This window comes from Heptranchias perlo, chromosome 16 (genome assembly GCF_035084215.1).
Source record: "Heptranchias perlo isolate sHepPer1 chromosome 16, sHepPer1.hap1, whole genome shotgun sequence".
Taxonomy (NCBI): Eukaryota; Metazoa; Chordata; class Chondrichthyes; order Hexanchiformes; family Hexanchidae; genus Heptranchias; species Heptranchias perlo.
This window is the reverse complement of record NC_090340.1, coordinates 48,466,969-48,755,326: the sequence shown is the minus strand read 5'-3', so window position 1 is coordinate 48,755,326 and position 288,358 is coordinate 48,466,969. Positions and strand designations below refer to the sequence as shown.

The 288,358-nt window shown below is 42.3% G+C and overlaps 3 protein-coding genes across 3 annotated transcripts; all 3 read right to left on the bottom strand.

The window, feature by feature from the left end:
• Positions 1 to 27,943: 27,943 nt before the first annotated feature.
• On the bottom strand, positions 27,944 to 115,180 carry gan (gigaxonin). The gene is made up of 11 exons (XM_067998092.1): positions 114,952 to 115,180; positions 87,520 to 87,634; positions 85,834 to 86,184; positions 73,503 to 73,717; positions 72,559 to 72,680; positions 70,953 to 71,065; positions 68,873 to 69,022; positions 67,539 to 67,675; positions 64,614 to 64,748; positions 34,880 to 34,989; positions 27,944 to 34,238 (listed from the first exon to the last, which is right to left on the bottom strand). Exons 1-11 carry the CDS (start codon positions 115,131 to 115,133, stop codon positions 34,045 to 34,047), a joined length of 1,824 nt encoding a protein of 607 aa, XP_067854193.1. The 5' UTR covers positions 115,134 to 115,180; the 3' UTR covers positions 27,944 to 34,044.
• Positions 115,181 to 118,889: 3,709 nt separating this feature from the next.
• Positions 118,890 to 144,517, bottom strand: LOC137333761 (glycine cleavage system H protein, mitochondrial-like). The gene is made up of 5 exons (XM_067998091.1): positions 144,334 to 144,517; positions 138,905 to 138,984; positions 130,734 to 130,797; positions 128,177 to 128,308; positions 118,890 to 120,741 (listed from the first exon to the last, which is right to left on the bottom strand). Exons 1-5 carry the CDS (start codon positions 144,473 to 144,475, stop codon positions 120,644 to 120,646), a joined length of 516 nt encoding a protein of 171 aa, XP_067854192.1. The 5' UTR covers positions 144,476 to 144,517; the 3' UTR covers positions 118,890 to 120,643.
• A 6,622-nt stretch (positions 144,518 to 151,139) lies between these two features.
• On the bottom strand, positions 151,140 to 280,714 carry pkd1l2a (polycystic kidney disease 1 like 2a). Its single transcript, XM_067997584.1, has 43 exons — positions 280,408 to 280,714; positions 279,583 to 279,586; positions 267,671 to 267,837; positions 266,433 to 266,615; positions 265,735 to 265,845; positions 264,357 to 264,504; positions 261,061 to 261,281; positions 256,675 to 257,079; positions 254,797 to 254,916; positions 252,207 to 252,283; positions 250,790 to 250,964; positions 246,719 to 246,893; positions 244,861 to 244,981; positions 244,519 to 244,663; positions 242,842 to 243,042; positions 240,708 to 240,853; positions 239,112 to 239,303; positions 235,559 to 235,735; positions 235,320 to 235,447; positions 218,791 to 218,914; positions 215,822 to 215,953; positions 214,511 to 214,739; positions 210,985 to 211,178; positions 209,374 to 209,604; positions 208,202 to 208,303; positions 206,621 to 206,799; positions 205,107 to 205,253; positions 202,966 to 203,165; positions 196,065 to 196,291; positions 194,426 to 194,642; positions 192,013 to 192,241; positions 190,672 to 190,903; positions 185,947 to 186,043; positions 184,963 to 185,103; positions 181,501 to 181,686; positions 179,744 to 180,071; positions 170,538 to 170,671; positions 167,882 to 168,009; positions 165,695 to 165,855; positions 163,492 to 163,702; positions 160,450 to 160,551; positions 156,470 to 156,601; positions 151,140 to 151,441 (listed from the first exon to the last, which is right to left on the bottom strand). The coding sequence occupies exons 1-43, from the start codon at positions 280,712 to 280,714 to the stop codon at positions 151,343 to 151,345; spliced, it is 7,365 nt and encodes a 2,454-aa protein (XP_067853685.1). The 3' UTR covers positions 151,140 to 151,342.
• Positions 280,715 to 288,358: the final 7,644 nt, after the last annotated feature.

Sequence of the window (288,358 nt, the reverse complement as noted above, 5' to 3'; positions counted from 1 at the left end):
GTAGATGGTGGAAAGGCTTTGGGGAGTCAGGAAGTGAGTCACTCGCCACAGAATACCCAGCCTCTGACCTGCTCTTGTGGCCACAGTATTTATGTGGCAGGTCCAGTTAAGTTTCTGGTCAATGGTAACCCCCAGGATGTTGATGATGGGGGATTCGGCGATGGTAATGCTGTTGAATGTCAAGGGGAGGTGGTTGACGGGCAGGAAAAGACCAGCTGGTCCATCAAGCCTGCCCGTGATGGTAGACCATGCCCTACCCTTAAGCTATGATGGCTGGACCATCATGACTAAACACTTCTTATCCCCCCACCCCCCACACTAGGAACGCTTTCCAGCCCTTTAATTATTTTATAAACGTCTATCAGGTCACCTCTAAGTCTACAGTGCTCTAAAGTAAATAGACTAAGGTCCTGAGCCTATCTAAGTAGCTGAGGTTCTTTAAGCTTGGAATCATTCTTGTAGCTCTCCTCTGGACCTTTTCCAAGGCCACTATATCACCCATCATGTGGGGGGAACCAAAACTGGGCACAGTACTCCAGATGCGGTCTAACCAGTGACCTGTATAGTGTCATTCTCTTAAGTACAGGTATCAACTATGTAACCCTGCTCTGCACCTCTTCCAATAACTGAATATGCTTTTTGAAATAGGGAGACCAAAACTGCACACAGTACTCCAGATGTGGTATCACCAGGGACAAATTGAGTTATAAAATGACCTCTCTGGATTTATGTTATACCCTTTGCCATGCATCCCAACATTCTGTTTGCTTTTTTAACAGCCTGGTATCATTGTGCTGATGGTTTTAGTGACCTGTCTGCTAAAACCCCAAGATCTCTCTCCTGCTTCGATAGCTCAAGTACATTCCTATTTAGCATATAATTCACATCAACTTCCCCTCTGCCAAATCTCATAGTCTTACATTTCCCTGCATCAAATTACATGTGCCATTTCTCCACCCTCTGATCGAGCTTTTTTTTCATTTGTTCATAGGAGCTTGTCATGATCCTTTTGAATTTGTGCACATTGACAGTCATCATTTGCCGCTGCTCCCAATTTAGTAGCAAACTTTGGATAGTTTATTCCTCTAAATTGTTTATAAAAATTATAAACAGCAGCCCCAACACTGAATGTTGTGGCACTCCAATGGTAAATGGCTGAGAACCAGAAATATGCCCATGCACTACTACTCTTTGTTGTCTACCAAACAACCATTCGCCAATCTATTTGAATACATTCCCATCTATCCCATGGGCTTGAACCGTTATGTGGGTCAGTGTCAAATGCCTTCCTGAAATCCAGGTAGACAACATCAGTTGTCTCTCCCCTATCTACTAGGTCTGTCATCTCCTCAAAGAAGTCCATGCTGACCATTTTGGATTAGCTCATGCCCCTCAAAATACTCCTATTATCCCTCATAATCATTTCAAATAGTTTCCCAACAGTGGAAGTAAGGTTTACAGGTCTATAATTTTGATGGATCATCCTTCACCCCAGAAGACGCATTTTTTATTTTCCAGTCCTCTGGGATTTGGCTGGAAGCCAGTGAACTCTGAAAGTATCCACAAGAGGACTCACAACCGTTTGAGTCAATTCCTTCAGAACCCTGGGATGAAAGTCGTCAGAGCAAGGAGCCTTATCTACCTTGAGTTAAAAAATTTTAACTCTACATTCGCATTTAAACTGTACCTCAAATTCTGGCATTTCTCTCCCCATTTTTTTTGTGAAAACTGTTGAAAAGTAACGGTTAAATACTTCAGCAATTTCTCTATCTTTGGACACCGCTGTCCATTGCCATTTTTTAATAGGCCAATTCCTCTTTGCACCCTTTGTTTACTCCTGACATACCTGAAGAATGCTTTACTGTTCTGTTTTATGCTTCCAGCTAAGTTTTCCTCATAATCACTCTTTGCAACCAGTATCAGTTTCTTGACATTCCTCTTTATAGATCTTCCTATCCTGTTCTTTTCCTGAAGATTTAAACATTTTGTATGCTTTCTCTTTCTCCCTAATGGTTTTCACAACTTTGTCTGTAAAAAGTGCTTTATCAAGAAGTTATGGAGGGCTTGACACTCACATTGAGCAGTGCTAATGCCCAAACAAGCAATGATTTTCTTTCAATGTAATTAAAGCAGGATATCACCAAAAATTCAATATGTCCCAAGAAGAGAGATACCCAAGAAGAAATACTGGTCTACCTTACTTAAAAGAGATTGAATATCTATTATTGTCCAAAGCTTTGAATGTTGAATCCACCAAGTGATTATCAAAATCACCAACTTTAAAGCTTACCAGAGACAAGTGATCAAATCAAAGAACTTAATGGTATCTCAGAAGAACTAGAAGCAGCTTCCTGTTCCGTGACTGTGTGCACCATAAAATGGTGAAATCTTAGCAGGTTCGCAAAGGAGATCTCCTAGATGGATAATACAGTAAAAATATTACTGCAAGTCAGAAATGATGGGATTAAGTTGTTACACAAACTATCACTAGTATATGGAGAGTTAGAAAATAATCCAATAGAATGGAAAAGACAACTTTTTAATATTGTGTCTTTTATGCAGAAAACATACCCAATGTGCTTTACAGAGAGGGAGGGCAGAAAAAAATAAAATAAATAAGAGATAAAAGAAATATCTATAATATTCAAAAAAGCTTAACCATTCTAAATCCAATAACTATCAAGGAATCTTCGTATTGAGATAAAGGGGTAAAGTGTAGACAGCACAACAAATCTTATTGTTAGAACAATTTAAATAATCTTGGCATATATTTTTGCAAATTCCAAGAGTGCTTTGGGTCAACTGCTTGCACTATAACCAAATGTTTTTCTTGCAGTTTGTTAGAAAGCATAAAAATCTAAATAATCTTCATGTATTCATGTTACATGGATCAGAGAGAAACAAAATATTACCAATAATAAAACTGTCAAGATATATTATTAACTACAAGTCAATCTCTAGTGGTGTTGCAAATAGGGAGTCTAGACCAAGTGTAGCCTTCAAGTGAGGTGGATTAGAGGACAAAGGATAATTAAGCCAGAGTGTGCAGACATAATTCATTTCCCATTTTAAAGACATATATTCTCTACTATTTTTATATTATACTTTAATTTTATATTTATAGTTTAATAGCAAAACTTACTGCAATTTGGAAAATAGAGATGTTTGGCTTACATAGGTTTTTTTGCAGTACAGCCTTAGGACGAGGGAAATACAAAACTGAGGTGCTACAGCACCACCTCTGGCAGTAGGGCATACCTACAGCTTGATAAGTTTATATAGGCAATTTCCATAAATGTGGACATAGGAATTTATAATAAAAGTGCCCACAGACATAAAATTTCTAATATATTCTTACAATATATTGGCCCAGAATTTGCTGGAGCAGGGCATCTCATGGTGAGTGCCACGAGTTGGATTTTTTTCATCACCCTTCAGCTCCAATTATTTTTGCACTTCAAATTGCTGGAAGTGCGAGTTGATAATGGGGAGGTCAATGGAACATCTGGGACCTTGGATAAGGTCCTTCATAAGAGACTGAAGCTCATGGAATTGAAAGCAAATTATGACCTGGTTAGGAAATTGGCTGAGAGGCAGGAGACAGAGAGTAAGGATAATGGGCAAGTACTCAAATTGGCAGGATGCAACCAGTGGTGTCCCAGAGGGATCAGTGTTGGGGCCTCAACTGTTCACTGTATTTATTAACGACTTAGATGATGGGATAGAGAGCCACATATCCAAGTTTGACGATGACACAAAGATAGACAGCATTGTAAGCAGTGTAGACAGAAGCATAAAATTACAGAGAGATATTAGCAGATTAAGTGAATGAGCAAAACTGTGGCAAATGGATTTCAATATAGGCAAGTTTGAGGTCATCCACTTCGGACCTAAAAAGGATAGATCAGAGTACTTTCTAAATAGTGAAAAGCTCGAAACAGTGGAGGTCCAAAGAGACTTAGGGGGTCCATGTATATAGACCATTAAAATGTCATGGACAGGTACAGAAAATAATCAAAAAGGCTAATGGAATGCTCGCTGGAATATCTAAGGAACTAGAATACAAGGGGGTAGACGGGCTCCTAGACTCCAAGGGTTAAGTTACAAGGAGAGATTACACAAACTAGGGTTGTATTCCCTGGAATTTAGAAAATTAAGGGGTGATTTGATCAAAGTTTTCAAGATCTTAAGGGGAACTGATAAGGTAGATAGAGAGAAACTATTTCCGCTGGGGAGTCCAGGACTAGAGGACATAACCTAAAAATTAGAGCCACGACTTTCAGGAGTGAAGTTAGGAAACACTTCTACATGCAAATGGTGGTAGAAGTTTGGAACTCTCTTCCTCAAACAGCAGTTGATGCTAGCTCAGTTGTTAATTTTAAATCTGAAATTGATCGATTTTTGTTAACCAAAGGTATTAAGGGATATGGGGCTAAGGCAGGTATATGGAGTTAGGTCACAGACCAGCCATGATCTCATTGAATGGCTGAACAGGCTCAAGGGGCTAAATAGCCTACTCCTGTTCCTATGGTGAACGATGGAACCTATAGTCTTTCTCCTTGCCCAATGAAATTTCAGGATAAAGAAACAGAGTGAACGACGGAGGAAGAAATAGGGTAAATTAGAGTTAAATTAGATACAAAAAGCGAAAGAAAGATTGGATTGAGAGAAAAAAGAGACAGAAAGGAACAATTTACTACCTGCTAGAGTGAGACTCCACAGTTTCAATTGTTCTCTTTCTGGGCCTCCAAGGTTGACTAGCATATCAGGACCATTAATCACTCCATTCACAGGGTCCTTACGCCATGAAATAGCAGCCATAACTTTTTGCAGCGAGTTTAATTTGCATTTACAATGCAAATCCAGCAATTTCCTGACACTCATGGGGCAGATGGCAGATCCCATTTTTGCAAGGCTAATGGCAGACAGCGCAAATCGTCCAGCGATATGTGGCAAATCACAACTCAAGGCAATCTCTTACTTGCCACAAATTACTGTTTTTTTTTAATGCTCTAACAGCGAGCGCTATGAACGCGCCGTTATTTACCCAGTAAATTCTGAGCCATTGACAAATTATCAACTTGATTCAAAATTACTGACCTCTCATGGGAGAAAAGGAGCATTCGCGATGCTGAGGAAGCCGTGGATAGCACATTCAGTGAGTTGGTCACACCACAGATAAAAATTACTGAGGGAGATAGTGAATGGGTGACCAAACAACAGAGGAAGAGTAGGAAGGCAGTGCAGGGGTCCCCTGCGGTCATCTCCCTCCAAAACAGGTATACCGTTTTGGATACTGTTGGGGGAGATGGCTCACCAGGGGAAGGTGACAGCGGCCAGGTTAATGGCACCGTGGCTGGCTCTGCTGCACAGGATGGCAGGAAAAAGAGTGGCAGAGCTATAGTGATAGGGGACTTGATTGTAAGGGGAATAGACAGGCGTTTCTGCGGACTCAACCGAGACTCCAGGATGGTATGTTGCCTCCCTGGTGCAAGGGTTAGAGATGTCTCGGAGCGGCTGCAGGACATTCTGGAGGGGGAGGGTGAACAGCCAGTTGTCGTGGTGCATATAGGTACCAACAATATAGGTAAAAAACGGGATGAGGTTCGACAAGCTGAATTTAGGGAGTTAGGAGTTAAACTAAAAAGTAGGACCTCAAAGGTAGTAATCTCAGGATTGCCACCAGTGCCACAGGCTAGTCAGAGTAGGAATGACAGGACAGCTAGGATGAATACGTGGCTTGAGAGATGGTGCAAGAGGGAGGGATTCAAATTCCTGGGACATTGGAACCGGTTCTGGGGGAGGTGGGACCAGTACAAATTGGACGGTCTGCATCTGGGCAGGACTGGAACCAATGTCCTAGGGGGAGTGTTTGCTAGCGCTGTTGGGGAGGGTTTAAACTAATGTGGCAGGGGGAATGGGAACCGATGCAGGAAGTCAGTGGGAAGTAAAGTGGTGACAGAAACAAAAGGCAGTAAGGGAGAGTGTACAAAACATGACTGGACAGATGGTCTGAGAAAGCAGGGCAAAGACCAAGGGAAGTCTAGATTAAACTGCATTTATTTCAATGCAAGAAGTCTGATGGGCAAGGCAGATGAACTCAGGGCATGGATGGGTACATGGGACTGGGATGTTATAGCTATTACTGAAACATGGCTAAGGGAGGGGCAGGACTGGCAGCTCAATGTTCCAGGGTACAGATGCTATAGGAAAGATAGAGCATGAGGTAAGGGAGGAGGGGGAGTTGCGTTCTTGATCAGGGAGAACATCACGGCAGTAGTGAGAGGGGATATATCCGAGGGTTTGCCCACTGAGTCTATATGGGTAGAACTGAAAAATAAGAAGGGAGAGATCACTTTGATAGGATTGTACTACAGACCCCCAAATAGTCAACGGGAAATTGAGGAGCAAATATGTAAGGAGATTACAGACAGCTGCAAGAAAAATAGGGTGGTAATAGTAGGGGACTTTAACTTTCCCAACATTGACTGGGAGAGCCATAGCATTAGGGGCTTGGATGGAGAGAAATTTGTTGAGTGTATTCAGGAGGAATTTCTCATTCAGTATGTGGCTGGCCCGACTAGAGAGGGGGCAAAACTTGACCTCCTCTTGGGAAATAAGGAAGGGCAGGTGACAGAAGTGTTAGTGAGGGATCACTTTGGGACCAGTGATCATAATTCCATTAGTTTTAAGATAGCTATGGAGAATGATAGGTCTGGCCCAAAAGTTAAAATTCTAAATTGGGGAAAGGCCAATTTTGATGGTATTAGACAGGAACTTTCAGAAGTTGATTGGGAGAGTCTGTTGGCAGGCAAAGGGACGTCTGGTAAGTGGGAGGCTTTCAAAAGTGTGTTAACCAGGGTTCAAGGTAAGCACATTCCTCATAAAGTGAAGGGCAAGGCTGGTAGAAGTAGGGAACGTTGGATGACTCGGGAGCTTGAGGCCCTCGTCAAAAAGAAGAAGGAGGCATATGACATGCAAAGGCAGCTGGGATCAAGTGGATCCCTTGAAGAGTATAGAGATTGCCGGAGTAGAGTTAAGAGAGAAATCAGGAGGGCAAAAAGGGGACATGAGATTGCTTTGGCAGATAAGGCAAAGGAGAATCCAAAGAGCTTCTACAAATACATAAAGGGCAAAAGAGTAACTAGGGAGAGAGTAGGGCCTCTTAAGGATCAACAAGGTCATCTATGTGCGGAACCACAAGAGATGGGTGAGATCCTAAATGAATATTTCACATCGGTATTTACGGTTGAGAAAGGCATGGATGTCAGGGAACTTGGGGAAATAAATAGTGATGTCTTGAGGACTGTACATATTACAGAGGGGGAGGTGCTGGAAGTCTTAACGCGCATCAAGGTAGATAAATCTCCAGGACCTGATGAAATGTATCCCAGGACGTTATGGGAGGTTAGGGAGGAAATTGCGGGTCCCCTAGCAGAGATATTTGAATCATCGACAACTACAGGTGAGGTGCCTGAAGATTGGAGGGTAGCAAATGTTGTGCCTTTGTTTAAGAAGGGCTGCAGGGAAAAGCCTGGGAACTACAGACCGGTGAGCCTGACATCTGTAGTGGGTAAGTTGTTAGAGGGTATTCTGAGAGACAGGATCTACAGGCATTTGGAGAGGCAGGGACTGATTAGGAACAGTCAGCATGGTTTTGTGAGAGGAAAATCATGTCTCACGAATTTGATTGAGTTTTTTGAAGGGGTAACCAAGAAGATAGATGAGGGCTGTGCAGTAGACGTGGTCTACATGGACTTTAGCAAAGCCTTTGACAAGGTACCACATGGTAGGTTGTTACATAAGGTTAAATCTCACGGGATCCAAGGTGAGGTAGCCAATTGGATACAAAATTGGATTGACGACAGAAGACAGAGGGTGGTTGTAGAGGGTTGTTTTTCAAACTGGAGGCCTGTGACCAGCGGTGTGCCTCATGGATCGGTGCTGGGTCCGCTGTTATTTGTTATTTATATTAATGATTTGGATGAGAATTTAGGAGGCATGGTTAGTAAGTTTGCAGATGACACCAAGATTGGTGGCATTGTGGACAGTGAAGAAGGTTATCTAGGATTGCAACGGGATCTTGCTAAATTGGGCCAGTGGGCCGATGAATGGCAGATGGAGTTTAATTTAGATAAATGTGAGGTGAGTGCATTTTGGTAGATCGAATCGGGCCAGGACCTACTCCGTTAATGGTAGGGCGTTGGGGAGAGTTATAGAACAAAGAGATCTAGGAGTACAGGTTCATAGCTCCTTGAAAGTGGAGTCACAGGTGGATGGGGTGGTGAAGAAGGCATTCAGCATGCTTGGTTTCATTGGTCAGAACACTGAATACAGGAGTTGGGATGTCTTGTTGAAGTTGTACAAGACATTAGTAAGGCCACACTTGGAATACTGTGTACAGTTCTGGTCACCCTATTATAGAAAGGATATTATTAAACTAGAAAGAGTGCAGAAAAGATTTACTAGGATGCTACCGGGACTTGATGGTTTGACTTATAGGGAGAGGTTGGATAAACTGAGACTTTTTTCCCTGGAGAGTAGGAAGTTTAGGGGTGATCTTATGGAAGTCTATAAAATAATGAGGGGCATAGATAAGGTAGATAGTCAAAATCTTTTCCCAAAGGTAGGGGAGTCTATAACGAGGGGGCATAGATTTAAGGTGAGAGGGGAGAGATACAAAAGGGTCCAGAGGGGCAATTTTTTCACTCAAAGGGTGGTGAGTGTCTGGAACGAGCTGCCAGAGGCAGTAGTAGAGGCGGGTACAATTTTGTCTTTTAAAAAGCATTTGGACAGTTACATGGGTAAGATGGGTATAGAGGGATATGGGCCAAGTGCAGGCAATTGGGACTAGCTTAGTGGTATAAACTGGGCGACATGGACATGTTGGGTCGAAAGGCCTGTTTCCGTGTTGTAAACTTCTATGATTCTATATTAGATAGCATTTCATTTTAGTTTAGAGATCTCATCTTGTATATTTGCTGTTCTATTTTACTACATAAAGCTCTTTGACACCAAATCCTGCTTAAACATATTCATCACCTTTGTTTTTGATGGATATGTGAGGCCACTGTCGTTTTATGACAACATTTTAGTGTTTAACTGCAATTTGAATTTATAAAGTACAACTCTCATAATGTGATTTAACATTTATACAAATGAATGTGATTAGGCTACGCAAGCCATTATGTTGAGACTTGGTTTGCAAATTGAATCCATGTTCTACATGATTTTTACAATGAAAGTGCAAAGAAACAAATATTTCAAGTGTACTTAATCTCAATTTTAAACTGGCACTTGGTTCTGCAATCCATATGGCCCATTGATGGAGATCTGATGCACACTGTGGCTTTGATGTAAGGTTATGGTTCTTTGCAGTCCCAGAACATGTGGCAGGGCCACTTTCACTGTGTATATATATATTTTTTTACTAACTTTGTACTTTTAAAACAGTCCAATTTTTGTTATTTGAAATGCTCACCACAAATTTTATTGATCTTCAATGGGAACAGTAAAATTTTACCAGCTTTCTTCTTTATCATTACCCCTTAGAAAAGCAGTTATCTTGTTTTCATCATCCTAGTATAAATGTAAATTTATGTTAAAATATACATTTTAAATGTCATACTTTTTGTGCTATATTGTTTGTAATCTGAAAAAGAAAATACTATAATTTCTGTTGATGTCTCTGAAAGGTCTGAAATGTCTGTAATGTTGATCAATAGAATATGTACACATTAGTTGATCTCCGGTGGCATTGCTCCCAGTCATACAATTGAGCTCCCTTCTGCTAGGTTGTGATCAGTGGGTTGCAATGAGGTGATTGGTTGAAAGGCCAGTGGTCTGTGGTTCTGCATTCTGATTAGTTGAAGGGACAATGCTACATTGTACGTAAATATATATTATAAAAGCAGAAGAGATGGTGTTAAATCAGATCAGAAGGTGCTCCAATATATTACACCATAGAATGCCCTCACAATTCTTCACAGTGAATTACCAATTTCAGCAATGTAGTCACAGAAAACCAAAGAATGGAGAACAAGCATTTACTACAGGAGAGAAAATGTGATGGGCAAGTCATGCTGGTTGGTACCTCCTAGTGGTCAGTTTTAGAGTGCAATGTATAAAGCAAGACAATGAACATCAGCGGGCTATTCAACTGTGAAATGCAACAGAGCCCAATCTTGTCCTCACCAATGTCCACATATATGCTCTTTCTAGCATGTAACCTTAATGATACACGTGACGATGAATGATTGTAGTACTTTTTAATGACACTTGTGTTGAACAGCTTCATCAATCAATTGTGACTTTAGATTTCCACATTCATGTGATAATATTCCATACAACCCATTGAAATTCCTCAATATATTCCCAATTACAATAAATATATATTCATTTGTGGACTAATTTTTTTCCTATCTGTACACAAATAGAAAGCGATCGACAGACAAGTAATATTAGTTTTATTAGATTCTTTTAATTCAGTACTTTGGGATAGTAATGAAATCTAATGTTTCTCTGAAGCGAATTAAATGACAACTATGTATTTCTTTGTGACTTTACATTATTTCTTGTTCAAATAAAAGCATTTAGAAACTGTGCTAATTTTTTTTCTATTACAAAAAACATTAGAACTGCTGCATAGATCTGTCTCAAATACATTTTAAATATTGGAAATATCCAACTGTGAGAATGCTGCATTTGGCTGTGGTGGAAGACAGCCACTTCTGCTATCCCTTTAAAAATCAAACCAGGACTACAAACTAAATCATTTGTGGCCTAAAAACATGAACTTCCTGAAGAAAATATTAGCTCTAGTAGATTGATATTCTTTAGACAGCAGTTTACTTCCACCAGTTTTATTAGTGTTGTTTGTGTCAAAGTTACATAATGGGGTTCAACTAATCATAAGTCCCTATTTCTGATAAAAAATAGCTTTTATTTCAAGTTTCAACACACCCTAATACATAAAGGCAAGCAGATACAACCATTTTTGTTAACATGACACAAGATAAAGTAGATTACATTTAATTTATTCACGTGGATAAAAATTCAGTTGGTACAAACCAAATGCCAATCGCAGTAATTTCATCAGTTTTCCCTCACACAGTTCAAAACAGTTTTGTATCTATAATCTTCAAAAATGAGGACTTTCAACAACTTGAAAATTAGCATTTACATAGTCACCTAAAAAAAATAATTCTCATAGTGCTTCTCGATATTTGTTACAAGTTAGGTCCAGAATGAAAAACGACACCACTTTCCATTTTGAAACTTTACTCCATTTAAAACAAGTTCTGCTTCAGTCACATTTACTACAACTGTATAGAACATGTTTTAAAAAGAAAACCAATATGAACATGGCCTATTTAAGGGCAGTATCATTGGGGAATAATAAACATGAGCAGCCACTGTGTTTCTGATGTTTGTTGGCTCAAAAACACAAATCTGTGTTGTTTAGACATAAATTAATTGAGCTTCTGGCTCAAAAGCTTATAACTGGTAAACAAGCAAACTTCTCTCTGCTTCCCCCAACCCAAACATTTGTACATTTAGTGTTGAAACCACGTGTTAAGTGAAACTAGATGTGTTCACCCAACAAATTCTTTGAATTGTGATCACACAGCACAAGCACATCAGTCATGTACATAATTTACATAGTGATTTGTGTTCTGTATATAGCACAGGTATTGGCTGAATATTAGAGTTAAAGTTTGACTAGAACTCTCAACCAAATTTCACTTAGCCACACCTTCAAATTTCTAGGTAACAAGAAATGCTGCAACTTGTAGAATGTATGAAGCATTTGTTAACACCAACCAAAATAAGAATATTACATTCAAGTAAGGCAACATGGTAACACCATTACATTAAATCCTTTCTGAAACACAAGTTTAATTCTTGCCCCCAATTTCAACAATGCACATTAAAATTCAAACTTTATTAAAAAGGAGACCGTTGCCATTGTCTTTTCCTTTTGGGGAGGGGTGGTGGAGGCTGAAAAAGAATGGCAAAACTCTCTTTAGAAAGTAATTTTCTTTCTTTGAGTTTCTGTGTTATACATGCCATCCCTGAGTGAAAAATGACCTGCTCCCTGGCTTTCCCTAATGCCACATAGAAAGCGCAGTGTTCCAGAGATGATCTCTATCAGATGATCCTCTCTATAATTTTTTCTCTTTCTCTCTGTAGGTAACACAACCTCTGCTCATGGTTCTTCATAGCACCATGGCTAAGATCAATAGTTATATTGAACAGATTTGCAGACCTTAATCTGTCCCCACAACTTACATTTATATAGCAACTTTTAAGAAAACGTCTCAAGGAACTTCACTGAGGTGAAATGAACACGAGCAATAGTAGGAGAGTTAAGAAAGCTGACTGAAAGCATGGTTGAAAAGATAGGTTTTTCAAGGCCAGGGGAGAAGTAGCAGGGTGAAGGAAGCTCCAAAGGCTAGGGCTGAGACAGCTGATAACTGTGCCGCTGGTTATTAGAGCAGAGAAAGAGGAAATGCACAGGAGCTCAGAGTCTCAGGGCCGAAGGGTGTGGGCCAGAATCTAAGGCTAGAAGATGATGATATGGAGAGATTTGTAAGCGAGGACAAGGATTTTCATTTGTGATCTCTACATCCATACATCTTTACTTGCATTTCAGATGCCAATTGATACAAGGACAGGGATCCTTAAGGTCAAATTGGGCCTTACTTTCAATATTAGCACATTTCAACAAGGCAGAGTATCTGGTTTTGCATCAAGGTTTGAAGATGGGAGATTACTTCGGGGTACAGTGAATAAATATCCACACTTTTCCTACCAGAAAATGGTGTGTCACACAGAGGGAAAAATACATTGAAAATATGACCCCTATAAAAACATAATGGAAATGGTCACAATCATAGCATTACTTGATTGAACAAAAAAAATCATAATAGCACATTCATTTTTTATTTATTCACCCACATTTTTAGTTGATCTCTCAAATGTAACAAAATGCATGTTTAGAAGATCCCAGTTCCAAATAATAATGGTCAGCACTACTGGCTGGGCACACAATTGCTTGAATCTCTTTTTTGCATTTCGGATGCCAATCAATATTCGGATTGGGACTATGGAATCCAGCAGATCAAGCAAGGTTACTGCATATATCTCTTTCAACATGATATCTGGTTTTGCATCAAAACATGTTAGACGAGGGAAGGAAGTTAATCAGGGGCACAATGACCAAACATTGTATTACAGTTGACATTTTAGTTGAGAATTAAGAAGAATGCACTAAAATGCATCAGTACAGATGCCGTCACCATAAAGATCCGTTTGAACATTGTCTCAATTGCTTGAAAAACTGAAAGCTGTGAAGTCTGTACAGTACCACAAAATAATATTGAACCTGATCTTTTATCTTATTTGGCAACAATATTGGTGAGCGGAAGAAAATGGAGATGAAACATGCAGTGTCAAGTTTTAAATATCAAGACCTTATTTGGATACTTCAATTGCAAAACTGTTGTGTACAGGTAAACATCAGTGATTGACTGACCGCAATACAACAGAAGTTATATAACACAGACAATATATGTATGAAACATTTTTGTAAATAATAAGCTACATTTGCAATGTTCCTGATTGTCAGAATGATTATGAATGACATCTGAAGTGCAATCAAGTCATCTACAACAGGTTACAATGTAAAATAGTAATTGGTACCCTGTTCAATATAAAATTATATTAGTGGTCCAGCATAGTTATTGCATAAACTATCAAAATATTGGTTGGACAATTAAATATGGCTACCTGAAATATAAACACAGGGCTGGAACAGGTCATATTTTCAGCTCGTAAAGCTACAGCCATTGACCATCTCCATCACAGTGATGAAACTTAAATCTTCACATGGTAAAAACATGCAAAAGTTTTGTCACTTTTTAAATCATCATGTAGGAATTATCACATTTGGAAATATGTTATACAACACAAGGAATGTTATGGGTGAATGGAATAGATATTTTGATGGGCTACCAAGTTTATTGGTTATCTGGCCTGGCTACAAATGAATTTCTATCTAGCCCTGCCTATAGTGATTTTTAAAAATGTAAAAGTTTTAGTTTCTTTTCCTCTTCAATACAATAAAAGTTGTTCCAGCAATTCTTTGCATTATTTGAACAGGAACCAACTCCTCACACAGCTGCAGGAATACTAGATGGCTGTCAACATTTTAAGAATTTCATGACCAAGTGCAAGACAACTATGGTCCGTTTTATTGCAAGGAGCAGCATACATAAAAGCAGTGGACTAGCTACTGGATTTTGTTAATCCTACGCTGATTAACTCTTATTAATATTGAGCAGAGTTACTTCCTAAAAATCCACTCTGGATTAAATTCTGGTAACCTTAAATTGATTACATCACATGTTTAACCTCAGTGAGGATGGCATCACAAATCAACTAAACAGTGTGCCTTGGCTGAAAATGTCTGCTACAATGCCAATCACTCAAAGAAAACTACCTTTCACATAGCAACAACATAACAGATTATTTTTATGTTAGGTTTAAATACAAAACTATAATAGAGTACAAAAAAATATTGGTATATGGGAATGATTTCAATGAAACCAGCCTATGAAAATCCGAAGTGATTCACAGAGGGGAGTTCTGTAGTTTAATGGATTTAAAGGCATTCTGGATTCCTTTTCCTTCCATTTATTCCATCAAATATTTTAATACTGTACTTTTCATTTTAGTGTTATGTAAAATTTAAGCTGAGGTGGCAGAGCAGAGGAGAGAGAGCGGCTCATAAAAAGGCGGGAGTCGGAGGCCAGAGAGCAGCTGAGGCAGCAGAGCAGAGGAGAGGGGGCGGCTTATAAAAAGGCGGGAGTCAGAGCATGAGCGTCAGGGAGAGAGATAAAAAACCCAAAGTAACGTCAGCACAAGGGAAGGAGCTGATTGCTGAATAGCTGGTGAGTGATTTTTTATGTCTTTAAGTTTATTTCTATTAAATTTATTTTATAATCTAATTAATTGAGGCATGACAGGGCAGCTCAGACCCACTGAATGCACATCTTGGGCTCGATTTTAGCAGGCCTGCGGGTTCCCAGCGGGTGGTCCTCCGGGAGCGTGGAAAACGCGGACGGCTAATTGCGTGCGTCCCCCGCGCGATAATTGAACTGCTTAAGCCCTGCTTCCGGGTTCTCCGCTCCCCAGCTGAGTGCCGGCGGGCTGCGCATGCGTAGTACCGTCGACTCGATGTAGGAGCTCCACTTAAAGGGGCAGTCTCCCAAAGCCCCTCCAGCTGCAATCAGTAGGCTAGAGATGATGGCTCACCCGAGGGGAAAGGCTGCGCCACGTTTTTCGGACCTTGCGCTGCAGCTGATGCTGGAGGGCGTGAGGAGGAGGAGGGACACGCTCTTCCCTGCGGATGGACGCAAGTGCCCTGCCGCCGCCACCAGGAAGGCATGGGCAGAGGTGGCGGCGGAGGTCAGCAGCAGGGCCAACACCCCAAGGACATGGGAGCAGTGCCGCAAGCGGTTCAATGACCTCACTAGGTTCGGCAAGGTGAGTACACCAACGCACCCTCCCACAACCCGTCCCCACCATCACGCCAAACAGATCACAACCCCTCCTGCAGAGCCACCACAACGCTCCCGCAGCAATCCTCACAGCCACTCACTCACCATCCTCGCAAGTACCCACCGTCCCTGTCCCCACCCGAACACTACCACACACCCCAATCCCCATGCAATGGGATGGGCATGTGGCACACGCATCCTCCCATCCATCTGCCCCACGCTCAACCCACCCACACCGATGCTCGATGCGTGTCACTATGCAATACGCACCCACTCACGCATCTGTGTTTTGCCTTGACAGGAGAAGAGAAGCAAGAACAACAGGGAAAGGGCACGCACCGGAGATGGCCCGCCGCACCTGGTAGACCTCACAGACGCAGAGGTGGAGGCGCTCGACCTCGCCCGCACGCCACATTGCCTGTCGGTCGCAGATGGCGAGTCTGTCGCTGCAGAAACGGCCGGTAAGGGAAAGCTGACACTCAACACCCATGATCGCGAGTGACCGTATCATCACCTGCCATCAGGCGCACCGTAACGTTGGTGCACATGCCTCATAGTGCCCTCTGTTCTCTTGCAGGGCCGTCTGCGAGCGCTGCGATTGAGGGCGATTCCTCAGAGGACATGGCGGTCTCTGAGGGTGCATCGTCACATCTGAGCCAACCATCCACCAGCGCAGAGACACGCACCTCGGTGGGTCCCCCTCGCCAACTAGTTGGGGTAGCACTTGGTGATTCACCGCGCACGAGTGAGCATGAGCAGACCCTGGTGGCAGGGGCAGCCGCGGAGGGTCCGCGTCGGTGGGAGCACTCATCTCCAGGCTCTGCTCAGCCGGACCCAGATACTGAACCCAGGGGGCCACCAGTGAAAAGGAGAGTCGTCGAGGGGCACCAGCTAATTGCTGAGGTACTGGCAGAGGTGCCGCGCGCATTGTCCACAATTGCGCAGGCGATGGAGGAGTCCAACTCCTGCATGAGGGCATTGGTGGCGCAGGTACAGGAGGGTACCGGCGACATAGTGTCGCGGGTAGGTGCGGGAGCGTCTGCGGTGGAGGACAGTCTAGCCTCCCTCGAGCGTCACGCACAGCTCCACATCGAGTCCGTGCAGGCCCTGACAACAGCTGTACGGATTCAGGGTGAGCAACATTCCGCCGCCATAAACAGGCTGACGGATACACTAGGGGTGGCCTTGCAAGGCCTCACACATGCCATCCAAACTGCCGTCCAGCAGGGTGGAAGGGGTGATGTGGGCCAAGGCCACGAGAGGGATGATGGTGACCGGGGACATGGAAGCGGGGACGCTTCTCAAGGCGCCCCCACGTCCCACCCGTTGCCCCCCTCTCAACCAGTACCCGCAATGGTGCCTCCTCTCCAGGTGGCCGAGTCTGCCCCTGCCCCGGTGCAGGAGGAGCAGTCTGTGGAGGTGCCCTCATGGGCACCGAAACCCAGGGGCCGTCCGCCCAAAGCATCTACCCGGTCAGGGCGAGAACACGAGCAACCTGCCACTACCTCTGCTGGAGCCACAGGGGTAGCACCACGTAGGGGTACCCGCAAAAGAAATCCAAAGGCGTTATAAGCACAAAGGGAATGCACCAGGGTGTCTATTAATTTGTACACTTTTTGTTTATGTTATCTCACATTGTACATATTAAACACTATATTCTCACCACTCCTGCCACCTCTCGTCCATTCTTCCGCGGCCTGTGCAATAGGTGCGTTCCGTGCAGCCCATCATGACGGCGAACACCTGCTGCCGCCCATTGGGCACACTGCTGTGGGTGCAGGAGTACTGGCAACAGTCTTCAGTGGAGGGGGCTGGTATGGCCCCTCGCATGTGCAGGTGAGGAGATGCGAGCGCCTCGCACTGTCTGACTCTAGGAGAACCGTTGACGTATGAGTGCCTCCCTGGCCCGGCGAGCATCCCGGTGAGTCGTGGTTCGGCGCATGGGTCGTCCACCATCCTCTGGCGCGTCCGCGTCCTCCTCCTCCTGCTCCTCCTCATCGCTGTCCTCAATGTGGGTGGCGGGTGTGGATTGGGCCTCCTCCAGCGGCACCCCTCTCTGTAGTGCCATGCTATGCAGGGCACAGCAGACAACTATGATTCGTCCCACTCTGAATGGTGTGTATTGGAACGCTCCGCCAGAACGATCAAGGCACCTGAAGCGCATCTTGAGCAACCCTATGGTCTGCTCAATTGTAGACCTGGTAGCAGTGTGGATGTCATTGTACCGACGCTCCGGCTCGGTGATGGGGTTCCTCAGAGGCGTCATGAGCCACGTGTGTAGGGGATACCCCTTGTCGCCGAGGAGCCAGCCGTTGCCGGCGTTGGGTGCCTGGAGGATGGGCGGGACGGTGGACTCCCTGAGGACAAAGGCATCGTGGCAGCTGCCGGGGTATCTGGCGCACACGTGTAGGAACCTCTGGCGGTGGTCACAGATGAGCTGGGCGTTCATGGAGTGATACCCCTTCCTGTTGATGAACAGCCCTGGCTCATGCGGAGGTGCCCGTATCGCGATGTGGGTGCAGTCGATTACACCCTGTACCCGTGGGAAGCCAGCCATGGCATGGAATCCAACCGCCCTCTCCATCTGGCTGCGCTCGTCCATGGCGAAGTTGATGTAGTGCGAGGCCCTGCGGAACAACCCATCGGTGACCTGCCTTATGCACTTGTGTGCAGACGACTGACAGACCCCGGTGATGTCCCCGGTGGCACCCTGGAAGGATCCGGATGCGAAGAAGTTGAGGGCAGTGGTGACTTTGACGGCGACAGGTAAGAAGGTGCTGCTTGGTCCATCAGGGAGCAGCTCGTCATTAAGGAGGCTGCAGATGTCGGCGACTACCTGGCGACTGACTCTGAGCCGACGTATGCACTGCTCCTCGGAGAGGTCCATGAAGCTGAGCCTCGGTCTGTACACCCTGTGCGGAGGGTAGTGCCTCCTGCGACGCATCTCTCTCTGCGGTTGCCCTCCCTCCTGCTGTGCAGGTGGGTGTGCCACAGCACCGTGTTGGGGGGCTCCACGTCTCCGAGGCGGACGGCGTGGACTGCGAGGCTGCTGGGGCTGGTCATGCTGTTCGTCCTCCGAGGATGTCAACGCACCACCCATCTGGCAGGTGTTGGTCTGAGGGGTTGTGCAGGGTAGGTAGGTGGTTCCTCGCACTGGGGCTGCGGTTTCACGTCGGTCTGTCCTCTGGCTTGGCGGGGGGTGGTGGAGGGCAGGGGTTGCCCTACGTGACGCGGTGGCCTCCTGTGTGGGTGAGGGCTCTCCCACCCGCTGTGGAGTGCACCTTGGCAGCTGCCACAGGCTACTGGCTGGTACACGACCGGTTGAAGGGAGACTGTTTCCCCCAGTGTGTGAAACACACTGCGTTGAAGCTAAAATCCCACACTTCCTGTTTTGACAGCTGATTCAGCTCATTTAATGACCTCAACAAGCAAGGTAAGTACACTCAAGTGGAACCCCGCTGGCTTTAATTGCCTGCGGGATTCCCACCAGCGGGGCCTGCGCACGCAGCCCCGCACGTCAGCGCGGCACCCGGAAGTGGCCGGGATCTCGGCGCGATCCGCTCCCGCACGTGGAAATTGACATTTTGGAGCCCGCCCTGCCGATAACGCACAGGAAACCCGATGCTAAAATCGAGCCCCTTGTGTCTTGGACAATCACAGATGCAGGAAGTGTGGCCAGCTGGAGGAGCTCGAGCTCCGGGTTTCGGAGCTTGAGCAGCGGCTGGCGTCACTATAGTGCATCCACGAGGCTGAGAGCTACATGGATAGCACGTTTCAGGAGTTGGTCACCCTGCAGCTTAAGAGAGTGCAGGCAAAGAGGGTCTGGGTGACTGCCAGACAGATAAGGTGGGCCAGGCAGGTACTGCAGAAGTCCCCTGACAGCATCTCACTCTCTAACCACTGGTGAGGGAGAGGGCTCCCCTGTGGAGTGCAGCCGGAGCCACAACCATAGCACGAGTGGCTCGGCTGTACGGAGGGGGGTAGGGGTTGGGGGGGGGGGGGGAGGGGAGAAGAGAGGAGACAGGTCAAGAGAGCGATAGTGATAGGGAATTCTATAGATAGGGGAGCAGACAGGCACTTCTGCAGCCAGAGACGTGATTCCAGGATGGTATGTTGCCTCCCTGGTGTCAAGGTCCAGGATATCACTGAGCGGCTGCAGAACATTCTGGAGGGGGAGGGTGAACAGCCAGAGGGCGTGGTCCATATCAGTACCAACGACATAGGGAGAAAGAGGGAAGAGGTCCTGCAGGCAGATTTTAAGGAGTTAGTAAAGAGATTAAGAAGCCGGACCTCAAAGGTAGCAATCTCCGGATTACTCCTGGTGCCATGCGCTAGAGAGTATAGAAATAGGAGGATAGAGCAGATGAATGCGAGGCCGCAAAGGTGGTGCAAGGGGGAGGGTTTTAGATTCCTGGGCATTGGAACCAGTTCTGGGGGAGGTGGGACCTGTACAAGCTGGACAGGTTGCACCTCAACAGGGCAGGGACCAATATCCTCGCGGTGACGTTTGCTAGTGCTGTTGGGGAGGGTTTAAACTAGCTTGGCAGGGGGATGGGAACCTGAGCGTAGATTCAGAAGGGAGAGAAGCAGAGCTGGAAATGGAAGGCAGAAAATCAGTAAGTGAGTTTGGAAGGCAGAGGAAACAAAGGTTAGAAACTAGACAACAAAGGAGTTTGGCAGTGCTTAATGGTATATGCCTCAATTCAAGGAGTATAGTGAATAAGGCAGATGAGCTAAGGGCACAGATACATGGAAGTTTGATATCTTAGCCATTACTGAAACATGGCTTAAACAGGGGCAGGAATGGCAGCTCAATATTCCTGGTTACAGGGTTTTCAGACGAGATAGAGAGGGGGATGAAAAAGGAAGGGGCTGGCAATACTAGTTAAAGAAACAATTACAGCTGTGAGGAGGGATGATATAAGTTTCATCAAATGAGGCCATATGGGTTGAGCTAAAGAACAAAAAAGGGGCTGTCACTACCGAGAGTGTACTATAGACCCCCAGGCAGAGGAAGATAGAAGAGCAAATAAGTAGGCAAATTTCTGAGAAGTACAAAAATAGGGCAGTAATGGCAGGGGATTTCAACTACCTTAATATTAACTGGGATACAATCAGTGCAAAAGGTATGGTATAGAGGGAGCAGAATTCTTAAAATGCATTCAGGAGAACTTTTTTAGCCAGTACGTAGCAAGCCCAACAAGAGTGGGGTGGGGGGGGGGGTAGTTGTGGATTTAGTTTTAGGGAATAAAACTTGGCAGGTGGTAGGATTATCAGTGGGAGAGCATTTTGGTGGTAGTGATCATAATTCAGTCAGATTTATCATTGTTATGGAAAAGGACAAAGATAGAATAGGAATAAAAGTTCTCAATTGAGGAAAGGCCAATTTTACTAAGCTGAGAGGTGATTTATCAAAAGTGGACTGGAAACAGCTACTTGAAGGTAAATCAGTGTCAGAGCAGTGGGAGGTATTCAAGGGGGAGATTCAAGGGGTTGAGTAAACATGTTCCCACAAAAAAAAAGGGTGGGACTGCTAAATCTAGAGCCCCCAGACGACAAGGTGTAAGATAAGGCAAAAAAAGGGAAACTTAGATCAGACACCGAGAGCTCAACAGAAAGCCTAGAGGAGTACAGGAGGTGCGGGGGTGAAATTTAAAAGGAAATGAGGAAAGCAAAGAGAGGACATGAAAAAATACTGGCAAGTAAAATTAAGGAAAACCCAAAAATGTTTTATAAATACATAAAAAGCAAGAGGATAACGAAGGAAAGAGTAGGGCCTAGTAGAGACCAAAAAGGTAACCTGTGTGTGGAGGCGGAAGATGTGGGTATGATTCTTAATGAATACTTTACATCTGTCTTCACAAAAGAGGGAGATGATGCAGAGATTTTAGTTAAGGAGGAGAAGGAGTGTGAAATATTAGATGGGATAAACAGTGAGATGTATTAAAGGGTTTAGCATCTTTGAAAGTAGATAAATCACCAGGCCCAGATGACATGTATCCCAGGCTGTTAAGAGAAGCAAGGGAGGAAATAGCAAAGGCTCTGACCATCATTTTCTAATCCTCCCTGGTGATAGACATGGTGCCGGAGGATTGGAGGACTGCTAATGTTGTACCGTTGTTTAAAAAGGGAGAAAAAGATAGACCAAGTAATTATAGGCCAGTCTAACCTCAGTGGTGGGCAAATTATTGGAAACAATTCTGAAGGACAGCATAAATCGTCATTTCGAAAAGCACGGGTTAATCAAGGACAGTCAGCATAGATTTGTTAAGGGAAGTTAGTGTTTGATTTGATTGAATTTTTTGAGCAGGTAACAAGGAGGGTCGATGAGGGTAACGCATTTGATGCAGTGTACATGGAATTCAGCAAGGCTTTTGACAAGATCCCACATGGCAGACTGGTCAAAAAAGTAAAAGCCCATGGGATCCAAGGGAAAATGGCAAGTTGAATCCAAAATTGGCTTTGTGGTGGGAAGAAAAGGGTAGTGGTTGACGGGTGTTTTTACGACTGGAAGGCTGTTTTCAGTGGGGTTCCGCAAGGCTCAGTACTGGGTCCCTTGCTTTTTGTGGTATATATTAATAATTTGGACTTGAATGTGGGGGGCTTGATCAAGAAGTTTGCAGATAATACAAAAATTGGCCGTGTGGTTGGTAGTGAGGAGGAAAGCTGTAGAGTGCAGGAAGATATCAATGGACTGGTCAGGTGGGCAGAAAAGTGGCAAATGGAATTCAATCCAGGGAAGTGTGAGGTAATGTATTTAGGGAGGGCAAACAAGGTAAGGGAGTACACAATAGATGGGAGGATACTGAGAGGGGTAGAGGAATAAAAGGACCTTGGAGAGCATGTCCTCAGATCCCTGAAGGTAGCAGGACAGGTAGATAAGGTGGTTAAAAAGGCATACGGGATACTTTCCTTTATTAGCCGAGGCATAGAATATAAGAGCAGGAAGGTTATGCTAGAACTGTATAAAACATTGGTTAGGCCACAGCTTGAGTACTGCGTACAGTTCTGGTCACCATATTACAGGAAAGATGTGATTGCTCTAGAAAGGGTGGTAGAGGCAGAAACCCTCAACTTATTTAAAAAGAACTTGGATGTGCACTTGAAGTGCTATAACCTACAGGGCGATGGACCAAGTGCTGGAAAGTGGGATTAAGCTGTATAGCTCTTTTTCAGCCGACACGGACACGATGGGCCGAATGGCCTCCCCTTCTGTGACGTAACTTTCTATGATTCTAAATTATCGACAGCTGCTAAAGGGGTGCAAAACAATAGGTACCAGAGGGGTTTATCTGCCCATTGTCCCAGCTCTTATTCCATCAAGTCCTTTAAGTACTTCGAAAGTTTTGATAAGTCAGTATAACTTAGCATAGAATTATTTCTGAAACTTGTTGCTGAAACACCAAAAGTTGTTACTATAAGATCAGGTCTCCTATACCACTGCACTGCACAAAAACTGTTAAAGGGTGTACTGAGCAAAAGTAATAAAGTATTGGCATTTGCAGTAAAATGTTTATGGGATATTAAAAACAGTTTTTAAAAAAAGCCACTATGCATTGATGAAAAGAAATGGTTCACTGCCTTTTGACAGACTTGTACTCACAAGCTCACATATTTTTCATCTCCACTACTCTGACTCCTTTTAAATGAAGTACAATAATTTTGCATAATCAGAACTACGTTAATTTATATCACACATGTGATACTTACAATAGCTAGCCCACTCTGCCACTTGGTTTCTTCTTACAGCTTTTTTGCAACACATTGTGTTATCAAACATTTATAGATTTGCTAAAGTTCTGTACTCACAGCTTTACCAAAACATTAGCATTTTTCATAAAACTCTTTCATCATTTACAACAATTAGACAACTATATTTTGAGTACTATATACCTTTGTTAAACATGTTACTAACTTATAATGGACACTTAAAATTAATGTATTTTTTGGTCTCATACAGAATTTTAGTTTTGTTTTAAATAATTCAGCAGCACAATCTTCATGTTACAAGTAATTATAAAATATCCAGAAAGTTAATTACTAGCACGTCAAAAAATGTGTACGGAAATTAATAAACACCACTATCTTTTAAAATTAACACCGGTCATCTGTGTGCAATGGGATTGATATTCTTCTCTATGTGCAGAAAATTAAGTTAATTATTCCAAACACAGGAGGTGTAGCACACATACATGCATAGACCTAAAGTACCGTAAGTACAGTACAGCTCAGTTGACACTTCCGTTCTCATACAATGGGTCCAAATATAAGCACAAAGCTGCCGACACTGTGGTATGAATTTTATACACCGCCAAAGATAAAATTGTGTTGTGAACTAATGTAACTGGAGAATGATGCTCAAAAAAATCCCCTGGCAAAAGGTACTTTGGAAAAGGTTGCAGAATCAACATAATGTGGGTGCTCCTCATGATTCCCTAGTTCCTAATCTTAGATGGTACACTTTCCCCTGTTGGGTTGAAAAATGTTCTATTCTTGCATTCTGAACCACTGGCTCAATAGCATCATTGGTAAAGTCTTGGGATACGTTGTTTGCTTTAGCTGAGATGGTGTAGGGTGGGATATAGGAATGGGATAACGATATAAGGAAGGAAAACAGTTTAGAAAGGTACAGGGAAAAGCTGTGGAAATCATTCAAAGATCAGCTATGTCACATGAAGCACATTTAGGCAAGCAAAAAACTGAAATCTAAAAAGTTCCATTTTAAAAAAATGTATTCAGTATTGTATGAGGTGCCCGAGTATGTTCTCTTAAGTATGTTCCACTTAAAAAGCATTGTTCATTTAAAAAAATAACAGTGCAATTCTGCCATGCCGTGAATTTTGTATGCAGTACAAATAGAAAGCTCATGCTGGAACATATATATTAAAATAAATCTAACGCTGTCAGTAGAATGTTACAAATAATATATTTATGGAAGCGGGATATATCCACATCTTGAAAATATAATAATCCAAAAAGTTTGCATTTCTGTTTGGAAAGTTTGCAAAATATTATTTTAAAAGGCAGAGTTTTGGTATTCTGGTGGTGTTAACAGTATAAAATAATTTCAGGAACTCATCTAAATTTGGTGCCAGGTAGGGACAGTTGCATTAGGAAGCTGTGTGCTCTGTGAGACATGGCTGGTGAGTCATTGTAAAAGTTGCATTTCACTAGAGTTTGAGCTGACAGAAAGTGGAAAATGCTCAATTCAGTGACTGGCGCCGAAGATTATGTTCTGCAAGTACGAGATCTAACCACTCTCAAGTTGCACAATACTTGGGTTTCAGATCAGTCGCTTTTCTCATGAGAACTTTTAACAACTTTTAGGCAGGGTGTTACACTGATGAAGTTTAGCATTGCTGATGAGTAAAATTTCAAATGCCCCCCAACCTCGTGCCAATTTTCTCCCCAATCCTCCTGAAGCAGTTTCATAGGCAACATTTGCTTTCAGGTACCTCATGCAAATGGCCATTATTCATGAATTATTCACTGACAGCAAGTATTGACAAACTAATCAACTACAGGATAACAGCGCTGCACCCAGTCCTGGCTGCCTCTGCTGATCATACATACATGTTTTCAGCAGCGATCAGAAGTGAGAAACCTGGCTAATTGTCCCCATGCTAACCCAAGGTTGCGGTGGTCAACTGTAGCACCCCTACTGATGACCTAAGATCAGCTAACATGGTGCAGATCATGGATTGAACCAAGGATCTTCCTGGTCTGTATCGTTCAGCTACTCACTGGGTAAACTTACAGGGTTGAATACTATTCAGTGTGCGGTAGAAAAGTCTTGTGATTTATTCTGCCCCATTTGCTGAAACACAGTCGTTTTATAGTGCACTGCAAGGGATTGGGTGAAACAGTATCATTGTGACACCTGAGGCACTCCAAGCACCAGTATTATAGTTATATTTATTTACAAGACAGAACTGCCCAATGAATATATGGATATATTGCAGGACATATTACATAGTGACTGGAACATTAAAAACTGCGCAAGCACAAGCTAATCAGTCCATATTGCTTCAATGTGACTGTAGAGATGGACTTAACTAGCCACAAGATATGGCTGACTTCACCACCCAAACTTGTTTCTGTTGTTGACAAGCTTCATGTTGTATTCAAAGGTGGCAACACAAACATCTGGAGACGGCAGCATGTCATTGTCTATAATAATATATAAATTAAAGACGAAGTTTTGTGCATTGTTCTGGTGACAAAAGTTATTCTTCCAAACCACCAGCAAATTAATGTTCTGCATGCCATGAAAAAGCATTTAGGTTGTAAGATGAATATGTCTTCAGGATTGAAACAGACTTTGTGGCATTGTGAAATCATGCAGGCATAGACACTAGGGGCCCAATATTAGGAGGGCGACGGGTTCGTAGCGGGAGGTTGAGTGGGCGCGTAGGTAACGCGCCCAGTGAAATCGGGGTGCTCCGCACGCAATCGCAGGCTGATTGAGGCTACTTACCTTTGCTTCCGGGTTTTGCACTAGAAAGCTGCACAGCTGGAGGAGCCCTATTTAAAGGGACAGTCCTCCACTGACTGATGCTGCAGAAAATGGGAAAAATTACAGCAGGGAGCAGCCCAGGGGGAAAGGCTGCTCCCAGGTTTAATGATGCCTCACTCCAGGTCTTGCTGGATGGGGTGAGGAGGAGAGGGGAGGACAGAAATCTTCCCCCCGGCGGGCAGGAGGAAGTGGCCTGCCTCTGCCACCACGAAGGCCTGGCTCGAGGTAGCAGAGGAGGTCACCTGCACCACCAACATATCGCGCACCTGCATACAGTGCAGGAGGCGCTTCAATGACCTAAGTAGGTCAGCCGAAGTGAGTACATTTACTCATTCCCCTACACTCCGTCTGCCACATCACCACCCCCACCCCACATCTCCTTCTGCACTGCCAACACTACTCTGTCACATCACCCCTCACACCCACTCAAAGCTCATCCTCATCTTACCTGCACCTACTCACCTCGCCAGTACTCATCCCACCACTACCACTCAACCCAATCCTCATACAATCTCATGGCTCCGTCTCATACTCACCCTCTCATGCATCTCTTTCACGGTCAGCCTCACTCAACCTGCCACTACCTGTGCTGCAGCCACAGGGCATGCATCACATATGTGCAGTAGGAAGCATAAGGCAAACATGTCGTGAGCATGAAGGGGATGCACAAGGGTGTTTGAGGGTTTGTCATGGTTTTTACTTATATTTAATTTCTGATCAACTCACATTACGTATTATATTGTCACCACTACTGCTACGTCTTTGCGAATCTTGTCTGGTTTGTGCAATAATGCCCTTTCCTGAGGATCTCTATGAAGACCCACAACTGATGCCACCCATTGTGTCACTGCAGAGTGGGTGTAGGTGTATTTGCAGGGCTCTTTTGTGCAGACGACTGAGAGACGTCGGCGATGTCCCCGGTTGCACCCTGGAAGGATGCGGAGGAGAAGTTGTTGAGGGCAGTGGTGACTTTGACAGCGACAGGTAAGAAGATGGTGCTCGGGCCAGCCGGGAGCAGCTCGGCACGAAGGAGGCTGCAGATGTCCACGACTAAATGTCGAGTGACTCTGAGCCTCCATGTGCACTGCTGCTCAGAGAGGTCCAGGAAGCTGAGCCTCGGTCTGTACACCCTGTGGCAAGGGTAGTGCCTTCTGCGACGCATCTCTCTCTGCCGTTGCCCTCCCTCCTGCTGTGCAGGTGGATGTGTCACAGCACTGCGTTGTGGAGCTCCACATGTCAGAGATGGACGGCGTGGCCGGTGATGCTGATCATCCTCCGAGAAGGTCATGACTGCAGCTACGGCGGCCCCCATCCGGAAGATGTACATTTGAGGGGGTCCGCAAGGTAGGTAAAGGTGTCTGGACACCGGGATAAGTGTGCAAGTTGGTGAATTTTATTGTTCGGAAGAGGGTGGTGGAGGCCAAACTTTGTCCAAAGTGACAGAGTGGCCTCCTGCAATGAGTGAGGGTCTCCCCCCACCGCCTGTCAAATGGACCTTTGCAGCTGCCACAGGCTGATGGCTGCAACATGTCCATTTCAACTGGGAGTGTATCCCCCAGTACGGGAAACAGTCCCAGTTGATCTGAAAATCCCACCCCTCCTAAAATATCAGGTCAATCAGGTCTGTAAATGACCTGAAGTACCTGGTTAATTACTTCAAGTGGCATCCCGCCGGCTTTAATTGCCGGCGGGAGTCCCACATCCGGGGGCCGCGCGCGCATGTCAGCGCGTCACTGGGAAACCCGGAAGTGGGCGGGTTGGAGCCGGGCTCTGGACCCGCCCCGGGAATCCCCGATTTTTGCAGCCCCCCCGCCCCGAACGCACCCGCTCGAGGGTGCGAAAATCGAGCCCCACCCAGAGTTCTACCAAATTAAATGTTGCCAACTACTGACTAGCTCATGTTAAGATAGAAGCCTGGAGATGTCAAATACTCATTTATAGGAATAGTTTGAATTAGGGGAATGATGTGTCAATTTAATGCATACTGCTCCCTCCACTTTTTTTGTAATAACTTTACTAAAAATGCTGCTGCTAAATATCAAAACAAAAGGGTTAATGTTTTTATGGCAGTAGGTACACATCACTTCCCGGACAGATCACCATTTGCTCAAGATATTTTTAGCTGCATTCTGATCTATAGGTCACAAACCTTAAAGATCAGTGTCACACTGAATGCAACAGATGTATTTAAGTGTGCTGATGTGGAGATGCACAAAATACTTGCTCTGCAATTCACTTAACTGGAAAACAGATTTTGATGGTTTTGGGACATGACTCAGTTCATTTAAAAGCAAGGGAAAAACCTTTTGGTTTAATGGTCAAAGTGAAGTATGAGTGGTCTCATGCTTAACTTTGTTGTTACTGCCATTGTCATGTAGGTTATAGGTACAGAATTTTATGTCAGTACAATGTAAATTGGCAGTATATTTAATAATGAATGCAAGATAGGATTTGGTCAAGTGTTAAACTAGAGTGTATACTATTTGAAATCCAACAGCAAAAAGAGGATGAAAAGTGTTCTATTTGTCAACAAAAATCCATCAAGGAGAATGTATTTACTGCAAAAAAGCTTCAATCACAACAGACCACCACCAACTACACAAACACAGTACTTGTATTTCCCACATTCATTTTGTCCTTGAGGTCCCTCTTCATAAGATCGTGACACTTTAAATCCAATTTGATGGCAGTTTTTTTTATTGGAGACATTTATTTAGGAGAGTATTTGTGTTCAGCTGGTCAAAAAATATTCTTTTTGCATTTCACTAGCAAAGTGCTTCCATAAACCAATGATCCACCAATGTTTGAGTCCTTCATGCTGTCATGATAGATATCAATATTATATTCGTCTAAAACAACAAGGTTATATCAATGGTAGTTAAGCACAATACATGGGATGCTGATATCAGTAACACATTACCTTCCAGTAATTTAGAAATCTTTCAGACTAAGTATTTTTGCATCCCACCCTTTCATTTCCCCTACTTTGGCAGTGAATATAACAATTTGGCTGAAGTGTTTAAAATACTGGCAAGTTTTGGGACATCTGTACATCGTACATCTGTAACTTGAGAGCTGAAGCACTTGAAGATGTTGATTAGATAAAGCAGAGTATTATCCCCTTTTTCCATGAGGAATCAGCTATTTTGTGATTGCAAGATTAGCCAAGGTTCATCTCTGAAACCCATAAGTTGAAAACTACTGTTTTTTCATGGAAAATGGGCAGAGTAGTTTATCTATTCCATATTTATCACCATCTAAATCACGACATTTGTTCCACTGATTGGAATAATTCAGCAGCAAGTACAGTTCCGAAGTTTGTTACAGGTAAATTATTTACTTTTCATTGTCCAAATAGTCGTTGCAATCAACAATTTCTCTGTGTGCTGTGCCACTGTTACCAATAACATAGCATCACAGCATGGAGAAAAACAGTTTAACAATGAGATGAATAATGCTATTCATCTGTTATGTAATGTGCCTGTAGTGGAAGAGATAGCGAGGACTTGTGTATAATCCAACTCTCAATTCAATGAAGAAAGGTTCGGATTGCTGAATTGAAGATAGTTAATGTGGCAGTTCAATGATTTATCCCATCTGTTATCTGTCTACAAACAGTATGTGAATTCCAAGACTGATCTCACTCTTAGCCTGGCCCCAATGTTGTAAAAAGATCAAACTGCTGAAATATACAACAGTTCATTTATAAACAAGTCTAATGCTAAAGTACCAGATGCTTGGAAAGGGTTTCTTGCTGTAAGATTGTAAGCTCTGTAGTTTATAAAGTATACCTCACATCACAATAAAATACAAAACTTTGGGCTGGAACGAGTTACAAAATTTGAACGCATTTAGGTTTAGAGGACATCATAAACTAGAAGAGTGAAGGTCAAGCTGCTTGTGAAGGTTATCTACTCAGACTGTGATACAGTCCACAACACACTCCAACATTTTATACACTAGAGGCTACTTTTTATTATTTATGAGCAGTTAGGACACTTTAATGTCTGCTGTGGCTTTGGAGTCAACTGTTCATACCCATCTGCAATGACAATCTTCTTGAGATGATTGCATTTGATTTATTCAACACAATGAGGGGTTATAAACAGCAAGACCAAAGACCCAAAGTGCATCATTCTACAAGATAGTGTGGGCAGTGATACAGAATTTTTTTGCTCGTATGTTACTAGAAAATAATGCATAAAGATATCTTATCACATTAGTGCTAGGCAAATATTAAATCTATGACAATATAGCAAAACCCTTAAGTTGCATCATCAAGCACTGTAACTCTGATCTAAAGTAATGTGATCGGTTCAGCTCCCCTATTGCACAGATGGAAGGCATGGAAAGGATAGACTTAAAAAAAATAATTGTAAATAGTTTCAAATGTACTGGATTTAATGATTGGAACAGATGCATCAAAAACTCAAATAATTTTTTAAAAAATGCACCTGGAACTAATTTCATAATCTGGCATTTCTGCAGGACTCCACTGGATTATCATGGGTCAGTTTCATTGGGTTTTATAAAGAACACCATAAAATAATTTGTTGGAATTCAAATTTTGCTAAGTTTGTGAATAGCAAAAGCACATGAATATTGATAATGAAATTAATGCCAGATACCTAAATATATATTTTAATATCTGATATGCATATTTAAAAAACATAAAATGAAACATTTTCTCGTAATTCTTTGATGACTACAAAACATTCTCAAGTTGAGGAACCAACTTTGCCTATTTAAATTGATTTTGTAAACCTAAAGTAACACCATCACTAGTAGTACCAATATATTTTGGAGGGGGAAGGAGAGGAACCAGGATTTTCAACAAATTTTTCATTTTATAATTACTGTAGTACGTATGCAGGTCTCTGATACTAAAAGTTGTCACCTTGCAGGACTCTCCAAAACTTCTATACCTGAATTTGATTTAAATGGAGACCTCTCCTGTAATGATTGAGAAGATTCAGTGATTGTTGCCCATTGTATTACAATAATTTACTGTCACACAATAAATATGTGCATTCATTTCCTGTTGTATTTATCCCTGTTCTGCTTCTTTTGGTGCTTCAATAATCTTAACATATTTGAACCAGAAAAACAATTAAAAAGCCAAAATATTTGTTGTGATAAATCATATTGGGTAAACCATATTGTGGCAAAATACCCAGCAGTATGTGACATATGGATGGTTTATGTCACTCCTCCCCACCGCCCTGCTATGATGTACACCATGATAGTTATTGCATCTTAGTAATTTTACTGTTACAACAAAATTAAGTGACCTTAAATAATGATAGCTTATAATATATATAAGGCAATGAATTTTGTTGTACTTTACCACAAAAATAACCTGGTAATATTCGCTCAGGTTTCAATGTAAAATTGATATTTTATGTATTAGTGTTTAACCACTATGTCAATCAACATCTTCAGAATACAGTGACAACCCAACAAAAAATTAAAAGAGTTCTCACAGTCTATGTAGGCAATAATGCATATGCCTCCTTCAATTTTTCTTCTAATTTCTTTCTCTTCCTGCCTGAGGTAGTGCTTCACACTGAAGAGCATTTCAACAATACAGAACTGAAAGGTTCAATCCTTGATCTGTGCTGAGTTGGCTGATCTCACCTGGGGCAGTAAATGAAGATACTACAATTGCTCTCTGCTTTTCTCCCCCATTCCCAGATATAATGAAAGTTAAACTCAGGAAGGGTTATCGCTCTTAATCAGTGGCCAATGACACTTACTGTAAAGTGTGAGCGAGAGCGAGAGAAGACATGGGCAGGCTTAGTTGTAATGCTTTCTATAATCAAATAGCCTGCTGGCAATCATGTCACAGCTCACACATAAGCTGAGACATTAAATGTCGGTTAAGTCTTGGCCAAGGTACCAGAAGGCTGCAAGAGACCATGGGATCACACCCCGGCACGTTGCCATATTCAGGAGAGAAGCAAGAAATGAGGAAAAATTGAAAAATACTAAATGCTCATCAGACTGTAATGGAGCCTTAGGGGTTAATATCAACAACCACACCAGTGGTTTACAACTGAAACCCTCGAATGCCTTGAAATTCACTACACTGAAAATACCGCACATCATGTATATGAGTGAATATCCTGATAGCATGCTCCAAAAAAATGGCATTCTCTTCCCATCACCCAATGCAGTCTCGTGCAAGTAAACTCAACTTGCAGTACATTAACTCAAATGACAAAACAAAACATTAAATACAAAACAGCAGTCAGCTGTTCCAGTACTTGGACCCCACCATTACATTATAGTTCGTAACGTACAAGCCCGCTATTATTCTATTCGTAACAACCTTATACCATCACCAAAACCACTCCTTTGTGAAATATGAGACAGACCTGAACACTGGTAAAGCTCCAAAAATTTGCTACTTCCAGATAAAAGCAGAGGATACATGACAAGAAGTTGAACAACACAATTTCATCACCTGAGTGGGGTAGCCAGATAACTCACAAGTGAGTTACTGTCAGCACCATGAGTGTAATATCACAACTTGTATTTATATAGTGCTTCTCGCATGGCAGAAAGGTGTCTCAGTTCACTTTACAATCAAGAGAGGGATATGGTAGAGAGAAATGGAGGGGGTAGGATGGGGAACTGAAGACATGGGTCAAAGAGGAGAGTTTTGACTAGGATTTTGAAAGCAGAAAGGGAGGTGACAAGACAGAGGGAACTGGATAGAGAATTCCAGAGGGCAGGAGTGTTCCATAGCTCATTGTGTATTTTGTTTAAACCATGCCTTAAACAGGTAACTAAAATGATAAGAGTTAGATGGAAGACTAATGTAGAAAGTACATTAATGTGCTGACAGAGAAGAGACTGTGATAGCACCGCAAGTATCGCCCCTTTAACTTGTAGTGTAATCTCAAATAATATTTTGTGGTAATAGTGAGCATAGTCACCTGTGGTATTAAACATTACATGTAATATTATTTAACAGGAAGCTGAAAAGAGCAATACGCTTGCTTATATAACAAATATAAACTGCTTCAACTTCAGGATGCAGTATGAAACTTTACAGCAGGATTATAACTTGCTCCTACAGACTCATTATTTATTTTAAGCTTAATGCCTGTTGAACTTGAATATTGTTTTGAAACTCAGGAGTAAGTCATTAACTTAATAACTGATTTAATTCTAACAGTAGCAACCTTATCCCACTCCGTGACACAGCCATTCTGAAACACTTCAATTTAACAGCTATCCTCAGAAATAAAGGGTTCTCAGCCTCGGTTCTCTGTAGCCGTTTCTATCATCCATTAGTTCCCTCACCAAAGTGTGGACTTTGGTGTCCTGTGGTCCATATAAGCTAAATGTAAAATGTAGCCACTTTTGGCTGCTGGTTTTTGAAGTTTCATTTTTTTTGCTTTTGAAAGCCTGAGCTACAAAGGATAAGTTAATAATGAATGCAAACTTGTATTAGAACACTTGTTTAGGATAGTGAAAAAATAAAACTGACATGTACAGTTTCCATTAAACTGTCTTTTACATTAGAACAGAATTCATTCTCACTGGAACAGTAACTAGTTCCAGAATTCCACATCAGCTTTGCACTTTTCCAACAGCTATCCCTTTTTCAGATTTATACCTAGTAAATATCCATTTCAGGTTACTTTATATTAGAAAGCTGAAGATTGGAGTTTTACTTTGGAAAGCTGAAGGTTCAATTTTACCATTCATTAACGTCTTGCAATTTTAATTCTAGAGTTAGAAATACCATAACTGAGCATTCACAAAATAAGGAAAAAAGCACAACCATCTTGGTTCACATTAAAATGTGTGCACCAATGCTTTGCCCTTGCAGGATACATTTTTAACCGTTACCAAATTGTAACAAAGATAACATAACAGACTTTGCAAGATTATCCCCCATTATGTGATATATAATGTTTTGTTCCCAATTGGAATCACCATTGACCCTTTGCATTATGCACTTGGCCCTACAGAGGGGATGCGTATGCGAAAAAGACCTTGCTGTAACTGTAGCCTGAACAGCTTGCAATTTGCAATACGTAGAGCTGCGCAGCCTGTTCGCCGGAGATCTGAAGGGAGTAATGGCTTGGTGTGATGCCAGGTCCCTGTACTTCTGCGAAATTCTCTAACAAAGTCATACTGTGTGCCTAGAAGTAATGAAGAAAAGATGTCAAGTATTGCTTTTTCAGGCACCATCGAAGAGGGTTCATTGACTTCATGTTGAAGCAAATGTTCTCCAAAAATAACAACTATAGTTAAAATCCATTAAAACAAAACAGAAATTTTTGCCACTTAAAACATGAGAATATTTACGATGGAGGCTTTCTTTTGTGGTAATAATGCAACAGATTGTCACAATCTTCATAAACTGTATTGCCGTACAGATTATTGTATTCCAAGCTAGTTATCTGAAAATAATTTTTATCTACAGTGAAACATATTTTACAACAATTATATTAAAATATAAACCCCAAAATTTATGTTATAGATTAGTTTCATTAAATAATGCTACTTTTAAGTATACACAACATCAACTTCCATCAACCCCTTCCATTGGCTGCTGAGAGGTGGACAAAAGTGAAAGGTAGTTTTCCTTATTCCTTTTCCCAGAAGCACTTAACCTCTGTTCAGCAGCACTCCAACAGATAGGTCAAGACTGGAAACAGTGTGAAAAAAAAAAATCACAGCTTAGAACCTATGTCATACCACTCTAATTACAGGACATTGCTATACCAACATGCTTTTGAAAAAAAGGTGCAATCCAACCTTTTAACTGCCTGACACTCACCTGTATCCAAATCTCCAATAACATAAATGCTGGCACCAATAGGCACAGCGCCATATACAAAAGAAGAGCTTGTTGGGATGCACAGCGACTGGTCATTTAAGTATATCCATCTGCAAAAAAAATTATAGATTAACCTCACTATAGGTGTGATCAGATCGCCAAGAGGATTTTTTGGTCAATTTTGAATGCTAAGTATGATAAAACAGGATCATTGAAACATTTCTAAAATATTCTTTGATTATAGTGAAACTTCAATACCTTTTTTAGTGCAGAAATGCAATTGCATACAATAGTTTGAATACTATGTTGTTGTTCTACAACATCAGACAAGACCTCCAGTGTACATATATCAATCTGATGCCACAGTGACAAAATAACCATTGATGAATATATTTCATATATCATGACAAAAATGAATCATTTTATCTATGTAGAATTATTTATTGGATTGTTCTTTGATCTCAGTGCCCATAGCAAGAATTGGTTACTGCTAGCTGTTCCTGCGAGCTGCAGAGAATATACATCTGGAATGCCAAAGGCACTGTTCTATGTAAATTGTAATGTTGTTCTTGATGGAAATCCATCTCACAGATCAAAGTGTATGGAACTGGTCAATGGGTCAAGCCATTCCATTCAATTACAAACATCCTGTGAGGCGGTTTATAGTATGGGCCTGAATTTTCTGAAAACTTGCGCCATAGCAATGACACCATTATGGTAGGACGCCATTATTTCGGTAATTTCAGGAAATTATGGTGTAAGTGACTTATGCCATTACGTACACCACGCCGTCATTTGCTGGGACTTTTGCGCCACTCCAGAGACCCTCGCCAAAAAGGTTGAACAGCTAATTATCATAGCTCCGCCCGAATTAAAGTAAATAGCGAGAACACTTCCAAACCCGAATAGCACCACATTACAATGGGTCTTTACTTTGGCCATTGGCCGCACCCAATTCGCCACTACACTCACTGCGGCGTATTCTAATTATTTTTCCAGCAAATAGTGGCGTAAATTCATCACTGAAAGACCGGCGAACACAACGGTCTAACTTAACAGCATTCATCGCCAATATCGTCACTGCAGCAAATTCCAGTCCTGCACGTTTTTCGGCTTTATTCGAGTGGGTGAATGCTATTTGGAATCCAATGCATGTCTGACTACATAAAATCTAGTTATGATAAATAAAGTTTTAATATTCTTTGTTCTGGGATAACTTCAAAAGGAATTTGGAGCTAAGTCTTGGGCCATATTACAAAAGAGAGTCAGAGATAAGGGCCAGGTCAGTGACTCCATTGTAGCAGAAAGTCACAAATGAAGTAAGCGATCCATATTTCAAGGATTGATTTAATGCTGACGGGTAGCACAGGAAAAGCATTTTTGTTGTTTTTAACATTTCAAAGAGCACAGTAAAGTCTGTAATTACTGTAAATGTTATTTGTTTATTTACCTGTTTAATGTTTATTAAATTTGTCCAGTGGTTTATAACCGGAGTTGCTGTCTGATAAGAGTGCATATCCTTTCACCACATGATGGCATGACATTCCAGTAAGCCGGAGTAAAGGGACAGGGTTCTCTGTTCAACCCCTGGGCCTTACTACATTTACCTAGATATTTTGAAGACAAGAGCACACTCTGGTTTGGAGGGAATGTGATGTTGAACCCAAGGAAAATACTGAGTGTAAAAACCCATAAACTAAACATATCCCTTCTGTTCTGGATTGCATTAGAACATATTTGCAACACTAGAAAGCTCTTGTGTGATTTTGATAAGCTAACTGCATCTAACAATTATCTGTTATTCAACTCTTCCAGAAAAAAAGCTTCAGGAAAAGTAATGAAAATAAATCTTACAGAATTTATGAATTTTGCTCAAAAAACATAAAAACCTTATTGGATATTAAATGATGAAGTGCTACATTTAAGAGGTTAAATTACAAACTAACCCATGTAATATAAATTGTATTCAGTGTCATCTATTTATCCTATAACATGTAAATATGTTGAAGTAACTATCACATTTCATTATCTAATGGTATGTTAGTCTAAAACTTAAATTCATATTTTCATCGTAATCACTAATTAATTATAATTTCAGTTATTGTTACAAAAGCTACAAAAAACTCAAATGTGTCTGCTTAAAATGTTGCGGCCCTGTCCATTGTGCATTTAATGCACAATCATTCCCTTTGCAACTACTATCAGGGAATAAAATGAACATAAATTTACAACATGTAAGACTTACAATTAGGTTCATTTCTGCATAACCCCAATATTCTAGGAAAACTTTGCAATAAGAAATTTTCATTCATCCCATCATCATTTATGAATGCAGGCAGTGTAATGTTGTTTACAGACTATAGAGTGAGGGGTCTACAGAGGTAGCCAGTATGGATAGAAAAAAATTTGAACACACCCATCAAAACCCTCCTTGGCAAGGCATACAATACAGACATAAATGTGAAAATTCACAGAGGTTATCCGAGGCAAACCTGATGCTAATTAATTGAATCTGGCAATAATCTTTTCAGAAGAGTCAACCATTCAAGAACGTGCAAACTGCCTTGGTTTAAAAAAAAGTGTTGACCTTTTTATTATGTAAAACAGTTAAACTGTATCATTGTTAATTTATCAGGCAAAGTGATCTCTATCCCAAGCCTCCTGAAATGTATGAAGAAATATGGAAGGGAAACTCAAGCAATTTACATTTTAATTATTTTGTCAAAATTTGTGCCATATAATGTTAATCTTTTTTCTGGTAATAAATCATTGACAGTCACTCAGACGTACATTGATTATATCATAATTGTTATAGGTTATCAACAATGAGAACACTGCATCAACTGCATGGAATATCTTGACTAGATAAAACAATTATTCTGATCTCATTTATGGTAACCATTGACAGCAAAGTCACAGTGGAAAGTGATACAGTAATTATGGAAATAACGATTTATATTACCACTTTTCTGTTGAAGAACACTGAAGCGTCCAGTATTTAACAAAACCAAAGAAATTTGCTCTTACTGTCTGGATTCTGAATTGTATCCCTCACACAAACATTTCATGTAGACCTAAAACCTTCAATCTGAAGTTAGTTATCATTCAATTAAATCCTGTGTAGGTTTTGTAATCTGCTGAAATTTTAGTGGAGCATAAACCACCCCTACATTACACTGCTTTTCATTTATGTTTCTCATGGTCTTGTTTCTATAACACAATATTATTTTATTACTTTGCTTGCAAGGTCATGACAAAGAGCTTTTTGGGTTTTTCAGAAATGAACAATTGAAATCAAAACCCCCTCCTCCCCCCATCATTCTCAAAATAACAGCAAACCCCTTTAAAGCATGGGATAAACAAAAATTACCAGTTTTGATCCAATTCAAAAGGTTACACACAGTAATCAAAACCAACAATTCAATTTCATCACATGGTTGCCACACCTCCTGCTCCCATGGTGATCACTTTGGAGTTCCTTAAAAGTTCAGCAGATTGCCAAAACGACATAGTATTACATTTAGTAAGTGGATTCTTCCTTTCCCCACTCTCATCTCATCTTTGCATTGAGAAGTCAGATCCGTATTTCAAGTCCGACGACTAAAATATAATTTTCAAAGGCTTTTATAAACAAACAGTATTAGAACTGATAAGAACCTAATAAACATTCTTTTTGCAAAGTGGAGAAAATATTTATTTCATTAAAGAAGCAAAAACTAGTTTGAGGCACACATTTAAGAGGTAAACAGAATGGGGTGAATTTTCACTTTTACTGCAGGGCGCTTGTTTTAAAGGACCACCTAATTTTTGTTTCCATTATAGAAACGATAATCGGGCAGGGTGAAAAGCAGGTGGCCGATCGCTATCGCCCCGGCAGTAAAAGTGAACATCTACCTGGATGCGTTTGAGATTATTTTGTGAACTTTTGTAATGCCCTCTTAAGGCAAATGAATGGAAACCAAACAAGAACTTTGTGCTGGCCAAGATTTCAGTGATTAAGGAGCAACGCTGTAAAATCACCATTCTTTTGCCAGGACTAAAAATGTCATAATAGCCTCCTTTCAGTTGATCAGGCACAGCAGGTTCACACATGTCAAAACATTCATTATATTTTAGCCACTTTGAGGTCAGTGATTGCAATCCTTAATGAGCAGACCTATAAACTATTTGAAATGGAATGCAGTATGTGATGTGTTACAGTAGAGTGTCGTGAAATATTTTTGAAATCCTTTATTTCTAAGTTCTGAAATGTAAAGAAGGATCACACTAACATCAACCATAATTTCTTGTTCTGTATCAAATCATTCTAGTACAAGATTCCTAAATTATCCAAAGGGATTATACTTCAGCAATGAAATCCAGATGTCACCATTAGTTGGTAGATTAATGAATTGAAAGGTATCACAGTGTTTTTAAATATATATATATAAAAAAAGTTTCCAAGTATTTTCATAACTCTTTAGATGTTAACTCAAAGGCATTTTCATCTTGGCAAAATACGATAAAATCATGACAATACCTGTATTCTTGCCAAGTAACAAAACATGTATGGAAAATTTTGAAAAGCTATACTTCTAAACTGAATAATGAAACTCGTCTGATAAACACAACAAAGCAGCCTTTTGAACAACATATATTTATGGCAAGGCACACATTAAGACTCAGTGATTTTACAATGAACAGTTAGGAATATATAGCGAACAAACGGATATGAATAGTCAGATGAGCTCTTCCACTGTTTGAAGGCAAGAATTCTCTGAAGAATGATAACATCTATAGTTAAAATTACAGCTCTGGCAACCATGGCCTCATTAACAGAAGTGGCTTTGCTAAAACAGCACATAGTACAGTTGGCACTTGTGGAGGCAAATCATCACCCCAAAAGGTCCAAAAGATCCAAAACAGAGAGAATTATGCTTACCAACCAGGATATGGTTGGTGACGCTGCATAGCTCCATATTTCTGGAGGTTTTGAAACAATCAAGCCAAAAGGATCGACATTCTATTCACACGCATTGCACAATCACAATTTTAAGTGGACTAACAGAAAACATATTTACTCCTTTTCATTCTCTAGACTGAGACAACATTGTGACGTAAATCTGATTAACTTAAAAGTGCATGCATAAAACTATTGTTGATATAAAGAGATTCAATTTTTTTTAAAAAAAAGCTTTTACTCTGGTTTCGTCTAAAGGATTGACTTATGTTTTCATCTACGCAATAGCTAAGCTATTTCATGACGACCATATCAATCTCACTTCATTTACAAAAAGACTTGCTGCAGCAGATTCACATTGATAAGGTTCTAGTTGTGGTAGATATTCACACTCCATCAGAAATGAAACTTTTTTGGAGCTACTAATTGGCCTCCTGTGGTATTGCTCACAGGCAAAAACTGAAGTGTTTTGGAATTGAGCAGAACTCAGCAGTTGACCCTTTAATTGGGACTGCTCATAAATTGAATTCCAAGACTTGTTCAGGAGCCAAACCCTTCAACTTAAATAAAATTCCAATTTGAATTTGAATTTTTAAAATGGTTAGTTACTTCAAATTACTACATTTTCAATTACCAACTTTTAAACAATTCGAATTTTTCAACTTACTGAAAACTTTCAATTGTTGTGGAAATATTGACCCTGATTTTAACTGCCCCCACATGGTGGAAATCAGGTGGGGGTCAGTTAAAATAATGAGTGTCAGTTACCCCAACCGATTCCACTTCCTTGCCGGCGTGTCCTCATATTAACCTGCTTTTTTGAGCAGATGTGCAGAATACCCGCAGGAAGGAAACGAGATCCTGTTTTAAATATGCAGATTGGGTCAGATGAGGTCATCAGAACCCAATCTGCAATATCAACCAGAGGCCTGAGCAGAGGGGCAGTGTTGATTCCCACATTGAGGATGAGATGGTTCTCCTGTGAGGAGAGCTAGAGTAGAATGGGCCTATATTCTCTGGAGTTTTTTTTTATTATTCATTCATGGGATGTGGGCGTCGCTGGCGAGGCCAGCATTTATTGCCCATCCCTAATTGCCCTTGAGAAGGTGGTGGTGAGCCGCCTTCTTGAACCGCTGCAGTCCGTGTGGTGATGGTTCTCCCACAGTGCTGTTAGAAAGGGAGTTCCAGGATTTTGACCCAGCGATGATGAAGGAATGGCGATATATTTCCAAGTCGGGATGGTGTGTGACTTGGAGGGGAACGTGCAGGTGGTGTTGTTCCCATGTGCCTGCTGCTCTTGTCCTTCTAGGTGGTAGAGCTCGCAGATTTGGAAGGTGCTGTCGAAGAAGCCTTGGCGAGTTGCTGCAGTGCATCCTGTGGATGGTACACACTGCAGCCACAGTGCGCCGGTGGTGAAGGGAGTAAATATATAGGGTGGTGGATGGGGTGCCAATCAAGCGGGCTGCTTATCTTAGATGGTGTTGAGCTTCTCGAGTGTTGTTGGAGCTGCACTCATCCAAGCAAGTGGAGAGTATTCCATCACACTCCTGACTTGTGCCTTGTAGATGGTGGAAAGGCTTCGGGGAGTCAGGAGGTGAGTCACTCGCTGCAGAATACCCAGCCTCTGACCTGCTCTCGTAGCCACAGTATTTATATGGCTGGTCCAGTTAAGTTTCTGGTCAATGGTGACCCCCAGGATGTTGATGGTTGGGGATTCGGCGATGGTAATGCCGTTGAATGTCAAGGGGAGGTGGTTAGACTCTCTCTTGTTGGAGATGGTCATTGCCTGGCACTTATCTGGCGCGAATGTTACTTGCCACTTATGAGCCCAAGCCTGGATGTTGTCCAGGTCTTGCTGCATGCGGGCTTGGACTGCTTCATTATTTGAGGGGTTACGAATGGAACTGAACACTGTGCAATCATCAGCGAACATCCCCATTTCTGACCTTATGATGGAGGGAAGGTCATTGATGAAGCAGCTGAAGATGGTTGGGCCTCATTGAAACTTATAAAATTCTTAGAGGGCTTGACAGGGTAGATGCAGAGAGGCTGTGTCCCCTGGCTGCAGAGTCTAGAACCAGGGGTCATAGTCTCAGGATAAGGGGGTGGGCCATTTAGGACCGAGATGAGGAAAAATTTCTTCACTCAGAGGGTTGTGAATCTTTGGAATTCTCTACCCCAGCTGTGGCCTCCTGGCGCTTGTTTTCTTGCCCACCTGCTGGCCAGTCTGCAGCATTTTATTTGGATGAGGCCCTACCGTTAAGACTGGCAGGGTCTCCACGTCCCTGGCATTGCCGGGTTCTTTGGCCAATTACGGCCGCCCATGCATCCTCTCAGGCGCTCCGTTAATATCTGGGCCATGGTGTCTGGCTCCTGTGTTTAGTATGGGGTGTAGATCTCAAATTTGATGGTAGGGCAAGTAACTTATCATTGCTCAGATTCCTTTGTGACATTTTATATAAAATTGAGACACTCCAGCAAGTTGTTCTACACGTTGTGAGTATAATAATCTAAGGGATTTGTTGCAGCTTGTCACTCTGACCAAATGACTTGCTCTACTGATTCATTCAAGCTAAGCACGTCAGAAAGTAAAGATCAAGTCTACAATCCAATAGATCATTTGTGCTCGCCGAGGTGCAGTTCTGATAGGAGAAGCTATATGTTTGTCTCAATTGTTGTGGTTTTGGCCTACGCAAGCCTTTATGACAGTTTTCAATGGTTCACTCAGGATAAGGCAGCTTTATATATGGTGTTTAATCACTAGTGCTTCTGTTGTCTCTTTGAACACCGCACTTGTAAAATAATATACCAGGTCAGACACCAGGTAAGTTGGAGGCCCGAAACATATAAAAATTTCCTGCATCAACTTCTTAGCAACTACTTTAGCTGTTGCTCATCTTTCGGAAATATCTCTACCCATTTGAAGAAGTTAAAGTACCAGCAAGAAATTGTTGAATCAGGAAATTGATTCAGTGAAGTCCATTGCCAGGTGCTCTCAGGGAGCTGTAGCGACTATTAACCTTGTTGGAGCCTGCTGTGATCGTTTTGAAACTTGACAGGTAGGAATACAGGACCAAAATTCAACATTGTCTTAGGTGGTGGGAATGTGATTACCGCTATTACTTTTCCAGAGTCCAACTTAATGCATTGAAGAAAAACAATAATTCCTAAGAATGCAATTTCCTCTCTCAAAAATTGACTTTTTTTAAGTTTTACAATCAGTCCAGCTTTCTGCGCCTGGGAGAATATATGCCATTGTTCCTTGAGGTGCTCTAGTATCATGAGTGATGCAACAACAATGTGGTAACGGTGCATTACAGAACCACCAATAGCACATTTTTTTTTTAATAAGACATCAGAATGTAGCAAGGCCATTGCACAGCTCAAATGGCAGTACCATGAACTGGAAAAACCCTCGGCTGGAGTGAAATTTTATCGCAGGCTTGCTAGCAGGATGGAAAGTCACCAGTCAGTATACAAAAGCCAGGTCCATAGTGATAATATACTTTTTGTCAGAAAACTGAGTGAAGAATTCATGTAGGAGTTCCAACATTTTTCTCAGACATATTTTAAAGTGCTGTTTGGCAATTAATACAAACTGTTCTTCACCATCCGTGCCCCAAATAATTGGCTGGCTATGTTATGTTACATTTCCCTTTACTTTGCAGAGCAAACATAGCCAAGGACTATTGCAGTTTTACTGCCTGTGGTTCAGTAAATCTATCCACTTGTTTCTATCTGACAGATAACCGTCTGAGCTTTCCTTTTATTGTAGGACAACCAGCATCTATTAGCGAATTGTACCCGAATATATGGGGGAATTGCAACCACATATTATCAAATGAAATTGCAGACCAGCAGGAAATGTGAAAAATTCTCAATTAATAGGCAACCATGACTCAACTTTTTGTACCGCCTTTCAAATTTTATATTTACAAATTCCGCAACAATTTCCATGGTCGTGGAATCACAGAGCACTGACTCTGACTATTGTTCACATTGAGAATGATTGAATACGAATTACGGGGTATAGCCTGTACTATATGTTAAACATAATACAATATTACTGTGTATTAATTATCAGTTGTATATTGATTCATTAAAAAATCCACAACATTAATTGCTATAGTGATGTGAACTTTTTTTGAAATACAACTAGTCCCTAATTGTGGCTGTCACAATATTACTGATGCCAACCAGAAATGCAACTTCTGGACCATAACTTTTTAAACTCTTTTTAAAAAAAAGTTCAATATAAGCTATACCATTTTAACAGTAATTATGACAGGAAACAATAACCATTTCTTTTAATTGTGAACAATTGTGCTCAAAGTGAGAAACTGTCAGAGTTGGAGAATAAAATATTTCCATCTTGTCACATGTCAACATCATACACTCTCCTATCAGGTAGAGTTGGCACATGGACTGTATAAGGATTTTCAAAAGGCATTTGATAAAGTATCACATAATAAACTTGTTAGCAAAATTAAAGCCCATGGAATTAAAGGGACAGTGGCAGTGTGGATACAAAATTGGCTAAGATGCAGAGAGTAGAGATGAACGGTTATATTTTAGACTGGAGGGAAGTATACAGTGGTGTTCCCCAGTGGTCAGTATTAGGAGCACTGCTCTTTTTGATATATATTAATGACTTGGGTTTAGATATCATCATTTTAAAATTTGCAGATGACACAAAACTCAGCAATGTAGTAAACAATGTGGAGGATAGTAATAGACTTAAGGTGGACAGACAGACTGGTGAAATGGGCAGACAAATGGCAGGTGAAATTTAATGCAGTGAAGTGTGAAGTGATCCATTTTGGTAAGGAGAATGAGGTGAGGCAATATAAACTGAATGGTACAATTTTAAAGGGGGTGCAAGAACGGAGAGATCAGGGGCTGCACATACACAAATCTTTGAAGGTTGCAGGACAAGTTGATAAGACTATTAAAAAAGCACATAGGATCCTAGGCTTTATTAATTGAGGCACAGGGTACAAGGAAGTTATGCTAAACTTTATAAAACACTGGTTAGGCTTCAGCTGGAGTATTGTGTTCAATTTTGGACACCACACTTTAGGAAGGATGTCAAGGCCTTAGAGAGGATGAAGAAGAGATTTACTAGAATAGTACCAGGGATGAGGGACTTCAGTTATGTAGCGAGGTGGGAGAAGCTGGGTTTGTTCTCCATAGAGCAGAGAAGGTTAAGGGGAGATTTGATCGAGGTGTTCAAAATCATGAACGGTTTTGACAGAGCAAATGAGGAGAAACTGTTTCCAGTGGCAGAAGGGCTGGTAACCAGAGGACACAGATTTAAGGTGATCTGCAAACGAGCCAGAGGTGACATGAGGAAACAGTTTTTTAATGCAGCGAGTTGTAATGATCTGGAATGTACTGCCTAAAGGGTGGTGCAAGCAGGTTCAATAGTAACTTTTGAAAGGGAATTGGATAAATACATGAAGGGAAAACATTTACAGAATTGTGGGAAAAGAGAAGGGCAATGGGACTAGTTGGATAGCTCTTTCAAAGAGCCAGCATTGGCACAATGGGCCGAATGACCTCCTCCTGTGCTGTACCTATTACGATACTATGAACTGCAGGAAAAAATTCCTTCTAATCTGTCCCAATCCTAAACTTATATTATCTTCTTGTGAAATTAGCTCATTGCAAATTAATCGAGTTAAAAGAGCAATCCTGATGGAAATCTAATTGATCAGAACATCCCATTAAAAACAAGCTTATTTCACTTCTAAAGTTTTGTTTTCCTTTTGTTCCATTCCACAAACTGTGATCATTTGAGTTAAGTTGTAGCTTTTAGAAAACACACAATTTAGAAAGAACTGTTCCCTATATTCTTACATAACAGTTCTGGGAAGAATTAGTATCAATGGAAAGTTAGCTTCCTGGTACGAGCAATTCCCGATACAAGCACACTATCTTGGCAAAATGAATTTTCTCTATAGGGGAATGAACTGTGTTGGTCTGGTAATATCTGCAAGGCATTACTGCAGACAGCTGGCTTTCATCAGGTCTTTTAGGTACCTGATAAATCTCTTGCAAATTAAGTGATTACCTAATTTGAAAGGAAGGTTACCTTTCCTTTGGGGGGCTTGTAATGCTGCTGATGAACCCAAAATGGGAGTATTTATATAAATTTTGCAGCAATTTACAGTTCAACTATTCAAAACTGCTATATCAGCACAAAGGTTTGTTTTTGGAGTCACCGTTTCGATGAAAACATATGTTTCCCCTCAAGAACAATTAGCAAGTAAAGAAGGATATGGTTTAACTTCTTCACACACTGAAATACTCGAGAAACAATAAGGTAGGACTGTTCTATGGCAGTTTATTGCCAAGGAAACTTTCCTTGTAAACAAATGCTTTATTTGCCGCTAGTGAAAAAGTCAGCATGACTCCCATGACACAAGTTTTACTGCTTATTACATTGATTTTTTTTGCCAAGATTAATGAAGAATAATTTTTTTTTTAAAAAGTAAAACTGCATCAATTTTACACATTATATCCTTGGATTAACACTAATTTACATTGGCTGAAATGTAGTTATGTGTGAAAGAAAAGCTGATAGCATAGCGAAATCTTCAGTCACCGATCAAGAGGCAATAGAATAGAGACTAGTGCCCAATGACTCTTCAGATGGTATAATCACTGCATAACTGGTGAACATGTTTTCTCAGGAGCATTGCATGCTTTGATATTTTGAGCACGGACCACCATGCTAGGCAACATCGCCATCATTAAATTCTGGGCCACATCTCTGTCAAAAGCAAAGTTGTGGTCTCGGTCCAATTACACTTAAAAGAAGTTATATTAACTGGACTTTTAAGGCTATAAAGCAACGATTGCTTGTTAGATTACAGAACTGATTTTAAGTGCACAATAATGTTTTCTGTTTTTGAAAGTTATTTGTGTACACTTGTGAGCCATTTACACATTAACATTAACATTACACCTTGCAATCTATAACTTATGCATGGTTGTTATTCTTGGTGCACAAATGGATGTACATGGTAACGTATGTTTGCAGCTTATTCCTGTTCTTAGCAAAACATAAAACACAGAAAGCTAAAGATGAGGCAAGGGAGTGAGTCAAAACAATAAGCCAGAATTTTCACACAAACCCAACACAATGGGCAAAAATCCAGGTTACTGTTGGACAGACCACACGGGTAGATTTTGAATGGTTTTCAGGAGGAAAAGGTATACATACAGCTGCTATTCTGCATTGCACTGTGAAGCACAGCACTAAAATTTACTTTGGCAGAATCAGAGCTCACTGGGGATAAGTGGATTCAAAAAGCTTAATTTCTGAAAGTGGGTCACTTGACCTATGCCAATTAGCTTTTTTCTCCAGTCACACAGGTGGCAAAGGCAGAAAATGGTAGCTAGTGCAGACACACTTCAGGAACCAACGGTTTTCCAGGGCCTCATTATTAAATAATTTAGTAAATGTTAAGATTCATTTCTGCACAGAAAATCTCAATTACCAACAGCTAAATCACATCATAGAGTTTGGCATCTGATTGCAAAGGAAACTGGCAAAATATCTCAAGTTAGAAAACCACAGATGACTGAAGGGCATATATAAATGTCCAATTAGAATGGATTCTTTTAAACAATCACTACAGTTGCACATCTTGTAAATTATTTATTTGTGTTCATGTTTGAGCTTCTCAAATGATTTGTAAATAAATCTGTACAATAGTTTGGTCATACAAAGTGTTCTAGGGTTGTGAATATCAATAGAGAACACACGGGCATCCTACATGTTGTCCATTATTCAATTTACTTTGATTGGGGTTAATTGTTAGATCTGGGCTACTCTAACATGACATGACACGGGGTAAAATATTCAGACTTCAGTTTTATGTGATGTGATCTATTTATGGACACCACTGTCAAGCTTTTGCATGCGAAAAAAGGCATTGCAAGAAGTGTGACACACAAGAGACAGCTAAAGGGTGCATCAATGCCTAACTACTCCCCTCATGGACCAAAGACCTGACCAATCTTCTATTATTGACTGGTGGATTTTATAAAACTCCACTTCTAATACTTTATATTACATAGCTTCAGTTATTACCGTTAAACACTTACATGTATTCCAATACATAATGCAAATCTTTAAAAAGATTGGTAGATCTGCCGTGGCACTGTTCTCAGCAAGTCAGAAATTGTCTGTTGCAATGGGGGAGGTTGTGGGAAGTGAAGGAGGGTTGCACATCTCCACTGAAAGGATTAGGAAAGAAGTTTGTAAGATAAAATTAAGTTTTCTTTCATTGGTTCTTGGGAAAATAAAGTTTTCCTTACCCACTGCAAGGAAATAAATTTGTTATCCTCATATACCACAAATAAGTATATCTGTGGATGTCTCACATTATGAATACGATACTGAACGGGCCCTCTATCACATCTGTTTAGGGTGAGGGCTTTTGTCACGAGGGCCAAGAAATATACAATTTAAGAAAACATGAAATTACTTAGCAATTTTCCATCCAGAAAAAAATTACTGCAACTATATTTAGTGTTTAAATTCAGGACTTTTATTCAGAACCAAACTTGAATAATGGCACAATCCTTCCAGACTTTCTGCAGTTCATATCAATTGTTTTAGTTGGTGGTTGTAGTTCTCAGGATAAACATAAATAGAAGAAATATTTCTGATGCATCCATATTGAATACATCAAAAATTTTAAAGAGCAAAATGCTCTTGAATATAGTAACTTACGTTCTCTTTTTCAGCAACGTTTCCTCAGAAAAGGTTGAAGTTTTAAATAGAAATAATTCCAGTTACTTTCATTGCTCCTAGTCCCTGCAGTTTTAGTCCTCAGTAACTTCCCATCAAGAGACAATAACGAAGAACGTAAAAACAAAAGCTATGATACAGATGTAATCAATACACCATGTCACACACACAGTTTTAAAAAAAACAATATGAACATTACCTCACTAAAGCTTTTTGAATTTGGTTCTCTAGCTTTTCTTCAAATAATGTTGAAAAACTGAGCAGAAGGCTGCTAAAAGCTGAAGAAAAATATTCCATCAATACAACTGACTGAATTGTACTGATGCATACTGATTAAGTACACTGCATATACTCAAACTGCACAATCAAAATTCAGCTCCCAAGGTCACAACTCTGCACAACAATATCGTCCAAGCCAAGGCTTTTGGGAGAAACTGAGACCTTCAAGTAATAAATTAGAATGAATGCATTACAAGATACAAAAGACCACTCAATGGATAAATTTAATAATTTTCCTTTAAGAAAAAGGACATAAAAACTTCAGTCAGAGAAAATCCTTTCAGATGACCGGCATCGCAGGAAAAGGGTGACATATAGGTAGGTGTGCACATTGTAAATGGAGAATCTGATATGGGGGTGTTTATATAGGAGCTCACAATGGAACATGAAACCAATGTACCTATTTTAATAATGTATAGATTGTGGAACCAGTATGTTGTTGGAGAGCTGGAGCTGAAAAGTACGCAATTTGAGGATTGTTTTGCATCTGTAAGAAAGAGGGTCAAATGCAGGAGGTAGAAAGAGTAAATTACCCTAGCTGTAAGAATCATTGTTTAGTATGTTCAAAGTTCTCACTAATTAAAGAAAGTACTCCGGGTACTTACAGCATGGCAGAACTAGAGGGAGGAGGAGGATCACATGGTCTGAAAAGATGGGAGTGAGTTGGATGGGGTGGTGCAATTTGGTAGAAGGGGGGATGCTGAGTGTGTAAGCATGGGTTGGGAGGGAAACATGGGAGAATTGGAAAAGTGAAAACTGCCTCTGGGAGAGAGGGCTCTGGAGTTGTGAGCACTGGGTTGGTTGCGGGGTCTGACTGTATTGGAGAGTAGGGTTTATAGATTTAGCAGTGGAGGGCAGCATTGAAGAGGTCCTAGAATATGTGAGTATTGGGAATGGGATCCTGGGTAAGTAGAGTGAACGGTATTGTGGCATCTGGCAGTGGTGGGAGAGAGGATCTTGGGATTTCGGAAGCAGCAAAAAGGGGGCCCTAGGAGCACTGGAAGAATGCATCTCGTGGTGTGCTGGCAGTTAGAGAGTGATCAGGGAGGTGAAGCCTGAAACTTGGGGTGGGGCACACTGTCTGACAGCAGTATGTGGAGCAGGGCTAGGTTCTCTAATGCTCTGTCCCCACCTGCTGACAGACCCATAGCCTGAGAAATGGCAGAGTTCTTAACCATCAGTTAGCAAAACACCAAAGGAGTCACTTTCTGAGTATGCACTAAGGCAGGAAGCCTCACCTGCTGGCAGCACATATTGGAAGTGCTGGCGAGAGCTACTCATGATTTTCTGTCCATTATGGACCACAACCCCAGTCAGTGAGGGACAATTGCACTTATGAGGCTTCCAAAGCTTTGTAGCAGATAAGTGGAAAAGCAGAGAGTACAAAATATACCTGGTGAAAAATATATAGTAAAGGAGTGTGTTGGGCAAACGGAAAAATAGACAAACAGAAAAGCAGAAATTGGGTTGAGGATCGTACAGAGAAAAGATAGTGTTAAGGAGAGGCTTTCACAAAGCCAATGAGTGTGAAAAGAAGAATGAAAGAGGATTAAAAAGAGACAATGAGGCAGAAAGAATTGAAGAGTGGGAGACAAGTAGTATGCCAGTTACAGGTAGAAAGGTAATCTCCACCCCCCCACATGGAACAGGAAATCAACTAGATTATATAATAATTCATTGTGTGCTACAAGGTAGAATGTTCCTATTATACAACAGCAAATCATCCAACTTAGGAAGAACAATACCATGGGAAATCTTTCCATATATTATTGTGTACCTTCTTTTAGCAAGCATGTATATGTGACTGACATCAGTCAACGGCTAGAGCAGTAAACTAATGTGTGCAAATAAACTGTAGTTCAAAAGTACAAGACAGACGTGGCTCATTTTCTGTAATGGAAATCAGCCATTTAGGAATTCTGCCAGCATTTGTGTGTTATGCAGAAAGGCCACTAAGCTCGTGCTTCATGCTATTTTCCTGCTTACATCTGCTCCCATTAAGTTGATGAGCATAGTTGTAGAAGTTACAGAGGAATTGCACCGATCCATAAACAGAATAATATGAAAAAAAACATGGCAGTTGTTGGGGTCTGCACCAACTTAAGGAACACCCACTGAATTAAACTGCAAGTTCAGAAGCCTCACCCTACAAGAGACGCAGTTGAGGGACACAAATAGAGGTGTTTTTGGAGGTGTTTGAGTGCTCCTGGATATCTGCAGAGCAATGTATAGAGAAATACAGTGATTTATAGACATGCGGCTGTGCTCAACATCACAAACCATATTTCCTCAACACATACTTGTGATGTACTTTGGACATGGAATCATGAAGTTTCTTTAAAACATTTGAGCATTGACATTTCTTTTTGCAGCTGTACAAACAGGTATGTTTTATATCAAACAGCTGCAAAAATCATTTTTGATACTTTCCAATGTTGTGATTTACAAACTGCCCTAGAACTTTTCTTGCCGACATTTTCTAAACTGCAAATGTAACTTTTTATTTTGATCCAGAATTATTACTATAATCTGTCACAAACTCTCTTCTGTAGGAGTGATTTGAAAAAAAACATTTGCTGTTATTTGGATGGTTTATTTTTCATTAGAAAACTGTTCCCCTTTTTTTTCATTAATACAATAGGGAGATCATTAATGACTAGGCTACAACAGCAGCAAGCTATTCCAGATACCCTGCAACCCTTTTAAAAGAAAATAAACGTCTGAATACAATTCTCACACTTCCAGTTTCTGCTTCATTTTCTGACTATATCTAGTCACTCATTCTCATTTACTTCCACCTTTCATCTCCCTTCAGGGTTTTTTCTTCTCTTTAGTCTGGCACTGGCTGTGTTCACTGGGATTACTCGTGGCGCCTGTTTTCTCACAACATACTTCACACAAAATGCAAATTGAGGTAGAGCTTACAAAAGAGCTGTGCAATACTTGTTATTTATATTTTATCTAACCATGTTAACATAGCAAAGAATGCAAAGTCAGATCAGAGATCTTAAACTTTCAACTGCCGACATATAACTTGAGCACAGATGGCATTGCAGATCAAGCACACGCTTGAGTGATGACACATGGTCTGATTGGAGGAGGAAGAAAAAAAAAATCAAACATTCAACAGATGAAGGTTATCATCTGTTGTTGCAACTTAAAACATGAGCAGTTTTGAGAGATCAGAAAAAAATTATTTACTACTTGACGATCTCTTGGGGCAAACAAAAAAGCAAACGTGTCTCTGCTCATCTCCCACTATAATTCCGACTGCAACTTTGTGTTCGTTTGTCTTGGACTCTTTTCTGTCATCTTCATTTTTTCCTCTGTATGACTCTCATATTTTCTCAACGTTGGCTCCATATCTGTTTCTGACTTTATTTTTCTCCCTTTCTGTGGTCCTTCCCTCAATCTCATTTTTCTTCTGTACAATTCCCACTCTGTATAATTGGCTGAGTGGTGGCATGCTCACCTCTGGGGAGAAGGATGTGGATTCAAGCCTCAGTACAGATTTCAGCACATAATCTAAGTGATAGTGCAGTACTGAGGAAGTGCTGCATTGCTAGAGGTATTGCTCTTCTTTTGGATTGGAAATTAAACCTGTTCAGGTGGGCATAAAAGATCCTATTCACTAGCTGATTAAGAGTTCTCCTGTTGTCCTAGCCGGCATTCATCCCTCAACCAATACATCAAAACAAATTAACTAGTTATTGATCTCAATGCTATTTGTGCAACCCTGCTGTGCACAAATTGGCATCACATTTGCCTTCATAACGGTGACTACACTTCAAAAGTAATTCAATGGTTGTGAAGTGTTTTGGGATGTTCTGAGGACGTGAAATGCAAGTCTTTCTCTCACACACACATTTACTCTTTCGTTCTATATGTCTCACTCTGCATGTTGAATCACTTACTGCAGGGTTAAATTCAACCCATCTCCTTGCCAAAACCATTTAAACCTACATATCTGATTGCCATTTTGAACTTTTAGAACACCCGTTTCTGTATTATCACTAAAAAGAGAATTTTAAACATATTTCTTAACTTTATTCAAAAAAACATGCAGAACAAGAACGGTGTCACTGCAAATGTTTCAATGTAAAATAAACTGCAATTTTTTTTGCCATTTTGGTGTATGAAATGCTATCGCTGTCCTTTAATCATTTATAGGAGGAATCCATTGACTAGACTTGATGTATATTCCACACCAAAACTGCAATTCTATTGAAAGGATTTAAAAACTTTGAGCTATCACAACATAATTGGAAGAAATTAATGCAAAGACCAGAAAATATCTAACCCAACAATCATATTAGACACAAAGAACAAAGTTTGTACAAGTTGGACATGGATCAGCATATTTAGGTTAAAATGGAACTTATTAGTACCTTACAGCTAAATGTATTGAGATGGCTGGATTGGACACTTAGGGTACTTAGAAGTGCTCATTCTGAAAGTTGTGCAATCATCTGTAAAACATGAGGGCTTGTGTGACAGGTGAAAATCAATAAAATTTCTGCTGAAAACTGTAAATCAAATCTAATCTCATAACATCTACGATTTTAGTGCAAAAACTTGAGAAACTGTTCCCAACTGCAACAGACTGACAATATATTAGGGTCAGCAATCTCTTCAGTGTGGTAATAGTCAGATTTCCTTTAATAGTGTTGACAATTCTCTATTTATCCACCAATGACAGACTAGCGCTAAGAACCAAACCAGCCTTGCAAATTTCAAACAGCTGAACATGGTGACAATCCTGACATGACATTATAGTAAATATAAGCTTTATCTGCAAGAGGGTGACTCATGAAGCCAGGATGCCTTCAGTAAATCCAGTTTTTCCAGAATGAGGTCCTATCTTGCAACTCTTGCATTTACCAAATTTCCACCCTACCAAACATGTCTCAGTCTACATTACTTCACAGTGTGAGGTTCTATTGTAGGGAATAATGGAGAACCAATAATAAATTCCAAGACTGTAATCTAATCCAGAAATTCAGATTACATCATTAACCACAAGAGTGACAATCAAGCAACTTATAACTGTCATCCACATGGCCCGATTAAATTACACTCAATGACGTGTACACTTTTAAAAAAAAACTATTGTGGTCTTATGTGACCGCTTAAAATTTTGGGTTCATATTTGTGCTGGTATCAGTTGTCAGTGAGCTCCATGTTGTTAGTGTGTGAAAGTGTTCACATGCAGGAATAATAATTGCAACACCATAACTGTAAGATGAACTCAGGAAGAATTTGCATTTGGTTACCAGGAAATTCTACATCCAATGTATATATATATATATATATATATATATAATGAACATATTGGACATTGTCAGGTTAAACGTTCTCATGTTCATTATATGGAAATTCATTAACTCTGAAGTGCCAAATCAAATAGCATGTTGAAGTAAACAAGGCAACAATGGAGCCTCCGGAGCCCTATGTATGCCTTCAGGGATAGCCAAGATTGCTGCCTGACAGAAATCTCAGTCTGCCCATACTGGCCAGCAAAGCAGTTATGTGCCTGCTTGCCTGTACACACTTTCCCCATCCATATGGGGAAGGATTGGCAGCCAGAAACAGCAACAGATCAGGGCCTAAAACAATTGGACTTGTGGATGTGCAGTTGATTTTTTTCTGTTCTGTCTGGAATATAAATGCTTTCCACAGCAGCAAGACCCTGAATTGCTATTAAAGAACAGTTTCTCAAAGTGGTTCTGTAACATTGACACATTATAAGAGCTCTTCTTTCCGCATAGGCTCAGCCCATAATTGCTGGTCGACAGCTGTAGCTAATCTGATGGTGAAATGCAGTCCAGGAAGTCGCACGCAATCATTCAATGACTGCATCATCTGGCTCGACATGACAATTATACTGTTTTTCAAACTTTCTGACAGTTGGGATAGACAACGTACCTTAATTCTGAAAATCTAACTAAAATCTAGGGTAGGGTCTCATTCTGGAATTTCTTTTTCATACATCCTAGACTTGTGAAGAAAGTCATAGAAATGGCACAGGCTTTGACATCGTTGGATATGGAAGCTGTACCAGAAGACAGGAGGGCTGTTAATTTAAAACTTCTATTCAGAAAGCAATAAACCAGGTAACTATATACCAGTCAACCTAATATCAGTTATGGGTAAGCTTCTACAGACCATAATGCAGGATAAAATTAATACTCACTTAGAAAGGCTTGGGTTGATTCTTTTTAATTCGTTCATGGGATTAAGGATAGCCAGCATGGATTTGTAAAAGTCATGCCATTTTTGACAAATTTAACAGAGCTCGGAGGAAAAAACATAGTGGATGTTGTGTAGATGGACTTTCAAAAGGTGCTTGGGGAGATGTTGCATAGGAAGCGTGCTGATAAAATTAAATTGCATGGTATTAAATGGAATGTGGCAACATGGATAGGAAATTGGTTAAAGGACAGAAAACAGACAGTAGTAGGTAATGGGTGCTTTTCAGACTAAGGGGTAGAAATAGTGTTGTCCCTCAAGGATCACTGTTGGGTCAACTGCTCTTCACATTTTTTTAAAATACAGATTTTTTTTTTCGTTCATGGGATGTGGGCGTCGCTGGCAAGGCCGGCATTTATTACCCATCCCTAATTGCCCTTGAGAAGGTGGTGGTGAGCCGCCTTCTTGAACCACTGCAGTCCGTGTGGTGAAGGTTCTCCCACAGTGCTGTTAGGGAGTTCCAGGATTTTGACCCAGCGACGATGAAGGAACGGTGATATAGTGCCAAATCGGGATGGTGTGTGACTTGGAGGGGAACGTGCAGGTGGTGTTGTTCCCATGTGCCTGCTGCTCTTGTCCTTCTAGGTGGTAGAGGTTGCAGGTTTGGGAGGTGCTGTCGAAGAAGCCTTGGCAAGTTGCTGCAGTGCATCCTGTGGATGGTACACACTGCAGCCACTGTGCGCCGGTGGTGAAGGGAGTGAATGTTTAGGGTGGTGGATGGGGTGCCAATCAAGTGGGCTGCTTTGTCCTGGATGGTGTCGAGCTCCTTGAGTGTTGTTGGAGCTGCATTCATCCAGGCAAGTGCAGAATATTCCATCACACTCCTGACTTGTGCCTTGTAGATGGTGGAAAGGCTTTGGGGAGTCAGGAGGTGAGTCACTCGCCACAGAATACCCAGCCTCTGACCTGCTCTTATAGCCACAGTATTTATATGGCTGGTCCAGTTAAATTTTTGGTCAGTGGTGACCCCCAGGATGTTGATGGTGCGGGATTTGGTGATGGTAATGCCGTTGAATGTCAAGGGGAGGTGGTTAGACTCTCTATTGTTGGAGATGGTCATTGCCTGGCACGAATGTTACTTGCCACTTATGAGCCCAAGCCTGGATGTTGTGCAGGTCTTGCTGCATGCGGGCTTGGACTGCTTCATTATCTGAGGGGTTGCGAATGGAACTGAACACTGTGCAATCATCAGCGATCATCCCCATTTCTGACCTTATGATGGAGGGAAGGTCATTGATGAAGCAGCTGAAGATGGTTGGGCCGAGGACACTGCCCTGAGGAACTCCTGCAGCAATGTCCTGGGGCTGAGATGATTGGCCTCCAACAACCACTATCATCATCCTTTGTGCTAGGTATGACTCCAGCCATTGGAGAGGTTTCCCCCTGATTCCCATTGACTTCAATTTTACTAGGGCTCCTTGGTGCCACACTCGATCAAATGCTGCCTTGATGTCAAGGACAGTCACTCTCACCTCACCTCTGGAATTCAGCTCTTTTGTCCATGTTTGGACCAAGGCTGTAATGAGGTCTGGAGCCGAGTGGTCCTGGCAGAACCCAAACTGAGTATCAGTGAGCAGGTTATTGGTGAGTAAGTGCCGCTTGATAGCACTGTCGACGACACCTTCCATCACTTTGCTGATGATTGAGAGTAGACTGATGGGGCGGTAATTGGCAGGATTGGATTTGTCCTGCTTTTTGTGGACAGGACATACCTGGGCAATTTTGCACATTGTCGGGTAGATGCCAGTGTTGTAGCTGTACTGGAACAGCTTGGCTAGAGGCGCAGCTAGTTCTGGAGCACAAGTCTTCAGTACTACAGCCGGAATGTTGTCGGGGCCCATAGCCTTTGCTGTATCCAGTGTTCTCAGCCGTTTCTTGATATCACGTGGAGTGAATCGAATTGGCTGAAGACTGGCTTCTGTGATGGTGGGGATATCAGGAGGAGGCAGAGATGGATCATTCACTCGGGGCGCTTCTGGCTGAAGATGACTGCAAACGCTTCAGCCTTGTCTTTTGCACTCACATGCTGGACTCCGCCATCATTGAGGATGGGGATGTTTACGGAGCCTCCTCCTCTTGTTAGTTGTTCAATTGTCCACCACCATTCATGACTGCAGAGCTTTGATCTGATCCGTTGGTTGTGGAATCGCTTAGCTCTGTCTATAGCATGTTGCTTCCGCTGTTTAGCGTGCACGTAGTCCTGAGTTGTAGCTTCACCAGGTTGGCACCTCATTTTTAGGTACGCCTGGTACTGCTCCTGGCATGCTCTTCTACACTCCTCATTGAACCAGGGTTGATCCCCTGGCTTGTTGGTAATGGTAGAGTGAAGAATATGCCGGGCCATGCGGTTTCAGATTGTGCTGGAATACAATTCTGCTACTGCTGATGGCCCACAGCGCCTCATGGATGCCCAGTTTTGAGCTGCTAGATCTGTTCTGACTCTATCCCATTTAGCACGGTGGTAATGCCACACAACACATTGGATGGTATCCTCAGTGTGAAGACGGAACTTCATCTCCACGAGGACTGTGCGATGGTCACTCCTACCAATACTGTCAGGGACAGATGCATTTGCGACAGGTAGATTGGTGAGGATCGAGGTCAAGTAAGTTTTTCCCTCGTGTTGGTTCGCTCACCACCTGCCGCAGGCCCAGTCTGGCAGCTATGTCCTTCAGGACTCGGCCAGCTTGGTCAGTAGTGGTGCTACCGAGCCACTCTTGGTGATGGACATTGAAGTCCCCCACCCAGAGTACATTCTGAGCCCTTGCTACCCTCAGTGCTTCCTCCAAGTGGTGTTCAACATGGAGGAGGACTGATTCATCAGCTGAGGGAGGGCGGTCGGTGGTAATCAGCAGGAGGTTTCCTTGTCCATGTTTGACCTGATGCCATGAGATTTCATGGGGTCCAGAGTCAATGTTGAGGACTCCCAGGGCCACTCCGTCCTGACTGTATATCACTGTACCGCCACCTCTGGTCGGTCTGTCCTGCCGGTGGGACAGGACATACCCAGGGATGGTGATGGAAGAGTCTGGGACGATAGCTGAAAGGTATGATTCTGTGAGTATGGCTATGTCAGGTTGTTGCTTGACTAGTCTGTGGGACAGCTCTCCCAATTTTGGCACAAGTCCCCAGATGTTAGTGAGGAGGACTTTGCAGGGTTGACTGGGCTTGGTTTGCCTTTGTCGTGTCCGGTGCCGGGTGGTCCGTCCGGTTTTATTCTTATTATGACTTTTTTTAGCGAGATTTTACAACTGAGTGGCTTGCCAGGCCATTTCAGAGGGCAATTAAGAATCAACCACATTGCGGTGGTTCTGGAGTCACATCTTGGCCAGACCGGGTAAGGTCGGCATGTTTCCTTCCCTAAAGGACATTAGTGAACAAGATCGGTTTTTACGACAATCCGGTAGTTTCATGGCCACCATTACTGATACTAGTATTTTAATTCCAGATTTTATTTAATTAATTGAATTTAATTAATTGAATTTAAATTCCCCAGCTGCCGTGGCAGGATTTGAACTCATGACTCCGGATTATTAGTCCAGGCCTCTGGATTACTAGTCCAGTAACATAACCATTATGCTACCGTATCCTGTCTGGACGAATATAGAGGGCACAATATCAAACTCTGTAGACAACATAAAAATAGTGAGCATGGTGGACTGTGGGGAGAACTGTAAGCAATTTCAAGAGGTTGTAGACAGGTTGGAAGATGAGGCAGATAGATACCAGATGAAATTTAATGTGGAGAAATGAGGGGTGATCCATTTTGGGAGGATGAATAAGAGGAGAATATTTACACTAAATGGCAAAACTTTTAAAAAAGACAAAGTAGAGGAGCAGAGACACTTCGAGGTTCAGATACATAAAACTTTAAAAGTGGGAGGACAAATTGATAAAAAGCTGTAAAAAGCATTTGGGATCCTAGATTTTGTAAATTGGGCATAAAGTACAAATGCAAAGAGGTAATGCTAAACCTACATAAATCACCAGTTAGGCCACAGTTAGAATATTGATTCCATTTTTGGGCAGCTTGCTTTAGGAACAATATCAAGGCCATGGAGAGGGTGCAGATGAGATTCACCAAGAATGAAAAAGTTAGGCTATTTCTATAACTGCCGGCTGATCTGCAACAGTAGTTTTATCCCCAGGCGGCAAGTTGAAAATCCACTGCAGCAACTTCGTAAACCATTCCCCCTACCACTGAGGTCATCATGGTTTAAAAATGATGTGGAGATGCCGGTGATGGACTGGGGTTGACAATTGTAAACAATTTTACAACACCAAGTTATAGTCCAGCAATTTTATTTTAAATTCACAAGCTTTCGGAGGCTTCCTCCTTCCTCAGGTAAATGTTCAGGCTCCTGAACATTTACCTGAGGAAGGAGGAAGCCTCCGAAAGCTTGTGAATTTAAAATAAAATTGCTGGACTATAACTTGGTGTTGTAAAATTGTTTACAATGGTTTAAAAAAGCACAAAAGAAATGAGAGAAAGAAAATCAGGATGATGCTAGCACGTTTATATTACATTGGAAGGTGTTGATATGTACTGAACACATGATAGCCAATCTTTAACATTTCATTCCATTGTGACACTCCATCATAATATGAGTTTTTTGTGCCAATAATTTTGTAATTTTTGGTTTGAACACATCAGTTTAGCTCAGTTGGTAGTACTTTCGTCTTGGGGTCAAAAGGTTGCAGCTTTCAATCCCCACTCTAGCATTTAAGCACAAAATTTAGGCTGACACTTCAGTGCAATACTGAGGGAGTGCTGCATTATCGGAGGTGCCATGCTTTGGTTGAGACGTTTAGCCAATCTGAATTGTCTGCCTATTCAGCTGGGTGTTAAAGATCCCATGGGTTTACTTGAAGAGCAGCAAGTTGTCCAAGCATCCAACATTCTTCCCTCAACCAATATCACTACAAAAATAGATTAACTGATCATTCATCTTATTGCCGATTGTGAAAACCTGCCACATTTGCCTACGTAACAGAGACAACACTTCAAAAGTAATTCACAGTATACAAAGTGCTTTGGGTCACCTTGAGAGACATGATAAAGAGCTATATAAATTCGAGTTCTTTCTTTGCAACAAACCAGTATAAAAAAACATACTTCGTAAAAAACATAATTGTTGTAAAATCATGTTGAGAGATCGAGGGATACTTGAAAAGTAATTTTTGCATATAACAGGCAGATTTATAAAAAGAGGCAGAGTATACACCAACAACTCAAACAATGGAAATACCTCTAAAGGGGGAAGTGAAATGGAAGAAATGCCTCAAACTCAAGTAAAGGTTACAGGCAATGCTTTCATAGTTATTTTTCCTTTCACTTTGGAAAAAAACCTTTGGATATAATCACTGAAACTTCCCTGAGGAATTTGTTAATCTGCTTAGTTTATATACATAGAATATGTATACATATTATACCCAAGTAAAAGACTGAAATGTTTCTAGCGAAGCACTTGCTTTTTATAAGATATAATTACAGTCCTAGTCCACACTCATAATCCTTTAAAGTTTTCTTTTTTTGACACAGGATTAAAAAAGTGGAAAAAAATAAGATTTACCAACATAACCACAGGTTGTTACACTCTTGTAACCTAATCCCAGGCACCTGTTATCCTCCGTTTAAAATATGACTGTCACCACACACTTTACTGAATACTTTTTACAGCAGACAGGAGTAGCATTTAGGCAGAAACATATAAAACTCGATTCACATGTAAGGAAGCACCTGGAGACTTAACTCCTAAGATTTAAGCAGTAACAAATTAAAAATTAATGGATGCAGAAAGGGCCAGCAGATTATAGATACAATAGAAAAACTATGAGATCTTCAAATGCTCAAAAACGTTGCTAAAGTCCTTTTGTTATGGGTCAAATAACTGTCTCTTTAACCAAATAGGGTGAATTTTCAACTTAGAATCATAGAAAGGTTGCAGCATGGAAGCAGGCCATTCGGCCCATCGAGTCTGCACAGGGTCTATGCAAGAGCAATCTAGCTAGTCCCGCTCCCCCACCCTATCCCCGTAACCCTGCGAATTTTTCCTTTCAAGTACTTATCCAGTTCCCTTTTGAAAGCCACGATTGAATCGTCCTACACTACCCCCCACCCCGGCAGTGCATTCCAGATCATAACCACTCGCTGTGTAGAAAAGCTTTTCCTCATGTCACTTTTGGTTCTTTTGTCAATCACTTTAAATCTATGTCCACTGGTTCTTGAACCTTCCGCCAATGGGAACAGTTTCTCTGTATCTAGACCCTTCATGATTTTGAATACCTCTATCAAATCTCCTCTCAATCGTCTCTGTTCCAAGGAGAACAATCTCAGCTTCTCCCGTCTATCCACATTACTAAGGTCCCTCATCCATGGAATCATTCCAGTAAATCTTTTCTGCACCCTCTCTAAGGCTTTCACATCTTTACTAAAGAGCAGTGCCCAGAACTGGACACAATACTCCAGTTGAGATCGAACCAGTGTTTTATAAATGTTCATGTCTTCCTTGCTCTTGTACTCTATGCCTCTATTTATAAAGCCCAGGATCCCGGATGCTTTTTTAACTGCTTTCTCAACCTGCCCTGCCACCTTCAACGATTTGTGCACATATACACCCAGATCTCTCTGTTCCTGTACCCCTTTTAGAATTGTGCCCTCCTCATTCTTCCTATCGAAATGTACCACTTCGCATTTTCCGGTGTTCAATTTCATCTGCCCATTTTACCAGCCTGTCTATATCCTCTTGAAGTCTATCACTATCCTCCTCACTGTTCACTACACTTCCAAGTTTTGTGTCATCTGCAAATTTTGAAATTGTGCCCTGTACACCCAAGTCATTAATATATATCAAGAAAAGCAGTGTCCTAGTGCCGTTCCCTGGGGAACACCACTGTACACCTTCCTCCAACCCGAAAAACAACCATTCACCACTACTCTCTGCTTCCTGTTACTTAGCCAATTTTGTATCCATGCTGCTATTGCCCCCTTTATTCCATGGGCTTCAATCTTGATGACAAGCCTATTACGCGGCACTTTATTAAATGCCTTATGAAAGTCCATATACACCACATCAACTGCATTGCCCTCATCTACCCTCTCTGTTACCTCATCAAAAAACTCGATCAGGTTAGTTAAACAGATTTGCCTTTAACAAATCCATGCTGGCTTTCCCTAATCAATCCACACTTGTCCAAGTGACTGTTAATTCTGTCCCGGATTATCATTTCTAAAAGTTTCCCCACCACTAAGTTTAAACTGAGTGGCCTGTAGTTGCTGGGTTTATCCTTAAACCCTTTTTTGATCAAGGGTTTAACATCTGCAATTCTCCAGTCCTCTGGCACCAACCCCGTATCTAAGGATGTATGGAAGATTATGGCCAGTACCTCTGCAATTTCCACCCTTACTTCCCTCAGCAACCTAGGATGCATCCCATCCAGACTGGGTGACTTATCTATTTTCAGTACAGCTAGCCTTTCTAGTACCTCCTCTTTATCAATTATTACCCCAATCAGTATCTCAATTACATCTTCCTTTACTGAGACACTGGCAGCATCTTCTTCCTTGGTAAAGACAGATGCAAAGTACTCATTTAGTACCTCGGCCATGCCCTCTGCCTCCAGGAGTAGATCTCCGTTTTGGTCTCTGAATGGCCCTACCCCTCCTCTTACTACCCGTTCACATGCCTATAGAAGACTTTTGGATTCCCTTTTACGTTTGCTGCCAGTCTATTCTCATACTCTCTCTTTGCCCCTCTTATTTCCTTTTTCACTTACCCTCTGAACTTTCTATATTCAGCCTGGTTCTCACTTGTGTTATCAACCTGACACCCCTTTTTTCTGCTTCATCTTACTCTCTATCTCTTTTCTCATCCAGGGAGCTCTGGCTTTAGTTGCCCTATCTTTCTCCTGCGTGGGCATGTACCTAGACTGTACCTGAACCATATCCTCCTTAAAGGCTGCCCATTGCTCAATTAGTTTTGCCTGCCAATCTTTGATTCCAAATTATCCGGGCCAGATCAGTTCTCATCCCACTCAAATTGGCCCTCCTCCAATTGAGTATTTTTACTTTAGAGTGGTCCATGTCCTTTTCCATAGCTATTCTAAATCTTACGATACTATGATCGCTATTCCCTAAATGTTCCCCCACTGACACTTGCTCCACTTGGCCCGCCTCATTCCCCAGAACCAAATCCAGCAATGCCTCATTCCTTGTTGGGCCGGAAATGTACTGGTCAAGAAAGTTCTCCTGAACACACTTCAAAAATTCCTCCTTCAAAAACTTCAATACAGCACTATTTATTACAGGCTTAACATATAATTGCAGAGTGGCCAATGTTTATTATTGAAATTGATGGAGGAACTAGCTGCATTTCCCCAGGAAGGAATGTCATGGACAGTGAACAAAAATACATGATTATAATCAAAGAAGGCAAATAGGAAAAATGTAATTTCTGATACCAGCCACTTTTCTCACTGAAACACAACTATAAATTAATGGTACCTGTAAGTGTTAGCCTGGCTCAATTGGTAGGAATATCGCCTCTGAGTCAGAAGATTGTGGTTTTAAACCCCACCCCGAGACTTGAGCAAACAGTCCAAGTTGAAACTCCAGCACAGTACTGAAGGAATGCTGTATTGTCCTTCAGATGAGATATCTGCTTGTTCCTCAGTTCAGGGGGATATAAAAGATTCCATACATGATTTGAAGAGAAACTGGGAGTTCTCCTAGTGTCCTGATCAATAATCCTCCTTTAACCACCACTGTTAACAGATTAACTGGTCACCCATCTCATTTTCCTGTCAGTAGGACACAGCTGTGCACAAATTGGCTGCTTTCCCAAACTTATTGGATATAAAGTGTATTTGGTCTTCCCAAGACATCACAAGGAGTTATATAAAGGCTAGTTTTTCTTTAGCTTATATTTCAATTTCTACACTATTAAAATGTGGGTTTGCAGGCAGTGGGAATTACTTTTTAAAAGAACAAACTGTTAGGCATTCTCTTTAAACAACCATCTATTAAATGACAAGACAACATAACACGTACCTTAACTATTTTTGTAATTGCACAAAAATTAACTTTGACGCTAGCGATAGTATTTATTAGAATAATTAAAATTCAGAAAATGAAGGAATGAACTTCTAAAAGGTTCTAACATTAAGTGCATGGCATCTATGGTGATGCAACTTCTAATCATTGCTGCTGGCCTTTGTACTTCAACAGGTATCAGCAGTTATCTGTACTTGCTCTCATACCTGTCATATAAAAAAGACTTAACACACATCAGTCTTCTTCATTTGAATGCAACAACTCTTAAGTAAATTCATAACGATTACGAATACTTAGTTTACATGCCAGAAGGAAATCAATGTATGCATTGATTTTTCTAGCTAATAAGTCCATTCGGACTCAGAGGCTGTTATCAAAAATCATTTGTTTTTTTAACATTATTCTTGCCTTGCTGAGGTTACTGTAGCAATGACTGCTTCCTCTCGGTTACCTTTTGAAATGATCATGGTAAAATTCTGATTTGCAAGTCACCATCTCACTGCTTTCTGCATTGTCACCTTCACGACTACGAACTCCACCGAAAACATACAGCTCCAGGCCAACACCACATGCTACTGCACCAAACCTACAAAGCAAAGAAACACCTAATTACAAACAACCAATTTAATTTACTGTACCTAGGCAACATTTAAAATGCAAATGTTAACAGTCAGTCATATATTAGGCTTCCTGTATCATATCTAGTACAACGGTCATTTGAATGATTAAAACCAGCTTCTTGAATGTGATTTTATCAGTTGAGATTCTCCACCACCGTGGACAATTTTTATTGTGGTAAACAAACTAATACATCTATTACAAGCAGGGCTGAAATATATTTGTGATTATCCTCAAATGAGGATTTTCGATTTCCTCATTCCCTTTCTTAGCTTTTCATGATGAAGAAAAAACTGCAAATTAAACATCATAAAATGTACATTTATTTGGCATACAGCAATTTGTTATTACAAATACATCCTGCCTAATCTGAGTAAAGCTCATTTACTGTTTAGTCATGTAACAAAAAAGCACAGTACAATAAATAGCCAACATTTATTATAAATTCTAGTTAATCTCCTGTGGCACTGTACATGGTAAGTCAAAAATATGGTCCCTCTTACCCATTTCTGTTGTTTTCCAGTTGCTGTTTCTCTGTCTCTTCTCGTCTGCTTTTGTCTCCCTTTCTCCTCTCTCCTACTTCTTGCTCCCTAATTCCCTTAGCTTCTCTCTGTTGTCTTATGCTTCTTTCTTTGCCTTTTACTTCTTTCCTTTAGGGTGAGAGGTGGTCTCCCAGTCCCCCACTGCCTCCAGTTTAAAATTCTCACACTTGTAAATTCCTTCATGGCCCCCCTTCCTATTTCAGCAACCTCCTCCAGCTCGACATTCCTCTGACTTAATTTTTTGTGCATCCTCCCGTCCCCTTTGCCCTACCACTGGCAGTCATGCCCTCAGCTGTCTAGATCCCGTGCTCTGGAATTCCCTCCCACCCCCGACTCCTCCTTAAAATCCATCTCTTTGACCAAGCCCTCCTAATATCTACTTCTTTGCTTGGCATCCATGTGTGTCTGAATACAACTCTCTGACATGGCTTTGGATATTTTTCTATGTTCACTCAAACCCCGTTTTTTAAAAATTCCTGTTTGGTCCTTGTTTCCTCCTTAATGTAAAGTGCTTTGAAACATCTTCCTGCAAGACAGCAGCACTATGGAAATTCAAACTGTCATCACCCCTCAGATGCCACCATTTTCACCGCCTCCAGAACGTTTTACATAAAATCACGATACATGGGCAGCAAATTGTGCTACATGCATTACATGTAGAAAGTCGCAGGACTTGTCATTGTGTGTTGTGTCACACCAAATCACTTGCCCTTTTTATAATCTTTTTGAAATTGCTTTAGTCCCTAGACTTAATGACATTACCTGAATACCACTGTAAGTAGTTATTTTTGATCATTAAAGGTTTTTTTGCCTAAAATAATTTGAATTATTCAGTACTTTCTTCAGTGACAAAATCAAAGGTCGTTCAAACTGTTTTTGGTCGATAGGAATAGAACTGATGGGCTGAATGACCTTTTCTCGGCCCATGCAATTTGATACTTCACTAAAAGTATGCAATCAATGTTACAGCTGCCACACTGTGCACTACAGAGAAAAACACCCACGAGGAACTTTAACAACAGCCTTCATCATAAACTTTAAAAAAATAAACTTTGCTGCAAATCACTTACTGATTCCTGTGGAATTCACAATCATGTTATTCCAATGAAACAACTTCAGCATGATTGGGGATGGAAGTATTACAGAGACCATGACAAAAGACAGAGGAACTAATCAATCCCAACTCAAATTGTCCCGCTTTAACAGTTTGTTTATAATGGGAAAATGTAGAATTATTAGGGCAGATGAAATACTGATTTTAAAAATCGATTTTCACTTTTTTTAAATATTAAAAAGTCAGACCACATTACATTGAGCACAACTATGCAGTACTAGTGCTTTAAAAAGTGTTCAAACTTCTAATTTAAACAGTGCTGATTACATCATTATGGGAACTGTTTTGAAGAGGAATTACTGAGAGACATTCACATTAATAAAGCAGAATTCCCATCATATGTTAATAACAATCTCTCCAGTAATGTTAATTCAGTTCTTTTATGTCATCAGGCTCAGTAACTCCCCTCAGCTAGCTTCCTCCAATGAGGTTTTACTAACTGTTTAAACAAATATTTGCCACCTTAAAAACAATCAAGGAAAACAGGCAGGACGTTAAATCGTAATTCATAGCAATTTTGATATTTAAAAACAGGGTGTTAATGGTGAAACTCCCTCTTTAGAGAGTGGTTGTTGTGTCAGTATGAATATTTCAGGAAGACAGAGTTCCTGGCAAACCCAGGTGTAGCCTCCTCCAAAAAAAACACCACTTGAAGCAATGCCAAGCTGTACACAAGGGACACTGCAGCAGATGCTATAAAATACTGTTGTTCAACTTTCTGCAATGCAGTTATCACTTTTGTGTTAGCAATTCTTATAAATTTAAAATTCCACCAGAAGCAGTTAGCAAAGGATTGAAACAATTGCATTATTCATTGTGCTTTATTCACTGACTCTTGCAGAGCCGTTGTCATTTGCTTGACGTCAAGAGTAGGCAAATTGTGTTCAGACTGAGTTTCCTTACATGAAGTTGGCCAAGATGACTTGTAAAAGAAAGTACGGTTGGCTTCTCCAAATGAAAAAATGAATCAAATCATTTGAGCAGATAATCTCTATCAAAACATAAATCTAAGCACAGTTGCCATGTTAACACAGCTACATACAGGTTAACACAGCTATATACAGAGTAACTAAATTACAGAAAAAGTTGATTACACACTAACCTCTTTTCTTTCAATGGGCAAATTGCAGTCCACTGCTGGGTCTTGGGGTCATAGGACTCAACAGATTCAAACAATTTTCCATATGAGCCACCACCCATTGCATAAATCTTTTTCTTCATAGCTGCATAGCAGCCAATCTGTTAGAAAACAAATGTGGAAATTTCAATCTTTCAACATCCATCATTAATTTAAAAACACAGCCAGCTGTTTAGGGAAATGTTAAAATTGCTAAGTGAATTGGCTGAATTTCTGCAATGTTGACAATGTGTGCAGGATATTTATATATCTGAATAATCATAAACAGCAGAAAATTAAAATAGTTAAATGTGTACTTCATTTTGCCTCCCTGCCAACTTCCACCTTTTATCCTCCCCCTCTCCTGAAGGTGTTAATTCCTTGCTGAGGTACAGTTTCATGGGTGTCACAACTATCCAGGTACTTTGCCCAAGTGTGAGCCTAGACAGTGAGTATTGGCAAGTGATTTGTTGGACAAGGTGTTACATTAGAGCTGAAACTAATCTGCTTTCACCTGATCTGCATAGATGCTCTTCCAACAGACATCTGTGGAAAGTGATAAGGAATGGGAATCTTAGCCTATTTTCCCCATCCTAGTCCAGGACTGCTTATGCTAATTGCAGCCCCCCAATCATGGACCTGGTTGAAATCAGTTAACTGAGCACAGACTGAGGTTGAACTTGGAACATTACTAAGTCACTAGATAAACTTGCTGAGCCATCAGTGAGACAAAGTGCACTTTAAATCTATATTGTTTAACACAATATACAACACTGGGTTGTAATGGTATAGGCCATTCTGTATTTACTACTCTTAGCAACTGTTATCAACTTGGGGCTGGTTATATTGCAGGTATCGGTAGCATGTGATGTAGTGCCGGCAGATGCAAATTATACTGCTGACCCTACAATGTGCTCTGGTTCCAAACAACAAACCTGTGACTATGCTTGCTTCTATAAAATCACAAAGCTAACTGACTTTGAAATGCTGGTTAAAATGTAAGGTTTGAAGAGAGCTTGTTGCCCTATTTTTATTTTATTTTTACATATTTAACAACGCACCTGACAAAATTCTATCCCTTTTGTGGAGGAAGAGCAGTACCCAACAGTGCCCAGTGATGTGGTTAAGAGACAAACAATTACTGGTCCCTAAACTTTAGTTAATTCAACGGATGAGGTTCACTATTCCCCAGGGGACAAAACATTTTAACAGTACAATACAATATTTCAACTACAATTGCACTGTGATTGCACAAGTCAGCATGCTGTAATGAGGAAATTAGCATTTCTCTCCACATAGTAAATTCAATGGCCCCATACCTTTCGAACCATAGTCATATTAGGTTGTTTTGTCCACATCTTAGTGTGAATGTCATAGGCCTCCATAGATAGTAGCTCCTTTTCAACATCCTCACCTCCCAGAACATAAAGAACTCCATCTATTGCCACAATTCCAAAATTGTGTCTTGCCTGAAAATACATGTACATTTATGTTTAAAAACTGAATAATCAATTTTAGCCATACTGTTAGGGAGAAAGGTCAGAGTGAGGATTAAGTGATTTCCAGAACTGCACAGTTAGCAGAAACGTGCTCAACTTTGAAAAATGGCAACCTCCTCTTTGCTGTTCGAGAACAAAATTCAAATATTAAAAAGTAGATTGGGCCGCTGCGATGTAAGTAGCAGCCCTCAGGTAAGTGAGGTAGTGGTGATAATTTGGGGAGGGGAAAGAGAGTGGTAGCAGTGGACGGCAATGGCCTGCGTTCATTGTATGTAGGTTTGGGAGAAGCTCTCTTGCTCCTCCCGACTCCACATTCAGGTAAGTATTTTATAAAACCTTATCTATTGGTTGCAGCCTAACAGGCGGTCCCTTTAAGGGCTGCCTGTTAGACTGCATATGAGCCTGGCTTTACTGAGTGCAGCCGGCACTAGCGCAGCTGCCTCAGGGCAAACCAATCTTGCAGTGGGGGCCTCAAACAGGTGTTAGGTCCTTTGCATATGCAAATAAGGGGCCTAACGCCTGTTTTGGCCTTTACCAATATGCTGGGCAGCACACTTCTGGCTTGTGCTGAACTTGTGCTTCCTGCCCGCCATATTGGAGGCTTCGTAGGCCGTTTAGCACCTAAAAAAGATGCCACGCGGCAGACTTTCTAGGCCACTGTCCCTCTAATGCTAGTGTGGCCAAATCTCAACAGCCAGAAAAAGAGAGCTGTGTATCAACAAAGAATCACAATTTTTAAATTTAGTTTACTATTACGCTCACTGCTATTTTTATGATTACAAACAGTACAAGTACAGTATGCAAGAAATTTTAAACCTAGCCCAATGCGACCATTTCATTTCCCCCTCTCCCTTTCACTCCCCTCCCAAAGCCACTAATTCTGCTTTCTTTCAGAGTTACTGGCAGGGGTGGGGAGAGTTTTGCTTCAAAAACTTTAAGCCATACTCCAAACAACACCGTACTTCTTTCCTACAGTAGAGGGCAACGTGCCTGTGGTGGCACTAATTCCACTCCCCCTTTGTTCTGGGACGGTTTATTGTTGAAGAGATGAATCTGGAGGTGACAAAGAGACGGATGAGGGTTTCAGCAGTAGGTGGGCAGTGTTATGGAGGTGGAAGTTGGTAGTCTTTATGATGGAGAGGATATGGATTCGAAGGCGACACATTGAACAGTCTTGTTCAGCCTGAGACAGTGGCTAGGAGTCTGCGGCGAGGTTATGGACTTTGTGACTGAAGACTATGTTTTCAGTCTTCCCAAGTTTACTTATCCAGAATGGATGCCAGACAAGCAGTCTGACAACACAGAGGCAGCAGAGAGGTAGAACTGGGTGTGGTCAGCATATATGTGAAAGCTGACTCCATGTCTACAGATGATATCGCCAAGGGGCTGCATGTACATGAAGGAAGAGGAGGGGACCAAGTATGGGGCCTTTGGGACTCCAGAGGCAACAGTACAGAACTGGGAAGAGATTCTCTGGCTATGCTCACACTAAGCTATACAATGGAGGAGAACTATTGGAGAAGGACGTGAAAGGCTGACCATGTGAAAGGCTGCAGAGAGGTCGAGGAAAAGAGTCACACAGAATGTTGTTTTTACTTTGCCTATGGCCGTTTCGGTAATGTGGGATTGGTGGGGGGGGCGGGGGAAAGAGAATGGAAACATGTTGGCTAAAAACAGTAACTGTTCCATTCAGAATAAAGAAACACAGAGATGCTTACAATTCTGCAGGTTTACCAAAATTTACTTTTTTATATATATAAACCATTTTGCAAAACTGGTACTGCTCAAACGTAATAATTTTTAATTACATTAATAAAATTGCAAGAAACCAACATTAAATGTACTTCAGTGAATCATGGGCCAATACATTAAGAATAATGTTCAGAATGCAGACACTTACCTCATTCATTGGAGGAATGGGACTCCAGCAGTTAGTATCGGAGTCATATTTCTCTCCTGAACCTAAAGTCACTTTGTCTGAATCCTGGCCACCCAGTACAAAGAGGAACCCCTCTACAGAGAGGGGAAAAAAACATTTTTATTCAAAATTCTAACCATTATTTTGATACAGCATTTTCATAACATTGCCACCCCACTATAATGATCCTCTGTCTGGAAGGGAGTGGTTGAAATTGAACAGTTCAAGCCACAGGCATCTACAGAATGCTGCCAGCAATATTCCTTTATCAACCTGGTAGGAGGCACTCTTGCAATAAAAGTAAGAAAATGATTTTTCCCTCGCGCTGACAATCTAGTCAAAATGGCAACCAGAATGTATCAGTCAAGCTGAGGATTCAAATTTAAATTTAAACAGAGAATCCAATGTGCTTTTTAAAAAAAGAAATGTGAAACAGTATTTACTGCCTTCGCAATATAAAATGTTTAAGAATAATCTGAATATCTGATCACAAGATTGGAATACCCCAAATACATCTGAACCAATTATATTTTTTGAAACTCCAAAAGTTTTTTTTTGGATCAAGTTATAGTTTTCTTTATGATGCACAAATATAACAAAAAAGTTCTGAAAAATAAAATAGCAAAAATAACTCCGAGTCTGATTTATCTTTTGGAAGGCAGCCACAAGATTTTTTTTGGGAGGATAGAAGGGTGAGATTCAATATTGGAAATTTTTCTCAAAATAGGATCATTAAGATTTCAGTGTAAAGGATTTAGAGGAGAGGTTTTTCTTATTGCTTTAATTTTCTTTAAAGTACCTTTTATATATCTGTATTATCTAAATTGGAAGGCCTGATGAAGCCCCATCACAAATGGGAAATTACTGAAACTGGCCATAACTACTCATACAGAAAAAGTATCGACATGTTATGCTAACTTACTGGATAAACGTTGTTTGATTGTTGGCAAGAATACAACATCAGTTTTAACAGCATGCATCAACGGCCCAGCCAACTTTCAGTCTCTGCAGCAGTTGTTCAGAGCTGCTAACAATTTCATAAAGCGGTTTCAAGGAGTATTTGGTGGGTGCTCAAATCAACTAATCAAAACCTCACTTGTAACATGTGCTAGATAACAATCTCTGAAAGTGGGTAAAGATTGAGGATTTTTTTGGTCCATGTCAAGGAAAAACACTACCTTTAAGTTATTATAGTAAGCTCATGTAAGAGGATACAAGTAAATACAATGGTCTGTTGTACTTAAATGATGCAAGTCACACCCAATACCACAGGAAGTTTAACAGCCCATCATCAGCAGCCATGATTCAACTTACGTTACAGTTTTTTTTATTGCTTAATCATCTGCTGACTTAAATGTAAATCCATGAAAAACTTCTCGATGGATTTCTGGCATTTTGTGCAAGTATTGTACTTTTATTCATACTAACTTCAGGATGTATGCATAAACTAATTACGGAGAGAGGTACAGAGAGTGGATGTCTTACATAGTTCATTCATTAGTGAATGTCTGTAACTAGCATATGCTGTATCAGATGAGATGCTGTGTTAGACTATCTTCTATAAACTATAAACTAGCCACATTCTTACCAGCTGACAATATTCCATGGTTAATACGTGGAATACTCATTGGGGCCAATTCTATCCAAAGTTGTCTGTTACGATCATATAACGGGCACATGCACCGCATCACAGCTGTAGGTTTCCGTGTACTAAAAGATAATGAAACAATGATCAATTAATGCAGGTATTTTTACCATCAGAAATTCATGTTTTTTTTTACACAAAGGCTTGCTAGTACATGCTATGCCTACCAGAGACAGTGGTGGAAGCAGAATGCATAATAGCTTTCAAAGGGGATGTGGATAAATATTTGAACAAGAAAAATTTAAAAGAGTATGAAGAAAGGGTAGGGAAATAGGATTAAGTGGATAGCGCTTTCAGAGAGCGGTCACAGCACAATAGATCAAATGGCCTCTTCTGTGCTGTAAAATTCTAAGAATTTTTTTGTGTATGTTCTCCTTTGCTATCCATTTCAAAACAATTCTGCTGTACCCATTTATGATTAATTCGTCATTCAACAAAAATATTTTTGATTTAATTTTCATTCCCATTCCCCCTTTTGACTCTGTTCTATGCAACACACTATTCCATGTCTGATATGGTGAGCAGGTAATTTTCTTCCCTGCTTCTGTTTTGCTGTATGCTGCAACAGTTTGGGTTGACCTGCCCCTCCCTCCCAATTTTCTCGTTCAATATAGGGGAACTGGACTTCAACAGGAAACTTACTGACTGTATGGTATTTTGCAGCCATACGCCCATGTCCTTCTATCTGTGGTGCATTGCAATGCTCAGTGCTACTCCTACTCCAGCTTTGCACAATTTATTCTCATCAAATTTATAAAAACAATTACATTTAAACAAATGACAAGACTCGGGAAGGGGGGAGGGTTGCAGAAAGAATTTTGCAAATAAAAAAGGTTCATCTTTACCACAATAGTGAAGTTCATTTAAGCCGATTGGGCTGGACTCACCTCCTTTCCTCTCCACCCACTGTCACTATACATTCGGAATATCCTCGAGGTTTGAAGGTAGCCAGCTGAGCCTCTCCTTCTCTCTGGCTGAGAGGAATGTTGGTACATTCTTTGACGATTTCTCGCACCACAGGTTCATTCAGCATTTGCTCTCTCAGATAGCTCGGATCCAGGCCATTTACCCAAACCACAGACATCACATCTTTCATGTGAACCTAAAATAACAATTACATTTTTTCATCTCATTAAATATTTGATGTGTTATATATCTGCAGCTTTCCAATTTCTAATGATCAACCCCTTATTTCCTTGTGCAAATGTTGTTGCAGTAAAATAAAAACAGGCCGTCAATTATCCATAAACCTTTTAATCAGCAACTTTTGAAGTGACAATATTTCTACACTGTGTACACAGCAAAATCCGACTTGTGAACAACCACCAAACAGAATGTTATAACAAGAGACCGAATATTTCGACAAGAGTCTGGAAAAAAGGAAAATATCTAGAATTTTTTGAGCAGCTGGGTGTCTAACACAGACAGAAATCCATCACTGTGTTTAAATATCTCCGACTCAAGCTAGTTATGCAATCTACACCCACTGCAGGGTTTCTGTCTGACCAATATTCAGGGCACACTCTCTTCCTGTAGGGATACATCACACCTACCTAAGCCGAGAGACCATAGGTGCAGATTGGCAGAGCCGAAACTTAGGGATCCCATCAAGGCACTGGCTTGCAGAATTTTCTGGAGACAGTTGGGAAGAATCACAACCTCAAGTGACAGGTCTACAACTCCAGTTTCAATTAATGACCCAGGATAATTCCCAAGCTAAATTTGCTGCACATAGTAATATAACCATATTGAGTATAAAGATGGGTCCAGATTACTCAATAGTTTGAACTAGAGACTATTAAACACGGTGATGGATCTCTTTGTGTTTGACAAACCTGAACAGCGCCTTGGAGTACCGTGTACCTGCCTGCCTCATGTATCAGATTATTAAATCTTACACAGAGGGTTAACTTGGTTCCAAACTTTTTTTTGCTAGATGTTTCACCTTGGAGCCACCTCGATCCCAAAGTGACCCTGCCTATCCTGGTTCAAAGGGGTACTGTCACTTGTCGGTCATTAGACACCTAACAAGCATAGGTTTGAATCTTTTTCGGTGGTCAGCAAGTACGAGAATCATTTCACAAAATTCACACTGGATGACATTTTAAATCTTTTTCATTCAATTTTGAAAAAGAAAAAGGTTCAGCCAGAAAAGTGTAAATTCCAACTACTTCCATAAACTAAGAACTTATTCTGAAACTACTTACCTATCTGTCCGGCGTGACATCACAATTTAGAGAAGAAAACCAGAATAGAAATTCATTAAAAATGTGCTGAAAGCTGGATGTACGTGTGGTTATCAGGTGTGAACAACATAAAGTATCCGCTAAGCTGTATAACTCACTGATACAGTGCAGATTCATTTATAAAGAAAGGCCACTTGAGCAGCCACAATCTACAGCATTTCCTAGCATGAGTCGCCATCTTCAGTATAGGGGAGGCAACAGCAGAAAACTGGAGATCGAAAACACTAAGGCATATAAACCAGGCAATATCTGTTAGATATTTTTGCTGCGACCACCCAACAGATTGGAAATGACTTTTCAACCCAGGCATCACGATGTAGATGTGAAATGCATTGCTCATAGTTACAGTGTAACTGTGACAATGTCACTGAATCCCTTTTAGAATCGAGACTGAACGAAAAGTAATTCTATGTAGACAACATTGACGTTTTACATCAAAGATTCAAATGTTTGGCTTTTGAATTGAAAAATGCACATAGCTTCTATAAAGATGCAAAACTGGGTACTACAAAACAGAATTAAGGAAATATACAGAACACAAACATTTTTTACATTTTGAACAACGATGTCCTCTTTCAGTGCTCAGGGTTAAAATACAAAATTCAAACATGCCTTTGTATTTTTGGCATCTAGCTAGTAACATCATTTCTGTAATGATGGTTAGAAAAATTTCTTTTTGCTAACATATTTATATTACTGCCTCTAGGTGAACTGGTTACTTGATGTAATCTTAGTTTCATTATGTGAATGTTGTTAGTTCAACTGTCAGTAAGTGTATAAGTGTCAGAGGTGCCAAGAGCTTCTCTGATGGTATCTTAGCAAAATCAATCAAAAAGCTACTGTGATGTTGAGTGATAGGATGTTGATTCTCCTTCACAATTCTTCCATTTCTGTACTAATCTCTATGGTGAGTGGGGGGGGGGGGGGGAAGAGGGGGGAAATGTTATGGGAGGTTCAAATTTGGAAGAAGTTTAAGAACTGGTCACCAGCCTATTCACTGCTCCAGTCCAGAAGATTGTGCAATGCGGTGGGTGAATAGTGGTGAGTGGTGGTGGGTGAATAGTGGCCAGTGGCGGTGGGGAGCAGCGAGGGGCGGTGGGTGAATAGTAGTGAGTGGTGGCGGGTGAATAGTGGCCAGTGGCGGTGGGGAGCGGCGAGGGGTGAATAGTGGCCAGTGGCGGTGGGGAGCGGCGAGGGGCGGTGGGTGAATAGTGGTGAGTGGTGGCGGGTGAATAGTGGCCAGTGGCGGTGGGGAGCGGCGAGGGGCGGTGGGTGAATAGTGGCCAGTGGCGGTGGGCAGCGGCGAGGGGCGGTGAGTGAATAGTGGTGAGTGGCGGCGGGTGAATAGTGGCCAGTGGCGGTGGGGAGCGGCGAGGGGCGGTGGGTGAATAGTGGCCAGTGGCGGTGGGCAGCGGCGAGGGGCGGTGGGTGAATAGTGGTGAGTGGCGGCGGGTGAATAGTGGCCAGTGGCGGTGGGGAGCGGCGAGGGGCGGTGAGTGAATAGTGGCGAGGGGCGGCGGGTGAATAGTGGCCAGTGGCGGTGGGGAGCGGCGAGGGGCGGTGGGTGAATAGTGGCCAGTGGCGGTGGGCAGCGGCGAGGGGCGGTGGGTGAATAGTGGTGAGTGGCGGCGGGTGAATAGTGGCCAGTGGCGGTGGGGAGCGGCGAGGGGCGGTGAGTGAATAGTGGCGAGGGGCGGTGGGTGAATAGTGGCCAGTGGCGGTGGGGAGCGGCGAGGGGCGGTGGGTGAATAGTGGTGAGTGGTGGCGGGTGAATAGTGGCCAGTGGCGGTGGGGAGTGGCAAGGGGTGGTGGGTGAATAGTGGCCAGTGGCGGTGGGGAGTGGCAAGGGGTGGTGGGTGAATAGTGGTGAGTGGTGGTGGTGGTGAGGGGAGGGAAGATAATTGAAAAAAACATGCCTGGCACAACAGTTACTTCAGGAATTAAAGTTCAAACACATTCAGTTTTAAATATAGATCCTGTGGATGCTGTAAAGCTGAGCTTCTACATTTTTGTTTTTGAAGGAGTGCGCTATACAAGAAAGGTTCAACAGTCATCACTGTTATTATTGGACTATGTTTATCTTCTTACTTAAAACAATAACTTGAATACAGCCACAACCGGAACAATCTTCAATCAAACATCTACAAATAAAAATGGGATGGACTGTTATTTTTCCCAGAACAGATCACTGGTACTACTTGAAGTACTGTATTCAGATGGTTATTAAAGAAAGCAGAATGATGGCTAAATCCAAAACTCATGGAACATTCAGGAGTTAAAAACTACACACAAAAAAAACAACCTGTGCAACACACTTAGCAAACCTAAAAATTGAATGAATATCTATTTCTTATAAACATGGATAACAGAGTCTGCATGATCCACTGTGGTGCTTGTGAAGTCAGGGACTTGTGAGCAACAAGGAAGAAATTCTACATGGTGCTGCAGTTATGTTGCTTATTTAACATTGTTTTGTCAACACCTTTGCTGTGCCAGTGGCACAAGGGCAATACTATGCTGTTGTTGTAGGCTGTTGTCAGCACAACAGAGACCAAAAGCTGTCGTGCTTTGTTTTTGTTTCTTGCTGGCTGTGGCATAAGCCAATACAAAGCCTGCATTTCAAACTTAAGTATCACAAATACTCCTAATACCCACTTCATTCAATTTCTAAGGACTGTAGAGAAGCGACTGAGAAATGCTGATGGGACGATCGCTAAAATGAAAACACATTTGCATTTGGAGACTCTACCCTCCCACATTCTACATTGATGGAAGTAGGCAGTCTAACCGCAGATCTCACACCCGTTTCTCTTAAAATGCTATCAGTACTACACCAGTTGAAGTAGAACAGCAATATAAAAAGAAATCAACTTAAGGCTAGAATGTAAGGATCCAGTATGAATGTCAATTTAGAACAGAATTTAATAGATACATTATTGTTCCTAGTGAATTTCTTGAATGTATTCAAGCTAGTTTTCTGGAGCAATATGTTCTATAACTAAGAGGGCAGGTCATACTAGATTTAGAAATGAGTAAAGAGCCAGACTTAGTTAATAATCGAACAGTAAGGGAACATTTATCTAACAGTGATCATAATATGATTGAATTCAATGTTAGGTTTGAAAAGGAAAAACGTAACACAGTAACTAAGGTTCTAGATTTTGGCATGGCTAACTTTAATGGGATGAGACCGAAATGGACGACAGCAAACTGGTCAAAACCATTATTGGGAACAGTGGGAGGTGTTCAATGAAGAACTTAGCTTAATACGGGACCAGTATATACCCATAAGGGGCGAGAGCTCTACATATCAAATAAAATAGCCATGGTCAACAAAAGAGGTGAGCGATAACATATAACTAAAGGAAACAGCATACAGGAGTGCAAGAATAGTGCAGATCTAGTGGAATGGGAGAGATATAAGGAACAGCAAAGGAAGACAAAAAAATATATAGTAAGAGGTGCAAAAAGGGAATATGAAAAGAAACTTGCAAGGGATATCAAGATTAACACAAAGTTTTTACAATTATATTAAAAGTACAACGGTAGTCGAGGGAAATGTGGGTCCTTTAAAAATAGATGTGGGTAATTTTGCAAATGGAAATAAGGAAATGGTAGACTTGTTGAATAATTACTTTGTGTCAGTCTACACAGTAGAACAAGAGGATAATATACCTGACATTCAAGGGAAACTAATAATGAATCAAGGACAGGAACTCACTAAAAGTTAACGTAAGCAAGAAAACAGTATTAGAAAAAATAACGGCCCTAAAGACTGACAAATCCCCAGGACCTGATGGTTTCCACCCCAGGGTTTTAAAGGAAGGAGGTGAGGAAATTGCAGATGCCTGAAAAGGACACGGACCACTCTAAAGTAAAAATACTCAATTGGAGGAGGGCCAATTTCAGTGGGATGAGAACAGATCTGGCCCAGGTAAATTGGAATCAAAGATTGGCAGGCAAAACTGTAATTGAGCAGTGGGCAGCCTTTAAAGAGATGGTTCGGGTACAGTCTTGGTACATTCCCAGGAGGGAGAAAGGTAGGGCAACTAAAGCCAGAGGGTGCTAAATTGGGCCACGTAGCGCCTGTTGTTTCGGCACTACACGGGCTCTCTGACATCCAAGATGGCGTCTTGGATGTGCATGCACGTTTCCTGCGTGACGTGCGCCAGATGCCATCTTGGTATAGGAGTTTGCGAAGGTGCAGATAACGAACGCTGGAATCATGTAAAGTAGGGAGAAAATGGCATCAATCAGTGTGCAATGCTGATTTAAAGTGATAGACACCATTTTTGGACTTAACGCTCAACTCAACGCAAAGTCTTAACCCCGACCATCTGAACGTGTCTTAGAGTGCCTGGAGGACCCCCACCGGCGCTATTTAAAGGGACCATACAGGATTTACAGGTTAGCGGCTGGATTATTGCCTCTGGCTGCCGAGACATTTGTAATTGTTTCTAGAGGTCTCCCCAGACTTCAATACCAGGTTGCGGGAACATAGCCTAACATTTAGAGCCAGGACGTACAGGAGTGAAGTTAGGAAATGTTTCTACACGCAAAGGGTGGGAGACGTTTGGAACGTTCTTCTGCAGATGGCAGTCGATGCCAGCTCACTTGTGAATGTTAAATCTGAGATTGATAGATTTCTGTGAACCAAGTGTATTAAGGAATATGGGGCTAACACGCATATATGGAGTTAGGTCACAGGTCCACCATGATCTCAATGAATGGTGGAACAAGCTCGAGGGGCTAAATGCCACGGCCACTTGCTGCCTCTTGATATGCACCACCTTCTCCTGCAAGAAAGCGGGACATGTGCCTGGGTGATGTGCCTGTCATGGTTGAATAGCTGCCAGTGTGTTTGGCCTGAGTTGTGGGTGGGCGGCTTGAAACAGTGGTAATGTGTAAGGGTGAGGGGAAGCATCTGATTGGAAGAGTTGAGTACTAATGGAAAGAGTTTATTGGTATGTGGGGGATGGGGGTGTAGTGCGTGGTGCAGTCAGTAGGAGGCACCACTTGACAGTTGACCTCACTTACCTTGATCACTCATGTCAAAGCATTGAACTTCTTCCTGCACCGCATCCATGTTCATGATGCTGTGCGCCTGGCATTGACTTCATCCCCCGCTGCCTCCCACTGCGTTTTGTGTATATGTCTGGAGGGCCTCTTGCCCCCCCCCTGCGGATATAGGATGTCCCTCCTTCTGTCCTCCTCTTGCACCCAAGGTCTCCAGTACATCAGCAGAGAACCTTGGTGCATATGCACCCTCGCAGGCCTGGTACCAACTCAGATCGGCAGATTGGTGAGGTCTGGCATGCAGATTGGAGGATGTGGGATTTAGTAGTGAGCATCCTTCAATCAATGTTTTAATATAACTCATCAGTGTGTAAACATAGGGATGCGATCTGCATCTGTGCTTTACGTGTGCAATGTCTGATCTCTGTTCAGACTCCATGCAGGCAGTAGGCTGTTGTTTTCAGCAAATAACAGGTACAAGCTGCCTTTACGAGATTTCTAAGAAAAATTCTCCCTTTAAGAGATGGAGCTCCCTCTGGTGGTGGAAATTGTGAATTGCATTGATTCCATGTGCAAGGCCTGGAAAGGAACGCCGATTGCAGATAAGTGCTCCCTTGGGACCAAACTTGCGTCTTGCCTGCCCAGGGTCCGTCGCCCAGAACGGACCCTTATCCAATTTTCCCCCAGAGTTTCCTGGATGACACAAAAAGAGATAGAGAGCAAGATGAAGCGGAAAAAAGGGGCGTATGACAGATGCCAGGTTGATAACACAAGTGAGAACCAGGCAGAATAGAGAAAATTCAGAGAGGAAGTGAAAAAGGAAAAAATAGGGGCAAAGAGAGAGTGTGAGAATTGACCGGCGGCCAACATAAAAGGGAATCCAAAAGTCTTCTCAGGCATATAAATAGTAAACGGGTAGTAAGAGGAGGGATGGGGCCGATGGGGAGTATAAAGGAGATCTACTCATGAATGCAGAGGGCATGGCCAAGGTACTAAATGAGTACTTTGCATCTGTCTTTACCAAGGAAGAAGATGCTGCCAGAGACTCAATAAAGGAAGATATAGTTGAGATACTGGGCTAAAAATTGATAAAGAAGAGGTACTAGAAAGACTGGCTGTACACTTAAAGTAGATAAGTCACCCGGTCCAGATGGGATGCATCCTAGGTTGCTGAGGGAAGTAAGGGTGGAAATTGCGAAGGTACTGGCCATAATCTTCCAAACATCCTTAGATATGGTGGGGGAGCGGGGGTGCCAGAGGACTGGAGAATTGCAAATGTTACACCCTTGTTCAAAAAAGGGTGTAAGGATAAACCCAGCAACTATAGGCCAGTCAGTTTAACCTTGGTGGAAACTTTTAGAAACGATAATCCGGGACAGGATTAACAGTCACTTGGATGAGTGTGGATTGATTAGGGAAAGCCAGCATGGATTTGTTGAAGGCAAATCGTGTTTAACTAACTTGATCGAGTTTTTTGATGAGGTAACAGAGAGGGTAGATGAGGGCAATGCAGCTGATGTGCTGTATATAGTCTTTCAAAAGGCGTTTGATAAAGTGCTGCATGGTAGGCTTGTCATCAAGATTGCGGCCCATGGAATAAAGGGGATACTAGCAACATGGATATAGAATTGGCTAAGTGACAGGAAACAAAGTGTAATGGTGAACAGTTGTTTTTCAGGAGGGAGGTGTACAGTGGTGTTCCCCAGGGGTCGGTGCTGGGACCACTGCTTTTCTTGATATATATTAATGACTTGGACTTGGGTGTACAGGGCACAATTTCCAAATATGCAGATGACACAAAACTTGGAAGTGTAGTGAACAGTGAGGAGGATAGTGATAGGCTTCAAGAGGATATAGACAGGCTCTCCCTCAAGTGGAAACATTTTCTCTACGTCTACTCTATCAATCCCTTTAATTATCTTAAAGACCTCTATCAGGTCAACCCTCAGCCCTCTCTTTTCAAGAGAATACAGCCCCAGCCTATTCAACCTTTCCTGATAATCATATCCTCTCAGTTCTGGTATCATCCTTGTGAATCTTTTTTGCACCTTCTCCAATGCCTCTATATTCTTTCTATAATATGGAGACCAAAACTGTGCACAGTACTCCAGGTGTGGTCTGACCATGGTCCTATACAGGTTTGACATAACTCCTCTGCTTTTCAATTCTAACCCTCTAGAAATGATTTGCTTTGATGGTGCTTGATTTTCCTTTTTTTGACCTTTATAAGGAAACATCCTTAGATACGGGGGTGGTGCCAGAGGACTGGAGAATTGCAAATGTTATACCCTTGTTCAAAAAAGGGTGTAAGGATAAACCCAGCAACTACAGGTCAGTCAGTTTAACTTCGGTGGTGGGGAAACTTTTAGAAACGATAATCCGGAACAGAATTAGCAGTCACTTTGACAAGTGTGAATTGATTAGAGAAAGCCAGCACGGATTTGTTAAAGGCAAATCGTGTTGTTTTTTGATGAGGTAACAGCGTGGGTGGATGAGGGCAATGCAGTTGATGTGGTGTATAGGGACTTTCCAAAGGCGTTTGATAAAGTGCCGCATAATAGGCTTGTTATCAAGATTGAAGCCCATGGAATAAAAGGGGCAGTAGCAGCATGGATACAGAATTGGCTAAGTAAAAGGAAACATAGAGCAGTGGTGAACAGTTGTTTTTCGGACTGGAGGGAAGTGTACAGTGGTGTTCCCCAGGGGTCGGTACTAGGACCACTGCTTTTCTTGATATATATTAATGACTTGGTCTTGGGTGTACAGGGCACAATTTCCAAATTTGCAGATGACACAAAACTTGGAAGTGTAGTAAACAGTGAGGAGGATAGTGATAGACTTCAAGAGGATACAGACAGGCTAGTGGCATGGGTGGACACGTGGCAGATGAAATTTAACGCAGAAAAATGCAAAGTGATACATTTCGGTAGGATGAACGAGGAGAGGCAATGTAAACTAGAGGGCACAATTTTAAAAGGGGTACAGGAACAGAGAGATCTGGGGGTATATGTGCACAAATAGTTGAAGGTGGCAAGGAAGGTTGAGAAAAGAAACTGAAGTAGCAAACGGGAATGTCTATGGATTATGGACATCCAGAAAGCATTCGATAAGGTTCCACATAAGAGACTGTTAGCTAAAACTGAAGCTCATGGAATTGAAGGCAAATTATTGACCTGGTTAGGCAATTGGTTAGGTAATAGAAGACAGAGAGTAGGGGCAATGGGTATGTACTGGAATTGGAAGGAAGTGACTAGTGGTGTCCCACAAGGATCTGTGCTGGGGCCTCAACTATTCACTATATTTATTAATGACTTCAATAACACAGTAGAGAGCCATATATCCAAGTTTGTCAATGACACAAAGATTGGTGGCATAGTAAGTAGTGTAGACCGGGAGCATAAACTTACAAAGAGACATTGATAGATTAAGTGAGATCATCCATTTTGAACCAAGAAAGGATAGATCCAAGTGTTTTTAAAATGGTGAAAAGCTAGGAACAGTGGAGGTCCAAAGAGATTTAGTGCTCCTATGCACAGATCACTAAAAGACTAATGGAATGTTAGTCTTTATATCCAGAGGGTTAGAATATAAAGGGGGAGGAAATTTTTCTTTAGCTATAACAAAGCCCTGGTTAGACCACACCTGGAGTACTATGTACAGTCTGGGCACCGTATCACAGAAAGGATAAATTGGCCTTGGAAGGAGTGCAGCACTCCAAGGGTTAAATTATGGAGGCGATTACACAAACTAGGCTTATATTCCCTGGAATATAGAAGGTTAAGGGGTGATTTGATTGAGGTTTTAAGGATTTTGAAAGAAATTGATAGGGTAGATAGAGAGAAACTTTTTCTGCTGGCGGGGGAGTCTAGGACAATGGGACATAACCCTAAAATCAGAGCCAGGCCATTCAGGAGAGAAGTTAGGAAACACTTCTTCACGCAAAGGGTGGTAGAAATGTGGAACTCTCGCCCACAAAAAGCAGGAGATGGTAGCTCAATTAATAATTTTAAATCTGAAATTGATAGATTTTTGCTAGCCAAGGTATTAAGGGATATGGAGCCAAGGCGGGTAAATGGAGTTAGGATACATATCAGCCATGTTCTCATTGAATGGCGGAACAAGCTTGAGGGGCTGAATGGTCTACTCCTGTTCCTACAGTTCAAGATGTCTCATTAGATAATCCTAAAAAGTTATAATCACTTAAAAAAGTCCCATTGTCTTTTGAACTATAATTTTGATACTTTTTATTTTAAAAAATTGTTCTCGAGAAGTAGGCGATGCTGGCACGCTGCATTTATTGGCAATCCTGAGCTGCCGAGAAGGGGGTGGTGGGCCTTCTTGAACCCGCTGCAATCCTTGTGGTGATAGTACTCTCACCACGGTGTTAGGTAGGAATTTCTGGAATTAACCCAGCAATGATGAAGGAACAAGGATGTATTCCGAAATCAAAACGGAGTATGACTTGGAGGTAAACTAGGTGATGGTGTTTGCATGATAATGCAGTTCTTGTCCTTCTTGGTAGTAGAGGTTACAAGGCTGAAAGGTGCTGTTGAACTAAACTTGGTGAGTTGTTGCAGTGCATCCTGTAGATAGTATATATTGCAGCTGTAGTTTTTTTTTTAGTTTAATCTTTTTCAGATTTCCATTATTCATCAACTTACTGTATATTTATCGGGAGTACTCGGCCATGAGTGGTGCTTCCTAACATAATTGGTTGTCTGCCATATAAATTACTGTTGAATTATTGTATTTAAGACACAAAGCCCATATTGATTAAGGAGATGAAGGAATGATTAAGGAATCCCTTGGATATTGACAACTATCTGAAAGTCCTTGGTTTTGCTGCACTTTGTTTTATCACTGATTCTATTTCGAATCCAATTTCAAGCATCCAAAAGCTCTTCTGCGTTTTTATTGCTGTCCAACTTACGTCCATCCTATCAGCGTTGAGAGATCACAGGCTTCAAGGCTGATATCCGCCTCCAAGCCTATATTTCCAACTGTATTTCTTATGTTAGTTTCCATAGCAACCCATGTTCAATAATCAAATGTTCCTACAATTTTAAAATACATACCACTCAACTTATCATCTTCGACTGGAATAGGAATGAAAAGGGCTGAAAAAGTAGTTTTAAATTATAACTGCAGACCCAAGAGAACAAAATATCCCAGCCAGATTGATAAATTAAAACACAGTGGACTCTTGACACAACTATTGCTATGCCACCCTTTTTGATAGCAGTAGCACCAATATGGAGGTTACTCAGTCTATACTAGTAAAGTCACAAAAGGAGAGAATATCGTCTGTTTGCATTATAATGGAGGCAGCAATGATGATGATACAGAGCTGGTGTCTTCTGGCACTGTAATGTAGATAGTTACTGTAACATTACATTTTGCCACTTTGAGTAACTTGCATAACTTTCACACATTTGGGTGTTAATTCTTTATTTTTTAAACCTTGGTCATTGTTAACTCACAGTGGCACTGAACGAGATTATATTTTTCCCAGTACAAATATGATTTAAATGATTTCCTGCATGTTTAATTGCCAATGCAAATAAAACTGCTACTTAGGCCTAAGGCACACCATCAGCCAGATACTTCTCCATTATATGCCATAGATGTGAAATTCTCAGTGATCAGTTGGAAGATGTTTATCAATAAATCTGAATAATGATCCCACAATTGCTAGTTTTCTGAACCCCACAATAACATTATTGCCTTGGAATCACTTCCGGGACTGCTATTCCATATTTAATAAATTTGTTTACATTCACTTTTTGTTTGCCTGGAGTCATGACAAAATGCTACTCTAACCAAATTCTCTTTCAACATCCTTGTTTATATGATGCTAAAATGTTATGATGAATAAGTAGTGAAAAAACATGGTAATTCACAAAATTAGTACTGTGACCATCAGCACAAAGTAATAAAAATTATAGTTTTTCTGTACCTTTCGAACCACAGGATCTTGGCAAATCCATTTCACCACTGCATCAAAGATGTACCTTTCATTTCCCACATTCAACTTTTCCAAAGAGATAACCTCTTTCAATTTTTCGTGGCCTAGTTCCAGGAACTCCTCGGTGTGGGAGACATCACGGAAGTGTGTTTCCAGATACTCTGTTGCTATGTAGTATACATGTTGCAAAGAGTAGTGCAAGGCAAAGTCACGTATGCCAATACAGTTCTCAGGAGCAATGCAGCCTTCCAAAAATTCACAGCACAGGGCTTTTAAATCAGTAAGGAGGAGAAGATCTGCAGCCTGTACAATATCCTGAATAGTGTCTTCACTCAGCTTAATCTGACAGAAAAAAGAGAATAGGTCGTAGAATACATACAACTCAAGAATCACATTGCCAGAATTTTAATGTTACACTCCCAGAATATACAGTTTATTCTTGGAAATGTTTATGCATTTGCTAGCCACAACAGTCATAAAAGTTTCTAACTACAACCAATCCTTCACTTGGGCGTCCGCACCACTGAGCTTCCAGTACTCCCCCTATAGAGGCTGCCTAATGTTAAGAGTAAAAATAAATCATTCCTGGATACTGGGTATTTTAAGACTTGCTCAGCTTTTTAAAAAAATATATAAAGTAGATTCTAAAATGAGCCACTTTAAACAACTGCACTTTCTTCATACAATAACCATTCATATACACTGCTGCAAAATCTCTTCCAAAGATAGCCATGAGATTCTTACTACAGGCACTAAAGTATTTTTGTAGTCCTTTTGCCACCTAACGAACACACAGGAATGTCCCAAGTTACAGTCGTATCAGCCCAGCCAAATATTACATGTCGTCAGGTCCCCTTACCCAACATAAAAGCAGCATATTTATCTTTCAGCCTTGCACATCGTTTACTCCCCCCTCCCCTAGTCCCACTCACTCATGAACAGATTTCCAAGTTCATCAACTCTTTCCCCACAATGGAATTTTACACTCATGGTCTTACCTTAACCTATTTCACTCTAATTGACTAATCCTATCGATCAGTGACCAATTCATGTCTCAACTAATCCAATATAATTGGGAGACCCCAATTCTGGGGCAAATGTTTCATTTTTTGTCACAGCAAGATTGTTCTTTGAACTCTTTAAAGAAGGCCATACATATTGATTATTAATCTATGTTTTTTACACTTATCAGAAGGATTAACATTTCACTGTATTTTGGTGATGCACATTTCAAGCCTTAAAATATATACTAGCAAAATAATAAAGTATTAATCCTTCTGACTGAAGTGTGAAAAAACAAACTAGGAACATACTCGACCAAAACGTCATTAATTTGTATTTGTGAAAACCATAGTGATAACATTAAAACCACTTTAACAGTGCAAAAATTAAAATATATTAGAATAATCATGATACTCTCCATAAATCTCCTTCATAATTTTCAAATCAACAACTATGGCCTTCTTTGAAGAGTTCAAAAAACATTGAGGCTAGATTACCACCAATTCATAATTAATGGGAAGAAAAATCTAACCCCTCCAGGGGTCCTTAGAAATCAAATTGTTCTGTGTAGCGTCATTTCGCCTTTATTGAACAAGACATTTGACCATAATGTTCCATAATAAAGAGTACACATATAATATACAAAGTCAATATAAAAACAGAAATGTCCTGTACCTGTCCACTGAACATATAATCCAATAATTCCCGCATAACAGCGACAGATATCCCATCTAGGACAATTTTATACACTGAACCATCATCTGTCGGAGCTGTATAATTCAATTTAGTCCTGAAATACAAACATCAGATTGCAATAAGTATCTAAAACTGTTACACTTTGCAGTATCATAAACACACAGCAATCACAGTTCAGCATGTTTGAAACTAAAACAAACACTGTTGTTCTTTATAATATGATTTCTTTTTTTAGCTGGCATTGTTACAAAGTGATTTTCTTGGAAATACGCAGTATTAACAACCAAAATAGCAAGAAATACTGTAACAGTGCTGGAAAACATATTTTATTTAGGTAAAATCATAATTCAACTTTTCCAGTGCATACAATTCATTGTCACTGTCATGCAGAAATCAAGACAAATATAGATTTCCTAATGCTGAGATCAGCCAAATAACCAACTGTGTTCAATTTGTGAAAATTCATAATTACCACTGCCATTTTCCATTACCAATGTTGGCAAAATGGTCAAGAAATGTAGGCATGAAATATATAGCAGCAATATTAGCATTGTGCAAAACTGGCTATTGGAACTGTAGAGACAATAATAAATTTGCTTATATTATCTGTAACTTTATAAATACATTTCACGGTCAAGATAAACAGTAACACTCAAAAGGATAAAATCATGTTTGCAACCATAAAGCATTTATCTATTGCATCACATTATCTGATTTTCTTCCAAACTATTAATGCCTTTCAATAAAACAAACATGTTTTTAAATACACCATTGCTGGTAAGTGTCAAATATAATGAAACTAATTTCTTTATCGCAAAAATTATGACAAATTATTTATGATTTTTATCATTCATCATTGGGATTAAGCCCCATAATGCTATTTATCAGAATATCTTCTGTATCGGCCCTGATGACCGACCCCATGACTCCCCCTGACGACCGAACCGCCCGATGACTCCCCCCACCCCTCAAATGACCGACTCCGACCCCCCCCACCACAAACAAATCTAAGACTTACCTGCTGGCATCTGCTCGCTGGCTATTTTCCCGTCCGACTGTCAGCCAGCCTGTCAATCTGGCTGGCCTGTCGGGCAGGAAAGCTGCAAAAAAAATGAAAGACGTCCTTACGTCAAAATCATAAGGACGTCCGTGAAACCCGTACTTCCAGGTTTCCCATCAGGAATTCTCCTCATCCCAGTTCCCAGTCAAAACTTACCCCAATGAGTTCCTGCTGTTGGGTAGTTGCCAATGGAAGCAAATCTCTTTTCTGCAAGGAGCTTAAAATCAGAGGATGAGACTTACTCATACACAGTGCTGGTTTCAGAGGAACATTGGCAGAGGGCCGTGGAACAAATTACTTGCTTGCCCTTTTGGCCAGGACATCATGTCTGATGCAGTGAGATCCATGGAGCAAAGAAAGTCTTTTTTAAAACAAGCTGGGTTGTTTGATCAATTCTGTAATTGAAGCACTAATTCCATTCCCAACTAGAAAGAAAACCATTATTGCAGATGTTATGCCAGGATCTGCACTTGATATTCTCTCCGGTTCAGCCCCAATGTGGGGAAATGTGAAATTATCCACTTGGGAAGGAATAGAAAAGTAGAATATTTTTTAAAAGGTAAGAGACTAAGAAATGATGGTAGTCAGAGGGATTTGGGTATCCTTGTATACGAATCACAAAAAGTTAACATGCAGGTACAGCAAGCAATTAGGAAGGCAAATGGTATGTTAGCCTTTATTGCAAAGGGGTTGGAGTAGAAGAGTAAGGAGGTCTTGCTGCAATTATATAGCCATGATGTGGAGATGCCGGTGATGGACTGGGGTGGACAAATGTAAGGACTTGCACAACACCAGGTTATAGTCCAACAGTTGGACTATAACCTGGTGTTGTGCAAGTCCTTACATTTGCAATTATATAGGTGAGACCAAACCTGGAGTACCATGTACAGTTTTGGTCTCCTTACAGAAGGAACAATGTACTTGCTTTAGATGGGGTGCCACAAAGGTTCACCAGATTGATTCACTTTACAGATGAGCTAAATCCCTGAAACTATTCTGCTCTAACCTTAGGAAGAGATATATTGCCCTGTGACTGTTTCCACTACACATTTTTGCAGACTGTCTTTGTATCCCAACTAGACAGGAAGTCAAAAACTTCACTTCAGATCCTCCCTCAGCTCTACATGCCCATGGATTGGCCATTTGAGCTGCCAACAAACTTACCATGGACGTCCTAGGTGTTAGCTTCCCTGATAGCTGCCTTCGCTCCTCCCACCCCCATTCTAACATATTAGATATGAATGTCACGGGAATGCCTTGACAAACCGCACGGTCATTCAAGCTGATGAGGTACAAGAAACACCATTTCTCCAACTGCTTCATCTGGATCTAACTCGCATTCCCAAAAGTTTGTGTGTTCTACGGATTTAACCAAACAAGCCGAATTTAACTTAATACCAATATTTTATTATAAATTAATCCAAACCTGAGAGGAGGTTCAGAAGAGAGAGTACACAAAGCTGGAAGTGGAAGGCAGAAAAGTAGTAAGTGAAATTGGAAGGCAGCGGAAACAAAGGCCAGCAGCAAATAAGGTCAAAATAGGAAAAAATGTTAAAAAGGCAAAATTAAAGGCAGTTTATCTGAATGCACGCAGCAGTCGCAACAAGGTAGATGAATTGACGGCACAAATAGAAGAAAATGGGTATGATCCAATTGCCATTATGGAGACGTAGCTAGCTGCAGGGTGACCATGGCTGGAAACTGAATATTCAAGGATATTCGACATTTAGGAAGGACAGGCAAAAACGAAAAGGAGATGGGGTAGCACTGTTTATAAAGGATGAGATCAGTACAATAGCAAGAAAGGATCTTGGCTCAGAAGATCAAGATGTAGAATCAGTTTGGGTGGAGCTAAGAAACAGCAAGGGGCAGAAAACATTGGTGGGAGTGGTTTATAGGCCACCAAACAGTAGTGGTAATGTAGGGCACGGTATAAAGCAGGAAATTACAAGTGCATGTAACAAGGGTAATACAGTAATCGTGGGGGACTTTAATCTACATATAGATTGGGCAAACCAAATTAGGCACCGGACACGATGTAAGAATTCTGGGAATTCCACCTTTTCCCTGAATATGTAAAACTTTGGCCATTGACCAAAATCCTAAGATGGAAGGATAGGTGAGAGGTCACCAGACGAATCAACAACACACACTGTGGAATGTGGGAGAATTACTGCTTCAGACATGTCTCTGTTTTAATGCAAAACCTACAGCAGGTGGTCAACAATCAGCACTAATTCGAGAGGCAGTCGGCCATTGAGAGGGGCAACTGCTCCAGACGTGGCGAGGCCATGCCTCGGTTCTGATGCAAAACCAATCGACACCTAGGACGTGGGATGAAAAGGAAGCCTTGTGTGGCAAGTGCTCAACAATCGGAATGAATTCGTAGAATAATGACCCATCGAGAGAAGCAATTGCAACATGATGAGAGACCATCAAAAGCCATCAAAGATTCTTAAGGACTTTGTAAGAACTGTTTAAGCAGACATGAAGTTCCTCATTTAACGACGAAGGCCATTGTAAGAGAGGGGTATATAAGTGGAAGCTTGAAACCCCTATCTCTTGGTTTGCTCTCTTGCTTTTGTTTGCTGTCTCTGGTTCTTGCTATCTTAGCTCTTATCTCTTTTCCAGCTCTCTCTCTCTCTCTCTCTTCCTCTTAGTTCCTACTCTTTCTTTTTTTTTCACCTGAGCCCTCGAGGGAGGAGAGCAGCTTCCAGTGAAACCAACGAACCCTACGTGAGAGAACCGGTCAGCCAGACCTGCAAATGCAAAGGATTGGTGAGCCTCGACCATACGTGTGTGCGTAAGAGAGAAAGAGAGAGGTGTCTCCAGGGTCCCCACCAACCTCTTAGTTTAGCCGGATAAAGTAGTGTAGTGGGTGTGTGTAACTCAATGTACTGCTGCGTAGGACGATTTTTATCGTTATTTTCTTCGTATTGACGGTATAATAAAACCAACATTCCAATTCAATTCAAACACCGAGTTTGTGTGTTCTCTGTGCTATTTGGCTACGTGATCCATCACCGGGTGCGTTATCATAAGTCCCGTTTTCCTGAACCCCCGATCCGTGAGGGAAAGTGTTCCTTGGCTAGACTGGGGACTAGATATCTGCACCGATCAATCCCCAAAACACCCTACAGGAAATGGCGAGCCAGGCAGGAGAAACAAGCAGTGTGGCCGTTGGATCACTGAGTCATAGCACAGTAGAATTGGAAGGGATGGAAAGGCGAATTAACAGCTATGCCTACACAAAGATTAATGTGGCTAAGCAGTGGGTTCTGGACTTGGTACACTCCAGCTGCCCGCAACAGAGTGCGGCGATGTGGACGGGGTCCAAAGACCATAAGAATTCTCAGGAGAAGGCCGTTTGGATGCTATGTCTCGTGAAACAAGTCCAGCTGTTAAGAGAGCAGCTGGACCGGCTAGAGCAGGAACTAGAGGCAGCAGATAGGGGAGCAGAAGCAAGGGGTGTAGTGTCGAGCCAGTTGTTAGAAGGCTCCACTACACAGAGCGTGAGATGAGTAACCAAGTAAAAGCTTCCCGGGCTGAGGTAGAATTCCTAAGGGGTGAGCTGACCGAGGCAAGAACCCTGGTTAGGAAGAGTCGGGATGAAATACAGGCATTAGAGTATGAGAATGCAAAGCTAGAAGAGTGCCTCAGGGATACGAGGGGCGCGTATATGGTGATGAAAGAAACGACCCAGGGAGGGACAGATCACAGTCTGCCAGGAAAGGATTCAGGAGTTAACCCAAGCTCTGTCCAACACCAGAGGAATGGTGTATCTGGTAGCGCTGGTGGCAGCCTCGGTGGCCAGGGATGGGAGACGATGGGGAGGCAGCATAGCGGAACCCGAGGTGAGGGTGGCCGTAGGGTCCCAGGGTGGGACTGACGGGGAGAACCTACCCCAAAGGACGGAGCTGAACATCCCCAATGGTCCGACGGGGCCAGGGAGACTCGGGAACATGGGAAGTCTGGAGGGTCCAGGGAGGCCTGAGGATCCCACGGGTGCGGGGAACCTGGAAGGCCCGACAAGGTCCAGGAACCCCAGATATGCGAGAGACCCCGATGGTCCGGTGAGGCCAGGGAATCTCGGGGACATGGGAAGTCCGGAGGGACGGGAAGGTTTGAGGATCCCGTGGGTAGGGGAGGTCTGGACGCTCCATTGGGAACAGAGGGAGGCCCCTGGTAGGTCCAGTGAGGGCAGGGGAGCTCCCGGGAAAGGGAAGCCTAGAGGGTCCGGTCAGGCCTAGGCAACCCACGTGCCTTCTGCAACAGCAGACGTTCGGCCCGCCGGCAGTTAACGGGGAACGAGGGCAGTTGCAGAGTGACTACGTGATTCCATTCGACACGCAGCAGTTACAGGCAATGGTGGCGGGGAAACCGCACCCAAGGAGAGAAAGGGGATGCTTCCGTCCATTTTGCTACGATAGAGCAGGTGGGTGGGCTCCACGGGTGTAGTGAGGAGGAGATCAACAAGCTCTTGTTGTTCTCCCAAATGGGCGTCTGTATGGAAGCCTCCCGTCCGCCGTTAAGCACGGGGACGGACGTACAGAAGAACTGAAGGAAGAAATCCTCAGAGCCATGGGTCATCATAAGGGTAGTCCGTTTGCCCAGGTAGAAAGGACGAAGCAGCTACTGGACGAACCACCGGAAGCCTTCACGGTTTGGTTGTGGCCGGTGTACAGCCGGGCCACGGTAGGAATAGTGGGAGACAGGTTCCAGCTCGCAGGGGATGCGAGGAGTCGTTGGCTGTGACTCTTGGTGGCGAACTGCCTACCAAGGGTGCAGCAGCGCATTGACAACTGGTTCGATGGGGAAGACCCCAATCTTACCGAGGAAGTGGTGGTGCGCCGGCTCACAGCGGCGTACCAGAATGACACCGGGGATGAGCCAAAGGGGAAGGGGAAACTCCACGAGGCTCAGCACGGGGAGAAAAGGAGAGAATGGCATCATGAAGGGGGTAGTGAGCCCCCGATAGAGCGTAAAAAGGAGTGACGCACCGATGGGGGTAGTGGGCCCTCAAACGTAACATGCTTCGGGATCGGGAAGACGGGCTACTACTGGAGGGACTGCCCTCGGCCGGTGCAGAGACCCTACCAGGAGCACGATGCTAAGGAGCTCGCCCTGTTGATGCGTGCCGAGAGACAGGTCCTGGCGCAGGGGAAGGGGAAGCTGGACACAGCCGTGCCCAGCACAGCCCCTGAAGACCCTGTTGCACCCCACAGCCCTGACTAGAGAGCGCCCAGCCCGTACTCCTGTGTGCGTTGCACTATGACAAATGGGGCAGACCCTGCGTGGACATGGAGGTGGAAGGGGTCAAGGGGGAGTATCTGAATGACACCGGGGCATCGAGCACAGTGATCAAGGAAGATAACCCGGCCACTTCACCCCTGTCCAGCGGGAAGCCGTTCGACCTAGTGGGCTTCACAGGCAGGCGCGATTTCCAAGCCACTAGAGGTCCACCTGGGAACCCTTCGCACATAATGGAAGGTGGTGCTTCTCAGGTGCAAGCAGCCGGGATCCGGTATCCTCGGGGCCGACTTTATGTTGGCGCACCAAGTGATAGTGGATCTCCAGAATCACTGCTTGTGGAGAGCAGGGGGTTCTGAGAAGGCAGAGGAAGTGTTAGTTATCCCAAGGGCTAGGGATAGCGAGGGGAGCTGCTGCACCTTGCGGCAGAAGGGGAGCTACGACCTTGGGGATCTGGTCGCAAGCACCCCTGCCCCGTTCCAAGGGATTGTGCAGGCAAACCCGGCAGCGTTGGCCTCGCACAAGCACGATTGTGGCTGAATGACGGGAATGGAGGTCCTTCCCGAAGGAAGCCGAGGTGGACCTGGAGACAGCACTGGGATCCCTTGTACAGCAGGGGGTGTTGAGAACAATAGCCACCCACGTGAAATCGCCATTGTGGCCGGTTAAGAAACCAGACGGGTCGTGGCGAGCCACGGTGGACTATCGCGTCCTCAACAAAAATATCCCAGCGTGCGCGCCCACGGTCGCAGCCGTAGCAGAGTTGATAGGGGGAATTCCAGCCACTGCTACAGTGTTTACGGTGCTGGACATTTCCAACGGGTTCTGGTCCATACCCCTGAAAAGGGAGGACCAGTACAAGTTCGCGTTCACGTTCAAGGGACAGCAGTACACGTGGACGTGCCTACCCCAGGGATTTCACAATAGCCCTGAAGGCGTTCAGCCAACCCCACCAGTTGGTACAGTATGTAGATGACCTCTTGCTCTTCTCAGAAGGGGAGGAGCAGCATGTGGCCCTATTAGACGAGTTACTTGGGTTGCTCAGGGAGGCGGGGTTGAAGGTTAACCCCAAAAAGGCCCAGATTGGTCAGGAGGAGGTCAAGTTCCTGGGTCTGACCATATGGGCAGGAGAGAGAACGATAGATGAGGCAAGGAGGGAGGGGGTACGGGAGCTGCCGGAGCCAAAGGACATTATAGGGATAAGATCTTTTCTGGGACTCACCGGGTACTGCCGAGATTTTATCGAGGGCTACGCCGCCACAGCAGCCCCTCTACTTCGGCTCCTCCACAAGGGAGTCGAATGGGAGTGGGATTCCAACTGCAAAGCAGCGTTTGAGCACCTCAAAAGGGATCTCCTGACAGCACCAGCACTAAGGGCTGTGAATGGATGGGAGGACTTCTCACTGGAGGTGGCTGCGGGCGAGGACAGCTTGGGGGCCGTGCTGCTGCAGGAGCGGCATGGCAAACTGAGGCCCGTAGTGTACGCCTCCTGAGTCCTCACGGATGTAGAGCAGGGGTACTCCAACTGCGAGCGGCACCTCTTGGCCACGCACTGGGCCGTAAAGCACTTCCAGCTCTTCACGGGCTTATCCCAGATAACTCTATTAACCCATCACACCCCCACTCAGATGCTGCTGGACAGCAGGATCAAGGACGGCACAGTGAGCAGTGCTCGCATTGCGCGCTGGACCTTGCTTCTGTCTCAGCTAAATCTGAAAGCGCAGGTACTCACGGAGCCCTGCTTGGCGCTGAACCTCCTTTATATGGGAGAGCCCATAGGTGCTCGGTCAAGGGAGTTTGGGACCTGGACATGGGTTTCAAGGCCGGTATTTGTCCTTCCGGCCGGGATATCTATGTTGATGGATCCAGTTCGGTGGTGAAGGGCGAGAGGCGCACAGGTTGCGGGATTTATGACCCTAAGAACCAGGTGGAAAGGGCGATTAAACTCCCGGCAAAGTTGGGCGCCCAACAAGCCAAACTTGCGGCGATAGCGTACGTGGTCACGCACCCCGCGCTGTTTCCCCCTCCTTATACCATTTGCTCAGACTCTATGTTCACGTGTAACTCGTGTACTGAGTATCTGGCGATCTGGAGCCGCCGTGGTTTCAAAGCGGCGGATGGGAAGCCCCTAGTAACAGCATCATTATTAAGGAGAATCCTAAGCGCTGTTGAGGGGAAAGAAAGGGTTTCATATCAATAAGGTTAAGGCCCACTCAAAGAATGAGCCCCAATGGAAGGGGAATTCTAGGGCAGATGAGCTGGCCGAGAAGCTGGCCAGACAGGAAGAAGTATGGGACCCCTATCCGATAGGCCCGGTAGGGGCGATTCGAGACAAAGGAGGGACACAGGGGGTAGTGTTAGCCCCAGACCTGCACCGGGTGCAGGAACAGGACCCCGAGATCAAGGCGGTCATAGGGGCATTGAAAGAAGGAAAGAATGTACAAAGGCCGTATGGAGCAGCCGATGTAACGTTGAAGCAAGGAATGCTGTTTAAGGGGGACAAATGGGTAGTCCCGGAGCAGCACCGGGAGGATTTCCTCCAGCTGGCACACAGGGGACCAGGAGCGGGGCACCCCGGGCCAGAGACAACGTAGAAGCGGGTAGAAGAGGCCGGGTGGTGGCTTCAACTTAGAGGGGACGTACGGGAGTTCTGCACGCACTGTTTGGTGTGCGCGGCGAACAACCCCGATCCCCAGCGAAGGAAGGCAATTTTGGGCCACGTTGAAAGGGTAGAGGGGCCATGGCTGTCCCTGCAAATCGATTACATCGGGCTGCTGCCAACCACGAGGTCGGGGCACAGGCATTGTCTAGTGGTGGTAGATGTGTTTTCGAAGTGGGTGGAAGCGTTCCCCTGCAGGTCGGCCACAGCATTAGCAACCACGAGGTTGCTGGTGAGGGAGGTGTTCTCCCGGTGGGGGTTGCCACATGTGGTGGAGTCCGACCAGGGGAGCCACTTTACCGGAACGGTAATGCAGGCCATGCTTCAGCTTTTGGGGATACAGGGGAAGTGGCATGTGTCCCACAATCCCCAGTCATCGGGAATTGTGGAATGCATGAACCGAACCCTGAAGGAGCGATTAAGGAATGAGATTGGTGCTTTTCCCAAGCGGTGGGATGAGGCCCTTCCTACGATCCTCATGAGGGTACGGGCCAGCCCGTCCCGAAGCACCGGGTATTCCCCACACCAGTTAATCACGGGGAGAGAGATGAGGACCCCCACGCATTTGTTAGCGCCAGGCTTGAATGAGACGCAGCTCAGGGAAGTGAAGCAAGACCGGTTTGTCAGTAACCTTCACGAGATGCTGCGGGCGATTTACCTGCAAGCTGCAGGTAATATAGGGAGGCAGCACAGGCAGAATCAGTTACTGCCGGAGCCACAGCGCTGCCAGGAATGGAAGGTCGGGGACCAGGTGATGGTCCATAACTACGCCCGCGTAGGGGCGCTCGTGCCACATGGGGCCATTAACATTGTAGATAAGGCTAGCCCCATGGTTTATGCAGTGAAGCTCCCCAGGAGGACAAGATGGCTGCACATCAATCAGTGCAAGCTATATACTCCTAGTGAGGAGAGAAGGGCAGCCAAGGTGAAGGACGGCACAGGTCAGGTGTCCTCGTTGGCGAGCCGTGGTCTCCCACCGATCATGTAGGATGACAAGGACGAGGCCAGGGTAGGGGTGAGAAGGAGTGACCGGGTGCATCGGCCACCGGAGCGGTAAACGCCACCAAACTCATCCCCGCGGCATCGCAAAAAACCCCGGCAAGTTTCCCTGTAGTCCTGGGTGGCTTTGTTGACAACCATGTTTATGGTAGTTTCAGTTTGTGTTGTACAGTTTCACAATAATGTTTGTTTTATAATCACGGACCTGTGGAGGTAGTCGCCTCGCACCGAGGATTATGGTTGAGATTGTTTGTTTTTTGGGTTTCAGAGAGCTTGAAGGCCCAGCGGAAAAGGGCAGTACACGGTGCCATATTGACAGTGGCATTCATCCTGGGAATGCTCCAGACCGGGAGCGCGAAGAGAGGAGATACCGAAGCATCCTTCATGTACGGATGTGCTGGAGGACTCGGACCGACCATGACTAAAGGGGACGCGGGGACAGTGGACCCACAGGGTCAGTATTCCCATGTGGGGAGGTGGCCTGGGTGGGTAGGGTCGAATTCGACGCGCTACCTGAATGAGACTGGGTACACCTTCGGGGAAGCATCCGTGTCATGTCTCCGATCTCGGATAGTCGCCAACAGGGTCAGGGTAGCTGAAGGCAAGCGTGTCTGCCTCAGATGCGCGGGACACAATTCCCTGGGAAGATGGTGGTGGTTGAGGAAGTTAGATCAGGACAAGGGCCTGGGAGAGGCAAGGGAATGACATCTACCGGACTATCACAGGGAAACAAGGTGGTGTAGAACTGTGTTGGAACAAGTGGTGGAAGGAGGAACAAGGGATTTATTTGTGTGTGTGGGGATCGTTGTGGGTCTGTCCGAAGGGTGTGTCGATTGCCTTCCAGAGGCAATGGCAGGACGAAGGGACAGATATGGGATGGTACAGGAGTCACATTTCCTGTGTGTCCCTGGATCCCTACAACACAATAAATGCCACCGAGATTGTGACACAGGAGAAGAAGCCCCCGCCAACACCCCGACCGGTTAGGGAAGATGAGATAGGTTGTCCGCACACCACACCGGGTCCCGGGAATGGGTTAGTGTTAGTCCGCACAGGAAGGGCATTATACCACGAGGTACACCATCAGATCGCCTCAGTGATTCTGAACCTCACACGAGTCCAGTTACCGTCATGGTGCCCGGTAGAGACAGAGCAATTGTACGAGACATTGCTCAGAACCATGTACCATCAGTTCTATGAATTAAGCTACGGTGAGGATCACTCAAATGTTGAGAGAAACGCCAGGGAAGGCGCCGGTTCTAGTAGGTCCAAGCATGGACTGATAAACGATGCAGTGACTGCATTCAGAATGGGAACGTCTGTGATTAACAGTCTGGATAATGCGGAGTTACAGGTGCAGATAAACACCCTCAGGAACCAGTTGCGAAAGGTCCTGGGGGACAGGATCGAGATCGTTACGAATGAGTTGCATGAGGACCAAGCAATGACCATCCACTTGCGTGAAGTGATAGCCCAGCTTGAGTCTCATGCTAGTACCATAAATGCTTTAATGAGGGAAGATAAGAATGCCTCTGCTCAGGCGGCGCGGAACGACGCTTGCGTGTTTTACGGTGCCTGGCTGTTAAATGAAGGACGCAGTAATTTGGAAGACCTTAGGGATGGTCGTGTCCCTTCATGGGTCATGAACAGACACCTCGCAGCGATCAGTCCGTACCACAATGAGCTGAGTTTGTGTCAGCTTCGGAAGTGTTCCCTGTTCCGATGGACAGCGGCCGGTCGAACCACACAATTATGGGGATAGTGTTACGGTTACCGGTCCTCAGCAGGGATCAGAGGCCTGCGCCGGTATACCGAGTTGAGAACATTGGGGTAATAAGGAACGGTGTCCATGTGCGACACCGGGAGGTCCCAGCATAAGTGATCCTGTGGGAGCACGGTATGGGTGGGAGTGACCTGCAGGGATGTCAGATGAATGGGGAACACCTTGTCTTGTGCCCTCAGCATCTGAACCCGTTTGATCAACTGGTGTGTGGGTTTAAATCAGAGGGAACTGAGCCGTTGAATTGTACCATGGAGGCGATGGATGGGGATCACGTATCGCCTCAGGTGGCATACTCCGGGAACGGCACATATTGTGTCACCACGGGGGTGGACAGGTACAGGGTTCACGAGGACACGTGGTGTCCTATGACCGAAAGCACCTTCTGCTTTAAGCCCAGCACCAAAGTACAGATTGGGAATGAGCAACTGCTTCCGATCGCAGGGAAGCAGTTACGGTTGGAAATCAATGATTCTGTGGGGGACTTGCAGAGATATCTGGCCATGTTTGGGTACGACATCACACCTCTGCCTGATCACCTCACAGCCTTGGTTAAAGCAGTGGGACTGGTTCAGGCTCATTTTTACAAACTGGAACAGCACAGTAGAGAGATAGGGACAGCGATCCTGTATGTGGTATCGCCACCGTGGTGGGACTTTCGGTTTAAATATAGAGATCCCACCGTGGATCCGAATAATTTCACATGTTCTAGTTGTTTTACAGCTTCTCATGGTTCTGTACCTGATACGAAATGCTTGCGCAGGGAATCAAGACAGACATTCTCCAGCACAGATGGGACCAGTTGCTGGAAAGACCCATCGGGGGCTCCGAACTGCATGACAAGCTATGATGAGTTGTTCTAAACTCTGCAATTAAAGGTTTTTAGTTCTCTGTAATGAAAAGTCCAAAAGCTCATACAATCCTCTGTAGACAAAAGTTTGACCAAAGGGCATCTTCTGTAATGTAAGGTCAGATGCCAGTGTTTGTGATGTAATGTTTCACATGTACAGTTAAGTTGATTTTGAAAATATGTATGTAACTGAAAGGGGGGGAATGGACAAGGCAATGCCTCCCCAGTTAGTGTAATGGGGGAGGGAGAGCTTGGTTGGCATCGCTGGGGGGCAGGGGAGGGGGTGACTCACACACGCGCCGCACCAGGAAGCATCAACCAGGGAAAAGTACTTTTCGAGGAATCCACGCCCTTTAAGGGACTCGCTTCCTCGTAGGGGCGATTGTAAGAATTTGGGGAATTCCACCTTTTCCCTGAATATGTAAAACTTTGGCCATGCCTCGGTTTTGATGCAAAACCAATCGACACCTAGGACGTGGGATGAAAAGGAAGCCTTGTGTGGCAAGTGCTCAACAATCGGAATGAATTCGTAGAATAATGACCCATCGAGAGAAGCAATTGCAACATGATGAGAGACCATCAAAGATTCTTAAGGACTTTGTAAGAACTGTTTAAACAGACATGAAGTTCCTCATTTAACGACGAAGACCATTGTAAGAGAGGGGTATATAAGTGGAAGCTCGAAACCCCTCTCATCTCTTTCTCTTAGTTCCTGCTCTTTTCTTTTTTTCCCACCAGAGCTCTCCAGGGAGGAGAGCAGCTTCCAGCGAAACCAATAAACCCTACGTGAGAGGACTGGTGAGCCTCGACCATACGTGTGTGTGTGAGAGAGAGGGAGAGATGTCTCCAGGATCCCCACCAACCTCGTAGTTTAGCGGAATAAAGTACTGTAGTGGGTGTGTGTAACTCAATGTACTGTGTAGGACCATTTTTATCGTTATTTTCTTCGTGTTGACAGTACAATAAAACCAACATTCCAATTCAATTCAAACACCGAGTTTATGTGTTGTCTGTGCTATTCGGCTATGTTATCCATCACCGGGTGCATTTGCATAAGTCCCATTTTCCTGAAACCCCGATCCGTTAGGTATAAGTGTTCCTTGGCTAGACCAGGGACCAGATATCTGCACCGATCAATAGGGTGAGAACAACCCCAAAACACCCTACAACAACAAAGGCAAACCAAGCCCAGTCAACCCTGCAAAGTCCTCCTCACTAACATCTGGGGACTTGTGCCAAAATTGGGAGAGCTGTTCCACAGACTAGTCAAGAAACAGCCTGACATAGCCATACTCACAGAATCATACCTTTCAGCCAACGTCCCAGACTCTTCCATCACCATCCCTGGGTATGTCCTGTCCCACCGGCAGGACAGACTCACCAGAGGTGGCGGCACAGTGATATACAGTCAGGAGGGAGTGGCCCTAGGAGTCCTCACCATTGATTCTGGACCCCATGAAATATCATGGCATCAGGTCAAACATGGGCAAGAAAACCTCCTGCTGATTACCACCTACCGCCCTCCCTCAGCTGATGAATCAATCCTCCTCCATGTTGAGCACCACTTGGAGGAAGCACTGAGGGTAGCAAGGGCACAGATTGAAGTCCACCACCCAGAGTACAATGTCCATCACCAAGAGTGGCTCGGTAGCACCACTACTGACTGAGCTGGCCGAGTCCTGAAGGACATAGCTGCCAGACTGGGCCTGTGGCAGGTGGTGAGCGAACCAACACGAGGAAAAAATCTACTTGACCTCGTCCTCGTCCTCACCAATCTATCTGTCGCAGATGCATCTGTCCATGACAGTATTGGTAGGAGTGACCACTGCACTGTCCTTGTGGAGACGAAGTCCTGTCTTCGCACTGAGGACACAATCCAACGTGTTGTGTGGCACTATCACCATGCTAAATGGGATAGATTCAGAACAGATCCAGCAGCTCAAAACTGGGCATCCATGAGGCGCTGTGGACCATCAGCAGCAGCAGAGTTGTATTCCAGCACAATCTGTACCCTCATGGCCCGGCATATTCCTCACTCTACCATTACCAACAAGCCAGGGGGTCAACCCTGGTTCAATGAGGAGTGTAGAAGAACATGCCAGGAGCAGCACCAGGCGTACTTAAAAATGAGGTGCCAACCTGGTAAAGCTACAACACAGGACTACATGCATGTTAAACAGCGGAAGCAACATGCTATAGACAGAGCTAAGCGATTCCATAACCAACGGATCAGATCAAAGCTCTGCAGTCCTGCAGCATCCAGTCGTGAATAGTGGTGGACAGTTAAACAACTAATGGGAGGAGGAGGCTCTGTAAACATCCCCATCCTCAATGATGGCAGAGTCCAGCACGTGAGTGCAAAAGACAAGGCTGAAGCGTTTGCAACCATCTTCAGCCAGAAGTGCCGAGTGGATGATCCATCTCAGCTTCCTCTCGATATCCCCACCATCACAGAAGCCAGTCATCAGCCAATTCGATTCACTCCACGTGATATCAAGAGACGGCTGAGTGCACTGGATACAGCAAAGGCTATGGGCCCCAACAACATCCTGGCTGTAGTGCTGAAGACTTGTGTGCCAGAACTAGCTGCGCCTCTAGCCAAACTGTTCCAGTACAGCTACAACACTGGCATCTACCCGACAATGTGGAAAATTGCCCAGGTATGTCCTGTCCACAAAAAGCAGGACAAATCCAATCCCGCCAATTACCGCCCCATCAGTCGACTCTCAGTCATCAGCAAAGTGACGGAAGGTGTTGTTGACAGTGCTATCAAGCGGCACTTACTCACCCATAACCTGCTCACCAATGCTCAGTTTGGGTTCCGCCAGGACCACTCAGCCTTGGTCCAAACATGGACAAAAGAGCTGAATTCCAGAGGTGAGGTGAGAGTGACTGCCCTTGACATCAAGGCAGCATTTGACCGAATGTGGCACCATGGAGCCCTAGTAAAATTGAAGTCAACGGGAATCAGGGGGGAATCTCTCCAGTGGCTGGAGTCATACCTAGCACAAAGGAAGATGGTAGTGGTTGTTGTAGACCAATCATCTCAGCCCCAGGACATTGCTGCAGGAGTTCCTCAGGGCAGTGTCCTAGGCCCAACTATCTTCAGTTGCTTCATCAATGACCTTCCCTCCATCATAAGGTCAGAAATGGGGATGTTCGCTGATGATTGCACAGTGTTCAGTTCCATTCGCAACCCCTCAGAAAATGAAGCTGTCCGTGCCCGCGTGCAGCAAGACCTGGACAACATCCAGGCTTGGGCTGATAAGTGGCAAATAACATTCGCGCTAGACAAGTGCCAGGCATTGACCATCTCCAATAAGAGAGAGTCTAACCACCTCCCCTTGGCATTCAACGGCATTACCATCGTCGAATCCCCCACCATCAAAATCCCTCAAAAGCCAAACAGTCAAAAATCTTAAAATACGACATATTATCATGGATGATAACATAATTCTGCAAAGAAAACTGGCTATTTAGCATTATGCAGTCATTTAAAAAGTTTGGTCCCCTAAGTACTAATATCTGTACCAAAATGAACCTATTTCTCCACCTCACCCACTAATAAGATCCCAGGTTACAAACTCAGTTTATGCAGTAGCCAAACAGGTGTTAAAGCAGGTTAAATTGCAAGTGCCAAACCAAGAAGGATCCAACATTAATAATTGCTTGCTTGGCCAGAGTAAAGTTATCTCTTTTTGAGCAAGTATCTTGCAAAGGACTGGACAAGTGTGCTTTCTTTAAAAACAAGCAAATGGCCATTGCTTCTGAACCAATTACATGACTAAATGCTTAATTCTGTGTCAATATTTACTTATGACAATCAGCTGCTGTACCTAAGAATTAAAAATGCTTAGAAACATAAGAATCCCCCAAGGTTGAAAGTTTCACCAACTGCAAAATAAAAATCCACTATAAGCGCTTAAAGCATCCAGCACAAGCAAGATCCTAAAACAAATACACAGTATTTGATGCCTGTCAGCACAGACTAGAATACTGTCTATTACGTCCAAAATATTTAGCACTCTCCAAATTAGAGGACTGGGAGGTGGTGGGAAGGGGAGAAGACAGAGCGAGAGAAGAATATTAAGCTCTCAAGTACTGGAATCCTAATTTTGAAAAATATCACCACTGCAAGATTGTTCAGTGCTATGCTTCAAGCAGTGAATCAGTTTGAGACTCACAGATAACACCACCAAATCATAACCAGTGGACAAATACTGTTACCATTCCACCCAGGATGACTAATGTAATTTAATATACAGCACATAGGTATCACTTAAGTTATAAAACTGCTACTCCACCCTGGAGTCATTTCTGCTCAATTAAGACTAAAAACACAGAAAGAATGAGAAATCCAGGATGCTGGAAATCTGAAATAAAAACAGAAAATACTTGAAATCTCAGCTGGTCAGGCAGCATCTGTGGAGAGAGAAACAGAGTTAACGTTTCAGGTCGATGATCTTTCATCAGAACTGGAAGTAAAAATTTAACTGTTTTTAAGCAAGTACAAAGCCAGGCAAAGTGGGGGAGGTGGGAAAAGAAGGGGAGGGGAGGAAAGAACAAAAGGGTCTGTGATAGGGTGTAGGGCAGGAGTGATTAAATGACAAAAGGGATGATACTGCAAGACAAAGGGGGTGGTAATGGGACAAGTAAAGAATGAGTAATAATAGAAGTCAGAACTTTCTCTCTTGCTCTCTACAATGAATCCCAAGGATTCAGAACTGCCCCTTGCAAAGGAATTGAATGCTGAAAAATACCAACAGGAGCATCAGTAATAAAAATGATCATACCATGTTTCATTTATAGCAGTAGTTTATGCTCTCTGGGTTTACAACTCTCATGCACCACATCTGATATTTACGATTTTCCAGTATATCCAAACCACCTCCCACTCACCTTCAACACCTGATATAAATGTCCCTCTCAACCTCAATTATATATATGTTTTTCTTCAGGTTTGTCCTACTCTTATTTTCACCATGTTGTCTTTTTCATGACTCCTCCTCTTCTCCATTGCTTTCTTTCTCTCTCTTTTCTAGCCCCATCATTCCTCTCAGTGACTGGGGCGGGGGCGGGGGGCAGGGGGTATAGTTTCATAGGTGTCACCAAACTCCAGCAGCTCACCAAAAGGGCCATCCTTCATATAACTTAATTCTATGAACCTGGACAATGAGTGTCAGCAAGCTATTCAATCCTGGGGCTACTGGTGCCAAGACTGACCTCCTCCTCACTGGAGATTCACACATGTACATTACCCATTAAGAGTAAGAACCCTGTCCAATTTCCCCCCCACCTCCAATCCATCAGCAGTGAAGTTAATCACACTGCCCTACTACAGTGCCAACTAGGATAAGGTAATTCAAACCAGCTGTTAAATCTCTGACCTTCCTAGTTTGTATGCTCAGTACCACATCACATGGTGTTTTTACTCAATGAGCTGAAATTGAGGATTTGAAGAAAAAAAGCTGTAAAATTTTCTAAGATCAATACGTTTAGAATAACCGTGCTTCAAAATGAAAGATTAAAATAAGCTGAGAATCAGCTCAGCGAACTTCTCTCCCTGTCTTATAAAACAATCCTGTAGCCAGAGAGTGTACATATGGAGAGTGGTGCTGCAACACAGTTTAGGAATCACTGACTGTGGATGAAATCATCTGAACGACACCCAAGTTCCTGAACAGTCCTGAAGTATTTCTGTGAGAAAACAAATTTAACAAGGATTGAAAAGTTTTGGAGTCAGCTCTGCTATCCCCTCCGACTTATTTTATCAACCTAGGGTGTATGTCATCGGGGCCCAGTAACTTATCAACCAACGAGTTCTGCTAATTTTTTCAGAATCAATTCCTTTTTTACAGTTAGCTCTATCAATTGTTCCATATCCTTCTCTAATACATCTATGTTCTCCCTTCCATCATCATTTGTTAAAGCTGATACAAAATATTTAATATCGTTGATATAGCTTCAACCTCCCAAGTGGTCCTAGCTTCTTTTTAACTATTCTTTTACTTTATAATGCTTTTAAAAGCTATTACTACTTCCTTTTAGATTACCCACTTTTTTTTCATATTCTCTTTTAGCCTTTCTAATCTCCCTTCTTCTGATACTCCACATGATTATCTTTAACATTATTAACCCTAATTTTGTCATATGCCTCTTTTAAGTTTCAGTTTAGTTTTAATTTATTTAACTACAGAACTCCATTTTGGCCTTATAGGAACATATGGGTACACTTGCCTAGTGGTTATGATGCTGGACTAGCAACCATAGGTCATTGGTTCAAATTGTGAAATTGAATTCAATAAATCTGATAATTTGTGGGTGAGCACTAGAAAATGACCACTAAAGCGGTGTCCTTCTGGGAAGGGAACCTGCAACCCCTAACTGGTCTGGCCTACATGTAACTTCAGTCCCATACTGTGTGGTTGACTCAATGTCCTCAGGGCAACTAGGAATGGGCAATAAATACACCTTGGCAGTGTTGCCCACATCTCAAGAACAAATTTTAAAAAATATTTTCTACTCTCTGCACTTCAATTCTGCTAAGACCCTATACCAAAAGCAGCTCAATTATATACCTCCACCAGTGGCATTAAGTCTTTCAATCATCCTGATCTCTTCAGTCTCTAGTATTGTATTTATCAAAACAAATATCTACTTTTGTTACTTAGAGAGAACTCATCAGTATAAAATTCAAGTTCACCTCATCTGACCAAATTTAATAATGTTATTTTCCAATTTTGCTCAATGTTTATTTTGATGATCACTAAATGATCTTCAGAACTGAACCTGCATTGCTAAGATAACAGCATTCGATGAGGTACTGTTTATTTAGGGCACTCAATCTAATCACAAGTTGAGTTGTTGTAATACTAGTAATATTCCATTTCATAAACCATTTTATCAGATCAACCTTAAAGCCTTTAAGGTTTTAATCCTAATGGGGATTAGTGGTACAAAAAGTAAATATATGGTTATAAAATTGATACATTTGGCTTTATGTAATATGAAAGATAAATTAGAAACCAGTTTTAACAATGCAAAAGACAAGTATGTTGCATGAAAAATGCTGCAGGCTCCAGGTCATCAAACAGTCCTACATGGACCTGCACAACTCTGCCCATTTTAAAGCTCATATCTCCCTATTTTAATGTGGTGATAAATTTGAATAGTTTGATACCTCTCAGCATTAATTCCTTAACCTCACATACTTAAAAAAATGTTTTTGAATGTATCACCCATATCAAATTGAATTACGAAAGATCACAACCTGCTTTGTATGTTCTTATGTCCTCTCAATTTGGGGAATAAATAAGGAGTGCGACTTAAAGCAGAGAATTGTAAACAATTTTACAACACCAAGTTATAGTCCAGCAATTTTATTTTAAATTCACAAGCTTTCGGAGGCTACCTCCTTCCTCAGGTGAACGATGTGGAAAATTGCTGGACTATAACTTGGTGTTGTAAAATTGTTTACAATTGTCAACCCCAGTCCATCACCGGCATCTCCACATCATAAAGCAGAGAAGGCAAATAGAAAAATTGGGAAATAATTTATACACCAGATGGCATATTTTTGTGGTATTTTAAGACTGTTGCCAGATTGTGTGCTATCCTCCAAGCTCCCACTAAAGAGCACTGATCGAAGACATGACAATCTCACAAGGATGAATGGAAAATCAACCCAGTTGATTTCATTTGCTTTCTAGTAAGCCAGATAGTCCCAAGCATTTTTTTTTGCTGAGTACCCCCTTTGGAGATTCATATCACATGCATGCCTCCCCTCTTTCTAAGAAACAGCATTTTTGCAAAGATCAAGAGAATTTTATTTTCTCAGCTAACATATCATTTTGCTTAAAAGAGAAAGCAACATTAATAGCATGGTATCAGTACTATACTGCTGAATAAACTTGAACATAAGAGAACACTTGATAACACACCTTGGTCCAAGTGAGTAAGATGAGCCTGTTTGCTGCACAATTTATGGCGTCTCGGTTTAAATTCAGAGAGTTTCAACCACAAATCAGTCTCTACATTTATGCGGCTACTACACTTGTTTTTGATGTAAGAATGCGAAGCAAAACCCACTTCACACAGATACAATAAGGCAAAGTGAGAAAGTATTTTGATGACTCAGACAATTCAGGGAACTCTTTTTGAATTAAGAGCCAAAACTGATCAAGAGGCATGACTTTAAAATGATCCCTCAAAATGGAGTCACCAGCAACTTCGATCAAATTCTCTTTTAGACTTGTGCCAATCTTGGCCTTTGCTTCCAAGTCCTCTGTAAACGGATTTCGAACCCAGACAAAATCCTGCAATACATTTGTCTCTCTTTTAGAGAAAAAAATTTGCTGAATTTTGTGCAATGCTGAGACAAATGCTCCAAAATTACATCTTTAACTTCTAGGACTGACATCTCACAGCCCACACTATGAGAAGACAATATCAGGAACATAGTTATATCAGCTCAGGAATTGCTGGGAAAAAAAACCAGCAATTTGTGGCGAAGAAGAGATGTGCCATGAGTTCTGATTCGCCACAAATTCCTGGACGATTCGCACTGTTCCACCATTAGCCTTGAGAAAACCAAAAAAATTGGGACCTTGCTGTGAGCACCCCCACTGACATTCATTACATGTCAAGAAATTGCTGGATTTACGCTGTTAATGTGAATTAATCTCACCGCAGCCATCTAGGGCTAGTAACTCATGTCGTAAGGACCCTGTTAATCATGTGATTTATGGTCCTGACATGCCACTCAACTTTGGAGGCCCAGAAAGGGAACAGTGAAACTCTGGAGTCTCACTCCCACAGGTAGTAAATTGTTCCTATAAGTATTTTAAATGTTTTAATTTTTTTCTTACTTTTCCTTTGAGTCTCTTTTTTTCTCTCTCTCTCAATCCGTTCTCTTCCTTTACTTCTCTTTCTACCACTAATTTACCCTATTTCCTTCTCCATTATTCACACTATTTATTTCTCTATCTTTTTCTTTCGTTGGTTAAAGAGATAGACCATTGCGCACGACGCTCATGAGGTCCCACATGCGGTGTTGACATCAGTGCGCCATTATCAATCACAATTCCAGCAATTTGTGGCGCAAATATAGTGCAACCTGAAGGGTGAGGAAGAAAGTCCAATTCACATCGCTTACCACGAGATGCGCCATTCCAGAAATTTCTGGGTCATTGTCTTGCAGCACATAGCTACTCCATAGGAAAAGTTTTTTGACAAAACTCTGTACTTTTTCGTGCATAACGAAAATATTACAGTTCTCAGGAATGGAAAGCTTATTTTATCATATCAGATCACCATGCACTTAGTGCTTTGGAACTCAGGTGTTGCAGACAAGGAGTACACTTGGTTTGTATCTTCTGCAGTTCTTATGAAATCTTACAAATGTATCAAAAAAGATCTCACCATCAGGACCCCTCTTCAAAATCAAGCAGTTAGCATGATTAACATTTTGGTTAGAATTTAAGATGATTTTGTTAAACATTTTAAAAAGGATAGCACAGAACAAAGATGTTAATGATAACTGCAATTACTTGTAATGAAGTTTTAAAATGAATCCTGATGATGAGATGTCAGTCTGGACTTTATGACCGCTTTATTTTAACACCAGCATTAAAATAACACCAATCAGGAAATCTAGGTTATTTAAACACACAACCAAAATAAGTTCTTCAGTTTTCATTTACTGGCATGTGCCTTTGTTGAAATGTTTAGTATCCTTTAAAAAAAACTGTAGCCTTTTGTATACAACCATGGCTTTTGCCCAACTAATGGGTTTGAGTAGCTTTCTGAGTACCAACTAAAATCTAGTGTGTCATGCCAAGAACTCGATAAAATCTAAAAGTTGTTCTAAACTATTACCTTCCAGCAAGCTCTCCACGGAAGTAAACTGAAAGTAGGAGGGTTAAAACGCTTAAGCCACTAATCTCCATACTGGTTCAAGTTTATATTTAAAGTGAAATGCACAATATAGATTTAACAAACAGGAATTTCTACTCATGTCTTAACCACACGTTTCTGTGTGATAAAGTTTCTTCTCTTTGAATGGGGCCGGCTTATGTGCTAACATGGTGCAGGCTAGGCTGTGGGCTCCTCACAGAGTTGATAAGAAGCAGCACACTGAGAACGTGCTACTGGAAGCAGCGTAGCAGGTAGACTTCGGCGCTTTGCTCTTACCCCAGCCCATCCCCCTTGTGACCCCAATAACCTCGTTGCCCCGCCCCACACAGTTTGGGAACCTCTGTTATAACCAGTTGAGAGCAACTTTGAGGGACGCCAAAGAGAAGTTCAATTGCTTCTATGTACAGCTGTACTTGGTGCATGGCCAGAGGATACCATGGATTGGTGAAAATTTGAGTTTTTCTTTCCACTCATACTGCCATTTTCAAAATGGAGTACAAGCAACTTAATCATTTCACTTATTTATGCTGGGAGAAAATAAAATGTATTGTACAAGAACTGGAGTTTCCACCGCTAACTCTCTCTAATGTACAAACCAATCAACAGAACAATCAAGGTGAGTAGAGTTACACTAAAAATCTACCAAACCCAATACCTTTCTCAATACTTTTTCCATTGTGCTAATGTTTCAAATTCCTATCAATATGACAGTACATTCTATAGGCAAAAGCTTTTGTAATTTGCTACTTTATTGAGGATTTCAAAGCACACAAAGAAAGATTCTACATTCATTCATGGGAACACAGAATACTTCAAGGAAATTATATTTTTTCAGTATCCTGGAGCCATTTTGGACTTGAGACTTTTTTTCCCCCATCACGAAAGTTAATGGGGGTGATTTTAACCCCCAAGAACAGGTGGATTGGGGGCAGGTGGGAGTTGAAAATAGTTGTTTTTTGGGTCTCAACCGCAACCCGGCTTTATTTCCGGGTTTAACTTGGGCGCGTAAAAGTGCAGGTTTCCCCCTGGGAATGCAAAGTCTGAGAAATTTGCAGTTGCGACCCAAAAAAACAACTATTTTCAACTCCCACCCGCCCCCAACCCACCCGTTCTTGGGGGCTAAAATCACCCCCAATATCTTTCCCCTGAAATTACAATCTTTCAAAATTCTCTAGATTCAGGAACTATCCCTCTAGATTGGAAAATTGCACATGTCACTCCGCTTTTAAGAAAGGAGAGAGAGACAAACTGGGGAATTATAGACCAGTTAGCCTAACATCTGTTGTGGGGAAATTGCTGGAGTCTACAATTAAGGATAGGGTGACTGAACACCTCGAGAATTTTCAGTTAATCAGAGAGAGCCAGCATGGATTTGTGAAAGGTAGGTCGTGCCTGACAAACCCGATGGAATTTTTTGAAGAGGCGACTAAAGTAGTGGACAGGGGAATGTCAATGGATGTTATTTATATGGACTTCCAGAAGGCATTTGATAAGGTCCCACATAAGAGACTGTTAGCTAAGTCAGAAGCCCATGGAATTGAGGGAAAAGTACGGACTTGGTTAGGAAATTGGCTGAGCGAAAGGCGACAGAGAGTAGGGATAATGGGTAAGTACTCACATTGGCAGGATGTGATTAGTGGAGTCCTCAATTATTCACAATATTTATTAACGACTTAGATTTAGGCATAGAAAGTCTCATATTTAAGTTTGCCGATGACACAAAGATTGGTGGCATTGTAAGCAGTGTGGATGAAAACATAACATTACAAAGGGATATTGATAGATTAGGTGAATGGGCAAAACTGTGGCAAATGGAATTCAATGTAGATAAATGTGAGGTCATCCACTTTGGATCAAAAAAGGATAGAACAGGGTACATTCTAAATGGTAAAAAGTTAAAAACAGTGGATGTCCAAAGGGACTTAGGGGTTCAGGTACATAGATCATTGAAGTGTCATGAACAGGTGCAGAAAATAATCATTAAGGCTAATGGAATGCTGGCCTTTATATCTAGAGGACTAGAGTACAAGGAGGCAGAAGTTATGCTGCAGCTATACAAAACCCTGGTTAGACCCCACCAGGAGTACTGTGAGCAGTTCTGAGCACCGCACCTTCGGAAGGACATATTGGCCTTGGAGGGAGTGCAGCGTAGGTTTACTAGAATGATACCCGGACTTCAAGGGTTAAGTTACGAGGAGAGATTACACAAATTGGGGTTGTATTCTCTAGAGTTTAGAAGGTTAATGGGTGATCTGATTGAAGCTTATAAGATATTAAGGGGAACGGATAGGGTGGATAGAGAGAAACTATTTCCGCTGGTTGGGGATTCTAGGAGTAGGGGGCACAGTCTAAAAATTAGAGCCAGACCTTTCAGGAGTGAGATTAGAAAACATTTCTACACACGAAGGGTGGTAGAAGTTTGGAACACTCTTCCGCAAACGGCAATTGATAGCAGCTCAATTACTTATCAAATGGCGGAGCAGGCACGAGGGGCTGAATGGCCTACTCCTGTTCCTATAAAATTATTTTGCTGTCATGTTTACATGCATTCCAATGGGAAGAACTGCAGCTACATTTGTAAAAAAAAGTGAGTGTAAATATAACAGTTAGTAAAACTAATCAGTTTTAAAATAAAAATGACTTTGAACTTCAATTAATTTAATGTTGAGAACTTTTAGGTTTTGAATTCAGTGCTACTTACACTTTTCTATACACTTTATGTTGCATGCATATAACTGACATTTTGCTGGTTTAAGTTTTAAGTTGATTTGCATTCAGTTTGTTGTGAACAAAAGTTTCCACTTAAATATATTGTTTTATTATAGGAGGTACTAACATTCATGTAGCTGAAATTTTCTTAATTAGATTGGGTTGGAATTTCTGCTTCAATCTTGGTGGAAACTTTTGTTCACAACAAACTGAATGCAAATCAACTTAAAACTTAAACCAGCAAAATGTCAGTTATATGCATGCAACATAAAGTGCATAGAAAAGTGTAAGCAGCACTGAATTCAAAACCTAAAAGTTCTCAACATTAAATGAATTGAAGTTCAAAGTCATGTTTATTTTAAAACTGATTAGTTTTACTAACTGTTATATTTACACACTTTTTTTACAAATGTAGCTGCAGTTCTTCCCATTGGAATGCATGTAAACATGACAGCAAAATAATGAAAATTTTAGTTTGTGTGTACAATGCTCAAATACTCAGTAATTAGTTTGAAACTGTATTTTAGGTTGATACTTCTGACTAATCTCAGAAGGATCCAGTATTTAATGTTTTTTGTGTCAGCATCATGGATAATGTAATTATATGACAATTGCTTGGACAAGTAAAACATTTTCTGATAATCTCATGTTGATCTATACACAACCAGTGCAATGCAAAATGAATGGTAGATGGTGTTCAATATGGATTAGCATAAAGCAGTGAGATTAGGTAGAAGATGTGAGAATTTGAATTACCTACTAAATGGCAATGTGCTTAAGGTAAGAGCAGGAACGAGGTTTAGGGAGTGAGTTCCAGAGTAGGACCTATACACAGAATGCTCAGTCACAGAGTGAGGAACTCCAGGAAGGGAAAATGAACAGAAAGTCAGAATTGGAGTACCACTGGGCACAGACCGGCACATGGGCTAAAAACAGCAGCAGAGGTAGGGTGGTGCAAGGAAAGGGATTTGAATTAATTCACAGAGCCAGTGGATGTTAGTCAGCAAAGGAATAAGGGACTAGCAAGACCATGTAGAACACAATGTGGCATCAGAGTTTTGGACAAGTTGCAACTTGTTTAGGGTGAAGCTTGGTGAGGAAGGTATTGGACAAGCCAAGACCTGAAAATGCATGATGCATCCTTATGATCTCGCCGGGTAAAAACTACCACTTAAAAGCAATTTTTATCCTGTGAATTCACCCTTATAAAGAGGTATTACAATCAACAGAGACCTTCATTCACCAGTTTAAGCTGATTCTGAACGCATATCCCAGAGGCAAAAAAGAATAGGATTCTAACACACTGCCTGGCTCTTTCCCATGTTTCACAGTATTGAATGGGTTTCGGAAGACAGTTTCATATTAATCTATGATATGAATCTATAAATTGCACTCATCAATTCCAAAGAGTTTATTCCTAAAGTGGGCCGAGCTCCAACACACTCATTATGCCACAGAAATTTAGGTCTAAAATCACCATTTAGGTACTTTATGGGACTTCTGCAGTGAAAGTGCTGAATTTTCTATACCCATTAAAACGGAGTGTGGAACGTTAAAAGTGTTAACATAATACTCCGGATACAAGCAATAAGTTGTACATGTCCACGATATAGTTAAACCGAGTACTGTAATATTTTCTGCGTTTATGCGATTCACTTAAAAAAAAATCAGTTCCTTCTTCATTTGAAGAGATAAGTATGTCTAATTCAGTTACCGCAAAGGGCGAGGCATCCGAAGCCTCCCCGCCCTTTTGTGGCAACCCCCCCCCCCCATATCATCCCCTCCCGTTTTGGCCCTGGCAGCTGACAAGTGAGGACATGTGCCGGTTTCCCGCAGTGATTTAAATTTGGTTTTACGGGAGAGACCCCGACAATCTTCCTCCCCACCCCACCCCACCCCAGTTTAGACAAATGCCCCAAGCGCCACTTTAAAGTGCGGAGTAAACCTGGTTGTCTTGAGAGTTTAGCTGCACAGAGAAACTAATATGGTGCATGAGAGCGGGAGGCTGCGGACAAGCGTCGTCCCGCTAGTCCTCAGCCCGGGGGGGGGGGGGGAGTCCCCATGGGCTGACACTCGGCTTAGTCAGCAGGGCGCATGAGGCCTGCACCCCGGGATTACTATTTACCAGTTTTACTATATTGGTTTTAGCGGCAGTGGCGCTGATACCAGGCCGCGCGGCTCGCACTGACCTGACGTACGGGCTGGCCGCCGCCAGCAGGTTCTTCTGTACCGGGATCTCCTCTCTCTCCACCACCAGCACGGCGTCACAAAACAGCGGCTCCTCCCGGAATGAGCTGAGGCTCTTCAGCAGCTTGTTGGCGTGTTGCGGGTCCCCCACCACCGACACGGAACCGCTGGGCTCCGCCGTCATCCTGTCCCTGTCTCCGGCTCCTAGTCCCGTCCGCTGTCAACACAAGACCGGCCGTCAGCACCTAGCTGTACGGCACCCGCCAACAACCAAACAGCAACATCCGCCGAAACGCGTTTCTGTCTCAAATCCGGGAAAAGGATGCTTCAAATTTCCACCTGTGCCTTGCCTTCTCGGACTCTTCTGTCTCTCAGGTTGGTCCTTTCACAGACATCTATTACAAAGCCACTGACCACCAGGATTATATTTGTTCCCACCCCTCTTCTTGTAAGAATTATATTCCTTTCTCCCAGTTTCTCTGTCCTATCTTCTCTGATGATCTTCTATACCAGAGCCTCCAAAATGTCCTTTTTGCTCAGCTAAGGATTCCCCTCCACCGTGGTAGACTGGGTCCATCCTATTTCACAGGCTTTTGCTCTCACCTGTTCTACCACTACCATCATAGGGTTTTCCATATTCTCACTTCTCAGATTGCCAACCCTCCAGGATTGCCCTGGAGTCTCCAGGAATTAAAGACAAATCTCCAGAACATTGCTGCAAGTACTCCAGGAGAAAAATCATAAGGGCAATAAAAATTGAGTTTTAGAAAGATTTTCTTTGAACACTTTTGTTTACTAGTTATAAAAATAGTGGACATGGGGGAAAACAGCTGTTTGATTAACAGTCAAGAATCATCCACTGGGGTAATGAAGTATCTATTCACTATGGGATCGGCATAGGAAGGCAATGCACCATGAGGATGGATATGTCGGGTGACCAGTGGCGAGAGTTTGGGGGCAGGGTGATTGGAGGCAGGAGGTCATGTGATGAAATCTCCAGGAAAATGTCCAGAGTTGGCAACCCTACTTTCTACCCCACCATCTTCCACCACCTCCAAAATAATCTTCCCTTCCCCTCTCTGCAACCTGTTGTCTTTCCTCTGACACCTTCCTATGCAAGCACAGGAGATATAACACCTGGCCATTCACCTTTTGCCACACCACAGTCCTGAGCCCCAGTTCTTCCATGTGAGACAGCAATTTACATGTATTTTTTGCAACCTAATATACCGTATCCACTGTTCATGCCGGTGTTTCTTCTACTTCGGGTAGACCAGAGATTAGGTGATAGCATTGCTGAACACCTCGATTCTGTCTTCAAGTGCGACCTCAAGCTCTGTCACTTTCCACTTCAATTCCCCATTCCACTGGTACTCTCATCCCTCTGATTTTGGGCTTCTACATGGTTCCCGTAAAGCTTAAGGAACAGTACCTTATTTTTCTTTTAGGCACTTTGAAGCCCACTTTTCTATCAATTCTCTGATGGGAATCATTACACATACACCAGTATTCTCAGTAACTCATCCAAATGGCCATTCTTAATGTGTAAGCCTGGACACTGTGCGTAAGCAGGTCATTCATTACAGAGTAAGGGCTTCAGTCAACCCCAGTCCTGTCCTCACCCAACATCCACATACATGCATTAGCAACAGGAGTCGCTGGATAGCAATCAGCAGAGGGAACTCTCAGCAATATTGCTCTCATCACACCCCTACTGAGATTAGCTACTTAAACAGAGACCCAGAGATGCTGCAGAACTTTTGTTTTTCTATCAACACCAATGTAATGTTTAAAAGTGAGATTTAACAAAGAGAGCTATTGATGACAAACTCATTTAAACAAGAAAGTTCATCGTGAAAAAGTGTTCATAAACTGGTACAATTGTGAATAAAATGATACAATTTTAAAGGGGGTGCAGGAAGAGAGAGACCTGGGCGTATACGTACACAAGTCTTTGAAGGTGGCAAGTTGAGAAGGCTGTTAAAAAAGCATGCACGATCCATGGCTTTTTAAATAGGGGCATAGAGTATAAAAGCAAGGAAATTATGCTAAATGCTGGTTAGGCATAAACTGGCATCAAATTCTGGGCACCAGAGTCTAGGATGTCAAAGCCTTGGAGAGGATGCAGAGGAGATTTACGAGAATGATACCAAGGCTGAGGGACTTGTTATGTGGAGAGACTGGAGAAGTGGGATTGTTCTCCTTAGAGCAGAGAAGGTTAAGGGGAGATTTAATAGAGGTTCATTAAAAATTATGAAGGGTTTTGATAGAGTAAATAAGAAACTGCTTCCACTAGCAGGAGGGTCAGTAATCAGAGGACACAGATTTAAGATAATTGGAAAAAGAACCAGCGGGGCGACAACATTTTTTTTTACACAGCAAGTTATGATCTGAAATGCACTGCTTGAAAGGGTGGTGGAAGCAGGTTCAATTGAAATTTTCAAAAGGGAATTGGATATATACTTGAAAAGGAAAAATTTGCAAGGCTATGGGGAAAGAGCAGGGGAGTGAAACTAATTGGAAAGCTCTTTCAAAGAGCTGGCACAGGCACGAAAGGCCTGTGTTGTATGATTCTAAACCAGTGAAGAATGTTCGCCAAACACATGAAATGAAAAATGTCATTTCCACTTATTTCATCATAATGAGCTCCTCTGGCTCATCTTTCTTCACAAAATAAAAACAGAAAATGAAATTCTGATGAAAAGTCTTAACCAAACATATTACCTGTCATTTTCTTTATAGATGCCAATGGACCAGTTTTGTATTTCTACCGTTTTTATTTTTATTTCAGATTTGCAGTTTTTCTTTTTTCCTTTTTTGATGAAGAGAATAGTTTTAAACATATATGGATCTGTATTTTTAGCATTTATCATCTTACATTTTGGATGGTGGTGCCAAATACTGGATATACAGCTGTAATGTACTTTAACAAAACACACAACAGTTTCCTAGTTGTATGCTCAGGAAAGATTGGATTGGATTGGGGCAAGTTGAATTTCTCAAGGGAGAAGAAATAATCAGTACATAACTAAATATCATGCAATCCCTTGAACCACCTCAGTAAAGTGTTAGGAATTTTTTTTTAAAAAAAGCTTTTGGACCTTTGTGGTTATTTTCTTTCTACACAACAGTGAACATGAAGTTTTATAATTAGGGCAATTAAGAACATCAGAATTATTGATAATTACAGAACTTTTCTCGTTATCCAGAATCAGGATGGCTTTACATCACTCCAGGGAAAAAGTGAGGCATTTATATTTTAAACACAACAAAGGGATTTAGATGTCCATGTACAAAAATCACTAAAAGATAGTGCAATGGTACAAAAAGTAATCAAAAAGGCTATTTGAATTTTGTCCTTTATCTCAAGTGGGTTGGAATTCCAAAGTGACAAAGTGATGTTTCAGTTATACACACCCCATCTGAAGTGCTGCGTTCAGACCTCAGGAAAGATATATTGGTTGTATAAACTTGGCTTCTATTCCTTTGAATTTAGAAGGTTGAGGAATGATCTAATCCAGGTATTTAAAATGATAAAATGATTCGATAGGGTAGATACAGAGAAACTATTTTCCTTGGTGGGAGAAACCAGAAGAGGGCAAAATCTTAAAATTAGAGCTAGGCCATTTAGGAGTGAAATCAGGAAACACCTTTTCACACAAAGTGTAGTAGAAATCACGAACTCACTCCCCCAAAAGGTGTGGATGCTGCATCAATTGAAATTTTCATGACTGAAATCAATCGAATTTTGTTAGGTAAGGGTATTTTGTTAAGAAAGGGACAAAAAAATTGCCTTAGTTCTTAGTGTGGTTTCTGTGCTGTGCTGTTGGTGATCTACTTAAGTGCAGCTTAACACTTCTATCTTCTATCAATAATTGATGCGAACATTTTCTTGAAACCCAGTGATGTCTTAGAAATAACCCAATACGTTAATGGACAATTTTCAGATATTTCATTTTAATTTAGAAATTTTTATTATGATATCCATCTAATTAACAAATGACCAAATTAACAATATTGCTATGTCAGATACAATCCTTAAGTTCTAAATTGGAAAGTCTCCATTCCTGGATTTACCTTCTGTTGCATGCACACATACTTTCCAGTTTAAAAAAAGTGTTCAACCAAGAGTTTACTTGGAAGATGTAGAGATTCTTTAAATTTCCTTTATTGAAGAGAACATCCAGAATCCTCCAATATACTCAATTTCTAGCTATCTCGGTCAGTGTTTGATCCAAAAAAAAAATTCACAAAGCAGTACAGATTCACAAAGCAGTGCTGGGACTCAGGGGAAAAAGACATATGCCGTTTACTCCCCACTGTTCTTTCTACACAGAAAAACATTGCCTAATTACAAACTTTTTCTATATCATTTATTAGTCATTTATTAACCAAATACATTGACGTGTGTGTAACTACAAACTTTGTGAGGGACAAAACTGGATACCTTCATAGGTTTTCCCACAAATTAATGCAATTCCCACAAAACATTGAGCATTTCTAGACAGCTGTCATACACTTAGGTTAATGCATTAGTACCTAACTTCTGTGCACAAACAATCTTGGACCTTTTTAATCTTTATCATAGATATGACTTATACTCCTATAAAAGTCCCATGAGTAGTAGAAATTGTAAGTTTAAATTAATAACTATTTGTGCCCCCCCTCACCCCAACAAAAAACCTAAAGGTTTCAATTTTAATTTGCTAAATGTATAATATTCCAGCTGAGGTTACTCTATCTTCAGAATTATCCTTACAATATGAAGCAGCCCTACTTCTTTAGAATATATGCTGCAGTCTATGAGACTCATTTATATGACATCTTAAATGAGAAGTAAAAATCACCATACCTAGAAACATGGAAATGTGGTACAAATGTACAAACCACAATAAAATTGGTGCACATATTGTCATTTCCCATGTACTGTATTATGTTCCTTGTATTATTCTCTACAAACATTTGTAGATCTCAAAATGGCAGATGTCCAAATCGGTACTTAACAAATATGAAGCATTGCATTATAGAAACTGAATGAACCAAGATCATTTGCTATTATAAAATGAGCAAGTGTAGACTTTGTATTGACTGTACAATGCAGATAGAACCACAAAATACAACAGCTGTGGGGTTTTCCAGTTGGGTCTGTTTTATTACCAATTAGCCATCTGCCATTAAATTGTGGTTTAATCTGTAGAAAAATGGCTAGAAAAACTGAGGCCATTTTAAAAGTGAACATCATGGCTTTCAATAGGACACAATAACCTGAAAATAATAAAAAAAAACTTCACAACATAGCTGTAGTATCAATCACTGGTCAAAAACAGACCTTGTCATGATTTCAGTGCCATACCGACCAACTTTATACATTATTGACTAGTTTCATTGTATCAAGTAAAAATTTGAAGTTAATTACAACCCTACTGTTGAGTGGTTAAAAATTTAAGATATTGTTCATCTTTCAATTGCTGAGATATTGCAAAACTGGAAGGATTGTGTAGGTTAAGTGTCATTTTTAGGAATCTCATCTATTTCCATTATAATGGCTAATTTAAGAGGGTCACATCGAAGTGCACTCCTTATAAATTACTCTTGCTTTTTAAACCAGGGGTCTTAGTACACAACCCATCACTCTCACTGCTAAAGTACACAGGAACAGACGTGCAATTTTTATTGCTAGGAATGAAGAGCAACTCAGTCTTCAATGGACTTTAGGAATTTCTCATAAGCCTCTTCGTCCATCAGCTCATCAACTTCAGCAGGATTATCCAGTGCCATTTTAATAAGCCAACCTGTCAAGAGAAACCACCAGGTCACTATATCAAAAATCCTACACAAGTTGCTACTTTCACAATAAATTTTGCCTCACATAAAAAAAAATGAAATATCTAACATATAACTAATATCCAGGTATTTCATTTCCTAAGTTACTTGAGAACTACATGTTAAGGCTATTTTGGAATTTTTTGGAAGAAATTTAGAAATTTATGTTAGATTAACTTCGGGTCTATTTAAATCAAATGATTTTTCTTGCAGAAAACATACAGTAACGCTTTAAGATTCCCAAAAATGATTTAATTAAAGAAAAAAGAACCTTCGTTCAATTTCTTGTCAATAAAATATAGGCCAAAATTTGAAGTTACTTAAAAACGATTCCATTATCTAAAGAAAATAAGCACTTTTAATACTGCATGGCTACACAATTTTCCAGAAACTATCCCACATAATCTGCCTGAAAAAAACAAAATAAAAGCACATTTAAGTTGTTCTGGAGAGAGCAATGTCAACAGAAATCACCTTTCTTTATTACCAATGAGTTGTCTTGCAACTACTAGATTGTGGGCTTCTCCACTTCCTATCGATGTCTGGAGTTTTATTAGTGTTAATAAATAATTCACTAGGGTGATTAATGATCTACCAATTAGTAAAATTTCTAACTTACATCTCTATAGCATTACTCATATATAGAACAAGAAAAGTGTTTTACAGGATAGAAAATACAAGGAGTCTTCAAACTGGAGGAAGAAAGGAAGTAGCAAAGCAATGGGTTTTAGGGAGGGAGCTTTGGATGGCAGGGGCATAGCGGCTGAAAAACAGGCCTCTGAAAGTGGAGCAGGGAACGAAGAGTAAACCAGTGTTGCATAGTAGAGGTTGTAAACAAAACAGCCACTAGAGGAAATCAATGAGGTAATGATTGGAGCATTGGGTAAACATTGGGGCAAGCCAAGGATCCTAAAATCAATTTGGCAGGGCACAGGGAACCAATGGAGCTTGGCAAAGACAGGATGATGGGAGTGTGCGATTTTGTGCAGGTGAGAATTTGGGTTGTAGAATTCTGAATGAGTTGGAGTTTGGGGAGGGTTGAAGTGGAGAGATCAGCAAAGGAAGCAGTGAAAATACTGGAGTAATAAATGACAAGAAGAGAGTTGGGGGGGCGGGGCGAGAAAGAGGTAGGGCAGAGGCAGCCAATGTTTTGGAGGTGAAAAGAAAATAGTCTTAGTATGGGATTGGATATGGATTGAGCAGTGTGCCAAGATTCTACACCTCTGGACTCAACCTGAGGTGGCAACCAGGGATGTTAATGGAGTCAAGTTAGAGGCATGTAGGTGCTGGTAGAAGTTGAAGGGGAAGGATTTGGGTGAGTCGATATTAAGCTGAAGGAAATTTCAGCTCATCCGGGTTTGAATCTTGGATAGTTAAGAGAGTGTAACTGTAGCTTTGAGATTGATGGAGGAGGAGCAACATAGAGTCGTGAATCACCATCATACATGTGGAAGCTGACCCTGTGCTTCACAGATGGAAAACATAAATTATAACAAAAAATGGATCAAGGATGGAACCCGGAGGAATACAAGAGGTGACTGTGAACATGGGAGGAGAAACTGGGGCCAATTTCTATAGTTTGCTCTACTGGTGACGGTATCTTGCACACTGGCCATGCATATTGGGGAACAGTAGGCATGCTACCCATGATTCTCTGTCCATTATGCCTCTCCACTGATCACCGGAATTCAGAAAATTACCCCTGTACTGTCTACAACGTGACCTTGAGAAAGCAGCAAGACAGAAGTGAATTGTAGAGGAGGTTGGAGTGATTGATAGTCCCAAAGGCAGCAGAGAAGTCCAGGAGAATGAGAGACATCAAGCTTTGGTCACAGTTAGACAGGGTGCTGTTTGTGATTTTGACCAGCGGAGCCTCAACATCGTGGTTGGAAAGGATGTTGAATTGGAGGGTTTGGAACAAGTATTGATGGGATAGAATTTGGAAAGCAACAATGCATTCCAGGACTTGAGAGAAAAGGGAAGATTGTGGATAATGCAGTAGTTGGAAAGAATGGAGGAGTGGAGTGTGTTTTGCAGGGTGGAAGAAAGTATAACAAGTGGTGCTGAGGGAGGTAGGAGAGGTGCCTGAAGACAGACAGGTTAATGACGTCTCAGAGCATAGGATGAGGAGAGGAATCAGAAACGTGGCTAAGAAGGGATCAAAGGAACAGGATAAAGACTGTGGGAAGTGACAGAGGAGAAAGGATGATGGCCAGATAGATTGCAATGCTCCAGAGTAAAAATACTTAATTAGAGGAGGGCCAATTTCAGTGGGTTGAGAATGGATCTGGCCCGGGTAAATTGGAATCAAAGATTGGCAGGCAAAACTGTAATTGAACAATGGGCGGCCTTTAAAGAGGAGATGGGTTGGGTACAGAATAGGCTTTATTTGCCCTATCATTCCCACGATGGGGAAAGATAGGGCAAATAAAGCCAGAGCTCCCTGGATGAATAAAGAGGTAGAGAGTAAGATGATGGCAAGAAAGTAAGATGACAGTTGTCAGATGTCAAGTTGATAATAGAAGTGAAAACCAGACTGAATATAGAAAGTTCAGAGGGGAAGTGAAAAAGGAAATAAGAGGTGCAAAGAGAGAGTATAAGAATAGACTGGCAACTAACATAAAGGGGAATCCAAAAATCTTCTATAGGTATATAAATAGTAAACGGGTAGTAAGAGGAGGGGTGGGGCCGATTAGGGACCAAAAAGACCTACGCATGGAGGCAGAGGTTCTAAATGAGTACTTTGTATCTGTCTTTACCAAGGAAGAACATGCTGCCAAAGTCACAGTAAGAGAGGAGGTAGTTGAGTTACTGGATGGGCTAAAAATTGATAAAAAGGAGGTACTAGAAAGGCTGGCTGTACTTAAAGTAGATAAGTCACCAGATCCGAACGACATGCATCCGAAGTTGCTGAGGAAATTGAGGGTGGAAATTGTGGAGGTTCTGGCCATAATCTTCCATGGAGATGGAGAAGCATGGAGATGGCAAAAATGCTGAACAAATATTTTGTTTCAGTCTTTACGGTAGAGGACACCAAGAATATCCCAACACTGGACAAACAGGGGGCTCTGGGGGGGGGGGGGGGGGGGAGGGGAGGAGCTAAATTCGATTAAAATCACTAAGGAATTGGTACTCAGTAAATTAATGTGACTCAAGGCGGATCAATTCCCTGGACCTGATGGCTTACATCCTAGGGTCTTGAGGGAAGTGGCAGTAGGGATTGTGGATGCTTTGGTAATAGTTTTCCAAAATTCTCTGGACTCGGCAAAGGTCCCGGCAGATTGGAAAACTGCTAATGTAACACCCTTATTTAAAAAGGGTAGTAGGCAGAAGGCTGGAAATTATAGACCAGTTAGCCTAACATCTGTGGTGGGTAAAATTTTGGAGTCTATTATTAAGGAGACAGTAGCGGAACATTTGGATAAACATAATTTAATAGGACAAAGTCAGCATGGCTTTATGAAGGGAAAGTCATGTCTGACAAATTTGCTTGAGTTCTTTGAGGACATAACATACAGGATGGATAAAGGTGAACCAGTGGACATAGTGTATTTAGACTTCCAGAAGGCATTCGACAAGGTGCCACATAAAAGATTATTGCTCAAGATAAAGAATCACTGGATTGGGGGTAATATTCTGGCATGGGTGGAGGATTGGTTATCTAACAGGAAGCAGAGAGTTGGGATAAATGGTTCACTCTGGGACTGGCAACCAGTAGCCAGTGGTGTTCCGCAGGGGTCGGTGCTGGGTCCCCAACTCTTTACAATCTATATTAACGATTTGGAGGAGGGGACCGAGTGTAACATATCAACGTTTGCAGATGATACAAAGATGGGAGGGAAAGTAGAGAGTGAGGAGGACATAAAAAACCTACAAGGGGATATAGACAGGCTGGGTGAGTGGGCAGAGATTTGGCAGATGCAATACAATATTGGAAAATGTGAGGTTATGCACTTTGGCAGGAAAAATCAGAGAGCAAGTTATTAGCTTAATGGCGAGAAACTGGAAAGTACTGCAGTACAAAGGGATCTGGGGGTCCTAGTGCAAGAAAATCAAAAAGTTAGTATGCAGGTGATCAAGAAGGCCAACAGAATGTTGGCTTTTATTGCTAGGGGGATAGAATATAAAAACAGGGAGGTATTGCTGCAGTTATATAAGGTATTGGTGAGACCGCACCTGGAATACTGCATACAGTTTTGGTGTCCATACCTAAGAAAAGACATACTTGCTCTCAAGGCAGTACAAAGAAGGTTCACTCGGTTAATCCTGGGGATGAGGGGGTGGACATATGAGGAGAGGTTGAGTGGATTGGGACTCTACTCATTGGAGTTCAGAAGAATGAGAGGCGATCTTATTGAAACATATAAGATTGTGAAGGGGCTTGATCGGGTGGATGCGGTAAGGATGTTCCCAAGGATGGGTGAAACTAGAACGAGGGGGCATAATCTTAGAATAAGGGGCTGCTCTTTCAAAACTGAGATGAGGAGAAACTTCTTCACTCAGAGGGTAGTAGGTCTGTAGAATTTGCTGCCCCAGGAAGCTGTGGAAGCTACATCATTAAATAAATTTAAAACAGAAATAGACAGTTTTCTCGAAGTAAAGGGAATTAGGGGTTACGGGGAGCGGGCAGGAAATTGGACATGAATTTAAATTTGAGGTTAGGATCAGATCAGCCATGATCTTATTGAAATGCGCAGCAGGCTCGAGGGGCCGATTGGCCTACTCCTGCTCCTATTTCTTATGTTCTTATGTTCCAGTCAGCCTTAGATATGGGGGTGGCGCCAGAGGACTGGAGAACTGCAAATATTACACCCTTGTTCAAAAAAGGGTGCAAAGATAAACCCAGCAACTACAGGCCAGTCAGTTTAACCTCAGCAGTGGAGAAACTTTTAGAAACGATAATCCAGAACAAAATTAACAGTCACTTGGTCAAGCGTGGATTAATTGAGGAAAGCCAGCACGGATTTGTTAAAGGCAAATCGTGTTTAACTAACTTGATAGAGTTTTTGATGAGTTAACAGAAAGGGTTGATGAGGGCAATGTGGTTGATGTGGTGTATATGGACTTTCAAAAGGATAAAGTGCCACATAATAGGCTTGTCAGCAAAGTTGAAGCCCATGGAATAAAAGGGCAGTGGCAGCATGGAAAGAAAATTGGCTAAGTAATTGGAAACAGAGAGTAGTGGTGAATGGTTGTTTTTCGTACTGGAGGAAGGTATACAGTGGTGTTCCCCAGAGGTCGGTATTAGGACCACTGCTTTTCTTGATATATATTAATGACTTGGACATGGGTGTACTGGGCACAATTTCAAAATTTGCAGATGACACAAAACTTGGAAGTGTAGTGAACAGTGTAGTGATGGACTTCAAGAGGACACAGACAGGCTGGTGGAATGGGCGGACATGTAGCAGATGAAATTTAACGCAGAAAAGTGTGAAGTGATACATTTTGGTAGGAAGAATGAGGAAAGACAATATAAACTAAATGGTTAAATTCTAAAAGGGGTGCAAGAACAGAGAGGCCTGGGGTATATGTGCACAAATCGTTGACGGTGGCAGGGCAGATTCAGAAAGCGGTTAAAAAAGCAAACGGTATCCTGGGCTTTATAAATAGAGGCATAGAGTACAAAAGCAAGGAAGTTACGATGAACCTTTATAAAACACTAGTTCAGCCACAACTGGAGTATTGTGTCCAATTCTGGGCACTGCATTTTAGGAAGGATGTGAAGGCCTTAGAGAGGGTGCAGACAAGATTTACTAGAATGGTTCCAGGGATGAAGGACTTCAGTTTCCTGGATATACTGGAGAAGCTGGGATTATTCGCCTTAGAGCAGAGAGGGTTGAGAGAAGATTTGATAGAGGTGTCCAAAATCGTGAGGGGTCTAGACAGGGTAGAGAGAGAAACTGTTCCCATAGGCAAAAAGGTCAAAAACCAGACAAAGATTTAAGGTGATTGGCAAAAGATCCAAAGGTGACATGAGGAAAAACTTTTTTTACGCAGCGAGTGGTTATAATCTGGAATGCACTGCCTAAAGGGGTGGTGGATGCAGATTCAATCATGGCTTTCAAAAGGGAACTGGATAAGTACTTGAAGGGAAAAAATTTACATGGCTACGGGGAAAGGGCAGGGGAGTAGGACTAGCAGGATTGCGACAGGCCGAACGGCCTCCTCCTGTGCTGTAACCACTCTATTACTCTACTCTTTCTCGTTCTGTATATTCCTATGTAAACAATCAGCCCGATCAAGGTGGCTGGGATTTAAAGGGTGGTGAGGGATTTGGAAGAGACAGCGGCAGTTGAGCTCATGGCTTTTACTTAGGAAAAAGAAATCCCTGAGTTCCTCGAGTTTGGGGTTTGAGGTCATAATTGAGAATGCAGTCGCGAGAAGTTGGCAGAAATAGCTTCTGGTGGAGAAGAACAGTTAATAGTTGTTTCTGCTCTCCAGGATTATCTTAGATTAGTATGAAGGATTTGACAATGCAAGGGCTTGCAGCGGTCATGCCATATGTAGTAATGGAAAGCCAGTCTGGTTACTTGTGAAGTGAATTCACATGGACGCAGGGCCACAGAGATGGCTGTTTTCTACCAGTGGAGTAGTGCAGATGGAAGGCTATCTAATTAGAAACTAATGAGAACAAGCATGTTGACTGTGAAGGCCTAAAGTTCTGGAGATCAACACAGGAATTGGTGACTCCTTCATTAGTTGAGTAGACAAGGACAAGAGCAAAACAATCTATATCAGCTTTTTGTTAATTTTATTCCCATATGTATGAAGTACAGTGAAACCTTTATTATCTACCATGTTAGAAGAGACCTTTCTGGTGGTAAATGGAAATTGGCAGATAATTAACAGTCTTCAAATTTTAGTCTTGCACATATAATATAACAGCACCCTATGCACAAGAATGAGAGAAGTACAATAAAATTACAAACTTAATTTAGAGCTATGAAGTTAGAGATTAGTGTTAACGGGCTGCACTGTGAGGCAATGTCTCATGCAAAGCTTTGTTCCGAGAAAATTCTGGCAGATAACGGAGATTCCACTACAACGTGAAGCCACCTTTAAGGATAATTAATTGAAATACTTTCACTCATGCCCAACGCCCAAATGATTTCTGGCATAATTTTAAAAACACTGAATAATTATATTTGAAATAAGTCAGTAACAAAATCATGCTAATTACAATAACACCAGTCACTTTTATCACCAATTCCATATCACTGTCAATGAAAATAGATACCCTAGTTTCTAGCCCACTAGCTAGTCCCTAGCCAACCCCCCAAATTTTTTTATCATCATTAGGCTTTCCGTCACTTTAGCTTGAAATCATAGAAAGTAGTTTCAGCGTATTGCGAAGTGTAAACCTCTTTGCTTCTGAAAGCTTGTTACTAATAACTCACATACCTTCTCCATAACAAGATTTATTGACTAGTCCTGGATTGTCAGCAAGAGCCTTATTTACATCAGTTATCTCTCCAGTCAGAGGTGAATACAATTCACTAGCAGCTTTCACACTTTCCAGAGCACCAAACTCATCTGAGAAAAGAATGTTTAATATATAAAGAAACTGCCACACAATATACTTTGCACAGTATTTACAATTATTTTTTGAAAACTTTCAAACTGTTTATAACAACTGACAACAGTAATATCTTTGTATCAAGTCAAAAGTTCAACATTTTATTTATGCCATGGAAGTGGCTGGCAATAATACTTTATACTAGTTGAGTAAACGCTTTGATTTTACGCTTATTAGGAGCTACTGAAGGGCTATCTTGGCATCTGTACAATGGAGGAAGGATAGAAACAATACAAGGCTGTTGGAACATGTCTATGTGAGTTTAAGCTGCTTTCATCATGTCTACTTTGCTGGACTATTTAGTTTTTACTATAAGACATACTGGTACAATGCTCATTCGACACAGGTATAATACTGATTTGTTAGCCAAAGACGTCAAAATATAGTTATGCAACAGTTGCATAATGCCACTGAAATGAACTGCATTTCCTCTGCTGTTAACGTCAAAGCAAAATAAATTAGTATGCCATAAATTTCCAGTACTTGGACCATTTACTTGTTTCAAGGAAGTGCAGAATATGTTCAACAATGCATTCAGACAAATGCCATTGCATTCTTTTATCGATAGCCTCCTTAGGTTGCACCATCCAGAGACACAATGGGCTCAATTTTCAAATGGAGCCGGGAAGGGGGCGGGGGGCCCAATTTGAGGACGGGAAATCCATTAGTATGGGTTTCCGGGACTGTGGATGTCCAAAGGGACTTAGGGGTTCAGGTACATAGATCATTGAAGTGTCATGAACAGGTGCAGAAAATAATCAAGAAGGCTAATGGAATGCTGGCCTTTATATCTAGAGGACGAGAGTACAAGGGGGCAGAAGTTATGCTGTTGCTATACAAAACCCTGGTTAGACCGCATCTGGAGTACTGTGAGCAGTTCTGGGCACCGCACCTTCGGAAGGACATATTGGGCCTTGGAGGGAGTGCAGCGTAGGTTTACTAGAATGATACCCGGACTTCAAGGGTTAAGTTACGAGAAGAGATTACACAAATTGGGGTTGTATTCTCCAGAGTTTAGAAGGTTATGGGGTGATCTGATCGAAGTTTATAACATATTAAGGGGAACGGATGGGGTGGATAGAGAGAAACTATTTCCGCTGGTTGGGGATTCTAGGAGTAGGGGGCACAGTCTAAAAATTCAAGCCAGGCCTTTCAGGAGCGAGATTAGAAAACATTTCTACACACAAAGGGTGGTAGAAGTTTGGAACTCTCTTCCGCAAACGGCATTTGATACTAGCTCAATTGCTAAATTTAAATGTGAAAGAGATAGCTTTTTGGCAACCAAAGGTATTAAGGGATATGGGCCAACGGCAGGAAACGGAGCTAGATCACAGATCAGCCATGATCTTATCAAATGGCGGAGCAGGCACGAGGGGCTGAATGGCCTACTCCTGTTCCTATGTTCCTATTTTGAAGTTAGGATGTCTTTTTTTTTAATCGGTTTCCTGTCCGACTGACTGGCTGATTGACAGGTCTCAGTCGGATGGGAGACCAGCCAGGGAGAGGACGTCTGCAGGTAAGTCTTTGTTTGCATGGAGGGTGGGCAAGGGCACATGGGTCATGAGTCATGCGGGATGGGATTGGGGGTCAGTCCCGGGGGGAGGGGGAAAAGAGCAGGATCCGTTTCATCGCGGGGGGCGGAGTTGGAGCGGGAGGATCTGGGTCGGGGGGGGTGGGGGGGGAGGAAGTTGGGTCGGTGCAGGTAGGCTTGCTAGGCCTGGGGGAAGCACTCCTGCTCCTCCAGACCCACAAGCTGTGACTTTCTAGGCACTTACCTGCAGACTTGGGCCTTCTCACCTCCTTTCACAAGGCGTAAAACAGAAGGCCCGGGAAACCAGGCCCCCTGGGGTTGAAATGGGGTATTAGTTAAAAATGGCGGCCTGGAAAAGTTTTAAGGCCCGACCCGCCTCCTGGGAGCGGGTTGGCTGCCCTTCCCTCGTCCCGCCCCCGTGAAAACCGGAAACGGGCGGGTCCGAAATGGTGGCAAATGGCAATGCCCCCCCGCCACCCCCAACCCACCCATTTTTTACTTTAAAAATCGAGCCCATTAACTCGATGTGCTAACCCTCTTTCAATTGCTTGTGCCTTATTTGTATTTTGCATTCTCCTTTCAAACAGTCTTGCCATGCCATGCATCTTTCCTAGTCAAGAGGAGAGACTGAAGATGTGTTTCCAGGCCTCTGTCAATGTTGCTCTTCAATCAGGCACTCAGAGGTACAAGAGAGCAGTCCAGTATGACTGGCCACGAGTTTCCTGCTTGGTATTGGCAAGTATTGGGGAAGCTTTACATTCAAATCCACCTAACCTAATCAGTTGAGTTTTTTGTTTAAGATTTGCTCAGGTTATATGCTTAAGACAATGTAAAACAAAGTCAATACTTACCCAATTGGTTCAACTTTGTGCCGATTTCTGGCAAACCACAATATACAACATCTCCTAATGCTTCCTAAAGACAAAAACAATAGTCTGAATTACTGTGCACCAAGATCTTTAGCACTCATTTAGTAAAGATTTTTCAATTGTGCAAAAAGCTGACAGATGCACTTCTGTAACTTCAGAACTGTAGCCAGAACATGGAATTATTTTGAAAAGTATTTATATCTAAAATATTAAAAATCTTGCATCTGCACACATTTCCTGTCCAACATCTTCCATTATAAATCCCTATGTCCACATTTATAATGAAAACAGCCTATGTAAACTTGTTACACCAATTACACTCTTCCATCAGTGGTGGAGATGCCTCATCACTACCACTGGCAGAAGGGATTTAAACATGAGGATGAAAATTTTAAATTGGAGGCGTTGGATAACCGGGAGATAATGTCGATTAGCAAGGACAGGAGAGACGGTTGAGCAGGACTTGGTGCAGGATAGGATACGGGCAGTAGAGTTTTGGTTGAGCTGCAGTTTACAAAGCATGGAGGATTGGAGGCTGGCCAGGAGAGCATTGGAATAAACAAGTCTGGAGATGGCAATGGCATGGATGAGAATTTCAGCAGCAGATGGCCGAGGCAGGGGAGGAGTTTGGCAATGTTACAGAGGTGAAAGTAGGCAGTCTTTGCAATGGAGATGTTATGGGGTTGGAAGCTCAGCTCGAATAGGTCACCAAGGTTGCAAACAGTCTGGTTCAACTGGAGGCAGTGGCCATGGAAGGGGATGGAATCAGTTGCAAGGGAACAGAGTTTCTGGTGGGAACTGAAGATGATGGCTTTGGTCTTCCCAATGTTTAACTGGACAAAACTGGATGTTGGCCAAGCAGTTTGACAGCATAGAGGCAGTGAAGCGCCTTGGGAGGTGCTACATTAATGCAGCTCCTTTAATGTATTGTTGCTGTTGATGTCGCCGAGAAAGATTCAAACATGGAGGTGCAGGAAAGATGGGAGGTGACAACAAGTTATAGGACTTCAGAGAAGAGAGAGAGATTGGCGATGAAGCAGTAGTTTGCAAGGACAAAGAGGTTGAGGGTGGCTTTGAAAGGGAGGGGGAAGAGTATCTGAGGAAAGGGAAGCATTTACAATGTCAGCTAAGATGGGAACCAGAAGGGTAAGTTGGGTGGTCAGCAGTTTAATGGAAATGGGGTCGAGGGAGCAGAGGTTAATCTGAGATGAGCTCAGAGAGAGCATGAGGGGAGATAGAGAGAATAACTAGAGAAAGATGCAGGTTCAGGGCTAGGGCAGTAGGGAGCCTGGGGGGATGGGAGAGTGTAAAGGTCTTACTGAGGATAAGCATATCAAAGGTGGACATCAGGGGTGGTTGAGCAGATCCATTCACTTTGTGCAAATCAGTGAATAATGAGAGATCATGGAAACTTGTGTGTCTGATTTTAAACACCCAGATCCGTGACCGAAACTTAATATTTGAAGAGGTAAATTGTACATAAGGATGTTTATTGACTCATAGACAGACCTTTAAAAGTAAAGCATTTGGCAATGCAATTTATCAAACTGAGAATCAATGGTCCAATTTAAAGTATAATTTTAAATTAACCCAAATAAGGTTCTCCCCCCGCGCCCCCCCCCCCCTTTCCAAGCTTGTTGCCAAGCTCATCTAGAAATGAAGCCAGGCACAGAAGGCAGGCAAGCAACATAGTGGACAATGATGAAGTACCCCTTGCATTTCATGAAATATAAATATACATTTGAAACAAAAGAAAACCATATTGTTTGTATAAACAGACATTATGGACCAAATGACCATCACGTGCTGTAATTCCCATTATTTAATAAATAGTGAATGCAACAACTAGTTACAATTGTAACAAAGCCCTTGGTAACATTTGCAGATAAAACTGCATTCACTGATCATCTTCAACAACTTTGCTAAAAACTGAGTGTTTGATTTCAAAAAAGAAACGAAGAGTTGAAAGGAAGTAGGTGAGAACATTGCAGAAGCCCTAACTATAATCTTCCAAAGTTCTCTCGATTCAGGAACCGTTCCTTTAGATTGGAAAATTGCACGTCACTCCACTATTTAAGAAAGGTGAGAGAGGGAAACCAGGGAATTAGTGACCAGTTAGCCTAACATCTAATGTGGGGAAACTACTAGAGTCTATAATTAAGGATAGAGTGACAGAACACCTTGAAAATTTTCAGCTCATCAGAGAGCGCCAGCATGGATTTGTAAAGGGTAGGTCATGCCTGACAAACCTGATTTAATTTTTGAAGAGGTGACTAAAGAGGAGATTTGATAGAAGTGTTCAAAATCATGAAAGGTTTAGGTAAAGTAATTTTTTTTTCATTCGTTCACGGGATGTGGGCGTCGCTGGCGAGGCCAGCATTTATTGCCCATCCCTAATTGCCCTTGAGAAGTTGGTGGTGAGCCGCCTTCTTGAACCGCTGCAGTCCGTGTGGTGACGGTTCTCCCACAGTGCTGTTAGGAAGGGAGTTCCAGGATTTTGACCCAGCGACAATGAAGGAACGGCGATATATTTCCAAGTCGGGATGGTGTGTGACTTGGAGGGGAACGTGCAGGTGGTGTTGTTCCCATGTGCCTGCTGCTCTTGTCATTCTAGGTGGTAGAGGTCGCGGGTTTGGGAGGTGCTGTCGAAGAAACCTTGGCGAGTTGCTGCAGTGCATCCTGTGGATGGTGCACACTGCAGCCACAGTGCGCCGGTGGTGAAGGGAGTGAATGTTTAGGGTGGTGGATGGGGTGCCAATCAAGCGGGCTGCTTTATCTTGGATGGTGTCGAGCTTCTTGAGTGTTGTTGGAGCTGCACTCCTCCAAGCAAGTGGAGAGTATTCCATCACACTCCTGACTTGTGCCTTGTAGATGGTGGAAAGGCTTTGGGGAGTCAGGAGGTGAGTCACTCGCCGCAGAATACCCAGCCTCTGACCTGCTTTCGTAGCCACAGTATTTAGATGGCTGGTCCAGTTAAGTTTCTGGTCAATGGTGACCCCCAGGATGTTGATGGTGGGGGATTCGGCGATGGTAATGCCGTTGAATGTCAAGGGGAGGTGGTTAGACTCTCTCTTGTTGGAGATGGTCATTGCCTGGCACTTATCTGGTGCGAATATTACTTGCCACTTATGAGCCCAAGCCTGGATGTTGTCCAGGTCTTGCTGCATGTGGGCTCGGACTGCTTCATTATTTGAGGGGTTGCGAATGGAACTGAAAACTGTGCAGTCATCAGCGAACATCCCCATTTCTGACCTTATGATGGAGGGAAGGTCATTGATGAAGCAGCTGAAGATGGTTTGGCCGAGGACACTGCCCTGAGGAACTCCTGCAGCAATGTCCTGGGGCTGAGATGATTGGCCTCCAACAACCACTACCATCTTCCTTTGTGCTAGGTATGACTCCAGCCACTGGAGAGTTTTCCCCCTGATTCCCATTGACTTCAATTTTACTAGGGCTCCTTGGTGCCACACTCGGTCAAATGCTGCCTTGATGTCAAGGGCAGTCACTCTCACCTCACCTCTGGAATTCAGCTCTTTTGTCCATGTTTGGACCAAGGCTGTAAAGAGGTCTGGAGCCGAGTGGTCCTGGCGGAACCAAAACTGAGCATCGATGAGCAGGTTATTGGTGAGTAAGTGCCGCTTGATAGCACTGTCGACGACACCTTCCATCACTTTGCTGATGATTGAGAGTAGACTGATGGGGCGGTAATTGGCCGGATTGGATTTGTCCTGCTTTTTGTGGACAGGACATACCTGGGCAATTTTCCACATTGTCGGGTAGATGCCAGTGTTGTAGCTATACTGGAACAGCTTGGCTAGAGGCGCAGCTAGTTCTGGAGCACAAGTCTTCAGCACTACAGCCGGGATGTTGTCGGGGCCCATAGCCTTTGCTGTATCCAGTGCACTCAGCCGTTTCTTAATATTACGTGGAGTGAATCGAATTGGCCGAAGACTGGCTTCTGTGATGGTGGGGATATCGGGAGGAGGCCGAGATGGATCATCCATTCGGCACTTCTAGCTGAAGATGGTTGCAAACGCTTCAGCCTTGTCTTTTGCACTCACGTGCTGGACTCCGCCATCATTGAGGATGGGGATGTTTGCAGAGCCTCCTCCCCCCGTTGGTTGTTTAATTGTCCAGCACCATTCACGACTGGATGCTGCAGGACTGCAGAGCTTTGATCTGATCCGTTGGTTGTGGAATCGCTTAGCCCTGTCTATAGCATGTAGTCCTGAGTTGTAGCTTCACCAGGTTGGCACCTCATTTTTAGGTACGCCTGGTGCTGCTCCTGGCATGCTCTTCTACACTCCTCATTGAACCAGGGTTGATACCCTGGCTTGTTGATAATGGTAGAGTGAGGAATATGCCAGGCCATGAGGTTACAATTTGTGCTGGAATACAATTCTGCTGCTGCTGATGGCCCACAGCACCTCATGGATGCCCAGTTTTGAGCTGCTAGATCTGTTCTGAATCTATCCCATTTAGCACGGTGGTAGTGCCACACAACACGTTGGATGGTGTCCTCAGTGCGAAGACGGGACTTCATCTCCACGAGGACTGTGCGGTGGTCACTCCTACCAATACTGTCACGGATAGATGCATTTGCGACAGGTAGATTGGTGAGGACGAGGTCAAGTAAGTTTTTCCATCATGTTGGTTCGCTCACCACCTGCCGCAGGCCCAGTCTAGCAGCTATGTCCTTCAGGACTCGGCCAGCAGTGGTTCTACTGAGCCACTCTTGGTGATGGACATTGAAGTCCCCCACCCAGAGTACATTTTGTGCCCTTGCTACCCTCAGTGCTTCCTCCAAGTGGTGCTCAACATGGAGGAGGACTGATTCATCAGCTGAGGGAGGACGGTAGGTGGTAATCAGCAGGAGGTTTCCTTGCCCATGTTTGACCTGATGCCATGAGATTTCATGGGGTCCAGAGTCAATGTTGAGGACTCCCAGGGCCACTCCCTCCTGACTGTATATCGCCACCTCTGGTGGGTCTGTCCTGCCGGTGGGACAGGACATACCCAGGGATGGTGATGGAAGAGTCTGGGATGTTGGCTGAAAGGTATGATTCTGTGAGTTTGGCTATGTCAGGCTGTTGCTTGACTAGTCTGTGGGACAGCTCTCCCAATTTTGGCACAAGTCCCCAGATGTTAGTAAGGAGGACCTTGCAGGGTCGACTGGGCTTGGTTTGCCGTTGTCGTGCCCGGTGCCTAGTGGTCCGATACCGGGTGGTCCGTCCGGTTTTATTCTTATTATGACTTTTTGTAGCGAGATTTTACAACTGAGTGGCTTGCTAGGCCATGTCAGAGGGCAATTAAGAATCAACCACATTGCTGTGGGTCTGGAGTCACATATAGGCCAGACCGGGTAAGGACGGCAGGTTTCCTTCCCTAAAGGACATTAGTGAACCAGATGGGTTTTTTTGACAATCCGGTAGTTTCATGGCCATCATTACTGATACTAGTATTTTAATTCCAGATTTTTATTTAATTAATTGAATTTAATTGATTGATTGAATTTAAATTCACCAGCTGCCGTGGCGGGATTTGAACTCATGACTCTGGATTTTTAGTCCAGGCCTCTGGATTACTAGTCCAGTAACATAACCACTATGCTACCGTACCCGTAAATGAAGAGAAACTGTTTCCGTTGACAGAAGGGTCAAAAACCAGAGGACACAGATATAAGGTGATTGGCAAAAGAACCAAAGACAACATAAGAAAAAACTTTTTTACGCAGCAAGTAGTTATGATCTGGAATACGCTGCCTACAAGTGTGGTGGAAGCAGATTCAATCGTGGCTTTCAAAAAGGAATTGGACAAATACTTGAAGGGAGAAAATTTGCAGGGCTACTGGGAAAGAGCAGGGGAATGGAACTAACTGGATTGTTCCTACAAAGAGCCGGCACATGCTCGATGGGCCGAATGGCCTCCTTCAGTGCTGTACCCATTCTATTTTTCTAAGTAGTGGACAGAGGAATGTCTATAGATGTTTATATGGACTTCCAGAAGGCATTCGATAAAGTCCCTCATAAGAGACTGTTAGCTAAAGTTGAAGTTCATGGAACTGAGGGCAAATTATTGACCTGGTTAGGAAACTGGTTGAAAGGCAGGAGACAGAGAGTAGGGATAATGGGCAGGTAATCAAAGTGACTAGTGGTGTCCTACAGGGATCTGTGTTGGGGCCTCAGCTATTCATTGTATTTATTAACGACTTAGATGACGGGATAGACAGTCACATATCCAAGTTTGACGATGAAATAAACATAGGCACCATTGTAAGCAGTGTAGCAGGAAGCATAAAATTACAGAGAAATATTAATAGATTAAGTGAATGAGCAAAACTGTGGCAAATGGATTTCATTGTCAGCAAGTGTGAGGTCATCCACTTTGGACCTAAAAAGGATAGATCAGAGTACTTTCTAAATGGTGAAAAGCTCAAAACAATGGAAGTCCAAAGAGACTTAGGGGTCCATGTACATAGATCATTAAAATATCATGGGCATGTACAGGAAATAATCAAAAAGGCTAATGGAATGCTGGCCTTTATATCTAGAGGACTAGAATACAAGGGGCTAGAAGTTATGATACGGCTATAAAAAGCCTTGGATGGACCACACCTGGAGTACTGTGTTCACTTCTGGACACCTCACCTTAGGAAGGATATAATGGCCTTGGAGGGAGTGCAGCGTAGATTTACTAGAATGATACTGGACTCCAAGGGTTAAATTACAAGGAGCGATTGCACAAACTAGGGCTGTATACTCTGGAATTTGGAAGATTAAGGGGTGATTTGAACAAAGTTTTCAAGGTATTAGGGGAAACTGATAGGGTAGATGGAGAGAAACTATTTCTGCTGGTTGGGGAGTCTAGGACTAGGAGACATAGCCAGACAGGATGGTTCCCTCCCAGTCGGCGAACACTTCAGCAGTCAAGGACATTCAGCCACCGATCTTCGGGTAAGCGTTCTCCAAGGCGGCCTTCGAGACACAAGACAACGCAAAATCGTCGAGCAGAAATTGATAGCCAAGTTCCGCACCCATGAGGACGTCCTCAACCGGGATCTTGGGTTCATGTCGCGCTACACGGAACCCCACCAGGGGAAAAAAGTTATCTGTTTTTAATACAACTGGTCATTCTCTCTCTTTCTCTTCCTTTCGGATGTTTCTCTCTCTCTCTTTGGTTCTGGCTGTTTGTATATTCAGTTGTCTGGGGTATCTAAGGTTTCTCTGTCTGAACACTATTCAATTCATTTGATGGCCTTGATAACGGGCAGTTGGAAAGATTATCTGTAATCACCAGGCATTGTTCTATGACTATATATGTGGTAATTTTCAATGAATCTCGACACTCACCTGACGAAGGAGAAAGCCTCCGAAAGCTTGTGATTTTCAAATAAAACTGTTGGACTATAACCTGGTGTTGTAAGATTCCTTACATTTATCCATGTTTAAAGTTAGGCTTAAAGCCAACAGTAGGACCCTTGTCTCCATAAACTTCAACGATGTAAGTATAAAATTCATTAAGTAGAATAGCCTATTTGCTGTACTGAAAATGACATGTTTAAAACTTGATGTTGAAGATATTAATTTTTCTGTCCAAGATATTTTGTTTGCAGCCGAGTGGTAATATCCATCTTACAATACTAGTTCTTCCAAGCCACCTACTGTTTTAAACAGACAGTGCTCATATAGAAGCAATATTTGAAACAACTAATTTAATTTTTGAAAGAAATTCATATTTCAACCAGCTATAACAAAATTATTACAGAATTTTTGCAAAAACATAAGCTTTTAAAAAAACATTTAACAAGTCTGAATTTTATTTTTAAGGACTCTACTACAACAGTGCTTGCCCACATTCATGCCAATAAAGATAATTCACACAATGGCAAATTACAACAATTTCACATGAAGGAGATGCAAAGCTTATAAGCACTGATATTGAAGTGAACCTTGGTCCCACTGATGATAAACATCAGGACTAAAAATTGATTAGGAAAAGCTGATCCTACAACACAAAAATTGAGCAATGGACTAAGTCCAAAAACATTCAAGCGGAGCTTGTGCACTTAAAACCACGACAGCTAGTATCACTGGAGTTCAAAAGTGAAGGATTGATACAAGAATTATACTGGATGGTAATAAAAAAGTACCCACCTGAGCATAATTGCTAATGCCCACTGTACCAATTCCATTTTCAACTGTTACCCATTCATGTTTGTCTGTAAACTTGCGAGCTGGAATGGTATATTTTTACATAATCAGCCAACATCAAATACAATTCAAAGGTTTTATCTAAGGTTTGGCAATCTATACAATATTAATGTTTACATATTCATATACAGCTTGATCTTTATTGAAGCTATGAATTGCTGACCAAGCAATTTACTTCAGATACTGCACCATATCTAATATAAATCATAAACCAAAGTATCCAAATGGTGCCACACATTAGTCTAGTGTCAGGACTCAAATAAAGGACAATATATTTTTTACACAGTAAGACCAAAAGGGACATGTTCATTTTCATTTCTAGCCTTGTGCATGTGAAAACTCCTTTGTTCCATAGTCCCATTCTGTAATTTACACCCATCAAAACTCAGCCCTCAAACTGCAGTATGGCGTCATAATGTAACATTTGAGGTATTACATTAACAAGTACAAAACAATGTTAAATCCCAATCAGCAGTGGCAATGAACATAAACAGGACTAAATACCAGTTACTTTTAAAAGTAATCTGCACTAATCAGGTGTCACTTGAAATTAGCTTTTGCTGCTACTTCATTCTCAGTCAATTTTATCATATCTGTTTTAAACAAAATAAATCAAAAAGTAAAACAAAATACAGCAAGTTCCCTCAGGTGAAGATGGATTCAGAGACAATGTGAAACTGATTAACACAAAACAAATCTTATGTACACAATGGTAACATTTTCAACCCTCAGCCTTTAGCATACACTCCACAGATAAGTATTCACTATACACATCCTCATATTCAATACAACCCGAGTTAGAGAAGACAGACCATTTCTAATCCTTGGTTCATTTTTAATGTCTAGATCACCAGAGGTTACATCAGATAAAGAGGCTTGTAGGCATTATGCGCCACTGGGTATTCTTAATACATTCCTTACATCTTAAGCTGAAGAGACCCTGAACTGTTATTTTGTTTAGCACAACCTGAAGGCCCTCAATGTAGCTACTCAATTGGGTGCCCACATTTATGTATCTGTCTCCATGTTCTTAATTTGTCTATCCTGCAGCTATCTTTTTTACTTAATGTTTCTATTTCTCCTCTGCAACTCTCTTTTCTCTTCCTCTACTACTTGACTTCTATCCAGATAACTAGTTTGAAAATAGTCTACTCCTGATAATTCAGTTGTTTTGTGATAAAACTTGAACTATCCAATAATTTGAATTAAACAATGTAAAGAATGCAGCAAAATAGGAAGTTGGTGGTAAAAAATAAATAAATCAGATAATTTGAATTAAGTATAGACTGCAGTGTTAACTCTGTACTTGCCTATCTGAAGAATACACACCATGCTGGGATGCATACTCACCAGTGGGGTAGAAGAGTTGAAATGGAGACTATAATCTTAAATAGTCTTCAAATCAGCAATCCAATTGATGTTGGTCTTTTCTGCCTGCAATCTCAACAAGAAACTTCTTGACCAGATCTAAAACCTCCCTTCCTATAATAGCATGTGATACAATTTTAAGTACTTAAAAAAGGTATCTGGCCATTTAATATCACATCTGTTAAAACAACTTAATTCTGACTGCAGGCACTTAACCATACTACATCCTTCAATTCCCACTTTGGCACAGCTTCTTGTTTAGTTATACATTTGGATTAAGCCATTGAAAGGCATTGGAGGAATGAAGATATTATGGAGCAAGGGACATCTTCAGAATACCAAGTTCTTGCCTATCCATTGAATAGTATTAGGTATGCAGCATAAAGAACGATCCAGTATGTGTTGCACTGATAAACTACTCAAAGAATCAAAGCTGTGGAACACACGGGAGATCTGCTAGTATACATATTAAAGATCTGCGTAGGTATGTACTTTCTGCAAATATCACACTTACTCCCTGTAAAGTTTTCTTAACATGCTTGGTTGTCAAGCATAAAACTAGCCTATGTGTTACGCCTATCTCTCATTCTCCAGTACAGTGGTGTGGTCCTCCAATGTGCTGTGACATTGAACGATAGAATGTGAGTATACACACCAATTACCCAAATAATCAGATCTTTACTTAAAATGGGCAGCTCATCCCAAACTATTAGTCACACTGAAGATGCTCAAAAGACTAACTGAGACATGGGCACGTTGGAGCTTTATCCCGCTATACCAGAATAATAGCAGTGCCTCCAAAACTCTACATACTGAGTTCCCAGTACAATTGTGGGGAGTTACTGGGCAGAGGCAAGCCATCACTACAAAATGAGAAAAAGAAAAGTTGGAGGAAGGTTGCTCTTACACATCTCATAACAGGTGGTTTAGCAGAGGCCTGGGAGCAGATCATGTACCTGCTCCCTCAGCCAGGGACACCACATGGCATAGAAAACCCAAGAAAAGGACTCACAAGAAACTATCTTAAGGCAGCTTCACCCTGAAACCATGTTGGAGCTTTATCCCGCTATACCAGAAAAACAGCAATACCTCCAAAACTCCACATACCAACAACCAACAAACTAAATAGTGCACATGGCCAAAATTAGGAAGGGAGAAATGCAATGACAAACAGCAAGCATATTACAGAGACATGATCACATTTTATCCATCAGGTCAAGTAGGCGCCCAATATATTGTACTTTGTTTATATTGTTTAACTGAACCCAGATGACACTAGACTCGGAAATGTAGTAAAAAATGTGGAGGATAGTAACAGGCTTCATGAGGACATAGACAGACTGGTGAAATGGGCAGACTCATGGCAGATGAAATTTAACGCAGAGAAGTGTGAAGTGATGCATTTTGCTCGGAGCAATGGGGAGAGACAATATAAACTAAATGGTACAATTTTAAAGGGGGTGCAGGAACAGAGAAACCTGGGGATGCACATACACAAATCTTTGAAGGTGGCAGGACGAGTTGAGAAGTCTGTTAAAAAGGCATATGGGATCCTGGGCTTTATTAATAGAGGCATGGAGTATAAAAGCAAGGAAGTTATACTAAACCTTTATAAAATGCTGGTTAGGCCTCAGCTGGAGTATTGTGTTCAATTCTGGGCACCAGACTTTAGGAAGGATATCAAGGCCTTAGAAAGGATGCAGAAGAGATTTACTAGAATGGTACCAGGGATGAGGGACTTCAGTTATGTGGAGAGACTGGAGAAGCTGGGGTTGTTCTCCTTAGAACAGAGAATGTTAAAGGGAGATTTGATAGAGCTATTCAAAATCATTAAAGGTTGTGACAGAGTAAATAAAGAGAAACTGTTTCCAGTGGCAGAAGGATCGATAACCAGAGGACACAGATTTAAGGTGATCAGCAAAAAAGCCACAGGCAACATGAGGAAACAATTTTTAACGCAGCGAGTTGTAATGATCTGGAATGCACTGCCTGACAGGGTGGTGGAAGCAGATTCAATGGTAACTTTCAAATGGAATTGGATAAATACTTGAAGGGAAAACATTTGCAGGGCTATGGGGAAAGAGCAGGGGAATGGGACTAGTTGGATAACTCGTTCAAAAAGCCAGCACAGGCACAATGGGCTGAATGGCCTCCTCCTGTGCTGTACCTACTATGACTACTTTCCCAAAAAACGGTACACTTGGGCCAGGATCTCAACAAAATAATTGGTAACCTATTTCCGGCTCGGTCACTATCAGTCTCCAACCAGCTGCTAAACTGTTGGAGGTAGATTTGCCCAATCATTTACTCTCTTATCCACAAGCTTCCACCTCCAACAGGTTTACTGAAATTCACAAGTTACGTTCCTTCCTGAACACATCTAAGCACCCATATCTTACCAATATTGTTACAGCATGAAGTTATACCGTCACGCCACTTAAATCAGACATTTGAGGTTAGGATCAAAATTTTTGTACTTAAGAGCTAGCATCAAGAATGCTACATAATATAAGTGAGAGGGAATTACTTGGATACATTATGTATGATAGCTGCTGAGGCTGTTTCCCATGGCTGGAGAGTCTAGAACTAGAGGGCATAGTCGTAGGTTAAGAGGTCAGCCATTTAAGACTGAGATGAGGAGGAATTTCTTCACTCAGAAGGTTGTGAGTCTTTGGAATTCGCTACCCCAGAGGACTGTGGATGCTGAGTTGTTGAATATATTCAAGGCTGGGATAGACAAATTTCTAGACACTAGGGATATGGGGATCGGGCAGGAAAGTGGAGTTGAGGTCGAAGATCAGCCATGATCTGAATGAATGGCGGAATAGGCTCGAGAGGCCATGTGGCCTATGCCTGCTATTTTTTATGTTCTTATACACTTGAATCAAAATTGTGCCCTATCCAGTATATATTTATCTAAAGTAAACAGTATTTTCCTTCTCTGATGTGTTTAAAGAAAATAAGCAATTTCTACTGCCTGACTGTGGGTTGCATCGCTTATAGTAATTAAAATAATTTTCACATTAAAAAATGTCAAGAGGCTACTCTTATAAGGACTGTAACATTATACCACGTAATGCTCAATGTATTATTCTGCTACTAAAGCACAGCGGTGTTTAGCTAATAGTGTTCCTTTATCATATGGCATTATTGCTGTATCCTCCTGGGTCAATTGGAGATTTATTAAACTTAGGCAAATCTTCCAGTCAATTAGGGGTTAGAGCAAATTTAGTTTTTTAAAAATATACTTTTTAAAGTGTTAATCCTTATTTAGTTAGGAAGTATTTTGTCAATGAAGTTTGTCCATACTTTTGGACAGACCCATCCCAAAACTTTGCCTAAATATTTCAGTGCTTGTGATATGAAACTTTCATTTGCACACCAGTCACCAAATGCACAGATAAAGAGTTATTAAGTGCACCTGGTATGAAAGTCTACGCAGCTGAGGAGGGATCCAGTCTGAAGGGGACACTCAGATCAGAGGGCAACTGAAAGGACACAGTGCGTTACATATGACTTTCCACAGAGGATAACGCAGCCATTAAGGTCGATGACATTTGATTTTCAAAAAAAAAATTCATTTCAAAAAACTCTTACCTCGGTGACAGAAAGTTTATGTGAGAAGCATTCGGACACGTTACTTGCTTTTCATTACGAATACAGCAGCAAACAGAACCAACCTGACCAACAGTGGCGCGACCCAGGAGTTGGCTTCTCACCTTAATCGTTCTGGTCGCCCGCCAACCCTAATTAGGAAAACCGCTACAACAACTCGCACATTAAAAAAAAAATCGAATCATGAGGAAAATACACGTTCAAATCAGGCCCGGCTTTGCAAATATAGATAGGTTTACGGCATTTTCGGTTTAGATTTTAAAACGATAAGTTGCATTCATGACCCCGGCTGACTTTGTCGCCCCGCTTAACTTACTGCTGCCTCCCTCCCCTCCCCTCCCCTCCAAATACAAAACAAAAACAAGGGGTTTGTACGAGGAAGAACGCACCGGAGAGGGCCGGCCTGGCGGTGCTCAGGCTCCGGAGCGGCCCAGCGATCCGTACCGTCCTATGCGAAGGCTGCCAGGTGGCCGTGGAGTGGAGGCAGAGGGAAGCGACCACTCGCAAATTCGAAACGCACCTCAACGCCATCTTTGCAAAGCAGAAAGTGAGCGCGAGCGGATGGGGCGGCGCGAGAGGAAGAGCCCCGGGAGGAGGGGGGGGGGGGGGGCGGATCTGCCACTGTGCGCCAGGAGACTGGGTCTGTGCAATGGGACTTGTTGCATGGGAAGGATGCCCGTGTACTTTCGGTTCGCTGCACGGGGGAAGCTGTCAGCCAACATCGGTGCGCTGGGAGACCATACGGTCGGATGGTTGTCGCACGGCACCGCGACTGGATGCAGTGTCGGTCGTGTGTGCACTCTCGCCTATCGAGTTAGATGGTGGTGGGAGTCGAGTCCCACCACCAGAGACTTGAGCGGATGATCCCAGGCTGTCACTCCCGGTGCAAAAAAAAAGAAAGAAACCATGGGAAGTGCTGCAGGTGCCATCTTTCGGATGAGCTTTTTAAAACTGGAGGCCCAGTCTGCCCCTCTCAGGTGCACGCAAGAGATGAGTTTATTCAAAGAAGAGCAGGGTAGTTTTCCCTGTGTTGACCTATTCTTGGAGGTTTGATCACTGTTTTTAAACGTTACTGCATCTACCTTTGTTGAGTGTCTCACGATCACCAAACCCTGAATAAAATATTTCACTTTTTGTTTTGTAGTGAGATGAATAACATAACTTATAAATCAAAGAAAGAACACAAAAAAATAGAAAGATTTAAGGATAGGTAATGTTTAAATAGAAATTACTTGTGATGTTTCTACATTATCGACTGCAATATGAAACACCAAGTAAATTCCAATGATTCAACAAATATTGATATAAGTAACTTCTAACTGAAGTTTTCATACAATTTTGTGACTTTTTACAGTACACAGCAAGTTATAAAAATAATAAATAAAACCAAAACCAAACCTAATTCAATTGTCTGACTCCCACACCCCAACGCTGAAGCCCAACTTCAGGGAGGTGAGACTCAGTCTTTCAGGGAGCAGCACCACTGCCTGACTCCTGTAATAAAACACATTACACAACAGCGCACATCACAGGCTGGCAAGAACTCTCTCTCCCTCCAGTTTGTGTTTCTCCCTCCCCGTTTGTTTCTCTCTCCCTCCCTCTCCAGTCTGTGTTGTTCTCCTTCCCTTCCCCAATTTGTGTTTCCCCTCCCTCACAGTTTGTGTTGCTCCCTCTCTTCCCCTTCTCCCCCAGTTTGTGTTGCTCTCTCAGGATTCATGGAGTTTCCAGATGATTTCCGTTGGCCTTGAAGCCGCCCTCCACACAACCGGTAAGGAAGCGGTGCGATCCGAATATCAGGGTGAGCGCCCAGACAACACAAACTGGCCAGGGTACTGCGCATGCTCAAACCGCACGTACAAGGACCGTTTCTCCTGAGTCGCCAGGAGACCACCCATTCTGGGAAACTTCCGCCGAAAGCAGGAGGGTTGGCAACCCTACTAGTGCCCTGGCCAGTATTTATCCCCCAACCAACAGATTGTCTGGTCATTATCTCATTGCTGTTTGTGGGACCTTGCTGTGTGAAAATTGACTGCTGCCTTTCCCTACATTAGAACAGCGACTACACTCTAAAAGTACTTAATTGTCAGTAAAGTGCTTTAGGACATCCTGAGATTGTGAAAAGTACTATATAAATCTAAGTTCTTAACTTCTTTCTATTTCCCACACCGCCACCTTTATGGACTCAGTGAGATTATAAATTTAAGACAAATTATGGACAGTTTTATGTTATAGATTTGTGGCTGCTAGAAACTCGTTTAGGACCCAGCGAAGAATCTGGAGTAGATTTGAACACTCGAGGAGAAAGAATAATGTTCTAATCTAACCTGTCGCCCAGTTCCTTGTAGTGAATGGTGTTAACATGCGGACAACACAGTGTGAACTGCTGAGAGTTTGGTACGTGTGGGAGTTTAAGGGTTAATCTCTTTAAAATCTAGTGCATATTGCTTTCAACTGTTTAAGTTCAATTTTAAAGTTTAAATTTTTAAGTTTCTGTCAGGCTTCAGCGGAGAGAGCTGCTGTAGCAAGTTAATTGGTTAGCTAGATTACAAACTGTAGAAATACAGGGGCCTGTCAGTGCGGACAACACAGTGTGAACTGCTGAGAGTTTGGTACATGTGGGAGTTCGGTGCAGTGGGGGAAGGAGGTGCTGCTTTGCCTTGGTTTTCCTAACTTTTTCCCCAGAGCGGCAGTGGACCTGAGAGTAGAAGACTGAGATTGGGGAATAAAAGCAGCAGCAGACCTGCAACAAGAGACAACTACTTTGTGACGTCACAGGTGAGGCAGGAGAGTCCGAGAGGTGAGCACAGTATAAAAGTAGAGACCTAGAGCGGGAGGAGAGTCTGAGAGTCTAAGGCAAGTCATGGCAGCACAGCTCGCACCCGTGATATGCTCCTCCTGCACTATGTGGGAAGTCATGGACACTACCAGTGTCCCTGGCGACCATGTGTGCAGGAAGTGTGTCCAGCTGCAGCTACTGGCTAACCGTCTTTCGGAGCTGGAGCTGCGGGTGGATTCGCTGTGGAGCATCCGCGATGCTGAGACTATCGTGGCTAGCACGTTCAGTGAGGTGGTCACACCGCAGGTTAAGATTACGCAGGCAGAGTAAAAGGACTAGGCAGGTAGAGCAGGAGTCCCCTGGGACCATCTCCCTCTCAAACAGATATTCTGCTTTAGATACTGTTGGGGGAGATGGCTTATCAGGGGAAAGCAGCAAAAGCCAGGTTCAGGGCACCACGGGTGGCTCTGCTGCACAGGAGGGGAGGAAGAAGAGTGGCAGGGCTATAGTGATAGGGGATTCAATTGTAAGGGGAACAGATAGGCGTTTCTGTGGCCGCAAACATGACTCCAGGATGGTATGTTGCCTCCCTGATGCTAGGGTCAAGGATGTCACGGAGCGGCTGCAGGGCATTCTGGAGGGGGAGGGTGAACAGCCAGTAGTCGTGGTCCATATTGGTACCAACGACATAGGTAAAAAAAAGGGATAGGGTCCTGCAAGGTGAATTTAAGGAGTTAGGAGATAAATTAAAGAGCAGGACTTCAAAGGTAGTGATCTCAGGATTACTACCGGTGCCACGTGCTAGTGAGTATAGGAACAGGAGAATAGACAGGATGAATGCGTGGCTGCAGGGATGGTGTAGGAGGGAGGGATTTAGATTCCTGGGACATTGGGACCGGTTCTGGGGAAGGTGGGACCTGTACAAGCGTGACAGGTTACACCCGAGCAGGACCGGGACCAATGTCCTCGCGGGGGTGTTTGCTAGTGCTGTTGGGGAAGGTTTAAACTAGAGTGGCAGGGGGATGGGAACCTGAGCGGGGGATCAGAAGGGAATAAAGTTGAGAGCAGCAAGAGAGGGGAAGACCCAGGGGAAATCTACAATACAAATAGTACAAACAGTTGTTCAAGAACAAGTGAAAGGGAAAAGAGTAGAGCAGCAGAAAGAAAGTGTACTTTAGGCACGACAGATAAAATAAAAACTAGAAGGCGTAAGGCGATTAACCCAGCATCAAAGCTGTGGCAGGGGGTTGGGAACCTGGGCAGGGAGACAAAGGAAAGCGTGTCAGGAAGGGACAGAAGGTATGGAGTAAAAGGTAAAGTGTTAAAAAAGGAAAAAGCAGGAACTAAGTGTCACAAAACATATTTGAAAGTTCTTTATCTGAATACACGTAGCATTCGTAACAAAATGGACGAGTTAACGGCACAAATAACTACATATGGGTATGATCTTGTGGCCATTACAGAAACATGGCTGCAGGTTGACAACGACTGGGAATTAAATATGCCAGGGTATTTAACAATCAGGAAGGACAGGCAGGAAGGAAGGGGAGGTGGGGTGGCTATGTTAATAAAGGAAGGAATCACTGTAATACAGAGAAATGATATTGGGACAAAGGATCAGGATAATGAAACAGTTTGGGTAGAGATAAGGAATAATAAGGGGGAATAAACACTATTGGGCTTAGTATATAGGCCTCCTAATAGTTGCAACTCTGCTGGAAGAAGTATTAATCAGGAAATAGTCGGGGCATGTAATGAGGGAACAGTTATAATTATGGGGGATTTTAACTATCATATTAACTGGACAAATCAAATTGGGCAGGGCAGCCTTGAGGAAGAGTTTATTGAGTGTATTAGGGATGGATTTCTTGAGCAGTATGTAACTGATCCTACAAGGGGGCAAGCAACCTTGGACCTGGTCCTGTGTAATGAGCCAGGATGAATTAATAATGTCCTAGTTAAGGATCCCCTTGGAATGAGTGACCATAACATGGTTATATTCCATATCCAATTAGAGGGTGAGAAGGTTGGTTCTCAATCAAACGAACTGAGCTTGAATAAAGGAGACTATGATGGTATGAGAGCGGAATTGATTAAAGTGGACTGGGAAAATAGATTAAAGGGTAAGATGGTACATGAGCAGTGGTGTTCATTTAAGGAGTTATTTTACAACTTTCAAAAAAATATATTCCACTGAGGAAAAAAGGGTGTAAAAGAAATGACAGCCATCCGTGGCTAAGTAAAGAAATTAAGGATAGTATCCGACTAAAAACAAGGACATATAAGGTAGCCAAACTTAGTGGGAGGATAGAAGATTGGGAAGTCTTCAAAAGACAGCAAAATAAATAAAAACAGATAGCAAGAGTTTCTATAGTTATATAAAAAGAAAAAGGGTGGCTAAGGCAAACGTAGGTCCCTTCGAGGATGAGACCGGGAAATTAATGGTGGGAAACATGGAGATGGCAAAAATGCTGAACAAATATTTTGTTTCAGTCTTTACGGTAGAGGACACTAAGAATATCCCAACACTGGACAAACAGGGGGCTCTCGGGGGGGGGAGGAGCTAAATACGATTAAAATCACTAAGGAATTGGTACTCAGTAAATTAATGGGACTCAAGGCGGATAAATCCCCTGGACGGCTTACATCCTAGGGTCTTGAGGGAAGTGGCAGTAGGGATTGTGGATGCTTTGGTAATAATTTTCCAAAATTCTCTGGACTCGGCAACGGTCCCGGCAGATTGGAAAACTGCTAATGTAACACCCTTATTTAAAAAGGGTAGTAGGCAGAAGGCTGGAAATTATAGTCTGTGGTGGGTAAAATTTTGGAGTCTATTATTAAGGAGACAGTAGCGGAACATTTGGATAAACATAATAGGACAAAGTCAGCATGGCTTTACGAAGGGGAAGTCATGTCTGACAAATTTGCTTGAGTTCTTTGAGGACATAACGTACAGGGTGGATAAAGGGGAACCAGTGGACGTAGTGTATTTAGACTTCCAGAAGGCATTCGACAAGGTGCCACATAAAAGATTATTGCTCAAGATAAAGAATCACTGGATTGGGGGTAATATTCTGGCATGGGTGGAGGATTGGTTATCTAACAGGAAGCAGAGAGTTGGGATAAATGGTTCATTCTCGGACTGGCAACCAGTGGCCAGTGGTGTTCCGCAGGGGTCGGTGCTGGGTCCCCAACTCTTTACAATCTATATTAACGATTTGGAGGAGGGGACCGAGTGTAACATATCAAAGTTTGCAGATGATACAAAAGATGGGAGGGAAAGTCGAGAGTGAGGAGGACATAAACAACCTACAAGGGGATATAGACAGGCTGGGTGAGTGGGCGGAGATTTGGCAGATGCAATACAATATTGGAAAATGTGAGGCTATGCACTTTGGCAGGAAAAATCAGAGAGCAAGTTATTATCTTAATGGCAAGAAACTGGAAAGTACTGCAGTACAATGGGATCTGGGGGTCCTAGTGCAAGAAAATCAAAAAGTTAGTATGCAGGTGCAGCAGGTGATCAAGAAGGCCAACGGAATGTTGGCTTTTATTGCTAGGGGGATAGAATATAAAAACAGGGAGTTATTGCTGCAGTTATATAAGGTATTGGTGAGACCGCACCTGGAATACTGCATACAATTTTGAACATAAGAAATAGGAGCAGGAGTAGGCCAATCGGCCCTTCGAGCCTGCTCCGCCATTTAATAAGATCATGGCTGATCTGATCCTAACCTCAAATCTAAATTCATGTCCAATTTCCTGCCCGCTCCCCGTAACCCCTAATTCCCTTTTATGGTCTCCATACTTAAGAAAAGACAAACTTGCTCTCGAGGCAGTACAAAGAAGGTTCACTCGGTTAATCCCGGGGATGAGGGGGTGGACATATGAGGAGAGGTTGAGTAGATTGGGACTCTACTCATTGGAGTTCAGAAGAATGAGAGGCGATCTTATTGAAACATATAAGATTGTGAAGGGGCTTGATCGGGTGGATGCGGTAAGGATATTCCCAAGGATGGGTGAAACTAGAACTAGGGGGCATAATCTTAGAATAAGGGGCTGCTCTTTCAAAACTGAGATGAGGAGAAACTTCTTCACTCAGAGGGTGGTAGGTCTGTGGAATTTGCTGCCCCAGGAAGCTGTGGAAGCTACATCATTAAATAAATTTAAAACAGAAATAGACAGTTTCCTAGAAGTAAAGGGAATTGGGGGTTACGGGGAGCGGGCAGGAAATTGGACATGAATTTAGATTTAAGGTTAGGATCAGATCAGCCATGATCTTATTGAATGGCGGAGCAGGCTCGAGGGGCCGATTGGCCTACTCCTGCTCCTATTTCTTATGTTCTCTTATATAATAAATATCACGACACCTACCAAGTAAGAAGAGGATGGCCTACACTAGATAAATGAATGCTTTTTATTATACTTTATTTAGGCACATTGATGCAATACAACAAAACAAACATGCAGAGGAGCCAGTTTACTTTGAATATTAACTGGTAATATGTAATTTTACTTTTATAGATATTCTTAAAATCAAACTACTAAATTATTCAGTATCAAAGAGATCACACATTGTAGAATGTCAGCTGCTAGGCAGAAATCCAAGGTGTGTGCTTCGGTCAACCTCCTGACTGACAAGAATCCTTCTTACATTTGACCCCCAAGAAGCTGCACAATTTCATCAGCATTAGGTCAACTATTTCTTCTTCTTCAGAAGCCTGAAAAGAAAAAAAAGATGTTCCTTACTATATTCAAACATTTTCATAGAAATACTTTTTAAATCAACTTCACTTTTTTTTATTTTGAAGAGTGTTTTATCTCACTCAAGCTGGATTTTCACAATATTACAAAATCAAATATTTATAACTTTCTTCTATAACTAGCTCAGCTGTGAACCTTTCTGAAAGTCTGAAGGTCTGCCTGCAATGGGTTCAAAAAGAGCAAACCTGCTTTTTTAAAGTTCTGAACAGATTGCCCATTTACAATAATCAAACTGAACAGAAAGTTTGATTTAAAAGTTCAATTCCACGACAAAATCTCTGCTGTATCCTAACCTAGTTTTTAAGTGTGCTACTGAATGGTATGAATTAAGCTGCCATGCAATAAATATAAGTAGTCAGTTGCCATGTAGTCCAAAGTCAGGACTTGAGAGCCAGGACTGAAGTCAGGAGCAAGGAGAATGCTTCTAGATCAGCATTTAACAGGTGACTGATGATTTTTGTTGAGACAAACCGATGCAAACAATGCAGCTCTGCCAGTGCCAAGTCAGGAGAGAGGAGCAGAAGTAGAGGATGCAGACTAAAGAAGAATAAAAAAACTGACACTAAAAGCAGGATGACATAAGAAATCAGCCATGGCATATCACCAGCTGCTCTGATGTTACTTCAAATGGAAATGCTACCTCCGTATACTGCTGCTTTTTAATGCCACATGTTACTTGTGCTGCTGCCACCAATCTCATACAAAGAAGGAAGGGAAAAAATCCCAAGACAGTGCACTGTTCTTTTTTCCTCTTCTTTCCCTCCCTTTTGCCAAAAATATCCACTTGATACAACACATACTGCACACTAAAATGCCACAGGATAGCCTGTTCAATGCACTGAACCAAATTGCACATTGAACTCTTAGCTTGTAAAGCATTCCACCAATCCAGCCACACAAACCTACCAGCACTTCACACAAAAACATTTGGTTTCTTCCTGCTTCATATGACCCATGAGCCCTGGCTATCCCACCCACGAAGCCCCTGTGATTTCCCCCTCCTTCACTGTACTCCCACTATGCATTCTGCTTTTATCGTCAGTTATATTTCTTAAGCTGCTGAATACACCTGTTAAAATTTGGCAGGGCTGGAAAGGTCTGTTCTCAGTGCGACTCTCACACTGGTAGGTAAATCACAAATCCTTTCCAATCCAACAGTCTTGCCGAATTTTGAAGATGTGAACCCAGCAGCTAAATTTAAATAGGTGAACTCAGTAGCCAAGTTCAAACAGGTGAATCCAATGGCATAAAACGAAACCTGGAATTCGGGTTGTGGTCGGCCGGTTTAGATTGGTGTATGTTGCATCACCCAAATTAAGTCAGTGCATTGGAGATCAGGCTCATCCCTGATACCCTCCATAGCTGAATGGCCAACCAACGATCACTGTCTAGGTTCACCCATGCAGAATGGCCACTTGGCTGAGGTACAGAAAGCAGCCTTCCTGTTGCCCACGCAGCTATAAGTCAATTCCTTCAGGAAAGGAGAGGGAAAACAGGCAAAAAAAAAAATTTTGACTCAAGCAGACACAACACACAATGATTTAGTTAAAAAAAAACTTATACTGGGTATGGCAGCATAGTGGGTATGTTACTGGACTAGTAATCCAGTAGGCCTGAAATAAAAATCCGGAGTCATGAGTTCAAATCCCGCCACGGCAGATGGCGAATTTAAATTCAATTCATTAAATAAAAAAATCTAGAATTAAAATACTAGTATCAGTAATAGTGGCCATAAAACTACCGGATTGTCGTAAAAACCCATCTGGTTCACTAATGCCCTTTAGGGAAGGAAACCTGCCGTCCTTACCCAGTCTGGCCTATATGTGACTCCAGACCCACAGCAATGTGGTTGATTCTTAATTGCCCTCTGAAATGGCCGAGCAAGCCACTCAGTTGTAAAAACTCGCTACGAAAAGTCATAATAAGAATAAAACCGGATGGACCACCCGGCACCGGACATGACAACGGCAAACCAAGCCCAGTCATCCCTGCAAAGTCTTCCTCACTAACAGCTGGGGACTTGTGCCAAAATTGGGAGAGCTGTTCCACAGACGAGTCAAGAAACAGCCTGACATAGCCATACATACAGAATCATACGTTTCAGCCAACGTCCCAGACTCTTCCACCACCATCCCTGCGTATGTCCTGTCCCAACAGCAGGACAGACCCACCAGAGGTGGCGGTACAGTGATATACAGTCAGGAGGGAGTGGCCCTGGGAGTCCTCAACATTAACTCTGGACCCCATGAAATCTCATGGCATCAGGCCAAATATGGGCAAGGAAACCTCCTGCTGATTACCACCTACTGTCCTCCCTCAGCTGACGAATCCGTCCTCCTCCATGTTGAGCACAACTTGGAGGAAGCACTGAGGGTAGCAAGGGCACAAGAGTGTACTCTGGGTGGGGGACTTAAATGTCCATCACCAAGAGTGGCTTGGTAGCACCACCACTGACCGAGTCCTGAAGGACATAGCTGCCAGACTGGGCCTGCGGCAGGTGGTGAGCGAACCAACACGAGGGAAAAACTTACTTGACCTCGTCCTCACCAATCTACCTGTCGCAAATGCATCTGTCCATGACAGTATTGGTAGGAGTGACCACCGCACAGTCCTCGTGGAGACGAAGTCCCGTCTTCGCACTGAGGACACCATCCAACGTGTTGTGTGGCACTACCACCGTGCTAAATGGAATAGATTCAGAACAGATCTAGCAGCTTAAAACTGGGCATCCATGAGGTGCTGTGGGCCATCAGCAGCAGCAGAATTGTATTCCAGCACAATCTGTAACCTCATGGCCCGGCATATTCCTCACTCTACCATTACCAACAAGCCAGGGGATCAACCCTGGTTCAATGAGGAGTGTAGAAGAGCATGCCAGGAGCAGCACCAGGCGTACCTAAAAATGAGGTGCCAACCTGGTGAAGCTACAACTCAGGACTACATGCATGCTAAACAGCGGAAGCAACATGCTATAGACAGAGCTAAACGATTCCACAACCAACGGATCAGATCAAAGCTCTGCAGTCCTGCCACATCGTGAATGGTGATGGACAATGAAACAACTAACGGGAGGAGGAGGCTCTGCAAACATCCCCATCCTCAATGATGGCGGAGTCCAGCACGTGAGTGCCAAAAACAAGGCTGAAGCGTTTGCAACCATCTTCAGCCAGAAGTGCCGAGTGGATGATCCATCTCGGCCTCCTCCCGATACCCCCACCATCACAGAAGCCAGTCTTCAGCCAATTCGATTCACTCCACATGATATCAAGAAACGGCTGAGTGCACTGGATACAGCAAAGGCTATGGGCCCCAACAAAATCCCAGCTGAAGTGCTGAAGACTTGTGCTCCAGAACTAGCTGCGTCTCTAGCCAAGCTGGTCCAGTACAGCTACAACACTGGCATCTACCCGACAATGTGGAAAATTGCCCATGTATGTCCTGTCCACAAAAAGCAGGACAAATCCAATCCCGCCAATTACCGCCCCATCAGCCTACTCTCAATCATCAGCAAAGTGATGGAAGGTGTCGTTGACAGTGCTATCAAGCGGCACTTACTCACCAATAACCTGCTCACCGATGCTCAGTTTGGGTTCCGTCAGGGCCACTCGGCTCCAGACCTCATTACAGCCTTGGTCCAAACATGGACAAAAGAGCTGAATTCCAGAGGTGAGGTGAGGTGAGAGTGACTGCCCTTGACATCAAGGCAGCATTTGACCGAGTGTGGCACCAAGGAGCCCGAGTAAAATTGAAGTCAATGGGAATCAGGGGGAAAACTCTCCAGTGGCTGGAGTCATACCTAGCACAAAGGAAGATGGTAGTGGTTGTTGGAGGCCAATCATCTCAGCCCCAGGACATTGCTGCAGGAGTTCCTCAGGGCAGTGTCCTCGGCCCAACCATCTTCAGCTGCTTCATCAATGACCTTCCCTCCATCATAAGGTCAGAAATGGGGATGTTTGCTGATGATTGCACAGTGTTTAGTTCCATTCGCAACCCCTCAAATAATGAAGCAGTCCGAGCCTGCATGCAGCAAGACCTGGACAACATCCAGGCTTGGGCTGATAAGTGGCAAGTAACATTCACGCCAGGTAAGTGCCAGGCAATGACCATCTCCAACAAGAGAGAGTCTAACCACCTCCCCTTGACATTCAACGGCATTACCATCGCCGAATCCCCCACCATCAACATCCTGGGGGTCACCATTGACCAGAAACTTAACTGGACCAGCCATACAAAATACTGTGGCTACGAGAGCAGGTCAGAGGCTGGGTATTCTGCGGCGAGTGACTCACCTCCTGACTCCCCAAAGCCTTTCTACCATCTACAAGGCACAAATCAGGGGTGTGATGGAGTACTCTCCACTTGTTTGGATGAGTGCAGCTCCAACAACACTCAAGAAGCTTGACACCATCCAGGACAAAGCAGCCTGCTTGAATGGCACCCCATCCACCACCCTAAACATTCACTTCCTTCACCACCGGCGCACAGTGGCTGCAGTGTGTACCATCCACAGGATGCACTGCAGCAACTCGCCAAGGCTTCTTCGACAGCACCTCCCAAACCCGCGACCTCTACCACCTAGAAGGACAAGAGCAGCAGGCACATGGGAACAACACCACCTGCACGTTCCCCTCCAAGTCACACACCATCCCAACTTGGAAATATATCGCCGTTCCTTCATCGTCACTGGGTCAAAATCCTGAAACTCCCTTCCTAACAGCACTGTGGGAGAACCGTCACCACACGGACTGCAGTGGTTCAAGAAGGCGGCTCACCACCAACTTCTCAAGGGCAATTAGGGATGGGCAATGAATGCCAGCCTCGCCAGCGATGCCCACATCCCATGAACAAATTTTAAAAAAGCAAAGCAGCAATTTATTGAATAATTGAAGTTATTAAAATATTTTGCTATACTACCAAGTCTTCATGTAATTGACAAATAGTATAGAGGTGAATAAAATAAGCTTAAGAAGAATTTTAATGCAAACCTTGTAATTCTGCTGCTCCTCACTAAATGCCACGAGTATTACAGAAATGAAGAGGTTCAGGACGACAAATGTCATAAAGATGATGCATGACCCAATCAGAAATGAACCCAGAATCGGGTTATAGTCCAATACCTAGTCAAGTAAAGAAGAAAAATATGTTCAAATCTAAATCTAAACTAGGCTATTTCACAAATAGATTTAACTCTATTATGTTAAAACTCAACTATATTTGAAAATGGTAAAAATTAAAGATCTTCTGATAAGCACTGATTGTGTGTGAGGCTCCACCCAGGTGCCATGGGGCCTCTCAAAATGTACCCTTGTATCCAGATCGAAAAGAATTTGGTTGTCGATTCTTAAACTTCAGGCCTAGAAATAATGGTTGATGATATTAGTGAATAATCATTTAATATGATTGTATAACATTCCTCTGTCCACTACTTCAACACAGATGTTCAAAATAAACAGGTTGACACCTCTGTTAAAATAACAGAGAGAGGAATTTCATCTCAACACTTTAAACGTTTGTCCACCAATAGCGACAACAGTAATTTCTCGACTAGTGTGACAAAGGAAGAATTAAATCAGTTCAGCATTTAAGATTATTTAAATAGAACTTCACATTCTAATGTAGCAGTGAATCCAGAACAACAGTGATGCGAAAGGTCTTTGTGTTGAAGTGAGTGTAGCCATTGCTGTAGTGTGCAAGGGTGCTTATTACCCAAGTGTAAATCAGTGATCGTTAAACTGGTTTTTCAAACAAATTGTCAGAAGAAAATCATTGCCATTGCAAAGCAAGGTATTCAAGGCTGCAGCTATACTGTCACTTTTGTGTTACAATTTTCACTTCATTGTAATAAAATTGTGATAGTATAACTCTAGGGTCAGGTCACAATCTGAATCTGGATTGTGGTGGGTTGAAATGCCCTTGGGGAGGCTATTCCAGATCATTTGGACTTTGCACTACATGAGATACGGTGTTAAACCAGATTTAAAAGTGCCAGACAGTGTGGTGTTGAGCCAGTTTAAAACGTGTTCAGCAGGTTTGTTGGACTTCCATTTATAAACTGAAGCATAGTTTTTTTTAAAATCTTTTGACAGTTTGGATACTCCCAATCAGCTCTCAAAACATTCAAAAATTTCCTACAGACTTATGCACACGCATGTAAGCACACATGTAGAGAGCTGTCTGGTCACCTACAGTACGATTCACAACTCGAGCAGCCTAAAGCATTACACAGAAGTTGCTGGATGTGAATTGTACTGTGCAGCTCCTGGGCTCAGACAGGTATGGAGTATAAAGACATCTTACACATTTACAAGTGTTTTAGGAATCTAGACTTTTTAAATAACAAAATCAAAAGATTTTTAAAAAGTTGTAGTTTCTTGTTTTATTCAAACAGGGAAAACAAATAAAATGCTATCATGCCCGGTGCTTTATTTTGTAAACGTGGATTGGAATAGCAGAATGTGTTAATTTATTGTTCATTGACCTGTAAGATTTGGATTTGTGTTCAACCTAGACATACAAAATGAAGGTTTAATATGTTATTAGAAAACAGCATTAGAAAAATAATGGCACTAAAGACTGACAAATCCCCAGGACCTGATGGTTTCTACCCCAGGGCTTTAAAGGAAGTAAGTGAGGAAATTGTAGATGCTTTAGCCATAATCTTCCAAAGCTCTCTCGATTCAGGAATTGTCCTTTTAGATTGGAAAATTGCAAATGTAACTCCATTATTTAAGAAAGGTGAGAGAGAGAAACCAGTAAATTATAGACCTGTTAGTCTAACATCTGTGCGGGGAAGTTATTTGGAATCGATAATTAAGGACCGAGTGACTGAGCACTTAGAGAAATTTAAGCTGATTAGAGAGAACCAACATGGATTTGTAAAGGGTAGGTCACGTCTCACGAACCTAAGTGAATTTTTTGAGGAGGTAACTAAAGTAGTAGACAGGGGAATGTCTATGGATGTAGTTTATATGGACTTCCAGAAAGCATTGGATAAGGTTCCACATAAATGATTGTTAGCTAAAATTGAAAGCTCATGGAATTGAAGGCAAATTATTGACCTGGTTAGGCGATTGGCTAGGCAGTAGAAGACATAGAGTAGGGATAATGGGTATGTACTGGAATTGGAAAGAAGTGACTAGTGGTGTCCCACAAGGTTCTGTGCTGAGGCCTCAACTATTCACTATATTTATTAGTAGAGAGCCATATATTCAAGTTTGCCGATTACACAAAGATTGGTGGTATAGTAAGTAGTGTAGACAGGAGCATAAAATTACAATGAGACATTAAGTGAATGGGCAGAACGGTGGCAGATGGATTTCAACCCAAGTAAGTGTGAGTTCATCCATTTTGGATGATAATATCAAGTGATTGGTTTCGGGGCACTCTGAGTAATATTGATGAAATAGAGTATAGTATGGACTGACCCCACCCAAATCCAATTAACATAGGAACAGGAGTAGGTCATTCAGCCCCTTGAGCCTCTTCTGCTATTCATTGAAATCATGGCTGATCTGTATCCTAACTCCATTTACCCGCCTTGGTTCCATATCCCTTAAAACCTTTGACTAGCAAAAATCTATTGATCTCAGATTTAAAATTATTAATTGAGCTAGTATCTCCTGCTTTTTGTGGGAGAGAGAGAAAAAGGATAGATCCGTGTATTTTTTAAATGGTGAAAAGCTAGAAATAGCGGAGGTCTAAAGAGATTTAAGAGTCCCTGTACACGGATCATTAAAATGTAGTAGTCATGTCCAAAAAAAATCAAAAAGGCTAATGGAATGTTAGCTTTTATAGCTAGGAAGCTAGACTATAAAGGGGAGGAAGTTTTGCTACAGCTATACAAAGCCCTGGTTAGACCACATCTGGAGTATTGTGTGCAGTTCTGGGCAGCGCACCTTAAAAAGGATATATTGGCCTTGGAAGGAGTGCAGTGCAGATTCACCAGAATGTTACTGGGGCTCCACGGGTTAGATTATGAGGAGAGATGTCATAAACTCGGCTTGTATTCTCTGGAATATAGAAGGTTAAGGAGTGATTTGATTGAGGTCTTTAGGATTTTGAAAGGAATTGATAGGGTAGATAGTGAGAAACTTTTTCTGCTGGTGGGGGAGTCTAGGACAAGGAGACATAACCTTAAAATCAGAGCCAGGCCATTCAGGAGAGAAGTTAGGATACATTTCTTCATGCAAAGGATGGTAGAAGTGTGGCACTGTCTCCCACAAAAAGCAGGAGATACTAGCTCAATTAATAATTTTAAATCTGAGATCAATAGATTTTTGCTAGTCAAAGGTATTAAGGGATATGGAACCAAGGTGGGTAAATGGAGTTAGGATACAGATCAGCCATGATTTCAATGAATAGCAGAAGAGGCTCAAGGGGCTGAATGACCTACTCCTGTTCCTATGTTAATTGGATTTGGGTGGGGTCAGTCCATACTATACTCTATTTCATCAATATTACTCAAAGAGTGCCCCCGAAACCAATCACTTGATATTATCATGATGTAACATGATGCTATGGCTTGATTTGAAATGGGTCTACTTACTATCACAAATTGTTAGATCAGTACATTTAAATATACGCAGCCACATGAAGTGTGAACCAATAATTGACTGCTCTGGTTTTCTTCGAAACCTGGAGTGTTGCTGCATGTACAGGCATGTACATGCAACATCCTTGTGCACGTACAAGGATGTTGCATCCTGTACAATATCTTACATCTGTGTACGTACCTGCGCCTGGGCCGTGGATTCAGAGAAAATTCAAATTACCATCCCTGCCAAATATATATCGACCAACATGAATGAGGCACGTCATTTGTTTCAATGCCTGCAGTGTAACAGCAGCATTAAACTGCTGAATCTTACTGAAACAGTTTTAAATGCATCAGCTGTAGATTAGATAAAAATCAAGCTCCTGTTGTGAACAGCCAGTTATTTGTGCAATAAACTTCTGTTTTCCATACCTCTTCGTAGTTGAAGATCCCCAATTGAAGGCTAACCATTGTCTCTGCAGCATCAAATATGGTTTTATAAGAGGACATACTCCAGCCAAACATCAGATTTGTCTGTAGAACAGAGGTATTATTGCATTAATAATGATTTTCTAATTACTGGTGCTGGTTCTTCGTAAGTTTGAAAGTCAAAGGGCTCCAGAAAGCTAGGTCTCCTTTCACATCATTTAAAGGATAATTGCAGAAATCTATTAAAAGCCAGCCTAAAATGTACAATGCTACAGGCTGATGGAACACAAAGATAAAAAGTGGTACCAAAATTGTGATGCAGCATTATTGTTTGCCTTCTGCATCCTAGATTGATGCAAATAATCAGTCAAACAGGTGGATAATATTAATGGACATTTTACCAGTGTTGTCTTCTAGAGTGTTTCACGTTAATAAAACCAGTTAATTCCATTTAAAAAATAGATGGACCAATATATGGTTGTGGACAAGATGAAGATTATAAGAATAAGTAGAGACGTAGTGTGATTCAAATATTCTGTGGAACACAATGGCCCCAATACTCACAGGGAGGGAGTGGGGGCACCTGTCAACGGCCAGGAAACCCAGAAATACAGCGAAGGCAGAATTTAAGAATTTTTTTACTCTGTTTCCCGGCAACCAGCCAGATTAAGAGGCTGGCTGGCTGCTGGGCGGGAAAGCCTGCTGTACAAGGCTGCGGACCAGAGAGGAGGGAGGGAGAGATCGGATTGCAGGGGGAGTCTGAAGATCATGGGGGGGGGGGGGGGGAAGAGATTGGATCGCGGGGAGGGTCTGGAGATCTTGGGGGGGGGGCGGGGGGGGGGGAGGGAGTCTGGAGATCGTGTGGGTGTCTGAAGATTGCAGGGGTGAGATCGGATCGCCTGGGGTCTGAAGATCACGGTGGGGGTTGTGAAGATCATGGGGGGCTCTGAAGATCGTGGCAGGTTTGCTTGGAGGGCTGGGGGTGGTGGGGGAAGGACTCCTGCTCCTCCTGGCCCACAAGCAGTGCTGGAAAACCACTTACCTGCTGGATCCGGCAATTCTCCCCTTCCTTTAGCTACCAGGTTTCCCATGCCACTGGAAACCCGTACTGAAGGCATTAAGAACAAATGGCTGACAAAATCTGAGACACGGAACCTCATTAACATATTATAATTACCAACCCCCCCTCTTGAGAGTGGTTACTCAGCCGACCCCCAACCCACCCCGATTAAACCGGAAGTAGGCGCATTCGCAGCGGGTTGGGGGTCAGGTTTCCCATTTTTAACAATTTAACCCCCCGCACCACCTCCCCCCCCCCCCCCCCCCCCCACATGCCCCACTACTGTCTGCCCATCCTGGGCGGTGGTTAAAACTCCCCCCAATGGTTCCAATGCTGGTGGCGCCAGAGGGATGTCACCTGTAGAAATGGGCAGGGTTGAATAATGCAAGTTGCAATGTTAGATTGATTGCTTACAATTTTCCTAGTTTACTTCACAGACATCAGGCAGAGCTTTTGCAGTTTTATCTTCTGGAAAGTTCTTCCTCTGGAGGCTCTTTGGCATAAATAAAATATTTAATTGTATAAGTGGATAATTAGATAGATAAATGGACAGTTAGGTAGATAAAGGAAAAGCTAGATTTTTACTTCAAAGTTCAATAGGAATGTAGGAAGAAGATCATTCAATTAGATCATTCCATTCGTCAATTGGATCATTGCTATTCAATTAGGCCATGGCTGATTTGTACCTCAACTCCATTTACCTTTGATCCATATCCCTCGATACCCTTTCCTAACAAAAATCTATCGATCTCAGTCTTCAATTGATGCAGCATCCACAGCCTTTTGGCGGAGCAAGTTCCAGATTACCACAACCCTTTGTGTGAAAAAGCGTATCTTGATTTCGCTCCTAAATTGCCTAGCTCTAATTTTAAGATTATGCCCTCTTATTCTCGATTCCCCAATTAGAGGAAATAGTTTCCCTGTATCTACCCTATCACATCTCTTAATCATTTTAAATACCTCGATTAGAGCACCGCTCAACCTTCTGAACTCAAGGGAATACAAGCCTAGTTTATGCAACCTGTCGTCATAATTTTACCTTTTAAACCCTGGTATCATTCTGGTGAACCTGCACTGTACCCCTTCCAAGCCCAATATATCTTTCCTGAGGTTCGGTGCCCAAAACTGAATGCAGTACTATGACAACAACAACTTGTATTTATATAGCACCTTTAACGTAATAAAAAGCCCCAAGGTGCTTCACAGGAGCTTCATCAAACAACAAATTTGACACCATGCCACATAAAGAGATATTAGGACAGGTGACCAAGAGCTTGCTCAAAGAAGTTTTAAGCAGCATCTTAAAAGGACGAGAGAGAGGTAGAAAGGCAGAGAGGTTTAGGGAGGAGATTCCAAAACTTAGGGACTAGGCAACCGAAAGCATGGTGATGGAAATCGAGGATGCACAAGAGGCCAGAATTGGAGGAGCGCAGAGATCTTGGAGGGTTGTAGGACTGGAGGAGGTTACAGAGATAGGGAGGGCTGAGGCCATGGAGGGATTTGAACACAAGGATGAGAATTTTAAATTTGAGGCATTGCCAGACCGGGAGCCAATGTAGGTCAGCGAGCACATGGGTGATGGGTGAATGGGACTTGGTGCGAGTTAAGATACAGGATACAGGTAGCAGAGTTTTGGATGAGCGGAGGGTGGAAGGTGGGTGGGTGGCTGGCCAAGAGGCTCCAGAAAGTAGGGCCAGAGAACATAAATGGAAATAAATGAAAAGCAAATTTAAAACAGATATCATGAAAAACTTCTTTACTCAAAGAATAATAAATGATTGGAATAATCTAATGACCAGAAAATCTAGTCCCATAATTCTTCATTCCCCACAAACTTCAGTTCAACTTGGGCTAAAATTTTATGAGGTATATATTTCTAAAAGAACAAGTTGAGGAAAAATGCTCCATGATTATTAAATTTCAATTAAAAAACGAACGGCACTTTGAAAATACATTGTATTGCTCCACCAATGGTGACTACTTACTGCAATAGAATAGGCCAGGAACATGATTAAAATGACAGTCAGAAATCCTGAGATGTCACCCCATGCCCTTCTTAAGGTAGATGTAATCATGTTGAGCTTGGGGTTAAGGCGCAGCAGATGCCAAAGTTTGATGGTTGCTAGGAGAACCAGGAAGGCAATCAGGTAACCCATGATTGCATCTGCCATAGCAGTCTCATAGAAACTTACAAATCTGTAAGAGACATAGTAAAATGGAGATTAAACATCTCCTCAATAACAATACTTATCAGTACATAAGTCCTTTAGGCAACTTTCATTATTTTAGTAATGGTTCTGGAAATAGATGTGTCATTTTGAGTTCAGACATGCTAAGATTCTCAGATAACGATCAGACTTTTACTGTAAACTATATACTATTTCATTATTTTCTTGGTGGTTAGACAGTGGCCAGGATGGGAAATTTTTGCTTCATAACGTTCACCCTCGTCCTCACCAAGAAGGGATAGGGGGAATCACTGACTGCATGCAGAACACTGGCAAGACAGTTAGGATATGAAGCAAGATTAGAGAGGACGAGAGAGAGAATGAGGAACTGGAAATTGAATCTGAAAATTGCATAGCGAAAAACGCAGAAAAAAACTATGGAGCAGCAGTATATAGATACACAGACACATATGTACATATAGGTGGAGAATAATTGCTATCTCAGAGTGTTTACATGCCTAAGTGAGTCACTCAAGGTGACAAGCTATGACAGCAGTGTTTTAGTGGCTTATATCTGTCACCTGAACCTTAAGATTAACCACAAGTACTGATGTTGCTCTGTGGTAACCATTAATATTACACTCTTCCAATGCTGTCTGCCACTTCAACAGTTTCCAGTTTCCCGGCCCCAAACATCTCCTTTTCACCATGGATGTCTAGTCCCTCTACATCTTCATCCCTCAATAGGATGGCCTGTGGGCCCTTCGCTTCTCCCTTGAACGGAGGGTCAACCAGTCCCCATCCACCACCACCGTCCTCCGCCTGGCTGAGCTCCTTCCCATGGCACCTTCCCCTTCGAGCACTGGAGATGCAACACCTACCCTTTCACATCCTCCCTTCCCACTGTCCAGGGCCCCAAACACTCCTTCCAGATGAAACAGCGGTTTACTTGTACTTCTTTCAATTTAGTATACTGTATTCACTGTTCACAAAGCAGTCTCCTCTATACTGGGGAGACCAAACGCAGATTGGGTGATCGTTTTGCTGAACACCTCCGCTCAGTCTGCAAGCGTGATCCTGACCTTCCGATTGCTTGCCATTTTAATTCTCCGTCCCACTGCCATTCTGACCGCTCTGTCCTCGGTCTCCTACACTGTTTCAATTAAGCTCAATGCAAGCTCGAGGAACAGCACCTGAGCTTTCGATTAAGCACTTTACAACCTTCCGGACTCAATACTGATTTCAATAACTTCAGATCATAACCACTGCTTCCATTTTCTTATTGTAAACAATTTTACAACACCAAGTTATAGTCCAACGATTTTATTTTTAATCCCACAAGCTTTCGGGGGCTTTCCCCTTCCTCAGGCGGTGTGGATTTTCTTAGACAGCAGGTACTGCTAATGGTTCTGCTGTTGCCATTTACAGCTCCTCTAGACCCATCTTTTATTTCTTTACTTGTCCCATTACCACTCTCCTTGCCTTGCACCATCATTCTTTTTATCACTTAATCACTCTTATCCTCCACTCAATCACAGACCTTCCCTATTGTTCTTTCCACCACCCCCCCACCCCACTTTCCCCGGCTCTGTACTTGCTTAAAACTGTTAAATCTTTCACGTCATCCAGTTCTGACGAAAGGTCATCGGCCTGAAAAGTTAATTCTGTTTCTTTCTTCACAGATGCTGCCTGACTTGTTGAGTATTTCTAGCATTTTCTGTTTTTATTTCTGATTTCCAGCATCTGCAGTATTTTGCTTTTGATTTATTATTTTTATAATACTAGTGTACATTTGTATTGAGGTGTTCAGTTTATGTGTCTGTTTTATTGATTGTCAGTTCACTCTATATCCTTATTACATGTTAATGTCCACAGCTTATTGTTAATAAAGCTGCATAACATCAAAATTAAGAAATAATCGACAGTTGACACTGGAAAATCATTTGTCCAGAATGTATAATAATAGAGTAATTAAAAGCTTCTGCTTTTTATAAATTATAAATGATAAAGTATGGAGTACCCCGTTCTGTGATTGTGATAGTATTCAATGTCTCGCTTTCCCAGAATTGTTCTCTTTATAAATACAGAAAGTGTGCTCCAACTGATCATTATAATGGCTGTCTCCAGAAGGTTCCATTTGCTTTTGAAATAATTCCATTTTTGCTCCTTCAATAGTTTCCCCTGGGAAAGACAAACAAAATAAATTGTAAGTTAAAGAGGAAAAATTTACAAATGCTGGAAGTCTGAAATTTAAACAGAAAATGCTGCACATACACAGCAAGTCAGTCGGCACAGGTTATGACATTTGGCCTACCCTTCATCAGAACTTAATTGCAGTCTCTAATCAACCTTCATATTTGGGCTGCAGAAAACTCAACCTGTGATACCATAAGCATAGGATAGCAGCCATACAGCACGACCTGCTGGATTTCCCATTGGAGTTACACGTATGAAAATGATGGACGGGAAATGAACCATTGGTCCATCTAGTCTGTCCCATATAATTGTGATGCACAGTTACATCATCGAGTCTACAGCACAGTCTACAGCCATTGGACCCAACTGGTCTATGCCGGCGTTTATGCTCCACATGAGTCTCCTCCCTCTTTCCTTCATCTAACCCTATCAGCATGCCCTTCTGTTCCTTTCTCCCTTGTGAACTTATCTAGCTTCCCCTTAAATGCATCTATGCTATTTGCCTCAACTACTCCTTGTGGTAGCGCGTTCCAGATAGTACAAACACTCTTTATCTGTCTGGAGCCATGTAACCCAGGGACAAACAAAAGACTAGATGAAAACCCAGGCCAATTAGGGAACATCAATATGGATAATTTCTCTCCTACCCCTTTAGGCAATTGAAACCAGTCCAGGAGATCACATAGGCCCTAATTTATATTACAAGATACCTATCTGTTGTCCACTGGCTCCTTCAAGTTTTTCCAGCAGATGGGGGTGGGAAATCAGTAGTGGAGTTGGTTTGTCGGCCCCCCGCATTCTCCCATCACTTCCAAGATTTTCTGGAAGTGACACGAGATGTGCGGGTGCAACTTCCTCCAAGGAGGAAGCCTCCGAAAGCTTGTGAATTTAAAATAAAATTGCTGGACTATAACTTGGTGTTGTAAAATTGTTTACATTTTACTAGAACAGTGGGGTAAATTTTAACCCCCAAGAACGAGTGGAGTAAAAATACTCCATTTTCAGAGCGGGACCGCATCCCGGCTCCAACACGCCTGCATCTGGGTTTAACCCAGGCAGGTTTGTCTGCATGTGGAGAGCAGACACCAGGAAGTCCTGCCCTCACTTAAAGCCAATGGGCCGATACTTAAAGGACAATGTACCTCATTGAGATATCTTAATATTTTGTGTATTGGAATAATGAAATGAATTTAACCTTACCAATTCTGGTTTCCCATCGCTTCCCACTTGCGTCAGGTGAAAGCAGGCGGGAAGAGACGGATCCATGAGGTGAGTGCCTTTCTTGCTTTCTTGCACTGCTTGTGGGCCCGGGGGAGCAGGAGTGCTTCATCCAAGCCCGACAAGCTCACCTGGCTGACAGGACCCCCGCGATTGGGCAACTCCCCCCCGCCCCCGCAATGGTGGACCCCCCACCCATGGTGGACCCCACCTACCTCTGACTTTTCACCCGACCTCCAGCAACCTCCGACCTTCTTCTCAGCCCCCCGATCTTCTTCTTAGCCCCCCGATCCCTTCCTCAGCCCCCCGATCCCTTCCTCAGCCCCCCCGATCCCTTCCTCAGCCCCCCCGATCCCTTCCTCAGCCCCCCCCGATCCCTTCCTCAGCCCCCCCGATCCCACCAATCTTCTCCCTGCCCCCCACCCCGATCTCCTTCCCACCCCCCGAACTCTCCCGATCTTCTCCCCAGCTGCCCTGCCCTCGATCTTCTCCCCGGCCTATGATCCCACCCTCCCTCTGAACCCTGGCTCCGGCCTGCTGCAGCAGGCCTTTCTGGCTGACAGCCAGCCTGCCTGTCTTTCAGGCTGGCTGCCGGGCGCGAAACCTGGCAGTGCCATTGATGGGCCTCATTAAGTTTGCAATGCCCACTCACCTTCTGGGCTTCGCACCCGGAAATCATCCTCCCCGCTCCGTTCCTGGCTCTCAGTTAAAATTTACCCCAGTATCTCTCAATCCCGGTCATTCATCATTGATTGTACAGTTTCTAGTAAGGTTTACTTTCCTGCAGACTTACTTGAATCACCATGTAATAGATGAGGAAGAGAAAATATGCCACTTCAGCTGCAACAACAAAAATGTGCAGCCCATCCGTGTACTGATAGAGACGGATACTCTGAAGATCAGCATGTGTAAAGAAGGCCCCTGCAAAATATAATAGAAATCAGTGCGCTGTTTGACAGGACGCGCGTGTTTTAATGGTAGTGCAGTGGAGTGCAAAGGGATTCAGACTCAGGCCCACACACCTGTCCCTGTTTATACACTCGGGTCTGGAAATTCCTGGGGGCCCACTCCGCCGATGTAAGCATGGCTGTGTGGAATTCTTGCTCAAGGCCAGAGACCCCCATCCCAAAATCCAGGGACATAGCTGGGGTGGGCTGCCAGCACTGCAAGGGCGCATCAGCAGCAGCTTCTCCTACCCAAGCAGGCCAAACTCAGCCCACACCTCCTCTCATCTGGCCCTTTCTTTTCTTCATACTAAATGCACAAAGTTGATTTTAAATCCGGTTAGTTTTATCGGGAGATGAAATTAACTTGTTGAAATTGCATATGTACATTTAATATGAGAAAAAGTGTGAGGTGAATCAATAACTCAGCCCTTTAACCCCAACCCTCAGCCAATATTACAGAACAACTTCTTCAAGTGGTTGTACAATATAAATGATTAACTTGTTACAGTTGCCTCCAGCTGTTACTTCTCATACTATCACCTACCTAACCAAAAAAAAGTAAACTATACCAGTATCTAAAGGTGCTTGTGCCTCCCAGGTGTCAGGAGCAGGATGTTACAACAATCCCTGTGCACCACTCTCCCTTAGTTATAATACTCACCTGGTGCCATTCTTCATGGGCCATAGTGTAACATAAAAACCTCTCTCAATGTGTATCAAGGATGTGTAAGTTTCAACTGAATATATAACCTTGCAAAAATTGTCTGCCTCTGCATTTTCTGACCCACTGAGTTGTAAACTATTTTTAAATACATTAGTATAATTTTTTTGAGAAAGTGCACACATTTTATTGTTTTAACAATCTCAGCAATGTCATGATGCACGAACGTGTGATGATGCTAACAGGTGAGGGAACTCAGCTGGATCAGCACATTTTAGTGGGCCATGAATGGGAGCATCAGATACATATGATCATACTAAAATGTCAGACAGGGAAAGACCTGCTGGTCCTCCTAGCCTGTCCCATACAGTCGTGATGCCTTAATCATCACAATTCAGACCACTCCCTACCCACCAGGAGACTTGTAATCTTCTTGGAGAGGTGAAAAAACAGATAAAAACCCCATCAAAACCCAAGGCCGAATAATGGAGGGAAAAAGTCTGGAAAATTCCTCTCTGGACCCCATAGGTGATTGAAATTAGTCCAGGAGACCATATTGACCATGACTTATATTACTTGACCCCCAACGTTTGGATGCCGTAATCTCTGCCCCAACCTGGAACCGGTCTAGTGCTATTTTGAAGGTATACAGCAAATCAGCACTCATCATATGAGTTGGCAACTTGCTCCATAGGTGTACTATTCACTGGGGAAAGCAGAACCATCTAACATCTGACCTAGTTCTATCCTTGCATAACTTATAAATGTGACCCCGGTTCTTCCCAACCTGTATAATTGAAATAATTTGTCAATGTAAACCCACAATCTAGTCCTTTCATTATTTTATAGGCCTCAATAAAATTACCTGAGTCTTCGCTTCTCTAAAGTATATAGACCCAGCTTTTTAACCTTATCTGGGTAACTACGGTGTTTTAAGCTGGGAATCAATCTTGTGGCCCTCTTCTGAACCTTTTCCAATAGCTCAATATCACCCACCATGTGAGGGGAACAAACTCCACACAATATTCTAAATAAGGCCCAACCAAGGTCTAGTACAAGGACAAAATGGTATGTTTCATTTTATATTGAGTAGTCCTGTGAATGCAGCCCAGTACCCAATTTGCTTTTGTTATAGCTAATGCCATTGGTCATGAACCTTTAAGAATTATGGACTATGATACCAAGATCTTTTTCTTTCTCCACAAGCTTCGGTTCTGTTCCCTGTAAGGTGTATGTATACTTAGCGTTGGTCCAACTCACAAATATCACACTGCATTTGTCTAAGTTAAATACCATTTGTCAAACACAGGCCCATTCCCCCAACACATTGAAATCTGCTTGTAGTAATTTACTCTCTTCCACAGTCCTAACACTTGCACAAATCTTTGTATCATTCTCTAACTTGTGGATCATTCTCCCCACATCTACATCTATAAATAAAGGCCGTACCATCTATCCCTCCCAGTTGTCAGGAGTGGGATGTTACAACAATCTCCACGCACCACTTTCTGATGGCAGACCTCTGGATCTACAAAAGCAATTGGGTCTATGCTGCTCGTGAAAGACGACATGTTGTGTTGTTTATATTAATGAGCGCTGTCGGTAACAGGGAGATACAAACATTTTTAAACACTGCTAAGGTGTCCTTTTTTTGTAACTCAGGTGGCAAAACTAAAAGATGCGGCTGCAGACAACTATAAGTTTATGACCGATTTATATTGTAGAGCCACGTGAAAAAGTTCCGCATTATTGCTTGATAGTCCAGGTGCTGTGCACTTTTGATGCTAATAACTGTCCAGTAAGGTAAAAGTGCCTCAATAGTGTCAGGCATCTAAACTTACCTACAGCATTACTTTCTAATATTAGCGTGGCAATGCAGAAAAGGTTCACATTTGCATTATAGACTGTGAATTCCACAAAGATGGCTCTAGTGTAGGTGTCTAGCCAAGTGTTGTCAAATATATATTGGAGAACTCTGTGGAATAAAGGAGAAAAATGTACATCGCTGAATATGTAATGAAACAGCACTAATTGTTACAATAATTCACACTGCTTTAGTAAAAAGGTCAACCATTCTGGAAATTTTTTTTTATTTGTTCATGGAACGTGGGCGTCGCTGGTGAGGCTGGCATTTATTGCCCATCCCTAACAGGTCAGTCAGCATCTTTGGAGAGAATAGACAGTTCAACACTTTGGGCAGGGCCCTTCCTCAGAACTGAAGAATGAAAGATAAACTAGCATTTTAATAGAATCAGGGAGAAGGAAAAATCTATATACACAGAGAAATGATTTTAGGATGATATAAAAGATGATCTCAGTCAGGCAATGGAAAGTAGGATAAATGGAAAATAGGATTAAAGACATTAAAAAGACAAAGAATTTCTGAATAGCAAAGGCAATAACAGGTGAATTTCCCAAGGAAAAGCTGAGAAAATGGGAGAAATTGAAAAAACAGAAAGCCTGCAAATCAGGTCTGAAAACAGAAAATGTTAGCAATGCACAATGACCAGAATTCTCCACTCCAGTACCCTAGTGAATGCCAGGAGTGCACACTGGGAAACCTCGCTCTCCAAGCCTGCAACCTCAGAGGAACATAGAATTGCTAGATGAAAAAAGACCAAGGTCCATCGAGTTTGCCTTCAACCATCCTGGTAGTTGCATGATACAACAATAATGGAGTTGACTAATCATGGTGATCAATCTCTATCAGTTAGTCAACAACCACTAATTTAAAAGGTTGGAAAATCATGGGCCAATGGCATGGAACTCCCCAGCATGTGCCTCTGGCACGTGCCAGGAACATCGAAGCAAAAAACACCAACTGGTTGGTTGAGGGATAAATTTTGGCCAGGACACCGGGGAGAACTCCCCTACTCTTCTTCAAATAGTGCCATGGGATCTTTTACGCCCACCTGAGATGGCAGACAGGGCCTCGGTTTAATGTCTCATCTGAGAGATGGCACTCCCTCATAAAAGGAAAAGTGCAGCACCCCCTCATTAAAGGAAAAGAAACCAGGTAAAGAAAGGAAGTGAAGTAGATTTATTTCAGAGCTACAATCACAGCTATCAATAAAAAATAGCTATGCTGAAAATACAGGGGAGGCTCTGAGTGAAGAGTAGGTGCTTCCCAGAGGGAAGCTGAAATGAAAATTATAGGGTGAATCATATTACATGAATCCACAAAAATTACATGCATTTACCACACCTCCCAGCAACTGATTCTCATGCAGTATTGGCAGAAGTTTTGTTACAGGTCACCTATCTAGCCTTTCAATCAGGAACTGATGCATGGTATTTCAGAGGGGCCTGAATTATATGGAAGAGAGCCTTCCCTGTATTTTCAGTATAGCTATTTTGTTTAAGAAAAGCAACCATTTTTCATTGATAGCTGTGATTGTAGCTCTGAAATAAATCTACTTCACTTCCTTTCTTTACAAAATGAATTAAAAAAACAGCAACATCTTAGACTTCAAATTACTATCAGCTGTATTATTGTAAGAATGCTTAATGTGTTAGTAACAAATTCCATTCTGTGTTAAATTGGCTTCTATCTTCCCCCTGGCAGCCACAGGCATGCAGACATTGTAGTTAAGGAGGAGGAGTGTGAAATATTGGATGGGATAAACATAGTGAGAGAGGAAATATTAAGGGGTTTAGCATCTTTGAAAGTAGATGAATCACCAGGCCTGGATGAAATGTATCCCAGGCGGTTAAGAGAAGCAAGGGAGGAAAAAGCAGAGGTTCTGACCATCATTTTCCAATCCTCTCTGGCTACAAGGGTGGTGCGGAGGACTGGAGGACTGCTAATATTGTACCGTTGTTTAAAAAGGGAGAAAGGGATAGACTAGGCCAGTCAGCCTAACCTCAGTGGTGGGCAAATTATTGGAAACAATGCTGAGGGACAGTATTAATTGTCATTTAGAAAGGCACGGATTAATCAAGGACAGTCAGTATGGATTGAATAAGGGAGGGTTGTGTCTGACTAACTTGATTGAATTTTTTGAAGAGGTAACAAGGAGGGTCGATGAGGGTAGTGCATTTAATGTAGTCTACATGGATTTTACTAAGGCGCCCTAGTAAAATTGAAGTCAATGGGAATCAGGGGGAAAACTCTCCAATGGCTGGAGTCATACCTAGCACAAAGGAAGATGGTAGTGGTTGTTGGAAGCCAATCATCTCAGCCCCAGGGCATTGCTGCAGGAGTTCCTCTGGGCAGTGTCCTAGGCCCAACCATCTTCAGCTGCTTCATCAATGACCTTCCCTTCATCATAAGGTCAGAAATGGGGATGTTCGCTGATGATTGCACAATGTTCAGTTCCATTCACAACCCCTCAGATAATGAAGCAGTCCGTGCCCGCATGCAGCAACACCTGGACAACATCCAGGCTTGGGCTGATAAGTGGCAAATAACATTCACGCCAGACAAGTGCCAGGCAATGACCACCTCCAACAAGAGAGAATCTAACCACCTCCCCTTGACATTCAATGGCATTACCATCGCCGAATCCTCCACCATCAACATCCTGGGGGTCACCATTGACCAGAAACTTAACTGGACCAGCCACATAAATACTGTGGCTACAAGAGCAGGTCAGGGGCTGGGTATTCTGCGGCAAGTGACTCACCTCCTGACTCCCCAAAGCCTTTCCACCATATACAAGGAACAAGTCAAGAGTGTGATGGAATACTCTCCACTTGCCTGGATGAGTGCCGCTCCAAAAACACTCAAGGAGCTCGACACCATCCAGGACAAAGCAGCCCGCTTGATTGGCACCCCATCCAACACCCTAAACATTCACTCCCCCCACCACCGGCGCACAGTGGCTGCAGTGTGTATCATCCACAGGATGCAATGCAGCAACTTGCCAAGGCTTCTTCGACAGCACCTCCCAAAACTATGACCTCTACCACCTAGAAGGACAAGGGCAGCAGGCACATGGGAACAACACCACCTGCATGTTCCCTTCCAAGTCACACACCATCCCGACTTGGAAATATATCGCTGTTCCTTCATTGTCGCTGGGTCAAAATCCTGGAACTCCCTTCCTAACAGCACTGTGGGAGAACCGTCACCACACGGACTGCAGCGGTTCAAGAAGGCGGCTCACCACCACCTTCTCAAGGGCAATTAGGGATGGGCAATAAATGCTGGCCTTGCCAGCGATGCCCACATCCCATGAACGAATAAAAAAAAAAGGCTTTTGACCAGGTCCCACATGGCAGACTGGTCAGGAAAGTAAAAGCCCATACGATCCAAGTGAAAGTGGCAAGTTGGATCCAAAATTGGCTCAGTGGTAGGAAGCAAAGGGTAATGGTCGATGGGTGTTTTTGTGACTGGAAGGCTGTTTCCAGTGGGGTTCTGCAGGGCTCAGTACTAAGTCCCTTGCTTTTTGTGGTTTATAATCAATAATTTAGACTTAAACATGGGGACATTATTAAGAAGTTTGCAGATGATGCAAAAATAGTGAGGAAGAAAGCTATAGACTGCAGGAAGATATCAATGGACTGGTCAGGTGGGCAGAAAAGTGCAAATGGAATTCAATCCAGAGAAGTGTGAGGTAATGCATTTGGGGAGGGCAAACAAGGTAAGGGAATACACAATAAATGGTAGGATACTGAGAGGTACAGAGGATCAGAGGGACCTTGGAGTGCATGTCCACAGATTCCTGAAGGTAGCAGGACAGGTAGATAAGGTGGTTAAGAAGGCATATGGGATACTTTCCTTTATTCGCCGAGGCATAGAATATAAGAGCAGGGAGGTTTTGCTAGAAATTTATAAAACACCAGGGTAGGCCACAGCTTGAGTACTGTATATAGTTCTGGTCACCACATTACAGGAAAGATGTGATTGCACTAGAGAGGGTACAGAGGAGATTTATGAGGATGTTGCCAGGCCTGGAGAATTTTAGCTATGAGGAAAGATTGGATAGGCTGGGATTGTTTTCTTTGGAACAGAGGAGGCTGAGGAGAGATTTAATTGAGGTGTATAAAATTATGAGGGGCCTAGATAGAGTAGATAGGGCGGACCTATTTCCCTTAGCAGAAAGGTCAATAACCAGGGGGCATAGATTGAAAGTAATTGGTAGAAGGATTGGAGGGGGTTGAGGAGAAATTTTTTCACCCAGAGGGTGGTGGGGACTGGAACTCACTGCCTGAAAGGGTGTTAGAGGCAGAAACCCTCATCACATTTAAAAAGTACTTGGATATGCACTTGAAGTGCCGTAACCTACAAGGCTACGGGCCAAGAGCTGGAAAGTGGGATTAGGCTGGATAGCTCTTTTTCAGCCCGCACAGATGCAATGGGCCAAATGGCCTTCTTCTGTGCCGTAAATTTCTATGATTCTATGATTCAGGCCCTCCGAGAAGCATTTTTCCTTTATTCAGTATCTCCCCACCGCATTTTAACCTATATTTTCAGAGTGGCTATTTTGATTAAGAAAAGTAACCATTCTTCATTATAGCTGTAATAACACTAAGTGTAAAGACGGTAACGTCACTCAGTAATATCTGGGTTCACATCTCAGATTGTGATCTCAGTATCAGAATTCAACGCTAGCACTGCAGACTGGAGCTCGAACAAGCCGTAACGTTGAGCACAAAGATGGTCGTCACCACCTGCAATTCTCTGCAGTGGTAAGGCTGCAATTTTAGCTGTGCTGCCTTGAGGAGAAATCGGCCCGGAATTTCCTCAACTCCATTCATGCCAAAATTACGCGAAAATTCACACCAGTTTCTATGCCGATCTTGCCGACGGGAACTTGTGTCCAAATCTCCTGCGGGGCTCGTTTGTCTACGCCAGAATGTAAAAACCAGCATAATGCAAGCATGAATGCAATGCCACCAATAGGGGTAATAGCAAGTGGGCTGCTTTTTAAGAAAGGAGAGAGAGGGAAACCGGGGAATTATAGACCAGTTAGCCTAACATCTGTTGTGGGGAAAATGCTGAAGTCTATAATTAAGGATAGGGTGACTAAACACCTCGAGAATTTTCAGTTAATCAGAGAGAGCCAGCATGGATTTGTGAAAGGTAGGTCGTGCCTGACAAACCTGATTGAATTTTTTGAAGAGGTGACTAAAGTAGTGGAAAGGGGAATATCAATGGATGTTATTTATATGGACTTCCAGAAGGCATTTGATAAGGTCCCACATAAGAGACTGTTAGCGAAGATAGAGCCCATGGAATCGAGGGAAAAGTACGGACTTGGTTAGGAAGTTGGCTGAGCGAAAGGCGACAGAGAGTAGGGATAATGGGAAGGTACTCACAATGGCAGGATGTGACTAGTGGAGTCCCGCAGGGATCTGTCTTGGGGCCTCAATTATTCACAATATTTATTAACGACTTAGATGAAGGCATAGAAAGTCTCATATCTAAGTTTGCCGATGACACAAAGATTGGTGGCATTGTAAGCAGTATAGATGAAAACATAAAATTACAAAGCGATATTGATAGATTAGGTGAATGGGCAAAACTGTGGCAAATGGAATTCAATGTAGACAAATGTGAGGTCATCCACTTTGGATCAAAAAAGGATAGAACAGGGTACTTTCTAAATGGTAAAAAGTTAAAAACAGTGGATGTCCAAAGGGACTCAGGGGTTCAGGTACATAGATCGTTGAAGTGTCATGAACAGGTGCAGAAAATAATCAAGAAGGCAAATGGAACGTTGGCCTTTATATCTAGAGGACTAGAGTACAAGGGGGCAGAAGTTATGCTGCAGCTATACAAAATCCTGGTTAGACCGCACCTGGAGTACTGTGAGCAGTTCTGAGCACCGCACCTTCGGAAGGACATATTGGCCTTGGAGGGAGTGCAGCGTAGGTTTACTAGAATGATACCCGGACTTCAAGGGTTAAGTTACGATGCGAGATTACACAAATTAGGGTTGTATTCTCTAGAGTTTTGAAGGTTAAGGGGTGATCTGATCGAAGTTTATAAAATATTAAGGGGAACAGATAGGGTGGATAGAGAGAAACTATTTCCGCTGGTTGGGGATTTTAGGAGTGGGGGGCACAGTCTAAAAATTAGAGCCAGACCTTTCAGGAGCGAGATTAGAAAACATTTCTACATACAAAGGGTTGTAGAAGTTTGGAACTCTCTTCCGCAAACGGCAATTGATACTATCTCAATTGCTAAATTTAAATCTGAGATAGATAGCTTTTTGGCAACCAAAGGTATTAAGGGATATGGGCCAAAGGCAGGTATATGGAGCTAGATCACAGATCAGCCATGATCTTATTAAATGGCGGAGCAGGCAGGAGGGGCTGAATGGCCTACTCCTGTTCCTATGTTCCTATGTCCTGCCATGGCACCTCACTCTCAGAGCCTCTTAACTTTACTGCTTCTCTTCCTCTTCCATTATTATACAGAACAATCCATTCCAGCTGCTTAGTCCTTCTGAATCTATGCGAGGGGTGTCGGGGGTGGGGGGGGGTCTGAAAAATTTCAGGTACACTGAGACTGACAGCACCTTGGTTAAGTATAGTGCAGGTCTCAGTAAGAATTTTGAAAAAACACAATAAAATCCCTATGAAACTCCGGAAATCTCAGTTAGGCCGATATCGGGTGATTCTGGGCCATGCTGCACCTAAATTTTGGCGTGTAAATCTAGGCTAATTCATTACTGGCATAAATGCAGCAAGCTCGTGTGAGCTGGTCTTTTGCATGGGGCGGGGCTATGTAAATGAGCAGGAGACATATTTCAGAAGCAGCACAAATGATTGAGGAAATTCATGTGTACCGTTGTTTCAGCTTAAAACTGGCGCAAATGCGAATTTTCTTGCAAAAAAACAGTGCAATGCCTCTCTGCCATAGTTATGCCTAAAAGTTTCTGGAAATTCTGGGCCATCATGTAAAAAGCAGCCATCGACCATAGATAAAAATGAGAAAAATCAGGAGGAGGAACACTCTGGAATGATCTTTCATCTCGACTAGCAGCTTGTTATTGTTGGAGAACTAGATACAAAAATGCTTTTGATGAAAATTTATTGTAAACCTTTAGCAACATGCTCCACTGATGGGTCAGTGAGGTTATCCAAGGAGCAGCTAAGTTATATAGACCAGGAAAATTCAGGTGCAATGCCCAGACTGTACTGTGTTAGCTGAGCTCAGTGCAGCAGCGATATGGTACAACAATTAGTGCTAGCGCATTTGGGTTTAGTAAGGGGGAAATGAACCAGGGTTCCTTCTCCTGACTGCTACTGTCCTTGCATATGGTGGAGTTATATATGTGAGGACAGGATTAAGCTCAGCTTTGATTCTCCTCACAATAGAGCAGCCTGCCAATTGTCACTGTCAACACTCATACACGGATGACTCTTACACTTACATGTCCAAGCGACTTCTGGTATTCCCTCACTTGGAAGCAAACTTGCCTCAATTAGAAGTTTGTGTGTTCAAGCACCACTCTAGGACTTGAGCACATAATCTAGCCTGACACCTGTTAGCAGAGGTGTCATCATTTGGATGAGATGTTAAACCATCTGACTGTTTAAGTGGAATAAAAGATCCCAAAGCACTATTCAAAGAAAAGTAGGGAGTTCTCCCAGTGCCCTGATCAACATTCCTCCCTCAAACCAATAAAAACAAATTACTTGGCCATTCATTTCATGTTTCTTGTGAGATATTGCTGTTCACAATTTGGTTGCCATATGCAAAAGTAATTGATGAGATGTGAATCACTTTGGAACATCCCTAGGATTGGATAAGGTGCAATATAATGCAAGTTCTTTCTTTATTCAGTAAAGAGTTAACACCTTCAGGAGAAGGGAGGGGAGAAAATGGATGGTCAAAGGAGGAAAGAAAAACATGCCTTAATAACATTAATAACTAATATCTCCACTTAATAAAATACAGAAAGGAAAAAAAAAACCTCTGTTTTAAAAACAGGCTTTTGGTGTCTGCTTTACATTTTAACTTTTTTTTAAACAACTCATTCAAAAAACAGGCGGTCTGGGAAATTGGACAGGTGATGAGACTACCGAAGAATTTACATTGCTGCTATCTCCCTTATAGGGAATAGTGCATGATACGGAGAGACCAACGTATAGTGTGGCTTCCTCCTCACATATTACATAGAAATTACAACACAGAAACATGCCGTGTGACCCAACCATTCCGTGTTGGTGTTTGCCCTCTACGGGAGCAAACATCCTAAACACATGCGTCCTCCTTTCCTTCAACCACCTATCTAACCTATTCTTAAATGTTGACATGGTCTCTGCTTCAGTTACTAACTCCAGTTGTGCATTCCACAGCCTCACAACCCTCTGTGTAAAAAGGTCTTGCTCTCTGGTCTAAATCGTTTACACTTGATGCTGTATCCTGCCCAGTCGTAAAGCATGCAAAGGCAGGGCATTTAAAAAAGGCTTTCCATTTGAATAAACCAGGTTCAATCATCAAATATACAGAGAGTACCATTTTGCATATGTTGAATAGGACCCATATCATGCACATACAGAAACTCTTAAAAATCCAACATTGGAAAATTAAGTTTTCCTGTGTGATTTTCATTTCTCAAAAATTGCTGAGTGTCCATCTTTAAAATCAGACTGTCCTGGTTCAGTACATGACTGGTGGTCACTCTACCAACAGAGAGTGAGGGGAGGAATTAATAAATATAAGAAAATAATAAAAATACAATTCTGTAACACTAATCTAAGGAAAATGTGATTTGCAGAGGGAGATACAACTTGTGCTAGGGGACAGCTGTGGGTGTTGCAGAGTGAGTAAAGTTCAGAATGTCTAATATTTCACTAAATTGAATGAAGCAATGGTTCCTATACCATTTATAAGGTGCCTTATCATTTAGCTCTTTTCAAGGAGAGCCCAAGTTTCCCCAGACTTTCCTCATAATCCTTTGATACTTGACGGTATTTCAATGCTTCCTCTTAAAGTTCCGTCCTGTTCCAGGAGACAGTCGGAACAAGCTTCTGAACACAGTGAAATGTTAAAATTCTTGCAGTTATTTGGTATGATGTATAAACATGTTGCACAGAGTAAAGGAAATGGCACCTGAAGAGTTAAAAGCAGCCGACTAAAATCAGTTACCTGTAAGCATACTGTGCATCCGTACCCAACTCTGCAATGTAGCCACCTCCTCTGTACATGGCAAGTTTCCCCCAGATGGGATAACTACGCAATTCTGTTTGGCTCTGGTATTGCCAGACGTGATCAAGGTCTGAGGAATTCTGAGATGCAGTCACATTCCAGTGGAGACCATAATCAGTCAGGTCTTCATTATCCAAGGAGTACTGAGCATGGCATTCTTTTATAGAACTCCTCAGTTTTGTTGGTATGCGACAAATATCGTTCTTTACTCTCAGTTGTCGAATGCGTGCAGATCCAACCAGCTTAGAATTGCCATCAGTGACAAAGCCTGAAATTTAAAACAAATATTTTATCTGTTTACCAGTTAATCTTATCGCTTCTTCCCAAACAAAATAGGTTTAATACACCTTTCATGAATAGCCTGTTTGTCTCCTCACAGCCTGCTTCAGTTTGGGGGGAATGCCTCGATTTTAAAATTCTCATCCTTGTTTTCAAATCCCTCCATGGCCTTGCCCCTCCCTATCTCTGTAACCTCCTCCAGCCCTACAACCCTCCGAGATCTCTGCGCTTCTCCAATACTTGCCTCTTGCACATCCCCGATTTTAATCACTCCACCATTGGCGGCCGTGCCTTCAGCTGCCTAGGCCCTAAGCGCTGGAATTCCATCCCTAAACTTCTCCACCCCTCTACCTCTCTCTCCTCCTTTAAGACCCTCTTTAAAACCCACCTCTTTGACCAAGCTTTTGGTCACGTGTCCTAACATCTCCTTATGTGGTTCGGTGTCAAATTCTGTTTGAAAACACTTCTGTGAAGCGCCTGGGGACGTTTTACTACATTAAAGGCGCTATATAAATGCAAGCTGTTGTTGTACATTAATTAGCTGATGTACAGTTAACACCTACCTCACACAACAACACTTTAAAAAAATGCTTCAGACTCTAACTTAAACAGTGCTGGTGATTAAATCACATTCCTGATTAAAAGTAAGTGCATGTGAACAAAAACCTGATGAGAGAAACTTTCAGAAGCATCAGAACTGAGAGGAGTAGGGACAGCTAATACTGTAACTACCTCAGTCAAAACAATAGATCAGAGTTTTCCAATTAGTTGTGGAGCCAGGTTACTTTGAATTTTAAGTTGTGATTCATTAACAATTACAAGAATCAGCATATTTGAATATTGCAGCTTTACCATTAGGGGCAGTGTCTCTACTTAGGGAATGATGGCCACAGGCAGAAAGGCAGCTCAGTTGGTACTAATTGGCAGTCTTACAACATCAACTTGCATTTATATAGCGCCTTTAACATAGTAAAACATCCCAAGACGTTTAACATGAGCATTATCAAACAAAATTGACCCAGAGATGTGATGTGTTTAGGTGGTAAAAGAAGTAGAACAATTCATATTTATTCAGTAAAGGGCATAGTAGTAGGTGTTCTTGTGAGGTTGGGCCTTGCTATACCTGACTCAGGATTGCTTGATGCTGACACTGGATTAAAAAAGTGGAAAAATGTTCCAATTCCAACAAAGACATCCTTCATCACCACAAAAGAAAAATTGTTAGTTAAAAAGGTCACATGTCTATTTTTAGCTGCGGATTTGGCCATAATCATTATTAATGGAATTCGATCATGTGATGCCATGAGGTATAATTCAGGCATTGAGAGTTTTAATAACTTTAGTCTTTCTGTTCACCACAGGCAGCAAAAAAGACACTGATGTTTCTATATTTTGCAAAATGTTACAGTTTGCCTCACCTGGGTAGAAGCCAAATAAATTTGAGATTAGAGTACTGTTTGCCCATTTGAAGAAATCACTGTAACCCAAGATGTCATCGAAACCACTGGTGAAGCTATTTTCAATAGCTTTGTTTAGATAGTAGGAATTTGGATCACGCTGTCCATAAGCAACCAACAGCAACATCCACAGAAATCCCAAATAGGCTACAAGAAACAAAATCTAATATCAAAACAGTAAAAATGTGCCATTGAGCTATTGTTGTAGTAAAACACCACAGATAATTGAGATTTATTAAAACATCAATTAATCTAATCAGGAGTTGTAGAAATACAATGTATAAATATGGCCATCTACTTAATACTCCTCAGTTTGATTATTGTCTATATTGGATTCTAGTACATTTGCATCATATATTATATTCTCTTGATGATGCATAGTTAATAAACCAGCAACAACTGGAAATATTAAACAGAACATATTCCTATTTCAGAAAGTAAAGCATACAATATGGCAATATATAAATTGATTAATTTGTATCTGTGTATACCTTTGTCAAAGGATAAAATGCAGAGAAATATTATGACAATATAACAGCAACATAATCGTCAACACCTTGCCTGAGTACACTGCTAATGTTGGAGGAGAAGTTCAATAGCGTTATGCCCATTTTACGGGTGCAAAATGAGCACAACAATGATGAGTTTAGTAGTGCGATGGTCCGCATCTGATCTGCACATGTATTTGGATGACTGCTAAATTCGTCAGGTCCTTTATTTAGGTGACTCTGGTGGTTACCTAAAACAGGCGTTAGGCCGCTTGAATATGTTAATGAGGAATCCTTGGAGAAATCAGTCAGCAGTGAGTGGAGCAGATGCCGGGCCTGCTCCACTTAGGCTTTCAGGAGTTCTCTGTAGCCTAACTAACTTTAAGGTGGAGCCAGGAGGAACAGGAGTGTTATACTAAGACGATGGGTAGGTGGGTTTGGTCTATCAAAATGCAATGGGCTTGTTGCGCCTAATAGTAATTTCCTGTTCCTCAAATTTCTATTATCTTAAGTATGGCACAAAACGAGTCAATGCAATGGCTGAGTCATAAGATGAACAGAGCTCATTCAAAACTTCTGCATCCCTGCTTCAATCTGGATACGTCGAGGGCATCCTGAAACCCATCGTACAGGGAACCCCCAGCTTCTGTCGCGACACTATAGACTTCCTACAAAAACTCAGCACCCACAGACCAGTTGAACCAGGAACACTTCTCACCACGATGGACGTCTCGGCACTCTACACCGGTATCCCCCACGATGACGGCATTGCTGCAACAGCATCAATACTCAACACCAACAACAGCCAATCTCCAGACGCCATCCTACAACTCATCTGCTTCATCCTGGATCACAATGTCTTCACTTTCGATAACCAGTTCTTTACCCAAACACACGGAACAGCCATGGGGACCAAATTCGTACCCCAATACGCCAACATTTTCATGCACAAGTTCGAGCACGACTTCTTCACTGCACAGGACCTCCAACCAACGCTATACACCAGATACATCAACGACATTTTCTTCCTATGGACCCACGGCGAAGAATCAATGAAGAGACTACACGATAATATCAACAAGTTCCATCCCACCATCAAGCTCACCATAGACTACTCCTCAGAATCGGTTTCTTTCTTGGACACACGAATCTCCATCAAAGACGGGCACCTCAGCACCTCACTCTACCGCAAGCCCACGGACAACCTCACGATGCTCCACTTTTCCAGCTTCCACCCTAACCACGTCAAAGAGGCCATCCCCTATGGACAGGCCCTGCGAATACACAGGATCTGCTCAGACGAGGAGGAACGCGATGGACGCTGAAAGACACCCTCGTAAGAACGGGATATGACGCTCGACTCGTCGATCGACAGTTCCGACGGGCCACAGCGAAAAATCGCATAGACCTCCTCAGAAGACTAACACGGGACGCAACCAACAGAGTACCCTTCGTCGTCCAGTACTTCCCTGGAGCGGAAAAACTACGCCATGTTCTCCGCAGCCTTCAACATGTCATCGATGACGACAAACACCTCGCTAAGGCCATCCCCACACCTCCACTACTCGCCTTCAAACAGCCACCCAACCTCAAACAGATCATCGTTCGCAGCAAATTACCCAGCTTTCAGGAGAACAGCGTCCACGACACCACACAACCCTGCCACGGCAACCTCTGCAAGACATGCCAGATCATCGACACAGATACCAACATCACACGAGAGGACACCACCCACCAGGTACATGGTTTATACTCCTGTGACTCGGCCAACGTTGTCTACCTCATGCGTTGCAGGAAAGGATGCCCCAGAGCATGGTACATTGGCGAGACCATGCAGACACTGCGACAATGGATGAATGGACACCGCGCAACAATCGCCAGACAGGAGGGTTCCCTCCCAGTCGGGGAACACTTCAGCAGTCAAGGACATTCAGCCACCGATCTTCGGGTAAGCGTTCTCCAAGGCGGCCTTCGAGACACACGACAACGCAAAATCGTCGAGCAGAAATTGATAGCTAAGTTCCGCACCCATGAGGACGGCCTCAACTGGGATCTTGGGTTCATGTCACGCTACACGTAACCCCACCAGCGAAAAAAAGTTATCTGTTTTTAACACAACGGGTCATTCTCTGTCTTTCTCTTCCTTTCGGATGTTTCTCTCTCTCTCTCTCTCTGTCTTTTGTTCTGGCCGTTTGTATATTCGGTGGTCCTGTATGTAACATCTCTCTGTCTGAACACTTTGATTACCTTGACAACGGGCAGTTGGAAAGATTATCTGTAATCACCAGGTATTGTTCTCTGACTATAAATGCGGTAACATTCAAGGAATCCCACACTTCACCTGACGAAGGAGAAAGCCTCCGAAAGCTTGTGATTTTCAAATAAAACTGTTGGACTATAACCTGGTGTTGTAAGATTCCTTACATTTGTCAATCCACATTAAGATCATGTCATCTCCACCTGTTTAATTCTATGATCAGATTGAACATTCACTATGACAAGAATCTTCACTTGATAAAAAGAAATCTTGATAGAGCTGCTATTAACATTACAAACTGGGAATTAATGAATAACTTTTTAGCTTAATGGTACTATGCATTTTGACTGACTATTTAGGAGTATAAGAAAAGTAGTATTTTTTTACCTTGCTTATTTAAATCTTAATGATTTTTATTTCACAATTCTCCTTTCCATGGATTCTACTCTCCAAAAAGCTGCAATTCAGTGAGGTACAGGAGTCAAGCAAGTCACAGACTTCTACACATCTTGGATTCCAGTGCCACTCTGGGCTCTATTGACAGAAAGTTCACTTATCTCAGAGCAGTGCATTCTGTCATTATTTCCCTTTTCTTGTTGCTGTCGTCTGAACCTTAACACTTCAGAGAAAATTGAGAGGGTAGAACAAATAGCACTCGAGAGATTACCAAGAGCTTACCAAGTATTTCCCTGATCAAACCAAATGCTCTCTGCTCTCTAATGGAATTCTTCTTCATGTGCTCCACTTCGTTTCGAGGTGGCGGTTGATAGATATTGCTGCTGCTATCCCTACGGATTGCTAGCAGAGCGTTGGGCTCTCCTACAGAAAAACATAAATCATGAAAATGTAGATTTGAAGACATGTCTTTCTTCTTTGTGAAGCCTTTTATCTTCTTCTAATACCTTCCTACCTCTGCCCTGTCCGAAATCAGCTCCACAGATTTAAGCCACAGACTCGACCATACCCATTATCAATGTAACTCTACATTTGTTAGGAGGAAGGACACTTTGTTCTCCTTCCCCTCTAAAACAAAGTACTCTACTGTTGTGAAACAGTCCATCAAACAGCCCAGTTTAGGATGGGTTAAATATACCCAAATGGCATAAGAAGGGTGCTAGAATCAGAAGTACATATTTTCTTTCTTTCGCTGATTTTACTAAAAAAGTATAGAAGGTCACATTGACCATTGAGACTTAGGTGTGAGTGTTTCTCTGAACGATATAGCTCCATTAAGTACTGGAATTACAATCTGAAAACATATATGGCACTCGTTGTGTCTGAGACTTTTAAGTCTTGATTTTGTAAGGCTTATTTGAACAGGTCAGGTCACAGAATTAGTCATTCACCATTTTACATAGCCGAGCTCATGGTGATGGCTGGCTGGGGGCGGGGGGGGGGGGGGGAGGATAAGTATTTGCCTATTTTTTAATGAGGTTTCACCTGATCCACAGCACAGCCTCTCCTGCATGCCCTAAGTCTTTGCCACAAAACGAGGCACAGCTTCCCTCCCCCCTCGGGCCTGTAGGCCGATTTTTATGATTGGATCCCTGTGCTGGAAATGTAGCCTGGTAAAATTGGCTCTTTAGTATCAATGATCATAGGCAAGAGTTCAAACGGGAAAGAGAAAAAGACCCAGCAACACATTTAGATTGGAGAAGTCACCTGGAGTCGATAATGAGCTGTCAAGTGGGCCTTCCCCATCATCTTCCTGTTCCACTTTCTTCAAAACCAGAGCAAAGAAAGCAGCAAAACCTAACACCTGAAAAGGCAAAAAAAAGTATAGAAAAAATATCATTCGTAAGTATACACGAATCACGTTTATTCCTGTCTACTGATTATTTCCAGCTACAAATTTCTGTTGAACTTTTTGCTTGGATTAAGTGTTGTAATGTGTTCACAATTCTAATTATGTTCAGTTGTGCTCTACAGATCTTAGAGTTGGTAAATCTTCCTTAAATATGCAGAAAATTAAGATTAAAAATATTTTACCAATTTCTCTGGGCTAGGTGAACCAGTTGGGATTTTTTTCATGCAAGGCTGTACAGTGATAATATTTCAATAGTAATCAGGCTTTCTTCATACATTTATATAGCTACCTCATTATTTAATATGGGGTTAAGTGAGTTCAATTTGGATTTTGAATTAATTTTATCCAAACTGACTCTAGTCCGTTGAATTTGAGCCCATACCTCAAGCATTCAACACAAGGAGCCAAAGCTCAGGCACAAATCAAAACGTGCCTCAGCTAATTTTTTATAAGCTGTTGCCAATTGAGCTGAGTAAAGTTTAGTTGTGGCCTGTTCTGACGAAGGGTCATCGACCTGAAGTGTTAACTCTGTTTCTTTCTTCACAGATGCTGCCTGACTTGCTGAGTATTTCTGTTTTTATTTCTGACTTCTGGCATCTGCAGTGTTTTGCTTTTGATTTTGTTGTGGCTTTACCTAGATTAAATGGTTTGGTCCCTGATAAACGGCGAGTTATATATAGCCTGTGGAAGGAACAAGCGTGACAGGTTTTTCTCACTGCATGCTTCCTCCTATGCTTAATAGAAGTCTTCTGTGTACTGATGATCTCATAGAGCCAAAGGTGTGGTACACTTGAAGAGACCAGAACTAGCTGCGCCACTAGCCAAGCTGTTCCAGTACAGCTACAACACTGGCATCTACCCGACAATGTGCAAAATTGCCCAGGTATGTCCTGTCCACAAAAAGCAGGACAAATCCAATCCGGCCAATTACCGCCCCATCAGTCTACTCTCAATCATCAGCAAAGTGATGGAAGGTGTCGTCGACAGTGCTATCAAGCGGCACTTACTCACCAATAACCTGCTCACCGATGCTCAGTTTGGGTTCCGCCAGGACCACTCGGCTCCAGACCTCATTACAGCCTTGGTCCAAACATGGACAAAAGAGCTGAATTCCAGAGGTGAGGTGAGAGTGACTGCCCTTGACATCAAGGCAGCATTTGACCGAGTGTGGCACCAAGGAGCCCTAGTAAAATTGAAGTCAATGGGAATCAGGGGGAAAACTCTCCAGTGGCTGGAGTCATACCTAGCACAAAGGAAGATGGTAGTGGTTGTTGGAGGCCAATCATCTCAGCCCCAGGGCATTGCTGCAGGAGTTCCTCAGGGCAGTGTCCTCGGCCCAACCATCTTCAGCTGCTTCATTAATGACCTTCCCTCCATCATAAGGTCAGAAATGGGGATGTTCGCTGATGACTGCACAGTGTTCAGTTCCATTCGCAACCCCTCAGATAATGAAGCAGTCCGAGCCCGCATGCAGCAAGAGCTGGACAACATCCAGGCTTGGGCTCATAAGTGGCAAGTAACATTCGCGCCAGATAAGTGCCAGGCAATGACCATCTCCAACAAGAGAGAGTCTAACCACCTCCCCTTGACATTCAACGGCATTATCATCGCCGAATCCCCAACCATCAACATCCTGGGGGTCACCATTGACCAGAAACTGAACTGGACCAGCCATATAAATACTGTGGCTACGAGAGCAGGTCAGAGGGTGGGTATTCTGCGGCGAGTGACTCACCTCCTGACTCCCCAAAGCCTTTCCACCATCTACAAGGCACAAGTCAGGAGTGTGATGGAATCCTCTCCACTTGCCTGGATGAGTGCAGCTCCAACAACACTCAAGAAGCTCGACACCATCCAAGATAAAGCAGCCCGCTTGATTGGCACCCCATCCACCACCCTAAACATTCACTCCCTTCACCACCGGCGCACTGTGGCTGCAGTGTGCACCATCCACAGGATGCACTGCAGCAACTCGCCAAGGCTTCTTCGACAGCACCTCCCAAACCCGCGACCTCTACCACCTAGAAGGACAAGAGCAGCAGGCGCATGGGAACAACACCACCTGCACGTTCCCCTCCAAGTCACACACCATCCCGACTTGGAAATATATCGCCGTTCCTTCATTGTCGCTGGGTCAAAATCCTGGAACTCCCTTCCTAACAGCACTGTGGGAGAACCGTCACCACACGGACTGCAGCGGTTCAAGAAGGCGGCTCACCACCACCTTCTCGAGGGCAATTAGGGATGGGCAATAAATGCTGGCCTCGCCAGCGACGCCCACATCCCGTGAACGAATAAAAAAAAACTCTATATTGTGTTTTTTTTCTCCTGGACCAAAAGTCCATTCTTTGTTCTGGGACTTCTATTTAATATGTTTTACGTGTTTCATTCAAGTTTTAAGATTTAAAAAAAATCTGCATTCTTTACTTCTGAAAGATGATTTTGTTGTTGAACGATGTCGACAGGAGATTTTTGATAAAATACTGAAAGATGCCTGGTTAATGTGAGTTATTCTTATACTTTTCCAAGGTAGGACCATATTAAAAAGTTAATGTAATTGTGGCCAATCAACATGCAACCTTTTACCTCACAAAAGTAATTTATAAATCATAGGCCCCGATATTTATGTGGCGGCGGGGAGGGAGTGGGGGTGCATGTTTGTGGGGGGGTGGGGGGAGGACAGCCAATCGCGGGGCGGTTGGCAGATTGTGGCAGAAGATTTGCTTGAGGGGCCGGGAGGAACACTGCCGCTCCTCCTGGCCCACAAGCAGTGCCGGAAAAGGACTTATCTGCTGGATCCGTCCCCTCCCTTAAGCTGCTGGGTTTCCCGAGCCCCGTTAAATTCAAATGGCACCCAAAATTTGAGGAACGGAGCCTCTTATATATTATAATCATGGACCCTCCTCTCCAGAACAGGTTACTTGGAGGCCCCCAAACCCACCGCGGTTAAACCGGAAGTAGACGCGGTGGGTTGTGGTCGAGTTTCACACATTTACCGATTTAACCCTCCCCCCCCCCCACCCCCGTAATGGGGGTTTAAAATTCCCTCCATAGAAATTTTACTGCATGAAACGCCATATAGCCCATTGTGCCTATGCCAGCTCTCTGAAAGAGCAATCCACTTAATCCCATTCCCCATCCCCATACTCTTTTTTTTTCCTTTTAAAATATTTACATAATTTCCTATTTAAAAGCCACTATGGATACTACTGTTTCTGGCAGGCATTCTGTGTCCTATCAATCCTCTGAATAAAACAAATCGACTGACCTATGCATTTGTTCTTTTTTTGATAATCTTCAATTTATGCCCTCTAGTTACTAGGCTCACCTACATTACAACAGCGACTACACTTCAAAGGTACTTTATTGGCTGCAAAGCGCTTTGGGACATCCAGAGGTTGTGAAAGCCACTAATTAAATGCTTTCTTTCTTTCACCAACTAGTTGAAATAATGGGGGTAATTTTCAACTTCGATGGGGGAAGAAAACTGGGGATAGTGGATCGGCCATCCGTTATACACCCCGCCTGATGTTTCTTTCCAATGAGTGGGGTGTATAATGGGCAGCCAATATACTGTGGCCAGTTTTGCGCTCCCCATCAAAGTTGAAAATTAGTCCCTGGTTTTCCCTATTTACCATCTCAAACTAATTTGACAATAGCTGGCTGTATTAAGTACTAATTCTGATAATTTTACATGGATTTTCCATAAATACAGCTTTCAAATGAAGTCTTTACAAGGATACACAGTCAGATATTTTATTCTATCCACTGCTGCTTTTCAAATGACTGTTTACATGCATATTCAAAGCATATTTGTGCACAAGTGGAGCAATTTGAATGGGAAACAAATTTAGGACTGAAATTCTTCGAAAATTTCAGTGAGTCATTGTGAGTAAAAGCAAGGAATGTGGGTACTCATCGACCTTTTTGCTAAACCTATTAACAGAATGAATATCACCACTTCACTCCAATATTTTATTTTTGCACATGTATGTAAGAACATAAGAAATAGGAGCAGGAGTAGGCTATACGGCCCCTCAAGCCTGCTCTGCCATTCAATGAGATCATGGCTGATCTTCTACCTCAACTCCACTTTCCCAACCTATCCCCATATCCCTTGATTCCCTTAGTGTCCAAAAATCTATCAATTTCAATCTTGAATATAGTCAACGACTGAGCCTCTAGGCTAGGGAATTTCAAAGATTAGTGAACTTTTTTGGTGGGGTGGAAATATAGAACAATCCTGGAGATTCATGAATAGTTGACCCTCTATAATCACTAATACAAAAGAAAGCAAATGTACCTGCAAATCATGCCCAGTAATTTACCCTAACCACGGTAACTCAGCCAGATACTTGGAAAAATGCTTGTTTAGAGAATAACACTGAGGTTTGGATATCAAAACACTAAGAAAGATTTCCACTGAAAGAGTAGATTGAATTAAAACTGGTTTCAAGAAACAGACAGCTGTTGTCCACCTCTTCATAAAGGCATCTGGCTACAGGCGTCACTTCATTATCATTACATTTTATGATGTAATTAGATTCAAGTACGCACCTTTAACAATGTCCCTACATTACCTTTAAAGGTTGTGTAATCAGAACACTTTCAAAGAAAGAGATTGCCATGGAGATGAGCCATTTGATAGAACGGTCTTTGCCATAGTGTAATCCATAGAGCATGGTAAAGAAGGCAGATACACCACTGGTGGCTGCAACCAAAACCCATCCAATGAAGACAAACCACCAGGGTAATCCTTTAGAACAATGTCCCTTTTTGCTATCTCCAGAAATACTAGGGGTAGGAGAGAACCTGCAGAAGTAACAATCAGAGGTTATAGTTTTATACATATATTTAGACAGCCTCTAAAGCTAGGGCCACTATAATCTTTCCCATGACTTTCCTATACAATCAATTTCTACTCTGAGAATATTAAAGAAAAATATTGCATTAGAAAAATATTAAAATAAATGTATTCATATTTTTCCGTTTCTCGTCTTAAGGCCTCCCATACATAGTAGGCTTTGACTAGTGCTGCTCTGGAATTAGCTGCTAAAAGGTATGTGGGAGCAGCTTGAGACAATTTACCCTCCAAGGTTTCCCTCCCTGGAGGCATATGTTTAGCTCATACTTGTTGGTTGTCAAAGTGGCAAAACCATGAACCGAACCATAGTACACGAAGATCTGTGGGAAGGGTACTATGCATTATTTGGGATAGAGTGGTTTGGAACTTCAATGTGCTCCCTATGAAAGTAATCTTGATTTCATAGAATCATAGAAAATTTACAGCACAGAAGGAGGCCATTTGGCCCATCAGGTCAGCGCCAGCTGAGAAACGAGCCACCCAGCCTAATCCCACTTTCCTGCATTTGGTCCGTAGCCCTGCAGGTCACGGCTCTTCAGTTGCACATCCAGGTATTTTTTAAATGAGTTGAGGGTTTCTGCCTCTACCACCCTTTCAGGCAGTGAGTTCCAGACCCCCACCACCCTCTGGGTGAAAATTTTTTTCCTAATTTCTGCTCTAATCCTTCTACCAATCACTTTAAATCTATGCCCCCTGGTTATTGACCCCTCCGCTAAAGGAAATGGGTCCTTCCTATCCAATCTATCTAGGCCCCTCATAATTTTGTACACCTCAATCAAATCACCCCTCAGCCTCCTCTGTTCCGAGGAAAACAACCCCTGCCTATCCAATCTGTCATCAGAGCTAAAATCCTCCAGTCCTGGCAACATCCTCTGTATCTATTTTCAGTCACTATTTTAACTTTCAAAGATTTGTTATAAGCAATAATCCTACACAGATGTATACGGGTTCAAGTCTCACCTGGGGGTAATCTCACAAAACTACATTAAAAACATTACAATATATTATTAAAGTGTTACTGCACTGTCCTTTTCTGGGAGATATAAGTAGTGCTTACCTTTCTGAAACAGAACTGGAGCAGAGGATAGCATTTTCTAGAAGGTCCTTCATGTGTTGGACCTGATGGACAGCTTGAGTGTAGCTCTGTGGATTTTGGAACTTGCTTGATCCCAGAAAGTCCAGCTCTTTCTCCACGTGCTGGAGCTGCAGGTACAGATAGCGATTATAATCACTGCGCCTCTGTTTGTCATTCACAGTCTTCTCAGAGTCGGAGCCCGTGGTGTGTTCTGAAAGTAAGAAGAGAGTATTAGTAACTATGGATGATGCAAAAACATCAATATTTTCAAAAATTAAGAAAGGAAAGTGAACTTAGTCTATTTTACCATAGACCACTCTCTAGAAAAAGGCTGCCAGTAGTTTAACTGGCATGGTTTGCACTGTGTCCATGCACTGGGAATTAAGTTATTTTTGTACAGTTAGATCCAGACTGTTGTAATATTTGTAACATGATGGGTATCAATCCTGACTGGTTCCCTAATGGGCAGGTCTGCCAGTGGTTGGGCAAGATTAAAAAAAAACTGCTTGTAACTAAAAGCCTTTGAGAATTAGCTTCTGAGTAACGTATTCTGCCAGTGGCATTTACTGTTTTAACAATCGTAGGAATGAATACTGTGAATGGGATGGGCAGCAAGGAATGTCTGACCCAACAGTGAAGCATGGGCTTGACTGGAAAATATATTTTTTACCACTGCCCTCCCTAATGTCACGAAAACATCTAACTTGATGTCATGTCTCAATTAGAATACAACTCCAGTTGTGTCCACAAGTTGAGAACCATTTTAAAATAGTATCATCTTAAAATGGCAGTAGCTTGGCATAATAGCAGCACTCTCGCCTCAGTCAGAAGGTTGTGGGTTCCAACACCACTCCAGGACTTGAACACGTAATGATGGTTGACACTTCAGTGCAGTACTGAGGAAGTCCTGCCTTGTAGGAAGTGCCATCTTTCGGATGCCCATTTAGGTGGATGTAAAATATCCCATTGCACAATATGAAGAAAAGCAGTGACGTTTTCCCAGTGACCTGGCCCTCAACCAATTTCCCCCAAAACAACTGGTCATTTATCTCATTGCTGTTTGTGAGACCTTGCTGTTTGAAATTGATTGCTGTGTTTTCACATGTAACACAGGAACTACGCTTCAAAACTGATTCATTTTCTGCAAATTGCTTTGGGACGTCCTGAGGATGTGAAAGGCGTAATATAAATAAGAACATAAGAAATAGGAGCAGGAGTAGGTCATATGGCCCCTCAAGCTCACTCCATTATTTAATAAGATAATGGCTGATCGTCGACCTCAACTCCACTTTCCCGCCCGATCCCCATATCCCTTGATTCCCTTAGAGTACAAAAATCTATCGATCTCAGTCTTGAATATACTCAACGACTGAGCATCCACAACCGTCTGGGGTACAGAATTCCAAAGATTCACCATCCTCTGAGTGAAGAAATTCCTCCTCATCTCAGTCCTAAATCATCTACCCCTTATCCTGAGACCATGCCCCCTAGTTCTAGACTCTCCAGCCTCGCCACATCTACCCTGTCAAGCCCTCTAAGAATTTTATACGTTTCAACGAGATCATCTCTCATTCCTCTAAACTCCAGAGAAGATAGGCCCATTCTTCTCAATCTCTCCTCATAGGACAACCCTCTCATCTCATAAATGCTAGTTCTTTATTTTTTCCTTCTTAATAAATGGTTGGCTGATGGGGGGTTAGCTCTATTTCCATTAATACCATTCATTCCCAAGAGATGAAAATAAAACAATGGCAAATGTCTTATTTACTTTATCCCGGTGACTATATTTTGCCACATGTAAATTGTCCAAAGCCACTGCAACACACTGCCAAGAGGAAACTTTAGGCAATGGTTTTTAAAATCTTAAAGTGTAGGTCTGATTCCTACTTTTACAATGAGGCTAATCTCTAATGTGAAAGGATTGTGATACAAGGAAAGTCTGGGGAAACTGGTGGTCTTTAGCCTTGAAAGGACTGAGAGGGGACCTTATAGATGTATACAAGATACTAAACAGTAGAGATAAGATTAATCCAGAGCACTACTTTAGGGTGTGTCAGGGTATTATAACAAGAGGCACTGGATTAAAACTGGTGAAAGGAAAATTTAGGACAGATTTCCGGAAGAACATCTTTCAAAAAGTGATCAGCACTTAGAATGATCTTGGTGTAATCAAAACCTTCAATTCATTCAAGAGACAGTTAATTGACAAGATGGGGAGTGGGGAATGGAGGTTTTTCTTTATTCTGGATGGATGAGCTAAGGTGGCTGAGTGGCCTCACTCATCTGTATCTATCTTGTGATTGCGTTAATTGAAAAACATTACAGGTCCAATTCCCTTGACTGTATGCTGCTCCCAGCGTTCAGTCATGTTGTTACTGCAGATCTTCAAACTCACCTTGTAAATCAACTGATCCCAGGCTGAGAATAAGAGTATCCGCTTTCTTATGACTCTCACTGTAAAACTCACGGTCGACCTTATTTTGTTCCCGGATTATATTTTCAACTAATGCCAAAAGTTTGTTGATATCTGTTGTTTTTTTAAAATCCTTATCCAGGGTTGGTAGCGGGTTCTTCAGTGTTTTAGTTAGTGAGTTGGCAATCCTCTGGATATCCTAAGTGCACAATATAATGCTTTTACCACAATGATAAATGTTCTGAGGACAGTACAACATATTTTCATTTCATCATTCTACCATTTCCATTATTTTAACAAATTAATTTTATATTGACAATGGCATTACATTTTGCTTTTGTTTCCAGTCTATGAACTACTGATCCATTTGGTTTTAAAGTAATAAAACTCAATTAGTTTTAATCCAAAAAATAAGAATTAGAAGAAATTGCATTATTGAATGCTTCAATGACAATTTAGTTTTTAAGACCCAGTTTAAAGATGTGTGTTATGACTCTATTCCACTGACTCTGGTCTTTAGTGCTTCCCCTCTACCTTCATCCTACCATTTTTGGCAGAGCTTTCAGCCACCTGCATCCTACTCTCTCTAAATCTCTCTGCCTCTCCACCTCAATCCACTTCTTTAAAAAACCTTCTCAAAACCCGTCTCTGATCAAGACTTCAGTCATCTTCCTAACCTTTCCCTTCCTGGCTTAGTATCCATTTTCCTTATCATAGTCTCATGGTAGGTACAGCACAGGAGGAGGCCATTCAGCCCATCACGCATGTGTCGGCTCTTTGAAGGAGCTACCCAATTAGTCCCATTCCCCTGCTCTTTCCCCATAGCTTTGATAATTTTTTCCCTTCAAGTATTTATCCAATTCCCTTTTGAAAGTTACTATTGAATCTGCTTCCACCACCCTTTCAGGCAGTGCATTCCAGATCATTACAACTCGCTGCGTAAAAAAAATGTTTTCTCACGATCACTGTAAATCTGTGTCCTCTGGTTACCATCACTGGAAACAATTTCTCCTTATTTACTGTCAAAACTGTTCATGATTTTGAACATCTATCAAATCTCCCTGTAACTGTCTCTGTTCCAAGGAGAACAACTCCAGCTTCTCCAGTCACTCCACATAACTGAAGTCCCTCATCCCTGGCACCATTCTGGTAAATCTCTTCTGCACCCTCTCTAGGGCCTTGACATCCTTCCTAAAGTGTGGTGCCCAGAATTGAACACAATACTCCAGCTGAGGACTAACCAGTGTTTTATAAAGCATAACTTCCTTGCTTTTGTACTATATGCCTCTATTAATAAAGCCTACATTCCCAAATCCTTTTTAAAAAGCCTTCTCAACTTGTCCTGCCACCTTCAAAGATTTGTGTATGTGCACCCCCAGATCTCTCTGTTCTTGCACCCCCTTTAAAATAGTATCATTTAGTTTATATTGCCTCCATCTATCTATGAAATGCCTCGGGATGCTCTTTACATTAAGATGCTATATACATGTAAACTGTTTGTGTTGACTCTTCCACAGAAAATTACAGCATTATTCATTGAAATGTGTAACTGTTGATGATTAATGGTTTCATCAGACATCCTGATGTGAAAAAGTGGAATTACAGATATTTTTTTGACAACCTTTATAACAGCTTCAGGTGTGAGGGAGCAAATTTGTAGACTTTGGGAAGGAGCTGGCAAAGAAGGTGATATGCGGCCATGTTTGCCCTGCTTCTTTTCCATCTGTGTTCCCTTTGATCTCGGTCGGATATTTCTGAAAATCTGGACGATGAGAAGATTGATGGGGAACATAAGCAGTGAGCTCTCAAAACCAATCACCACTTCCTGCCAGGTGAATTCAATCTTACCTGCGTGGGGAAAAAAAGTTGTATCAATTGAGAATAAAAGAACTGATAAAAGCTTGTGTGCAAAATGATTCATCGTGCTCTTTATGAAGAGTTTTTTTTAGATATAACTGATTAATTCATTTGCACAGGGAAGTCCAATTCCACAATAGTCTACAAATGACTGTATTAACACAATAGAATACATCCAAGGAAAATAAAAATATATAACAAATATAAAGTTAAAACCCTTTCTCTGTGACTGCAGGACAACTGGGATGAGATTTTATTTTTTAGTCATCAGTCTATCCTCAGTTCGACAGGACTAGCTTCATTCAAAAATGAGACAGCAAGCTAACTACTATGATCAAGATGGCTGTTCATAGCCCAAACCATGAATTGTGCATCGATTATTGGTATTCAATAATACTTTCAAAGCGTTTGCATTTAACTTCCAGCTATTTAGTCTTAAAGTACCACAAATTTCACGAAAAAATAGTTTTTCACAACCACATGGTGAAATGACATAAATCATATAGTAATGCATCATCACATGATGACATCACAGTGTAAATTATGTTTTAGTCTTCTGGATTTTTCCCACCACAAAAACAGTTTGGCACTTTTTTATATGGAATCAGTACACCTTTATCTGAGAAAACAGCGGAGGATTAGCAAAAGGATTTGGATCCTGTATGCAAATGAGCAGACAGATGGCAAATTAAATTTAATACTGATAAATACAAAGGCCATGAAAATCTGCAGGCCTTTCAGTGCATTGCTGGTGTACATCCGCTGGGAATGTGTTGGAAGGCCTGCAAGTTAGGTCAAGACCCAGATAGGCCAGGCTGCAAGTAGCATGGGGGCACGGTCCTCTACATCGGAGTGAGTATGGCTCAGGAAGGGTATTCCCAGGTTGGGGGTTTCCTCAGCCCCAACCTGAGTTCCACGTGGCAGCAGGTATACCAGGAGAAAGCAGGCACACAGTCCTCTTGGCCGGCGATATTGGTCCCACCTGCCTCTTCTTTAATCCCTCCTGCCCCGCTCTGATGGATGCCCGAGATGCACCCCCCGCCAGTGTTATGTAAATCAGGGGACCGTCCCCTGGCTCCCGATACTCCAGTGGGGTCAGTGACAGAGGTTCCTGGCAGGTCATTGCTAAAAGGGAGTTTTACACAGAAAGTTATGAATGCCTGGAGTAATCGGCTGGTAGAGATGCAGACTGTGGGCATTCAAACACAGTTAGATGCTACACCAGGACAGTTAATATATCAGAGGGATAAGTGTTGTTCAGCCGAATGCTTTTTCTTGGCCTCAACTTTTCCTTTGTCCTTTTGATTGCAATGTGTGGTGTTTATAGTCTTCTCTCAACACTGAGTTTCATCTGTATGACATAATAATTCCACTGTGAGATCATGGGCTCATAGTCCTTAAACTCATCCTTCACGGACCCCTCCTGGCAGAGCAATTTCTCTAAAGGTGGTGAACTCAGCAGAATGCCAGCACACTATCAGTTGTTGCTGTCAGCTGTTGCTCTCCTCCACTCCTTCAGTACTGATATTTAAATAGCCATTCTGGCTATTGATTTAAAACTGGAGACAGCCCAGCAGGGTAGATAGAGGAAGAGGAGATGTAAAATTGACAGCGAGATTCAATACCAAAGTCAGGAGAGAGAGTTTTCCATTTAAATATCACAGCCCTGGAGGAGCAGAGTAACAGTCTAGGTACATTCCCACGAGGGAGAAAGGTTGGGCAATTAAAGCCAGAGCTCCCTGGATGACAAAAGAGAGAAAAAGTATGATGAAGCAGAAAAAAGGGGTGTATGACAGATGTCAGGTTGATAACACAAGTGAGAACCAGACTGAATACAGAAAGTTCAGAGGGGAAGTGAAAAAGGAAATAAGAGGGGCAAAGAGAGAGTATGAGAATAGATTGGCGGCAAACATAAAAGGGAATCCAAAAGTCTTCTATAGGCATGTAAAAAGTAAACGGGTAGTAAGAGGAAGGGTGGGGACGATCAGGGACCGAAAAGGAGATCTACTCATGGAGGCAGAGGGCATGGCCGAGGTACTAAATGAGTACTTTGCATCTGTCTTTACCTAAGAAGAAAATGCTGCCAGAGTCTCAGTAAAGGAAGATGTAGTTGAGATACTGGATGGGCTAATAATTGATAAAGAGGTACTAGAAAGGCTAGTTGTACTTAAAGTAGATAAGTCACCCGGTCCGGCTGGGATGCATCCTAGGTTGCTGAGGGGAGTAAGGGTAGAAATTGCGGCGGTACTGGCCATAATTTTCCAAACATCCTTATATCAGCCATGATCTTATCAAATGGCGGAGCAGGCTCGAGGGGCCGAATGGCCTACTCCTGCTCTTAATTCGTAAGTTCGTAGATACATGGGTGGTGCCAGAGGACTGGAGAATTGCAAATGTTACACCCTTATTTGAACAAGGGTATAAGGATAAACCCAGCAACTACAGGCCAGTCAGTTTAACCTCGATGGTAAGGAACCTTTTAGGAACGATAATCCGGGACAGAATTAGCAGTCACTTTGACAAATGTGGATTGATTAGGGTCAGCAGCACAGATTTGTTAAAGGCAAATCGTGTTTAACTAACTTGATAGAGTTTTTTGATGAGGTAATAGAGAGGGTAGATGAGGGTAACGCATTTAATGTGGTGTATATGGACTTTCAAAAGGCGTTTGATAAAGTGCTGCATAATAGGCTTGTCATCAAGATTGAAGCCCATGAAATAAAGGGGCCAGTAGCAACATGGATACAAAATTGGCTAAGTAACAGGAAGCAGAGAGTCGTGGTGAACCGTTGTTTTTTGGACTGGAGGGAGGAGTACAGTGGTGTTCCCCAGGGGTCAGTACCAGGACCACTGCTTTTCTTGATATATATTAATGACTTGGACTTGGGTGTACAGGGAACAATTTCCAAATTTGCAGATAACACAAAACTTGGAAGTGTAGTAAACAGTGAAGAGGATAGTGATAGACTTCAAGAGGACATAGACAGGCTGGTGAAATGGGCGGACACGTGGCAGATGAAATTTAACGCAGAAAAATGCGAAGTGATACATTTCGGTAGGAAGAACGAGGAGAGGCAATATAAACTAGAAGGCACAATTCTAAAAGGGGTACAGGAACAGTGAGATCTGGGGGTAAATGTGCACAAATCGTTGAAAGTGGCAGGGCAGGTTGAGAAAGCGGTTAAAAAAAAATATGGGATCCTGGGCTTTATAAATAGAGGCATAGCGTACAAAAGCAAGGAAGTCATGATGAACCTTTATAAAACACTGGTTCAGCCACAACTGGAGTATTGTGTCCAATTCTGGGCATCGCACTTTAGGGATGGTGTGACGGCCTTAGAGAGGGTGCAGAAGAGATTTACTAGAATGATTCCAGGGATGAGGGACTTTAGTCACGTGGATGGACTGGAGAAGCTGGGGTTGTTCTCCTTGGAACAGAGAAGGTTGTGAGGAGATTTGATAGAGTTATTCAAAATCATGAAGGGTCGAGACAGAATAGATAGAGAGAAACTGTTCCTATTGATAGAAGGGTCAAGAACCAGAGGACATGGATTTAAGGTGATTGGCAAAGAACCAAAAGTGACATGAGGAAAAACATTTTTATGCAGCTAGTGGTTAGGATCTGAAATGCTCTGCTGGGGGCAGGGTGGTGGAGGCAGATTCAATCATGGCCTTCAAAAGGGATCTGGATAAGTACTTGAAAGGAAAAATTGTGCAGGACTACGGGGATAGGATGGAAGAGTGGGACTAGCTGGACTGCTCTTGCATAGAGCCAGCACGGACTTGATGGGCCGAATGGCCTCCCTCCGTGTTGTACCCTTTCTATGATTCTAAACAGCTGTTAGGGAGGCATTAGTTGAAATGAGAAAGAACAGAAAGAAAGTTCCTATCAAAGGTCATTGACCTGAAACGTTAACTCTGTTTCTCTCGCCACAGATGCTGCCTGACCTGCTCAGTGTCTAGGGCTAGGGGACATAGCCTAAAAATTAGAGCTAGGACTTTCAGGAGTGATGTTAGGAAACACGTCTACACGCAAAGGGTGGTAGAAGTTTGGAACTCTCTGCCGCAAATGGCAGTTGTTGCTAGCTCTATTGTTAATTTTGAATCTGAGATTGATAGATTTTTGTTAACCAAAGGTATTAAGGGATATGGGGGTAAGGCAGATATATGGGGCAGCATTTTAGCACCCGCTATCGGGTGTGTTCCTGGCGGGGGGGCCCCGAAAATCGTGAAATCCCGGAGCGGGACCAGAGCCTGCCTCGAACCCGCGCACTTCCGGGTTTCCCGCTGACACGCCTGCGTGCGCGCGCAGCCCCCGCTGGTGGGAATCCCGCAGGCAATTAAAGCCAGCGGGATGCCACTTGAAAGTATTTATTTGGCTTGTTCAGGTCATTAACTGACCTGATGAAGGGATTATGTGAGGAGGGGTGGGATTTTAGAGCAACCTGGGACTGTTTCCCACACTGGGGGAAACACTCCCAGTTCAAATGGACCTGTTGCAGCCATCAGCCTGTGGCAGCTGCAAAGGTCCATTTGACAGGTGTGGTGGGGGTGGGGGGGGGGGGGGTGGGGAGACCCTCACTCATTGCAGGAGGCCACTCTGTCACTTGGGACAAAGTTTGGCCTCCACCACCCTCCTCCTGACAATCAAAGTCACCAACTTGCACACTTACCCCGGGGTCCAGACACATGTACCTACCTTGCGGACCCCCTCAGATGTACATCTTCTGGATGGGGGCCGCCGTAGCTGCAGTCATGACCTCCTCGGAGGGCGAACAGCATCACCAGCCTCACCATCCATGCCTTCCACCTCTGACACGTGGAGCTCCACAACAAAGTGCTGTGACACATCCACCTGCACAGCAGGAGGGAGGGCTACCGCAGAGAGAGATGCGTCGCAGAGGGCACTACCCTTGCCACAGGGTCCACAGACCGAGGCTCAGCTTCCTGGACCTCTCTGAGCAGCAGTGCACACGGAGGCTCAGAGTCACTCGACATGTAGTCGTGGACATCTGCAGCCTCCTTCATGCCAAGCTGCTCCTGGCTGGCCCGAGAACCATCTTCTTACCTGTCGCTGTCAAAGTCACCACTGCCCTCAACAACCTCGCCTCCGCATCCTTCCAGGGTGCAACTGGGGACATCGCCGACGTCTCTCAGCCGTCTGCACAAAAGAGCCCTGCAAATACACCTACACCCACTCTGCAGTGACACAATGGGTGGCATCAGTTGTGGGTCTTCATAGTGATCCTCAGGAAAGGGCATTATTGCACAGACCAGACAAGATTCGCGAGGACATGGCAGTAGTGGTGCCAATATAATATGTGATGTGAGTTGGTCAGAAATGCAATATAAGTAACAACCATGACAAACCCTCAAACACCCTTGTGCATCCCCTTCATGCTCACGACACGTTTGCCTTACGCTGCCTACTGCACATATGTGATGCATGCCCTGTGGCTGCAGCACAGGTAGTGGCAGGTTGAGTGAGGCTGGCCGTGAAAGAGATGCATGCGAGGGTGAGTATGAAATAGAGCCATGAGATTGTATGAGGATTGGGTTGAGTGGTAGTGGCGGGATGAGTACTGATGAGGTGAGTAGGTGCAGGTACGATGAGGATGAGGTTTGAGTGGGTATGAGGGGTGATGTGACAGAGTAGTGTTGGCAGTGCAGAAAGAGATGTGGGTTGGGGGCGGTGATGTGGCAGACGGAGTGTAGGGGAAAGAGTAAGTGTACTCACTTTGGCTGACCTACTGAGGTCATTGGAGCGCCTCCTGCATTGTATGCGGGTGGGCGATTTGTTGGTGGTGCTGGTGACCTCCTCTGCCACCTCGAGCCAGGCCTTCCTGGTGGCAGAGGCAGGCCGCTTCCTCCCACCCGCCAGGAGGAAGATCTCTGTCCTCCCCCTCCTCCTCACCCCATGTATTGATACCTGGAGTGAGGCATCATTAAACTGGGAGCAGCCTTCCCCCTGGGCTGCTCCATGCTGTGATTTTTTCTGTTTGTTGCAGCATCTGTCAGTGGAGGAATGCCCCTTTAAATAGAGCTCCTCCAGCTGACAGACCTTACTGCGCATGCGCAGTCCGCCCGATGCACAGATCAGCAGTGGGGAACCTGGAGGACCAGGTAAGTGGATCCAATTAGTGGATTGTATGCTACAATCGCGCGGAGAGCTGACTAATTTCACCGGGTGCGTGGGTAACGTGCCCGATAGCCCCCCAGCCAAGAACCCGCAGCCCTGCTAACATCGGGCCCATGGAGATAGGTCACAGATCAGCCATGATCTCATTGAATGACAGAACAGATTCGAGGGGCTAAATGGCCTACACCTGTTCCTATGTGTCCTTCCAGCATTTTCTATTTATATTTCCAATTTCCAGCGTCCACAGTATTTTTCTTTTGTTTTGTCGAAACAAAATGTATTTGTGGATTCCAGGTGACATGAAAGTGAGAATTTTGCTGGACAGATGCTCTTTTATGAGTCTCATGGATATTTTGGGTAAAATTTTTGGAGAATTGTTATATAAGTCAGTATATACAGAATTTCTGATTTCCAGCATTCTCAGGTTTTCTTTTTTTAATTGGTCTGATTGAATATTTAACAGTGTTTATGCTCAAAGAAGAACATTTTTATTACAGTGTATAATGCAAAGAATTACTGATTTTACCCAGGTCCATTTTTTGCTGGGCGGGATCCTTTGGCACTCCCCAGAATATAATACTCGTGAGCATTGTACAGAGGAGCAAGGAAAAACAGCACGACACACGCTGCACCCTTGTGAAGGGACTCCTTGGTGGGCGATTTAACACCGAATACCAAATGTGCCCGTCTCGGAAATCCTTAGCGGTCTTCATGAAGAACAGATTACTGTTGGATTACAACAGAAGAGTTTGCTTTAGTTTTAGTGAGAGAAGTGTGAATCGGAAAGAACAAAACATTGCAGAACCCATAGTGGATGATAAACTGTTCCAGAAAGCAATGGTGCTTACTGAAACCTAAGGGGTCAGAGGACAGTCAAAAATATAAGAACCACATCTCAAACTGCAATAATACTGCATTTAAAAAAAAACAACCATTTTACTATATTATCCAATAATAAATTACGTGTTATTTCAACTTTGTATTCAACCTGGATTAATATTTAACAGATATCAATACATCCAACTTTACCAGTATTCAATATTTACCAATATCGTACCTACACTGCAACGGTGACTGTATTTCAAAGTAATTCACTGTGCACCTGGAGTGCTTTGAAACATGATAAGGTGCTAGATATAGATGTGCAAGTCTTTCTTTTATTCAACTTTAACAGCTGTCTTATTTTAATACTCTTTATTTTAAACTGTTACTGACTTCTCACCTCATACTGCGTAGCTGAGTTTAAATGTCAATCAAGATTGGGCCTTGAGGGGTGACTGTGTAATCAAGTGTTCTCTTTTTATCCCTGATATCTCCCTGCAGGAATGAGTCATTTGTCATTTAGCTTCCTCTGTCAACCGAAAGGGTGACACACCTCAGCCTGGACTACTCATCAATAACAACCACCACCAGTGCTGCTTTCTGATTATCTAACAAGCAAATTAATATTTTTTCAAATGATGTTTCTCCCAGCTGTTTACCACTGCACACCCAGCTACATCTAGGACTAGATTGCAGACTTTTATCAAGCCCTCCATCAATGCTATCTCATTATCAGCTGGCAAGATTTAAATCTGATTCAAATGGGGTCAGCTTGGCCTTCATGGATGTTTCCCCTCCCTCTCCTCACCTAGATGATTGTAAACAATTTTACAACACCAAGTTATAGTCCAGCAATTTTATTTTAAATTCACAAGCTTTCGGAGATTTTCTCCTTCCTCAGGCAAATGTTTGCCTGAGGAAGGAGAAAATCTCCGAAAGCTTGTGAATTTAAAATAAAATTGCTGGACTATAACTTGGTGTTGTAAAATTGTTTACAATTGTCAACCCCAGTCCATCACCGGCATCTCCACATCACACCTAGATGAAAGCACTTGGCTCCAGTGTTTGTTCAGCAAACGATGAACTGATGAATTTGTCCATTTAGTAAAGTGAGTTGGCTTTGCATATTTACCTACCTATCTATTTCATTCTCAACAGCTTACTGGTGTAACAAAGCACTCTACTGAGGCAAGTACCAATGATCAACCATAATGGGTGCTCCACAACCTGTAATAAGCGACTAGCCCTAAAGATTAATTTTATCACTTTTAAGTAAAGAAAGAACTTACATTTATATAGCAATTTTCATGACCTCAGGCATTCCAAAGCGTTTTACATCCAACTAAGTACTTTTAAAGCACAGTCACTTTTGAAATATAAGGAAACGCGGCAGCCAATTTGCACACAGCAATGTCCCACAAATAGCAATGAGATAATGATCAGGTAATCTGTTTCGGTGATGTTGGTTGAGGGCTAAATTGGTCAGCACACCAAGAGAACTGCCCTGCCCTTCTTCAAATAGTGGTGTGGGATCTTTTATGTCATCTGAGAGAGCAGACGGGGTCTTGGTTTAACGTCTTATCCAAAAGACGGCACCTCCAACAATGCAGCATTCCCTCACTATTGTACTGAAGTGTCAGCATAGATTATGTGCTCAATTTTCTGGAGTGGGTCTTGAACTAAAGATCTTCTGACTCAGGAGCAAGAGTGCTACCACATAGCCAAGGCTGACACCTAAGTAATGTATTATGGCAAAAGTAGGGAATCATATTTATAGAATAATAGAACAAAAAAAATTGGATAGTTTCCTAGCTCAATCTCTATGTCTGTATTAACTTCTAATACCTAAAACGTTTTAGGTCCATTTCAGTTGCCACTGGAAATGCTTTGTCCAAGAGACAATCTCCAACATCAATAGCTAACCAGGAGTTACACAGGAAACACCATCGCTGATCTGTTTCAAAGTCGAGCACTGTTACACGATTCACGTACCTGAAAAGTAAATCAAACAGCAAAATTCAGTTTCATATATGTCTAAGTAGCAATTATTTTTAGATCAAACCATTGAAATCTGCTAAAAATCTATATGATCTTATACCTGTGCTCTAGCTGGTTAGCTTTACTGCCAAGTATTACAGTTATTTTATTGACTTCTTCCTTCCTCCAGTTACCCTATGCTGCTCTGAACTTAGGAGATGCACAACAGCTATGCAGGTTAACTTATGCATTTTTACATCAAAGTAAGTGTCTTGTCTCAGCTCTGTGCTTCTCTATCAGTCTGCATTGAGATAGAGAACTCACTGTGGGCAAAAGGCCATATCCTACTATTCAGTTGGATAGATTGTCAGTGCACTAAGGGGCTCCATCCACCATAAGACATCCAGGAGAGATAAATTTTAGGAACTAGAAAATTATATTATGGATTTCTCTGAAACAAAATTCTACAGTTGTTTCATGAATTACCACAAAATGCATGAATTTTAACCCCATTTTAGTAGCAAGGTCAACAGTTACACTTTCCTGTTTAAAAGTTAGCAATTGTTCTAAGGTAACAGATAGTGAGTACTGACTTTCAGACCAATAATAACTTTGCACTGGGAAAAGCTCAGGAGCACAGATAGAAGAGGGATTCTCTCCCAACAACTAACTTCTTGACAGTTAGTTAAAGCTGTACATGAAAGGCAGGGCATTTCAGGTCAGACAGTCAATAGCCCATTCCACTGTTAGTTCACTTACTGTCAACTACCAACTAAGCCTCAATGAGGAAAGATTGGAAAAATTCAAAGCTCTGACCACACTATGCTTAAGATTGGAAGGCCTCATGCTGGTTAAAAAAAACTCTTCCCGGGTTATCTAATTTTAATGATTCAGCTGATCAGAAAATCTGTTACTAAATACATTATATGTTATTTAATCCTATTTTGTCCAATTTAACTAGTGTCATTTTTTTTAAAGATAAATACATTGTCACTTTCGGATTTACATATCTCAGTATATCAAAAGTACAACACAACAGATAACCAGAGAAAGAAGCTGTCCTTGGTAATAATGTGTGCAGAATTATTTTACATTTATACTGGCAACAGGGAAAAAGCCTGTGATTCCTAGTTTATCAACCAAAATGCACTCTGAGAACCAGATTGGCATTTTCTGGATTTGAAGATGATGCTAATGTGCATGTTCTTTTTAATTTCAGTATATCGTTCTGTTATATCAACAATAACTTGCACTTACATAGTGTCTTTAATCCATTGGTTGTAGTAAGTTTTATCTGGACAGTGCCCAAGCTTTTATTTCCCCATTTCTACCCCCCACAAAAAAAATCCTTTATTCTATCTGAATTGCCCATGACAGCTTACCAGGATGGGCTGGATCCCGAGTTATCATGCCACAATCTAATGCTCTGGAGATCCCCAAGTGGGAAAAGAGTTGTTAGAAGATATCCATCAACTCCTCCTCTCTCAAAGATAGGTTTCTCGAGATCAGTAAGGAAATGCGGGTCACTCTCTCCCTCAGAGCCATACAATGTAATAGTCACCTGAATAGCAAAAGATATCAAAATGTAAAGAACTAATAGAAATGTATTTACATAAAACTTTGGAAATTTTAGACATCAGGAAGCTCATTATTTTAAAATATAGCTGATTTTGCATCAACAAATTCAAGTTCTTCAAGCAAAACTAAATTCTATTTACGAGTGATATTGAACCAAATACATGTGCTCCCACTCATTTCTAAAGAACGAATGCTTGGCTTTATAAATAGAGGCATAGAGTACAAAAGCAAGGAAGTTGTACTAAACCTTTATAAAACATTGGTTCGGCCCTAGCTGGAGCATTGTGGCCATTTCTGGGCACCACACTTTAGGAAGGATGTCAAGGCCTTAGAGAAGGTGCAGAGGAGATTTACTAGATTGGTACCAGGGATGAAAGATTTCAGTTATGTGGAGAGACTAGAGAAACTGGGGCAGAGATTTCATTGAGGTGTTCAAAATTATGAAGGGTTTTGATAGAGTAGATAAGGAGAAACTGTTTCCAGTGACAGAAGGATTGGTAACCAAAGGACACAGATTTTAGATAACTGGTAAAAGAAGCGGAGGTGACATGAAGAAAACATTTTTTACACGTGTTATGAACTGGAATGCACTGCCTGAAAGGGTGGTGGAAGCAGATTCAATAATAACTTTCAAAAGGGAATTGGATAAATACTTGAAGGGAAAAAATTTATAGGGCTATGGGGAAAGAACAGGGGAATGGGACTATATGGATAGCTCTTTCAAAGAACTGGCATAGGTACGATGGGCCAAATGGCCTCCTCATGTGCTGTACCTGCTATGATACTATGAACATGGAAAAAAAAACTTGAATCAGTATTTCCATTTTAATTGCTAGGGAGCCTTAGACTGCAGTTACACCTCTACCTTCACATGATTTTGGATGTAAATTAACATGATAGGTACAGATCCTGATCTAATTTCCGACACACTAAAACAAAGCAGTGCAAAATTCTCTCCAGGAAGCCATTTCGCACCACTTTGGCTTTGCATTAACTGAAGTAAGATTCCAGTCCTCTGTTAAGCCTGATTTAAAAAGTGCTCAGGCAGTCCTTTGGATCTCCTGAGCAGATTATAAACTTACTATTGAATCTTTTTAAGCTCGATGTTGCAACCTAGGCCCTCAAAAAAAACCCACAGGGCGATCGTAATTCAGTGCACGCCCCTGCAGAGCCCTATCCTAGCAAGCAGATTCCATATCACAACTTGCAGTGTAACAGGTCTTTCTGGTTTCACAATTTACAGCTGATACTCTCAAACCAGTATTGTATTATAACTACAGCTTCCTTGTGTGAAGGACTAAAGCAATGTCTGAACTGCCTGAATTCTACATCCCAGATTAAAATCTGCAGTGGAAAATTACACAAAACTTTAAATGGTTGCACACCTTAGAAGTGGTAGCTGCTCCTCTGCGATGTCCAGTAAAAATTGTCACCAAATAGCGGTACTGGGCAAATGGATCATTATCAGCGAGTAGTGTTATTTTCACCTTTTTTATAAAGTTGAAGAGAAAGAGAATTAGATAAATAGGACAGTGCTGTAAATATGGTTCGCTTTAAAGTATAGCAAATTCTTACTCTAAGAAAGCCACATGGAAAGTCAGATCATTTTGACAATGAGAATGTGTTAGCTTCTCCCAAGTCTTGTACCATTGTGTTCCTTATGCCATCTATTTCTAAGTCAAGTTTTCAACAGATTGTGCATCTTTACTCTTCTCCATTGATTCTAACTTAGTGATTAATAGGAGCATGGGAAAAGGAAGAGGCAAAGAGTAAAAGTAAGAGTATTATGAGTGCACAAACCATAATATGCCAGAATTGATCTCTGCTGAAATAAACAAATCATTTTATAACAAATGATGCAAGGGCCCCAGTTTCTTAAGAGGTAGCTAATTCAACTCCCAAGGAAGAACAGTTGTATTTTTAAACTATTCTATTTATATAATATGTATGTAGTCCCTATAGTTTTTCTGCTATCTCATTGCTTATTTTCTCCTTTGGGTATCTCACCAATCACAAAAGACAACCAAACACATTCTAGAAAAAACAATTACATTCCAGAACCAATCACATTCACAAATTACATCTTAGGCTGTCGCCAGCTCTCAGGCACCAGTGCCAATGCTCACTCCTGGACCAGTATGGGCACCATCCTTAGCTCTCTCTCCTGGCCCAATGTAGCTATGAACTCAGTTCTCTCTGCCAGCCTGGTATGGCTCCTGTCTCATTATCCTCTACTGTCCTAGTGCAGTCCAGCCTCAGCCTTCAGGATTCATTGCTCTCCCAGCCCAGTGCAACTTGAATTTCTAGCCTCACCATTCTTTCCAACAGGGACACCTAGGGACAAACTGCAATGTTTGACTTGATTGAGAAAATTCTTTAGCTGTGAGATAGATGGAAATGCTGTGTGTAAAATAGATCAGGTGTTTGAAATGGGAATATTTTGTTTGCATTCTGTTTAAACAGAGAAACACACAATGAGAGAACATGTACGAGAGACAGAGAGAGAGAGAGATTGGAATTGAAGATTTAGAAACTAACTGATTTGATTAACACTCACCTTGGTCATATCTTGCTTATCTTTTCTTCTTGTCCAAACAACAGCAAGAACATAGAGCCCAAAAATGCAGGCAACAGTTGTAACAACCACTGGGTTATCCACAAATGTGGTAAACAGTTCAGCTGTCTTGCTGACATCTACTGCATTGGGCATGACAAAGAAAGAGCTGCTGAAGAAGGTGAGGTGGTTGCACAGGCACTGAGTACTGGTGGGGGTTGTTAAAGGGCCCACCTAAAACATAGAACAGAAAAAAGTACAAATATGCACTCACAAACATGCATTTTACTACTGAATGTTGTGTAGAGAGACTCCTTAACACTACTGTGGAAGGAAGTGAGTGTAAGAGAACTAAAACAATGGATAAGTTTGTAAAAAATACTTCAAGAAATGGTTGCTAAAATTTGATTTATAGTCAATTTGTTACTGAACTTAATTCATTTTAAACTCAGTTCTTACATTTGGAAACATCTCTATGGTTAATCTGACAGGCTAATTATTATTCACTAATAATGCTCAAACCATCCAAATGCAAGAGAATGTAACAGCTGGATCAATATTTGTTGAGGAGAGAGATTGAAGACGATAAAGATATTAAAAGCACTGCTTGAAATTTTTTCAGGGGAGGTAGGGTGATAGGATGATAGATTTTTGTCAGACAAGGGTATTAAGAGTTACTGAACCAAGGCAGGTAGATGGAGTTAATGTATGGATCAGCCATGATCTAACTGAATGGCGGAACAGGCTCGAGGGGCTGAATGGCCTACTTCTGTTCCTGTGTTCCCATCTTCCTAGGGGAAAGAGCTCAATGTTCCTTAGAGTAGGGGATCATCATGTGGTGTGGGAGGGGGTTGAGGCGGGTGGGGGAAGTCCATGATAGAATAATCACGCTGGAAGGAACAGGCATGAGGGTTTAAATTGTGTCTTGTTGCTCCAAATATTATGTTCTTATGATTCCATAGCCAGTGATGCTCACAAAAGTAATAAGATACAGACCTGACAATCTTAGCGTTCTACACCACCAAGCCTTCACATACTTCTGTTGAATACGACTAATAAAAACATTACTTTAGTTTCACAGTACTGTTATTTACACCCTGGTTCTTTCAATATTACTGAGAAAAGGATGTTGGTACTATAAACTAGTTAAGCAGCGCCATCTACATTTGCCGCCTATGCAATGCCTCAACTACTCAGAGAAGCACTCCCTGTTCTATGCAGCCGTGATTGACCTACTCAACGCAGTTTTATTGTAAACAATTTTACAACACCAAGTTATAGTCCAGCAATTTTAAAATTGCTGGACTATAACTTGGTGTTGTAAAATTGTTTACAATTGTCAACCCCAGTCCATCACCGGCATCTCCACATCAACGCAGTTTTAAGCTGGGGGCTAAAGTATCTGGTTTGGCGAAGAACGGAGCTGGCACTCGAATCAATTATGATGTTTTTAACAGCCACTGATGAGAAATGGTGGCGTGTAAATTCACACATGCGATTGCTGTAATGTGTCAGTACTTCCTGAGTTAGCTTACTGTGTTGTTACATTCAATGGATTATATTTAATAGCTTGGGGGGCACTCTCTTGCTACAATACAAAGTGAGGGTACTCACACGACATCCAGATGAACTCCAGTCGCTGTTAACTTCATCCCAGTATACACACTGGGATACAAAGGAGGTGAAGGCCACAGTCATGTTAGGCAGTTGTGAAGAGTTTAGGTCTGGGACAGGCTTCACAGCTAAATAGTATGTTCCTACTCCATACATCAGCTCAGTGGGAGAAATAAGCCAGGTATATTTTGCAGCTTATTGGGAAAGATGAAGCAGAATATAAACACATTAAGGGACAGTGCAACTTAGAAGCCAAAACACGGAGTTTGTAACTTTTCAGCAACACAAAATCTGTGTTCAAATTTGAATAAAATTCCTGTTGAATAAACATGTTTGAGTTCAGCTTTTTTTCTTTAAGTGCACAGTATAAAAGGTGCAAGTATTTGTAAATGAATACAACAAAGAAGTAAACTATTTTTTTAAAAATCTATGTACGTGTTAATCATGACTTCCCAGCAGAAACACAGTAGAATAGCCATGAATGTTAACATTATATTACTAAACCCAACCCAGCTTTAATTGAATTAAGTTAGTTTTAATCAGGTAAACTATAAAACATGCAAATGCTCTTTGGCGTGCTGTTAATGAGGCCTGCATGCCAAACTACAAGACTTGGAAAAGCTGACAAACAGCTTCAAAAAAACTGAAAATTTAAAATACAATTGAAAAACAGTCCTGAATAAAGGCCTATAACTGAGGCCATTACTTTAAGGCGACTGAATAAGTTAGATTCCTATTTATTACATTTTTTGATCTAAGTTCATTTATAGTTTCAAGTGTTGTCCATTGTGTAAACCACATGATTTAACTGGTGGCTGATTTTGACTAGATCTGACCAAAACTTGAAATACTGAATACTGATGATTTGTTTGAATCTTATAAATACTAGGAAGTACTTTGAAGGATAAAAGAGCTTTTCTCCTGTGGCTGTGTTTTCTGAATCTGATAAATTATGAACATTACATTGACTTGCCTTTTTTCTTTATTGCACAATCTATTCTAAATGTTGTATTCCAGACACTAATACAGCAATCGGACATCTGGGTTTATGGCCCCGATATTTACGGGGAGGCGAGGAGGGAGCAGGAAGCGCCTATCAGCGGCCGGGAAACCTGGAAATACGGGAAAGGCGGAGGTCCTACCTAATTTAACGGCAGAGCCTCATTAGAATTTTTTTTACTCCGTTTTTTGCCCAGCAGCTGGGGTCTGGAAAGGAGGGAGGGTGGAGGCGATCGCTGGAGGGGGGGGAAAAGAGAGAGATCGCTGGGGGGGGGGGTGGAGATCACTGAGGGGATTGGGGAGAGATCGCTGGGGGGTGGGGGGGGGGTCGAATGATTTAAGGAGAAGAGATTGCTGAGGGTGGGGACAGAGAGAGATCGCTGGGGGGGAGAGACATCACCGGGGGTGGAGTCGGCTGATTGTGGCTGGTTTGCTTGGGGGCAAGGGGGAAGCACCCTTGCTCCTCCCAGCCCACAAGCAGCACTGGAAAAGCACTTCTCGCCACCCCCCCCTTTAGCTGCCAGGTTTTCCGAGCCCCAGGAAATCTGTGCTGGAGGCGTTAAATCCAAACGGCTGCTAAAATCTGAGGCACGGAGCCTCATTAACATATTATAATTATGGACCTGCCTCTTGAGAGCGGGTTAATCGCCTAACCCCCAACCCACCCCGGTTAAACTGGAAATAGGCGCGTTCGCGGCAGGTTTGGGTTCTGGTTTCCAGTTTTTAAGAGTTTAACCCCTCCTCCTCACTCAGCCACTGTCCCGCCCGTCTTGAGGGGTTAAAATTCCCCGCTTTGTTTACAAATCCCAAAGGTTTCAGTAGCTTTGATATGACAGTATATTTTATTTCAGAAGAACTGAGTTCTCGGGACAGGTTAAAGGGATATGTATCGGATTTGCATTCCTGGGAATGTTCTATTAAATGATTGCTGTTTAAGATTTATTCAGCAAAAGTTTCTATAGATACTTGTGTGTACGCAGAAAAGGCAAATCACTCTAGTTTATAAAGCACACTCAACCAGACCCAAAAATGCTATTTTCAAAGCCACGGGGGAAACAGCAAGAACAAGGGCCCAAAAAGCTGGCACTCGTTCAAAGCACAAGCAGTTGACAATTATGATGAGGTGACATGCAAGAGGAAAGAAGGACCTGTGGTGTAAAAGTAGTTTATGCAAAGTCCCACCACTAAAAGGAAACTTTTAAAGTTAAAAGCAAACATTGGTGGTCTGCTATATTACTTTTCACATTTTACTGATGGAAAATAATAGACTCTTAACTTCAAAAATCATGCCAATGATGTGAGGTGGGTGGAGTTTGCATGGGTGGAGCTTTGCCTTCCCCAACCTCACAACAATGAAATCAGCCAGTGAAGAAAGAGGTTAGGAGATTTTTTTTAAAACAGAGAGTTGTTAGGGCATTGAATGTCCAACCGGAAACAATGGTGCAAGCAGAATCCATAATAAAATTTTGAAAAGGAAGTGAATAAATACTTGAAAAAAGAAAAAAAATTAAAAGATTGTGGAGAAAGAGTAGTGAAATGGGACTAAGGCGATAGCTCTTTCAGAGAGCTGGCACGGGTGGGATGGGCTAAATGGTCTCCTTCTGTGCTGTAAAATTCTATAATTGTATGAAAATGTTGCACTCCACATGCCTATCTGGAAAAATAGAGCTGATACTGATATTGCAGAAAGAAAGTGCTTTTTTTGCTTTCTCTCTTGAATCCCCCCACCCCCACTCCTTCCTTGTAGAGATTTGCTGATATTGTTATTTAATAGCCCGGAATTTGTGAGCAACTTCCAGCGAACGCACATGCGCAGTCAAACACGGAAACCCAGAAATTGCTCTACCAGATGCCCTGATCCTCCGAAAGCTGTACGGGAAGGACAGCTCACTGGCTGGATCCCTGCTGGAATGAATGGACCAGCGCGAAGTTGCTTGCCTGCCCAGCTGGAAACGAGCTAATCTACACAGAAAAAGGTACACTCAGTTTTTTAGGTCTAAGTTAACTTTTAATGGCATGGTAAGTCTTAATAATTGCCAAACAACCTCTCTGGCACTGAAAATGAACTTTTAGAAATGTGGAGTCTCATTCCTTCTGATTTTAATTGTTGTTGGACATTTAAAAAAAAGTTAACATTTGTTTTTACTTTTTCTTGCTATTGTCTTTATCTTTGTCTTTTAATTCAATATTCCTCACCCTCTCTTTATTTTGCTTTCTCGAACTGATTTTACATTGAATTTACTGTTCTAGCTTGCACTTCCTGGTTCTTGCTCTGGGTGGCTTGTCAAGGTTGCTTCAATCTGATTGTTTGAGGGGACAGACAGTTCCTTTCCCCGCTCACTCAGCTCACAGATGCCTGGGAGAAGACGCTGCACTTTCTTCAGCTCCCCATTGCAGCAAGTTGTTGCCCAGAAGCCCATGGATAGTTTGTGGGTAAGTTTAAATGTAACGAGCGGTGGGCGCCATTCGTTCATCGCTCAGCGTAAAATCTGGGCCATTATTATTTTACTCTTTCTCTTGTTCTTACCTCCAGTGTACATCATATTAGGTAGCTGTGTAGAAATGAGAAAGTTGGTCTCATTGGGTTCATCTGCATAGTTCAAATATAGGAGCAGGGGGATGCTTTGCTCAGGTTCCAGATGAAACAGCAGCGTGCCACTGTCTGAGGTTACATTCACTTGAACGGTGGTAAGATTGTTTACCAGTTTGAATTCAGTCTGGTTCTCATAGGTCACATTAGACCTAGGAAGTCTTATCTGTGATAGAAGCAAGTTATTTTACAATTCAAAAGTTACATAAATTTAATCCCAACATTTAACAGTCCACCTTATTCTCAGTTTTATTTTAGAATCTTCTGGCGGAGTTTGCTACTGTGCTCTCAAATTCTTCTTTTCCACTTGTCTCTATTTGTTGCTTCAGAGACACACACGCCTTGCAGTTACTTATCTTAAGGAATTATAAGGAACTTAAAAATCACTCAATAATGAACTATTTGATGTTCAGAGCCTAAATTATATAATCTATTTTCTTGTGACAGTTTAAAATACTTTATTGAACCGATCTCACTCTAATATTACCTGGACTCCCCCTATGGAATTGGAATTCTAAATACAAATAGCTAAAGCTAGCCTAGAACTGGGCCGAGTGACACCTACTTTTAGATTTTTAAAAAATGTTATAATTTTTGCTGAGAGAATTTATACTGGTATATGCAATTTCCAGCAGGACCTTTGATTAGAAGGGCCTCAGCTGCGATACATAAGCCTGGAAATTCTTATTGGCGATGCCATCATGCAGCTGCTTGACACACTTATATTAAATTCCTCTCTGCTATTTTAATTGAATTATTAATTTGTGTGTTAATGCAGTCATTAAAATAGCAGCAGAACTTAATGACTGCATTAAATGTTTGTACAATAGCATCGCCAATGGCAGCCTCTAGGCTCTAACTCCTTTAAGGAGTTCAGTTAACCAGTTTTGCACCCACTTATCACCTAATGCAAACCTACTGGGATAGAATACACATCCTTCTATTATTTTTTATTAACATTTTTACTGGGGCGTTCACCATTAAGTGGCTCACATTGTTCCTGCATCTGCATTACCCATCCAGTGATACTGGTTGAGTATTTTTACCCATCAATCACCCCCTTCTCTGCTTTTCCTGTCCTGCTCTTTTTTCAATGAAAGTTCCCTATGGTAAAGAGACAATGTACAGAATGGAGGGGTGCTGAATTACACCATATTTAATCAGAATCAGAATGTGAAGATCGGATGTAAAGTGTCAACATTCTTTTCATTATTGATGGGTAAAAAGGGAAGCAGTCTGCAGATTTACCTCAATGTCCTCCGACAGATTCCTGACCGAATGAATTCTGCCATCCGCTGATGTCAGTGTCAGACCACTCACAGCTCCAGAGACTTCATTCTTCCTTGTCCACATGAAAGGATTCACTGAAAAACTCACCATCTAAACAGAGATAAAACCTTACTACTTTCTAAACTTCAATAATGATCAAATCCTGGAATTCATGGAGTAAAAATGGAGTGGGGTGAAATTCGGCAAATGCGAATCAACAGCCCGTTTCACGTTCTGCCCAAATTGCTTATCCATTGACTTTGACTCGGTCTGACTAGTATTAGTGAGCTTAATGAAGGGAAAGATCGCACAGCAACCAGGACCATTCAGTTCAGTGTAATAAATTTATTATTATGGTGAAGCCAGAGTTTCTTCCTAAAAGCTCTGAGCAATGTAAAGCTGATTGTCATTACAATTGTAAATGTGATCACAAATCTAATCTGGGAGAAAAATCTAAAAATTACTTAAAAGGGGCAGGGATATCTAGGGGCAGTATTTTTATTTCAAAGTATTTCCCCATTGTGTGCAAGAAAATAATACTCTGTGAAGAAATTTTAAAGTCTTATTAAAGATATCGAGACCTGAAAATTCCTGGAGTTCCCTGTGGTGTAACCGTGGTGAAGTGGAACCTTTACCCACCCATGCCCAAGGCTGAAGACGCTTCTAAGATGGAACGGAGTCCTCCGGAGGCCCAAGTGGGCTGAAGAATTTTTTTTAAAACTCTTCGGCTCCCAATGGAGCCACTACAACTAGAGAACATAACTGATACCTCTGGGATTGATTACCTTACTCCAGTGAAGGTTTAGAGCCTTTATAAGGTTCCAATTGGCATGAGTTCCGTTGAAGCTTTTGAAGGCCATAAAGGGAGGAACATCCTGGGGAAGCCTGGGAACTCCCCCGAGATGCCCCCTTAACACGGGTAGGGGGGAGGGAGGCGGGTGGGAGACGGGAGATGCACCCCCAATTGGAAATTAAAGATCCAGTCTAAATGGGGAAGAATCCCGACAGAGCAGGATCCAACCTATATCCCAGGCACCCACCCCAGGGTTTAAATGTGACTTAACACCGTCTCCAGCCCTAGGAATTTGGGCCCAAGTTTCTTACCGACTGTAGGGTTTTTCATGCTGATAAGAAAGTTGATATTTTTTACTAAAATCTAAAAAAAATTACATTCAGATTTTTATTTTCTTCGATAAAATGGGGCAGTACTTTAAACAAAAAGGATTCGCTTAGATGTTTCTACAGATTTGTGTTGAAGCATTAGTGAAGTCTTTTCCGTTTAGTTGATTCAGGACTGCTACTTCCATATTAATATAAAGCGGTTTTTGGTGAGCATAACATATAAGTGGCGGCATAACTCAAGAAACTGGAGTGCACTGAAGCCCCGGGTATGAGACCCCTCCAGGAGATTGCCTCACACATGGAGTGCAGTATAACTCCAGCCTTGATCACATGTTTTAAATGATGCCATACTTTTTGCTGATTATGTTAATGAAGTATTAAAATGTACTGAGCTAGGCACATAACAACTATTACATTGTAGAGCAAATTGGAAGATCCAGCTGATATATATTTCTTCAGCGTGTCACTCGTTCTGTCATGTTTTCAGAAGTGAATTCCACCTCATTCAGGACATTACTTTCACAAAGGGATATTGCTTCTCAATATTCTAATAACAGTGCAGTGACAAGAAGATACTTTGCAAACTGAAGTGTGCTATAAAGATGTACTAAATTTAGGAATTCAAGACAGGTTTTCAAATATAGGTGGTAAATTCATATGACCAATTAAACATAAAGGAAATCAATCTGATTTATGAAGTGAGATTACATTCTTCTGCATTTCTACTGTATTATGAGTTGTTCCTGATTTTAAAAAATGAATTATGTTCAAACAGTATGGAATAAGTTGGTCATGATTTCGAGGTATTGCACTGGATATTCAACAGGTAACCGTGAAGCCATAGAATCGTAGAATCATAGAATGGTTACACGGCAGGAGGCCATTCAGCCCATAAAGCCTGTGCTGGCTCTTTGTAAGAGCAATCCAATTAGTCCCATTCCCCGTTCTTTCCCAGTAGCCCTGCAAATTTTTTCCCTTCAAGTATTTATCCAATTCCTTTTTGAAAGCCACGATTAAATCTGCTTCCACCACCTTTTCAGGCAGCATATTCCAGATCATAACTACTTGCCGCGTAAAAAAGTTTTTCCTCATGTCACCTTTGCTTCTTTTGCCAATCACCTTAAATCTGTGTTCTCTAGTTCTCGACTCTTCCGCCAATGGAAACAGTTTCTCCTTATTTACTTTATCTAAATCCTTCATGATTTTGAACACTTCTATCAAAGTATGGTTTCATTCCACAATTGAGTACAGTACTCAGTTCAAAAGGTGTTGTGTGAATACGGAAACTACAGGAGCGATTTCTGTCCCTGTTTTCAGGTGGGAATGGGGTGGTAGTGCCTGGAAAATCACGGGGCTAAAATTACGGCCCCATTCGCGCTCCCTATCTGCCCGCTGGCATTTTCATTGGTGATGTCACATGGGCAACCCAGCTGTTTCACGTGGGAGCCTACTTATAATATGCAAATTGAGGGTCCTACACAAGTTTTGAGACCCTGATGCACCACGCACTTTCACCCGTTGGTACTAGGTGTTGAGCAGCCCATCCAACGATCGTGAAAGGGCCGCTGCAGGCCACTCAAACCAGGTACGTTTCTGTTTTTTTTTACAGATTTACGAGTGGCCAGGAAGAACACAAGTGGGTTGTTTGCTGATAAAGCAGTCATTTTTCAAAAATCACTTTTCATCTTGTGTGTTTCCGTGTGTTCATGCATTGAAGTTATTTATGCGGCTTTATGGGCAAATAGGAGTTTCATCCACTTGTATTCAAACAGGCACACAAGAGCAACATAACTGGTACGTTTTCAGTTATGGTATATTGTACCCACCCGCACGTCTACTGTGTCCATGTCATCTTTAACATTCAGAGATGGGAATGCTGGGATTGTGAAGCTTGCCACAGCGGAATCCGAGACAATGATGGAATTTCCTTCCGTGCTGTCTGCTGGGAGCCTTCAAACACAATAAATAGCAGTTCACTTTATGTCAGGCTTTAATTTATAAAAGTTCCCAACACGATCAACGCAAAAAGGGAAATTCATAATAAGTATCAATGAAATGTTAAGAATTTCTAGGTTTTTAATAATACCGTTCATCTTTTTTGTTCTTCCATAACCACAATTATATGTAAATTTGATCATAATTTGTGCCCTTTTCACATGTTGGACTGTCAAAGGTTTATTTCTCCTTTCTGGAAATTCTTTGGGGCAGAAATTGGTCTTGGTGGTAGCGTGAAACATGCGATACCATATCAATCACCTGTTATACTCCCCGCCCGATATTCAGTCCCGCTGACTTCAATAGAACTGAATATCAAGCGAGGCATATAACAGGCGACCACTGCCTGTTTAGCGCTTCCGCCAAGACGAGTAATCTTAATTTATCCATTAAATTCACATTGTTCAAAATTTGTTCAGACATATGCTTTAACCCTTCAGGAATATTTCTGCACCAGCTTTAAACAGAATTCCCCTTCTTTTTAAATTACACAGCGTCCTCTACACTTTCACCTTGTAGAATATCTCACTTTGCTGCAGAATGGCAATTTATATGAAGGCAGAAATTTAAATTCTTTTCAAAGGTCTCATTTCTAGCTCAAGGCAAATTTTAACTAAGTCTGTAAAATCTATGAAAGTTGCAATTGTGCCACAATAATGTAACAATACTTGGAAAATATCATGGAACTTTTACCTGAAAACCAACATAATGGGCATGATTTTTACTCGGAACCTGGAATTGAGTGCATCGTAATCTGTGATTGCAACTCAATTGAAGGTGAGTATTTGATCTTCTGGATTTCCCAATCATCAGGCAACTAGAGTGACAGGCTGGCTGCTTGTCGGCAGTGAAAGGAGCTACAAATCAGAGGGGAGGGCGGGAGAGAGAGAGAGAGAGAGAGAGAGAGATCATCGGCACTGCAAAAAAAATCGGAGACGGGAGGGGTGGTGAGCCACGGAGGTGGGGCATGTGGACTACATCAGGGGGGGTCCAGCCAGCATCGGGGATCAGCTAGCCTCAGAGATCGGGGAGGAGGGGTCCAGCATCAGAGAGGAGGGGGGATCTGCTGATCATGGGGGTCCTGTCAGCCAGATGAGCTTGTTGGGCCTGGATGAAGCACTCCTGCTCCTCCGGGCCCACAAGCAGTGCAATAAAGGCACTCACCTCATGGATCCGACCCTTCTCACCTGCTTTCACCTGACGTGAAACAGAAGCGATGGGAAACCCAAATAGGTAAGGTTAAATTCATTTAAGTTTTCCAATACACAAAGCATTAAGTACCTCAAGTATTTCAATGAGGTACATTGCCCCTTTAAGTATCGACCCGCCGGCTTTAAGTGGGGGCGGGACTTCATGGTGTCTTCATGTAAAATTACCCCCAATGTGTGTTTAGACTACAATGCTAGCACTGATGTGAAATAGTTTTATTTTGCACCAATGCTATAGAAAATCCAGTCAGTCCAGAATGAAGACTCTCTGGATTTTTCCTGTAGCATTTCTGGATGGAGAGAGTCTAGAAGTGTTTTGCCATGGGAAATTTTTAATGTTTTGCATTAAAAATGATGCATTCTCATTAGCTTTAAACACTACCTTTTACTTCACAGTTGATAGATCTTTGATCTAAAAAAAGAGGAAAAATTGTGACTTTTAGATTTTTCCATGCTGAAAAAGTATTTTTCCTGCTTCTCAGAGGCATTCAGCCCCTCCAACTACCCCCAGTTCACAGAGGCACATTCCCCTTGAATCCTCTCCCCACTTTACTCTCCCTCGGTCTTACAGACATGCTCCCCCTCCAACCCCCTTCCCACAGTTCATAGAGGCACTGTCCCTCTTTGATGATTTTCTCATTGCCAGTCCTGGTTGCAGTTCCTATCTGATGCTGCTGTTTCGCTCTGGGAGTGGACTCTGTGCTGTGGACAGAAATTCCTGATCTATACAGAGTCAAGGCCAGCATAGGGCACGCTTGTGTCAGCTTGGATCAGTGGTAGTGCTCTTACCTCTAAGTCGGAAGGTTGTGGGTTCAAGCTCCACTGCAGGACTTGCACGCATAATCTAGGATGAGACTTCAGAGCAGCACTGAGGAAGGTGCCTTCTTATCGACAAGACATTAAACCAAGACCCTGAGGCGTAAATCCCTTTAGGCCAACACAGAGCACGTGGCACGACTGGGAGGCTCGAGACCAACCTGAAATTGGGTCTTGGGCCTCATTAACATTATTTGGACGAGCTGCCGGCACCTATTGCACCTCCACAGGCAGCTCGACCGTCTTAACATGATCAATCCCCAGCTGCTTGCCTCGTGGCAGCGGTCCAATGATACGTCCCGAGAGAGGGCGATGGATTGGTAACAGGGGGCGTGATTGGGAGTGCTGTGGAGTCAGAGGAGCACTCCTGTCCCTTCTGGCTCTGTGAGAATGAATTTTGAATTTTAAAAAAACTCATCTTTTGTTGGCTGCTGCTGAAGAATCCTCAGTGGAGCAGACTCGACTCCTGCTACGTTCATAAATATCCAATTTTCAAGGGGGGCCTAAAACAGGTGTAGGCCCCTTATTTACATATGTAAGGGGCCTAACGCCTGTTTTAGGTGGCCACCTGAGACGCCTGAAAAATGGCCTGACTCAATATCAGGTCGGATATGCAGTGGTATAAGATAAGGGGAAAGGGTGAAATGTTTTGTATGTATTTTTCAAATCACACAGAATTTGGTGTTTTTTGAGATTTCCTGAATATGTGCAATGGCCTTTACTGCATACCACCGGGTTCATCATAGTCAATAACATGTTTTTAAAAGTTGAAGAGCATATAAGCTCAATTAATGAGCAGTGTCAACACAAAGAGGAAAGTTGGGTGGATGAGTTAACAAAACATTTCACACAGATTTTACCAGCTGCAGTTGCAACTTGATTTTGTTTTAGTTTAGTGGTAGCACTGTCCTCTCTAACTTTCAGCTGTACTCTGGGCAGGGATATTGGTCCCCGAAACTTACCCTCGTTGTGCCTGTTCTTTTGTACCTGTAAGAAAGGCACAACAAGGTCGAATTTCTACCCCCCTGCCTGCCTGTTCAGGTGGATATAAAAGACCCCATGGTACTATATTTAGAAGAGCAGGGGAGTTCTCCTGATGTCCAGGTTAACATTTATCTCTCAGCCAAAAACAGATTACCTGGTCATTCATCTCATTGCTGTTTGTGGGACTTTGCTGCACACAATTTGGCTGCTGTGTTGTTTACATAACAACAGTGACTGCACTTCAAAAGTAATTCATTAGCTGTGAAGCGCTTTAGGACATCCTGAGGATGTGCAAGGTGCTACATAAATGCAAGTTGGTTCTTTCTTCTTTCTACCTGGCGCATATACAGAAGGGCAGATCTATCTCCATATATTTCTAAATTTAGTGCTGTATCTAATATTAACATTCAATTTAAAAATAATAAAGTCCAGCAGGTGGTGCTGATTCAAACATGCTGAGGCAATTTTTCATAAACAATTATAGCACTGTATCCCATGAGTGCAGTTTTCAAAAATGCACTGTATAAGTTTCTAGGTATAAATCTGGTGTAATTTCTGTAAAAATGTAAAAGTTTCTTTTAAGTTTACACTTTACATACATTGGGACTTAAATTTGATAACCCCCGAAACTGGGCGAGGGCATTGCGGTCCGCAATTAACCTGCGCCCGGTGCTCCCGATGCAGGCAGCACATGAGCTTTGTGCTGCCTGATTTTTAACATGATTTCTACATGCAGCTAGCACTACCCGCGCCGTTGAGAGGCTGCACGCACAAGCAGGAGGCCGGCAATTGTGGCGTGGCCAACACTTGTCAAAGGCAGGCTGCACCTCTTAAAGGGGAGGTGCACAGTCAATTGAGAGCAGTGCAAGGTGGCAAGAAGGAATGCTGGACCGGCAAGACAGCGCGCCCCAAAATTCTCTGACGACGCACTGGAGGCCCTGGTGGAGGGAGTGGACGAAAGGAGGGCCATCCTGTACCCGTAGGGTGGTAGGAGACCCTCCAGACACCAGCTGCGGAGGCAATAGGAGGCTGTGGTCGAAGAGGTGAACGCCAGGAGCACTGCACCACGCATGTGGGTGCAGTGCCAAAAAAGTTCAATGATTTGACATGAGTGGTCAAGGTGAGTGAATGCAAGTGTCAAGTGGCACATCCTACCAACTACATTACTGCTCCACGCACGACCACCTCCCCACCAATAAACGTTGCTCATCTGTACACAACCCTGCACTTTGCATGCTGCATCTCACCCTTACATTGTACCACACTTGCAGGCCACACAACCACCACTCACAGGTCACACACACTGGCAGCTATTCGACCATGACAGGCACATCACCCAGACACCTTGCAGGATACTCGCTGACACACTTCCCTCTGCCTTGCAGGAGAAGGTGGTGGATAACAGCTGGCAGCAGGAGAGATTTGAGGGAGGATGGGCACGCTTACGCATCCTCACTCCCCTGGAGGAGATGGTGCTGCAGATCATTGGGTGGGCTGTCACTGCGGCCGTGGCTGGAGGTCCCGACGAAGGGGGTCTCTGCATACCTAATGCTCCTTCTCGTTTCCCACATCTCCCTCATCCCACAATCTTTTCTGACTCACATGCTGCAGACATGTCTTACTCGCTCCTCTCCCTGCTGCACAACTCAACCTGTTTCCCTTTGCCATTGCAGATACCCAAGAAATGGAGCTGGCACCGTCCGAGGAGAAGGAAACCGATAACAAAGCTGCACCATCACTCGATCTGACATTCGCATCTGCCAGCTCAGATATTAACACTATGCATCCTTTAGAGGCTCGGTTAGAGATGGGATCTGCACGTGATGAGACACCACGCACAAGTGCACAGGAGCCAGTGCGGGGGGAACGGATACCACAGGTGCCAGCCTGCCGGAGGGCGAGGTCGCACAATGTTTCTGCTGCCGAGGTGTCAGCTGATGATTTTGATGGGCCAGGCTACAGAAAAAGGCTGATGGGCGTACAACATCAAATGCTCGGTGCACTGGAAAGCCTGCACACAATGTCAAGGGGAATGGAGGAGTCCGCCTTGAACTTGGCACACGGCTTTGCACAGAACTTGGAGCCCATCCTTACCCACATGGAACGGGTATCACCTCCATCAGCACACCTGAGGAACCCACCATGATGCAGCGTATTATAGCTGATGTTGCAGCTTCCATGCAGCACGAACTGATGTCATCAAAGGCCTTCAAGCTTCAGCTAAAGCTCAGACTGCTGCAAAGGCAGCTCAGACTACTGCTATGGAAGCACAGACTGCTGCTATTGTGGTCTTGGGTACCACTGTGGAACGGGGCTTCCAGGGCGTCACAGCGCTCTAGCAATCCGTTCTCCAGCTGATCACCAGGAGTGTTGAGGTGCCGCCCCAAAAGAGTGGCAGTGGCGCCATGGCAGATGAACCTGCTGTCCTCTCTCAGGATGACAGCATTCCTACTCCCACCCCTTCCACTCTGCCAATGCCCTTGCTGTTGCCTGTCAGCCAGCCAGGCCAGAAGGCTGCAGCCCGTGCTGAGATGGTGCAGTCTGAAGCCGGGCCATCTCGGCCCAGAGCTGCTCGAGGTCGTCCTCCAAGGCCATCTGCACGCTCCTCCATTGAAGGTCAGCAGCCTTCCACCACCCATGCTCCAGCCACTGAGGATGCACCTCATTGGAGCACTAGGAAAGGCAAAGGCACATGAACAACAGGCACGAAGGGAATGCACAAGGGTGAACAGTCTCCTTTTGTTTGCATCATTTCATTTGTTAATATATAAATGTGACTCTGAATTTGCATTTGGTGGTGGTTTTTATTCCTCCGATGAGCTGAGGGAGAAAGTAATGTGTAATCATATGGAGAACAATTTGATAAGTCATGTGGGAGAGGATGGGTGGGGAGTGTAGACTGTTGGTGATCTGGGAGATGTCATTCATGTTATTGATATCGTTCACGGATCAGGTGAGTATGCAGAGGCCTAACAGTCAGGGCCTGTGTTCTTTGTTGCCCCCTTGCGTCTTCCACCACTTCCCCCTCTGTCTCCTCCCTCTCACCCTCAGCCTCTTCCTACTCTTCTGGCTCAACGTATTGCCGGATAATCGGTGGCGAGGGCTGTTCCCTCATAATCGCGAGGTTGTGCAGCATGCAGCATACCATGACGAATCTTGACGTCCGCTCAGCTAAGTACTGCAGAGCACAAACAGAAAGGTTCAAGCCTTTATGAAGAGGTGGACAGCAACTGTCTGTTTCTTTAAATCAGTTTTAATTCAATCTACTCTTTCAGTGGAAATCTTAGTGTTTTAATATCCAAGCCTCAGTGTTATTCTCTAAACAAACATTTTTCCAAGTATCTGGCTGAGTTACCGTGATTAGGGTAAGTTATTGGGCATAATTTGCAGGTACATTTGCTTTCTTTGTATTAGTGATTATAGAGGGTTAACTATTCATGAATCTACAGGATTGTTCTATATTTCCACCCCACCAAAAAAGTTCACCAATCTTTGGAATTCTCTACCCCAGAGGGCTGTGGACGCTCAGTCATTGAGTATATTCAAGATTGAGATTGTTGGCACGTTGGACTGCCACATAGTAAAGGCGTCGTGACTGCTGCCAGGGTAGTGGGCATTGACCTCCATGATGCACTGCATGTGGTCACACACCAGCTGCACATTGAGGGAGTGGAACCCCTTTCTGTTCATGAAGATGGCTGAGTTGAGATGTGGAGCACGCATGACATTATGCATGCAATCAATGGCACCCTGCACGATGGGGAAGCCTGCAATGCAAGCAAAGCCTCATGCTCGCTCGTTCTGCTTCTCTCTATCAAGCGGAAACGTGCTGAATCTGTTGCGCATCTCTTAGTGTCTCCGTGACCTCCCTTATGCAGCAGTGCACTGCACACTGAGATGTTGCACAGCTTGCCAGCAGAAGCCTGAAAGGATCCAAAGCTGTAGAAGTTCTGCGCCACGGTTACCTTGACAGCTACAAGCTGTCCTTGCCCTGCTCTGAGGCTGTAGTTGTGGCTACAGCAAGTGTCAGATCTCCATCACGACCTCTTTGATGAACTTCAGCCGTCAGATGCACTGATCGTCGATCATCTGGAAGTAAGAGTGGTGTTCCCTGAAGGCCCTCATGGGATATGGCCTCTTGCTCAGCTTCCTGCGCCTCCTCCTCCTCACATCTTGACCTGCTCTGCCTGGCCTCTCTGCATGTTTCCAGTCGTGTTTTATGCCCAGCAGGAGCCCTAGCAGACCACCCATGGTTGCCAGGAATCTTTCCGAGAATGGCTTTGAACATAAATGGGTGTGAAATTGGCAGGAGCCACACTCTCAGTTTTAAATTGTTTCGCCAATAGAGGGAGTATTACTATTTACAAAAAACAGAAGAATTCTCTTCTGTTTCGAAGGTGAGCTGTAGACACAAAAGTAAATAAATATGCGTGGGAAAACTCAACAGGGGTTTAATGATTAGGTCCTCCAGAGTTGGAGATTTCTCCATGGATTGCTGGTTGTGCAAAACCTAGATGCAGTTCAATAAAATGAGTTGACAGTTTCTACCCAGCCTTTTCTGAAGGCCTTTGCACACTTGCAGATAACGAACGCCGGCACCATGTAAAGTAGGGAGAATATAAGAACATAAGAACATAAGAAATAGGAGCAGGAGTAGGCCAATCGGCCCCTCGAGCCTGCTCCGCCATTCAATAAGATCATGGCTGATCTGATCCTAACCTCAAATCTAAATTCATGTCCAATTTCCTGCCCGCTCCCCGTAACCTCTAATTCCCTTTACTTCTAGGATGCTGTCTATTTCTGTTTTAAATTTATTCAATGATGTAACTTACACAGCTTCCTGGGGCAGCAAATTCCACAGACCTACTACCCTCTGAGTGAAGAAGTTTCTCCTCATCTCAGTTTTGAAAGAGCAGCCCCTTATTCTAAGATTATGCCCCCTCGTTCTAGTTTCACCCATCCTTGGGAACATCCTTACCGCATCCACCCGATCAAGCCCCTTCACAATCTTATATGTTTCAATAAGATCGCCTCTCATTCTTCTGAACTCCAATGAGTAGAGTCCCAATCTACTCAACCTCTCCTCATATGTCCGCCCCCTCATCCCCAGGATTAACTGAGTGAACCTTCTTTGTACTGACTCGAGAGCAAGTATGTATTTTCTTAAGTATGGACACCAAAACTGTATGCAGTATTCCAGGTGCGGTCTCACCAATACCTTATATAACTGCAGCAATACCTCCCTGTTTTTATATTCTATCCCCCTAGCAATAAACACCAACATTCCGTTGGCCTTCTTGATCACCTGCTGCACCTGCATACTAACTTTTTGATTTTCTTGCACTAGGACCCCCAGATCCCTTTGTATTGCAGTACTTTCCAGTTTCTTGCCATTAAGATAATAACTTGCTCTCCGATTTTTCCTGCCAAAGTGCATAACCTCACATTTTCCAATATTGTATTGCATCTGCCAAATCTCCGCCCACTCACCCAGCTTGTCTATATCCCCTTGTAGGTTTTTTATGTCCTCCTCACTCTCTACTTTCCCTCCCATCTTTGTATCATCTGCAAACTTTGATATGTTACACTCGGTCCCCTCCTCCAAATCGTTAATATAGATTGTAAAGAGTTAGGGACCCAGCACCGACCCCTGTGGAACACCACTGGCTACTGGTTGCCAGTCCGAGAATGAACCATTTATCCCAACTCTCTGCTTCCTGTTAGATAACCAATCCTCCACCCATGCCAGAATATTACCCCCAATCCAGTGATTCTTTATCTTGAGCAATAATCTTTTATGTGGCACCTTGTCGAATGCCTTCTGGAAGTCTAAATACACTACGTCCACTGGTTCCCCTTTATCCACACTGTACGTTATGTCCTCAAAGAACTCAAGCAAATTTGTCAGACCTGACTTCCCCTTCATAAACCCATGCTGACTTTGTCCTATTAAATTATGTTTATCCAAATGTTCCATTACTGTCTCCTTAATAGACTCCAAAATTTTACCCACCACAGATGTTAGGCTAATTTCCAGCCTTCTGCCTACTACCCTTTTTAAATAAGGGTGTTATATTAGCAGTTTTCCAATCTGCCGGGACCTTTGCCGAGTCCAGGGAATCTTGGAAAATTATTACCAAAGCATCCTCAATCCCTACTGCCACTTCCCTCAAGACCCTAGGATGTAAGCCATCAGGTCCAGGGGATTTATCCGCCTTGAGTCCCATTAATTTACTGAGTATCAATTCCTTGGTGATTTTAATCGTATTTAGCTCCTCCCCACCAGAGCCCCCTGTTTGTCCAGTGTTGGGATATTCTTAGTGTCCTCTACCGTAAAGACTGAAACAAAATATTTGTTCAGCATTTTTGCCATCTCCATGTTTCCCACCATTAATTTCCCGGTCTCATCCTCTAAGGGACCTACGTTTGCCTTAGCCACCCTTTTACTTTTTATATAACTATAGAAACTCTTGCTGTCTGTTTTTATATTTTTTGCTAATTTATTTTCATAATCTATCTTCCCTTTCTTAATCAATCCTTTAGTTACTTTTTGCTGTCTTTTGAAGACTTCCCAATCTTCTATCCTCCCACTAAGTTTGGCTACCTTGTATATCCTTGTTTTTAGTCGGATACTATCCTTAATTTCTTTACTTAGCCACGGATGGCTGTCATTTCTTTTACACCCTCAATATACGGTAGATCAGTGTGCAACACTGATTTAAAGGGACAGATGCGATTTTGGAACTTCATGTTTCAGCCAACACACTGTCTTAACCTCGCACAGCTGAACAAGTCTTAAACTGCAAAGAAGACCCCCCCACCAGCGCTATTTAAAGAGATCATGCAGGAGTTACAGGATTATTGCTTTTGGTTGCTGATGCATTTGTACCTGTTTTTGGAGGTCTCCTATACTTGAATACTAGGACTAGGGGACATAGCCTAAAAATTAGAGCCATGACTTGCAGGAGTGAAGTTAGGAAACGTTTCTAGTCGCAAAGGGTGGTAGAAGTTTGGAATGTTCTTCCTCAAACATCAGTTGATGCGAGCTCAATTGTTAATTTTAAATCTGAGATTGATAGATTTTTGTTAACCAAAGGCTTTAAGGGATATGGGGCTAAGGAGGAGATATGAAGTTCGGTCACAGATCAACCATGATCTCATTGAATGGTGGAACAGGTTTGAGGGGCTAAATGGCCTACTCCTGTTCCTATTGTCCTATGTTCCTATGATAACGTTTCAATACTCTATAGGGAGTGAGCTGGCTAGCTGACAGGCAACAGCAAGGGCACTGGCAGAGTGGCAGAGGTGGGACAGGAATGCTGTTATCCTGAGACAGAACGGCAGGTTCATGTTCCATGGAGCTACTGCCACTTGCTACCTCCTGTGATGCGCCACCTTCTCCTGCAAGAAAGTGGGATGTGTGTCGGTGAGTGTCCTGCAAAATTTTTGGGTGATGTGGCTGGAAGGGTTGAACAGCTGCCAGCGTGTGTGACCTGTGAGTTGTGGGTGTGTGGCTTGCAACAGTGGTAATGTGTGAGGGTGAGAGGAAGCATCTGATTGGAAGAATTGAGTACTGATTGAAAGAGTTTGTTGGTATGTGGGTGATGGGGGGGTGTAGTGTGTGGAGCAGTGGATGCAGCTAGTGGGGTGCAGTTGGTCAGAGATGCCACTTGACATTTGACCTCAATCACCTTGACCACTCGTGTCAAAGCATTGAACTTCTTATTGCACTGCATCCATGTTAATGGTACTATACGCCTAGCATTGACTTCGTCCACTACTGCCTCCCACTGCCTCAGGAGCATATGTCAGGAGGGCCTCTTGCCCCCCTGCGGATATAGGATGCCCCTCCTGGCTACCTCTTGCACCAAGGCCTCTAATGCATCATCAGAGAACTTTGGTACAAACTCAGATCGGCAGATTGGTAAGGTCTGGTGTGCAGATTGGAGGTTGTGGGATTTAGTAGTGCGCAACCTTTATTCAATGTTTTAAAATAACCCGACTGTTTGTAAATATAGGGATGGGACCTGTATCTTTGTTTTACGTGTGCGATGTCTGATCTCCGTTCAGACTCCGTGCGGACCTGTATCTTATATTTTGCAACTAAGATGTGCAGGCTGCCTTTAGGTGGTGCTGGCCACTCGCGATATCTGGGCTCCCTGCTGGTGAGCAGCCACTCAACAGCGCAGGTAGGGCTGGCTGCTCGCTGCAATCAGATAAATCACCAGGCAGCACGAACGTTACGTGCTGCCTGCAGCTCAATGACCGGGCGCAGGTTAGTCACGCACCCCAACCCCCGCGTCCGGTTTTGGGGGTTATCCAATATAACTTCCATAGTGCTCTGAGAGCAGAAAGAATATTGAATATATTTTTAAAGTTTTAACATGATCATTAACAAACAATAGTAACTCCTCATTATAGGGTACATTTTTCTCTGCTCACTCGTGTCAGCAACAAAGTTGGCCTATTAGGTTTCTACTCACCATTTCTTCACTAACAGAGAATGAAGGAAAAATACCTGGTTTATTGTTAAAATACAGTATATACTGATGGCTGTGTACTGTTGCTTTGTCAGTTGTAACATTATATTGCTCATATCACTTGCTGTGCTTCTGCATGATTTTTTATTAGTTTTGATTGATTGGTGGTCCCGTTACCTCAAGTATGAACAATAAACTAAATCTTGACTTTGAACTTTGACTACTTTTGACGTCTTGCATTCTGGATGTTTCTGTTTACCAGATTAATAATGCTGATCAAGCCAGCAGCTGTTTACCGTACTCACCCACAGTCTTCCATAACTACCACTTACTACTGCGTGTTGTGGTGGGAATGTGATCTACAGAACTGTGTCCCATGGTTAATGCAAATTATAACTATTTCAACATAAAGAGCAGATGCTTATTAGAAAGAACATTTTCAGTTATGAGGATATTCAGATTTCACAACACAGATAAAAGCCAGGATTGAACAGTTTGTATACTGACTCTAACTGCAGATGTCTGTTAATCACTTGTAATTTCTGTCAGTCAAAGCCCCAAACATCAGCGATGAACATCAGAGATCACCAGCATGCAAACATAAACTGGGCATTCTTGAAACTGATGTCTGCTAGCTTTACATTAAATTACATTAGATTGAAAACTGTTTCACAGTAGGGCTTCTTTGGCTCCTATCTACACATGGAAATCATAGTATCATTGTGGGTACAGCACAGGAGGAGGCCATTCAGCCCATTGTGCCTCTGCTGGCTCTTTGAAAGAGCTAGCCAATTAGTCCCATTCCCCTGCTCTTTTCCCATAGCCCTGTAAATTTTTTCCCTTCAAGTATTTATCCAATAAGAGTAATTCTCAACATTGGTTGGGGTAGAATAGAGGAAGTATTAAGCATTAAAAAAAATATTCATCCTCAGAATGTGGCCGTCCAGGATTTTGACCCAATGTGATGTAATACTCTCCACCTGCTGCGATGGGAGCAGCTGCAACAACACTCAAGAGCTCAACACCATCCAAGACAAAGCAGTCAGCTTGATCAGTACCTCATCCACCAGCCGAAACATCTACCCCCTCCACCACTGGCGTACCATGGCTGCAGTGTGTGCATGTCAAGAAGGTGTGTGATAGGAGGTGAACTTGGAGGCGATGGTGCTCCCACGCATCTGCTCCCTTGTCCTTCTAGGTGGCAGAGATCATGGGTTTGGGAGATGCTACCAGAGAAGCCTTGGCGAGTTGCTGCAGTGTGTCCTGTATTCAGCACGCACTGCAGCCATGGTACGCCAGTGGTGGAGGGGGTAGATATTTCAGTTGGTGGATGAGGTGCTGATCAAGCTGACTGCTTTGTCCTGGATGGTGCAGAGTGTTGTTGGTCTGGAGCTTCTTGAGTGTTGTTGCAACTACACCCATCCAGGCAAGTGGAGAATATTCTATCACACTCCTGACTTGTGTCTTGTAGGTGGTGGAGAGGCTTTGGGGAGCTACTTGCTGCAGGATACTCAGCCTCTGACCTGCTCTAGTAGCCACAGCATTTATGTGGCTGGTTCAGTTGAGTTTTTGGTCAATGGTGACCTCTAGGATGTTGATGGTGGGGGACCTGGCAATGGTAATGCTATTGAATGTCAAGGCCGTTGGTTAGCCTCTCTCTCTTGTTGGAGATGATATTGCCTGGCACTTGTGTGGCATGAATGTTACTTGCCACTTATCAGCCCAAGCTGAATCTGGCTGTAAATCTTTAAGTTTAAATTGGATGGGGGATCTTGGTGGACACTGCTCTTTTGCCTTTGTGGTTTGGGCCCAGACAGATGGGATGACTGCTGGTTATAATGGTCCTTTGTGAAAAGCCGCAGGGTAGCTGGTGTGAAAACTAGAGAAAAAAAATCACAGTAGGGTTCTTTTCTGAGGTTGAGGCTGAGGCACAATGGGGGGAGGTAGCTGTGGCTGGGAGAGGCAGTGTTGACTGGGGTAGGGGGGGAGGCAATGTTGCCCGGAGTGGGGGGGGAGGTAGCGGTGGCCAGGGTGGGTGGGGAGGTATCAGTGGCCGGGAAGAGGTAGCGGTGGCTAGGGGGATGCAGCCTCAGGCCAGGGGGATCGGTAGACAAGGGGGGTGGAGGTGGGGGGGGGGGGGGGGGGGGGGAGCAGGGGCTGGCAATCCGTGGTCGTGGGAGGTAGCAGTGATTGTGGGGGCAGGAGGCGGGGTACCAGTAGCTGAGTCAGGGAGAACGGTGGCCGAGGGGGGTGTGGAGTGGCCAGTCTTATTTTAATGTGGGTTGGGAGGAGCACCTCGACTCCTCCCGGCTCCACATTTAGATAAGTATTCAGCCGGTTACCACCTTGTGCTGTGCGAGTTCTGTACGTGGTGTGTGAAGTGCTGGGGTGATTGAACATCCACCATGGGTCCTGCAAAAAGCACAGGACCCTAACTTAAATAAATTATTTTCCCCTTTAAATCTTGCTGCCGTGCGCTCCTCCTGCCACCGCAATCTCCTTTCCCAATATGGCGGGCACTGCACTTCCAGCCAGAAATGTGCCCGTCATATTGGGGTCTTAGTAGGCTGGTTAGCTCCCACAAAAACAGGCACTGCGCAGCCAAATGTATAGGCCATAATTGGGGCAGAATCGAGGGAACTTTACTCTGCATCTGGCTGAGATATAACTGACCTGGGAGCACCTAACACTGGATACCTAAAAATGGGAAGAATTGCGTTCCCCAACACTAACATCCTTTCTACAAATATCTGACACTTAATGTAGCATTGAATGTCATTAGTCAATCCGGATCAAGTCACAATAAGAATAAAACCAGATGGACCACCCAGCATTGGACCACTAGGCACCGGATTCGACAAAGGCAAACCAAGCCCATTCGACACTGCAAAATCCTCCTCATTAACATCTGGGGACTTGTGCCAAAATTGAGAGAGCTGTCGCACAGACTAGTCAAGCAACAGCCTGACATAGCCGTACTCACAGAATCATACCTTTCAGCCAACGTCCCAGGCTCTTCCATCACCATCCCTGGGTATGTCCTGTCCCACCGGCAGGACAGACCCACCAGAGGTGGCGATATACAGTCAGGAGGGCAGAGTCCAGTACGTGAGTGCAAAAGACAAGGCTGAAGTGTTTGCAACCATCATCAGCCAGAAGTGCTGAGTAGATGATCCATCTCTGCCTCCTCCCGATATCCACACCATCACAGAAACCAGTCTTTAGCCAATTCGATTCACCCCATGTGACATCAAGAAACAGCAAAGGTTATGGGCCCCGACAACATCCCAGCTGTAGTGCTGAAGACTTGTGCTCCAGAACTAGCCGTGCCTCTAGCCAAGCTGTTCCAGTTCAGCTACAACACTGGCATCTACCCAACAATGTGCAAAATTGCCCATATATGTCCTGTCCACAAAAAGCAGGACAAATCCAAACCGGCCAATTACTGCCCCATCAATCTACTCTCAATCACCAGCAAAGTGATGGAAGGTATCGTTGACAGTGCTATCTAGCGGCACTTAACCTGCTCACCGACGCTCAGTTTGGGTTCCGCCAGGACCACTTGGCTCCAGACCTCATTACAGCCTTGATCCAAACATGGACAAAAGAGCTGAATTCCAGAGGTGAGGTGAGAGTGACTGCCCTTGACATCAAGGCAGCATTTGACCGAGTATGGCACCAAGGAGCCCTAGTAAAATTGAAGTCAATGGGAATCAGGGGGGAAACTCTCCATTGGCTGCAGTCATACCTAGCACAAAGGAAGATGGTAGTCGTTGTTGGAGTCCAATCATCTCAGCCCCAGGACATTGCTGCAGGAGTTCCTCAGGGCAGTGTCCTCGGCCCAACCATCTCCAGCTTCTTCATCAATGACCTTCCCTCCATCATCAGGTCAGAAATGGGGATGTTCGCTGATGATTGCACAGTGTTCAGTTCCATTCGCAACCCCTCAGATAATGAAACAGTCCGTGCCCGCATGCAGCAAGGTCTGGACAACATCCAGGCTTGGGCTGATAAGTGGCAATTAACATTCGCGCCAGACAAGTGCCAGGCAATGACCATCTCCAACAAGAGAGAGTCTAACCACCTCCCCTTGACATTCAATGGCATTACCATCATCAAATCCCCCACCATCAAACATCCTGGGGTTCACCATTGACCAGAAACTTAACTGGACCAACTACATTAATACTGTGGCTACAAAAGCAGGTCAGAGGCTGTGTATTCTGCAGCAAGTGACTCACCTCCTGACTCCCCAAAGCCTTTCCACCATCTACAAGGCACAAGTCAGGAGTGTGATAGAATACTCTCCACTTGCCTGCATGAGTGCAAGTCCAATAACACTCAAGAAGCTCGACACCATCCAGGAAAAAGCAGCCCGCTTGATTGGCACCCCATCCACCACCCTAAACATTCACTCCCTTCATCACCAGTGCACCGTGGCTGCAGTGTGTACCATCTACAAGATGCACTGCAGCAACTCGCCAAGGCTTCTTCGACAGCACCTCCCAAGCCTGCGGCCTCTACCACCTAGAAGGACAAGGGCAGCAGGCACATGGGAACAATGCCACCTACACGTTCTCCTTAAAGTCACACATCATCCCGACTTGGAAATATATCGCCCTTCCTTCGTCGTCGCTGGGTCAAAATCCTGGAACTTCCTACCTAACAGCACTGTGGGAGAATCTTCACCACACGGACTGCAGCGGTTCAAGAAGGTGGCTCGCCAACACCTTCTCAAGGGCAATTAGGGATGGGCAATAAATGCCGGCCTTGCCAGCGACACCTTCATCCCATGAATGAATAATAAAAAATGATGCACACCATTGCACTATTACATTAACATACAACAGGTGGTATAAGTTTGCTGTTTACCTCTGTAGGTACATGCTAACCGAGGGCATCGTCATAAGAATAGGTTCCTCATCCGCTATTGCTTCTTTTAACACCACAGCTTGCAAATGGTCTATTGTGGCCAATAACTTCTCCGATACCACTCTTGTCTGAAAAGTAAAAATATATCTTTAAAAATATGACACAGCATGATTCCTTTAATTATGAAATTGATTATGAAAAGCCTGAGCTCATTCTATCCTTAATTGAACCAAATTTACCGTATCTGAGGCCAAATCTTCCTGTGCATCATTTTCTACTGAAGCTTCCAGAACATTGTTAACCACATTAAAGAGGGTATTTGCTGCAACCGTTCTTTTCTCAGGGTCCTCATCATCCACCGCACTGAGAATCAGCAAGGATTTACCCATGTTCAGAAGGGTTGCACTGGCTTCCAACTTAAAAGGAGATAGGAAAGAGATACACATAGTTCAATATTCTGCCTAGACATAACAGAGTAGACTTTTGTCTTTACCATCTGGATGTTAAGCATCGACTGGGCAGAGAGCAGAGAGAACCCGGTAGGATGATTACATGCGCACAATGCAGCCTGCCCGATTTTCTTTCCATTATTTTTTTAAAAATCAGCCGGGCTCTATTATGTGCAGGCAATCCTCCCTGCTTAATTTTCCTTTCTGTTCTCCACCCAAGCAATGATTTATGCCCAGGCAGTAAAAATAAAAATCATAGAATTGCGTAGAAATTACAAATGTAAACAAGGCATTCGGCCCAAGCATGTTGGTGTTTGACCTCTATGTGAGCAGTAGTCTTAATCTTATGTGCCTGCTCTGTTTATTCCCGTTTCCTTCTACTACCTATTCTTAAATGTTGACCTGATCTCTACTTCAATCACCTACTTTATAGTCCATTCCACAGCCTCAAATTTTCTGTATAAAGAGGTTTCTCTGTTCTCTGTTTAATTTTATGTCTATGTTCCCTTTGTTTTAGAGCGCTCAATCACTGGAAAAAGTCTTTTCCTTTTTATTGAGTCCCATCTCTTCATAATTTTAAGCACCTCTATCAAATCACCCCATAATCGCCTTTGTTCTAATGAAAGCAGCTGTAATTTTTCAAGTCTTTCTTCGTATTTACATTTCCTCATACCAGGCAGCATCCTAGTGAATCTGCACCTCTCTCTTGCTTCAACATCCTTCCTATAGCGTGGAGCCCAACAGTGTGCACAATATTCCAATTGTGATCTTATTAAGGTTTTATATAGATGTACCATTACATCTCAACTTTCATATTCTCTGCAACTTGCCATATAACCCAATACTCCATTAGCTTTGTTTATGGCCTTATCCAAATAAGATGCTGCTTTTAGTGTCTTGTGAACCATTTACCAAAATCCCTCTGCTCTTCCACATCACCCAGCCTTCCCCCAATCAAAGTCAAATTATTACTTTTATTTTTTGTAACCAAAATATATCACCTCACATTTACTGACAATCTATCTGCCACTTTTTTTGCCACTCCACCATCTCATCAATATCCTCTTGCAGCTTTCTTTGTTCCTCAGAATTATTTACTATGCCTCCTATTTTAGTATTACTTGCACGTTTGGACACCATTACCTCTACCCTTAATCCAAGTCACTGATGTACACAGTGAACAGAAGTGATCCCAGAACAGACACTGTGGGACAATGCTATCCACTTCCAACCACTCTGTGAAACTATCCTTAACTCCTGTGCTGTCTTTCCTCCTTTCTAACCAGTTATCAAATCCAATTTACTACCCTACATAAATTCCATTCCCCTTAATCTTCTCCAATAATCCCCTGGTTTTCTGAAAGTCCATGTACACCACATCCGCTGCATTTCCCCCACTCACCATATTTGTCACCTCCTCAAAGAACACTGTCAAGAAATCGACCCCAATGTTCACAATATACCAACCAAACAAGACAAGAATATATTAACCATAAATAATGTGTTTAAATAATAGTGCTCTGAGAGAAGAAAACCTGATCAGCGTATTTCTGAAATTTTACCATAGTCCTTAACAGATAATAGGCTTTACCTTACTTTTTTGTGCGGTGAGATAAGCTATATCAAAACTGTGCTTTCACTAAGAAATTGGAATTTTTCAGTGCACCTGTAAAATGCAAATGACCCTCAAATAGTACTGGTGTTACTGACTGAAAGCAAACTTACTGCTCTGACATTTGCAACAGGTAATTCAAAAACATTTTCCCTCAAGAAAATGTGTTAATAATTGAGAGTCTGTGTCACTTTGGGGGTGAGTACCTTAAGATAGATTTTGTATCACTACCATCCTGCTGCTGAATTGTATGTCCTGTATAGGAATGTCATGGCAGAAGGCAACAGAGCAAGAGCAATTAGGATCATTCGGAAAAAAAGTGGGAAGAGATTAGAAATGCTACAATGGAGATACCTGTGATGTAGAGGTAAGTTCATCTGGCTTGTGGGTTAGCTGTTTTAAAACCTCCAAAACTTCAAGAGCCTTGTGCAGTGATGAGACATCTACAATAGTCAAGTTCGAAAGCATTGTTTCCCTCAACTTGGGGATGTTTTTGGTAGCAGAAAACAGAAACAGACATAATTGCATTACTCTTCAGTGAATTCTTCTTTGTACATTGAATACATATTTCTGTTAGGAAATCGCTCAGATTTGAGCACAAGTCTGCACTCACTTGATCTAGCTTGTTTGAACTGAGTTAATTCAAGTGACATTGATTAGATCTGAACTCCAGAGTTCTGGCCCTTTAAGAAAGCTTCTTTGAGATTTCAACATTTTTCCCTTTTTTAAATGATTAATGAGAGCAACTATGGTTATGGTGCTGCATAAAGACTCAGGAACAATCATTCAGGATGGTATCTACTAGGATTCTCAGCAGTTTTCAACAACTGAAATCACTGTATGGACAACCAGTGTCTTTGAAAATTAACTATGAAGATGAAAAATGTAACTGTTTCACTTTGAGAGTTCTTTAATATTAGCTGCTGTGACATTATTGAGTACCCTGTCTCACATGTAGTGCCATATTTTAATATCCCCTTTTGTACTACAGTACTGTACTGAGGTATTAGCCTAGATCATGTGCTCGAGTCCTGCAGTAGGGCTTGAAACCATGACCTTCTGACTCGGAAGCAAGAGTGCTACCACTGAGCCAAGGCTGACACTTGAGAAAAGACGAAGGGTTACACCCAAAATATTAACCTGTCTTTTTTCTTTTTATATGTGCTGATTTCCTGCTGTTAATTTTCAGCATTTTCTATTTTTGTTTCATATTTCTAGCATTTGCAATTTCAGTATTTTTCTTTCTATTTGATCCAATTGATCCTTCTACAGATTTGATAGAGATTTCTTGATTCTATAACCAAAGAGTTAAGTGACCTTCTCCATTAGTGAATGAGGATAAAACTGCCCGGTTTCTTTTAAAGATTCTGCTTAGTCAATATTGACAGCAGGACTTCATCCCAGAGGCTTTTTTTGGAGTGAGCAGCAGAAATTGGTAGCCACTAGTTAGTTAGGTCACTTACATATCAAAAATGACACACCCACATTAAAGCATCATGAATATATGAATAATTCATGCCTAATTTTCATGGATATCAATAGCAACATCACAGTGAGGATTTTTACATGATCAAAACAGATAGCCAACTGAACATTTCAAAGTTATTAGTCCAATTCTTAAATTGGTATCATGGGGCTTTTATGAATTTGAGCCCCTATTCTGAACTAAAGGGAATGGTTATTGGAGCTTTATTCTTTTGTACAATAGCCCTTTTAAAAAAAAAATGTCACCTGTTTCTTGTCAACCAGAGCCAGTTTGGCTGTGGCTCCTGCCCTGACCTCTTGATTCAATACAGAAGAGACTGACTCAAACAGTTGGATTAGTAAAGAACTGTTGGTTGTTGCATCTGATATATCCTCTAAATTTTCTGATAATAGTGTTGCTAGATCCTTGTCTTTACCAGTGTTTGAGAACTCATGGACCTGCAATTAGATATAGCGGGGGGAAAAATAAACGTAATAAGGTTATTGTTAATACAGCTTGTCCCTTTTTAAATAAATGTTTGTACTGTGATCCAAACCTACTGTCAGCACACTACAACATTTACAGGTTAGGAATGTTCAGCAAATTAGCGTGAAGAAATCAACCCATTTGAATTTCAACAATTGAACACGAATTTAAATCCCACCATGGCAGTTTGAGAATTTGAATTCAGTTTTTAAAAATCTGGGAATAAAAAACTGGTGTCAGTAAAAGTGACCATGAAGCTGTTGGATTGTCATAAAAACCCAACTGATTCATTAATGTCCTTTAGGGAAGGAAACCTGCCGTGCTTATCTGGTCTGACCTATATGTGACTCCAGTCTTACACCAACATGGTTGACTCTTAATGGCTCCTCTGAAGTGGCCGAACAAGCTATTTAGTTGTATCAAACCAAGGCAACTAGGGATGGGCAATAAATGCCAGCCTTGCCAGTGACAGCCTGGGAATGAATTTTAAAAATTCACAAGACACCTATGGATGAGAATGGTCATTCGGCCCATCTTAAGACATCCACCCAGAAGAACCGACACTCCCACCATTGTAGCATCTAAAGCCACAATTTTAACTTGGTGGGAATCGGGTGAGCAATGGGCCAAGGTGGATGTCAAATGCTTCTGACCTCGGCAGCATGAGGCCCAGGAAATTTTAACTCCCAGGTCTGATCTGCATGCCCCTTGGTCAGTTTCCTGCCCGAAACCGGAGAGAAATGGCAGCTGGCCTAAACATTCCTTGTGGGGCCCCGAAGAAAGTATGAAATCTTACCTCTTTGAACCTCTTCAGACCGCAGCTCCTCTGCCCACAAGGTTGACCTGGTGGGAAACCAACAACCGCTTCCCCCTCAGGCTCACGGTTAAAATAATAGCAGTAATAATAATAATTGTCAACACCTCACAAATCTCCTCACTAGTCTCTCTCAACATTGGGATGAATATCAAAAAACTCAGGGGATTTACTTACTCATTTCAAATTGGTTTGTGACTTATATGCAATAGAACTGCTGGGGAAGAAAGAACATGAATGGTGAGTTCATACCAAAATCAATGATGTGATGACAATCTCATGCAGTGAGAAAATGGATCTATTCTGCCAATTAGCAAACACTGAAACAAACAGGAGATGAATTACAATCAGCATATCAGCAAAAGCTCACAATTCAAAATATTATCCTATCTTTTCTCTTCAGATGTTGATCAGCCTGCTGTGTATTTATAATATTTTCTATTTTATTTCAGACTTCCAGCATTTATAGTTTTTCTTTTTATTTCATCAGCGTTTTCTGCTCTGTTTAGGTCCTTCCAGCAATTCATTATTCCAAGGTGAAAAAGCACAGCAAATAACATACCGTAGTTGTAACGATAATACTGGTAAAGGAGCCCACACTGTTTCCAACAGTGACTGTGATATTCAACTGGTCATCATTCTTTGAGTCTCCCAGTGGTAGGTAAGTGGGTGGCAATATCGGCTGTGATCCACAATGTAAAGGAACATCTAAAAAGACATCAAATGCATTAAGTTAACTCCTGTTTAGATAACCCATAAAATGAAGTCAATCCCCAGTTAAAACATGCTTGTTAAATTCTGACAGTAAATGGAATCTATCATTAATATCCAGCTTTAAAAATTCCAAATCTATGTCGTCTATGTTATTGCCAAGTTATGATGCTCTTGTTTCAATCATTACTCTTGGTAATTTCATGATTTTTAAAAATAATTTTTTCTCATGGAAATGTAAATATGTTGATGTCCCAGCAAAGTTTCAATGATTCAGCATCTATATTTGATGGCTGTTGTCAGTTTTTTTGTGATAGTCAAAGAGACATTTTATTGTTCAGATTTTATGTGTCTTAAAAAAAGAACTAAAATTGTAATCTGCAAAACCGCAGCTGCAATCCTTTTCACCAAGAGGATAATAGTTGTCATTATCAGCCATACATCCAACTGTCCAATGTAATGTTGACATTCCAATTGAATGTTACAGAAAGAAATTAAGTGGTACAAGTTGGACATATTGTCAATAGTATAAAAATAAAGGCTGAGACTCTTATTTATGTGCAGGCAATAATATCGCCAGCATCTTTAAAAAATTATCATTACCATAAATTTCTCCCATTTTGATTCACTGATTCCTGAAAACTGGGCATGAGAATCTGAATGGACTCTCATATGATTTGGTATGTTTAATTGTAAAAAAATCAGAAAATGCTGGAAATACAAAGAAGGTCCATCAGCCTCTATAAAAGGAAAAGATGGATTTGTATTTCAGGTATAGACCCTTCGTCTGCAACCAAAACATAAATCCATCTTTTCCCTTGACAGTTGCTGACGGACTTGCTGTGCATTTTCAGCATTTTTTCAGTTTCCAGTGTTAGCCTTATGTTCCTGTCTGTAGTTGCATAACTAAAAAAAAGGAGAAAAATTAGACAGCACTGCAATGAGTGCTAACACTTTCCCTCTTGCACTGGATATAGATTTATCATGGTAAACATTCATTTTAACTCTCTTACAGTGCTTGGTTTGGTGCAAAAAGTTAACAATGTGTTTCAGTGATTTTCCGACAATTATGAGATACTTTTGAAACCTTCATGCATGTTCATTTTGGACTTTGAATTGCAATCTTCAGTCAAGGTGGTTCAAAGTCCAAATAAATCTAAATAGCCAAACTCATTTTTTTTTATATTCGTTCATGGGATGTGGGCGTCACTGGCAAGGCCGGCATTTATTGCCCATCCCCAATTGCCCTTGAGAAGGTGGTGGTGAGTCGCCTTCTTGAACCGCTGCAGTCCGTGTGGTGATGGTTCTCCCACAGTGCTGTTAGGAAGGGAGTTCCAGGATTTTGACCCAGCGACGACAAAGGAACGGCGATATATTTCCAAGTCAGGATGGTGTGTGACTTGGAGGGGAACGTGCAGGTGGTGTTGTTCCCATGTGCCTGCTGCTCTTGTCCTTCTAGGTGGTAGAGGTCGCGGGTTTGGGAGGAGCTGTCGAAGAAGTCTTGGCGAGTTGCTGCAGTGCATCCTGTGGATGGTACACACTGCAGCCACTGTGCGCCGGTGGTGAAGGGAGTGAATGTTTAGGGTGGTGGATGGGGTGCCAATCAAGCAGGCTGCTTTATCTTGGATGGTGTCGAGCTTCTTGAGTGTTGTTGGAGCTGCACTCATCCAAGCAAGTGGAGAGTATTCCATCACACTCCTGACTTGTGCCTTGTAGATGGTGGAAAGGCTTTGGGGAGTCAGGAGGTGAGTCACTCACCACAGAATACCCAGCCTCTGACCTGCTCTCGTAGCCACAGTATTTATATGGCTGGTCCACTTAAGTTTCTGGTCAATGGTGACCCCCAGGATGTTGATGGTGGGGGATTCGGCGATGGTAATGCCGTTGAATGTCAAGGGGAGGAGGTTAGACTCTCTCTTGTTGGAGATGGTCATGACTTAAATACAACAATACTATATTTTTCGAATAAGTCTTGCAGGTATTACCTGGTTTTACAAAGAAACAGTATGTAAGGCCTGAAGGTCTGCAGGATGAGTTAGAGCTACAGGTGACGGTGCATTTGATGCTGAATTTTGTGGAGACTGTTGATCCTTCTTTGGGAGAAACATGGCAGGATGGCACTGGTAGTGGAGGCATCATGCTAACAAAGTAATCTTTATATTTATAATCACCATTGGCACTTATCCCTAAAATAAATAAACACAAGTTAACAAATGTACAATTTTATCTCACTCACAATGTAGTTTCTAATGCTAACAATAAAGTACTTTTATGCCCGAATCTTCACAAGTAATGTTTCTGCATGTCGTTCGCCTTCAAGCAATACCCTCAATCTCTGACCAGGAGCCGAACCCAGAAAAATCAGAATCAATTGACCAAATTCAGGCACCCCTGTTTTTGACTGGGCACCTAACTATCGTAGCCTTCCTTTAGCCAATCAAATGGGGCAGGCCATTGTATACTGTCAGTGCACATGATTCACATTTACACTGGAGCAAATCCAGGATTTTTCCCTGTGCTGTTGAGCAAATAGAATCATCGAATAACACACCATAAAAGTGGAATACTTCACAAAATCAGGAATAATTGTGAGGGCTGCCTTCAGTCTTTTTCACAGCTCTTGGGGTCTGCATTACTAAGTGCATTAACTAAAAGGAGATTTAATAAACATTCATTTTCTACCTCAGGTAATTATCATTCTCTACATTTAAAGAAGACACAAGTGATGAGAAAGGAAAATTGCACGTAGATGAAATTTAAATGGATGGGGATAATTTAAGGAGAGCTTCACACAAAGGGACAAAGATTCAGCAAGCTTTTGGAGAGTTTTAAAAGGCAGCTCAACCGATCAGCAACCTTTGTCAAAGCTGAAGGGGCAGGACATCGAGAAGTGGCAGGAATAAATGAAAGTAAAGGAACCCTAGGTGTAGGTACGAGTTTGGCTGACGTCAGGAAAGAGGCCTGTACCTCCCTCCCTGTTTTATGGCTCCTGAAGTCACAAAGGTACTATATGAGGTGTACAAGGAAGGCTGCCTTCTGTGCCACTCCACAATGACATTTGCATAGATCAGCACTGTAGCAAGGCTGCAAAGAGATTGCAGCCAAATTTCAGGCCAAAGCTGACCATTACTGTCTCTGCATGTCATGATGTGGAGATGCCGGTGATGGACTGGGGTTGACAATTGTAAACAATTTTACAACACCAAGTTATAGTCCAGCAATTTTATTTTAAATTCACAAGCTTTCGGAGGCTTCCTCCTTCGTCAGGTAAATGTGACATTACTTGGTTAGCATGATGCCTTCACTACCAGTGCCATCCCATGTTTCTCCCAAAGAAGGATCAACAGTCTCCAGACCAGAGGGCTGCCACATGCAGAGACAGTAATGGTCAGCTTTGGCCTGAAATTTGGCTGCAATCTCTTTGCAGCCTTGCTACAGTGCTGATCTATGCAAATGTCATTGTGGAGTGGCACAGAAGGCAGCCTTCCTTGTACACCTCATGTAGTACCTTTGTGACTTCAGGAGCCATAAAACAGGGAGTGACCCATAATGTAGGTTTTTGGTTGATTCAATTTTGGACTGTTTGCTTTGAATCAAATAATCATTAACCTCGACATTTTTCAAAGGCAGAGTCGGTTGCTGAGGTGATCCATTTGACTTACCTACTGCCCTCACTTTTAATACTGGAGCAAACTTAACCAGTTCCTCACTTCCCAAAACCAACCTATTTGTGTTTTCCTTCATTAATGTCAATGATTCCTGAGCAATGTTTTGCTTTTTAATATTACACGCAGAAGGCAGGTTGACCTAAAGAAGAATATATATTATTAGACTGCCAAAAGTATTACATAGAATGTACATAGAATTACATAGAATGTACTGCACAGAAACAGGCCATTTGGCCCAACAGATCCATAAGTAAAGTAAGATAAATTGGGATGTTTAAAATGCTCTCTTTGTGTTAATATTTTAATAAATTATCTAGTCTGATTTTTTTCATTTACCTGTTGTTTTGAAGAGTTCACTCTATACCAATTGTATTTGACTGAATTCTTGCATTCTTGACAAGTAACAGTCAATGTAACATTTTCTGAGGAATCAACTGGATTGCAATTGTTCTCGCATCTAAAATATAGCACAAGATAACTGGTCAGTTTCACCTTCACCTCAATAACTGCTATGTTCACGTCATTAAATTTATCCCAGCAAAATATTTATTTTTATATTCTGGGCGGTATCGAGTGTAGTTTCCTAATAAATGAGAAGTCATACTTAGATCACACATTTTTCCTATTTTGGGTCCCATCCCTAAAGTCACCAGGTGAAATTTCATTGCTTGGGCTCTGCTACACACTTTGGCTCCTTACTCTGGAGTCAACCAAAGAGTTTTTCCTGAACAGATTCACTCAACCAAACTTGCCAATCTCGGTTTTTCGATGAAGCTTTCCTACCCAATCTCTTCATTGTCTGCGATGAACACTGAACATACATATTGAATAGGAATTGGTCTGCATTGATATAAAATTCAGATATTCTCATTTAAAAACCCATTTTTAGCCCAATTAGATAGTGGTCTGCCCCTTAAAAAAATTCTAATGTACATCTACAGAGAGACATTTTACCAGTTTGTCCCATCTATCCAGATCCTACGCCATTTTAGAAGCCAAAAGAATTGGGGCTAATGTCAGTGATGACGGGAATGATGAGATTGTAAGCAGGAATAAGTGCATTTTAGAATATATTACATGTTTTTACATTTTCTATTTGAGATTTGAGATTTTCTGGAGCATGGAAAGGTGTCGGAGTGAGGAAGTGAGAAAAATTGGACATGTTTCAGAATTTCTTGGAAATAGTGAGGGTTGCTTCATTAGTTCCCCAGTGGTAGTGGAAAGATCTCTGAGTTTCTTAGAGGAGAGTCTGTGTCAGTGTTAGCTGACAGTGGATGTGTCCACTTCCTAATGTTCTAGTGGTGGTTATCTCTTCCCTTGTAGTCAAGTGAGGCTATACTTGTTTTATATGCTTCAAACTTATGCCTTCTGACTTTTGGGTGGTCCAAATCCAAATCCAAATCTGATTGTGGTCCCATCCCTAGTATAGAAATCACCCAACACCATCATCTAAGGTGACAATCCCTTATAATGTCAGAGGCAAAAACAATCTTATTTGAAAATTCAGCCAATCTCCGGTCTGGTGTCACTATACCCATTCTATTCAGATTACCTTAACTTTGTTGCTTATGCCCATGCTCATCATTATTACCATCTTTCCAGGGGAAAATAATAGAAAAAATGCTTTTTGGCAAGAAAACCCTCTGATAATTTCAATGGCAAACTATAAGCCATATAGTACACGTCTAATGATGATCATTAGGACTTCAACATGTGGGAGTACTTCAATAAGAATTCAACTCTAAATTAAACTGGTAGCACATGTGCTGGTGGAGAGAGCAAGATGCAGTCTAGAACTCGGAGCTTCTAATCTAGTATGATTCTGGAGGCACACTCCCATTAGAGGCCATCCAGTATGAGGCTGGAATTTCTATCTTGACAGGCATGGAGATTGTTGAAAGGTAGCAAACACATAAATCTGTCAGGAAATATTTTTGCTGGGTTCCGAACTACTACAGTACAGTGGGAATCTATGCTTAGAACTATGCTTAGACCTGATATATATTTATGCAGCGTCTACTGTAATAAAAGTATGATATTATTACTGAAAATGGACTGCAGGGGTTATGCTGCAGACACATATATAATTTAAGCTCTGCTATCACTTTTATTGACACAGGATACAAATATGACCCAGCTCACTAACTAATCATCCTGCACACAGTAACCTTCAATCCAAATATTATTTTCATACCTGATATTCATGCCCTTTTTGCTCTTCTTGGTGAAGATCAGACATTTCTCTGCTGTACTGTTCATTTTGCCAGGTTTACTTATAGTTAGTCTGATTGAAATGAAAGAATTAGGTGGAGGTAGGCAGGAAGGACTGATGGTCAGATCCTGGTGAACGGTATTAATTTGGTTGTTCCCTGCACAAATATCCCACAATGGCCAGCATACACCTTAATAAGGTAGAGAGAAATAAAAATGTAGAAAATAATGAAAGTACTATCTGCTTTCAATGTGCAGGTCAAATGCAAGTTGTATTTATAACTGAAAAATTGTTAATGCTAATCTTAAAAAACAAAATACACTACAACCTGAGATTGGAGAAAGTTCAGTGTAACAGCCACCATTTTACATCACAATGTTGATTCAATTGATCAGGGTCAGTTCTGGCTTTTATGTCTGATTTACACTATACAAGTTTAACATCAGTATAAAGCCAAAATCACTTCACACTGATGCTTCAGTAATAATGTAAATGGACCCTACTGTAAATAATTACAGCCCAGGGTGATTTGCTTTGGTCTCCATGATTTTTGCTGCTTTAACTAAAATTAGTTGATCTGCCGTGTTGTTGCAATGGTAAGTCAAGACCAAGAGCACTTTGCAGGTCAAGCAAGGTTAGAGGGCAGCAAGATAATTGAACCAAGGCGGGAGGAGAGAGGAGGCAGTTGGGAGGGGGACAATGGAGAGAGAGGAGGGGAAGAGTAGTGAGGGAAAGAGTGAGGGGAAGTCCAAAGGGTAGATTTTCACTGGCGCCGCTGGGCGGAAACAGGGTGATTGCGCCCCTAAAATGGTGAGATAAACATTACCGCCCCGTTCCCATCCCAGATCCATTTGATGCCAACTTGGAAGGGCATATTGCTGAATGGCCAGAGACCCTGCCTGACTCAGGCAGGGTTGGTACTTTAAATATGTTAATCAGGATCCTAAGACAATACATAGCACCCTGATTGCCATTTTAGGACACTATTGGGCGCAGCATGCACAGTGCACGTTCCACACAGTGTCAGCTGGCGGTCCAACCAAAGAGCCCAGCAAGTAAATCTTAATTTATTTTTTTGTGGGCCAGGAGGAGGAGGAGTGCTCCTCCGGGCTCCACAAAAACACCCTGGGCTGCTGCCACACCTGGAACTCTCCTCTCCTGAGAACAGACCTCCCTCCAGGACCTACCTTTTTCCGGCCCATAGGCCAGTTGCCTGCCCCAGGGGATTTGTTGTCCACCCCGCAGGCCCACCATCCCTATGGTAATGAGGCCCGGCCATCAGGACTTTCAAGTGGCTGGCCAGCACTCTCTGCCAGTCGGCCGCCCAGATGCTTAAAACCTACCCCCAGTCTCTGAGATCCATCCAATTTGATCCTCATCTCTAAAAACTCATCTCTGACTCCTTTCCTTCTCTCATCCTCACATTAATTTTCCCCCTCCATCAGTACTGTCACGCTTGTTCCAAAAGGAGGTGGTAGCGCAGAACTGGAGAGCAGCAAAGATGGTGCCGTTATTTAAAAAGGGATCTAGAGGCGATTCAGGTAACTATAACCAGACAGTCTCAGATAAGTGCCAGGGAAAATTCTAGAATCAATTATCAAGGTAGTGAGATAAGCACTTCGGGAGATAATAAACTAATTGGTAAGAGTTAGCTTAGATTTATAAAAGGGAAGCCATGCCAGAGCAATTTAATAGAATTTTTTAATAAACAACATTAAATGTAGATAAAGTTGAGAATGTAGATGTGATATACTCGGATTTTAATAAATTCTTGATGCCTTATAGAAAACTAGTTTGATAAGTTAGGGGTATTGGTGACAGTGTGTTGAGATGAATCGAATTGTGGTTGGGAAACAGAGGGTCTGTGTAGATGGGAAGTGTTCTGTGTGGAGAGTGTGATAAGTGGAGTCCCACATGGCTCAGGTTGGAATCAGCACTCTTCAACATTTTCAGAAATGATCTGGAAGCGGCTGAAGCTAATTTCATCTCCAAGTTCGTGAATGACACCAAAATAACAATGGTATTTAATATAGTGGAAGATGGGGACAAGCTACAGGGCGAATTAGAGTATTTGGGAAGGTGGACAGACAACAGGTCGATGCAATTTAATGTATATAAGCGTGAAGTCAAGGAGGGTGAATTTCCGCTGTCATTCTTCTAATTGACTGCTGTAACTTCAGAGGAGGCTTTGTAGAAACCCTGGAGAAATGACATCAATGGTGTTTTACCATTTCTCTAGGCTTTCTGCGGATCTACTGCTAAAGTTACAGTGGGCAATCAGGAAAACCTCAGCGGAAATTCAAACTCATGCTCTTAGGTATATGGACTAGGCAGAGGGATTACATGATTAATGGAACAGACAAAGATTACCTGACAAAAATGGACCAGAAAAAAGGATTTGGAGTCAGAGTAGGTAAACCCCGAAGGCATCATCAAACCAATGTTCAGCTGAAGTCAACAAAGTTAATTGAATGTTAAGTTATATAAATAAGTAAAATTGGCTAATTGTGGGACAGTTCTGCAAGTAAGTGTAAGCATCATTTAATAGGTCGTGTCTGACTAACTTGATTGAATTTTTTGAGCAGGTAACAAGGAGGGTCGATGAGGGTAACGCGTTTGATGTAGATTTTAGCAAGGTTTTTGACAAGGTTCCATGTGGCAGACTGGTCAAAAAGTAAAAACCCATGGGATCCAAGGGACAGTGGCTAGTTGCATCCAAAATTGGCTCAGCGGCAGGGTGTTTTTGTAACTGGAAGGCTGTTTCCAGTCGGGTTCTGCAAGGCTCAGTGCTAGGTCCCTTGCTTTTTGTGGTATATATTAATGATTTGGACTTGAATGTGGGGAACTTGATCAAGAAGTTTGCAGATGATACAAAAATTGGCCGTGTGATTGATAGTGAGGAGGAAAGCAGTAGACTGCAGGAAGGTAGCAATGGACTGGTCAGGTGGGCAGAAAGGTGGCAAATGGAATTCAATCTGGAGAAGTGTGAGGTAATGCATTTGGGGAGGGCAAACAAGGCAAGGAAGTACACAATAAATGGAAGGATACTGAGAGGTGTAGAGGAACAAAGGGACCTTGGAGTGCATGTCCTCAGATCCCTGAAGGTAGCAGGACAGGTGGATAAGGTGGTTTAAAAAGGCATACGGGATACTTTCCTTTATTAGCCGAAGCATAGAATATAAGAGCTGGGAAGTTATTCTAGATCTGTATAAAACATTGGTTAGGCCACAGCTTGAGTACTGCGTACAGTTCTGGTCACCACATTACAGGAAAAATGTGATTGCACTGGAGAGGGTACAGAGGAGATTTAAGAGGATGTTGCCAGGGCTGGAGAATTTTAGCTATGAGAAAAGATTAGATAGGCTGGGGTTGTTTTCTTTGGAAAAAAGGAGGCTGAGGAGAGATTTAATTGAGGTATATAAAATTATCACAGGTCTAGATAGAGTGGATAGGGAGGACCTATTTCCCTTAGCAGAGGTGGTCAGTGACTAGAGGGCATAGATTTAAAGTAATTGGTAGAAGGATTAGAGGGGAGCTGAGGAGAATTTTTTTCACCCAGAGCATTTTGGGGAGCTGGAATTCACTACCTGAAAGGGTGGTAGAGGCAAAAACCTTCAACTCAATTAAAAGTAGTTGGAAGTGCACTTGAAGTGCCATAACCTACAGGGCTTTGGACCAAGTCCTGGAAGGTGGGATTAAGCATTACAGCTCTTTTTTGGCCGGCACTGACACGATGGGCCGAATGGCCTCCTTCTGTGCCGTAACTTTCTATGATTCTATGAACAGACTAGGCTTTAGATCAAAGGAAATAATCCTGTTACTATGTAGAGCATTGGTCAGGCCACACCTGGAGTATTTTATGTAGTTCAGGAAGCTGAGCTGGAAAATATATTTTAGTCAATTTTACTGAAATGTTTTAATGCAATTTCGTAAAGACCCATAAATGAAGATAGCAGATGACTACTTTTGTATATTGTTCTCTTTTTGCCAAGGTTAGCTAAGTTGTTTTGACTAAATTTTCATCCTGAAATGACATGTGCTTCAATAACTTACCACAAGACCACTGGAAAATCATTTTACTCTGGTCATCCATGTCATGATTCCTTGATTTCCTCCCAGTCAAAACAAGCTGAGAAAAAGGATTCGCCACCTCTAGTTGGCCACCATTAATTTTAGCCTGAAGTGTTTCTAGTTGTAGCCTTTCGTCCGGTTCCTTTCTCATAGGTGACTGAAAAAGAGAAAGGGGCAAACTTTGGTTTTGGTCAAGTTGATAGATTGATACATAATGATGACTCAGTATTTAATTTGAAGAACAAAGATATTGTCCAGGAATTTCCTTGGAGCTGCCCCTGCTCCTCTGCCGTAACTTCAATGTAAGTGCGGCGGAAACCCACTTTATGCACAAAGTTACGGCAACGGAGCGTGAATAGGGCTGAGAAAATTCCCAGTCATTACATGCAGTGCCAATGACTCCACATATCATTTATAAATTATAGATTTTTAAAATGTCACAATGGAGTTGTATAATGATCCACGATATAGTGACTGAGGGTAAATTGTTATAGGAGGTTATCGAGTGATGTGTCTAAAATAATGAAAACTGTGCTGAATAATATTATTTGATACCCTGTTTGCTTTATCTTTACAATCTGATGAGATGAGATATTTTCAGAAAACCTTGGTACAAACAGGTTTTATTAACATCACTGTGACTGTATCTGCAATAAATTGTGTTTCAGATTTCACAGGTGAGGAATTGCAGATTTCCAACTGTAGGAATGAACAGTAGAAAAGGGAAAGTTAGGCCAACCTAACTGATTGTGACCTTTTTCTCCACCACAGCTTTAAATGGTTACAAATTGAATTTTAAATATAAATTGCTTACTTTTGTTGGAGAAATTTTGGCTCTGTCCTGGATTTTACCGAGCAAGGAAACTGTTGGAGCAGAAATAAAGGAAGTTATGGTGATTCTCAGTGATTACAAAAAGAAAAAATAAAATCTTTCTGCATTTTGTGAAGCACATCAAAGATTGGAGCAGAGATTACTCTGGTTATAATGGGGTAATTTTGCCAGGTTCTGCTCATGGTGTGGAGCCTCACTAGTGGTGAGAAACACTGGCAACACTGTAACCCAGAGTTTCTGATCTATGTTCACCAGGAGCCAGGAGCAGAATTGTAAATGTATTCAAACAGAACTTGTTCATATTTTGTTACACATAACAACTAGATTAAATCTTTCCTCCCTGAATTCAATGGGGGCAATTCTGCTTAAGAATTAAATTAAGTTAATTTTTAATCTATAAATAGGCTTTAGAATTTGGAGGGTGGATTGGTGAATAATCAATACCTAAGTTTTGGATTGAGAGCATTTTTGAAAAAAAATCTCCAAATAAATTTTTGAAGCTCAAATTTAAAGTGGAACTGCAGATTGAGATTCTTCAATGGTCCCACTGGTTGAACAGACACTTACTTGAAATGGACACAGTTGGCTTCTGTGCTCCTGTAGTTTATTGAGATGAATGACTAAAGATGGCGAATTGTTTACATCTGTATTTATTTGTGATTGCAAAAAAAACTTTCTGCACTTTATAAGATGCAATTTGGATCATGTATTAATTTAAAATTACATACAGATTACAACAAGGTAGCAGGCCATTCAGCCCAACCAATCCATGTTGGTATTTGTCCTCCACATGAGCAGTAGTCCTGGTCCCATGTGCCTGCTCTGTTCCCATTTCGCTTTATTCCCCTTTCCTTCAACCACCTTTGCTTAAGTGAATTAATTTGTAGCTTTAATTGATTTCAGGATGTAGGGAGGGGGGAGACAAAGTTATATTTGATCTCAACAAAGTAAGTTTTGGGAAAGAAAGGAACTTAGTAGGACTGATTCCCTGATCAGCTGCAGGGATCAGTGTTCACAGGAACTGCTGTTTGGGAATTTGTGGCTGCAGCCCCTGATTTTCTGTTTGTTTCATTTAATGGACAGAAAATCAAGTGCTGCATACCTGCAATTTCCTGACCAGTATTCCCTCGTGAGTATCAATCCTTCCCGAGACCACCCATTCGTGGAATCAGTCCTAGTGTTCTAAGTGCTGCCATTTTAACCATTAAAGCCTGGAAATTAAAATCTATGCTATTAACGTCCATATATCAAACACTTCACACATCCACGTGACAATCCTTAATGCTAACACCTCTATTAAAATGATGGACAGAGGAATGTCATATGAACATGTTAAGTGTCTATGCTAATAACACAAACAGTAATTTCTCAGCTTGATAAGTTTTGCACGTTGAATTCAGTAACACTAAGCATGCAGTAATCCCATGTGCAGTCTGTATTGCTTGTACAATTCTGCCAATACATTTTCAAGCGTGAAAAGAAACTGATGCACTAAATGAAACCTCCTCAGCTGAGTCCCTCTAATGTGACGATACCAAACTAGGTTTCATTTTCAAAAGAGGTGTTTTTCCAAATGCGGGCATATGTTTGTTATAACTCAAAGGATTAGCATTAATAGCTATCAGTGAAACTAAAAGGGCATAGTTGAAATCATTGGCCCCAAAATTCATGGGGAGGCGGAGAGAAAATGAGGTGGGGGTTGGGGGGATATGTAGCAACCAGGAAATTCCAATATATGGGCAATATGGAGGTCCTGCCGAAATTAATGGCAAGACCTCAATTGAATTTTTTTTCTCTGTTTCCCAGCCGGTAACCAGCCAAATTGAGAGGCTGACTGGCTGTCGGGTGGGAAGGCCTGGAGACCACAACTGGGGACTGGAGAGGAGGGAGGGAGAGATCGCCAGGGGAGGGGGGGCGGGGGGAAGAGATCTCGGTGGGTGGGGGGGGAAGAGATCGTGGGTCGGCCTGGAGACCACGGGGAAGGGTCGTCGGATCGCAGGGAGGGAGGCCCATTGCAGAAGGTGGGCTTGAGGGGCCGGGGGGAAGCACTCCTCCAGGCCCACACGCAGTGCTTGAAAAGCACTTACCTGCTGGATCCAACCGTTCTCGCCTCTAGGCTGCTGGGTTTCCCGAGTCCTGAGAAACCCGTCCCGCAGCCATTAAATCTCGAACGCTGTTAAAATCTGAGGGGGACGCAGCCTCATTAACATATTTAAATTACTGACTCGCCTCTCAAGAGAAAGTTACTCGCCTGCCGCCCAACCCGCCCCGGTTAAACCAGAAGTAGGCACGTTCGCAGCGGGTTAGGGTCAGGTTTCAGATTTTTAAGAATTTAACCTCCCCCCATCCCTCTTCCGCCCGCCCTGCAGGGTTAAAATTCCCCCCATTGTCTTCATCAGCTGTGCCATCTAACCCAACCAGATTGATTTTTTTAGTCAGAGTATTTAAAGTAATTAAGTATACATTTGAACTGCAATGAATTCTGATTGTGAATGTGCATTTTATAGCAACCATAGTTTGTTTTGTATCAAAAGAAAAGAAAACATAAGAATCTTATGCAACAGTACCGAGTAGATGTGGAAAGATTCAGGCAGTAGGTAGATGTTACTCAGTGATTACTGTTTGTTGGGTAATACAAATAAACAAAATATAATCCCCCCTATAAACAACAGGATGCACTGACTACAGATTCAGATGCTAATCAGCCATTACGGGGGTGAAATTCGATATGGGCGAGGACACAAAACAGGCGCGCGGTGGCCTGTTATACGGCCCGCTCGATATTCAGTTCCAGAAGTCGTACAACAGACGGCAAAAGTGATCCTGCCTGTTTTGTGACCCCTCCCATGTCCATTTACACCCCCTACGTATGGGGGTCACAGTTTGTTTATTATTAAAGTACACCAAATCTCTGGAGAGGAACTTGAATCCACAACCTTCTGACTCAGAGGCGAGAGTGCTACCAATTGAGCCAAGGCTGACATCCTAACAGTACTTTATATTGGCTAAGTGTGGGATGAATAGACACGTGAATCATAATTCTGTGATACATTGACTATCCTCCAAGCTGACAGAAGATACAAGGAAGCGAAAACCTACAGGGAGAGTGGGATGCACCAATGTTATTTTTAAGCAAATAAAATTTTAAAGTATTTACCTCCATCATCCATCTCATGCTGTGTTAGAACTGAAGTATTTGCCACAACAGTGATATTCCCAACATTAAAACTAATACTAGAAAAAGCATTGACAGCTTTTCCTCTAACCAGAAAGGTACCTGCAGGTAGAAAGTAAAGATAAAGTCAGTAAAATTAGAATTAGTAGGTGAAACTCTACAGTGATTTCCAGATTTCACTTACATTACGGTGGTGAAAGACAACTTGAATAAACATACATGCTTTCATCAGGACTACATGAGAAGAATTAATGTCTCAGAATTTGCTGTCAAAATAGCAGAGAGACTAACGGCGCAAATGGTACAGCAACTTCAGGCGAGGGCAGATGCGCAGTTAAACGCAGACATCCGGAAGTTGCTGTCCGAGATGTGCCACTCCACCGTTGGCTTCGCGAGAACGGCATCTCGCTGTCTGACTCACCATTCAAATGCATTGAATGGCATGAAGTTCCTGTACTTGGATGGTAGATATGAACTAAACTCACCACAGAAAGTTAGGGCTTGTCCATTTCAGTCTAAGTAACCTTTTTAATGGCCTGATAAGTGTTAATTACGACCAAACAACCTCTCTGGCACGGAAAATTAACTTTTACAAGTGTGGAGTCTCATTCCTTTAGGTTTTAATTTTTGCAGATTTTTAAAAAATTATAATTAAAAATTTTTCTTTACTTTTTCCTCTCTCTCTTAATCCAATCTTTCTTTCCTTCTCTATTTCGCTTTCCGCACCTGATTTGACATTGAAAACATTATTCTAACTTACACTTCCTTGTTCAGACTCTTCAATGTTCATTTAACAATTCTTCAATCTGATTGGTTAAGGAGACACACAGGCGCTTGCCCTGTTCGCTCAGGTCCCAGATGCCCTGTAGGGGGTGCCATGCCATTTCCATCTCCCACACCCAGCAACTTTCAGTGCAAAATATCAGAGAGATTAAACAGGCAAGGGCAAGTCTAACTATCGGCAGGTGCCGTTTGTTGACCGGCTACAGCAAATTCTGGGCCATTCAATCAAAATCACTCTTGTGCTAACACATTAAAGAGGATGGCCCTGAATGCACCCTCAGAGAAAAAGTGTAAGTGGCTGAAAATGGCCAGGGGTTCTGCCAGTCTCCCGCTGGACTTACGGCACAATTCGGGGAGAAAGTTTTTATAATCTCATTAAATATAGATGTATCCGTGGTCATAGCAAAATTGAATAGGTCTAACTTTTCTAGTTTATATAAATCTTGGTATCTTGCTTTCATGACTCAAGTCAATCCTTATTTAATTTATAATCATAGAAACAATTGTCGTTAATAATTCAGTAAATTCAGACATTCTGGAAAATGATTCTGCAAAAGGTAAGAAAAGTTTGTTACATATAGAAACATAGAAAATAGGAGCAAGAGTAGGCCATTCGGCCCTGCTCCGCCATTCAGAATGATCATGGCTGATCGTCCAACTCAGTACCCTGTTCCTGCTTTTTCCCCATATCCCTTGATCCCTTTAGCATTAAGAAATATATCTACCTCCTTCTTGAAAATATCTAATGACTTGGCCTCCACTGCCTTCTCTGGTAGAGAATTCCACAGGTTCACTACCCTCTGAGTGAAGAAATTTCTCCTCATCTCGGTTCTAAATGGCATACCCCGTATCCTGAGACTGTGACCCCTGGTTCTGGACTCCCCAGCCATCGGGAACATCCTCCCTGCAACTAGTCTGTCTAGTCCTGTTAGAATTTTATATGTTTCGATGAGATCACCTCTCATTCTTCTAAACTCTAGTGAATATAGGCCTAGTTGATCCAATCTCTCCTCATACGTCAGCCCTGCCATCCCAGGAATCAGTCTGGTAAACCTTCGTTGCACTTCAGGGTGTTACCTTCAGAGTTCATCGGAATGCTGTAGGCTCCCAGTTTTCCATCAGGATCTTCAATGGTTTCAGAAAAGGTCTCGTTGGGACCAATAAATTCAAACTGTAGCTCAATTGGGGCTCCACGGGATACTGAGATGTTAATAGTGAGATCGCTTCCCAGTTCCAGAACAGCCGAGTTTACCATAGCCTCCAAACCCTTGATTGGTTCCACTAAGTGAACCGTAATATTCTGAGATACCTCTTGAGTTGTCACATTATTCTTGGCAAGAATGGTTAACTGATGTATGCCTGGGCCAATCAAGTGATGGGTGGCACTTTCCATAGTGGCATTCTGAGGAATAATTCCTCGGAACACAGTGAATGTGTGAAGGGTGACAGCTCCAGCTGATATAACATAGGTCACATTTGTACCTGTGAAAACAGAAAGTTGTTGACAATTATTCTTGTCTTATTTAATCAGACTTTTTTGACAGAACATTATAACAACACTGTAAAATATGCAGCTGTAATATTTAGTGCTTTACATCATATAGCTAGTGTGGGACAATTTCCACAGGGTTCTCCCAATCTCCTGCTGTAACGATGGCAGAAGATCAGTGGAGCTCTGAAGAAATGGTCGTTTTTAGCTATTAACACAGCTATTCCAAGGGTTCTGCTGATCTCTGCTGAGGTTACAGCGGTTGATCAGGAGAACCCAATGGAAACTCCAGGCAGCAGTGTGTAGCATAATTGCATTATTTCAAATAGAACTCATTTTCAAACAACTGTAAACATTCGATAATTGTTATGTATGCATCCAGATGGAGAAATATATTTCTCTAAAAAACATGAATTAGCCAATAATGAAACGCAATGGATGAATAAAGAGATAAGGGTAAAATTGAAACCAAAGGAATAGGCATACCCTAAGTACATTGGCAATAAAGGAGAGGATGACAAAAGGGAATATGAAGAGGTTATGAAAGAAGTCAAAAAACAATTAGGAAAGCAAAGAGGAACTACAAAATTAAAATATCAAGGAATATATAAAGAAATAGTAAAGTATTCTACAAACACAAAAATAACAAAAGAAAAATCAGGATAGGGATAGGGCCACTAAGGAATGCGCAATACAAACTCACAGGAAATGACAGTGAAATGGCAGAAATATTGAATAGATACTTGGCCTCAGTATTTACCAGGGAGACTAACAAGGTGGGCATGACATTAGAAGAAGAGATCAAAAAGATATAAAGACATTTAAGATAGAAAGTGGGGGGGATAATTGATAAACTAATCAAACTTAGGGAGGATCCGGTTGGATTGGATTGGATCCGCGCATGTTAAAAGAAGTTAGGGCGGAGATAGCAGAGGCACTATTACACATATATAAAAATTCATTAGAAAAAGAATAGTGCCAGAGGGCTGGTGGACAGCTAATGTTATTCCTATATTTAAAAAGGGAGATAGAACAAGTCTAGATCAGTTAACTTAATGTCGGTGGCAGGAAAGATAATCGAATCTTACTCAAAGATGTAATAGAAAAACATCTAGAAAACAAAAATATAATAAAGAATAGTCTGCATGGATTTCAGAAGGGAAAGTCATGCTTGACCAACCTTATTGAATTCTTTGAAGAAGTAACAGAAAGAGTAGACAAGGTTAATGTAATATAGAATCATAGAGTCAAAGCAAGGTTACAGTACGGAAGGAGGCCATTCGGCCCATTGAGTCCATGCCGGCTTGATGCAAGAGCAATCCAGCTAGTCCCACTCCCCCACCCTTTCCTCGTAGCTCTGCAAATTTTTTCCTTCCAAGTATTTGTCCAGTTCCCTTTTGAAGGCCATGATTGAATTTGCCTCCACCACTTCCTCGGGCAGTGATTCCAGATCCTAACCACTCACTGTGTAAAAAAGTTTTTCCTCATGTCACCTTTAGTTCTTTTGCTAATCACCTTAAATCTATGTCCTCTGGTCCTTGACCCTTCCGCCAATGGGAACAGTTTTTCTCTATCTACTCTGTCTAGACTCTTCCCTATATTTGGATTTTCAAAAGGCCCTTGATAAGGTACCACATTGTAGACTCATGACCAAGGTCAAGGCATGTGGAGTCAGGGGACAAGTAGCAGAATGGATAGCAAGCTGGCTACAAAACAGAAAACAGAGTGTACGGGTTAAGGGTAGCTACTCAGACTGATAAAAAAAAATGGGAAGTGGTGTTCCACAGACATCGGTGCTGGGACCACTGTTGTTCACAATTTACATTAGCGATTTGAACTCTGGAATCGGAAGTACAATTTCAAAATTTGCGGACGACACCAAATTGGGTGTTACATTTGATAAAAAAGAATGCGTCAAAATACAAGAAGACATTAAGAAACTTGCAGAATGGGTGACTGAATTTCAATATAGATAAGTGTGAGATGGTGCATTTTGGTCGGAAGAATAAGGGGGCCAACCTAATGGGGTAGAGGAGCAAAGGGATCTAGGGGTACAGATACGCAAATCACTAAAAGTAGCAACGCAGGTTCATAAGGCCATAAAAAAGGCAAACCAAGCATTGGGGTTCATTTCTAGAGGGGATAGAATTGAAAAGCAGAGAAGTTATGTTAAACTTGCATAGAACCTTGGTTAGACCACATTTGGAGTACTGTGCACAGTTCTGGTCTACGTATAGTAAAAAGCATATAGAGACATTGGAGAAGGTGCAAAAAAAGATTCAAAAGGATGATACCAGAACTGAGAAGATCTACTTATCAGGAAAGGCTAAACAGGCTGGGGGTCTTTTCTCTAGAAAAGAGAAGGCTGAGGGGTGACCTGATAGAGGTCTTTAAGATAATGAAAGGGTTTGATATGGTAGTCATAAAGAAAATGTTTCCACCTGTGGAGGAGTCCAAAACTAGATGTCGTAAATATAAAGTAGTCACTAATAAATCCAATAGGGAATTCAGGAGAAACTTCTTTACCCAAAGAGCGGTAAGAATGTGGAACGCACTGCCACAAGGAATAGTTGAGTCAAACAGCAAAGATACATTCAAGGGGAAGCTAGATAAGCACACGAGGGAATAAGGAAAAGAAGGGTACGTTGATAGGGTTAAATGAAGAGAGGTGGGAGGAGGCTCGCATGGATTATAAACGCCAGCATAGACTAGTTGGGCCGAATGGCCTGTTTCTGTGCTGCAGGCTTGATGTAACTCAATGTTATCAATGCAGCTGAAGTTGCCCTTCGTGCCTTGAAACAAATATGTTTCCCTTGGCCAGTCTGGTTTTAGAAGGTTCTCTACCAAAGATACCATAGAGCTGATTTTAACTTTTGACAGTGGCGGCAAACAGGTGGTCGAGGATGGGCCGCCCATTATACACCCCACTTGAATCAGGCGAGGTATACAACAGGCGGCCAATCAGCTACCACCTGTTTCCACCGCTGAAAGTTAAAATCATCCCTATGCTTACTTTGGTAGAGAACCTTCTAAAATCAGACTGGCCAAGGGAGACGTATTTGTTTCAAGGTTGGAAGGGCAATTTCAGCTATTTGCTTCCCTCAGCTGTGCACCATGCTCCTCTCAGTTCCCCAACCCCTTCAACACTATCGCCCTACAGAACTATTCTTCAGGCTCAGGTCCCTTGTCGTTCTTTTGCTCCTCCCTGGGCATCCTCAGCCATGTCCACTGCAGTCACTCTAATTGATTCATCTTTTTCTAATGAATATCTCCACAGCTTGTTCACCGGGGATCAATCTCTAACCTTCTCTCCAAAACCTTATTGTTCCGCACTCTCACCCTCTGTGGCTCCCCTGGTAAATTCCCAAACTCTGGCCCATTTCCTATTGCCTTCTAAAATGTTTCCTCCCCCACAAACAAGACCCTTTTCATCCTAGCTGAGACTATCACTATCTTGGGCCTGACAGAAACCTGGCTGTCAAACTGTGACTTTGCTGAAATCACTCTGCCAAATTACAATGCCGCCATCATCATGTCCATTCTGGGCCTCTTCCCATACTCCTCTGGCACCCTTTCCTCATTCAAGGACATCACCATCCCCTACCTCTCCTTTAAAATCCTTGGCCTCTCCCATCTTCCCGAGCCCCACGGTGATTTCTTCACTGAGATCTCCTCCCTATTCTTCTCCTTTGACCTTTGTGACTTCCCATCAATGATGATGCCATTGAAGGTCAGGAGGAGGTGGTTAGGTCTTCACTTGTTGGGGATATTCATTGCTTGACACTTATGTGGCACCAATGTTATCTGCTACTTGTCAGCCCAAGGCTGAAAGTTATTCAGGTCCTGCTGTGGACTGCCTCTCGGTACAGTATTTCTTTCATTATGACTTACACTGCTCATGTAATGTGAAATGAGTGTTACTTTATGTCACAGGATAAACACACATTCTACTACACATGAAAAGTAAACTGTACCTGCTTCAACTTCAAGCTGAATCCACAGTGGGTCTCCATACAGAACTCTGCAATTATCAATATCTTCTGATTGATTGGCATTGTAACACTTGATGATTCCAAAACCACTAATTGGCTGTTGGATTGACACAGTTTTCTGAGCTGTCACATGCCATTCACTAGTTGTACATTCGACGTTGATAGTAAAAAGCCCTGGGGTTCTGTACCAGTGTGTCACATTGCTAGAAGACCTTTATAAAACAGTGAAAACAATCCAGTTGAAATCTACAATATGTAAGTGTGAGGGGAATCATTTTCTTATAATAATTAATGTGGTGGTTAAGTCAAAACTTTCTCCGTAAATATCTTTGTTACATTTCTTTAGGTGAAGATATTGTTGCCACAGTGGGGTCTTTTTCACCAAAGTTCACCAAAGAGCCATAAATAGCTTGTATTCAAATCTGGTCACCTGGTTAGTTTGCACTGCCACAGATACTAGATTTTTATCTGTGGAAAAAATAAATAATGTTCCTGTACATCCTCAATCCAACACTAGAAGAGCTGAAGTAGTCTATTATCTTTATGAGATATATGTCTGTATGTTGGATGCACCACAAAATACAGTCTCAGTAGGTCTGGGAAAAAACTCTTCCGATTTTAATTTTTAAGAACGGCACATTACCAGTATTGTTGGCAGTGACTCACTTTCCAATGATTCTATTCTGAAGTGTGTGCGAACCAGAACAATTGAATTGATCAACTATTTATTGCAGCTTACCATGCCAATAAAATCAGAGAAAAATTAAATCAGATAAGCCAGTAACTGGCTCACAGATAGAAAGGGATATAGAGGGCACAATTTTCCGCTTCAATTACTCTGGATCCCCAGTGTACCTACACGAGAATGTGGTGGAAAATTCTTTGGGAGGCTCTCAGCCAGCACTCCGCTTCCCAAAGGCACTTCCAATATTTTTTGCCAGAAGTGATGCAAATGACAAGAATTCTTTGCAATATTAACAGAAAACAGAGCAATGCAGAGATGTGAGATACTTTCAGAAGGCCGTCGATAAGGTGCCAAATAACAGACTCATGACAAAGGTCAAGGGCATGTGGAGTCATGGGCCAAGTTGCAGAATCGATTGAAAGATGGCTATAAAACAGAAAATAGCGGGTAGGAGTTAAGGGAAGTTTCTTGGACTGTCAGAAAGTGGGAAGCTGTGTCCCACAGGAATCCTTGCTAGGACCACTGTTGTTCATCATATCCATAAATGATCTGGACTCAGAAATCGGACGTTATGGTATTGAAATTTGAAGGTGATACCAAATTGGGGTGTATAGCTAATAATGTGGAGGACTGAACCAAGATACAAGAAGACATAAATAGGCTTTCAGAATGGGTGGATAAATGGCAAATGAAGTTCAATATAGTAAATTATGAGGTAGTTCATTTTGGTACAAGGAATAAGGAGGCCACTCATCCCTGGGGAGGTAAGAAACTAAATGGGGTAGACGAGCAAAGTTATTTGGGAATACAGATGGGTAAATCACTAAAAGTAGCAACACAAGTTGATAAGGCTATAAAGGGTGCAAACAAAGTAATGGGATTTATTTATAGAGGAATAGAATACAAAAGTAGGGAGGTTATGTTAAATTTATATAGAACTTTGGTTAGACCACACTTGGAGTACTATGTGCAGTTCTGGTCTCCCTACTACCAAAAGGATATCGAAGTGTTGGAGAAAGTGCAGAAAGGATTTACAAGGATGTTATCAGAATTGAAGGGATACAACTTTCAGGAAAGATTGAGCACGCTTGGGCTCTTTTCTCTGGAAAAGAGAAGACCTGATAGAGATCTTTAAAATGTGAAGGGGTTCGATAGGGTGGTTGTGGGTGAGTCCAGAACAAGGGGGAATAAATATAAGATGTCCACTAATAGATCAAATAAAGAATTTAGGAGGAATTGCTTTACACAGAATGTGGAACTTGCTGCCAAATGGAGTGGTTGAAGCAGGTAGCATTGATGCATTTAAGGAGTGGCTTGATGCATACAAGAGGGAGAAGGGAGTAGAGGAGTACAGTGGCAAGGTGGGAAGAGGTAATGAGAGTGGGAGGAGGCTTATGCGGAGTATAAACACCAGCATTGATCAGTTGGTTCAAATTGCCGGTTTCTGTGCTGTAGATTCTATGTAATTCTAGTCATTTGCACCTTAGCAATGCTGGATGTGAGGATGACTGGTGCTCCTGGCTCCAGTGCTATCATGGGTGGTGAAGGGAGGATTTAATGAATTAAAATGCCAGAAAAATCAATTGCATAGACTAACCAGTTTAAAAACAATAAACTTTATTGAGGCCAGCCCCAAGGCTGCCAGCCACATTAAACCACAGCAGGTACCTGATGCCTTCTGCTGCCATTCTCTGGCTGCTCCCAGGTTCGCTGCTAGGCTGAGGCCAAAATGATGTAAAAATAGTCTAGCCCTAGAGCCAGAGTCACACCACTGTGGCAGGTACAGCTTGTGCCACAACCAAGATATGCTGGGATTCTTTGGAAAATTAACCCTGTTTATCTTTAGATCTTGATGTTCTGATCTAGGATTTTTCCACCAACGAGGCAAAAATAGCTAAAAACAGCCCTCTCCAGGCGTCCAGGCCCACAAAATTCAAGTAGACAAACCAGTGAGTTAAAATATAATGCAAATAGTTGGCAGGTCTTTGCCGTCTGGATTGCCAGGGCATGGGCACTGTATGTGGCCCTAGGGCTGCAAGTTAGCCACCCCTGACCTTAGTGATTGGGTTTCTAATATTCTCTCCTTCCCTTTGAGGAACCACTCAGAATTTCTCCACAATGAGATGATCAACAATTAACCAAACTTGCATGCAGTGAGTGGTGCTACATCGCCACAATGCTCTATTATAACATTTTTTTTGTATATGCAATTTCCTCCCACATGCTCATCAGAAGTGGTCAGTTTTAAGTCTCTTGCTTACTGTAAATAAAATTAAATGAATTTGTTTATACAGATGTATAGATGCCTGTGATTTGCTAGAAAAAAGAACATGCAACCATTGATTTTAAGAATGCCGATTAAATTCAGGTCATTCACATCCTGCACCTCACTCCAGAATTTATCCCTCCTGAATAGACATGACAGATGTTCAAAATAAAGGATAAAATAGATGTGTGTACAGTCAGTCTGGAATTTTTCAAGTGCGAGTTGTTTGCCCTATTTTTAAGTTAAAAAATATATTTACAGCACTCTACAGGGTATTGATAAATATATTCCTTATTTCTGCCAACCACATTTTCAAGCAATACTTACTGCAGTGGATTATAGGGATCAATCACAAAGCCATCGCCAGTGTTAAGTGTGCAGGTGAGGTTTCCAGAATATGGATGCAGCAACCACTTTTGAGAGATTGTGACATTTTCTAGGACGGAGTACACATCATCAACGAGCAAACGGAGACCTAAGTAAAATATCACACAAACGTCAAGTCTGCTGAGTGTTTTATCCTTCAGAACAACTTCACTGAGATGGGTTGTCTATTTGCTGCCAATTGGCTGCTTTTAAAATATGCATGCTTTCTGAGAAGTAATAAACATGCTGTGGACACTGTGCCACATGCTGCATCTGTATGGGGATGAAGGACACATTCAGGGCACTGCAGTCCACTGTGGAGCATACTGCAATTTCAGCAGTGCCCTAACAGGCAGAGGCCTTGTACTTTACAATAAAGCATGTTCTGTTCTCTGATTTCTAGATGCTGGAAGATCATATTGAACAAAGCATTACCACAGGATACACAGAACTTATTAGAGGCAGTAGGTCTGGTGTCAAAACCAATCATTGGTGACAGGAAATCAGGGGTCAGCAGCAAAGGCATAGTGGGAGCTGGCTTGGAGCAGGGTGTTGTCTTTCTGGACAGTTCCACACCTGGAACCTCCTTCTACCCCTCTCCATTGACGCCACAAGTGGCAGAAACCATAAAAGGAGAAGGGCAGACCCCAAAGCTGCAGGAGTGGCAGAGCCAATAGTTGAGTCATCTCATTCCAGCTAAAGGCAGTAAGGGACATTCCAGTCTCAAGAGTCTTCAACTGGTGTTTAGCACACAGCCGACTTACTCACTCCAGCCACTAGAGGATCACGTAGCAGGAGGATTAAATTAAGTTCAAGAACACATAAAAGTTACATAGCTTCACTAAAGGGCACAACAATAGGACTACACACACAAAACATTCATATATAAGGAATAAATAGTAATGATTTGCCCAGAGTGTTCTTGCTATTGTTTTGGGAAATAATTCATCAGATGAAAGGAAGTCGATAAATAAGACTTGAGTGCAGCATTTGTCAATATTGGGTAGGACGTAGTTGGTCATTGCATGGGGAGATGACTGTTTATGCATTGAGGACTATGGAGTTGAAGGATTCATCTTTGAGAACCTACATCTTGCATAACATTTGCAGCTTCTTCAATGGCCATTTTGTCTGTGTCTTGCTGCTAATGAGGATCTTTTCTTGATTACAGTGGGTTTTGATCTGCCTGCAAAGTCCTAGTGCTTTAATTAAAATAGCAGACAAAGGAATTTCAAGCAAGTACCTAAGGGTTAGTACACTAATTTTGCACAGTGTGATTTAACTCGACTAATGTTTTAGGGAATGTTTTCATTAAACATTTTGCTGTAGCATTTCTTACCTTCTTTGCAATGGTAGTCTACCACAAGATAGTTGCCCAGACTTGGACAAGGATCACCAAAGGATGCCTTATCTGCTGTAGCTTGGCATGCTTGTAGTCCATGGCACTGACCTTAAAAATAAAAGTCTAGATTATATTTGCCCCTTAAATAAATAAGACATTCTTCAGTTCCCCAATATGAACATTCTACCAATCAAGCAACCCGGTTATACAGCAATTTTGAATGTTGATGTGCTGTGTGGAAGATTACTAATTATCTTAGTTCCACACACAGTGATGTTCCAGACTTAGCCATGCTTTTCCAGAATCTGTAAAGAAAATCAAAAGGGTGAATCAATCTATGCCTCTCTTGTGCACCACTTAGCGATTGGTACAAGACCTCAGGTCATGTCACTTGACTATCGACTCAACTAGAGAATGGTTTGTGGAACAGAAAGTCCTAAAGAACAAAGAAAAAGTCACTTGCAGAAAGGAGGAAGGAGAAACAATACAATTCTAATTATATTCCAAGAGTATTAGTATTGGGTTTAGATAAAGTACATACATCCAAAGTTTCTTAGCCAACAAGAAAACTCCACAACATGCTGTCGACCCTTACCCCAAACACACAGTAATAACAGAAAAAAAATCAGAATATAAAATTCTGGGCAATTCTACATATGGTAGTTAGTCTCTAGAGAGTTGTCACAAAATGTTACCTGTCACTTGCTCTCTTATATCAATCCAGCTGCATTCTTGTGACTTGACCGGGGTTACAGCCTCCAAGGAACAGTAAGAGAGAGATTTACGGCCATAAAAACTGCTATCGATTTCAATCACCTTCCCGGACTCGCACTGTAGCGTAGCATTGAAGTGATCACAGGCGAGGGCTCGATCAGACTCTAATACAAAGATAATACAACTCAAGATAAATAAAATTGTTATATCATTTAGAAAACTGAAATATCATATTATTAATTGTCAGCTATCACCAGCCTTCTTATTATATCATGTTGGTTCCCCATCCCCTCACTATATATCCCTAGAAGTAAAGCCTATAACAGAATAAAAATTAAAATTTTGAAACAGCCATCCCATCTTCCAGTACCTCCAACAACAACATTCCTGGGCTGCTTAAAGCAGCTGAGAATTCTGCTTTTGGCAAGGAGCTTCCAAATCGAGGAGCTCCCCAGTGTCAAGCCAGTGTCAAGTCTTATGCAGCTCTGGCTTACCTTTTCAATCTTGCTGAGTTGTTAAAGAATTCTAAGAGATGCCAGTTGGGCACGCACACTCTCACTCAGATTCTTGTCCTCCAATTCCCAGACTCAGAATAAGTCCTTACTTGATGAATCTGTCATCAACGCACAGGCACCTCATTTTAATGCACTTGTTTCAGGCGTGGGCCCTGGGCAGGCTCCTTTACCAATATGGCGGGCAGCACACTTCAGGCACGGAATGTGCACAAGCTGCCCACCCTATTGGATGCTTAGGCGCTCATTTTATGCCTGTAAAATGGGCACGGTGCTAATAAATGTCTAGGCCCATGGGTCTTAAGCAAAAGTAAAACACAGAAATGAGTACAACAGTAAAAGGAGCATGTGTGACAAAAATAAGGAAATGTTGGAAGACATACAGAAGTCAGAAGAGATGGAGAGATGGAGAGAAGGAAAGACTCAAAAACAAGAATGATGGAGATTGAGAAAAATACCCTGACGTGAACAGTGAAAAACAGATACCACAAAGTGATAACTGTGTATGAACCTTACAGAGAAAGGTTAGTACACCAACAGAAAGATAGAGAGAAGGAAACAGAGAGATAGCTACAGGAAGAGATTATTTTGTCTGTATGCAGCATCATGGGAGATAAACTAATAATATATGATATTATGGCACACTAGACTATGCTATCCCAGGATCTACACCATCACTGAAGAAATAGGAAATAAACCCTACTTACCAAATTCACAAATGAAGTGAAGTTCTTGGCTGCAGTTGTTTGTACTCATCCAGCGGTACCCAGAGTTCTTGAGAATGTAAGCACATGTCGCTGATGGAGATACAACATGTCCTGGAGACCAGCTATTGTAAATCACAGTGGTACCGTCCAGCCAGGCCAGGGCTCCTGTGGAGGAGACATTTTTACAACAACAACAGCAACTTGCATTTATACAGCACCTTTACATAGTAAAAAGTCCCAAGGCTCTTTACAGGTGTGATTATCAAACAAAATTTGACACCGAGCCACATAAGGAGATATTAGGACAGGTAAGCAAAAGCATGGTCAAAGAGGTAGATTTTAAGGAGCGTCTTAAAGGAGGAGAGAGAATTAGAGAGGGGAAAGGTTTAGGGAGGGAATTCCAGAGTTTAAGGCCTTGGCAGCTGAAGGCATGGCCACCAACGGTGGAGCGATTAAAATCTGAGATGCGCAAGAGGTAAGAATTGCAGGAGCGCAGGGATCTCAGAGGGTTGTAGGGCTGGAGGAAGTTATGGAGGGGCGAGGCCATGGAGGGATTTGAAAACAAGAATGCGAATTTGAAAATCAAGGTGTTCCTGGACCAGGAGCCAATGTAGGTCAGCGAGCACAGGGGTGATAGGTGAGCAGGACTTGGTACGAGTTAGAATGCGGGCAGCAGAGTTTTGGATGAGCTCAAGTTTATGGAGGGTGGAAGATGGGAGGATGGACAGGAGAGCATTGGAATAGTGAAGTCTAGAGGTAACAAAGACATGGATGAGGGATTCAGCAGCAGATGAGCTGAGGCAGGAGCGGAGACAGGCAACGTTAGGGAGGTTGATGATGGAGCGGATAAGTGGTCGGAAGCTCATCTCAGGGTGAAATAGGACCCCAAGGTTGCAAACGGTCTGGTTCAGCCTCAGACAGTGGCCAAGGAGAGGGATGGAGTTGGTGGCGAGGGAATGGAGTTTGTGGCGGGGACCGAAGACAATGGCTTTAGACAATATTAGTGTAAGTTTAAAGTATAAATTTCATTTTTAAATTTGCACAATGTTACAATATTATGGTGTAATTGTGAGTTCACTGCCAATTTAGTATTATTGATCCACATGTAAAAGTGATTAAATAAAAACAATTTCAAGTAGCAAATTATGATTTTTCATTTGACACTTACATTCTCTTCATTCCTGTTCCTTTCCATTATGACATGTATAAAAGAGCTTCATAGTTTTCTATGAACAAACACTTACCTAAGGACTTCTGGCTTTAATTCCCACATTTATACAGGAAAACCTAAAGTTAGTACTCTTAGGCTGAACCCCCCCCCACCCCGCCTCCTTCATACTGCTTGAAATTGGGTAGTATATTAGAAAATCATAATATGATTAAGCAGAGTCAACATGGTTCTATGAAAGGGAATTTGTGTTCGACAAATCTATTAGAATTTTTTGAGGGTGTAACTAGCAGGGTAGATAAGGGGGAACCAGTGGATATAGTATATTTGGATTTTTGAAAGGTATTTGATAAGGTGCCACACAAGAGCTTGTTACACAAGATTAGGGCTCATGGGATTGGGAGTAATACATTAGCATGGATTAAGGATTGGTTAACAGACAGAAAACAGAGAGTAGGAATAAGTGGGTCATTTTCGGGTAGGCGGGTTGTAACTAGTGGGCTGCTGCAAGGATCAGTGCTTGGGCCTCAGCTGTTTACAATGTATATCAATGACTTAGATGAGGGGACTGAGTGTAATGTATCCAAGTTTGATGACGATACAAAGCTAGGTGGGAAAGTAAGTTGTGAGGAGGATGCAAAGAGACTGCAAAGGGATATAGACAGGTTAAGTGAGTGGGCGAGAAGGTAGCAGATGGAGTATAATGTGGGGAAATGTGAAATTATCCACTTTGGTAGGAATAATAGAAAAACAGAATATTTTTTTTAAAGTGAGAGACTAAGAAATGTTGGTAGTCAAAGGGATTTGGGTGTCCTTGTACACGAATCACAAAAAGTTAACATGCAGGTACAGCAAGCAATTAGGAAGGCAAATGGTATGTTAGGCTTTATTGCAAGGGGGTTAGAGTATAAGAGTAAGGAGTTCTTGCTGCAATTATACAGTGCTCTGGTGAGACCACATCTGGAGTACTGTGTACAGTTCTGGTCTCCTTACCTAAGGAAGGATATACTAGCCTTAGAGGGGGTGTAATGAAGGTTTACTAGGTTGATTCCTGGGATGAGAGGGTTGTCCTAAGAGAGATTGTGTAGAATAGGCCTATATTCTCTGGAGATTAGAAGAATGAGAAGTGATCTCATTGAAACATATAAAATTCTTAGAGGGCTCAACAGGGTAGATGCTGAGGGGATGTTTCCCCTGGCTGGAAAGTCTAGAACTAGGGGTCATGGACTCAAGATAAGGGATCGGCCATTTAGGACTGAGATGAGGAAAAATGTCTTCACTCAGGAGGGTTGTGAATTTTTAGAATTCTTTAGCCCAGAGGGCCATGGATGCTCAGTTGTTGAGTATATTCAAGACTGAGATTGATAGATTTTTGGACACTAAGGGAATCAAGAGATGTGGGGACACGGCTGGAAAGTGAAGTTGAGGTAGAAGATAAGCCATGATTTTATTGAATGGTGGAGCAGGCTCAAGGGGTCGTATGGCCCACTCCTGTTCCTATTTCTTGTGATCTATGTTTTTATAATTGTAGAAAATGAAGGGAAATGGGCCAGAGAGGCCTCCCTGAGGATCCCCGCCCCCTGCAAGCGCTGCCATTTAAATATGAAGTATTTGTAGGAAGCAGAAAGAAAAGCAGCGCCAGCAAATCTTCCTTAGTGAAGCAATGATGCAGTGGCAGAAAAGAACCCCACCATTCACTGATATAGCTTTGGAACTGCTGCTTCACAAAGTGGAGAAAGGAGGGTTGTCTTCTCTGGCATGGCATGTAACCTTCTCACAGGAAAACAGCCCAGGTAATCTGGCAGGAGATGGCAGAAAGGATAAATGCAGCATCAAACATTCAGACAACCTCGAAGCAGATGAGAAATAAATTTGGCAGCCCAATTTTTCTTTTCATTGACTTCAATCTGATTTTTACACTAGCTCCAAAAGTTGAAGCACTGTCTGTCCTGAGGATTTTGAAATTGATTAGTGGAAGATTGTCCACTAGTTAAAATGAAAGTCCTTTTTCTAAATTTTTATATATTTGTAAAGAATTTTCTTGATGTTAGTAAATCATGAACTGAATTGAATTCAGCATCAGTGTTACTGACTTCCAAAGACTGCGCAAACAATTCAGCTGTGAATGGGTTAGCCAACCTATGGCTGCGTTGTTGGAAGCTTTTGGCACAAAGATGCTGCCAAAAAATACATACTAAAGTCTATTTATGCAGTGATTATTTGACCCCAGTGGCTTCCCACAGCCAAACAATGCACAAATTGTGGTGTACGGCAGTATCGGTAAAAGTTCTGTTTCTTCACCCCGGCACACATGGAAAGCACATATCATGAAGCTGTGTGACTTCAAAAATGATTTCCATCCACTAAAATAATGCTCAGAAGATCATGGGCTGACACTGTGCAATTTCACAATATACACTTCTGCCACGCACCAAGAACTTTTACTCCAAAGAGCACAAGGATAAACAAAGATTAATTCTCATCAAGTAGTAAATATTTGTAAAGTTAATTAACCAGGTAACCAGTTTTAATGATATTGCTTGAGGGAAAAAATGCAGCAGCATTATATTTAATTAACTTTGATATACCTAATTGTGTTGTGTTTGAGTAAACTGGGCAAATCTGTTAAAACAACAGAAGATCAATGGGAGGTGTTCAAAAGAGAATTTTACGTGATACAGAACCAGTTTATACCCCTAAGAGGCAAGAGCTCTACTTGGCTTAAAAAAACAGCCACGTAGACAAAAGGGGTAAGGGACAACATAAAACTGAGACATAAAACATACAAAAATGCAAAAAATAGCACAGATCCTAGCAACTGGGAGAGATACAAAGAACAACAAAGGGTGACAAAACAGATAGTAAGAGCTACAAAAAGGAATGCGAAAAGAAACTTACACAGGATATCAAAATCAACACAAAAATTTTTACAATTATATGAGGAAAAAAAGGGTGGTCAAGAGTAATGTGGGCCCCTTAAAAACTGATAATGGTGATTTTATAAATGAAAATAAGGAAAGGGTGGACATGTTAAATAATTACTTTGTGTCAGTACTTACAGTAGAGGAAGAGGATAGCAGGCTGGCCACCCCAAGGAAACTAATTTTGAATCAGGGACGGGGGCTCACCATAATTGACGTAAGCAAATTAACAGTAATGAAGAAAATAATGGCACTAAAGAGTGACAAATCCGCAGGACCAGATGGTTTCCATCCCAGGGTTTTAAAGGAAGTAAGTGAGAACATTGCAGAAGCCCGAACTATAATCTTCCAAAGTTCTCTCGATTCAGGAACCGTTCCTTTAGATTGGAAAATTGCACGTCATTCCTCTATTTAAGAAAGGTGAGAGAGGGAAACCAGGGAATTATAGACCAATTAGCCTAACATCTGTTGTCGGGAAATTACTAGAGTCTATAATTAAGGATAGAGTGACTGAACACCTTGATCATTTTCAACTGATCAGAGAGAGCCAGCGTGGATTTGTAATGGGTAAGTCATGCCTGACAAACCTGATTGAATTTTTTGAAGAGCTGGCTAAAGTTGTGGACAGAGTAATGTCTATGGATGTTGTTTATATGGACTTCCAAAGGCATTCATGAAGTCCCTCATAACATACTATTAGCTAAAGTTGAAGCTCATGGAATTGAGGGCAAATTATTGGCTTGGTTAGGAAATTGGCTGAGAGGCAGGAGACAAAGAGCAGGGATAATGGGCAGGGTATTCAAATTGGCAGGATGTGACTAGTGGTGTCCCACAAGGTTCTGTGTTGGGGCCTCAACCAATCACTGTATTTATTAACGACTTAGATGATGGGATAGAGAGCTACATATCTAAGTTTGCCTATGTCACAAAGATAGGCAGCATTGTAAGCAGTATTGAAGGAAGCATAAAATTACAGAGAGATATTAATAGATTAAATGAATGGGCAAAACTGTAGTAAATGGATTTTAATGTAGGCAGGTGTAAGGTTATCCACTTTGGACTTAAAAAGGATAGATCAGAGTGCTTTCTAAATGGTGAAAAGCTCGACACAGTTGAGGTCCAAAGAAACTTAGGTGTCCATGTACATAGATCATTAAAATGTCATAGGTAGGTACAGAAAATAATCAAAAAGGCTAATGGAATGCTGGCCTTTATATCTAGAGGAGTGAATACAAGGGGATAGAAGTTATGCGACAGCTATACAAAGCCCTGGTTAGCCCACACCTGGAGTACTGTGTTCAGTTCTGGGCACTGCACCTTAGGAAGGATGTATTGGCCTTGGAGGGAGTGCAGCGTAGATTTACTAGAATGGTACCTGGACTCCAAGGGTTAAATTATGCAGCAAGATTACACAAACTAGGGTTGTATTCCCTGGAATTTAGAAGATTAAGGGGTGATTTGATCGAAGTTTTCAAGATATTATGGGGAAATGGTAGGGTAGATCGAGAGAAACTATTTCCGCTGGTTGGGGAGTCTACGACTAGGGGACACAGACAAAAATTAGAGCAAGGACATTCAGGAGTGAAGTTAGGAAACACTTCTATACACAAAGGGTGGTAGAAGTTTGGAACTCTTTTCTGCAAATGACAGTTGATGCTAGCTCAATTGTTAATTTTAAATCTGAGATTGATAGATTTTTGTTAACCAAAGGTATTAAGGGATGTGGGACTAAGGCGGGTATAAGGAGTTAGGTCACAGATCAGCCATGATCTTATTGAATGGCGGAACAGGCTTGAGGGGTTAAATAACCTACTCCTGTTCCTATGTTCCAATATTCCTATGTTCCTAATTGCTGTTTGGGACCTTACTGTATGAGTTGGCTGCCGCATTTCCCTGCATTACAACAGTGACTATTTATAAACACAGGAGCCATAAATCTGTGGCCATTTTGGCACACTCCTGCTGTAAGTTTAGTAGGAGTGCAGTGGAAGGACTCGGAATTAGGCCATGAGTTGGATAAAATGGGTCCTGGTCTTCTCCACCAGCTTACAGGGGGCCATGTTTAGGGTAGAACCTCCATCCACCTCAAACATGGTCCCTGGCATCAGAGGGGACATGGTCAATGGAGGAGACACCCAGGCCAATAGTTGCCTCATTCCTCAACCTGGGAATCTGCCATTGAGCTGGTAATCATCAGACAATTAAAGAGAACAAGACTGAATTAACTTAAACTGTAATAAATATCACATGGACCTGCTTCCACACAAGAAAATACAAAATATCAATTGTGAGTAAAAGATAATCAGATGACTGAAATTCTTGTGTGTACTGTTTGAGAACTATTTATATATACAAAATTAGTTTAATTTAGACCAGCTGTTATTTTTGTCTATAATGTCACATGCTTCTGATCTGCTAGACCTAGGTACAAAGACCACACAGTACTGCACAGCAATAAAATCATTGAAAATGATGAAGAAGCCTATTAGTCCCTATATAACTCACTGATGACAAAGAAATAGCAGAGCCCCTAGAAATTATATGTTAGGCTTCTATTGAGAGTGGATGTGTCGGAGGAGTGGAGAAGGGCCAATGTAATATTCATTTCCATAAAGGGAGGCAGAGCTAGGCCGGATAATAACAGGCCAGTTAATTTAACATCTGTGGTCGGGAACATTTTGAATCTTTAATTAAAGATGAAATGATTAAACATCTGGATGAAAATAAAGTAATAAAGCAGCCAACATGGATTTTAAATAGGAAGATTGTTCTTAACAAATCTGATAGAGTTCTTTGCGCAGGTGACAGATATGGTAGATTGGGGGGGTAATTCAGTGGATATGGTGTACACTGGGACCTTGGGACATTTTACTATGTTAAAGGTACTATATAAATGCAAGTTTTTGTTGTTACAATGGCCTTTCACAAAGCCTGTGAGAAAGAACCACACAGGAGACTATTGGAGAAGATTAAGAGGAATGGAATTAAGGAGAGGGTAGAAAGTTGGATTAAAAACTGGTTAGAAGGGCTGTTTCTCAGAGTGGTTTTAAATGGTAGTGGTATCCCACAAGGTTTTGTTCTGGGACCACTTTTGTTCACTGTGTACATCAATGACTTGGATAACAGGCTAGAGGGAGTGGCATCCAAATTTGCAGACAATACTGAAATAGAAGGCAAAGTAAATAATCCTGAGGACCAAGGGAAGTTGCAAGAGGATATCAATAAGATGGTGGAATGGGCAAAAAAATAGTCGATGGAATTCAATGTCAGTAAATGTGAGGTAGTACATTTTGGTAAAGGAAATAAAAGTAATAATTTGACTTTACATGAGGGAAAGCTGGGTAATATGGAAGAACAGAGGGATTTGGGGGTTCCGGTTCACAAGACCTTAAAAGCAGCACCTCAAGTGGATAAGGCCATAAAAAGGAAATAGAATATTGGGTTTTATAGCAAGAAGTGTATAATATAAAAGTTGAGATGTAATAGTGAATCTATATAAAACCCTCGTAAGACTATAGTTGGTGTGCTATGTACAGTTTCGGACTCCACGCTGTAGGAAAGATGTTGAAGCAATAGAGAGGGTATGGTGCAAATTCACTGGATGCTGCCTGGTATGAGGAAATACAAATACAATGAGAGACTAGAAAAATTAGGGCTGTTTTTGTTAGATCGGAGGAGATTATGAAATGATTTGAAAGAGGTGTTTAAAATTAGGCATCAGAGTAGATAGGCTGTTTCCAGTGAATGTGTGGTCTAAAATGAGGGGACATAGTTATAAGATCAAATGTAGGAGATTTAGGACTGGGAGACGGAGAAACCTTTTTACACATAGAGTTGTGAGGCTGTAGATTGCGCTACTAGTTAGTGATTGAAGCAGAGACCATGGGGATAATTTTCACTTTCATCACATGGGTGGTAAACTGGCATCTGGTGGATTCTATAACGGGCGTGCGATCCACTCACCAACTTACCGCCCAAAATGATGAAGGTGAAAATTACTCCCCATGTCAATATTTAAGAATAGGTTAGATAGATGGTCGAAGGGAAGGGAAATAAAGGCATATATGAACAGGGCAGGCACTCAGCTTCAGATAAACCTGCAAGCCAATACCTTAACGGGTAGGACGATCATAGTGTCACGGGATGGGGGTGTCATTCGAGAAAGAAAATAATCAAACTCAGCCTACCTACAAGAATCAAACAAGAAAGACTGATTCATTAGGCTAGAAAGTGGGTTTTTATACTCAAAATCAATAACACAAAACTCCAGAAAATATGAGAATAACTGATAGTTTTACTTCTTCACCCACATTCCTGCTACAGGACTCACTGATACTGAAGAGTTCCTGTTTATGTACCATATCTAAATGCAGGACTTTTAATCTCCCCATCTTATTTGAATGATGGTACAGTGCTTCCAGGATTTTATGCTTTTAAGTTAACCCCTTTCTTAGCTCTTGCTTTTGTCTTCTCTCTCGGATACACATTGATACACAGGAATGAAATACAACTGCCTAAATAACTCAACATTATGCAAAATAAACAATCAATACAAAATTTCAAATGCAAAGTTTCACTAACTGGATAAGCAGCAGGAAGCAGTGCTATGGACTGGTGAGCTGTGCAGTTTATGCTGGTTAAACGGCAGTACCCCTGCACAAACTTAGGAGTCCCTAAACCTTGGCCCTGCTAATCTATGCCTAATCTCTCTGAACTTAGGTAAATGGGGTGTGTCTGTATGGGGAGAAAGTGTCCACTTAATATAAGGGAAACAGGAACTTTATCTGTGTGGATTTCTCAATAGTTTGGTTTGGAGAGTCTTAAACAAGTTAATAGGTTTCCACATGTGTCACCGAAAAACACACTTACCTTGAGTCAGAAAATTGTGGGTTGAAGCCCCATTCCAGCACATAATCTAGACTGATGCTTCAGTGAAGCACTGAGGGAGTGCTGAACTGTCAAAGGTGCTATCCAGGTGAGATGTTAAACTGAAGCACCACTGGCTTGGTCAGATGGCTGTTAAAGTTACCTTTGCACATAGAGCATTCTCCCAGTGTCTTGCCAACATTCTCCCAGTGTCTTGCCAACATTCTCCCCTCAACCAACACCACCAAAAAATGAGGGAACCAGTCATTGATGTTTGTGAGATTTTGCAGTATGCAAAATGGCTACCAGGTTCACCTACACAACAACAGTAACTGCAGTTCAAAAGTAATTCACATGTGGCATTTTGAGACATTTCAGAGAGATACAATATGGTGTATATGAATGCAAGTCTTTACTTCATTTGTGAGGTGATTTACTGCCGACATGAAAATCCACTAACACTGAATTCCAGAAGCAAAAATCAGTCACAAATAATGCTTGTCTCACCAACATCAATACAGCTGGTGTGGAATTTTAACTCTTGTGAATTCACAAAAATAAATATGATACAATTAAAAGGGCACTCACTATATGGGAAGAAAATCCATTTGTTCCGCATCAAGTCTGAAAAGGTATGAAAAGGTCTGATGCAGTAACTGTCCTTCTAGATCTCTACTACCTAGAAGGACAAGGGCAGCAGATGCATGGGAAAACCATCACCTCCAAGTTCTCCTCTAAGTCACACACCATCCCGACTTGAACATATATCGCTGATCCTTCATTGTCGCTGGGTCAAAATCATGGAAATTCCTACCTAATAGTACTGTGGGAGTACCTTCATCATACAGACTGCAACAATTCAAGAAGAAGGCTCTTCACCACCTTCTCAAAGGCAACTAGGGATGGGAAATAAATGCTGGCTTTGCTAGCGACGCCAATATCCCAAGAATGAATTTTTAAAAAATACTGCTGTAATGCACCTGCATCGGTAAAAATACAGTCAAGCTCAATTTTACTTCCTACTCTGACTGTTTCATTAGGACAAACCACCATTATACTGATTGTGGAAATCACATGTTTTTTTTTATTAATGGTTATAAGCACCTGGGGATAGGTGGTGTCGAGGATGAACTGTACTCAGTATTCTCATCTAATGGACCTGGATTCAACTCCAGCCCATTTCTTTTGGAGCAAGTTCTTCCAGTTCTAATGGCATACCTTTTACTTTGAGTAAGAACATTCAAAAATGACCACTGTTTAATCCTTTCCCACTTAAAAGATTGAGACCAAATCTTCCAATGAAACTAGCAAAAATTCCCAACACATTATTTTATGAAGTTATATGATTTCTATTTTGCTTTGCAAAGCAACAGTTGTGTCAAGAATCTACTCAGGAGTGAGAAGCAGGCAATTGGAAGTAATCACTGATAACTAAGTACTTAGAGATAAGAAAATCACACCTAAATTTAGAAGGATATGAGAATTTAAGGACAGAACAATATTTCAGGTTCGGGTTTAGAATTGAATAATCCGAGATTGAAATGCTCAGAATCCAAATATGAAGTTCAAATTCTCAATCAGAAATCTCAGGTACCTGTTTACACTAAACCAATTAAAAAATCGTGTACATGCACTTGCAGTCACACTATCTTCTGGATGCACTGCAGTGACTCACCAAACTTACTTCGATAGCCCCACGATCACTACCACTGAAAATGACAAAGGCAGCAATATTATGGGAACTCTATCACCTCCAAATTTTCCTCCATCTCACACACCATCCTGATTTGGATATATATTGCCATTCCTTCATTGTCACTGGGTCAAGATCGTTCAATTCTCTACTTAACGCCATTGTGGTAGCACCATCACCACAAGGATTGCAACGGTTCAAGAAGGTAGTCCACCACCACCTTTTCAGGGTAACTAGGGAATAAACACAGTCTTGCCAGCGTAGCCCACATCATGTGAACGAAAAAAAGGCAAACATTAACAGACACAAAAAATATCACTTAAATTCATATTTTCCCTCATTTTAAGTTATTTATTTTTTCCTTTATGCCTCCTGCAGCCCACACACTGTTTCTTGATTGAAAAAGTGGATAGATGACCTGCTCTTAGGCTTTTACCAATGGAAGCATGGAGCCAACCCTCCACTTTCAGTCATGTTCCCCCCCACCACCATTCCCAGACACCCCGACTGAGATAGAGAACTTACTCTACAAAGTGTCATGGACAGAAGCAGATAAAACATGCTATTCTGTGTTTTGAACTGTACCGCCTGAAAACCCACAAGCCGATCTGAATTCAAAATGATCTGAATTATGTGATGTTCAAATTGCTTCAAATCTGTACTTTGGATCTGAGGCTACTCCCCAGTAAGCACTGAATTATTCCAACCTAAGCATTATAAAAATGGAAGTGCAAAGATCACTTTATTTCATTGAAAGGTGATATAACACTGAGGTACTAGAGTTCAAGCAACAAGCAGAACAAAGGTAACTGCAATCAAGCTAAAAAAACTATATTGTCCAATAGTGTCTTGTATGCATCGTTAGAAAAAATATTACAAAACAAACATACCATATCTTTACCATGCAACACAAAGGAAAAGACACAGGATAAAAAGATGTGTTTGGGCATCACTGAGGCTCAGAGGAAAAAACTGATAAGAAAGAGGAGAAAAGGGTAGAGTGGATAAAGAAGAGAAGCAAAGATAAATGACTGGGGAGGGGTAAAAGGGAGCACAGACAAAATAAAGCAGAAACAGTAAGAACAAAATAGAAAAGACAAAGAAAGAGAGAGACAGACAGCAAAGAAAAAAGCAAGCAGTAGCAAGAACAATGACAATTTGCGTTTATAGGTAGGGTTTGATATGGTCAAGTCAGATCTCAAGGCAGACAATTAAGCCAGTTATGCACCAGGTAAGCGCATCTTGGACTTGCGGGAGCAAAGATGGGTCTGTACCAGGGGTATTGACTGGGAGGAGAGATGGCAAGGACTTTGCTGGGGATTTGAGGGACTGGTTGAGCAAATCAACACCTACAGAGGTAACATGACAAATGGGACCGGAAAGTTTAGGCAGTTGGGAGTTAGACAGTGCAGTTTTATGTGACTTTGAGAATAATTTTATCCGGCGTGGATGCAGAAGAAAGTGGGTTTGAAAGAGGGTAGGGGGATGTGAGTGGTGAAGGATATGAGGAAGTGGTCGGAGATGGCCTTGTCTGTGATCAAGAAAGTAGAGAGGCCACATCAGATGGCAAGGTTGAGGAGTGAATATAGAAAGGTGTGTTCATGTGGAGGAAAAGGTTTGGGGAAGACAGAAGAGCAGTGAATTCATAGGAGAGAGGTTAAAGGAGGTTGAGATGAAGATTAAAATCACCAAGGATGAGAAGTCACCTTTTGCACAGATTGAGGGAGGGAAGGAGACAGGATATCAGGGATCGTAGGCAATGAAGATATGAAAGGAGAGACCAGGAATTATCCACTTCCAGCAACTGCACACTGAAAGTTACGTCGACTCATCGTAGGTTTTCAATCATCCTGTCACTTACAATTTAAAAAGGCAACAGATGGCATTAACTCTTACATTCAATGTCTCCTGTGTATTTACCACACATTTTCTTCTTCTCATTTTTACACTCTAAGCAGGATAACTCACTGATGGGCTGAAAATGATGGTGGGAGGGGGGAGGGGGGAGTGGTGGAGGAAGGGAAAGAGTGATTATCCCAATCCGACTTTTTTGTTTTTCTCATTCTAATTCTCATGCATTCTCACTTACCTTCTGCGGTCATGTCATCTTGGGTTAAGTTCTGTTTCCATGGAGCGAGACCGATCCACCAGTCTTTGTCCACTGCCAAGTGCTTCTGTATAAACTCTTGAGTTTCCTCTTTGAGGATGAAAGCAAGATGTCCCCCACCCCGCTCACACCATCCCTGAGCACCCTGAAAACCACGCTGCAGCCGAACAATCTCATAGCAGCTCCTTTTAAAGGCTAGCTGTTGTTCTAAGCAGGAATCTGCATCTGCTTGTGGACTTAAAGAAAAGGCGAAAACTAAAGAAATGAGAAATTTCAGATCCAGTCTCATCTTTGACTAACCCTGTGCCACATTAAGCTTTGAAATGCCTTTCAGTAAGGAGTGGAGGGGAGCTCCTTGTACCACCACTCTCCAAACTGACACTAAGTTGCATATAGTTCTTTTAAAAATCTGAATGACACTTAAACTGAGGATAATTGATTTCTCTGGATTGTTTAGAACATATTGACGCATTATCAGCCCCAGAAAACAGACAAGATGTTAAAAAAGACACAAACCTATTAAAAAACCATTTAAACCATTGTATAAATTTACCACAATTGTGTGTGGCAACCCATTAAAGTATCATCTTGCCTCCATGCCCGGTGAAAGTCAAAGATAACACAGATGGATGTCATTCTTTCTTTATTAGGACATGTGCAAGGTTGAGATAATAGTCTCACAATTAAAAAGAAAAACTATCGCAGGCAGTCTGTTTACATAATAAGAGAGGATATCTTTCTAATAGGCACTGCCAAAGGATCAGATACAATCTTATTGAACACTATTGTAAATGAAATTACTGACATCATTCTACTGCCTTGATCGCTGGTTCTGAAAACTAGCGCCATTCAACTTTATCCTGTGTCTACTCTCCACTACATTTCTCATTTAGCTCTCCTCCCGCTGCTATCCTCTCGCACAACATTTCTTTCAGTGCTTTCCTCGAGACAACTCCTCCAGCCCCATTTAACAACACCCTATTCAGGAGTCTAGTCAGGGGTGGAATTCAAGGAAAATCAGGAGATTTCCCAAGTGTCCCCATTAATGGTTCCATAGCACTGTATTATTGGCGCCCCCCCCACTTTTTTCTGAGAATCCTGTGCCCTTTCAGGGGAGCCAGTCTGCCCCCTGCCATTAGTCCTATAATGAAAATTTTTTTGCCAACCTAATAATTATCTAGCTCTTTTTTTGAAGGATCGATGATCAACTTCTACAATTGGGATTCAGTTCCACATACTGACTAGAGACTTTGAAGACTCTGTTTAGAGTTGGTCTCATTTGATATCTTTCTTATAAAATAAGTTTTCTTGATAGCTGTCTCATAAAACATAAACTTTTCTTATATGTTGGATCTCTAGAGGTAAAAAGTAAAGTGGAAAAGATAATAAAATTAACTCGATAAGGCTGATTGAGAAGCCTTGGATTTACTCCAAAAAAGATATAATTGAATTCTACATCAATATGAAATATCGATTTTACTTAAGGTAACAGTAATAGGGGTTACATGACTCATTAGTGCTTCTTCAACATCACATTTATTAAGATCAGGGGCTAATTTGTTGTCCTATGCAACATTGACTTATTTCAGGGTGCTGTAATGTCTGTAACAAAAGACAAAATGAAGATGCATTTTCACTGATCATTTTACTTGCACTGAATGTGGAAGTCACTGAAGCCCACAAAGCTCAGACTGAATACATTTTAGTTCCAGGCTGCTGCTTTACACTTGGCAAACACCAGAAGATTGCAGCCCCATAATTCCTGGCACTGGAAAGGGCATAACACTGTTTTTCCAGGTGGGAGATTATAGGGCAGAACTAGATTCTGTCAGGGTTCCACATCATTTAGAGCGGATCTTTAAATTCCGATCGAGTTGCTGGGCTTCGCTGGGCGATTTCTTCCTATACGCCTACAACCCTAACCTCATGTGGCTCCTTTTGAGGACTTCTGAAGGCCCCGAACCTTCACTAAACAAAAACATCTGATATGCACTTTCCTTTGGGTAAAGCACTACACCTAACAGTAGAAAGTTGGAAAATGATCTCTTTTATCCAAAGCACAGCAGCTCCAATAATGCAGCACCCCCTCACTACTGCACTGGAGTCTCAGCCGAGATTGTGTGCTAAAATCATTGTCTGGGTCTTGAACCCACAACCTTCTGACTTGGGTGAGGGCATTGCCCACTGAGACAGGCTGGAACTCCAGGGCTGATTTTCTAAATTGACACAGCCACAGCTTCGGCACAATCTCTGGATGGCATGGAAAATCATAGGTGCACAGCTATGAGTGACCACAATTTCCCAATATATGCTACCAACGGACAAGGCTCCCTGTTGCGAGCATGCCTTTGGAAGATCAGCCCTTCCTTGTTACTGGGGCACTGTCAGTTCGAGGCAAACTGCTTCACAGAGCACTACACAAAAACCTGCAGGAGAAATGCCTAAGAACATAAGAAATAGGAGCAGGAGTAGGCCGTACAGCCCCTCGAGCCTGCTCCGCCATTCAATAAGATCATGGCTTATCTTCTACATCCACTCCACTTTCCCGCCCTATCCCCATATCTCTTGATTCCCTTAGTGTCCAAAAATATATCGATCTCAGTCTTGATTATACTCAACAGCTGAGCATCCACAGCCCTCTGGGGTAGATAATTCCAAAGATTCACAACCCTCCTGAGTGAAGAAATTTTTCCTAGTCTCGGTCCTAAATGGCCGACCCCTTATCTTGAGACTATGACCTCTAGTTCTAAACTCTCCAACTGGGGAAACAACCTCTCAGCATCTACCCTGTCGAGCCCTCGAAGAATTTTATATGTTTCAATGAGATCACCTCTCATTCTTCTACACTGCAGAGAATATAGGCCCATTCTACTCAATCTCTCCTCCTGGGTTGACAACCCTCTCATTCCAGGAATCAATCTGGTGAACCTTCGTTACACCCCCTCTAAGGCGAGTATATCCTTCTTTACGTAAGAAGACCAAAACTGCACACAATACTCCAGGTGTGGCCTCACCAGAGCCCTATATAATTGCAGCAAGACCTCCTTACTCTTTTAAACTCCAACCCATTTGCATTAAAGGCTAACATACCATTTGCCTTCCTAATTGCTTGCTGTACCTGCATACTAACTTCCTGTGATTCATGTACAAGGACACCCAAATCCCTCTGACTACCAACATTTCTTAGTCTCTCACCTTTTAAAAAAATTCTGCTTTTTTATTCTTCCTGCTAAAGTGGATAATTTCACATTTCCTCACATTATATTCCATCTGCCACCTTCTCGCCCACTCACTTAACCTGTCTATATCCTTTTGTAGCCTCTTTGCGTCCTCCTCACAGCTTACTTTCCAACCGAGCTTTGTATTGTCAGCAAGCTTGCATACATGACACCCGGTCCCCTCATCTAAGTCATTGATATATATTGTAAACAGCTGAGGCCCAAGCACTGATTCTTGCAGCACCCCACTAGTTACAACCTGCTAACCTGAAAGTGACGCGTGTATTCCTACTTTCTGTTTTCTCTCTGTTAACCAATCCTAAATTCATGCTAATATATTATTCCCAATTCCATGAGTCCTAATCTTGTGTAACAACCTCTTGTGTGGCACTTTATCGACTGCCTTTTGAAAATCCAAATATACTACGTCCACTGGTTCCCCTTTATCTACCCTGCTAGTTATACCCTCAAAAAACTCTAATCTATTTGTCAAACATGATTTCCTTTTCATAAAACCACTTTGACTCTGCCTAATCATATTATGATTTTATAAGTGCCCTATTACGACATCCGCAACAATAGATTCTACCATTTTCCCTATTACTGATGTCAGGCTAACTGGCCTATAATTCCCTATTTTCTCTCTCCCTCCTGTCTTCAATAGCGGGGTTACATTTGCTACCTTTGAATCCATGGGGACTGTTCTAGAATGTAAGGAATTCTGGAAGACCAAAACCAATGTACCAAAGATGTGCTTTTTGTGTCTTCTACTGTGAAGACAGATACAAAATATTTATTTAACATCTCTGCCTTTCCTTATTCCCCATTATAATTTAAGAACATAAGAAATTGGAGCAGGAGTAGGCCAATCGGCCCCTCGAGCCTGCTCCGCCATTCAATAAGATCATGGCTGATCTGATCCCAACCACAAATCTAAAGAACACAAGAAGTAGGAGCAGGACCCAGCCACACAGCCCCTGGGCCCTCTCCGCCACCCACAGGGCATTGACCGATCCGAACTCAGCTTCATGTCCAATTTCCTGCCCGCTCCCCATAACCCCTAATTCCCTTTACTTCTAGAAAACTGTCTATTTCTGTTTTAAATTTATCTAATGATGTAGCTTCCACAGCTTCCTGGGGCAGCAAATTCCACAGACCTACCACCCTCTGAGTGAAGAAGTTTCTCCTCATCTCAGTTTTGAAAGAGCAGCCCCTTATTCTAAGATTATGCCCCCTAGTTCTAGTTTCACCCATCTTTGGGAACATCCTTACTGCATCCACCCGATCAAGCCCCTTCACAATCTTATATGTTTCAATAAGATCGCCTCTCATTCTTCTGAACTCCAATGAGTAGAGTCCCAATCGACTCAACCTCTCCTCATATGTCCGCCCCCTCATCCCCGGGATTAACCGAGTGAACCTTCCTTGCACTGCCTCGAGAGCAAGTATGTCTTTTCTTAAGTATGGAGACCAAAACTGTATGCAGTATTCCAGGTGCGGTCTCACCAATACCCTATATAACTGCAGCAATACCTCCCTGTTTTTATATTCTATCCCCCTAGCAATAAAAGCCAACATTCCGTTGGCTTTCTTGATCACCTGCTGCACCTGCATACCAACTTTTTGATTTTCTTGCACTAGGACCCCCAGATCCCTTTGTACTGCAGTACTTTCCAGTCTCTCGCCATTAAGAAAATAGCTTGCTCTCTGATTTTTCCTGCCAAAGTGCATAACCTCACATTTTCCAATATTATATTGCATCTGCCAAATCTCCGCCCACTCACCCAGCTTGTCTATATCCCCCTGCAGGTTTTTTATGTCCTCCTCACTCTCTACTTTCCCTCCCATCTTTGTATCATCTGCAAATTTTGATATGTTGCACTCGGTCCCCTCCTCCAAATCGTTAATATAGATTGTAAAGAGTTGGGGACCCAGCACCAACCCCTGTGGAACACCACTGGTTACTGGTTGCCAGTCCGAAAATGAACCATTTATCCCAACTCTCTGCTTCCTGTTCGATAACCAATCCTCCACCCATGCCAGAATGTTACCCCCAATCCCGTGATTTTTTATCTTAAGTAATAATCTTTTATGAGGCACCTTGTCGAATGCCTTCTGGAAGTCTAAATACACTATGTCCACTGGTTCCCCTTTATCCACCCTGTACGTTATATCCTCAAAGAACTCAAGCAAATTTGTCAGACATGACTTCCCCTTCATAAAGCCATGCTGACTTTGTCCTATTAAATTATGCTTATCTAAATGTTCCGTTACTGTCTCCTTAATAATAGACTCCAAAATTTTACCCACCACAGATGTTAAGCTAACTGGCCTATAATTTCCAGCCTTCTGCCTACTACCCTTTTTAAATAAGGGTGTTACATTAGCAGTTTTCCAATCTGCCGGGACCTCTCCTGAGTCCAGGGAATTTTGGAAAACTATTACCAAAGCATCCACAATCCCTACTGCCACTTCCCTCAAGACCCTAGGATGGAAGCCATCAGGTCCAGGGGATTTATCCGCTTTGAGTCCCATTATTTTACTGAGTACCATCTCCTGAGTGATTTTAATCGTATTTAGCTCCTCCCCCCGTAGAGTCCCCTGTTTGTCCAGTGTTGGGATATTCTTAGTGTCCTCTACTGTAAAGACTGAAACAAAATATTTGTTCAGCATTTTTGCCATCTCCATGTTTCCCACCATTAATTTCCTGGTCTCATCCTCTCAGGGACCTACGTTTGCCTTAGCCACCCTTTTTCTTTTTATATAACTATAGAAACTCTTGCTATCTGTTTTTATATTTTTTGCTAATTTCTTTTCATAATCTAACTTCCCTTTCTTAATCAATCCTTTAGTTACTTTTTGCTGTCTTTTGAAGACTTCCCAATCTTCTATCCTCCCACTAAGTTTGGCTACCTTATATGTCCTTGTTTTTAGTCGGATACTGTCCTTGATTTCTTTACTTAGCCACGGATGGCTGTCATTTCTTTTACACCCTTTTTTCCTCAGTGGAATATATTTATTTTGAAAGTTGTAAAATAACTCCCTAAATGAACACCACTGCTCATGTACCGTCTTACCCTTTAATCTATTTTCCCAGTCCACTTTAATCAATTCCGCTCTCATACCATCATAGTCTCCTTTATTCAAGCTCAGTACGCTTGTTTGAGAATCAACCTTCTCACCCTCTAATTGGATATGGAATTCAACCATGTTGTGGTCGCTCGTTCCAAGGGGATCCTTAACTAGGACATTATTAATTAATCCTGACTCATTACACAGGACCAGGTCCAAGGTTGCCTGCCCCCTAGTAGGATCAGTTACATACTGCTCAAGAAATCCATCCCTGATGCACTCAATGAACTCGTCCTCAAGGCTGCTCTGCCCAATTTGATTTCTCCTGTCTCTGCCTCTAAGTGACTCATGTTTACTTTCGCTAGTCTCTTCCTTTTTACATACTTTTAGAAGCTCTTACAATTTGTTTTTATACTTCTTGCTAGTTTACTCTCATTTTCTATTTTCTCCCTCTCTAGCTTATTTCTAAACCCTCCCAGTCCTCAGGCTTACTACTCTTTTTGGCAACATTGTAAGCCTCTTCTTCTAATCTAATACTATCCTTAGCTTCTCTGGTTAGCCACGATTGAATCACTTTACCGGTGGACCTTTTGTTCCTCAAGGGAATTATGAATTATTTCTTTAAATGTTCGCCATTGCTTATCTACCATCATATCTTTTAATTTAATTTCCCAATCTACCTTAGCCAACTCGCCCCTCATACTTACGTAATTGGCTTTGTTTAAATTTAAGACCCTATTTTTGGACTTAACTACATCATTCTTCAACTCAATATGAAATTCTATCATATTATGATCACTCTTCCCCAGAGGATCCTTAACTATAAGATTAATTGACCCTGTCTCATTATACAATACTAGATCTAAAATAACCTATTCCCTAGTTGATTCCTCGACATACTGTTGTCGAAAACTGTCTCGAATGCATTCCATGAACTCGTTTTCCAAACTACTTTTGCCAATTTGATTTGCCCAGTCTATATGAAGATTAAAGTCCCCCACAATTATTATATTACCCTTGTTACATGCTCCTCTAATTTCTTGATTTATACTCTGTCCAACACTATAACTACTGTTAGGGGACCTGGGAGTTAAACTACTCCCACCAGTATTTTCCGCCCCTTGTTATTTCTTAGCTCCGCCCATACTGATTCTACATTCTGATTTTGTGAGCTAAGATCTTTTCTCACTATGGCCTTATCTCATCCTTTATTATCAGGGCTACCCCCACTCCCTCCTTTTCCATTTTGCCTATCTTTTCTAAAACTCAAGTACCCTGGAATATTTAGTTCCCAACCTTGGTCACCCTGCAATCAACTTTTCAGTAATGGCTACTAGATCAAACCCATTTATCTCTATTTGTGCTATTAATTCATCTATCTTGTTACGAATGCTTTTCTCTGATGTGACCTTAGTCACTAGTGCCCTATTACCTTTGTTAAGGATTGCCTTAAATGTTACTAGCCAGCATACTAAGTTTCCACAGCTGCTGCCTTTTCTACTGATATATTATTTTAATTATGAGTATTTGGAAATGTTCCTTTAAGAATCAATGCTTCAATTAAAGAACAACTGGTTAGAACCAAAGTGCAGAAGTGAGTCAGTCTGCAAAATGGAGTTTACAAGCTGGCAGTAAGTTGCTCT

What these genes read in the sequence shown, in the direction of transcription:
- gan (XM_067998092.1), bottom strand. Translation starts at nt 115,133, where the DNA reads ATGACGGCGGAGCCCAGCGGTTCCGTGTCGGTGGTGGGGGACCCGCAA. An exon ending in ATTATATGTTCAGTGGACAG is followed by an intron (nt 86,185 to 87,519) that starts GTACAGGACATT and finishes TTTTTCTGTCAG; the next exon opens with ATTAAGCTGAGTGAAGACAC. An exon ending in ATATGACTATGGTTCGAAAG is followed by an intron (nt 67,676 to 68,872) that starts GTATGGGGCCAT and finishes GTTTTCTAACAG; the next exon opens with ATTGGCTGCTATGCAGCTAT.
- LOC137333761 (XM_067998091.1), bottom strand. Translation starts at nt 144,475, where the DNA reads ATGGCGTTGAGGTGCGTTTCGAATTTGCGAGTGGTCGCTTCCCTCTGC. An exon ending in CGCCAGGCCGGCCCTCTCCG is followed by an intron (nt 138,985 to 144,333) that starts GTGCGTTCTTCC and finishes ATACCATTCCAG; the next exon opens with CTCGCAAGTTTACAGACAAA. An exon ending in TAAATCTTGTTATGGAGAAG is followed by an intron (nt 120,742 to 128,176) that starts GTATGTGAGTTA and finishes TTCTCTTGACAG; the next exon opens with GTTGGCTTATTAAAATGGCA.
- pkd1l2a (XM_067997584.1), bottom strand. Translation starts at nt 280,714, where the DNA reads ATGAGACTGGATCTGAAATTTCTCATTTCTTTAGTTTTCGCCTTTTCT. An exon ending in AGACTACCATTGCAAAGAAG is followed by an intron (nt 264,505 to 265,734) that starts GTAAGAAATGCT and finishes TATTTTACTTAG; the next exon opens with GTCTCCGTTTGCTCGTTGAT. An exon ending in GTTAGCATGTACCTACAGAG is followed by an intron (nt 218,915 to 235,319) that starts GTAAACAGCAAA and finishes TTGTGTTTGAAG; the next exon opens with GCTCCCAGCAGACAGCACGG.